At 55.7% G+C, this 244,866-nt stretch overlaps 22 protein-coding genes and 1 long non-coding RNA gene across 39 annotated transcripts; 7 read left to right on the top strand and 16 right to left on the bottom strand.

Annotated features, from left to right (window-relative positions):
- Positions 1-2,733: 2,733 nt before the first annotated feature.
- On the bottom strand, positions 2,734-5,762 carry REM1 (RRAD and GEM like GTPase 1). Its single transcript, XM_056507293.1, has 4 exons — positions 5,275-5,762; positions 5,039-5,121; positions 3,848-4,052; positions 2,734-3,663 (listed from the first exon to the last, which is right to left on the bottom strand). The coding sequence occupies exons 1-4, from the start codon at positions 5,573-5,575 to the stop codon at positions 3,386-3,388; spliced, it is 867 nt and encodes a 288-aa protein (XP_056363268.1). The 5' UTR covers positions 5,576-5,762; the 3' UTR covers positions 2,734-3,385.
- Positions 5,763-10,702: 4,940 nt separating this feature from the next.
- SOX12 (SRY-box transcription factor 12) lies at positions 10,703-15,566 on the top strand. The gene is made up of 2 exons (XM_056507292.1): positions 10,703-12,351; positions 12,462-15,566. Exon 1 carries the CDS (start codon positions 11,436-11,438, stop codon positions 12,333-12,335), a length of 900 nt encoding a protein of 299 aa, XP_056363267.1. The 5' UTR covers positions 10,703-11,435; the 3' UTR covers positions 12,336-12,351; positions 12,462-15,566.
- Positions 15,567-16,998: 1,432 nt separating this feature from the next.
- Positions 16,999-27,577, bottom strand: TBC1D20 (TBC1 domain family member 20). Of its 2 annotated transcripts, none has more exons than XM_056507600.1 (8): positions 27,431-27,577; positions 25,074-25,259; positions 23,884-23,964; positions 22,212-22,398; positions 21,320-21,421; positions 20,294-20,435; positions 19,473-19,651; positions 16,999-19,340 (listed from the first exon to the last, which is right to left on the bottom strand). In XM_056507600.1, the coding sequence occupies exons 1-8, from the start codon at positions 27,471-27,473 to the stop codon at positions 19,067-19,069; spliced, it is 1,194 nt and encodes a 397-aa protein (XP_056363575.1). In that variant the 5' UTR covers positions 27,474-27,577; the 3' UTR covers positions 16,999-19,066. The 2 variants fall into 2 exon arrangements, with proteins under 2 accessions (XP_056363575.1, XP_056363574.1); XM_056507599.1 differs by lacking the exon at positions 27,431-27,577 and adding an exon at positions 25,982-26,243.
- A 1,346-nt stretch (positions 27,578-28,923) lies between these two features.
- CSNK2A1 (casein kinase 2 alpha 1) lies at positions 28,924-51,376 on the bottom strand. 2 transcript variants are annotated; one of them, XM_056507253.1, is made up of 14 exons: positions 51,251-51,362; positions 39,394-39,584; positions 38,266-38,377; positions 37,260-37,361; positions 36,799-36,849; positions 36,062-36,121; positions 35,350-35,433; positions 34,873-34,983; positions 33,965-34,066; positions 33,082-33,182; positions 32,242-32,390; positions 30,931-31,017; positions 30,133-30,285; positions 28,924-29,263 (listed from the first exon to the last, which is right to left on the bottom strand). In XM_056507253.1, the coding sequence occupies exons 2-13, from the start codon at positions 39,492-39,494 to the stop codon at positions 30,170-30,172; spliced, it is 1,176 nt and encodes a 391-aa protein (XP_056363228.1). In that variant the 5' UTR covers positions 39,495-39,584; positions 51,251-51,362; the 3' UTR covers positions 28,924-29,263; positions 30,133-30,169. The 2 variants fall into 2 exon arrangements, with proteins under 2 accessions (XP_056363228.1, XP_056363227.1); XM_056507252.1 differs by lacking the exon at positions 28,924-29,263 and having other exon boundaries at positions 29,836-30,285; positions 51,251-51,376.
- A 5,946-nt stretch (positions 51,377-57,322) lies between these two features.
- TCF15 (transcription factor 15) lies at positions 57,323-60,180 on the bottom strand. The gene is made up of 2 exons (XM_056507707.1): positions 59,544-60,180; positions 57,323-57,759 (listed from the first exon to the last, which is right to left on the bottom strand). Exons 1-2 carry the CDS (start codon positions 60,018-60,020, stop codon positions 57,685-57,687), a joined length of 552 nt encoding a protein of 183 aa, XP_056363682.1. The 5' UTR covers positions 60,021-60,180; the 3' UTR covers positions 57,323-57,684.
- Positions 60,181-65,048: 4,868 nt separating this feature from the next.
- SRXN1 (sulfiredoxin 1) lies at positions 65,049-68,957 on the bottom strand. Its single transcript, XM_056507824.1, has 4 exons — positions 68,918-68,957; positions 68,325-68,413; positions 67,051-67,506; positions 65,049-66,893 (listed from the first exon to the last, which is right to left on the bottom strand). The coding sequence occupies exons 1-4, from the start codon at positions 68,955-68,957 to the stop codon at positions 66,690-66,692; spliced, it is 789 nt and encodes a 262-aa protein (XP_056363799.1). The 3' UTR covers positions 65,049-66,689.
- SCRT2 (scratch family transcriptional repressor 2) lies at positions 67,753-73,747 on the bottom strand. 2 transcript variants are annotated; one of them, XM_056507628.1, is made up of 3 exons: positions 73,564-73,691; positions 71,583-71,587; positions 67,753-71,432 (listed from the first exon to the last, which is right to left on the bottom strand). In XM_056507628.1, exons 1-3 carry the CDS (start codon positions 73,689-73,691, stop codon positions 70,726-70,728), a joined length of 840 nt encoding a protein of 279 aa, XP_056363603.1. In that variant the 3' UTR covers positions 67,753-70,725. The 2 variants fall into 2 exon arrangements, with proteins under 2 accessions (XP_056363603.1, XP_056363605.1); XM_056507630.1 differs by lacking the exon at positions 71,583-71,587 and having other exon boundaries at positions 73,568-73,747.
- Positions 73,748-77,248: 3,501 nt separating this feature from the next.
- SLC52A3 (solute carrier family 52 member 3) lies at positions 77,249-80,966 on the bottom strand. 3 transcript variants are annotated; one of them, XM_056507362.1, is made up of 4 exons: positions 80,093-80,966; positions 78,142-79,212; positions 77,797-77,920; positions 77,249-77,673 (listed from the first exon to the last, which is right to left on the bottom strand). In XM_056507362.1, the coding sequence occupies exons 2-4, from the start codon at positions 79,167-79,169 to the stop codon at positions 77,461-77,463; spliced, it is 1,365 nt and encodes a 454-aa protein (XP_056363337.1). In that variant the 5' UTR covers positions 79,170-79,212; positions 80,093-80,966; the 3' UTR covers positions 77,249-77,460. The 3 variants fall into 3 exon arrangements, with proteins under 3 accessions (XP_056363337.1, XP_056363336.1, XP_056363338.1); XM_056507361.1 differs by having other exon boundaries at positions 79,595-80,146; XM_056507363.1 differs by lacking the exon at positions 80,093-80,966 and adding an exon at positions 79,595-80,070 and having other exon boundaries at positions 78,142-79,207.
- A 488-nt stretch (positions 80,967-81,454) lies between these two features.
- On the top strand, positions 81,455-88,175 carry FAM110A (family with sequence similarity 110 member A). 2 transcript variants are annotated; one of them, XM_056507364.1, is made up of 2 exons: positions 81,455-84,127; positions 86,390-88,175. In XM_056507364.1, the coding sequence occupies exon 2, from the start codon at positions 86,450-86,452 to the stop codon at positions 87,449-87,451; it is 1,002 nt and encodes a 333-aa protein (XP_056363339.1). In that variant the 5' UTR covers positions 81,455-84,127; positions 86,390-86,449; the 3' UTR covers positions 87,452-88,175. The 2 variants fall into 2 exon arrangements, with proteins under 2 accessions (XP_056363339.1, XP_056363340.1); XM_056507365.1 differs by lacking the exon at positions 81,455-84,127 and adding an exon at positions 84,476-85,293.
- Positions 88,176-89,901: 1,726 nt separating this feature from the next.
- On the bottom strand, positions 89,902-99,450 carry ANGPT4 (angiopoietin 4). Of its 2 annotated transcripts, none has more exons than XM_056507360.1 (10): positions 99,360-99,450; positions 98,504-98,989; positions 94,227-94,382; positions 93,896-94,017; positions 93,365-93,597; positions 92,740-92,855; positions 92,240-92,341; positions 91,995-92,161; positions 91,137-91,267; positions 89,902-91,050 (listed from the first exon to the last, which is right to left on the bottom strand). In XM_056507360.1, the coding sequence occupies exons 2-10, from the start codon at positions 98,819-98,821 to the stop codon at positions 90,890-90,892; spliced, it is 1,506 nt and encodes a 501-aa protein (XP_056363335.1). In that variant the 5' UTR covers positions 98,822-98,989; positions 99,360-99,450; the 3' UTR covers positions 89,902-90,889. The 2 variants fall into 2 exon arrangements, with proteins under 2 accessions (XP_056363335.1, XP_056363334.1); XM_056507359.1 differs by lacking the exon at positions 99,360-99,450 and adding an exon at positions 99,129-99,273.
- Positions 99,451-100,057: 607 nt separating this feature from the next.
- RSPO4 (R-spondin 4) lies at positions 100,058-109,334 on the bottom strand. Of its 2 annotated transcripts, XM_056507358.1 has the most exons (6): positions 109,017-109,334; positions 108,180-108,572; positions 105,033-105,221; positions 104,627-104,770; positions 104,351-104,536; positions 100,066-101,454 (listed from the first exon to the last, which is right to left on the bottom strand). In XM_056507358.1, exons 2-6 carry the CDS (start codon positions 108,256-108,258, stop codon positions 101,381-101,383), a joined length of 672 nt encoding a protein of 223 aa, XP_056363333.1. In that variant the 5' UTR covers positions 108,259-108,572; positions 109,017-109,334; the 3' UTR covers positions 100,066-101,380. The 2 variants fall into 2 exon arrangements, with proteins under 2 accessions (XP_056363331.1, XP_056363333.1); XM_056507356.1 differs by having other exon boundaries at positions 100,058-101,454; positions 108,180-109,334.
- A 574-nt stretch (positions 109,335-109,908) lies between these two features.
- LOC130261291 (uncharacterized) lies at positions 109,909-120,698 on the bottom strand. Its single transcript, XR_008841965.1, has 2 exons — positions 120,505-120,698; positions 109,909-112,939 (listed from the first exon to the last, which is right to left on the bottom strand). It is a non-coding gene; the product is annotated as an uncharacterized LOC130261291 (long non-coding RNA).
- Positions 120,699-124,690: 3,992 nt separating this feature from the next.
- PSMF1 (proteasome inhibitor subunit 1) lies at positions 124,691-131,966 on the top strand. Its single transcript, XM_056507500.1, has 7 exons — positions 124,691-124,938; positions 126,018-126,170; positions 126,702-126,784; positions 127,370-127,546; positions 128,712-128,765; positions 130,610-130,768; positions 130,893-131,966. Exons 1-7 carry the CDS (start codon positions 124,810-124,812, stop codon positions 130,942-130,944), a joined length of 807 nt encoding a protein of 268 aa, XP_056363475.1. The 5' UTR covers positions 124,691-124,809; the 3' UTR covers positions 130,945-131,966.
- A 9,872-nt stretch (positions 131,967-141,838) lies between these two features.
- RAD21L1 (RAD21 cohesin complex component like 1) lies at positions 141,839-154,208 on the top strand. Its single transcript, XM_056507503.1, has 13 exons — positions 141,839-142,743; positions 142,901-143,030; positions 144,491-144,590; positions 145,547-145,653; positions 146,029-146,214; positions 146,774-146,875; positions 147,850-147,960; positions 148,963-149,192; positions 150,014-150,116; positions 150,824-150,963; positions 151,642-151,731; positions 152,262-152,333; positions 153,112-154,208. Exons 1-13 carry the CDS (start codon positions 142,600-142,602, stop codon positions 153,301-153,303), a joined length of 1,707 nt encoding a protein of 568 aa, XP_056363478.1. The 5' UTR covers positions 141,839-142,599; the 3' UTR covers positions 153,304-154,208.
- Positions 154,209-155,626: 1,418 nt separating this feature from the next.
- SNPH (syntaphilin) lies at positions 155,627-168,690 on the top strand. 5 transcript variants are annotated; one of them, XM_056507543.1, is made up of 6 exons: positions 155,627-155,827; positions 156,474-156,531; positions 162,715-163,102; positions 163,549-163,749; positions 165,250-165,399; positions 166,193-168,690. In XM_056507543.1, exons 1-6 carry the CDS (start codon positions 155,822-155,824, stop codon positions 167,328-167,330), a joined length of 1,941 nt encoding a protein of 646 aa, XP_056363518.1. In that variant the 5' UTR covers positions 155,627-155,821; the 3' UTR covers positions 167,331-168,690. The 5 variants fall into 5 exon arrangements, with proteins under 5 accessions (XP_056363518.1, XP_056363521.1, XP_056363519.1 ...); XM_056507546.1 differs by lacking the exon at positions 155,627-155,827 and adding an exon at positions 155,988-156,078 and having other exon boundaries at positions 162,715-162,791; XM_056507544.1 differs by lacking the exon at positions 155,627-155,827 and adding an exon at positions 156,082-156,356.
- SDCBP2 (syndecan binding protein 2) lies at positions 168,679-171,640 on the bottom strand. Of its 2 annotated transcripts, none has more exons than XM_056507549.1 (9): positions 171,607-171,640; positions 170,928-170,993; positions 170,731-170,806; positions 170,387-170,490; positions 170,059-170,220; positions 169,659-169,834; positions 169,420-169,591; positions 169,202-169,293; positions 168,679-169,117 (listed from the first exon to the last, which is right to left on the bottom strand). In XM_056507549.1, exons 2-9 carry the CDS (start codon positions 170,979-170,981, stop codon positions 169,063-169,065), a joined length of 891 nt encoding a protein of 296 aa, XP_056363524.1. In that variant the 5' UTR covers positions 170,982-170,993; positions 171,607-171,640; the 3' UTR covers positions 168,679-169,062. The 2 variants fall into 2 exon arrangements, with proteins under 2 accessions (XP_056363524.1, XP_056363525.1); XM_056507550.1 differs by having other exon boundaries at positions 170,928-171,144; positions 171,607-171,624.
- A 2,005-nt stretch (positions 171,641-173,645) lies between these two features.
- FKBP1A (FKBP prolyl isomerase 1A) lies at positions 173,646-189,793 on the bottom strand. The gene is made up of 6 exons (XM_056507551.1): positions 189,557-189,793; positions 182,467-185,264; positions 182,313-182,360; positions 176,503-176,615; positions 175,663-175,814; positions 173,646-174,677 (listed from the first exon to the last, which is right to left on the bottom strand). Exons 2-5 carry the CDS (start codon positions 182,588-182,590, stop codon positions 175,686-175,688), a joined length of 414 nt encoding a protein of 137 aa, XP_056363526.1. The 5' UTR covers positions 182,591-185,264; positions 189,557-189,793; the 3' UTR covers positions 173,646-174,677; positions 175,663-175,685.
- Positions 189,794-198,670: 8,877 nt separating this feature from the next.
- NSFL1C (NSFL1 cofactor) lies at positions 198,671-205,213 on the bottom strand. The gene is made up of 9 exons (XM_056507542.1): positions 205,035-205,213; positions 204,230-204,327; positions 203,598-203,672; positions 202,377-202,542; positions 201,947-202,039; positions 201,184-201,293; positions 200,632-200,769; positions 199,979-200,143; positions 198,671-199,052 (listed from the first exon to the last, which is right to left on the bottom strand). The coding sequence occupies exons 1-9, from the start codon at positions 205,134-205,136 to the stop codon at positions 198,890-198,892; spliced, it is 1,110 nt and encodes a 369-aa protein (XP_056363517.1). The 5' UTR covers positions 205,137-205,213; the 3' UTR covers positions 198,671-198,889.
- A 522-nt stretch (positions 205,214-205,735) lies between these two features.
- LOC130261357 (tyrosine-protein phosphatase non-receptor type substrate 1-like) lies at positions 205,736-207,841 on the bottom strand. Its single transcript, XM_056507480.1, has 3 exons — positions 207,084-207,841; positions 206,416-206,760; positions 205,736-205,964 (listed from the first exon to the last, which is right to left on the bottom strand). Exons 1-3 carry the CDS (start codon positions 207,136-207,138, stop codon positions 205,822-205,824), a joined length of 543 nt encoding a protein of 180 aa, XP_056363455.1. The 5' UTR covers positions 207,139-207,841; the 3' UTR covers positions 205,736-205,821.
- A 344-nt stretch (positions 207,842-208,185) lies between these two features.
- Positions 208,186-210,704, bottom strand: LOC130261356 (signal-regulatory protein beta-1-like). The gene is made up of 5 exons (XM_056507479.1): positions 210,385-210,704; positions 209,717-210,061; positions 209,196-209,507; positions 208,717-209,046; positions 208,186-208,558 (listed from the first exon to the last, which is right to left on the bottom strand). The coding sequence occupies exons 1-5, from the start codon at positions 210,437-210,439 to the stop codon at positions 208,359-208,361; spliced, it is 1,242 nt and encodes a 413-aa protein (XP_056363454.1). The 5' UTR covers positions 210,440-210,704; the 3' UTR covers positions 208,186-208,358.
- Positions 210,705-211,120: 416 nt separating this feature from the next.
- On the top strand, positions 211,121-214,134 carry LOC130261355 (tyrosine-protein phosphatase non-receptor type substrate 1-like). Its single transcript, XM_056507478.1, has 4 exons — positions 211,121-211,303; positions 212,219-212,565; positions 213,246-213,285; positions 213,625-214,134. Exons 1-4 carry the CDS (start codon positions 211,239-211,241, stop codon positions 213,821-213,823), a joined length of 651 nt encoding a protein of 216 aa, XP_056363453.1. The 5' UTR covers positions 211,121-211,238; the 3' UTR covers positions 213,824-214,134.
- A 12,872-nt stretch (positions 214,135-227,006) lies between these two features.
- LOC130261354 (tyrosine-protein phosphatase non-receptor type substrate 1-like) lies at positions 227,007-238,174 on the top strand. Of its 3 annotated transcripts, none has more exons than XM_056507476.1 (9): positions 227,007-227,117; positions 227,449-227,578; positions 233,791-234,135; positions 234,345-234,656; positions 234,807-235,154; positions 235,406-235,504; positions 235,905-235,926; positions 236,313-236,352; positions 237,036-238,174. In XM_056507476.1, exons 2-9 carry the CDS (start codon positions 227,506-227,508, stop codon positions 237,288-237,290), a joined length of 1,494 nt encoding a protein of 497 aa, XP_056363451.1. In that variant the 5' UTR covers positions 227,007-227,117; positions 227,449-227,505; the 3' UTR covers positions 237,291-238,174. The 3 variants fall into 3 exon arrangements, with proteins under 3 accessions (XP_056363451.1, XP_056363449.1, XP_056363450.1); XM_056507474.1 differs by having other exon boundaries at positions 235,902-235,926; XM_056507475.1 differs by lacking the exon at positions 227,007-227,117 and adding an exon at positions 227,198-227,279 and having other exon boundaries at positions 235,902-235,926.
- A 1,138-nt stretch (positions 238,175-239,312) lies between these two features.
- Positions 239,313-244,610, bottom strand: PDYN (prodynorphin). Of its 2 annotated transcripts, XM_056507433.1 has the most exons (3): positions 243,709-244,610; positions 240,773-240,920; positions 239,313-240,543 (listed from the first exon to the last, which is right to left on the bottom strand). In XM_056507433.1, the coding sequence occupies exons 2-3, from the start codon at positions 240,899-240,901 to the stop codon at positions 239,986-239,988; spliced, it is 687 nt and encodes a 228-aa protein (XP_056363408.1). In that variant the 5' UTR covers positions 240,902-240,920; positions 243,709-244,610; the 3' UTR covers positions 239,313-239,985. The 2 variants fall into 2 exon arrangements, with proteins under 2 accessions (XP_056363408.1, XP_056363409.1); XM_056507434.1 differs by lacking the exon at positions 243,709-244,610 and having other exon boundaries at positions 240,773-242,276.
- Between the last annotated feature and the right edge of the window lie 256 nt (positions 244,611-244,866).

Here is a 244,866-nt window from a genome sequence, read left to right as displayed (position 1 = left end):
ACCCCGCTACTCCAGGAGGGGAGGCCCCAGGACCACCCCGCGGGCTGGGCGATGCCTTGAGTTCTGAGTTTTCTCTTCTGTTTGGGTATGCTTTTCCGTTGTGCTTAGGGTAATGAAGACAAAATAGTCTGATTCCAGCTATTGATTCAGGGACAGTTTCTTCAAATTTCAGTCCCTAAGCATAAACAACGTGAAAAGAGGAGGGCGGGCCAGCCAGGAGGCGAGGAGGATGAAACTTTACAATTTGAGACTATTAATTGGATGGTTGATTCCTGTATGCAAATAGACTGAAGTCTATAAAGATGTGCGATTTTGTGACCAAACCCTCTTTTACTTCCATCCCGGAGCCATCCGGGCAGGGGCCACACTGTGGCACTGGTACTGCCAGGGTGTGGCCTTTGAAGGCCTTTCAATAAATACCCGTTTTATTCCCCTTAACTCTGTGTGATCTCTGTTCCAGCTCCTCAAGCCATCTTGGGGGCCCGGTTTCCCGGTTTCTCTGGAGCAGGAGCTTGGGGAGGTGGCAGCTCCTCCCAAGTGAGTTGGTTTTTCCTGCCCTTCACCGACTTCCAACGGTGCACCGCTGTTCTTGGGAATGCCCCTGACTGCTCCCAGCCCACCCGTGGTCACAGCAAACAGCTCCTCTGTAAAATGCCTCATAAATCGCAGCAAATTCTGGACTGGGACCAGGGCCCTGCTGGATAATTGGCCGACATTTGTGTTTTCCTCGCAAATACTCCAAGCCACTGGCAGCTCGGCTGTGCCACCAATTCTTGTCCTCCTCGCTGGGATAAGAGTCTTCTGAGGAGCAAAAATTTGTAAAGATTTGAGCTCAGCGAAACAATGCTGCCCCCAGTTTAGATCTGAGCCATGGGCAGGAGATGGGAGCACAGAAGGGATTAAAACACAAGTCTTTACATTTTTTTAAAATTTTATGCTTTAAATAAAGGGAATCTATTTCAGGAGCGGGGTGATTCATAGCTCCGTGTTTCAGGCGGAGGGCAGATGGGAAGCCTCCTGGGAGCCCCTCTCTGCGGGGTTGGCCTTCTGCCCGGGATGCTGCCCTCTCCCTGCTGCTGCTGTTCCCAGAGCGGAGAAGGATGGGCAGCAGAAGGCAGTGTGCCCACATATCGCCCTGCATCCCACCCTGCTGCCTGCTATGGCCCAGCCTGGCACAGCACAGCTCCTGACCCTGTCACTGCCCCCTTCTAAATCCCACCCTGGCTTGGGAATCCTCCCAAAGGGCAGAGTGAGATCGGGAGTCCGGGGCTGCTGTCCCAGGGTCCTGTGGAGGTGGTAGCACGGTGGTGGGCACCGTGGCTGATGGCACCAGGGAGCCCATGGGATGAGGGGGAGACTGTACTAGGCTGGTGGCCACCCAGGGATGGATGGCATTGGGACCAATGGCCACCCAGGGACAGACAGCACTGGTGCCAGTGGCCACCCAGAAGCAGATGGCACTGGGATAGCCCCGAGAGCACTCGCTGGAGCAGCTGGTACCCCCGAGATCTGGCACCACCTTCTCCAGCAGTGGGCCCAGATGGGGGCCACAGGCAGTCCCTGGCCCCCTGCCAGCACCTCCTCCTTCCACTCTCCCTCCTCCTTCCACCCTCGCTCCGTTTCCCAGCGCCTCACCGTGGCCCCCCTTGGCCTCTCCTCCCACTCCTCCCATCCTCCCGCACGGCCGCATTTTTCTGGGTTTGAGCTCATTCTTTCCACTCCCCTCTCTGCTGACTGCCAACTTTCCATCCCGTGGCCCCCCTCCCCCGTCTCCTGCCACAGGGAAACACCAGCTGCAGCTGCGGGAGGGACCGGCAGCAGCAGGGAGCCCCTCGGGTGCAGCCCCCAACCCCGGTGTGGCTGACGCTGTGTGAACCACAGCATCGCCTCCAGCAGCACCAGGAATCAGTGAACCGGGAGCTCCAGGGCAGAGCAGGAGGAAGAGAGCAGCAGCAAGGATGGAACAGCAGTGCCATGGGCACTAAGCAGCATGGAAAAAAATCTGAGCATCCACCTCCCCGTTTCTGAGGGCAAAGCTTGGGATTTGCACCTCTGGAGAGACTAGTTTCCCATAGGAACAGGGTGCTGTCCTATCCCAGTGTCCCATTTGTGCCAGCCACAGCCAGTGGTTCCCCACGGTCTGACCACAGAGCAAGTGGAAACTCCCGACCCGGCCAGGAGGGCACCACTGATCCTCCCTGGCATCAGGCCCGGGATGCCAAGCAGGTTCCCCACGGTGTCCCAGCTGCTGGATGGCATCACAGCCTAAAAACAACAGGCAAAGCCCACACAGCTTCAGCACTGCCTCTGTGGGTGCCCAGGGTCACTCCCTACTTGCTGCAGCCAAGCACGTCCCTTCCTGGCTGTGCCATTCTGCTTGGCTCCAGCTCCCTGTCCCTTCCTGGGGCACCAGAAGCCACCAAGTGCCCTGTTCCCTGCCCAGGCTGCGGCTCTAAAAGTGCTCAGGGGCTTTAAACCTGCAGCTCAGCAGAGCTCAGCCCTTCCCAGAGGCTCTCCCAGATCTGGGAAATGCAGGGGGCTTCACAGGGGACAATGCTGGACCACTGGGTGAGGAATTAGGGTCAGAGGGGATCCAAGGGTGGCCAGAGGAAGCCCTGGACAGAGGCTCTCCCTGCCCCAAGATACTCCAGCCAATGGAGGAGCCAACCAAAGCCTGGCGAGAGCAGGAAGCAGATCGTCAGCCCTGGGCACAGGCAATGAACAGAGTTTCAATCTGACCATGTGGCTCTGGGATGTGACTCTCCAGGGCAAGGACCCAGAAGAGAACAGCACCTCCCTGATGCGGTTTATTCTGCAGATCAAGGGTTTCCCCATCACATCAGTACAGAGAGAGCACAGAAACACTGGTGCCAGTGAGACATGGCACAAAACCCTGGCACATCAGGGTCAGGGTGCCAGGTGATGCTGCTGCTGCTCCCCTGCCCCCTCTTCCCAGCCAGGCTCCAGGCTGTCCAAGATGGACAATGCCACTGTGCCCTTGCCAGTCCCTGCAGCCCTGCAAAGGAAGGCACTGCGAGCGGGACCTGCCACACTCCTGGTAGACTCCAGCCCTGCTCTGGGGCACCACCACCCCTCACTCACCCCTCCGGCTCTGCAGGAGCAGCTGTGATCCAAAATCTCACCACCCCAAGTGCAGGTACCCATCTCATTCTCCACTCCATGGACTTGGTCCCACTTATCCCCTCTCCTGGAGGGGAATGGCTGGATCCAGAGCACCTTCATATCCCTCAGCACCCGTGAAAACAGTTCCAAATCCTCAGCATCACTCCAGCCCTGTCTGAGGTCTCCACAGAGCCACTTGGCCACACTGCTGGCAGAGAGCAGAGTCGCAGCCGGTGTGTGTGGAGGGACAGGACCGTGGCTCTCAGAGCACAGACAGGTCATGGCAGGACTTGGAACGGACTTTGAGGGCCACTCTGCTGCTGTTCCTGGTCACCAGCCTGTCAAGGAAGTGCCGGGCTCTGCTGGCAAGGCTCTCCTTGTGCTTCTGGCCAGGCGTGGCGTGCAGGTGGGACTTCTTGCCCCCTTGGCGCAGGCGGATCTGCCGCACCACCCCCTCGAAGAGCTCGGCCACGTTGTGCTGCAGAGCTGCCGATGTCTCAATGAACTTGCAATCAAAGACAGCGGCGCAGGCCTGGCCCTCTGCAAGGGAAGGGCAGAGAGAGATGCATGACCCCGCTGACACCCCAATGCCATGGGACAGGCACTGCCACATGCACAACAGCAGCTGCACGTCCAGGGACAAGGGGACAGATGTGGGGGAAGCAACTGGGCATGCAGCCCCCTCAAGGGTCTCCACCAGCCAGAACCTTTGCCCCCTACTCACCTTCCTCGGACACCTCACGGCACCGCACCAGGTCGGTTTTGTTGCCCACCAGGATGATGGGGATGTCCTCGGCCTGGCGCGCGCGGCGCAGTTGGATGCGCAGCTCTGAGGCGCTCTCGAAGCTGTCCCGGTCAGTGACAGAGTAAACGATGATGTAGGCGTTTCCTATCTGCAGGCAGTGGCTATGGCGCTGGCTCTCCTCACCCTGAAACCACATGGGGAACAAGATGTCACCAATCCATGGCCATGACCACTGCCAGGAGACAACAGAGCACCTTGGCACTGATGGGACCTGTCAGCGCATCTCACCAGCCCCGACACTGTGGAGAACAGATGTGATACCCTATTAATTAAATACAGATTAAAAGCTCTTGATTTAGAGGGGAGTGTTTGGGAGTTTTCCTCTCTATCCACAACAAACTGAGGCTGTGGGCTCAGCTTGGTTTGGGGAGGTGAGGGTGAATACCCTGGGAATTCACTGGGACAGTGTGGTGGGTGCTGCTGGGCAGTGTGGGAATAAGCCATAGTGGAAGAAAAGGGGCCATTGTTGGGGTATTACAGTGCTGGGGCATCTCTGGGCAGTGCAGGTTAGTGCCAAACACAGCCTCAGTGCATGTGGGTGCTGCACCCCTGTCCACAGCTTGGGCACCAACTCCATCCCCACTCCCAGGGACTCACTGCCTGGTGGCACCTACAGGAATGCAGGGCCCTGGCATGAAGAGAAGGAGGGAGGCAGCAACAGCAGCACTGGTATTTCTATCCAGGAGATGCCTCATGTTCTGGGCATGAGGAATGCCCTATGCCAGGCTCTTGGGAACACGGTTCTGTCTGTTGAAGTGTTCTGGCTGGCAATACCAACTCGTGGATTTACCCAGTTGGATCATTCAGCCCCATTCCCAAACCATTCCCATGCATTTTGAAGTGGGTTATCATATAAGAACCCACACCAGTGAACAGCCTCCCATGCCCAGGGGAGGGTGGGTACAGAGCTGGGCAGAGATGTAACCCCAGCCTGTCTTGCTCAGTGTGTATCCCATGCTCCACAGTGGTGAACCCCAGAGATTGACAGGGGGGCCCCAGATTGTCCTTGAAACCACTCAGAGGCCTCAAGACAGCAGTTGTGCCCATACAAATGTCCCTTAGGCATATCCTGGCTCACCCAGCTCACTCCAACCCCCAGCCCCGCAGTACCCGCTGCTCTGGCTCCCAGATGTCCAGCACCAGCAGCGTGGTCTCCTCGCCATCCACGGTCAGCCTGCGCTCGTACGCGGCCCCTGCGGGACACCAGCAGAACGCGGTCAGTGCCGCCCTTCCCACACAGCCGGGTCCCGGGCTCCTCTCCGCCTCGCACATGGGTTTGTCCCATCATGGGGCCACGGGATGCCCCGCAGGTGACCCTGCCGCAGATCCCCCCACCAGACACCCACCTCCATGCTGCTCCAGCAGGTCCCTCTCCTGGACGCCGGCGAAGAGGTTGACCAGGCTGGTCTTCCCCACGCCGGGGTCACCCAGCAGCACCACTCGGTACCGGGGGTTCCTGAGGCTTGGGGAGCCCGAGGAGCAGCTGCCGCGGGGAGCCCTGCCGCCCGGCTCGGAGGCTGTGTGGCCGAGCTGGGGGTGACAGGGCTCACCCCCCGAAGTGGCCCCTGAGCCCCCCGGCCGCGGGAGTGGGGTGCTGGCCCTCCGCCGAAGCGGGCTCCTGCTGCCGGGCTGCGTGTTCAGAGTCATAGCCAGCACCAAGGGCAGGGGACCGTAGGGCGGGCGAGGGAGTGGGTGTCGCCCGCGAGGGCACCTACACCCGGCAGCCCCCGACCGCTCCTGGAACCGCTCCCGCTCTGAGCCGATGGCAGCTCGGGCACAACTTTCCCGGGAGACTCGCACTGCCGTCCGCCCCGGGCTTTAAGCCTCCGGAGGTGGAGCCCCTTGCCGCTCCGATCCCTCCCCTGCCCGGCACACCCCCGCCCGCACAGGCCCTGCCGCCCTGTCCCGGTCCCCGAGATCTCCTCGAGATTTGCAGTGCCGGGGAACAGCGAATTCCCCCGGGACTGTACCTCGGTCATGGGGGCAGAGGTTACATCGGGATGCTGCAGATGCGCTGCCGCGGGCGGGGACTCCACCGAGCTCTGGCCCTGTGTGGAGCAGCGTCACCCCTGTTCCCAGCTGTGGTCTCTCCACCCGACGCTCGGTTCCGCCAAGGAAGGAGCGAGCCGAGCCCGGTCCGGTCCGGTCCTACCCTGCCCAGTGTGCTTTTTCAGGACCTAGAAGCCCGATGCCTGCCTGTGCAGCTCCGTATCCAAAATGCAGTGATGGAATGCAAGGCTGCGGGTCTCCTGGCATGGGCAACTACAGGAGCTGTTTTTATTTGAACCTGTCTGATGATTCTGGGCAGTGGCAGCACTGTCCCAAAGTGTCCCAGTGAGGGCCTACACCTGACCCCTACACTGGGTCACCAGTCCACCCACACTGGGATATACTGGCAGAACCCCATGGCACCAGGGCTGGTCCCAGGACATCCCTCATGATCAGAGCACAGTGATGGGGAGGGCAGGAATGACAGTAACACCTTTATTGTGCCATAAAACCACATCAGCAAATGCCCAAGGTGCTGAGCAGGACTGGGGGGAAGAAGGGCTGAAGGCAATGGAGACAGCTTGGCATCTCATCCAAACCTGGCCTCTCCAGGTACTGGGCAAGGGGCTGGCATTAGACGAGTGACATCAGACAAGTGTCCCTCCCTGGTGAGAATGCTGAGGAACACCTCGGTACCCGGCGTGCACCTGAGAGAGAGCAGATTTAGGAGGGGCAAAGCACAGAGTGGGAATAAGCCACTGTGCTTTGGCTGTTTCAGTACGAGGAGGAGCAGAAGCAGGAGCAGAGTGACTGCTCAGATGGTCTGTGCTCAGAGATGTCCTGTTCCCTTCATGGCAGTCCTGTCATCAGGGTGCACACTGTGGGTGGAGGGAAGCCTGCCTTGTGTCAGCTGTGCCACCCTCTCTGTGCCCCCAGGGTCCTCCATTGGCTTTCAGTGGAGTCAACCCAGATGCTTGTTCTGGGACCCAGGACCATGTAAGCAGCTAGGGGAAGAGGGAGACACTTTTAAACCAGGGTATTGCCCAGCTCCTGTTTAGTGTAAACCAGAGCCAAACCTGATCCCCAGTCAATCTAGCATTATTTTCTCACACCTCATGGTCTGCCACAGTCACTGACCACTCAGTTCCAGCCCAAGCCCTGCTCCACCATCCTCAGATCACCCTCTGTATGGCAGGCTGAGCTCTTGCCAGCCTTCCCAGAGCAGCAAAGCCAGACACAGCTCTTGGGGCTCTGAGAGGGAGAAGGAATGAATTCAGCTGCTCTCACTGTCAATCCTGAAAGACAAACAGAAGCAGAGAAAGCCCGTTGGAGCAGCCAGGTACATCTGCTTTCTTGCAGTGGGGACAAGTGCGGCAAGCTGGGCTTGCTCAGAGCTGCCTCATCCATCTCCGTCTCAGCTGAGGACAAACTGTGCCTCCAGAGTGTCCCAGCATAGGGTCAGACCTACCAGTGAATTCCACCCAGGGCCTCTGGAAACAGGACGATTTTTAAGGAGGGGAAGCTAAAATGCAGATAGGAATGGATCCAGAGGGGGTTACAGCTCCTCTGGGCTCCACACACTGCCAGTGACATGCAGGGACCCAGGGAGGGCCAGCATGAGCACTGTGCTCCTCTGCACCTTCACATTCCCAGGCTGAGCAATTTGTGGCTGATTTTGCTCTTTCAAGATGTAAGTCCAATGTCTGGAAGCAAAGGGTTAATTAGCAAAACGAAGGGCTGGTGATGTCGTGTGAAAAGTTGCAGGGAGGTCAGTGGGAAAGGGCTGAGGATGGTGGAGAGGGCTCTGGCACAGGCTCCCGCCTGTCAGAGCGGGTAAGCACCAAATGCCTGACTTGTGATGTTACAGAAACTTTCCACTTGGGCCTTCCTGCTATTTTTAACTCTCCCATCCACCCTCAGTAACCCCAGCCCCACCAGCTACTGAGGCTAATTAATCCCCCTTTTTATCATTTTTTTTAAAACAGAAAAAAATTAAGTTCCACTAATCTATCACACAGCCACTTGCCTCCTCCCTCCTGACATGATCTAGGCTTTCCTCCTCCTCCAGCCTGTGCCTCCATAGCTACAGCCATACCCAAACCCTGGTGCAGGAGTTCCAGCCCCCCTTGACACCCACACCACTGCTGCTTTGCTGGCTGAATGTCTGCCCAACAGAGTGGTATTTTCATTTAAAATAAGTGCTTTGTGTACCCGGGGGACAGGAGCTGGGAGGAATGATCCCATGAGCAGACCCCCACCCCAAGCACAGGTTGCCATGTGTCACAGGGCTCTCTCCCTCCCGGCAGGCTGATGGGAAGATCATCTCCACAGGGCAAATGGGATTCATTCTCAGATATGGAATTGTTTGACATTTATAAGATCAACACAGTGTCTTTAACCGAGGATGGAAAGCAAAGGTAACATGACTGTATAGACTCATTTCACAGTGATGTGAGCAAGTAGCTTCCCAGATTATCTTCCATTGTTTTTTCTATTTGCTGGAGTTCTGACCTTACTGAGTCCAGCCGGTTCTGACAGCAGGTCTGCACCACTGCCTTCATCCTCTGCACAGGGAGAAATCCAGTTACTGCTGATTCCTGAGAGCTGGGAAATTCCCCTTGCACCAACCCTGACCTTACCCTCAGGCACTGCTGCTTGCACTGGCAGCACGGAGGAATCTGTCACCGTGCCTGGTGCCACTCTGCACAGGAATGGCTCTGGGAAGCAGAGTGGTGCTCCAGCAGCCAGCTGAAGCCAGGGACAGTATGGAGGAAGGAATTTAATAGGCTGTTGCAGAGGTGATACTGCTGCTGGTCTATGGGGAACTCATCCCGGCTCTGTCTTTTGTCCATTTGGCAGCCTCTGTGCCTCCTGGACACCCCTATATCCCATTGATACTCACCATCCTCTGCCCTCCGGGGATCCCCGGACCCCATCGCCCCCCGAGAACCCCTCTTCGCTAAGGCCTCTGGGGTTGCCTGGTGTCCCCCGTGACCCGAGCCGGTCCCCACGGTCACGGAGGGTGGGCTCGGGAACCGGGCGGGGCCCCCGCTCACGGGAACGGGCGGAAGGGACGCCCCCTGCCGGCTCCGCCCCGACACCGCACCGGGACACGATCACCGGGACGGGATCCACCGGGCATGGTCTGGGTGTCCGGGGCTGGAAGCAGCTGTGTCAGCCTGAGCAGCCCGGGGGGACTGGCCCCGGGCTGCTTGTGGGGTGGCAGGGGCCGGGAGGAAGCAGGCTGTCCCGGGGAGCCCCGGGAGAGGCGAGCCCGGTGCACGGGACCAGCAGCCGCCTCCCGCCCCGCAGAGCTGCTCGTCGCCACGGGCGTTCTGTGCTAATGGGCACCCAGCCGGTCCTGCCGGCGGGGTGACAGCGAACACCGGTGCTATGTGGGAGCGACCGAGCAGGTGCTCCTTGCCAGGGCCATACGGGTGACCGGTGCCGGCCATGACCTCCGGCTATACCGAGCGGGAACGGCTCGGGCAGGCGCCGCCCGCAGGCTCGGCACAAAGCCGAGGTGAAGGACCGTGTGGTGTTCCCCGCGCATCGGGGACGGCGTGGACAGCGCCGGGCCTACGGGAGGGCAGCCGGTGTCCCGGCCGCAGTGTGGGGCCAGCCGCTAGGGTCGGGACAAGGCACAGCTCGTGCTCAGACCGTCGGACGGCCCAGCCCGTGGTGCCCCGCCGGTCGCGGTGCCCGGTCGGTTCGGTCCCCTGTCACCACAGCAACTGGCGGCGGCGGCGCAGCCAATGGGCGCGGCCCCCCGCGGGCCCGCGCGCCGCGGCGACAACCAATGGGCGCGGCCCCCGGCGGGCAGCCCGCGGTCTCCGGGGCAACAGCGCCGCCGCCGCCGCCCCATTGGTGCCGCCCAGCGGAGGGAGCGGGGCCTGATCGGGAGGGGCGTGGCCCCACTCGTGGCACCGGGGAGCCGCGTGTCCGCCTCGTGGGCTGCTCGTTCCCCGCCCCGCACTCCCGTCCCCGCCGGGCGCCGACCCACTGGGAGACAACTGGAATGGGTGGCGGAGACGTGTCCACGAAGGCGTCGGTGTTCCCACAACGCGTGGCGCCGAGTGCTGCAAGCCCTAGTGAGCGGCCCGGGGACTGTTCCGGGCCGGGGCTTTGCCCGGACCACCGGGCGCAGTGGGTGTCCCGAGAGCCCGGTGGGCCAGAAGGACAGGGTTCAAGCGCAGCATTCCGGGGTGATACTCGGTGTTCCGACCCGTCAGACCCCTGCACAGGCCCCCCGCGATCCGCGAGGGTTGTGGGTGCTCTCGAGGGTGTGGATGTCAGGGTCACCGGGGACATCAGGGTGCCTAGACCTGGGGAGCAGCGGGTTACTGGTAGGAGCTGGACTATCCGCGGGTGGGTGCCTGGGAGCACAGAGAGTACCGGCATACCGGGATGTTTGTCTGAAGGTACCGAGTATAACCGGGGATTCTGTGCTGCTCGGGTAGCGGTACCAGAGGCTGCCGTGGGGGTAGTATCGCGGGCATCGGCGAGCCGGGTTACCGGGGGGTAGCGGTGCGTGCCGTGCCTAGCGGGGGGGTACCGGGAGCGCAGGGGAGAACCGGGGTACCGGGGCGTGCCGGGTAGCCGGGCGGTACCGGGGGTACCGGGGCGTGCCGCGCTGCCATTCTCTCCAGCAACCCCTCTCGGCGGTCTCCCATTGGCTGAGCGGGATCAGCCCCCCCGCTCCGCGGCCAATGGGCGGCGGGGGGCGGGGTCCCCCATTGACAGACCCGGCGCGGCGGTGTTTACCGGGGGCGGCGGGGGCGGGGCGGCCGTGGCTATAAGAGCGGCACCGGGGGGCGTGCGGCTCCTGGGCTGCCCGCACCGCCCCCGCGCAACCCCGACCCGCACTCGGACTCGCCGTAACCGCCCTACACTCTTTCCGACAGCAGCATCTGCCACTTAACCGGAGAGGCATCACCGGGGCGGCGGGGAGCAGAGCAACCCCGGGGCGGAGCCCTCACGGCGTGCAGTATCCCTAGGCAGTGCGGAGCATCTCCGAGCCGGTACGAGCATCCCGCAACATCCTCGAGACGCCGCCGAACATCCCCGGATTGGTGCGGAGCATCCCTGAGACGGTACAGAGCATCCCGGAGCATTCTCAGACTGGTACCAAGCATCCTCGAGGTGCTACAGAGCATCCTCACACCGGTACCGAGCATCCTCGAGGTGCTACAGAGCATTCCGGAGCATCCGCGGACCGCTGCGGAGCATTCAGGGACAGCACCGCTGCAGAGCATCTCCGAGCCGGAGACTACCGGGACATCCCGGAGCCCTTCCGGAGCATTTCCGCGGCCGCCGCCCCGGCGGAGCCGGCCCCGCCGTGCGCCCCCGGGCCCCGTCGAGGCCGCCTGCGCCCCGCCCCGCCGCCGCCCGCTCCGCACAATGGGGGCGGCGCGGCGCGGCGCGTAGCGGCGGGCGGGGAGGCGGCGGCGGGCAGGGAGGCGGCGGCGGGAGGGGAGGAGGAAGAGGCGGAGGCGGCGGCGGGGTACGCGGCTCCGGGATGGTGCAGCGCGGCCCGCGGGGCCGGGGCGCGGAGGCTCGGCGGGAGCCCTGCGCCCCGCTGCCCGCTCGTGACACCGAGCCCGCCTGGTGCAAGACGCCGAGCGGGCACATCAAGCGGCCCATGAACGCCTTCATGGTGTGGTCCCAGCATGAGCGCCGCAAGATCATGGACCAGTGGCCCGACATGCACAACGCCGAGATCTCCAAGCGCCTGGGCCGGCGCTGGCAGCTCCTCCACGACTCCGAGAAGATCCCCTTTGTCAGAGAGGCCGAGCGTCTGCGTCTCAAGCACATGGCTGACTACCCCGACTACAAGTACCGGCCTCGGAAAAAGGGCAAGGTGGGCACCGGAGCAGCCCGCCCGCGGCTCCCAGTGAAGATCAAGCCCTCCGTGTTGGGCCGTGTCTCTACCAGCCGCAGGCAGCCCGCCAAGCTGCCCACCAGCCCCAACAGCCCGCAGGAGCCCGCAGCAGAGGTGCCCGCTGAGGACAGCCCTGTGGTGCCTGGCACGGCCGCCTGGCACCCGCCACCCGACGGGGAGAACAGCCCCCAGGAGCCCCCTGCACCCCTGAGCCCTACCACACCCTGCCCGGAGCCAGGGAGCTCTCCGGAGAGCGGGTCCCCCTCTCCCATGTCGGCTGGGTCCCCTCCCTCTTCCTTCAGCTCCTCCGACGAAGAGCTGGAGGAAGACCTGCTGGGGATCATGCCCGGGCGGGCGCCTGCCAGTTCCACCTGTGGTGCCCTGGACTGGTCCGTCTTCGACAAGGACCATGACCTCTACCCGCGGGGAGGCTCCTCGCACTTCGAGTTCCCGGACTATTGCACGCCCGAGGTGACGGAGATGATAGCAGGGGACTGGCTCATGTCCAGCATCTCGGACTTGGTCTTTACCTACTGAGTCCCACGCTCTGCAGGTAACGCTCATTTTTATTTTCATCCGCAATCAGGTCATATCAAAAAACAACCCAGGAAAAAAAAAAAAACAAAACGAACAAACAAACCGAAACCAGCTGTTTACATGCAGGAATCAGGTATTTTGCCTTGAAGCTGCTGGAAGGCAGAGCCCCTGTTGCCCCCATCCCCTGGCATACACCCATTCTCCATCCGTCTGTCTGTCCGACTCTCGCCTCGTGCCCGCAGGACGCATGATCGCCCGCCGCGGTTATTTGTCCGTGAAATGCATCTCATCGGGTTTTCATTGTCACACCCGGCCGCTTTCCCCCACGGCCCCGGCGCTGACAGCCATGGCTGCTCCCGGCCGCTCCCATCTCTGCCAGCACCGTGTGCCCTCCCGCTCTCCAGGAAGTAGGAGCATCCACGCCACCCCAGCTCTTGGTGCTCACCCCACCTTCCCCATCCCTTGGAGAATGGCTGATTCCGTTTGGTTTTTGACTGCATTGAACGCATGGCTTCAATTTTCTCCTCTTCCTCTTTGCAGCCCTTGGGGAGGGATGCCGAGCCATGCCAAACTGTCCCTTCCCAGCTCCCTATTCTGAGAGGGGGTCCCTGGCTTGGGGGTTCAGTGTCCCACAGCAGTGTCTCCTATCCTGTGGTGTGTGCTCCCCGCCACTCGCTTTGGGAAGAGTGAAGTTGCACACACGTCACGAGCACGTGGGCGCGGGAGGCTGTGTTGTTTCTCTCGCCAGGCAGTTGTGAGCGGAAAGCTGTGCCACGGAGGGAGCCCGTGTCCGGAGTCACCCCAAAATTGTATGGGGACCAGCCCTTTGCTAAGCAGCCAGCCCTCATTTTAACCTTGGAGCCTGTGCCCGTGCGGGACCTGCTGTGGGCTGGCTGACCTTGGCCAGTGGAGCCGGGTGTCACCGTGCCCAGCCGTGGCGTGTGGTGCTGCCAGGACGGTGGGGAGCAGCACGGAAGGGCAGGGTGGCAGAGAAGGGCAGCTGTGGGAAATCTGCCTTAAGCAACCGCCCAAACAGGTCCAAGAGCAGCTGCAGCCAGTGCTGGTGGCCGTGTGGGGTGTGTGTGATGTTCTGGCACAGGGCTTCTCCACACAGCACCACGCTGGGCTCCGCTGCCGGCCAAGAGCAGGGAGATGCTGGCAAGGAAGGTGCTGCTGCAGCGGCTCCTCCAGCTGGGATTTTCTTTGCTTTTCCTAATGGCTCCTTCCTGCGACAGCCGCCTCCTCCCACTGCCGGGAGCACGTGGCTGCAGTGCTGGCTCGGCAGCTGCCGCAGGCTGTGGTTGGGGGGCAGGGGCTGCGCTCTGGTACAGCTGCGCTGGGTGGGGACCCCATACATCCCTGGGTCATGGCTGGGGCTGGCAGCGACTGCAAGAGCTGTACTGGGCTCGGCAGCAACCGCTGCTTGAAGCAGCCCCTGCAGCCCCTCATGACCTCGATTCTTCAGGGGTTCTGGGTTTGTGGGGGCCCCCGGACCCTTTCCTGCCAGTGGGGTGCTGGCGGCAGCGGAGCACCCGTTGCTTGGGGCTCTGCCTCCCTGTTTTTGGGCTGCCGGTTCCCCCAGTCACAGGCTGCCCTGTGCTTGTCCCTTGCTGTCAGGCTGGACTGAGCTGTGACCAGGGGAAGGACATTCCCCTCCTGTGTCATAAGGGTGCCTAGGAGTAGGTGCCTGGCCCTGCTGCTGGAGCTGCTGGTGGCCCTGGCTCAGCCGTGGGGATAGGCACTGCAGCGCAAGGAGGGGCGTGTCCCCGGGCCCTTTGCAGGGATGCTTGATGTCCCCCAGCCCAGTCCCTGGGGGCCCCTGGAGGCCCCCCGCGATGGTCAACCATCAGCAGTGTAGATGTGTCGGTGTGTAGCGGTAGCTGTGCGTGTGTGTTGGCATTAGCCACGGTGTTTCAGTACCCCCGTGCGGGTGCCAGCCTGCGGAGCCAGGCGGGCATCACGCATCAGACACGTGTTCCCTGGATAGAGCGCGTCCTCTTCTCTGCGTCCCCTCCCTCCCCGGCCGTCCCCCACCGAATCCAGTCCCGCCCCCAAAGGTGGAAAAGCCAAATAAGCGCCGGGACAGCCGTGATTCTGGCAGCCTGCTCCCGCCTCACCGCCGCCTCGGGGGTCTTTGCCTTCCCACCCCCTGGGCAGCCCCGCGCCAGGAGCATCTGAAGCCCCCTCCCATGTGTGAGCCGGGTTTGGGGTTCCCGTGGGGTCCGGCGGCCCCAGAGCTCTCTGACACACACGGATCTCACCCAGCACCTCGGTGCCTTCCTGGGGTGCACAGCCACCCCATTCTGTGGCCAGGGGTTCTCAGGGAGGGCGCTGAGGCTGACAGTCACCTGCCCTCCATCCCTGTCCATGGGGAAGCCAAAGCCCCCAGGTACCAGCAAGGCCTGAGGCCACATTGAGGGTCTCGTATCACATGTGTGCTTTGCTGACCCTGCAGCTCAGGGCTCAGCTTCCGTTCCTAGGGGGTCCCGGTGGTCCCCTACGTGCTGTGCATCACCCTTGAGCCAGGGTGATCCCTCCACAGACCGTCAGGCGAAATATTTCCTCAGGAGCAGGTTCTGGGTCAGTGCCAGAACCAGAGCCAGCGCTGGGGTCTCCTGCCCTGGCTGCAAGCACAACATCATCCGCTTTGTCCCTGTCCTCACCCCTGTCCCCCTCCTCAAGTCTCGCCGGGTGTGTTTGTCAGGGAGAACCGTCGTGGACAATGGTGGATTTTCTGTGCCGTGTGGTTGTAGTGCTTAGAGACCCCTCCCAGCGTGCGGCCCCCTCCCGCTGCGCCCCCGCTGCCCGGTGCTGGCTGGCATGCGTGTGCGAGCGTGTGTGCGTGCGCGTGCGACATCCCGTCATCACTCCAGACAAAGCGAATAATAATAATAATAGTAATAATAAATAATAAAAATAAACCAAACCTCTCTCAGGAAGCAGCTGCCCTGGCGGCGGCCGAGTGGGCCGGGGGTCCCCGGAGCTGGCGGGGCCCCAGCGCAGCCTGCGGACGGGCGCCAGCGCTCGGGGTCACCTTTGTAGTGTCGTGTTAGTGAAGGGTCCCTGTGTCTGTTATCTTGGAGAAACAGGATTTTTAGCCGAGGGGCAGTGATGACCCCATCTGGGCCTGTCTTGGGGTGTGACACAGCTGGCCCTTGCTCTGCAGAACCTCGGCTAACAATGATCCTGACTGTTGTGATTATGGAATAAAGTGTGTTGGTCTGCTCCCCATGGCTCTGCCTCCTTCTGTGCTGCCTCACTCCTCCCAGGGGAATTTGGGGTTCCCAGGGCTATGTGAGGTCCCCATGGAGATGTGGGAATCCCAATGGCCAGCATCCAGCTCCCATCCAGCACATCAGTTCCCACCTTGAGCCCCAGTTCCTATGGGCTCTCCCACAGCGGGGAGGTTCATCTTCATCAGTCAGCAAGGGCTGGACGTCCCTGGGAGCAGTGTGAGCATGTGCATGTGTGTGCACGTATGTGCTGTGCATATGCAGCCCCTTGCCCCACCCGTGTGTGTGTGGGCAATCTTGGCACCGCCCCCGACTCCGTTCAGCCAGGGGGAGGGGACCGAGGGCAATCAGGGGGGAACCGGAGAGGGAGGGAACTGGGGGTGCTAATCCAGACCCACAGGAGGGCCCGGGGGGGAGGGCACGAGGTCACGCGCCACTTGCATCACAGCCAGACCCCCGCCCCCAGTCTCGCCGAGCTGTTGCCACGGCAACGAGAGGAGCCCAGAGCATCCCCGGGTACTGCCAGCCCCTCCTGCTGCCCCGGTGCTGCTGGGGACTGGGCTGGTCCCGAGGGAGGGAGAAGTGCAGGGGTTTCCCATGCCATGGTGACACCCCAAGTCTGCAGGCTGCACCCATGGGAGAGCCCCCAGCACTGCCCAGGGCAGCAGTGTTCCAGTGTGGTGTCACTGCAGCCCCCAGCAATGGGATTGTCTCTGCTCAGGGGCACTGCTGGGAGCAGGAGGGACCATGGTGCAGCCACAGTCAGAGCTCACTGGACAAAGGTCAGGGCCACACGGGGCTCTTGTCCAGCATCACTGTGGCCCACACAGGCCCATACACACATTGCCACTGGCCTGGTTCTGAGTCACATGTGGCAGTAGACTCTTGGCTACCCCAAAGGTGCCACATTCCTCCCTCCACCACTCCTCCTTCCCCCCTGCTGCCCAAAGGGTGTCCCTCTCAAAGGGCTCCAAGCACTATTAAAATGGCTCCTGGAGAAGCCACAGGCAATTAAAAGCAGCCAACAGGACTGCCAGCCTTGAGCCATCCAGCCCAACCCACTTCCAGCCTGGCAAAGGCAGCAGCATTTTCCCAGCTCAGCAGAGCGTGCCCTGGGAATTGGGCATCATGCCTGGGATCTCCTGCAGCCAGGCACCCGGCCTGGGGTACAGGGCAAGCTGGAAGGTCAGGCTATTTCCAGCCCCATGCTACTGCTGGGGGGGACAGCCCAGAGAGCCAGCAGCACACACAAGGCCTGGCATTGGCCCAGAGGGAGGCAGAGGGATGGAGAACAGTGACCAGGGCACGCATGCACCCTTTGGCCCTGCTCCTGCTCCTCTTCCCACAGGGCTGCTGGCCTGGCCACAGTTCTGGGCCACAGAGTGCTACAACAGCAGATGTGGCAGCCCCGGCTTGAGGAGGGCAGGAAGTGTGTTTAGTAACTGTTTATTTTACAGTTTTAGTGTTTGTAGAAATCTGCATTTACAGGGCTAAGTCTTTGTACAGAGTAACTGAAGCACCCGCAGCCATGGTCCCCTCCCAGGCCCTTCTCCCCTCCCAGAGACAACGCAAGAAGTAAAGTGCATCATGGCCAGGGAATGGAGGGGCTGCAGGGACTCCTCCTGGGGGGGCTCCAGCCATCCCCTCCTTCAGGGTGGTGTACAGAGTGGTCCTGGGCCCTCCAGCAGCATTCCCAGGTCACCACACTCTCCTGCACCAATGGTTTCTAAAGTGCTAAGTGATCCTGCCTCCAGTCCTGCTCTGCTGCTCTAGGGGTCCCAAGGAATGGGCTTTGCCTTCAGCCACACTGGGAGATGCCCCCTGAGCAGGTCCCTCCAAGGGCACTGGCACCACTGAGGAGAGGAGGGAACAGGTCTTGCTGCCTGCCTGGATAAGGGCAGTTTCACGCACTCCACATTTCACCTGCAGAGGCAAAGGGACCTACACAGAGCTTCATGGGAACACAAGCCAGGAATGATAACTGCCCATCTGCCCTCTGGCCAGAAAGGCACAGCCCTTCCATGAGCAAGGGCCCACAGGGCAAACCAGAACATACCCAGGGCGGTTATGGACCAAGAAGGGTTGGAGTGGGGGATGCTGAGCTTTGCAGGGCATGAGTTTTCTTCTCATTTCTCTCTTTCTTCTTCTATCCCAAAATCCCTTCAACAAACACTTCCTTTTCAGGTATGCAGCCCCTGGGCATGGCACAGATGGCTATGGGCACAACAGAGCAATGATGGGGCAGCGGGAGGGAGCCATGAGGGACAGGTAAGGGCACTTGAGGGAGATTTAGCAGCTTGGGGGAGAGGTAGAGGCATAGTGTCTATTGGCTTTGTCTCAGTGGGACACTGAGCTGTCTAGAAGGATTTGCTGCTTAACTTGGAGGGCAGGGAGCGCTGGGACTGCCAGTAAGACTGGTGGGGAGATGGGAGCTATGCAGGGGTCAGGGTGGCCGTTCTGGGAAACCAAACCCCTCGTGTTATTTCCAGAGGCGATGCTGAAGCCTGATCAGCTTGTGGGGGAGGTTTCTGACACATTTCTTAGTGCAACAACTTCCATCCTGTGCAAAGTGTTTCACAAGGTAGGAAAAAAACCTTTCTCCATGTGGGCATGTTAGTGTCCACTTCCAAAGCCATTAAAGAAGTCTGCAATGGGTGTTTACAGTGCCACTAAGGCTTGTGGTAGCATAACCTGGCACATGACAGTACACACCTTCAGCAGGGTGACTGCATTCGTGTGTCACTTCACTGACCTCAGATAAGGTCATTGTACTGCCAGTGCAGCAGTGGCAGTGGCTGAGAGCTGAGGGGAGCTGCAAACAAAGCAAGCTGCAAAGATGTGGAAGCAAAAAGAGCCAGGGAGTGTTACACACTGATGAGAAGCTCACAGCATTATGCTGGCCAGGGTATGGGAAAGGTTTGGCTCTGCTCAGAGGGTGCCCAAAGGACAGGAAGAGCTGGAGCACCTGCAAAGCTGAAGGCAGATCGTGGGGCACACTGGAGCAATTAAGAGCTAAAGGGCTGCCCTGTTCCCCAGGAATGCAACAGTCCTCCACTCTCACACACTCAGGCACCCAGAACAAACTCTGTTGGACACTCTCCTCCAGGTGAGGATCTGCTCTCACTCCCACTAGTTTTCCCCAATGGAGAATGCAGGATCATTTGGGCACAGCCCACGCACAGCTCTCCCTTTGTACAGTCACCTGAGCACAGCCTGAACAGCCAAACTTGTCCATACCTCTGGTTCCTCAGGGGACAGCAGGAGTGCCTGTCTGCTCATCCTTGCACAGGGAGAGGGTAACAAGGTGAGCATGGTGTGGGGAACAGTCCTGCTGGGCTGGTTCCCTCAGTCTCTGTCACAAAGGCCAAAAGCGTTACTGGACGCCGTAAGAATAAAAAATAATCTTCAGACAGGTCGTTTCTGGACACGTCCTTCATCAAACATCAGCCCTTCCTGCTGCGGATGGATGCAGTAACAGTAAAGGCCTTTCCTCCGGTCTCAGGGGAATATCTCCAGTTCAAACTTGGGTGCCCACTCCAGTGCGCTTTTCACCACAGCCAGGGCAGCTGCTCCTAGTGCCACCGTCAGCCCCATCACTGCCAGCTTGACAAAGCGGTTGGTCCGGGGCTTTGTCAAGATGGATTTTGTCCTCTCCTCCCCTCGGAGCCGTTCCTCCCCTCGGAGCCGCTCTCTGAAACGTTGTCTCAACACAGTGTCTGGTTTCTGCTGCACTGATGCCAACTCAAAGTCCTTAAAAGTGGAAGCCGCAGTTCTGCAAGAGAAGGAACAGGTCAAGGAGTGTCCCCTGCTCACCTCTGGGACCAGCCTCTGGGCAGGAAGATCTCCACAGGAGGCAAGACCTGACAAGGGGATGTAGGTAACACAGCAGCTGCCCAGCACTCACCGTTCTGCCTGAGCTGCCTCCTTGGCGAGTTTGGAAGGTGGGAACTGGACAAAAAGGACCCCAGCTTTGCTGATCAGAGACTCATAAGGAAGGTCCTGTGGGATCTGGGACAGGAGGTGGTGGACAGAGGCCATGTCACACTCGCACTCCAGAACTTCCTGCTTCCGATGCAGCACGATCTGCAGAGGAGTGAGACGAGGACAGACAAGGAAGTGGGGACAACTCCTTGGAACATGCTGACACTTGTTTCAGAGCCAGAAAATAAACCACTTTTCTTCCAGCTGAAAGACCTTCTTCAAGAGGACACACTGCAGTGAAGCAATCACTGGGAAGAGAAATGCCAAACCCCTTCTGAGACTCTGAGGCCATGGGAAGCATCTTTCAGAGTACTTAAGTCTGTCTGCTGAGCAGAGCCTGCTACTGGCAGGTCAGAGACTGGGCAGAACCTCAGCAGGGTTTGACTTCATGACTTGCCCTCTGCCATAGGAGGATGGGCAGGTGGATGCACAGCACAGGGCTGTCCCCAGCCAGCCAGGCAACCCAGTATGTGACCAGAAGCAGGACCAGCACATGAAAGGAAATAAAACCAACGTGTCATGCTGCCTCCACAGCACTGAACTGGCACAGCCTGCACATTTGGACACCTTCAGGCTGCCCTGATTCCCCAGGTTCCCACCTGCCCTTTACCAGGGACATTACTGACTGCATCTGCAGAGCAGGGTACAGCTGGCACTGGGTTTTGCCTGCCTCCCTCTGTAGACCCAAACTCCTGCCACCTCAGAACAGTACAGTAAATCTCTGACCATTCCATCAATACCTACCACAGCCGCAAAATAAATGGGCATCAGTGGGTGGCAAGCCAGGAAGAAATCATATAATCGTACAACGTGCCGGAAGTCAGACAAAACGTGGCCAAACCAGGTGATCAGCCAGCTGAGAGCAAAAATGGTTCCCACCTCCGCACTACAGAGAGAAAGAGCCATTAGGTCAGCCTGGAAACAGGGATGAAATGCTCCCAAGCCACCCCTGTGCTGCAGAGCTGTGCCTGGGGAAATAGAGCTGGCAGTCAGTGGAGCACTAAACTCCCCCGGAGCAGGAACTGCACTTCTGACACAAAAGAAGTGTTCATCCCCTGTGCCACCTCCCGTGACAAAGTGCTGCCATTACTTGTGTCACATCCAGTGGGTGCCACAGCAGAGGCCAAATGCTGCTTTCAGGGGACCCTGAATGTGTGATGTATCACGGTATTGTCTGGCTTGCTGGCCTGAGTGCAACTGAAATCCTGCAGCGCAGACAGATGTTTGGGTTCCTTCCTACCCTGAGGGCTTACTACTTCTGGGAGTTTGCAATCAGGGTTGCTACGCCAAAAAAAGGGACACACCTGCCCAAAAAAGGGCTCTGAACTGACTCTTTCCATTTACCTTCCTGCTTCTGATTTGATCTGCCCAGGCACACCTGTGTGTCCCTAATGCAAAACCTGGGAATTATACCCGGAACTAACAACAAACTACAGCAAGATCCCACCAGCCACACAAGTGGTCACGTGAAGCAGTTGTAGCATTTCTACAACACTGCCTCCAAATTCCCAGCCTTTCCAATACAGACTGCAGACAAATGGGCTGAACATGGCCCCATGTAAAACCCCTCCAGTCAGGCAGCACAGATTTGAGCCTGCTCAGAGATGAGTGCCACATGGCTTTGGGGTGTCACCATCAGCTGTGGGACAGCTGTTGACTCCCTGAGGAAGCCACTGTGGTGCTGGGGATGTGCTGGTGGAAACAGCCTGTGAACAGTAACCTGAGACAGGCAGGGGAGAGCTAGCAGGCTCTAAGGGAACATTTGCATACCTCTGCATGAAGTCATGCACCTCAGGGTTCACCTGGTCTATGATGGGCATCAGGTAATTTAAAATGTGCTTGGTATTATCCATTGTTGGGTCCATGAAGTCCCTGAGGAAAGATTTAAAGGAAGCTTTGTCAAGCAACAATGTCAGTGAGCTCTCCCTCCAGGGAGGCAGCAGAAGGTGAAGTACATGCAACAAACAGCCTTGCTGACACGGTGGCCCCCACCCCCAAGGAATTCTGTCTTTTTGGAGTAGCCTCCTTCCAATTTGTCTGGGACACACAGGGCTGACCTCCACATAGAACCTAGGCCCAGACCATCATGCTGCTGTCAGCTGACACTTCTTATTTTGCTGCAGTGCACACAAGAACCATAATGCCTTTCCAGTACCCAAAATCTGACTCTGCCTGAGAGAGGAGAGATAATCCCTCCAAACCACACTCTCCAGCTGGAAGCTTGCTCTTATTTCAGTGCACAAACAGGAAAGACTCTTCTTGTGGGGTACAGGACACTGGTAGTACAGACCACACTGGCCAGGGCAAGGATATGCAAGGACAAGTTGGAGGCAGGTGCTGAGCCAGCCCACAGGACCTGGAGAGGCCCTGACAGCCAGACAACCATGGATAATGCATGTGTTGGCTTTTCCATCTCCAAGAGATGCTACAAATTAACCGACAGCCTTCAATTATCCCTTCCCCAGGGCACAGCTCCTTGCAAAGCCACATGCAGTTGTGTGGTCAGACTGCTCTCAATCACCCCTCTGGGTACAGGCATGACAGGCAGCTGCTTTAACCCAAGGCTCTGCCTTCCCAGCTCCCCTTCCAGGCCAGCTCCACCTGCACAGGTGTCCCCACAGCCTGAGGACACACAGTTGGATCCTTTCCTCCCACTGAGTACCTGAGATGATGTGTTGAGAGCTTCTCCACCAGTGCTGTGGCCAGCCTGTTCCCCACCACCAGGAGGAAGGTGACCACGATGTCATGGTATCCCTGGTAGTAGTGGAGCTGGGGGTTGCGCTTGAGGACGTGGAGGATGATATCAATGAGCTCCTCCTGCAATCCTTCCCTCTGGTCATCTGGCATTCCTGTGGGAACAGCAGAGGTGGCACAGCTGTGTCACCTACCAGTTCCTGCTGTGGGAGCAAGGGCAACTGTGGTGTGCAAGGAGAGCACCTGTGCATTTACTAACCTGCCTGATCCCAAGGAATGTGGTGCACGTGGGAAGATGGTAAAACTGGCAGAAAAAACTATCCAAAGCCCTAATGCTGTCTCCCAAAACTCTGCAGGACCAGGAGAATCTAGCCAATTGCTGAGAGGTTTAATCTTTAGATCTGCAGAACCCTTATCTGCAAGGAAGTCACTGTGGAGGATAGGAGCAGGGTTTACAGATGTTTGCACAGTGCTGCTGTGAAGAGAGAATTGTTCTACACATCCAACACTGATGAGGACGTTTTAGTAATTTTTAATTTCCCAGGAGTTCTAGAAAAAAATTAAATGGGACCCATTTTCACAGAAACGATGCCAACTGCATCAGACTGCAAGGCCTCCACCAGCACAACTTTCTGTCAGTTCACTGCTAACAACGTGTGTTAAGGGACAGGATGTCACAGGAAAAACATTGTTCCTGCCCTGCACAGCTGCAGCCAGTTTCTGGCAGTCCTTGTCAACAGATAAAATGCCCAAAGGCCAAGCAGAGAGTCCCAGCAGAGATCTTGCAATGACAAAGTTCTCCTTTTCCTCTGCTTCACTAATGTAGCTAAAAATAGGCAGGAGGCTGCCATTCAAGGGCAAAAAAATCTGTAGGAGCAGAGCCTCCAGGAATCAGGCCTGCACACAGCATCACGCCTGCAAGAATCAGAGTGAATCAAGTGTTTATACAAAATAAAAGTGGCAGAAGAGGGAAGCAGATTCTGGCCAGAAATAACGACTGCTCTGCACAGAGAGCTGCTGGATTTAGTGTTTTATAAATAACACAAGGTACCAGCCTCTCACCAGAACTAAACAACTGCAAAACCATTTTGCTTCTAAATGTTCTAAGTTCTGTTAAATTTGTTGCAAGGACCTGATTCTGAGACTATTTTATACCAGGAGTTGCTCTAAGCACAGACAAACCTGCCTTCCCTGCCCCTGAGCTAGACCATGGACTAAAATAAACCAAAGCAAATGGCATATTTCTCAAGCTTTCCATCTGTCCTAATCTCAACAGGTCATGGTGCTCAAGATCTGTGTAGGATCCATGAAGGATCTGTCCTCTCTCTGCTGCAACTGCCTGCCAGTAACAGCCTCCTGGCAGAGGGGCTCAGTGGGGCAGGTGAAGTGGAAAGTTGGAAGAGCCACACCAAAAACCATCTGTGCAGCAACAGCTGAAGGAAACTGATGGCTGCAGAAGGGCTTCACTGCAAGAAGCAGCTGCTGTGAGCTCACAAGGAAAAGAAAGGCTTTCTAGAAGTCAGGCCTTTGAAGTAATGGAGTGTCGCCTTCTGCAGCCTCCCAGGGAGGTGTAAGCCAGGAGGAGCCCCACAGCATTGCTCCTGCCCTTGCAGAGTGGGAAGAGTAGAATCCCCCCTCACCTGGTGGGAAGCGGCGCAGGGATCGCCGCACATCCAGTAACACTTGCTGGTAATCCTTACTGTCCTCTCGCAGCTCCTTCCCTGCAGAGAAAAAGAGCAACAGGATTAACATGAAGCGGTGCAATGGTATTGGGAGGAGAGTGAGGTGAGGGTGCTGCTGAATGTGGACATGAAGCTGCACACACCCACTACTCCACTGTATATCCCCTTTTTCATGTCACACCTCAGCCCTGTCCCTGCACTTTCAATGTCACACACTCTAACACTAACAACAAATGAGACAATTATTTCTTTAGACAGCACATGTTATAATGCTTAAACTGACAGCAGCATTCCCAGCATTCTTAGAAACATCTCTGCTACACAGTTTTTGAATTGCTGTCCAATTCAAAGTGTACTCAGTAGCAACACTGTAGGAGTGCTGTGAGATCACAAAGCGTTTACAAAATAGAAGCAATTCATTAAAATCTCACCCAGGGTTAGCTAAGACAGTTAAAACAGAGAAGTTCAGTGAGCCAGCAAATTCCTTCAATGCGATCAAGTGAAGTTAAACATTGTCTTCCAGTAGCTCTGGTCACCTTACATCACCCTAATGTCACCTGGCTCTTGACTGAGGTGGGAGGATGCATGTTTCCAAACAACCATAGAATTAGGAACAACAAAATCTGTCCTGGATGACTATAAAAGCTACAGGACCTAGAGCACATACATTGCTAAGGTTTAAAAACCATGTGAGTACTTCACCAGGAAGCTTGCTGTCCCTGTGCCTATTCTGACCAAAAAAATATGCATGCTTCACACAAGAACTGCTTCCTGGCAGAGACACCTTGGGAGAATTTTGGCCACAACAGGGCTCAGCACAGCCACTCTTCACAGGAGCAAAACAAATCAAGTCTGATTCTTTCTGCTGCAGGTGAACTTACATATGTCATCTAATGCTCAGGGCCACACTGACTGCATCCACAGTGAACTGATTCCATGACTACCACTAAAGAAAACAACAAATGTTGTTTTTAGAAGTCATGTATTGTTTACATACAACACAGTACTGGTGCTGCAGTGAGTCCCCTTTGTACATGAGCTTAGTGGGAAATGCAACACACACAGGGTAAAGGCAGGCCAGAAAGTACAAAGTGACAAAGGTCACTGAGCAGTTCCTCCCAAGCAACTGAGTCCAAGCTGTTCCATACCTGGAAGAGGGGGCAGCTCATCTGTGTTAACACTGAGCAGCTTTGGCCACACTTTGCACCGGATCTCGTCCGTGAGCAGCCCGCCCTCACTGATTGCCATCCGCCTCAGCGCTGCCACGTCGATGGGGTCACTGTTCAGAGCCTGGTAAATCTCTGCCACTTTTCTTTTCTTCTTAGCATCAAAGTCTGCAAAAGGTCACAGAGATGTGAGCTGACAGGCAGTGCCAGTACAGAGCAGGGGTTAGCAACAGTCACTCACAGTGATGTCACACACACACAAGGGAGATGACACAGGGCAGTTGTCACACTCTCAGGACAGGGATGACCCTCCAGCTGAGTGTCCCCATTTCTGCAGGCTCAGCATTGAGAGCACCTCAAAAGGCACTCTCACTACTTCCCTATCAACCCTGGGGGTCCCACTGTGGGAGGCAAACGCTGCTCCTCCTGACACCTGAGCTGCCACCAGAGCCCAGACGGAGCCTCTGGCTCCTGTCCTTTCCAACGGCTCATGTCTTCCTGCAAAGCCATCCTCAAACTCTTTGCTCTCTGATGCAGCTGCCAGCTCAGATGTCAAGTGTTTCCTAAGACCAGGACTTGGGAAAGTGTTCTAAAAAGGTTAGGAAAGTGTTCCCAAAACTGTGTTCCTACCGGCTCCCAGGTGCAGCCGTCTTAGGAAGAAGCCTGAGTATTTCCACTGACAGCAACAGACACAAGAAAGGACACAATTATACCACAGTTAAAGAATCATAAGCACATTGACTTGTCCTACAACAAACACAGACTTGCCAGCCATCAGTACACACACAGCTCAGCCAGTAGGAAACAATTCCCACTGTTTTGAGGAGCACAGCCGCTCGGGGCAGGGAGGGAAGAGGGTAACACACAAAGCTCAGGTTAGACACACTTACAGGACACCAGAGCACTTCCCAGGGAGCGGAGAAGGGACACTACTTCACACCACATGGTGGAATTTGTCACCACTGCCTCATGCGAGGAAAGAGAGAAGTAGCCGAGAGCCACCTGATATTCCACACTGGAGGAGTTCCTAGTAAGAAGGCTTTGCTGAGCAACTGCGGGGCTGGAGTGCAGGATGAGGCCACAAACACTGCCCTTCCCTAAAGGCTTTTCCCATAGATGCAACAACCCTTGGGATCCAAACAGGATTCGTGCTATAAGGGACGTGTCCAAATAGGATTTGGGGAGGGAGGGATTAAAAGGATTTCGATGGAGAAACAGGTGTTTCCTAAGGCCTCGCCCTCCCGGCAGCGATAGGGAAGCTCGTTCCTCTGCCCACGTGGCACCTCAGCCACTGCCCCGGCCCTGTTCCTGCGAGCTCCTGGCTGGAAGTGCAGCTCTCAGCGAGGTCTGAAGGGAGCCGGCAGGTCGGCAGGCTGTTCACATACACAGACGCTAAGTAGTCGAACAATGGATGCTGTTCCTTCTCAAGGACTCTTTTAAAAAACTTCTTGGGTCAAAACAAGCTGTAACAGCCTACGACTGAGCTCCACCTCCCTCCGAATTCCAAGCTCCCGGTAACATTAAATCTCCAATTGCTCACACAGTGAATACAGCTTCTTTTATTTCCTTTCCCCCCCCCGCTTGTGCAAGCAGCGTTATTTGCACAACAGAAGCCAGCTCTGCTCAGCCGGTTCCCTATTCCCAGCCAGTTCCCTACCCCCAGCTGTTCCTGATCCCCTGCCACACGCGCACACTGGGCTGTCACATACCGATATATCAGGAAGGAGGAGACAAAGCCTACGGGAGAAAGAACTGTTCACACACAAAGAACTTGAGTAGTGGGAAGGAAGGAGCACATCTTGCGGGCTTCTCCGCTCAAACTTACTAATAAAGACCCCAATATTTACACTTTTCAAACACACAGGGGACAACAGCTGCGAGTATTACCAAAACCAGTGCATTTCAAAACATGTTCTGAGACCTTAACTCCAAGGTTCACCCTTGGAAGAAAAGACACAAACCCAATATGAGGGCGGTCTAAAACCCAGATGGGTCCGTCGGTGCTTCTGCACCGTTGCATCGACACACGGCCTCGCCAGATCTGGCCAGCTCAGCGCTGCCGCAGAGCCCTCAGTCACTGCCGGGGACCGCCCCTGGGCCCAGCAGCATCAAACGCATTCGGCTGCTTCCTGTCCGGAGACCCGCGGGCTGGGCCGGACCCTCCGCTCGGTCCCGGGATCCCCGGGACCCCCGCCCGCTTCCGCCGGGGCGGCTCCGAGCGCAGCGCCGGCCCCGCCCCACCGCCAGGGGGCGCCGCCGCGCCCGCAGGGGGCGCTCCAGCCCCCACCCCCTCGGCGGAACCACCGCCCCCCGCCCGCCGGGCCTGGCCCAGCCCGTACCGTGGCCGCCGACGCCGTTGCGCGGCGGGCTCTGCCGGCCCATGTTCCCGGGCGCTGCGGCGCATTCCGGGCCGGACACCGGACCGGACCGGGCCGGGGCTCCGCGCTCCCCGCGCCGTCCGGTCCCGTCCCGCCCCCGCCCTCTCCCCCCGCCCCCCGCCCGCCGGCGCGCGGGCGGGACGTCACGGCGCGGCAGTGCGCAGGCGCGGCGCCGCCAGGCGGCTCGCACGGGCGGAGGCAGCCGCGCATGCGCAAACGGAGTGCGCGGCCGGGACGCGTCCGCCCCGAGCGCGCGTCAGGGGCTGTTTAGAAGAGACAAAAACCCAAACCCCAACCCTCCCCGGTGTCCGCGGTACAGGTTGTGTGTTAACCCACCCACAATGGTGCTGCACAAAATGGTTGCTGCTGCCACCACGCAAAAAACCCCCACAAACCCTCCAAACTCCCCGGTCAATGCTTTGACACCGCAGTGGGAGAATAAGTGTCCGACACCTCTGTAAGGGCTTGTCAAGTCCACAAAGCTCCTTCCACGCACAGGGTTGTATTTCCTTGTGCAAGGGCTGACAGGCACTGGGGCCATCCATCACTCCCAGTTTCCTCTTCCACACGTCTTATCCTTATGCAAATCTCCCTTGCTTGGAATAACGAAAGAACTGGGTAAAATGTCCTGCATAGCTCAAAACCAGTGCAAACAAGCTGTATTTTGTCATACTGGGTGCTTTTGCGTTACAGCACATTGAGGTAACAGTCAACACAGTCCAACTTTCACATCACTTTAGGATATAAAAGAATAAGTACAATGGATTTCCACTGGATGAAGGCATGGAGGAGAAAGCTATCCTGGTGTATGTGAAAAACCTCAGCTCCCTGATGGCCTCACAGAATCCTCACAGAATCCTCACAGAAAGAGGCAGTGTTTCATGTCCCACACATCAGTTTAATCCAGCCCACAAACTCCATCCTAAAATTAACTAAGCAATGTGGAAGCACATGTCCATCCTCTCCAAAGAACAGATGAGGGATGGGCACCTGGGACAAGCAGGAGCTGCAGGCCAAGGCACCAGCACCCAGTGAGGAACGGGAAGACCACTCAGTGTCCAGAGGAACAACTGGTGCAATGGCTTTGGGATGAGAGGTTACTGAGAGGGACAGGTGCCATTGTGCCTGCAGCCACACCAGCTGAGCCACCCTAGCATTGGGTGACTGAAAACAAGTCACAGAAATCCAGTGAATGGCAACAGGCACAAACACCTAATACTTGGTTCATCATCTCATCATGGCTGAGACAGAAGAGGAGGGTTTTTTATTACGGCAAAAGGTCCTTCTCCCAGGAGATACTTTGGCTTGTGACATCTGTGTAAGGCTTCTCTGCACTGCTCCCCATGGGTGTGACAGGGACATGGCCTGCCCAGCGCACATGTGGCTGTCACCACTCCTGTGTCAGTGTATGACCACCCCAGGGAGGCCTCTACACAGGGAACTTAAATCTAACCTCGATAAATAAAACCAAATGTTTATTTACACCAAAGAATTCCAACACTGGATCTTTCACATATGAAGGACAAAGTATATATACACAGCAAGGGGTAGCAGGGCTGTAACAAGGGTGCTTTTCCGTTGTCAATGATAATATTTGTCCACAATTACTGATCTACCATTTCAGTTTAAGTTAACGTCTCCTCGCTCCTTCCTCTCAGTGCATATTTACAAGACTGTGAGGTAACTGGTATTCTCACCACATGGCACGTGAGGGAGGGGATGGTGGGTGAAGATGTGGGATCGGACTTGGCGCAGTCTGATTTTTCCAGCTTTAAGTAGCCACCAGCTCGAAACCTATAGAAACAATTTAAAAACAATATACCCAATAACAAACTAATTCCAGAGATCCAAGCCAAGCAATGGCTGGAAGAACCCTCCATGAGAAAGGGGCTGACCAGAGCAGGGCTTACTCTACAGAAGCACCTGTCTCAGGAGGTGCCAACGACTCCAACTGGATCAGTAACTTCATTTTTAAGACTAAAATTACATGCAAGGGGTGAGTTAGCATTCTGGTTGACTCCTAAGGAGACATTATCCAATCCAATTAGGGTTTTGGACACTATCTGCACTTACTCCTTTTAAGCTTATCCCACCTCTCCCTACTGGAATTGTCTCCTCAGTGTATCCTGGCTGGGACATATGCAGGACATGGGGTTCAAGTGAGTGGTACTTTAAGAAACCCCTCCCCTGCCTCATGAAGACTTGGTTTGGTAGTCTCTGGAGAGCAGCACAATCCCCCAAGGTGTAGGCTTGTGGAGGAATAATGATGGGAACATGAAGAGAAGAGATTTCCAGCAGGATGCAAGAGCTTGGAAATGCTGTTGATTCATCTTTGTTATTACATGAAGAGTTGTTTTGTTGGTGTGTTTTTGTTTTTTTTTTTTTTTTTTTTTTTTTTGGGAGGGGTGGGGGGGCGGGAAGAGAAAAACTGTCCAAGAAGTATTCCATCTGTAGGTATTTTCAGGGAATCCCCTGAGTTACGAAAAGTTCAAGTAAAAAAAGAAAAATCAGCCTATAATAATTTTGTATATAATGACTGAACTACTATAAATCCACAAGCAACAGTTCAGACACGGTGTCTCCAAAGCGTTCATCCCCTCCCTTCCCCTGCCAGGCACGAGCTGCATCCTGAGGAGAGGTGGAGGGGGAAACCTCTTCCCCACCTGACTCAGCTCAGGCAGCAGGAGACAGAGCCCATCACTACTGCTGGGCGCCTGCAGCAGCTGGAACTGGCATCCCCAGGGTGGTGGTGGCAGAGATGACAGGTGAGCCTGCTAGAGGTCCAAGGGGTGAAGGTGTTGGCACTGAAGAAATCCCTGGAAGAGAGACAGGTAAGCAGGAATTAGAGTTAAAACAGCACACTGCTATCCAGGACAGCTTCTGAAGTCAAGTTGGAAGCTTTGCAGGTCAGTTATGTTTTCAGAGCTGCCAAAAAAAGATGAGATTAAAGATCTGTCACTATTCTCTGCAGCTCTGGGAAGGGCAGAGATTTTCACAGGCCTGAGTGCCACCGATGGGCAAAGATGTGGCAGGATCACAGAATGATTTGGGTTGAAAAGGTAACCCTTAAAAGCTCCTCTTGTTCCAACCCCCCTGCCACAGGCAGCGACACCTCCCACTAGACCAGGTTGCCCCAAGCCCTGTTCAACCTGGCCTTTCAACAATTCCAGGGATCTGACAGCCACAACTTCTCTGGGCAGCCTGAGCCAGTGGACTGTCCTTCAAGCTACTGCCACAAAATCAACTGCGAAGAATTTCTTAAAATGAGACCAGAAAAACAGGTCAGGCTGCCCAAGGCCTTACTTATCAGACTCTCCCACCCACTTTGCAGCTCTCCTCGCCCTGGGAGATGATTCAACACCACACTGCCGGCTGAGCTCTCCCTCTTGGGTCCTTCCACCAACCCCACATATACAATTGCTTTAGCACAGCAAGCACCAATGAGAGTTGACAGAACTGACCTGACATCATGCTCGCACTGCTGACAGGAGTGCTGCCACCCGGCATGTTGGACGGGCCCATCCGAGCCTGGTCTTTCACAATGGGATCTAGGAAGAGCACACTACCAGTAAGTGCTGTGTTGCTAGAGAGCTGCTGAGGCACACAGACTGCCTGTGGCCTCTGTACTCACCCAGTCCTGGTACTCTGCTGGTGTCAAGTAACATCAACCATCATCTATCAAAATATAGACATTTCCACCAACTCCAGTGGGAAACACTCAAATAAGTACCAAGGTCATGTGATATTTGGAATAGTTAGCTAAATGATTTGATTTGGGGTTCAGCAGGAGCGTCTGGCAAGAAAAGCGGAAGGGTATTAGGGCAAAGTTGGTCCTTCTGTGCTAAGCAACTGTGTAACTGCAGAAAGCCAAACCCAGCAAGCAGAAAGATCATCAGTAATTACAATCATGTGTCACATCTCTATACACCTCTTACATATCTACCTGTGAGCTGTCAGGTGTGTCTCTAGGACTTGTCTTCCATGAGATGATCACAACTCACTATTTTCAGCTGCATGTAAATAAGGCTCTCACCTGAATACAGACAAAATCTTCCTGCCTCCCAGGCCTTCTGCATCAGACAAGGGAATTCCAAACTTTGCTGAGCTCAGCACTATGTGTATCTTTTTGTGGACACAAGTCAATAAACTGTTTGTCCAGCTCCCACATTCCAAGCTATTGGCTTCACTACTGCTCGTATGTGCAAAACATTTCCCTGGGATTTTTGCAACAGGTGTAACACAGATCAACAGTCTGGTAATTACAGGGGTCCTTTCAGCAGCAGCAAAAACACCCTCAAAACCAAACCACCTGCGCAAATATTGACATTATGCATTGTTGCAGCTACTTCAAAATCCTAGATACCAGTATCTGAAAAACAGCAACCATGTAAAAGTGTTTACTGCTGAAAGTTACATTTTTGCTTGCAAAATCAAGACCTGACTATAGGAGTAGCTAGCAGCTATAAAACGCCTGTTTATCAAGTGTGAGTCAGTGAGTTTACCAAACACAGGAACCTACGTGCACCTGCAGAAAGCAACTCCAAATCACATTATTTAGGTGACTTTCCTTGATATTCCTTGCTGATTCACAGGTCCAACATGGGTACTTCACACTGATTCCTTAGTTGGTGGAGGTGGCACACAGAGACCAGCAGTCTCAGCTCCAGCACAATTATTGCAGAGACCAGGCTTTGTTGCCATTCTCAGCTCCCACCTGCACAAACCATGGGAACAGAGATTTCCCAGAGGCAGAACTCTCAGGTGGTACTTACAGAAGTAGGGGTGTTCCATGGCTTCTCTTGCTGTGAGTCGTGACTGGTGATCATATCGCAGCAGCTTGTCTAAGAAATCCAGCGCTTCTGGACTCACCAGATGTTGGTTCTCACTGTGGACAAAGCGCTCCCATCGCTTACGGGAGTGTCTGCAGGAAAACAGACCGAAATCAGGCCAGGCAGGGGACAGGGATGCCAAAACTCACTTTCTTAAGGAGCAAGAACTGTGACAGATGTCCAGCCCTCAGGGAGGCCGCTGCTCTGCGCAGCAGCCAGAGCATGAAGCAGTGCCACTGTGTCTCCACGTGGTGGCACAGCAGTCACAGCCCCAGCACAGCCAGCTCAGCCACCACAGCCCCTGCATGGCTTTGCCATGACCCCAGACAGCAGCAGGACTCATGTTCAGAATGGATCACAGGCCAAAAATTGCAGGTTCTGCTCATCTCTTATGTACCCAATGAGTTCCTTTAATTGTAATCCCACTATGAGGGGGAAAAAACCATATAAATTCCTTCTTTAGCAGCACCTGACTTTCTGCACTCTAATACTGAGAAACACCATTTTGTTTTTTTCCCTCCAGACTGAAGAGAGCATTTGCCCTTCATGCTTTCTGCTCCACTAGTCCCTTTATTGCCTGAATGACATTTAAAAATCTTTCCTCAGGTCCATTTCCATATAAAGAACCATGGGAAGCATTGTCAAAAGGGACCAAAGGCACAAAGTGTCAGCTCTCCAGAATCCTGGCTCTGATTTCTCCCACAAATTTTTGTTAATTTCAAGGTCTCTTGACAAAACTGTAACTGTTTGCGTCTACCAAAGAGACCCCAGACCTTGGCTCACCTGCCCAAGATGTCATTGAAACGTGGATCCAGCTCAATGTTGTATTTGTCAATGTAGTCATAAAGATCTTCTGTCCCCAGCACCTTGGCTATCCTCACCAGCTGGGAACAAACACAAGAAGTCACTGCTGTGAAGGTATGATGTTACCAGAGCCTGCCTGAAGATAGAGCAGCACATTCCCATGGGAGCTGGAACCTGGTCCCAGCAGTGTGAATCAGGGAGCCACAGACCCTAAAATCTCTAAAACCTGAGGCATTGCAACACTACCTCCTTTAGCAGAACGAAAATATTCAAAACTGACAGAGGGGCAAGAATAACTGGTCAGAGAGCAGAAACTCTGGATCTTGCATATGAAAGGTGAAGCACCACCCCAGAGAGTTCCAGCATAAAGGTTTGAGAATAGAAGGTCCCTATTTCAAAATATTTGCATGGCAGACTCATGCTGAGCACGTGATAAAGGTTTAAATATAAACATTTTGGCTTAAAGGCAGCATATCTAAGATTTCAGAATCTGTATAAACCTGTACCAAATTCACAGTTTCTACAGAGAGTGGGGGGAAGAGTGAGTAGTGGCAGGGGCTTTCCACAGAACATAACCTCAGGAATAGTCAAACTATGTACTAAAACACATCAGCCTTAATATAACTATTTCTACAGCTTTTCCCAGACACCTACTGAGGAGCTTCTAAGTACAAAGCTCTGTAAATCCATTTCTATTTAATTGGTTACATAATCTTGCACACTTGAGAAAAGGAATGTGGCTTCAAACTGAGGAAAGCCATTAGAGAAAGGCTTAAAAATTCTCTGGATGACTCGATAGTAGCCTAAGTAGGAAACCTTCACGGTGCTAAGAGAACAGACATTGTACATGACCAGCTCTCACCTGATCATAGTTGTCATGGCCATGGAAAAATGGCTCCTTTCGGAATATCATACTAGCCAACATGCAACCCAAGCTCCACATATCCAGACTGTAATCATACATCTGTACAAAACCAGAAGGACAATTCAATTTCTAATGAATTAAGCAGAACAGACCTCCAAAACTAAGAGGGTCCCCCCCCCGCCCCACCAAGGTAATATGAACACAGCCATGTAATGCTGGAAACAAACTGAACTATCTTCATCCCTAAACCACTGTTCAGCTCAGTGTTCCAGTTACTCAAACTGGGATATAGCAATTAGAAGGACAGCAGGTATCCTAATTCCACCCCTGACTGCCAGGATATTAAAGATTAGAGCTTTCTTCTATTTTCACTGCAGATTCTGATGTTATAAATCACTGAGAAATGTGTGTTTGAAAGGAAGCATTGCAACAAGCAACAAAAGGTGTGGACTCCCCAGGGTACATGGGCAGGTGAGGATGTGCCTTTTTCCAGAACCAGCATGGCCTGAAAGTCACCAGGAACACTGTGATTTCCATAATGCAAACTGCCATCAGATAAGTGGATGCTTTTATAGCTTAATTTAGACGTTCATGCAGTACTTGCTGTTCCCACAGGGGCTTTGTTTCATTCCTGTACCTTACTGCAAACACAGCCTTGCTAAAAAAATATTCAACATTTGTATTCCAAGATCCATAATGATAGTTCTGCAGCTCTTCCTTAGGTCCTGAGACTACTCATTAGTTTCTTTCATTCAGTGGATATATGGCCACCGCTTTCTGCCACATATTTTGGAACAGAGGGTCTTTAGCTCCAGCTCTCTAGACAGCTGAATTTCGGGTTTATTACCTTGAAATGGCACTGACTTTCCATATAAAAGTCAGTAAGAAGTCCTGGTAATTCTTACCTGATAATCTACAAGAAGTTCAGGTCCTTTGAAATATCTGGAAGCCACTCTGACATTGTACTCTTGGCCAGGGTGATAGAATTCAGCCAAACCCCAGTCTATTAGTCTAAGCTAAAAATGGTACAAAACAAAGAAAAAAGGCTCAAGGGATGTTCCAGCTTTCCATTGGTTGAATGACACTGGTGAACTTAGCTTGAAGTTAATTAATACGTTTTCCATTTTCAATTAATATTCTCCCCAAACCCATATCATCAAACAGTCTAAATAAAATGCCTCTCCTTACAACCCTGCCCATTTGACTAAGTAAAGCCTCAGAAAGCAGCATAACAGTCTCATCTTACATTTGTCCACACCACGAGAGCAGAGTCTCCCTCAAAGAGGTCTGCTAGTACCTCTACAGAGGAGTATCCAAAAGGGATCCCAGTTTGCAAAGAGAAAAGCAGAACCCCTCCCTGCCCCCCAGCCACCCCACACTACCTTTCTGTGCTCATGGTCAATCATGACGTTGTGAGGTTTGACATCTCTGTGCATGATTCCCATGCTATGGCAGTAATCTAGAGCCTGAGGTGAAAGGCAACAGATGCTGGAGTCACAAGAATATCTCAAGTTCAACCATATTTAAAAGTATTTCCACACATATCAAGTCTAACTAGATGACAAGACTGTTCAGTGTCAGATTCTGGACTAGACTCACTGATCACAGAAAATGCTTCTAGAACCCCCTCTCAAAGGGAAGCCCCAGCAACACAAGTGTCTTCACTTCATGTGCTTCCTCATAAAAATTGGAATTTCCAAATCTCTAAGAGCATAGTTACTAGGCACTAATGATCACACAAGCCCCCCTTCTCTAGATTCCTAGGGAGAAACTACTTAGTTCAGAAGAATGGATGAAGACATTTGACTCACATTATGCCAGAGCACAAACCCAGCCAGTAACTGCTCAGAGTTTTCTTTTTTCAGAGGCTACATGTACTTCTGATTTAGGATATTAAGGTATCTAAATGCACAAAAAGGCTGAAAAATAGATACTGACTAAATATTTTTCTGCCCAATTCTTCCATAGGCTCTCTCTTTCCTTCCCTTAGTGATACAATGTCTCTATCATCAGTGACATGAGAGTCATCTCTACAGGACTAGCTGAGAGCAAATACTAGGAATAAACCAACAAAACAGCAAAACACCAACTTACCTTCAAAATCTCATACATGTAGAATCGAATATCATAATCTGTTAATGTCTGGTATAATTGCTGCAGGACACAAGCACATCATGTTAGTGTTCAACATCCCAAAAAACCCTGCTCTGGGCTGCTGGCATTCTCCAAACCAATTTGAAGGTATAGTCCAAGTTTCCTAAGTTACTCTGATCAGTCTGTTCCTCCCCCTTAAGTCCATATGTAGTTTACTTCCAGCTCTGCTCACACACATCCTGCCTGGTTCCTGTCACTCTCTCCCTCTGGTTGTACCCACCCAGTACAAGCATGATGAATGGCATTGCATAGCCTTTCTTCTTCTGAGGCAGGTCAGTGTGAAGACACAAAGAAACATTTAAATCCCCATTCCCAGGAGTATGGAAGGCCACAGAAACAGCTGTCCACATTTAAATATGGTTCCAATTAGAAGTTGTACTATTTTGTTACATAAAAAGCAAAATGGCTCAAAAACACAGGCACTGATGGGCCACAAGGTAACAGATTCATTTGCTCCTAAGGTTAAATACCTCTTGGAACCTGTATTCTCATTTTGTAACTTTTGTGGCAAAATTGTACTGATGGGCTAATTACAAACTCCTGTCCCAACTGCATCTACCTTTAAAAGCATTTCCTATGCTGGAAGGAAATGTCTGTCTCATTTACTTTCCCTTCCCCAGAAAGACAGTACAAGTGGTTTTCAAACAGAACAAGAGAAGTCACATCCCACACTGTACCTTAAAGTCTGTGTTGTTTACATGTTCAAAAACCAGAGCGGGTGTTCGAGACTGAAAGAGAAAAGAAAGCATTAGCCATGCTGTTTCCACTTGGGATAATGAATTTAATATTTTTTTCTCCTAAAAGTGCAGAAAACCCCTCTGCCTTCGACGTATTTATGATTCCCCCCAGACAGAGAGAGCAGAGCCAAAGCCCACAGCCTCCAGCAGCACTGTTTGCAGAGCAAATTAACTTGTCTCAGCTCACTGGTGTCTTCTCCTCACAGAGTGAGGGGCTGGAGGGAACTGTGGGGGAAGGGCCCTTTAAAAGAAGTTTATCAGATTAAGAGTTGATCTGATTAGTCAATTCAAAAGCAGGATTTAAGAGCAGGGGAAAACAAAAAGCCAGGTCAGGGCTGAAATCAAACAGAGCAACTTCACCCATAACTCCAATGTACCCCTTGAGTTCTTCCCTTACTCACCACAGGATCTTTTACTATATCTGCAAGGGTGATTATATTGGGACCGCCTCGCAAGTTCTCTAAGATCTTGATTTCACGCTTGATTTTCTTCTTTTTAACAGGCTGAAGAATAAAAACCCAGAGTGTAAGATAAAGCCCTACAGTAAAGTGAGGCTAAGAGCTCAACACCCAGATGATAATACCTGGGTGACTGCCAATCAGCAAAATATACTGGAACCTTTGCAATTTAACCTGAGTATGCAACACACCAGTAAGGGCTCAAATATCTGCTGTCTCCTTTCTAACCATACAACCCCGACAGCTACAGACAATAACTCCAAGTGAAAGGCAGGAAGATGGCATTTTTTAAAAAAGCTCTCTGAACATGATCTGATAGGCCAAGAAGAATGGCCTCAAGTCATGCCAAGGGAGGTACAGGTATCAGGAAAAAATTTCTTCACAGAAAGGGTTGTCAAACCCTGGAACAGGCTGCTCCAGTGGTGAGGACACCATCCTTGAATAGATTTAAAAGATGCAGCACCTGGGGACATGAGTGCTGGGGTGCTGGTTGGACTTGATGATCTTTGAGTGCTTTTCCAACCCTAAGAGTTCTGTGATACTCCAAGACTTCTTAACTGGCATGGGGCAAATGTTTAACTGTGAGAAGTCCATAGGGTATTGGAGGGTCACTAAATGAAGGCCATGGCCATGAAAGCCTGCCAGGACACCAGCACTTAGAGAAGTTGAGAATTTTGTAGTCAGCTGCTGAAATGCTGCTCAACTCCAAGTAAAAAGGTGTTGCACACCAGGGTTTCTTTAAGACAGAGCCTAATTCCTTACAGGCACAGATTTGACTTAATAACCAAGTGCAAGGCTTATATCAGGAGGCATAAAATGACAGCCTGTTTGATTGAGTGACACTCCAAAGCCAGGCTTTAAGGTTTCAGTTTTAGAGCATCAAAAAGCCCTTTCTGCCCTCCTGATCACCTCAAGACAGGTTTTATCTTTTGCCCAATCCCCAGCTCACCTTGAGAATTTTAACAACTACTTTTTCGTTATTTGTAATGTTGATGGCTTCAAACACTTCACTGTATTTGCCTCGGCCTAATTTTCGAACTAGCTGGTAGTCATCTTGATTTCTGTGGAGAGAAAAGATTAGCATTCCAAAGGGCTCAGTCATTTCCACCACAATTTATAAACTGCTCCTTAACATTCAATCACTGCCTCACCTCCCAGACAAAGGGGATTAACTAGTGCCTTACCTCTTCTGAACTGGATGATTTAAGAATTAGGAGAGAAACAGGGAGCTTCTGCTTGCCTAAGACAGATTCAAGCCAAAACTGTGGACAAAGCCCAACTATGTATTTCAGCATTAGCAAACTTGAACTATCCCTTCTCTCTATCTTTGGAAGCTCCATTTTTCCCTTGTATAATGCTGGTAAAATTCAACAAAGCAAATAAGAGCAAAAATCTAAATGCAAGGCTGTTTAAAAACAGTCTGGGCACAAAGCAGCACTTATGCTCAGACAACTGTGTACATTCCAGAAACTGGGAACTGCACAGCTGAGGGCAGAACTCTGTCTGGGCCCTCCATATCCCAGCAGGAATGCAGAGCTATGAAGCTGCCATCACTGTCTGATTCTGGGACACTTTAGTCATGAGCTCAATTTAGATACCTCCTTCCTTCAAAGAGAAGCAGCCATGTCTTTTCCAGGCACTCACAGAGAGCTGAGCAACAAGTCATAAAATAGCATATACTTATTTAAGTCTGTGGAGTCTCTTCACTCATCCAAGTCAGCAGCAACTTCAGTTTGAAAGTCTTTTCATTTCTTTTCAGCTCTGCACTCAGGACTGTTTGGATTGTTTCAGAAACAGTTTTTCTTCCCTCTGAAAGAGGATGTTTCCCTGACTATCTGGCAAAAATTCTTCGAACTTTTAAGGAAGCTGCTATAAATGTTCCTCCACAATTGAGAATTTAAAAGTTTGATAAGAAACATTTTTCTGAAGAGAAGTTATGATTCTTTCCCTTGCCATCTGCCAAGAAGTGTGAAAAAGCCTCACACAGCACAGGTGCCTGAACTCCCCAAGTACCACTACTGAGGATCCACAGGGATTGATCCCAGTGCAGGGACATCCAGAAGCAGCCCAGACTTACCCCCACTCAACAACATGTGACTCATAGTCCCAGTACTCCCGGGGTCTGTGTGTGTTCACATCCGTGTAAACTCTGGCCCTGCTCGGCACGGGTCCCGACATATCAGACAGCTTGGCAGGCGGAAGTGAGATGTGAAATCAGAGGCGATCTGGTCTGCAGTGCTGACAGAGAAAGGCCTCAGATTCCTCCACCTGCAGACAGAACATAAACCAGAGGTTAAATTCTCAAGGTACTTCAAAAGTATTTAAGTTAATCATTAAAAGCTGCGGCAAAGGAGAGGGTGGAGCCTGCCCAGCCACAGGCCTGGGATTGCTTAAAAGCCATTTATCTGCTCTCCCTCACATAGGACTGACTCCTAGCAAACCAAGCCCCTAACCTGGTAACTTTCAGCACCTTGTTTCCAACTGCTGCTTGTAGAGGTAACTTTCCAAAACAAAAGAACGCCATATGCTCCCTATCTGCACAGATCCACTCCTTTCAACTCCAGACTGAAAGCAATAGCCACGGGCTGCAATCTCACCCCCATCACAAGTCTTGCACTATTCAATGCAACAAAATCAAATCTGCTGGGATGGGAACCAGCTTTAGCCACAATTTTCTACAGTCAAAATACTAAATCTGACTGTCCAAAAGACAGCAGCATCTGTGTTGGATTATGATGCTTTATCCAAACATGAAAGAAATGCACTGCTGCAAGGGACTGAAGATGCTCCTTCGCATTCTGCTTGCCCAAAGCATCTCCAATTCTTCCTCCTTACAACATGACTTTTGCAAAGCTTCTAGGAAGTTTTATCAGTATTGAGACTGATCAAAACCCCTCAAAAGAAAGTTAATGTATGCCAGAGACAAATACTATATTTTTATCCTGTATGTCTGAATACTTTATCATCCAGATCTGAATATTTAAGACAGAAGTAACTCACTAGAGTTTTGAATCAATATTGTCCTACCTAAGATAAATGTGGTGCCTTTACATCTCTCAAACCTTTCACAAGGGGGAGTTAACACCTTTTTAGAAGTTTAAATACAAGAATCCCTTTGTCAGCTTTCAAAACAACTTACAAGAAAGGGAGCCGTATTGGAGCAGAGAAGAGCATTGTTTGGTGTGTAGCAGCAGGGTCATACAGCCCTGTGCATGTGCCCAAACTGGGCAACACTGTTATCTAAACTAATATACTTACTCACCATGCCAATCTTATCCCTTCACAGAAAATGGGCAACTGCCAAACTGCAGAAGGAAGTAACAGCCCCAATAATCACATATTAATGAGAAAGACCTAGAAATCTGCTTGGAGCAGTTAGCTTAAGCCACTAGGACATGTAGCACCAGAAGAAAACTCTAGAAGCAAAATCCTGCTCTACAGGCAGAGTCCTGCTGTTTATTTGAGGCCTGCAGCACTTCAGCTCCTGTGAAGACCCAGCAAGAACCACTGGCTGTGAAGATGGTTGAGGACCTGGGGGACACAGGTCTGATGTCCTTCACAGTGTCACACAACCTGACCAGCAGCTGGTCCTGCTTCCAGAGGCAGAAGTGCATGCAAGGGCTCTCTGATATGGACAAAGCCTCCTTAGGTGGGACAGAGATCAGCACTCAGTTATTTTTTGACCTACTGGCACACAAATGGTGTTGGTGGCAGCTTCAGGTAGAGAAGGTTGCAGTAATCCAGTCCAAAGGTTAAACATACTCTATCATAGCACTATCCTAAAATCCACTATGGAAGGGTGACTGAGGCCTTAGCCCAATAAAAGAAGGATGGGGCACTTCAGCCATGAGTCCAGCTAATGGAAGAATATGAAGCATTCCTAAAAATATAATAAGTCTATTCCTGGACAAAATGCTAGTCCTCTCACAAAGTGCAGTTTCAGAAGATGAGGCAGCAATCATAAAAGACCTTAAAGCATTTATGTGGCATGACTCAGACACTTAGAAATTAGATGTCCCCAGGCATTACTAGAGCATGAAAGTTTACTAGAACAGTTTAGTACAGTGAAATTTATTAGATTTCGAAGTTTAATCACTGTGTTTTTGTTTCTCCTCACTCCCTGTGCTTTTGGCAGGAGATGCACTGGCCTGTTTCCTCTGCCCAATACTCCTTGTCAAGGAATTAATTGAACTTATACATGTCTCAGATGACTTAGCAATTTTAGTTTTTAAGCACAACCCAGTATAAATAAAGCACATGTGACTGCTCCCCTCACCCAAATTAGCAAGATCAGTTTCAGCACCAAAAAAAAAAAAAAAAAAAAAAAAGAAAGAAGAAAAAAAGGAGGAAAAAAAGAAAAATCAATCATATTATCTAAAGATAGATCAAATTTCAGAGTGGCTATTTTTTTGTCACGCAGCTCTAGCTAGCTCAAGCACCACATTTTAACAGGCTGCTCCGAGAAGGGCTTTTTCAGGAAATCATCAACTGCAGCTTCTAAGAATGGCACACAATGTCTATTTACGAGGGTAGGTATTATTGTCTCTACTGTTCCTTACACAGGAAGGGGAGAGAGTCTGCACAGATAACTTAATTTTAAAGCAAACACAGTTACAGACATACACAAACTTACCCTGCCTGAAAGCTGCTCACTCTCTGCTCAAAACTGCCAAGGAATTTATATAGATTTTTGACTTCAGTGCCCCTGGAGGGAGATTATTTTGCAGTGGAGCCAAGCTCTTTGGCAGAAGGGAATGACACAAATAAGGACAGATAATGGGGACAGGTGTTGACATGCAAGCGTCAGTTGAGCCTGCAGTTTTAAAGCAGAAAAAATCTACAGTATGAGCAGCGATTGCACCTAGAGAAGCGCCCTGAGCTTGTTATAAAAGATGAATTCTGTTTCTGCAGAATCCAAACACAGTGTTGTCATTTATGAATTCCCGCATTAATGACAGAGTTAAAAAGTAATTTATATTGGGAGAGTCTGCTCAACATCGTCTAATCAAAGGAGATGCGGTGAGCTCAGGGTCCAGTGTAACCTTGAGTGGCTCCAGAAACAACATTAAAAATTTAATTTCTCTGGTTGAGAAGTGTTTACTAGGAAACAACCATGAGCTTTTAGGCAATGTACCAGAGGTCACAGAGAGAGGAAGACAAAGCTCCCAACCACAGTCTGACATACTGTTCACTGCCAAGGCCTGACTGTGCAAGGACACAGAGCTTCTCATTCAGCCCCTGTGGTGACACCCCTTGGACAGGTATCACCCAAAAGGGCTCACATGACAGCTACAGCAAAGGATCATCACACCAAAATTTCACAGTCGGCTTTTCCCACACAGCCCTGTCCTCAAAAACGCTGTTTGAGTATTAGCAAATTAATAATTAGCTGATTTCTTACACAGCAGCCTTATCAAGAGGAACCCTGCTCATCCGACACAAGAACAGAGCCAAACACAGCTCCTGTCCTGCTGACAGATTCCACAGGAGTGCCCAGAGCCCCAGCCCAGAGACAAACAATTGTACTGCCACCATATAGGAATTTTTTAATTGGAAGGCCTACTAATTAAAAAAGATCAGTTCTTAAAAGTTTTAATTCTTATAACGGTAGCCTGTTGTCTGAACAGCTTGGTAAGCTTAGATATTTTGTTTAAATAAAATGGTAAAAAGTCTCAATGTCCTCTTTGACTCTGATTTTTAAAACACTTTAATCTAAACCAGTTACAAAGCCTCTCATTTTAAAAAGGGATGTTATCATCCTTACAATGCACTGTAAAGGCAATTGTGTCCCATACAGAATTTGATATTTTGTGAAGGACCCATACTTCCAGCACCTACTGAAATTAGTACAGGAATTTCCTACACCTTCTGTCCTTCCAGATGCATGCACTTAGAGCAAGTAACAACAAAACACAGCTAAGAAATCCATGCAGATTAGTTTCTGAGAAACACACCTAACCTCGCCTCTAGTAAAATTTGCTTTTTTTTTTTTCCTTAGTCCAGAATAACAGATACTGGAATGATTTTTTTCTCCTTTTAAATGGAAATGTTCTTGGCACAGAACCTCTCTCAAGCAGTTACTCACTCAGAACTTAAAACTTACAAAGTTGCCCCAGTATGATGCAGCACTAAGAGAGGCTCCCAGTGAGCTGAAAGCCAAGAGCTTCCTGGAAGGCTGTTGTCCCAGGGAACTTACAAGTGCTATCCAAGTGATGGCCTTTGTGGATAAGGTTTGGAGTATAAATAATGTACCCAAGAACACAAACACCGCTTGACACTGACTTCCCTGTGGATTGCTGCTAACAACAGGCCTTGCCCTCAGTGTGAACAGTATATTGCCAGGAAGATCCAAGTTCATCCAGAGAAGAGTGGGGCGAAGCCAGAACACCTTGCTCAACACCACATAAACCTGGTTATTTCCAATGGCCCACCTGAACTCAGCTTCAGTGAGCCTGCAGCAGTCCCAAAGGAGTAAAGTAGGCCCTGAACTGCAGCAAGCTGAACTCAAAGAGCCAAGGAAACATTTCTGCAGCTTTATGAATTCCAGACAAGCTCACCTCCCTCTCGAGGAGAAAGCAAGGTGGACAGATTGGCCAAACAGGTCTAGAGACTTCCCTCTCACTTCTACTTTCCCCACGTAAGCTCATTACAGTGTTGATTGTGCCAGCCTAAGACTGTAAACAGGCTGAGACAGCAGCAGGTTTGTTGAGAGAGAAGAAAAGCTCTGTCAGTGGAGAAGAGCAGAATTACAGTGCAGAGTCTGGAATTGAGAGGTTATTCACCTCTTTTTATGTACAACTGCAAGCATGATGTTACCTTTCATAGCAGAAAGCTTAAACCCAGCCTCTAAAATCGTGAGTGTAAAATGTGATTTGGTAGGGTAAGATTTACAATTATCAGATAAAATTGTAGATTATTTTCTTCACATAGCCCTGTAATCCTCCCAGGGAAGTGCACTTGCTCCTTCAGAGTTTGGAGAATATCTAATACTGGAGAAATACCACTGAAATTAAAAAATCAAGACATGCCTAAATATTACAGTACTGCCTGCTGGTAGTCAACATCAATCAACACACAGCTTACTTTTAAAAGAAATAATAGTAATCAACTTAATGAAAAAATACGCTCTATCTCACAAAAGAAACCTCATTTGTGTGTTCTCATGATGCTGAAACTTCAGCAATATAAGTATGGAACAAATGACCTCTAGAAGTCCCTTGCAACCTACATTTTTCTATGATTTTACAGCTAAAATAGAAACAAGCCTGGATTAACAAAATGGACATTTTTACATCCTTTCCTGAAGATCATTTACCTTAAGGGATCAAAATGGGATCATTTATCCATTTTACTAAAAGAACAACATCAACAGAAAAGTAGATTTTAAAATTTAAAAAAAGCTTAGGTTTGAAATCAAACTTTTCTCTGGATATTGTTTAGGAACAGCAAAGTCTGCTTTAACTGCATTTTCCACCAAAATTATTTTCCAGATTTCTTTTAAATAGCTGGTTGTGTCCAACTGGAGAGAAATAACAAATGATATGTAATGACCTCAATATTCCCTTAAAAAAGAACCATGAACTGTTGTGATTAATTCTAAACAAGACATGGCCAATCTGTAGGGAAAGCAGTTGACAGGTTTAGTTATACTGGAAGAAACATCTTGGAGTAATTCTGCACTAGAAACATCCTAAATTTAGATTGGCTCTTCCTACATCAGCTCTACTGATTCCTCTCTGAATTCCTCATGATTTCTGCCAATGAAGAAGTCATCCTCTGTAATGAGGATCACAATCTATATAGAAACCACAGCAATGGTTTTACTGTAACTCCATGTTTTATGATACTCTTCACAGTCTTGGGGAAAACTTCCCTGTCCCACTTTCCCAACAGGGAAAGCAGTGTCTAACATGTCTGTCACCCTCCAGGATGCCCTGGCAGTGGCTCTGGTGCCACAGGCACTCCTGGCAGAAGGTCTATAATGCTTTGTCTTTGTGTTCAGATCTGTAACACCTGAATTTTAGCAGATCTCACACGAACCCTCTATGGGTCTCCAGCATCTCAGCCTGGTTGGACATTTGTCCTTTGCCAAACATCAGTGCTGGCAACAGCACACAGACCTGGGGCAGAACACTGGGATCACCTCCAGCAGCAGCGACAGGAATACTGCTCACTCCATCTCATCAGAGATTCTATGCAGAACAGACAATATCCCAAGATCATGAACACTATTATTTTCAGAGCTAAGTTAGTCAACAGCACATGGAGCAAAGGGAAAGACCCCAAAACACAAAGCTGACCTTGGATGAGGCCATGTAGCTCCAGGGGGCAGCAACATCAGCAAGACACTCAAGCCCCACATAGGCTCTGCCTCTTTCCCATGCCTGCAGCTCCTCCTGCCACTGCTCCCCAGCTCCCATAAACCCAGTGGATATCCTCACTGCCAGTGCCAAGGGCTCCTGACACAATCCGATAAAAACGGCTGCAAAAGAACCAGGCACTGCCAAACAAACCTGTCCGTACACACACACTGAACAGAAACCAATGACAAAACTCTTCTGCTTGCAACTTTCCCAAACTGACAGTTCAGGATGAGCAGGGAGTGCAGGAAAGGTGGGGGGATTTTCTTTGGAGGAATATCCCTTTAGGTCTGCCCTAAAGCCAAAGCACTACTTCAACAGGAAGCAGTTCCTTTTTCTTCCTAGAGCACTAACTAAACTAAATATCTACTGCTGGAGCTTTGGACAGTATTCCAGTCACCAAAACTACTGTTTGAGACCCCAGCAACACCAGGGAACTCTTCCTGGAGGCTCACCAAGGGGAATGTTTCAGCAGCACTACAGGCTGTTCACAGCTGACATCAGGTTCCACTGGCAGCATCCTCTGGAAAGTTCTACCTCCCTAATTGCTGCTAAGTGACACAGTTGTTTTCCTCATTAATTAGTAGGCACAGAGTACTGCCAGGACAATCATTCAGTTGATTTGACTCCCATGGTTCATGTACAGAGAGGGACTTGGGCAAAACTCAGAAAACTGACCTGTACCAACCATCTGTAAAAGTTAGAGTTTTAATTGATCTGATCACGCAATTCCTAGAGGCAGGAACAGTTACCAGGGTCAAAGGATAAACCAGAGGACGCAGCCTGAAACTATTTCTTCAGGAAATCCTTGTGATCAGCTGTTCCATGGAGCAGGCAATACACCACAGACCATCTCCATCACTAAGCCAGCACTGAGCAGGCTCAGCAAGAGACACCCAGTACAAACCCCTGCCAGCAAGTGAAGTTCTGACATAATTCTCGAAAAATTTATCATTATTAACACAAGATGAAACTAGCTACCACCATTCCAAGAATCAAATGGAAAAAAAAGGGCTATTAAACTCCAGCAATCAGCACTCTCCTTCACACCTCACAAGCCCCCAGTAAAGCCACTGTGCCAAAACTTGTAACTTCATTTGAAAACTCAGTCGAAATTAATCTAGATGCCTCAGAGTGAGCAAAAAAAGCCCTCTTTTTCCTTCTGGAGTACAACCAAGCATAGAAGAAAGGCTGGAATTCAACAGCACTTTGGTAACAGATAGAGAAACCTGTGACAAAGGCTGCAAGACAAGGAACACTGCATGAGCTCTTGCTTTTCTAGGCTGGAAATTAATTTGTTGTGCGCGTCCACGCTCATCCATTTTCTGAACACTAAAAATCAAGACTTTCTGACAACTCACAGGCACATGTGCAAATATGATCTGAGGAAATGCCTTCTCCAAAGGCTTTTGTAACAACAGGGAGAGGCACCTTCTTGGCTCCCTGGACACACAAGAGGATTTGGGGCCACTTCTTCCCACCGGAAGTGGAAGACCTTTCCCACTCAGGGAAAGCAAGTCTCGGCATGTAATTCTGTATTAGCATGCTGGATTCTCCCTGCACTTGGCTTAATTAAAAGAGGACTAATTTAGCCTTTGGTTGTTACAGAAGGTGCAAGGGCAGAGCCTACTTCTCTGCAAAAACAGAGTGAGTAACTTCAATTTTCTAGATCTGCTGTTAACATTCAAGACTATCCAGTGGGAAACCTGCAGCCAAACTCTTGCCTTGACTCAAAATTGTTTTCCATTTAGCACACATTTTGTTCACCACTCACATGAAAAAAATTGCCATAATACAATGCAGCCATTACATGGGCAGAAGCTGGACAGCCTGCTTTAGAAACTACCTCCCTGTAAATGGTAACATTAATTAAAAAATAGAACTCAGTAAGGAGGGCATAACCTAAATCTGAACTGAACTCCGTGGAAAATTAAAATTATTGAAGTTGTAACCTTCCAAATGTGAGTCTGAGGTGGTACCAAGTCCACAAAAGACTCCAAGCTTCCTTTCTGCTCTTCAGCCTCCCAAAGTAGCATGAAATGGGTAATAATTTGTCCAGAACAGTGTGAATACAGGAGCAGGTGAGGCTTGTGCCAAACTCATGTTGCTGCTTCTCTACTGAACTCCTAACCAGAAAATATCCATGAACCACTGATACCATGACCACATCAACAATCCCACTTCTCATCAATCTTTCCTACCAATATGTAAGTTTGGCACCTTGATGTCAGAAGAGGCCAAAAACCAGCTTGGAAAAACACTCTACATTCAGCAACAGCACTAACACCAGCTCAAAAAGCTGCAGCCTCCTCTTCCATGCAGTTTTTTCAGGTTCAAAGGAGAACTCCCTTTCTCCAATTACATTCTGTAAATTCCAGGGAAGTCAGCTCTTGGAAGCCCCTGGAAGGATATATCCAAGCTTAGAAAAATTATCCAAGAGCTGTCTTGCAACAAATGTTTGTAGCCAGACTAAGTCAAGGCAGTCTTTCCTGATCTTAAAATCTTGTTTTTCTCTCAAAACCTTTAGGGAACAATAAGATCTAAGATGGCAACAATATCGTGCACAGTTTCTAAAACAGATATCTTAATGTAAGCAATTCCATAATGGAGGAACAGTGGAGGTGACAGGTCTGGTAACCCAGAAATAAATCCCTGCCTCTTCAGAAATGTGACACGAAATTAATCACACCACCACAATGTCACCCATTTGCTTCTCCTGTCTTCCTTTCCCTTATTCCTCAGAGGACATGAGGAAAGACAAAGAGAAAATTAGTTCTGTAAGGAGAAAATAGAGAATAACTGAAATGGAAGTAAAAGGACACCCACCATTTAACAAACTGGGAAAAGTTGGGTCCATGTCCCTTTCATCAGGGCAGAGAGTTTCTTTCTGTACAATTCCACAAATCTATAATCACCTTTCAACACCCTATACACCCCAAGATTCCTACTTCCAAAGCGTTCCATGCTGATGGACCTAAGCTGGATTACTTGAAAATGCCCCAAATATCAAACACTAATCAATCCCCAATCACAGGTTTGCATCTTTACTCACATCTCACCAGCTTTTTTCAAGCAAAAAAGTACCATTAACTGCCCCTACACAAACCTTAACAACCTTAATATCATGCAACAGTCCATAATCCAATTTCCTCCACATTTGCTAGAACCTACTGCCAATTTCACTATCACTTTTCCAAAGAGCCATTATTCCCAACATCCAACAAGCTTCACTTTCCCTCTATGAACCCATGAGCCCTGCCAAACCCAGAAAACCTGTTCTGAACCTCCCACTTGGAAGTGTCTGCTTTGTCCTCCAACACATTTGTCCATGCTCTGTGCCTCATCCCCTCATCCAGGCCTTCAGGTGAGTTTTTGCTTTTTTGCTGCAGCCAAAGCCAAGACTATGTTCCCTTCCTCAACCCTGTTTTACCTCCCCATGGGTAGCAGCTAACCAGCCAAGCCCTCTGGTCTGAGTGTAGGACACGTACACCAAACTCTACCATCACACATACTGGGAACAAGAAGACAGCAAATTTCACTAAAAACAGAAATTATGTTACCAGGTATTTATATAAACCACTAAAGAAATAATGGAAAATTTCTCCTCATTGGCAAGGTGAAAGGAAAGGATCACTGCCTACCACCAAAGATGGACATTCTTCATGCTCAGGGAAAGGTCTGGACCTTTACGATAAGCCCTTCCCTGCCTGGAGTCATCCAAAGAGAACAGGGATTCCAGCACAAGGCACAGGCAGATCTTCTGAGTGCAGAGCACTGCCTGCTCTGAACTTGGGATTGGACATCCAAATTCCAGTTTTCATCTTCCAGTTATAGACAGGGTGTGTGTCTCCACAGAGCATGTGCTGTAAGAACTGGAACATTACCCTAATCCTAGTTTTAAGGCTAAATAAAGAACTGATAAAGCTTCACACTTTCCCGAAATCTTGCCTTGAGTCTTCCCAAGCTCACTCACTCCTCTCCCAGCAGAAACTTAGTCCTTTTCTACATCACAACAAAACCAGCAACACCAGGATGAGCGATTCCTCTGCCCCAGCTAATGATGCACCCAGAATCCACACTGGATTCACATCCAACATCCAGGTCAGCTGGCAGGATAGCACAAGCCCCAACTCTGAGTCTGAATAATTTGAGCAATTCTGTTTCAGAAAAGAGAGTGTGTTCAAAGAACAAAGAAATCACTCCCAGCCCCAAGCAGAAATGCTGGGTGTCCACTTGCTTTCCTCTGAACAGCTGCCACTGTGCCCATTCCCCTCTGGCAGGGCTCTTCCCTACCCCATTGTGGAGTGCACCCAGGATTGAGCTTCCATGAGGGGCCAGGTGAGCATATGGCACAGCCCTCTCCAGGGACATGTGCCCAGCCTGGCACTGAGGGTCAGTGCAAGAGCAGCTCCTCAAGGCCCAGGGTTAGGTTTGAGCAACACAAACCCCAAATCATCAGAGACCCCTCTCAGGGGTACCAAGGCATCAAGTCCAACTCCTGACCGTGCACAGGACACCCGAGCAATCCCACCCTGTGCCCGAGAACGTTGTCCAAATGCTCCTTGAACTCTGTCCGGCTTCGGGCTGTTACCACTGCCCTGGGGAGCCTGTTACAGTCTCCATGCACCCTCTGGGTGAAAACCTTTTCCTAACAACCAACCTAAATCACCTGCACACAGCTCCATGTCATTACTCCAGGTCCTGCAACTGATCACCAGAGACCATAGATCAGAGCCTGCCCCTCCGTTTCGCTTGAATATTCACAATCCCAACTTTATTGGTTTTACCCAAAGCCCTCAGTAAGAAAGAATTAAGTGATCTGACACACACGGGGTTCCATAATCTTATCTGACCCATCTCTTACGAACCACATTTTATCAACAGCCACACTGCTCTCGGTCTCAAGGCACAATTAACTAAATTACAGTGGGGGCAAGACTGACCACCACTCCTTCCACAGACTGGTGTGGAAAGCCGTGAGAACGACCTTTCCCTCCACCCAGAAAGGCCCAGAACGAAGCCCCTGCGCAGCCAGGGGTGGGAGCGAGCACTAACAGGCCTCTCCATGTCCCTCCGCATACTCCCCGCTTCTCCGAGCAGGGCGGGGAATAGGCAAGATCGAGCAATTTAGGTAAATAACACCTACACGGCCCGAACGTGCGAGCTGGAAGAGCTGGGGGAGGGGACGGCTCCCGTTCCGCGGGGCCCGGCCCTGCCCTTCCTGCGCGGCCGAGGGCAGCCTCGCACCGGGCTGGGGGCAGCGGGGCGGCCCCTCCACAGCCCCTGCCCGCTCCCCCCGGGGACTCGGAGCCCCTCCTAGGGCAGCAGGCGGTGGGCCGTGCCTTTCCCGCCGCACCGGACCCGCCCGCTCTGCCCGTTCCCCCTGAGCGCCGCCGCGGCCCCACTCTCCTGAGGGGCAGCCGCGGCCCCCCAGCCCACACCGCGCCCGCGGTGGGGGGGCTGGGGGGGGTGGGGCGGCGAAAGAGCTCAGGAGGCGCAGCGGCGCCTCCCCCCGCCGCCCGCTCCGCCCGCCACCACCGCGGGGCCCCGCGTGGGCGCCGGAGCCGCCGGTACCTGGCGCGGCCGCTACCGCCGCCGCCGCCGCCGCACACAGACAATATGGCGGAGGCACAAGGCTCGGCCGCCGCCGCAGGGACCAGAGCGAGGCGCGCCGGAAACGGAAATCGCGCAAGCCCCGCCACGCGCCGCGGGGGCGTGCGCAGGGGAGGGTGGAGCTCGCCGCGGGGGGCTATGGGAGTTGTAGTCCGTGATGGTGGCGGCGGTGTGGGGAGGATACGAATTTATTCCCGCTGCGTGTCCAGGTGTGTGCCTGTGAGCCGCAGAAAGGTGGCGAGGTCCGTGTTGGCCTCCGCTGCGCCGGCGGGAGGCCCGATAGTGAGCGGTGGCCGCTTGGGCCCAGCCCTTCTGTGGGGCTGTGCGCGGGAGCCGCCGCCAGGGGGAGACTGCGGCCTGTGGAGGTGTCCCGGTACCGGCGCTTCCCCCGGCCCTTCCATGGGCCCCGGTACCACTCCTTCCCCCGGTCTTTCCCACGGCCCTTCCATGGTCCTGCCCTGACGCTTCCACAGCCCTGTCCCGCCGTTCTTCAGCCCTTCTCTGGCCCGTCTGTCAGCCCATCCCAGGCCCTTCACCGGCCCTGCCTCGGCCTTCCCAGACCCCGGGGCCTCTGCAGAGCGGTGGGGTCCCGCTCGGCCTATGGGGTCTCTGGCGCTGTTCATGGAAGGGGCTTATCCCTCTGCTGAGCCGGCCAGCAACCAGGCAAAGCCTTGACCTATTCCAGCGCCCCGTGACCTTCTCTCCCTGCCTTTCACCTTTTTAGTCCAATTTCTTGCCATGCAGTCCAGGACATCACATTCCTCCCAAAGGACTGGCCACTGACCCATCTGGCACGGACTGAGCTGGGGGAGACGCCGAGGTGGGAGGAAAGGCATCCAGGTTCAGCCTGAGCACAAGCGAGAGCCTGGGCTTGTGGCACACTTGGACCAGGGCTAGCTGGGGGCATGCAGCTCTGGGCTGGTCACCGTCCTCCCACCATGTCCAGGCTCTGGCTCAAGCTATGAGCCAGCCTGGAGGGGAGGAGATTGTGCTGAGCTATGTCTGCACCCCTTTGACTCACCCCCAGATCTCTCCATATCCAGAAGGGACCCAGCCTGGCCCCCCCACACCCTGACTGCATGGAAAGCTGAGCACGGCCAGGCATCACCCCACTTCCCTCCCAGTGTGGGAGTCTCCCCCAGGGGAGGCCGCTGGCCCAAAGCTCGCAGCCCCTCACCCCGGGTCACTCCCATTAGGTAAAGGAGCAGCTCGTCCTGGCGGGGGTATCTCCCTCTTGCGCTTTCCTTGTATTGTACGGGCCTGGGTCATCGAGGAAATCTTACAGGTCCTTCTGCTGCCGAGTGGTCACGGGGGAAGCCCGGCCCCCTTCCCCCCATTGTCAGCGGCCGGGCCGTATCCTCGCTCCAAGCCCCGGCCCCTAAAAATAGCTCTTTGTCAGGCGATTGTTCCGACACCTTCGCGGCGGCATTGACGTGGACCGGAGCGGGAGACCGGTGGGGTAGGTGGAGGGGAAGGGCTGGAGGTCCCCCCTGGGAGTGCTCTGAGGACTTGCCGCTGATAAGGGCCCCTGTTGTGGGGAAATGGGCTCCCGGCGCGAGGCACGGTGCCGAAGGCCTTCCCGTGCCGCTGCTGGTCACCTCTCCCCCACCTGCCCCAGCCCTCCTGCCAGCCCCACACCCCACACCACCCTGGGTCACCAAGTGGGGGAAGTGTCTCCCCAGGGCACAGGGGGCACTGAGCCCTCCCAAGACCCCAGTTCAGATCCTGCAGGGTGGGATCCAGCCCTGCCACCCTAAACCGGCTCCCTGGGGTGTCCCTGCCCTGTTCACTCCACTGGGGCCAGGGCAGGCAGGGGCAGCCCTGGGGGAATGGGGCTGCCTGTGTGTGGGAAGGCCATATTTTGGAGAGTTTACGGTCATCCCTGCAGCACTGTTCCTGCCCTGATCATCTGCAGGGATCCCTTGCAGTGAGACCTTTCCCCACCCACTCTCAGAGCCCCATCTCCAACCACGCTGCCTATTTGATTGAGTGTGGGCCCTGCTGTGGGATCCCAGGGAGCCGGCACCACTGCAGGGCTTATGCTGGGAAAGGGGCTGTGTGACAGAGACATGCTGGGACAGCCCTCTCCCTTGTCATGCCCTGCCACTCACTGCCAGCTGAAGGTGATGACCCCCTCGGGCCCTCTCCTGCCCAGCCACCCCAGCTGCAGAAATAGGATTTTATTTCCCATGAAGAGGTTTGGATTAAAATAACCTCCTGGCCCAAATCCCTTTTTTTCTGATGTGGCTGGCGATGTTTGCCCACAGCCCTGCTGGGTATCCAAGCCTTGACCCTGCAGGCTGCTGTCCCCATGGAGGGGACATGCCTGTCCTCTTCCTGGCCTTCAGGGACATATCCCTTTCCCAGCCATGCCCAGACTCCATGACTCAGAGCCGCTGGCCCTTCTCAGCTGCTGTCCACAGGCTGAGCTGAGCCTCCAGGGCCACTGGCTGTGGGGCAGGGCACGGGGCCAGCCCTGCTCTGATTACCCCCAGCGCTTTTTCCTTTTTCTTCCTTAATTTACTGAGGGCTAAATCCAAATATTACAACTTCCCCTCTGCGCTGCTGGTTACGCAGGCGGCCCCAGCCGGGCATTGTCTTATTGTTTGCAGAGGGAAGCTCCAGCGGGAGATTAACCTGCTGTTCACCCCGCGCCACGGCCTCACACCCTGTCCCTGCTTCTGGACCTGTGTCCCCAGAGACCGCAGCTGGCACGAGGTCCCAGCAGGGTGAATGGCTCTGAGGAGTCCAGTGTATGGGGAGGATGTGGCAGGGTGGTGACAGCCCTGCAGCAATGCCCACTGCACCCCTGGGATATGTGGGGTCTTGGGGCATTCTTGCTGTGCATCCCTTGTGATGATGAGGATCTGGCAGGTGTCTTGGTGGTCTCAGGCAGACCCTTTGCCTGTTTTCTTCCCCAGGGACCCTGACAGTATGCTGGAAGGTGGGTACAGTCTGGGTCTGCTGGCATGGGGAGGCAGGGACCGCTCAGCACCCTAACCTGGAGAACTATCGTGCTGCCCCTTGGTCTGCCCATCCCATCCCCAACCCCATCCCCATCCCCATCCCCATCCCCATCCCCATCCCCATCCCCATCCCCATCCCCATCCCCATCCCGATCCCTGACTGCCCATCCTTCCTTGATCCTTCTCTCCACCCTGCCCTGGGCAGCAGAGGTGTGTCACCCTGTCTGCACTCAGTGCCATCTAGACCTTGGGGGCCCCTTCCCAGTCCTTTGCCCCCAGGTCCGACAGGGCTCAGTGTGACCTGTGACACTCAGTTGATGGCTGTCACTGTCACAGGGAGGATTCTCCAGGCAACAAACAACTGAGCTTTGCACCAGGATACACTGAGGTCTTTATCATGAGCCTCCACTCTGGTTAGGCAGCATCCAAAAGTGTTGCCAAAGGACAAGGAATGAGTAGGGCTGGATCCTGGGCCTAAAATCTGTCTTTGTGTCCTCTATCCCTGTCTGGCTCCTTTTGCTCCGCTGACTCAGACTCAGACTTGATTTGACTCCACAGCCCCATCCTGGGGGCAGTGGGTCGGGAAAGCAGCGCTGCCCACAGACTGCAGGCTGTGCCTGACCCTTCTGCCTTCTGTCCTCCCACACCCCATGGCCAGACAGCCCCTTCTGTGTCCCTGCATGACCATGGATCCCTTTCCAGCAGCTCTGGTGCACACTACCAAGGGCTGGCCCCTCATCACTGGGGGTGAGCCCCAGCCTGACCCCCTGCCCACGGCTCCAGCAGCTCCTGCCTGGCCAGACCCAGCCTTATCCATCCCATCAGCAAGGCAGATCCCAGCACCCGCGGGTGCAGCTCTGCTGCATTCCAGCCTAGCTGGCCAGCCTGAGGGGAGGCTGAAATATTTGGGAGGGGAATAGAGAAGAGAAAGGGAAAAAAATAATAAAATAAAAATCTATAAAAAGAAAGTTTAAAAACATAAGTTTAAAAAAAAATACCAGGCACGGAGTGCAGCTGTGGTTCTGGTTCCAGTTCCCAGGTGATGTCAGGCCTGGAGCCTCTCCAGCCCTGGCCCCTCAGAGACGGTCTTTGTGGGTTCAGCACTGAGTGTTTTTCCTTCCTGAGACTCGGGGACACCTTCCTGTCTCAGAGAAAGCGGCCAAGAGCCTTTCCAAGGGTGTCCGCACGCAGGAAGGGGAGAGGATGGGAGGGGAGCGTGGCTGAGCTCAGTGCGGGGCTGCGGCTGCCGGGGAGCCGGCGGTGGCTGGGAGTGATCGGTGGCCACAACACTCACCCCACACGGGGCAAAGGGGCACCCGGCTCCCACCAGCCCGGCAGCTCTGAGTCACCGTTTCCCTCTCAAGGTTCTGGGAGGGGCTGGAATGTACTGGGACCCACAGGCTTGTCACTGGGACATGCTGGGATCCATAGCCTCAGCAGTGGGATGTGCTGGAATCCACAACCCCAGCACTGGATGTTACTGGGTGCCCAACTTCTCTACTAGGACATGTTGGGACACAGGGTTGTTACACTGGAGCTTGCTCTGGGGTCACTGTGCCATCCTTGGCACTGGGGTGAACTGGCATTCATGGCCCTAGCACTGGGATATGCTGGATCCCAAAGCTTCAGCACTGGGACATGCTTGGATGCATCGCCTTTATACTGGAGCTTTCTAGGGCCCTAGTCTCTGGCACTAGGACATACTAGATGCACAGCTGCTGTGCACAGATTCACTGGGGTTCATAGTCTTCATATTGGAGCTCATCGAGGCTCCAGTTGCTGGCACTGGGACATCCTGGGACACTGGTGCTCAGCCCTGGGACATACAGGGACCTATACACTCAGTGCTGGGACCTGCTGTGCCCCCCAGCACTGGGACCACCAGCCCTTGCTGACCCCCTGGGGGCCTCCAGAGCCCCTACTTCATGAGGATGGTTCCCTTTTATGTGCAAGTCAAGTTGTTTGCAGAGCACAGCATCCCCCATGGCCCCTGCCCCCCGATAAACCTGAGGGCAGGGATTCTGTGTCCTGGGCTGTTTGGAGAATCTCACGGCTGTTTATTGGGGTCTGGGACACATTAGCCACGCTGAGAACAAACCTCTCCCACCCACCCCGGTCCCTGCTTGGGAGCAGCTCTCACAGCTGCACTGTGCTGTCAGCTCCATAAATCAAACCCGGGGGAGGGAGCCTGGGGCAGGCTCACCTCCGTGAGCAGGAGGCCAAGAGGTGCCATGGGATCCCAACAGAGCCCCTGCCTGGGACAGGCTCCAGCGGGACCCCCAGCTTGCTCCCCCTGCTCCATGTTGGACCTCAGGGAAATAGGGCAGCTCCAGTTCTTCAGCCCTTGGGGGGAGCCCCCAGCCGCCCGTCCACAGATGCCTCTGATCCGTGGGATATGCTGGCCCCTGGGAGCCGCCAGCCCCAGCACAGCACCATTCCCAGGCTCAGCTGTCTGCACAGCCCAGCAGTCCAGCCCCCTCAAGCAGAATCCCATGTGGGGATCTGGCCTGGGAACCCCCCATGTCCCCATCTGACCCTGTGCAGGTGCTGCTGCCTGCAGCACCACTGTGCAAGGCTCTGCATGGTCATCATGGTGGCAGTGGCAGTCACAGCAGGGACAGTCATTGTGCTGGTGGCAGTCATAGTATTGGCGGCAGTGGTGGCGATGGTGGCAGTTGCAATGGCAGTGACACGCACCAGTCATGATGTACCAAATGGAGGGCAAGGCACAAAAGCAGTTACACCAACCCCGACCCACCACCTGGGCACCTGTGGCTGCAGCATGGGGCTGCCATCCCCATCCCATGGCATGGCACTGACCCCCTTAGGACTTCTGCAGCCTTTGTGGGGCTAAAGCTGTCATCAGGACCTAGGGACACAGGGACAGCTCACCCAGGGGTTTCACCCCATGTGAATCCCACTGTGTCACAGGAGTGGCACTGTGGGTAGGGCTGGGATGATCACACTGGTTCCAATGGCACAGAGCAGCAATGCAGAGCCGGGGGTCCAGGGCTGTCTTGGGGATCCCAACCTAACCCCACACTGGGGTAGCAGGCAGGCACTGGCCTATCAGAAAAATAAGGTTTTATTTTCCAAGCGGCTGCACGTGCACAACCAGCATCCCCAGGGCCACGACACTGTTCCCCCGGAGCGCCTCGATGCCGGCCACACACAGGCCCCTTCCAGTCCAGCCCTGGGGTGCGGGGACCCCCCTCCCCGGCCCTGCCCCGCTGGGCAGCCTCGGCCACGGGAGCGTCCTCCCGCCCCCCTGCCGCTCCAGGGCCAGTGTCGGTGTGCTGCTAGCCTGGGCTCGGCCGCTGCCACCTCGGGTGAGCAGCTCCCTCCCTCCCCGCTGCGGTCTCTGGGCTGGCGTGTGCGGGCTCCGTCTGCCTCTGCCGCTGTCTCAGGTGGGTGCTGCCGGACCCCGGCTCATCTCCGCGATACTCGCAGGGGCGTGACCCCTCGCACCTTCAGGCAGTTGCCCCCGAGGTCCCTCCGACTGCCCTGCAGAGAGAGGAGGAGAGCTGCAGGTACCATGGGATGTCTGGGTGGGGGGCACCCCGCTCCTGCCCATTGTCCGCCACACCAATTCCTCCATGGGGACCCACTGTGACATGGCCAGTGGCTCAGTCCTGGGGTGGCTCTGTGCTGCCTGGAGTGGACAGACAGACAGATGGGGCTGTGCCTGACAAGTGGTTGAGTGGATGGCTGGGAGGTGGGTGTTGTGGTGGAGTCCTCGAAGGTAGGTTCCCCTTGGCCTTGTCACCCTGCACAGCTCCCATGGCTGCTCAGCATCACTGGGCTCAGACCTGTGGCCATGGCCAGTAGCACCCCAGGACAGACACACAGCCCCAGACAGATCCACAGCCCTAGAGAGACATACACAGTCCAAACTGGGATGGGGAGGCTCAGTTCTACCTCCCAGTTTATGAGAACATCAATTCAGTACTGCCCAGTATAACCCAGCACACACCAGCATGTTCCAGATTTAGCCCAGAACATTCCAGTATAACTCAGCATGGATCAGCAGAGCCCAACAGAGCCCATTCCAACCCAGTCTATTTCCAACCTTGCACAGCCCAACATGGCCCAGTACAGCCAATTTCCAGTGCAGTACAACCCATTTCCAGCCCTGGCCATTTCCAGCCCAGCACAGCCCCTTTCCAGCCCAGCCTCAGGGCTGGGATGCAACCCAGCTCCCCCCATTGCCCTCCAGCAGGAGCTTCCCAGCCACAGCACCTCCACAGGGTCCCCTGGGGGATCCAGCACTGTGCCAGACCCCTGGCTCTGGCCCCAGGAAGCAGCCCAGAGGATCCCAGCTCTGCCAGGGACCAAGGCTGGAGGACCCTAGGAGGGTTGGAGAGGTTGCAGAGGTGGGTGGCAGGAACCCAACTGGGTTGGAGCAGCAAAAGCTCAAAAAGCTGTGAGGGCCGGAGTGTGACCCATGATCGTACTGCTTGGGGTCACACATGGGACATCTTGAAGGCCGGTGGGGACAGTGGCAAGTACAGCAGGCCCTGCGCACAGCCCTGCCAAAGCATGTCCAAGAGGTCGGGCAGCTTCCAGCCCCTCACTCTGTACCTCATATCCTGCACAGCTATGGTCAAGGGCACCCAGGACCCTGGCATGGGCAGCAGGGTGGGCTCACCACAGGAAAGGTGTTCCTTGAGCTGCTGGGGAGGACCAGCTGTGTGGGCAGGGCAGGGCTGCTCTGCCATGGCCCAGCTCAGGCGTGTGGGAGCTGTGCTGGTGCTGCCAGCAGACCCTGCCTGGGAACACTGATGGGGAACTCTGATGGCCCCCCTCAGGGGGTGTCTGCTGGGCTCTTCCTGTCCTCATCACATCAGAGAGCTGCTGGGAGTAGCCCTGCTGCAGAGCTGGTGGGCTGGCAGGGTTGGGTATGGAGATGGGAATGAGGACGGGGATGGGGTCAGCCAGCGAACTCTAAGCTTCCCCTGGGACAACCAATGCCGCCAGCTCCGGGGTGACTGTTTAACCCCTGAGACCTCCCAGCCCGGATGGACGTGGGGGAGCAGCCCAGCCCTCTGACGTGAGCAGGAGCTGTAGGCGTGTGGCTACAAGCAGGATTTGGCCAGGAGCAGCCAAAACCTCCAGTGGGAGCTGGAGCCAGAAGCTGTGGTTCTCACTGAGCCATGCCGAGTACCCTGCCCTGCTCAGCCCAGGCAGGGTCTGCTGCCCTCCATCCCTTGGGGACATGCTGAGCCTCCTGCCACACTCAGACCAGGAGGGGCAGGAGGAACCCTAACCCATCCCAGAACCCCGCTCACCCCTTTCCGCTGGTTGCTGAGGCAGAAGGTGCAGATGCTGCGGGGCTGTTTGCTGTCCAGGTCCCCCTTGGCGCCATAGATGGCACTGAAACAGGGCTGCCCGTCCTCGCAGCCCTCGCCCAGCAGCAGCACGTTGGCCAGGTGGGAGATGTAGCTGGAGGCCAGGCGGAGGGTCTCGATCTTGGACAACTTCCGATCCACCGGCTCGGTGGGGATGAGGGTCCGCAGGGCGGTGAAGGCCGTGTTGACGCTCTGGGTCCGGTCCCGCTCCCGTGCGTTCGCCGCCTGCCTCTGCTTCACCATCACCATCGGCCCCGGCTTCCGCGGCAGCTTGCGGCGAGCCTCGGCGCCCTCGCAGCAGCCGAACGACTGGTCCGACGTGTCGCTCTCGCTGCGGTTCTCCTCGTCCTCCGAGAGCATGCTGAGGTCGGGGTAGAGCACGCGGGCGGCCACGGGGCGCAGCATGGTGAAGGCCATGGTGGGGTGCCCGCCCGCACCCCCGGCCCTGCTGGGGGGACCCCCCGGGCTGCGGGGAGCCTGCCCCCACCGGCACAGCTGCGACGGCGGCTCCGGACGCCTTCCCGCTGCTGCTCCGCCGCGGCAGCTGAGCAGGGCTGGGACGGCTGTCTGCAGGGGGAATCGGGATTTATACGGCCGGGGAGGGGCTGGCTCCGGAGCCCACCCCCAGCCGGCCCCCCGAGCTCCGGCCAGCGGCCAGCGGCCAGCATCCTCACCCCAGCCCTGAGAGCCAGTGCTGGCTCTGGCTGCTGGCCTGGCCCCGCTCCGGCACGCTAGCCTGGCTGCGGGCTCTGTGACCCCGGGTCATGCCCATGGTTGTGCTGAACCGTGGCAGTGCCAGGGCCACTGTCCAAGAAGCGCTCCCTTTGCCGTGGCCTCTGGCACCTGCAGAACGATGTCACACGCTGTCAGCCCACAGGCAGCGTGTCCCCAGCCCCTGCCTGGCTGTGCCTTGCCAGCCCTGGGTCCTGCACAGGGTGGCATGACATGAACCTGGGGCACAGCAGCTGGGATGGGGAAGGCAACCGCGAGTGGGTGGCACTGGTGGGGTGGGTGTCTGGGGTGTTTATCAGAGGGATGCCAGTGGGGGACACGCCGCTGCCCACACCCTGCCATGCCCCACTGGGACAAGGTCTGTGCCCAGGAGGATGCCCGGGACTGGCAGGGAGTAGCAAGGACAGTTAGCCCTGCACCCTCAATAAAAGAGCTCCTTGCTCCTCTGTTCCCTGGCACCGTGCCTGCCCACCATGGGAGGGGATAGGTGGACATGGAGACGCATGGGCAGCACTGCCGGCAGCACTGCTAGGAGCATTTCCTCCCGCCCAGGAGGAAGGTGTGTGCCGGCAGTGGAAACACAGAGTCTCTTCCTGAGAGGGGAGCGATGAGCTGGCAGCAGCAGGATTCACCGATGTCCTGGGAAGGGTTGGGGGTGCTTCCCAGCCTGACCATGTCTCCTTGTCATACCTTGACACTCAGTACCACAGATGGCCCTGCTCCTGCTCACCAGAGAGGTCTATGAAGGTCCCACTCTGCCTTCAGCCCCCCCCTGCACTGAGCCCAACCCTCCCAGGAGCCGGCAGGGGAGTAGCCAGCTGAACCAAGCAGGCAGAAGGCTTCCTGCCTGCCTTCCTCCCCTCCCTCCTCCTCCACGATGCTTCAGGCGTGATGCAGGTCAAGTGGCAAAAACATGTGGAGGGCAGGACCTGGATCCTGGCTGATGGCCCTAGGGCTGCTGGGGATGTGGCTGGGAGACTTGGCAGTGCCAGCTGCAGTCCCCACTGTCCAGCAGCTCCACAGCCAGAGAGGGATGCTGAGGGAAATCTTGGAGGCTTGCCAGGGCTGAGACAGTGGCCATGGAATGCAGCTGGCATATCATAAACACCCCAGTGAGGTGGTCAGTGGGGTGCCTTGGGGGCGTGGAATGGGGTGGCATCATGTTCCTCAATGCCCCATGGCCAACAGTCTATGGTTGCAGGACTGCAGCTTGTGGTATGGCTGCTGGGGCCTGGGTCCCCCATGGACTCTCCTAGTGCTGCCAAGGCTTGTGCCTGCTGGACCATGACAGGGACAGCTGTGCTGCCTGGCACCAGCACCACTTCACTGCCTCCCATCCTGCAGGCTGTGAGCAAACGGCTCCTCTGCCCCCTGCGGGGCACAGGCAGCCCCTGGCTGCAGGGACTCCCTACCCTGTTTTCTTTCACCATTTGTCTGCCTGTGCAGAGCCTGTAAATCACACTATGGGGGGCAGAGAAATGGGCTGGGGGCTGGTGGTCCTGCTGGGGCTGGGGACATGCAGGGCCACACCAGGAGCTGGGGACATGCAGGGCTGAGCAAGGGGACAGGGATCCTCCTGGGGATGAGGATGGGCAGGGGTCTGCACTGTGTTTGCACTGACAGCGCTTCCCATGAGAGACTCCTACCTTCTTCTGTAGCCCCTGCCCAGGTGCAGACCCCCACAAAAGGGCACGTGCAGGCAGTGCCAGGGCCAAAGTTGGAGATAGGCAGGCCCTTGGTATAACAGGAAGGGAGCAGGCAGTGAACAGGCAGGGAGAAGGCAGGTGCCTGTACAGAGAGTGGAACCTCCACTCTGTCCCCTTCTCACCCCAGAGTCTTGCTGAGCCATGGCTGGGAGTCCACAGCAGTCCCTGGCCCTGACAGGCAGCAAGACGGATGGCAGGGGCTGTGTACTCAGCTGCACGTCCCACACATGGCCACCAGCTGACAGGGATAGGCTGGGGGGGGGGTCACCCAGTCCCCACACCCAGCCAATTTTGGGGCTTTTCTGGAGGGCATGGCCACAGGTGGGGTGCTGGTGGCCTGTGCTTTCTGGAATATGGCAGGGCACAGGCAGGCAAAGAGCAGCAGACAGGAGATGGCTCAGTGTGGGATGGGGACAGCACACGTGTGTGCACACATGAGTGTGTGCGTGTGCAGCTGCACACATCTGTACATCTAAGCATGCATGGATGTGGATATCCATGTGTGTGTGCACAGGGATGCATGTGAGAATGAGGGTGTGGGCACATGTTTGTGCAGTTGCCTGTGGATGTGGATGTGTGTCTGTGGGTACCATGTGAACCCCGAATGCCACCAGCTCCCGCTGCAGTGACATCCCCACATTGGGACAGACGTGTGGATGTGTGACCACCGCCTGGCCAAATGCTGCACACAGCAGGATGGATGGACAGGAGCTGACATCCCTGACTGGGAGAACAGAAGGAGCCATGGGAAGCAGGGAACACTGCCGGCTCCCTGTCTATCCAGCTGCCTGCGGATGCTGTGGCTGCAGGGCAGCAGCCAGGTTTTCCTGTGCTGCCTGGCAGACATCTGGTACAGGACGTGAGCCCCTGTGCCTTGGCCCCCCCAGCTCCCCCAGCACTGTGACCTGGGCTCTGACTTAGGCAGGCAGCGTGAGGTGCAGTTGAATTTGGCATCACAAACCTATTGCCAGCTTGAGTGGGTGCCAGGACATGGTGGATTTTGGCATCACAGCTCTCCCACGTGATCCAGCCAAGCTAACTGACCCCCGGGCAGAGGTCAGCACCAGGCAGTGGGTCAGGCATTCATGGGATCCTGCATGGGACATCCAGCAAGGACTAGGCATGGCCTGAGCATGGGGTTGCAGCCATGACCCCAGCCCAACCAGGCAGTGCTTGGCAGCACTGTGGGGTCAGAGTGCTGGGCATCCTGAGGGCTGGGTCCTGCCTCTGCTGCCAGTGAAACACCCCCTGCCCCCCACACCAGGGAGTGTTTATCTTCGAGGTGATACTTAAGTGTAAGAAAATAAACAGGGAGCAGATGGGGCAGGGGCCAGGGCTGCCCCTGGCCCCATGGGATCGCTCCAGCCCTTCTGGGAAAACACCACAACCAGCGAGGCAAATGGATTCCAGACCCAAGGCAGTGCTGGAACACGTGGCCACCAGGACACTGGGCCTAATCCTGCTGAGCCTTGGTGAAGCAGTGCTGGACTGATCCATTCAACCCCATTCCATCTCATCCCACTATATCCCATCCATCCCATTCCATCCCACCTTTTCATATCATATCATATCATATCATATCATATCATATCATATCATATCCCATCCCATCCCATCCCATCCCATCCCATCCCATCCCATCCCATCCCATCCCATCCCATCCCATCCTATCCCATCCCAACCCACCCACACCATCCCACCCCATCCCATCCCACTGAATGCCCCAAATCCACAGTGCCTGACCAGACCTTGGCACTGGGAGATGTCCAGGACTGGCTCCTCTGCCTGTGGATCCCCAGTTTCAGGGTGCTCAGGCCAGTGAGGCCACAGGCCTGGGAGCTGCTCCATCCCAAATGCTCAGTTCTGTCCAGCTGGGCACACACAGCCTTCGAGTCCAGCTGTGTCCTGTATGGCACTGAGTACAGTGAGTCAGGAGTCTCATCCCAGGGGAGTCTGTCCCTGCTTCCCAACACTGGGAGACCAGAGATGACAAATCTGGGAGCCCCTGGAGCCCCTTGGAGCCCCCCAGATGGCGAGGAGCCGTGAGTCCCATAGGGACTGGGCATTTGGGGGAACAGGAGAGTTTCCCCATTTTCCTGGATCAGGGCTGTATCAGGGTGACCTGCTGGGTCCCCAGGCAGTGTGGGAAGCACCAGGCCCCCTCTGCCCCCGGGGCTGTACCTGAGGGCTGGGGCTGCTGGTCTGGAAGGCATTACACGCCTGTCGTGCAGGGAAGTCTGTCCCAGTTCCGGAGCTGGGACCCCCCCCCCCACCCGGCCCGGGCTGGGGGGGCCCACAAAGCGCCTTTGTTCCTGCCCTGGAACGAATGGATTGGAGGCAGCCGGATCGGCTGTCAGCCGGTGACACCAGAGACCCGCGGGTCAGGCAGAGGGAAGGGGGACAGGTGGAGGATGGATAAATGGAGGCAATGCAGGGCTCTGGAAAGACCCATTCCTGTGTCAGGCAGGGGATTGTGGCACCAGCACCCCCAGCTCCCAGTGCCCGCACGATGCCAGACTCATGGATGCACTGGTCAGCCCTGGAGATGCTCACACAGCAGCTTGGACACAGCTCCAGGTCCTGGATCGCAGCTGCTGCCTGGGAGCCCTGGGAGTGATGTCAGGACACCCTGGTCACGGACCTTGGGCACTGTTTGCAAGGGGATGGAAAAGCAGATCCTGCAACAGGTTTCCCATGGCTTGCAGGAAAAGGAGCTGCAGGATCTGGGCAGCCTCAATTCATTCCCACTTTGTGGAATTCCCAGTTCTGCTGAGCTGCCTCTTATTCAAGGGATGAGGGGCACAAGCCCGTGAGAGAGGGCAAACAGAGTTCGGGTGAGACGCCCAGCAGTGGGGGCACACAGGATATGGGCAGACATCAGTCCCTGCCTTGGGACACCCGTTTGGGGGCACTCTGGAAATGTTCACATTGCCACAGGAGCTGCGGCAGGAGCTGCTACCTCCTCCCTCCACCCCCCGCTCTCTAACAAGAGGAAACTTTTTAGCACGCCACAATTCTTAGGAGAAATTTATGGCCCATCAGGGAGCCGCGGGCCAGGGCTGCTCTCCGTGAGTGCTTGCAGGGCTTCCTCCCGGCACACAGCTGCTTTGATGCCGCACATGCAGCTCTCGGAGTCTCCCTCCGGTCCCCTCCCCTCATCCAGCACCCCCAGCCCACCCTGCTTTTCCTCCCCAGTGGATTCTGCGGAAACGTGGAGGCAGCGGTAAATTGTGCCCTGTCTGAGGCCAGCATTGCCACCTCCGGCCGTGCCCTCCTCTCCCACCCCGTTTCTGCCCTAGGGGAACAGGATCCGTTCAGGGAGGAGCATGGCTGACAGGGCAGAAATGTCCGGCAGCAGTTCCTGTCCCAGTCCTGCTGACTCACGGCGTGGTGAGTGAGTCAGTGCCCTTTCCCCTCCCTGGATGGAGACTCTCGACTTAGAGGGATGCTGGGATGCCCAGGGGATGCTAGAGGCGTTTTCTCCAGGCTGCACGTGGGTTCACGATGTGGTGCTTGCAGAAATGACAGCATCCCATCATGGAAGGACTGCATGCATCCCACAGCTGGACCTGAGCTGACACTGAATTCAGCTCCATGGCAGGGCAGGCTGGCAAAGCATTGTCCTGTCACAGCATCCATCCCCCAGCACAGTATCCATCTCCCAACACAGTATTCATTCCTTCACAGAACATCCATACCCTTGCAAACTATCTGTCCTTGTTCTGTGTGCCCACAGCCACTGCTCTTGCTGGTGCCAAGCCACCATACTGTGCCGTGCTGTGCCGTGCTGTGCCATGCTGGACCACAGCATCCCTGCTCCCAACCTCAGCATCCTCTACGCCAAGGAGATGCAGGGGTTTTGATCATCTTTATTCCAGGTGCAGCAGTGGGTGTCCCCACCACAGGATTTTGCAGATGTCTCCCCATGGAGACTGGGACAACACGTGAGCCCAGAGTCACTGAGGGAGGGTTGGGGACTGGCCATGCCAGGTCGGCTGTGCCTCTTCCCCGTGTCCTGATTCTTTTGTGTCCCAGTTCGCCTGTACCCCTTCCCGGTTCAGCTGTGCCCCGAATGAGCTATGACTTGTCCCAGTTCCAGTGTGCTCCGGTTCAGCCATTCCCGCTTGAGCCATGCCCCGGTTAAGCCCCTTTCCATCCCGGTTCAGCTATTCCCGATTGAGCCATGCCCCGGTTTAGCTTGTTCCATCACGGTTCGGCTATTCCCGATTGCGCCGTGCCCCGGTTCATTCCGTCCCGGTTCGTCCCGGTTGATCCCGTCCCGTCCCGGTCCGCGCGGGCGGCACAGCGCGGCACAACAGCGCCACCTGCCGGCCCCGCCGGGCGCCTCCCGGTACCGGCGAGAGCCTGACCCATCCCGGCTGGAGGGACCCCGGACCCTCCAAGTTTGGGGGACCATGACCCATCCCGGCTGGAGGGACCCCGGGACCCTCCAAGTTTGGGGGACCATGACCCATCCCGGCTGGAGGGACCCCGGGACCCTCCAAGTTTGGGGGACCATGACCCATCCCGGCTGGAGGGACCCTGGGGACTCTCCAGGGCTGGGGACCCCGCCCACATCCTCATCAGGGGTTCACGGGTCGGAACCAACGGGGCAGAGCGGGCTGCTGGGCATCCTCGGGGTGCTGGGCTAGCGCAGGTGTGGCGTGGAGGAGCCGAGGTAGGTCCGGAGGTCGCTGAGGGTGGAGGGGATGATCTTGGCGGGGATGGTTTCCCGGCGGAGTGCCTGGTGGGCAGCAAAGCGGTGGCAGCCCCCGAAGGAGTAGAAGTAATCGCCGCCCTCACTGCCTTTGACCCAGAGCACGTCGATGGGGGGCACCCGCTCAGGATCCTCCTGGGAAAGGAGAGAGACATCCAAGAGCAACGCAACCCTGCACTGCCAACCTGTCCTGACATCCCCCGACCTGACTGTGCCCGGGCTTGTGCCAGTTTCCCCAGCAGTGCCCCCTGAACGGGTGCAGGAGGGGCTGCATCTCGGGGGCTGTGCTCACCTGCAGGGTCTCCATCAGGCTCTGCACCTTTCCCGAATCCAGCTCTGATGGGATGGGCCGGATGAGGACACGCATGGGCACGTTGTGCACGTCCGAGATGTGCTGTGTGTGGATGCTCCTGTCCTCGTCCTCAGCCATGGCTGTGGCTGCCGGCCGGGCTTTGCCTCCCTCTGTCCTGCTCAGCCGAGCCCTCCGCTCTGCCCGGAGCAGTGCAACGCCCAGCCAGCCCCCTCTGCTTCCTCCTTGCCCTGCCATCGTCATCGTCACGGCCGCCGCCCCACTGTTTTGCAGAGTCACAGTGAAGGGGCAGGACAGACTTCCGGGCCGGGTGCCAGAGCCGGCTGGCCCGCTGCCTGCTCCGGAGAGCCTGCGGTCAGGGCTGCCCTCGGCTCCTCCTTCCCATGGGACACCCGTGGGCACGCGGCAGCTGAGCCCCCACCGTGTGTGGGGGGGTCCCTATCCTGGCCCCTGGGGCCCTGCGGTCTCACCTGGCCGTGCCAGGCGCTAAGAATTATCTGGCAACTGAGAGTTGGGATATGCCCCCAACTGCCTGGCTGTACCAGGAACACGTCCCCAACCCAGAGCCCCCTCCCTCCTGAGCTGACCCCTGTGGGGTCCACGGCAAGGAAGATGAGGCATGAAACAACTGCAGAGCTGAGCAGTGATGCTGGGATGCTCTGCATCTGGGCAGGCATTGAAGAACTTCAGCCCTGAGTCTTTCTAGGTCATTTCTTCAGACTAGTGTTCCAAATGGGAAGAGGCTCCCAGGAAGAACTGGGTCTCCCACCCCTCTGACTGCTGCAACCAGGACACCCTGAATCCACAGCAGGGACACGTTGACAGGGGATGGCTGCTCCCAGTGAGGGCACTAGTGTCCCTAGTGTCATGGAGGGTTCCCAGCGCCAGAGCTGACTCTGAAGCATGCAGATGATGGTCAGGGATGGATTTGTGAGGCTCTGAAATTAGTTTTTTGCAAGGTGAATCTGGTAATGACTTTGTGAAAGTTTGCACTGATGTCACTGGGAGCCCAGGGCTCAGCTAGGTCTTTGCTGACAAGCTGGATGCTAAAATTAATTTGCCTTCCCTCATTGGCACCCACATCTGGGAAAGAGGAAACTACGAATGAGGAAAGAGGGGTGGGGAGCAGGAATGCCTGTCTGCCCCTGAGAGCAGGAGCTCTGCTGGATTGTCACCACCGGCGAGTTCAAATAAAATTTGCTCACAGAATTCTCCCCACTCATCGCAGCAGCGCCCCGGGGGTGTGTGAGCATTACCGGCGCCCTCCCCGGGCTGCCCGCCGGGCTCTGCGCCCGCTGCCGGCATTTCACACGCCGCTTTACTTCCAGGTCAGCGCTCTGCCGCGCTCACAGCCCCCGGCGCTCTCACGAGCAGGGTGGCATCGTCAGCTCTCCTTGTCACTGTTGGGGGTTGTCTGGCTGCTGACCACTGGCTGAAGGGCTGGCAGGGCCACGTGGGCAGCGTGGGATGCTCCGGGCACCTCAGCCACCCGTTCCCAACGGGCTGCCAGGACATCACCCCCTCTCTTCGGGACAGGTCTGTGCAGGATGCTCCAGCCCGCACAGGGCACAGGGCACCGTGGGATGTGCAGGCTGGCAGCTCGCGTGCCGCCACCCGCCACCGCCGATACAAATCCCCCAAGACACATGGTTAGTGGCAGAAATCCCTTTTATATCCCTGAATTGCGTTACAAGTAATACTGCGGGTGGCCGGATCTCAGTAGACTTGTCATACTGGGGCTGGCGAGTACAAAACCTGGCAGAAAAAATCTATCATGCACGGAAAATTATTGCTGTAGTATCTGCTATTTACAGGAGAGAGGGGCAGCGGCGCAGTGCTCCAAGCCTACCGGCCTCAGGACACCGCGCTCCGCGGAACGGCGCCGGCATCGTGGGGAAAACCCAGTGGGGTGCCCGCATGGCCAGGGCGATGCTCATCCCCTCTGTGGGGTGCAGAGGTGGGGCCACCGTGCCACGGCAGCAAGGACCACGACAGGGACATCCCCACTCAACCCGTGACCAACACAGGCACCGAGGCAGCGGGAGGAAGACGGTGCAGGGAGGAAGACGGCGCAGGAAGACGGTGTGGGGGTGCGCGAGTGCAGCCCCACCGGGCTGAGTCCCGAGGTGTTGGGGACCGGCACGGGGTGATGGGGCTGTGGCAACTCGCGGCCCGAGGTAGGAAGCGGAGGCGTGGGTCGGGCCCCGGTCCGGAATGCGGGGCCGGTGCGGGGACGCTCCGCTGGGAGGTTGCATAGAGTGGCTGGTTTGTCCCCACTGAGCTTGCGTGGGGCACGGAGCAAAGCAGGAGCCCGTGGCAGCAAGGAAGACAAAGGAAAAGGGCTTTGCCTTTGGTGGGGGGCTTGTAGGACGTGGAGCCTGGGCTGCTGGGCCAGCTCGTGCCCTCCTGCCTCCGTGCCCGCCACGCAGTCCGCTCTCGGGGTCCTGTCCCCGTCCACGTCGCCGTGGCTGTGTCCTGGGCATGGCAGCTCTGCTGCAGCTCTGCCACCTCCTGCGAGCCAGCGATGGCATGGCCCGGCCAGTCTTGACAAATAAATAGTGAAAAGCATAAGTTATAAATCATATAAATAAGAACATTTAAATAGACTCACCCAAACTTTACAGCTACTCTGACCCCCTCCTCCTGAGTGCAGGTGGGGGGCAATGGCGAGGGAGCCGGGAGCCGGCTGGAGAAGGGGCTGGGGATACATGGGGGGGTGGCTGGGGGTTTGGGTACTACCTGCCCCTGGGCTGGGTCTCCAGCCCAGCTGCCAGCCCAGCCCTTTACATGGTGAGGGGGACTGCACCTGCCTGGGGGGGCTATTCCCCATCATCGTGGCAGGGGCAGTTGTGCCTGGCCAAGCCAGGAGCTGGGAGTCAACGGAGGACGTATCCTGTGGATCTCTGCTGGATGCCCCTGACTCTTCCCTTGGCTCTTTCCCTGACTCCAGGGCTGAAAATCCGCAGTGCCAGGGTGAACACTGTGCCATGGGACAGAGGGGCAGCAAGGTGCCCTTTGTGGTGGGCTGCAGGGACCCCAGGGTCCAAGGCTGACTGGCTGCCCTGCCCTCTGTTAGCCTCAGTGGCCATCAGTCCTGCTGAGCTGGCAGTAACACCAGCCCGTGGTCACATCAAGATTCGGGTCAGGCAGAGGGTTTGCTCCTAGCGGGGAGCAGAAAAGTGTCTTTTCTCGCCCGGGATCCCCCAGGAAGAGAAGCAGCAGCTCTAAATAAATAATAGTAATAAATTAAATAAATAAAGGTGAAAATCACAAGCTAGGGGAGGAAAATCTCTCCTGGGTCTGGAAGAGGTCCCCAGGTGAGTCCCCCGCAGAGAGACCTGCCTGGCTGCGGGGGTACTCTGGGACCCAGGGGAAAGGAGCTGGATCCCACTGTCAGGGACCCCTTTCCCAGGGAGCATATGGGGAGTGAGTCTGTGGGGATGTTTCCTCCAGCCTCAGCACAGCAACAAACCAGCTGGCTGCAGCTGCAGGAGTGCTGGCACAGGGACTGGGACCAGGATGGGATAGGGATGGGGATGGGGACAGGATGGGATGTATAGGGGAATAGGGATGGGTCTGGGATGAGACGGGGGCAGGGATGGAGATTGGGTAGAAGGATGAGGTTGGGAATGGGGATGTGCCACAGGGGTTGGGGGGCTAGTTCCCTATTGCACAGCTGTGTTCAGAGCCCTTGAAGCAGGCGGACTCGTAGTGCTTGTTGAGGTACGACTTGAGGGCGAAGGTCTTCTCGCACTGCTTGCACTTGTAGTGCTTGAAGGCGGAGTGGGTCTGCATGTGGGCGCGCAGGTTGGAGCGGTCAGCGAAGGCTTTCCCGCAGTGCGAGCAGCCGAACGGCTTCTCCCCGGTGTGGGAGCGCATGTGGCCCTGCAGCAGCCAGGGCCGGCTGAAGGCTTTGCCACACACGTCGCACTTGTGCTTGAGGTTGTGGGTGAGGACGTGCATGGCCAGGGCGGGCATGGAGACGTACGCCTTCCCGCAGGTGGGGCATTTCCTCGCCATCTTGCTGTCCAGGCTGCGGTGGGTCTGCTTGTGCCGGCTGAGGTTGGAGGAGGTGGCGTAGGTCTTGCCGCACTCGGGGCAGGAGTGGCGGTGGCTGCCACGGCGCTGGCTCTCGCTGCGCCGGCGCGACCGCCCGTCCGTGATGAAGAAGGCATCCATGGAGTAGCTGTCTGTCACTGCTGCCTCCCCATTGAAGTAGCGGGCGGAAAAGCTGGACTGGGGGCTCTCGGGATCGCTGTACTCCTCGTGGCCGGGTGCGTAGGCTGGGTCTGATGGCGGTGGTGGCAGGCCTTGCTTCTTGTCAGTGTCGTAGCCGGCTGGCGCCAGGCAGTGCTGGAGGTACCCTGTGGAAAAAACACAGTGGAGTCATTGTCCCTCCAGAGCAGTCTCACCAGGGACAGGAAAAAGCCACAAGCTAAAATTTCCCATAGGAGGTGCAGAACCAGGATTGTCACCTCCAAACTGGTTCCTGTCTCTGCTGAGCCACTGAGCACCAGAGCTGCCTCGTCCTGCCCTGGCTCCTGTCTGCATCTGTCAGCAGGATGGGTCCCATCCCGCAGGGCTGCCTGGGATGGGAACTGGGGATGGAGCTGCAGAACGTCCAGCTGCGCCTGCCCTGGCTGCAGGCAGCCCCCGGGGGCCATTAGCCGTCAGACAGCTGTCGGTTCCGGGAGCTCATTGTTCACCGGGGCCATGCCAGTAATGAGCTATGCTCCATGGGCAGCCGGGATGAGGGGGATGAGGCTGCTTCAGGCTCCTCTTCCTCAGCAAAGGGGCTGGGAAAGCCCCCCACCTCCCTGCTGTCCCTGCAGGACCTATTCCCTGGAGATGAGACAGCACCAGGAGGGCAGCAGTACCATGTCCCTGCCAAATTGAGCGACCCACAGCCCCCCAGATGTGGAGCCAGGCTCGGGTACCACTCCACTGGTGTCACACACATGTGACATTGGTGCAAGTCTGCTCATGACACTACTCTGTATGTGGGACTTCCAACCAGTGTTAGAGTGGGCGGTGCATTGGCATCCCAGTCCCTCTGTGCTATCACACAAAGGTCACTGCAGGAGCAGCACTGCAGGCCCCCTCCCACCAGGCCAGCAATCTTGGGGATGTACTGACACTCCAAGACCCCCAAATGGTCCCAGCAATCTCCTGCCTTGTGCACACTGGTCCTTGCAAGCTGCTTCAGAGGCCTCATCCCCATTGATGGTGACAGAGGGACTATCAGGGGCTTGGGGTCAGTGCACAGCTGGGCTGACCCATGCACACCATGGGGCAGCAGGGACATCCCATCACAGCTGCAGCTAAGCATCCCCTAAATCCACACACCCTCTGGCATCACTCATGGGACCCCTTGGCAAGGAAATGCTGCTGTTTGTCCCGTGGCGGCCAGGGGTGCCTACTGTGGGGAGGGGGCTGTGAGGCAGGGGCAGAGCCGGGCCCCCCCGTCCCCCGCGCCGTGCTGACAGCGCGGGCTGTGCAGAAACCGCTCTGCTCAGCAATTTCTCACGCTGCCTCCGAGCATGCAGCAAGGTTATTTCCAGGAGAGCAGCGTCGGCAGCTTCTGCCCAGCTGCAGCACATCCCTCCCCCACCGGCTCCTGGTTGATGGGGGGAACAGAGGACCCCCAGGCCATACAGGCTTCGCACCCCGGCCCCTGGCAGGGAAAGCCCACCAAGGGCTAGGAAGCACTTGAAAAGGAGGGGTAAGCGCCGCAGCGGCTAGGCGATGTTAGCTTTGCGTGGATGGATCAGGCCCATTCCCGCATCCAGCTCCGTTTCCCAATCCACGAACAGCCAGGACTCCCCAGCCTATGTAACAGACCCCCCGACCCATAGCCAACCCCTCTTCCTGGGCAGGTGCTCGGGCTGCCCCGTTGGGAGGCTGTGCCAAGCCTGGGGAACTCCAAGCCCACCCCAGTGTTCTCCCGCAGGACGGGATTCCAAGGAACACGGCCACCCCCAGTCCAGCCTTTTGCACCTCTCCCGCTGCTGGGGGTACCCCCTATTCTCCCCTCCCCGCTCCCCCTGCCCCGGCGGGCGCCGGGCCCCCCCGCGCTCCCAGGGGGGCTCGGTGCACCGCTGCGAACAATGAAACCCTCCGGCACGGCGAGGCTGCCGTCCCCCGCCGCCCCCGCAGACCGGTTGCTTCTTACCCCCCCAACTTGTCGTGGGAAGGAGCCCACCCCAGTTCCCCATGGCCTGGGGGGACTCGGGGCTGCCCACGGGGCTGACGCTGTCATGCAGGGGATGTTTCCCCAAGGACCAACTTCGGCAGCGGCCGGTGGTCCCGGAGCCGGGGACAAGACAACGACGAAGGATGACACACCCCACCCCGCACCCCTCGCCCGCCGCGGGACACAACGCGGGGACCCCCTCTCCGTCCTGCCCTGCATCCCCCCGTGTCTCCCTCCCGGCACCCCGCCGGGCGCACAGACAATAGAGGCGGGGGGGCCCCTCCGGACCCCCGGCCCCGCACTCACCATCGCCGGCGGCGGGGCCGGGCAGCGTGTAGGGGGGCTCCAGGGGGGCGTAGGGGGGCGCGGGGTTCCCGGCGGCCGGGAACGCCTCCGCTTTCAGCTTCTTCACCAGGAAGGAGCGGGGCATGGCGGGGCCGGGCAGCGCTGGACACCTCCGGTACCGGCACCGCCACCGGTCCCGGCCCCCGCACCGGCCCCGGCCCCCCCCGCCCCGGCCCCGGCACTCGGCCCCGGCGGTGCGCACGGAGAGGCGCGGGGAGGCGAGTGCGAGGGGCGGGGAGGCGGCAGGGCGGCGAGGAGGAGGAGGAGGAGGAAGAGAAGGAGGTGGGGAAGAGGGGGAGGAGGAGGAGGAGGAAGGCAGGCGGTCGGGGGGGGAGGGGACCGCTTCGCCCGCCCGCGCCCGGAGCCCCCCTAGAGCCCCCCGAGCCGCCGGCAGCGCGGGGTGCCCCGGGCATCACGACGCTGTGGGGTCCCTGGTCCCTCCCCCTTGTTCCTCCCCCCACCCCAGCCACGGACAATGGGGACACAGGGGAACGGGGGGGAGACGGGGGGGGGGGGGGTGTGGGGGGGCACATGCCTCTGCCTCCCACTGCCTTTGTCTCCCTGCCTCCAGCCCCCGGGGCCAGGGAAGGACGGGTCTGCAGAACGGGAGTCCTCATCCCCATCCCTGTCCCCATCCGTGTCCCCTGTCCCCGTTCATGTCCCTTGTCTTGTCTCCATCCCTGTTCTTGCTTCTTGTCCCTTTCTCCTTTCCCTGTCCTTGCTCCCTGTTCCTATCTCTGTTCCCAGTTCCCATTCCTATCCATCTTCCCTGTCCTCATCTCTGTCCACAGTCCCTTTCCACTGACCCCCTTTCTCTTTCCCTTCTCCTGTACCTTTTTCTCTCCCCTCAACCTTTTCCCCTCTTCCCTGTTCTCATCTCTGTCCCACCTCTGTCTTGTCTCCATCCCTGCTCACTGTTCCCATTCCTCTTTTCCCACCTTCTCTCCCCTTCCCATGTCCCTGTCCCACTCTCAGTCCGCAGGAAGCACTGTGACCTTCGGAGCCGCAACAATAGCTGGGCTCGTGGCAGTTCATTGTTCCCGGACAGAGCCCCCACTCTTACTCCCCCCTTGTCTCATTGGAGCCCCCACTCCCACTCCCACTCCCCCTCCTCCTCTCTGCGCTTCGCTGCAGGCAGCTGGTGGTTCAGGGCTGCCTCTCCCTGCAGTTGTGCCATCTGAAGGCCAGAGTTGTGCCATCTGAGGGCCAGTGGGTGACACAGGGACCTGACTGGCAGCTGGCCGTGCTCTCCCTGAGCCTTGTGCAATGCCAAGAGTGTTGCAGCACTTAATAAGGACGGTGCCTCCGCTGTCACTGCAGGCAGAGCGCTGGCATGGCTGGCATGGGGCAGCGCTGGGCACACCAACCCTTTTGCCCAGGGATGTGGCACTTGATCTGGAGACCAAAAGCAGCATCCCCACAGGCAGCACCATGGGACTGCCTGCTCACAGCCATGTCTGCTCCTTCAGTTGTGCCCAGAGCCACATCTGGAGCCAGCCCTGCATCGCAGTGCCCCTGCTTCACTGCTTTGTGTGGTACTCCACAGCCCAGAGCATCTCACAGCATCCAACAGCATCCCACAGTATCCTGTAGCCCAGGGCACCTCACAGCCCACATCATTCCACAGACTAGAGCATCCCACAGACCAAAGCATCCCACAGCATCCGATATCCCACAGCATCCCAGAGCATCTGATATCTCACAGCATCCTACAGCATCTCACAGCATTCCATAGCTCACAGCATACCCCATCCCGGAGCACCCCATATCCACAGCACTCCACATCCTACACGATTCCAGGGCTGCTCCCCATGACGGCTAGGGTCTCTCCACTTGCTCCGGCAGTGCTTGGCCAGGGATTGCCGGCAGCACCACGAGCCCCATCTGTCCCTGCAGCGCTGCCCTGACGTCAAGGCTCTGCCAAGTTCAAGGTCACCTCTCCCGCAGGGCTGCGGCCCGAAGGGACACTGCCTGCCGGGCTGCTCGCGGCATCCCACACACACACCCGGCCCTCGCTCCCTGATTTATTTATCCGTGCGTGTGCTTGCTCTCTCCTGGCAGGCACGTTTGCAGAACGGGCGATTACTTACGCCCTAGTTGGGCCTGCCTGCCCGCTGCCTGCCCGCTGCCCGCCCGCTGCCGGCTGCCTGCCTGCCCGCTGCCCTGGGATTTTGTCTCTCTCCAGGCTGCGGTGTAATAAGGGAGGTAATTAAGTGTAAAAGGCAGGAGAAGGGAGGGCTGGGAGGGGGGAGCAGCCCCAGCTCCTTTCGGAGGCAGGGGACTGCGATAATGTATGGTAATAACCGCAGCCAGCCCTGCCGAGCTGATAGCGCTGACGGCAGCGCCTGGGCCCCCCCAAACCTGCCCCCGCCACTGTGGGGAGGGGGAGCAGCACCAGAAGAAAGGCTCAGCCTTCCTCCACCGGGTTTGTGCCTTCCTGAGCAGCTGTATGGAAATAATTCCCATCGGAGGCAATTGTTTCCCAGACAAGAGGGAAGGAGCTGCGGGGGTATTGTGGGTGAGGGGTTTTGGGGGCTCCCAAGGGCAGGATCATCCTCTTGGGGGCAGGAGGAGAGAGGTCAGGTCCCTACTCCAGCTCCCAGTCTACCCACAAGGGACATATCCTGCTACAGGAATGAGAAAAGCTGCCCCGTGGTGCCCCCACATCTCCCGCTGGTGCTCAGCTCCCCCCTCCTCCATGGATCCTGGACACGGGCTGTGGGGTCAGCCAGAGGATGCCCACTAGTGCCAGGAAGCAGAGCCTTCCCTCGTACCCTCTCTGCTGCCTCAGCTGCAGGACCCCCACCACTGCCAGCTTGGGGGGCTGCTGGCCATTAGGTATTCCAGTCTCGTCCTTCCCAGAGGCGCCCAGGTCGCAGCCGGAGCCCCGAAGTGGCTCCAATCCGTGCTCTGGTGCTGCCGCCGGCGCAGGGAGCAGATGCCAGACAAAGGGCTGGGGACAAAGGCCCGGCTGCCTCGTGCCCCGGGGAAGGGGCGCAGGCGCGTGCAGGGCATGGGTGCTGTCCCATCCCGCGCCTGCCATGCCCCAGTGTCCACCTGGCGCCCGCCCTGGCTGGCATGGCTGGGGCAGCTGGGTACCAGGTGGGCCAACCCTGGCACTGGTGTTGTGCCATCCGTGCCATGGGCACTGTGCCCGCACTGCTCTGATGTGAGGCTCTGCTGCAGCCTCTTTCCAGCTCTGCCCACCTCAAGGTGCAGCAGGGCTGAAGTGGGGTGCAGGAGGGTCATAGCAGAGGGTGGCAAATATCACGCATGTCGCTCAAGTCCCACTGTGCCTCAGTTTCCCCAGCTGCTGAGGGCCTGGTGAATGTTCCATGTTCCCCAAAACTCCCCTCCCCATGGCCGCCTTTGTCCCCACTTCCCCCAGCTGGTTACAAACCCCCTGTCTGGGGGCAGCTGCCACCGCACAGGGCTGGGAACACCACCAGAGCTGCTGGGTGCAGCTGGGGCTGTGCCCACCCACAGAGCCCAGGGGGGCTTCAGGGCACAGTGCCAAATGGTGTCAGACTCCCCAGGGGAAGGGACTGGACATGGCCCCAATTGAGAGGTACCCAGGTGGGGGGCACTGGCACAGATATCCCCCTCGGCATGGGGGATGCGGGCAGCAGGGAGGCAGAGAGCTGAGTAAAACACCTTCTATTGTTTTCAGATAATGGGAACATCCCGTGCCCAGGCTGGGGACAAAGCCCTGGCGGTGCTGCTCCCTGGCAGAGCCCATCAGGGAGCTGTGTCTGCAGCCGTCCTGGTCCCAGCGCTGCTTCCCAGCCAGCCAGCCCTCCTGATTTTGGGAGTTCATGCTGGCAAGAGCGGTGGTTTTGGGGTGTCCACCCCACTCATGCTGGGCACTGCAGGCTGCAGTAGTCAGCAGATTTGAAAAGGCCGTAGACGTTGACAAGGGGGAACATGAGCAGTGCCCCGAGGAGGGAGCCCAGCTGCTCCAGCGCCCCGTAGCACACCAGCGCGCTGCGGCTGCAGCTCCGCAGGATCACCCCGGCCATCACCTTCATGTAGGAGAGTGTCCCGGTGAACAGCACCCAGGAGAAGACCTGGTGGCACAGGTGGAAAAGTGGTCAGGTCCAGGGGTTCCCCACTGTGGGGACATTGTGGTGAGGTCAAGTCCAGGTGTGGCATCAAAAACCTCTCTGAGCAAGAGGGACACCATGACTTACGATGATGACATCGCCCCACTGGGACTGCTGGAGGAGTGGGCAGGGACTCATCACTGCGATGGCCATGTTGTAGGCACCAAAGCCTGTCCCTGCCATGGTGAGGATGACCATCAGGGTCAGGGACCTGAAAAGGACATGAGAGTGTCACTGGAAAACACTACCTGTCCCTGGTGAGCAGCACATTCTGGCTCCTTGCAGGCTCCGTCCTCCTTTCTTGGGGTGTCTGTCCTGCCAGAGCAGTGATGCCCCACAGGCCCTCTCCCACCCAGTGTCTACACCCTCTGCCCTTGGAGCAGGAGCCCCTGGTGTGCACCCTGCTGCAACCCCCAGGGCCCTGCAACCCACCTGCTGGGCAGGAACATGGCCACGATGCAGGCGAGGGGGTTGGCCATGGAGCTAAGCGTGGTTGCCAGGTGGTAGGTGGTGTGTCCGTAGGGCAGGCAGGAGTAGGACTGCACAGATGGCAGGATCCCATTGGTCAGGGCGCTCACCCAGGTGACAAGGAGGTAGATGAGGGTGAGCTGGGTTAGAGAGTAGGAGACCTTCTGCGGCAGGATATCCCCAGGTCCCTTGGGATCCTTTGGCCATGAACAGCCTCTGCTCAGCTGCGAGTCAGCTCCCTCATCAAGAATCTGGTCAAATGAGTTCAGCACAATGTTGCTGGGAAAGAGGTGCTGCTGAGAGAGCTCCCACACCTTGGGCTGCCGGGTGAGGAAGAAAAAGGCCAGCAAGCAGGTCAGCATCATTGCAGTCATGAGCAGGAAAAACACGAGGGTGGAGAAGCTGGGTGGGAGGTAGTGTGTCTCCAGCCGGAAGATGGTGCTCTCTACAGTCTCGTTGCCAGTGGTGATGTTGACCTCATAGCTGACATTGGTGCATCTGGAGATACCAGAGCCTTGGCCCAGGGCAATGAGAGCAGGGATCAGCCCACTTAGCCCTTCACCTATGAAGAAGGTGCTTGTGTACTGGGGCTGCAGCTGCATCATGAAGGGCAGGAAGGTGACAGAAGAGGTGCAGTCCACCAGGGCCAGGAAGAAGGTAAGGATTAGGAAAGGGATGCTGTGGGATGTCCCAGCAATGAGGGACGTATGGTTCCAGAGGAAAGCCAGGAGCAAGCAGGCCATGACACCCACAGACACGATCGCATAGATAACAGCCACCTCCTTCAGCAAGCCAGGCCGAAAGCGATTCATGAGGGTGACAAAGAGTGGTCCCACGTTGGCCATCTGGATGATGATGGTGATGTAGGAGGGGAGGTACCACTGCTCTGGCAGCACTGTCACCAGCAGCGGCACCTCCACCCACAGCCCATTGACGGCCACCCAGGAGCCCATGCCGAAGGCACAGGCCAGAAGGTGGGTGAGCAGTGCCATGGCTCAGCGCTGGGTGCCTGGGCCGGGGAGTGACACTGCTGTGCTGTGGGGAGAGACTTTGATAAGTGCTGAGGTGAGATCTTCCAGATCCTGGCCCTGTCCTCCCGTGACCACTGCCTGTGTTGGCAGAACAGCTTCCCTCCTACGTGTTGTAGGGGTGTGGGACCCACAGCCCAACCCAGCCCCAAATTGCCCTCTGCAAGCCCTGTGGACCCCCCTGCCCCCTCCAAGTGATGATACAGTGCCCTACTGCCCTGGGTGTGGATCCTGATGAGCTTCACCCAGTCTCATCCCGGAGGGCTGAGGCTTGGCAGCAGCAGGTGCGGTACCCAGGAGGGCATTGAACCTGTGCCAGATCACGTTGCAGCTCCGTGCAGCCTGGAAGGGCTCAGCACAGCCGGGTGCAGGGTGAAGAGGGCTCTCACCTGGGAGCTGAGTGGCCTGGGCAGCTGCTCCGCTGGGAATGGACGCCTCGTACCTCCCACTGCATCTGCAGGGCAGGACGATGCAGCGCCCGTCCCCTCCCAGGCAGGACCCGCGCGATCCCGTCACGCTCCGGTGGCACGGGAGACAGGCCCCGGCAGCCCAACCTGCAGCCCAGGCTCTGCTCGTACCAGCCAGCTGAGTCAGCTTGGCTCCGGACACATCCCTTGCCCACTCCTATCCCGCTGCTGGGCAGCACTCTCCCGTCCCGTGTCCCTGCGCTCCGTGCCCCCGCGGTCCCGCAGAGCCGTCTCCAGCCCTCTCCCGGGGCGTTGAGGCCGCCGGAGGAAACTCAGGGCTCACAGGGCTGAGCCCGGCAGGCACAGCGACCCAGCCGTGGCCCCGGCCCCGCGGGGAGGCACCGGGCTGGGAGCGGGAGGCAGGAAGGAAGCGGGCTCCGGTCTGACCGGTCCCTCGGCAATCTCCCAAGGGTAACTCACTGCGCACTGGGGGAACCGGCAGCACCACGCGGGCGGGAGCCAGTCCTGGCTGCCGGAGCGGTGACGTGAAGCGGGCGCGTCACCACCTCCGGATGCGGACGGTGATAGCCTGGCCCTGCCGTGTTCTTCGTCTTGGTCCCAGCTGGCAGTCTCCAGCTCAGGGGGGTTATTATTCTTGGCGGTGTCCTGGACTTTGTCCTTGTCCCCGCCTGAACCGTGTCCCACCTATCACAGACTCTTCTTGCAGGTGCAAGTGTCACCCGGTGACGGTTCCTGACCCCATCAGGATCTCTGCGGGGTCACGGGTTGTCATGGGGCGCTGGGAAACCTCCGAATGTGGCAGCTGTCCCACCTCGGAACACTGCGGGGACCAAGCCGCGAACCAGCGGATCAGCCATTTGCACCGGTCGGGAGGTGACAGGGGTGAGGAGACAGACCCCTGGTCACCCCCAGCAGGACCCCCTCCCCTCCCATCCCGGGACCCACCGCCCCAGGATGTCTCATTGCAGCTCTTCCCCCAGCACCCACCGGGTGTCGCTGGGAGAGCGGGCTGCAGCCCTGCAAAACCTGGGGCTGCTTTCTCCCGTCTGCTTCCCTGCCCTATCTGTCTGCAGTGCCTGTACCTGTCTGTCCCTGTCCCTCCGGGGGACGACAGTTCGCTCCTCCACCCTGTCCTGCGCCTGTGGGAGCACCCATAGCAGCCAGGACCGTTGGGTGCAGTGGGGACAAGGGTGTCTCTTGTCCCCGGGGCTGCAGGGACACTGGGTAACAGTGGCGAGGGGATGGTCACAGTTGGAGGTACTGCTGTGATTTAATCCCGGCAGGCAGCTCAGCCCCCCCTCAGCTGCTCACTCACACACACCCCCCCCCCCCCCCCCCAGCGGGATGGGGTACAAAATTGAAAAAGATAAAATAGTAAAAGGATTGAGATACAACCAGTTTAATAGGAAAAGCAGGGATGTCCTATAGTCCGGGGTATCCCGGGGCAGGAGGGGTGGGGAGAGGCAGAGCTGTCCCATCCACGTCCCCTCCGAATCTATGCGCTCTCACTCGCTGGTTGGGCAGCGGGAGGAGCAGAAAAGTCCTTGGGGCTCTGTGAGCGTGCCTCAGCCATGATCGGACACTCCTGGCTTATCAGCACTGCTTTCAGCACAACTCCAAAACAGTCCCGCCCTGGTTCCTATGGACAAAATGACCTCTACCACAGTCAAACCCGTACAGGACCCCAGGGGACCTGGAAAGTGGGGAACAGGTGCGAGGTGCTGGGGAAACGAGGCGCAGGGGGCTTGGGGCAGCTGAGGTCATTGTGTGTCCATGGGTATGGGGACGGGGAGGGGACGGCAATTGTCCTGTGTTTGATTTGTCGGTACAAAGGGGCGGCTCAGCCGGCAATGAGACCCTTCCCAAGGGCGAATGCCTACGGGGCACAGGCAGTTCGAGGGGGTGCTGGGTGTGGTGCCGTGTTGCCCCTTCACGCTACTCACCCAAATCCGCCCGACGCGTGCTGCTTGCCCTGCCTGTGCCTTCTCCGCCCCCTTCCAGGCTCGCAGCTGAACTCCCGGTCCCCCGGCCCCTCGCCCCTCCGCACCCCCGGCAGATGCGAGCGAAGCCTCCGGAGCAGATGGCAACATTTGGTAGCCGAGTGGTCCCTGCCTGCGGGACTTTGCTGGGCTGTGGTGACCATCCCTCTCCGAAGCCCCCTCCTCACCCAGCCAGGTGTGGCAGATGAGGAGCCCATCCCAACTGCAGCCAGCTCATGCCAGGGGGTGCAGCAGGGATCCCCAGGGTGGGCACACTGCTCATGCCGTGGGGGTGACAGGGTGGCAGGAAGGCGTGGAAAGATTGGCAGCCCAGAAAAGCAGGGGGGTCTGTCCTTGAGCTCAGCCCTAGTGATACCCATCCCCTAATACCTTCCATGTGTGAGCAGTGGGGATGTGCTTAGGCAGAGGGTGTCTGCTGCTCCATTGCTGGGGGACAAGGGGACCCCCTCACTCCAGAGACTACTCTCCACCTTATTTGAGAGGGTACGACCCCCAGACTTGGGGACCTGCTGACAGGTCTCGGTCTGGACCCTGGCAGCCCCAGCCCTATTTGCATTCCATTTCCATGTGAAAGGAACAGGTCAAGTTGAAAGTGGAAGGGCTGGTGGGGGGCAGCCGGGAAGGGGCCACTGCTGGAGGTGAGACCCCAACAAAAGGGCCGGATCCCCAGGGCCCAGTGCTCGCCTGGCCATGGGCTGCGGCCACGGCCCCACGGCAGCCGCCATCTGCGGGTCTGTGCCGCCGCCACCACCGGCCAGACAAAGGCCTCGTGCCCAGCATGTCCCCATCTGTCACCTCCCTGTCTCCCAGATCCCTGAGCAGAGACCGAGTGTGAAAATCCGGGTGCAGGCAGCATCATTCCCTCTGCCCACAGGGAATGGAGTGAAGCTGGGTGCATCCCCATTCTGTCCCCATGTTCCTTCTGGAGTGGCTCTGTACAGCTCTTCCTGGGGAAACCGAGGCAGTTTATCCTGGGTCAGGGCACGGCAACAAGCTGGAATAAAACTAAGAGTTAACACCCAAGATGAAGAGGTTGGGGACCTCGGAGCTCTGGGGGTGCCTCTGCGTGGGGGTGCCCACACTGTCGAGCCCCAGCCCTGCATCTTGGCAGGTGTTGCCATAGCTGCCTCCGCCCAACACTTCGGGGGGAGGGGGGGGTGGGGAATTAGCCACTGTTTTCTGTTTTCTGCTCGCTGGCAGCTTAATTTAGCACCCAGGAGGTCCTCGCAGTGGCACGAGGGTGTCTGTAGAAGGTGAGAACAAAGGTACTGACAGCCTCTGATTGTCCCTCTGTTCACAAACACAAACCATCCACGTGTTCCTGGAGCAGCGGTGGGGACGCTGCTCCGGGTGCTGGGGAAGCATTCCTGCAGGAGCTGCCCTCCCAGAGCATGTCCCGGGATGCTCCGAGGGAGGGCGAGGCTTGGGGCGCTGCCGGGATCCAACGCCCCGCTCCAACGGGCCAGACGTGCCCGAGCAGCTCCTGCAGCTCCTGCCTGCACCCGCACAGCCTCGGCAGCTGTGGGGGGCGCAGCCTGCGGGCTCTGCCCTTGCCTACAACTGGGATTTTCCAGAATAGCCCGTTGTGTGGATCTGGGCTCAGGGCAGCCCTCTGGCTCCCTGACTGTGTGCTTTCCTTGGCCCTTCTCCCTCCACCAGCTCCTTGTCTTGCTCCAGGAGCCGTTTGAACAAGGCAGGGCTGTTACTGAGCTCCATAGTTTGAGCCAAATGCTCGTTCCTTCTGTACAGAGCTGAACAGAGATGCCTATACCATGGGATAGGAGCCACCCTGGGGCTGGGTTCAGGCCAGCAGGTCCAGGTAGCTGCAAGCTTGGTGACCCTGTTCCAGTCTGTCACCTCCCTTCCTATTATCCAGTTTGTTTTCCTGCATTTTGGAGATTATTGCTGCTGGGTGCCTGTGGAAACAAGGTGAGATTTCCAAATCAAAGCAGGCCCTGCCAACTAGCCATACCAGTGATATGAGGGAATCTGCCCAGCCCCCAGGAAGGCTGGGAACTTCTCCTGTGTCCCTGAAGCCCTAACCCAGTACCAGGACCGTCTGCCCACAGCAAGCAGAGACATCCAGAAGCATTTTGGCTTTGTCAGTGCGAGAAACTCGGGCTGTGTGTGCATCCAGACTGCCCAGCCGGAACCGCGGGCTGAACCGGCACCCGGGACGTCACAGGGCACCGTCACACTGCGTGACGCAGCCCGGCATGGAGGAATGCCCCGTGGTTTCCATCCCATGTGAGCGCTGAGTTGCCTCGGAGGGCGTCCTCGCCCGGCGCTGACTCAGCGAGCAGCAGCCGCCGCATGCAGAACCGCTCCAGCACCCTGCAGCCACCATCGCGCCGGGAGACGGGGAGGACGTGCCTGGGGAGCAGGAGGCGTGGGAGCATCAGGACACCGTCGGGACACCCTCGGGAAGAGGGCAGAGAGAAGTGTGGCAGCTGATCCGTGCTGAGGAGGCTCCCACGCTACAGGGCCGATCCAGGTGGGTGGCAGGGGAGGTGCTGGTCCAGTGCCAGCAGAATGGGGCTGGGTGAGCCCGGTGAAGGGGTCACAACCGTGTACCTCTGGAGCAGCTCCTCTAGGCAGGAGGTGACCTGGTGTGCCATGTGAGCCTGGCTGAAGCGCCCACCCCAGGAGGGAGAGGAGCTGGGGCCACACTGGGCAATGCCCAGATCTGAGATCCCCCACACTCCAGCTGGATTTGGGGCATGGATTATGTTGCCGTGTTTTTTGGGGCTGTTCGGAGGGCGGCTCTGCTCGGCGCAGCTTGGCTCTGTGCAGCCCAGCTCCGTGTGGCCGTGCCAGCACAGTGGCTCAGCAGGAATGTGGAGCAGCAGGCTGTACCCGGCCGGGCTGTCCGTGCTGGGGAGGGGACCCCACGCCGGTCACTGGCGGCTGTGCTGGGGCTTCCGTGTCCCTGTCCCTGCACTTGGACAGCCATATCCTCTGTGGCTTGGCTGAGCGTCTGGTGCAAGGCTGAGCTTCAGTGCCTGTCAAGGGGACATTTTCCCGCTTTGCCTTGTCTGGGGGACACTTTTGCACCCCAGTGCTGAACCGGGGAGGCCTCCCTGTGCTGGGCACAGGTACAAGGGCACTGACGCTGACCATTGGCACAGGGGCTAGGCAGCACTGGACCCGAGGGGTCGGGCAGAGGGGTGCAGAAAGCTGCCCCGGGGAGGAGGCAGGAGGATCTGTACCGGTGCTGGGACCGCTCCCAGCTGTCGCCACGCCTGGCCGCCCCCCTGCAGACATTTTCCAGGTCAGGAGGCAGCATGTCCCCCCAGGCAGAGAACAAGGACGGGGAGAGGGGCAGCCAGCCTCCCCCACGGCCACTCGTCTGTCACAGCGTGTCAGGGGGATGCACCGTGTGCTGTGCAGGGATCCTGCTGAGGTCCAGATTCTGGGGAATCTGGCACCCGTGGGCTGGTAGGGAGTGCAGACATTGCTGAGCTCCAGCTCGGCGGGGCTTTGGGTGCCAGGACTGCTTCCTGCCGCCGGCGGTCAGTGCTGGGACAGGCACTGGGCTGCTCCCAGGAAGTTTGTACACGCAGGTGAGCGGCTGGCGGTGGCAGCTGCCTGCTCGGGGCTGCCACGGGAGCGAGTGAGGCCACAGCACAGCGGGCCCCGCCCTGCCCACCACTGCACCTGGTGAGTGCTGGGACTTGCTGTCACATCCCCGGGCTCATTAGTGGCTCAAATGGGGACCCTCAGGAGGAATCTCAGAGCGACTTGGGAAAGGGGTTGAGGGAGGGGGTCTGACCCACACATGCTCCTATGTGGCCTGTCACTGCTGAGCAGCCCTGGGTATTTGGCCTACTCTGGGTGTGCCCACCTCTGGTCAGGGGTCTGCAGAAGGGTGTAGGGCTGGTTTGGGTGCCCTCCCCGCCCTTTTCGCTGTGGGCGGGCTGGTGCCTCTGCGCGACCGTTGTGGCGGCTGCGCTTGTTGAGGTTGGCAGGGACCCAAGGACACGGGGTGCACTGGGCCTCATGCTGCCCGAGCGCACCGGGGCCGGGGAAGCACGAGTGGAAACCCCCGCGTACTCCACGTATTTTCCGACGAGTTCCAGGATGAGAGCAGGGACCCTGGGAGCAGTGCCGGAGCTTTGCAAGAGGACCGAGACTTGAGGGAGCAGCAGAGGGAGTGGAGCACTGAATCCACCAGCCCGGCAGGGTGGTGGGTGATGGAACCTTGGCCATGGGGGATGCACGCCTGGGAGCAGGCAATGCACTCCTAGGCATGGGTCATGCAGGGCTGTAGGTGAGGCACCCCTGGGAGCAATCAGTGCTCCCCTGGGAGTAGGTGATGCACGCCTGGGTGAAGGAAATGCCCCCCTGGACGTGGGCAGTGCACCCCTGAGCATGGACGATGGGCACATGTAATGCACCCCTTGATGCGGGCGATGCACCCCCGGCACCTGGGACTTGGGCAGAGCATCGGTGAGGGGTGCTTGGCCTCTCTCCGCCCTCACTTTCTCTCCAGGGTCCCCCTGGCCGGGACCGGGGCACCCTCCCCGCCGGTGCTATTGGCCCCGGTGCGGTTTGAAGCAGGCGTGCGGCGCGGATTGGCCGGGCCACTTGTCAGGGAGGCTCGGCGGAGGCGTGGTGACCGCCTTCAAATAGGCAGCGGAGCCGGGGGCGCAGCGAGTGTGGTGCCGCACAGCCCAGGCTGTCTTTGTCTGCCGTGGGGCCGAGGCGCGGGCAGGGGCAGCATCGCCGCCGTTCTCACTCCGGCCCCTCTTCGCAGCCCTGAGCCCCTCGCTGCCCGTGGCGGCCGCCCAGCCGTGTCCCGGTGCCGGCACGGAGGATGCCCGTCGAGGCGCTGCAAGCCGGTGACACCATGAAGGGGGTGACGGTGACGGCGCCTTTCACCTCGGCCATGCCCGTCCGTATCCTCCGCAAAGGGCCCGCGTATTTCCGCCGGCACGCCGAGCCGGGGGCCGGCAAGCCCAGCGCGGTGGAGAGGCTGGAGGCCGACAAGGCCAAGTACGTGAAGAGCCAGAAGGTCGTGAGCACCAGGCAGGAGCCGGTGAAGCCGCTGCTGCTCAAGCAGCCCCTCTTCACCCCCGGGGTTCGCCGGGTGGTGCTCACCCCCAGCCGCAGGGCTCCCCCGGGGCCACGCCGCGCCGATGCTGCCAGCCCGAAGACCTCCCTTGACCTGGAGATCCTCAACAACCTCATCAACCTGTGTGACAGCCCCTTCCCTAAGGCGGAGACCTCGCTGGGCAGGGAGTGCAGGTGGCGGGCGGAAGCGCCAGCTGTGGAGGGGGCTGTCAAGCCACCGGAGAGCCCGGCCACCACCAAGCCCCCCGGCAGTGTGGCCGTGCGGAGGGTGGACGTCCGTCCCTGTGGAGCTCCGCGGAGCCCAGTGACGCCGCTGCCAGCATCCCCCGTCGCAGGTGGGCTGCCTGTGACCCCGTCCCGGAGCTCACCCGCCCGGCCCGAGAGCGCCCGCCGGCAGCCGCTGCTGCACCGCTCCAAGTCGGACCTGAGCGACCGGCTCTCGAGGGCCACCGCCGACCTGGAGCGCTTCTTCAACTACTGCGGCCTTGACCCCGAGGAGATGCAGGACATGGGGGCTGAGCGCTTCGCCCGTGCCAGCTCCGACATCGTGTCCCTCAAGTTCCACAGCGTGAGCACGGCCAGCTCGGAGGGCGGCCACTCGCCGCCCAGCGCTGCCACGCCGGAGGGACGGCCGGCGGAGCGAGTGCCCTACGGCATCTCTATCATCGAGCGCAACGCCCGTGTCATCAAGTGGCTCTACGGGCTGCGCCAGGCCAGGGAGCCCCAGCAGGTCTCGGATGTGTAGCAGTGCCACAGCAGGCATCGGGGACAGATTGCTCACAAGTGGGCAGTGCTGGATGGGGACAAAGTGCAGGGACCTCTTGGTGGTGATAGGACCCTTGAACTCAGCCCTGCTGTGCCACAGCATCACTGGCCTGATGTGGTGGCCAGGGATCCATTGTCAGGCCCCTGTGGCAGCACTGGAGAGCCAGGTCCCTGCAAACCCCTGGGAAGGCAGAGGACACGTGTCCCTGGGTGTGTGGCTGGTCCTCAACACCCACAGGGCCTCATGTGTGGCTGTCCTGCCTGCACTGCTGGCAGCTCCTGCCTGTCCTGCTTCTTGGGGTGGGGTGCAAGGTGCTGGTTATCTCTTGCATGGAGAAGGAATGCTGCACTAGTGAAGGAGCTGCTCCCTTGCAGCCTACATGGAAGGGGTCCTAGTGCCTGGGGTGGTGGCCACATCCTGGTGGTCCCATCCTATTGCTGAAGAAAAGCCTGGTGCTTTGAGGGGTGAGGGGGAAACCTGACCCCTTGCTTCAAGCTGCCCAGAGCTGTGTGTCTGTGTGTGTAAGTGTCTGCGGGTGCCTGTGTTCCCCTCCCCAGCTGCCAGTGGGCACGAATTCCCCACCATGCTGGGCCTGGTATTTATGAAGACAACAATTCTTATTTTCTACTCTTTTTCTTATGTTTGATCTGTAAATAATAATAATTATAATGCAGCCAGTTTTATTAAATGCCTGTGTTTTGGAGGCTGTGTGTTGTCTCTTAGGGTGGTGGAGGTTGGGATGGGACAGGGACTCTTGGGGTGCCTGTAGCTCTGCAGGGCTGTGGGTGCTGAGGGGATGGGTGCTGGAAGGGAACCACGGGTTCCATGCTGCAGTGTGCCAGCGCGGGGCCCGGCGGGCACTGCAGGGCGGTGGTTGGGTCTGGCAGGTCCCGGCAGAGCCCCAACTGTTGGGATTCCCCTCTGTGCCATGCACGCTCCCATGCCTCCTTCCCTCACTCCTGCAAAGCTTGGCCAGGTCCCAGACTCCACAAACTGGGAGATGGGGGCGGCAATAGCAGAGACCTCCCAGGTGGGCTGGGATGAAAGCTGGCACAGGGAGCGCTTTGAAGATGAAAAGCGCCTGTGTGCTCTCCCAGGCCAGCCTCCCGTGGCACTGCAGCCCTCCCTGCACCTCAGGTGCCACGTCTGCCCTGTGGTCCCTGTGCTCCTGGTGTGTCCCATGCAGGCAGGAATCTGCTGGAGAAGGTGACATTAAAGCCACCAGCAAGCACATGCACCCAGGGACTCTACCTGGACCCTGAGCCTGCCACTGCCTCTCTTTGGTGCCAGCCCCCTCAGCAGCTGCTGGCCAAGGCAGCACCATGGGCCCCTTGACTGGGGCTTCCATCCAGCACTTGGGGTCTCCAGAAAAGCTGTCATAAAGAGGAGCTTACCAGCACAGCTTGATTCCTGCACTGTTGTGTGTTCACCCAGATCTCCTGCTTGGGGTGCAGGATCCATCTGACTCCTGCTGGGGTACTGTCAGGTCCAGCTGCTGGGAATGTGGAGGGCAGGATGTGGTATCAGGATGTGGTGATGGGACACAGGGATGGCATCTGGCTGTGAGTCAGGCTGATGAAGTGCTCTGGGCAGGACATGCACACACAGGGGATCCTTAATGACGGCACATGGGGCACTGGGTGCCTCCCCAAGGAAAACACCCCGGAAACCAGAGGGTGACAGGGACCCTGGGCAATTGCTTGGGGACAGGCTTTGCCCTTGGGGAAATCTCTGAGGGAACCAGATCCTCTCTGGTGGCTGGGACCGGCTGTGCTGCTGGATTCCTCAGCGTGGTGTGTCCCAGGGCTTGGTCTAAATTTATTTCTATTGCTAAGGAGAAGAGGGGGGCCCTTCAGTCTCCAGCCAGGCAAGGGCTGAGCAGCCACATGTCCCTTAGGTGCTGTCAGTCCTTGGTGTGGCTCTGGTGTCCCATGCCCTGCATAAATGGGACCTGACACGGCCATCCAAAGCTCTGTGTGCTCATGTGTGCGTGCATGATCCTGTGCATGCAGGATGTGTGTGTGGCAGTGTGTCCATGTGCACACAGATGCACACACAGCAGCCTTGTTCCCCAACCAGGAGACTCCATCTGATCCCCACCCATGGGACTGCCAGCATGAAACCCCAGCACAGATGTGTTCAGACACACGTGTCCCCCCCAGAATGTCTCCCCCATTGTATGTCCCTGCTGGGGACAGCAGGACAGCCCCATGCTCCCTATCACTTTCCCTGGCAGCTGCTTCCTGGTGGCTCTGGTTTCGTGGGGAGCGCAGCTGAGCCCATCAGTTATTTCCAGGGAGGAGGGACAGCCGGGGAAATGTCCATCACCCTCACCCTCTGTGCTGAGATTCCCCACGGGTTCCCCATGTGCAGGCAGGAGGTGCAGGCAGGCAGCCAGGACAGAAGGAAAACCGGCAGCACCGCCCCCCGTATTTTCCATTTTTTAATTATTCCCCACTGATGAGCATCTTCTGAAAGCGCCAACATCACGTGCTTTAATCAGCGTTAATTAGCGGGTGCCTCGGGACAGTGATGAGGGCAGGCAGCAGGAGCCCCCCCTGTGCTGTGTGCACAGCCGGTGTCGGTGCCAGCACCCACCACCCCCCGCCTCTCAGCCCCTTCAACCCACAGCCCCCTCCCCAGCCACGACCCCCCAGCCCCTTCCTGACAATCCTGGGGCCCTGCCAGTACTGTGTCTGCTCTGTCTCTGTCTTGCAGAACTGGGCCACTGGCCATCCCAGGACTGGTCCCCATGAAGGTCCCCAAGGACAAGCCCTGCTCTTCCTGTCTTCTCTGAGAGCTGGAGAAATTCAGCTCCATTCTGTGAGGAACAGTGCCTGTCCTGCCATAAATGGGGACAGTGGCTGCAGCCATGCTTGGAAGGGGACAGCCTGTGGCTGCCTGCATAGCTGTGTCTGGACAAAAGGGGAAGGAGGGACACCACCAGCCCCCATGCTTATCAGGATTCCTGTCCCACTCCTCTAATCCTGCAGCAAAGTGGGATGGTGGGGGATTTATAATATCCAAAATCAGTGAAAAGGCAAATCATCATGTCTGAGGTCCCTCTGAATGCACATGGTCCCAGGGGGTCTCAGAGCCCCATCACTGGGGGGAGTCTTGGAGCCCTGTCCCCAAATTTGGGGAGAGAAACTGAGGTGAGATCAGAGGGTTTCCATATGTTGTAGCCCACTTTGGCAGGTCTGGCTTTGTCCCACTCCAGCTTCTGCAGCTCCAGCTCCTGCAGTGCCCTTCACCCCTGCCCACAGTTCCTCCAGCATGGCCATGGTGACACTGCAGACTTCTGAAAAATGGGATAAACAAGAGTAAAAAAATATAACTCATGGCAAAGGTTCCCTGCAGCAGCTGGGGCATCTCAGCTGCCCCCAACCATCCCTTGTCCCTCCTCTCTCAGTGCTGTTAGAAGCTGCTGGGTCGGATCATCATGCGGGTGCCCTTCAGGGAGTAGCTGGGCCCCTGGAAGTGATGCCAGCGGATGCCGTTGAGCTTGCGGATGTTGTTCCGGGCCGGGTAGTAGATGCCATTCAGGTTGGAGAGGCCACAGGCATCAAACCACCATCCTGTGGGAAGGGAGCAGGGTGGGAAGGTGACACCACAGGCTGGCACCCACGAGTGCTGTATGGGGGTGTCCCCCTGCTCCACTCACCTCCCGAGAGCATCTGGGCACACTTGCAGAGACAGTTGTCATTGTCGGCGTCACGGGTGCTGAATTGGGTGCCCTGCAGTGCCAGGCCACTCTGGTGCCCAGCCGTGCCACTGTAGTCCTGCAGTGACAGCCTGTGCCCAGCAGGAACACAGCCACTGTCACTGCCGGTGACACTGGGGGTCACAGAGCCCCCAGCACTGCTCAGGGGCTGCCATGAGCTGAACACAGCACAGAGGAATGTGGGCAGAGATCCTGCAATTCCAGCTTGGCCTCCTGTCCTTGTTCCCCAAGAAAGGAGATTGTGGTATGCTGGGGCAGAGAGGACCCTTGCTGGGGCTCAGCTCAGTTCATGCATAGAATAGATGGTGCAGGTGATGTCTGGGTTCTACCTCCAGCCCAGCACTGAAGGCCCCCAGCTGCTTTCCACCCTCCTGCCCATGGCCAGGAGCACATGATCATGGCATGCTGAGCATTAGAAGCACAGCATCCCTCCCTGGATGGAGGATACTGGGGATGCCCAACACCCCTGGGAATGCCTGGTGGCCACAGCTGTGTCACCTCCCTTGCCCAAACAAAGAGCCTCAGTGCAAGTTGCTCCCACTGGGATGGCAAATCTCACTGCCTTAATGCAATTTTATACATTAAAATTCTACTTCTCAGGAGCCCAGGGAGAGATGAAATTGTCACAGCAATGTGCCTGGCACCTGACATAACAACACCAGGACAACCCAGTGAAGCCCCAGGTGATCCTGCACCTCCCTGGGGCACCACACCCAGGCCTTCCCCCGGGCACAGGGCTTGGGGACAGTCAGAGATGGGGAGTGCTGGGTGGCTGTTCCCACAGTGCCTCTCCCCTACCTGTAAAACTGCCGCTCACTGCCCAGCTGGAATTTCCCGTAGTGGGCATACACCTGGCTGCCCTCCCAGTCCTGCAGCTCCACCCGCAGGGCGTAGGGCACCCGGCTCGTCAGCAGGTGCACGGCCTCATTCCCCAGCCAGTACTCCCCTGACGCGTCCCCAAAGCCCTGTGGAGCAGCAGGGTGGGTGAGTTCAGAGTGCCTGGGGTGCCTCCAGGGTGTCACCCTCCCCGGTCAGGCACACACCTGCTTGTATTCCCTCCAGCTCCTCTGGAAGCTGAGGCTGCCGTTGGCACGAAGCTGGATGATGGTCCAGCCCCCTCGGTCTGTCTCCATGTCACAGTATGCCTGCAAGGGGAATGAGGGGCACGCTGGGGGATGGCTTGGAGTGGGTGGCCAGGTGTGTCCCTCCTAGGCTGGGCAGTGGGTGCTAGAGCTGCTGAGGGGCTGATGAGGGCGTGCAGTGCCCAGTGCCTGGCTGAGGGGTCTCTCCGCCCTCCATGGCCACAGGCAAGGGCTGGGGTCTGGTGTTTATAGGTCAGGGTGCCTTTAAAATCAGTTTTATACCTGCATTTGGAAGGTTGCGCTTTCATCCCGTGGGTGCTGCCTTCACCCCTGTGCAGCCCCCAAGGCTGGCTGGGGTGGGGAAACTGCCCAGGGATGTGCCAAGCTACAGGGATCTGATGTGCACTGGGTGGGCAACACTTTGGGGTGCTGTAGGGAAGTGCTCTCTGGACTGTGCTCACCTTTTTGGGCTCACTGAGGTTGGCAATGTGCAGGGTGTAGATGCCACTGGCATGGATGCCTGCCCGGCGCAGCTCAGCACAGTCCTGGAATTGCTGCTCCTGCCCAGCTGACATGGCTGTGGCAGAAGGGACAGTGAGAAGGGCAGAAACCCTGATGGCCCTGCAGCCCTGCCTGGTTTTGCTGCTCTTCCCTCTCCCTTTGGAAGCCTTTCTGCTCACAGATTTTTTCCTTCTGTGCCATCTCCTGAGGGCTGGGCAAGGCAGCTGTGCCACCACGGCTGCTGCCAGCCTAACCCCTGGGGGTTTGCCATGGCTGGGAATGGCATCAGGCTATGGACCCACCCCTTGGGGCTCCAAGCTGCTCCTTGCAGCTTGAGTGCTTTGCATTACAGCTTGCAATGAGTGGATCATTTTCTAGTGGAAGGTGTTCCTGCCCATAGCAGGGTGTTGGAATGAGATGAGCTTTAAGATCCTTTCCAACCCAAATCATTCTACCTTTGAATAATTCTATGATTTTTGAAGTGAAGTCACTCAAGCTGAGCAGACCACAGGGGCACCCTGGCAGGCTCCTGGGAGGACGAGGAGCTTTCCCACTGCCCCCACATTGCCTGCACACCCCACTCACCTCTGCCCTGGGAGACGAGGCGTACCAGGCTCTGGACAGACTGGAGGAGCTGGAGCTGCTGGCGCTGGAGCAGGCTGGTGTTGGCACTGGCAGCCAGCAGCGTCTTTTCCATCTCCTCGATGGTGCCGCTCTGCCGGCTCAGCAGCCGCTGCAGCTTCTCCTTCTCCGAGTGGGCCCCCGCCAGCTCCGCCTGCTGCTTTGTTTCCATCTCCAGCACCCGCACCTCCAGGATGCTGGGAGTGGGATGCAGCGGTGATGGAGTGGCAGAGCATGTCCCAGCGTGTGGGCAGGGACCCATTGCTCTCCCCATCCCCTGCTGCACCCCCTGAGTTGTACCCTCACTTCTGGGATGTGCCCAGCCAGGGGAACCCAAAGCCCAGTGGCCGTGCTGGGGCTGTGCAACCCCCTAGGGACCACAGCCAGCACCTGGAGGGGTTCAAGCCCCCTCAAAGTGAAGTCTGAGGTGGCAGAGACCAGCCTCCCTGTGGGGTCCAAGGGCTGTGGGGGTCCCTGAGCCACCCCAGCCCCTACTTGTTTCTGTTCTGCAGCTTGTGGATCTCATTGGTCTGCAGCAGCAGCTGCTTCTCCAGCTTGGTGGTGGACAGGGAATTCTCCTGGAGCTGCATCTCGATGCGCCATGTCTGATTCAGCACCTGCCTCAGGAGCAGAGGGGAGTCTTGGCACCAGCAGCCAGAGCCACACCACAGCCGTGTTGTCACCAGGCTGGCACACAGCCCTTCTACCTCCACCACCGGTGCACTAAACCCTGTGTCACCTCAGGGAATCACTTGTATCTGCACACAAACTGTGCCGCCCACCACGGCCTCAGGGTGGTGGGGACGTGGGGACACGTGTGCCATACCTGGGCTTCCACGTCGGTGAGCTTGCGGCTCTGCTCGGCGCTGCGGTTCAGGAGGGAGCTGCCGATCTCCAGCATGGTGGCTGTCTGGTTCTGCACTGCTGTCTGCTGCAGCTCCGCCATCTCCGGCCTCATGCTGCTCTGGATGTAGCTCTCCAGCTGTGCAGGGAAGTGAGGATCCAGAAGGTCAGTCTGGCCCCTCTTTGGGTCCTGTCTCAGCATCCCAGCTGAGCCTGGCACCACTGGGCACAGCCCCCAGGCACAGCCCTGTGTCTCCACAAGCCTTGACCCACCTCAGGGCCCTTAGAATCTTATCAGAGGACAGAGCGAGCTGAGCTGCTGCAGGGGAGGCTCCTCAGGCACAGGCTGCCAAGATTCCTGGGCTGTGATACCAGCTGGGGCCTGGCACGGGCTTCTGTGTGCCCAGGTGTGCTGGCGAGCTGGGGCTGATGCCCAGCCAGGGTGGCCTGTGCCAAGCAGCCAGGCAAGGAGTGGCTGCCACTGGCACTAGCATCAGCTGCCAGCCCCCAACCACTGGTTTCCCAGGGCTGGGAATATGGAGGGTGAGGGGACACCATCAGCCAGGGAAGGTGGGTGTCCAGCACCCGGTGCTGCTGCACCATGAGGAAGTACTCGGGGCTGGGAAGGAGCTGCCTGCGAGCACAGCTCGGACACAGCTGAGATGACGCTTCCGCTTTCCCAGCCCGCGGGGGAGCCGCCTTTCCCAAAGGCTTTGCTATTTCTGGCAGCTCCGCCATGAGGTTCCCATCCAGCCCCTCCCCAGGGCGATGGCCTCGGTGGGGGCACGGTCCCTCGGCGGGGGCCACAGGGAGCGGAAGGGGCCACAGTGCCGCCCACGCTGGGAAAGCAGCCCTGAGAGCAGGGGAGACGGGGGCTGCCCAGCTCCCTGCATCCCACAGATGCTGCTGTCCCTGCAGTGCCCAGATCCTGCTCCCTGCCTGAGCTCCCCAGTAACGCAGGCAGAGCCCCACATCCCCCTGCAGCTTGTGGGGTTGTGGGTCAGAATCAGCAGGGTTGGGATGCTGCTCTCTGGGCAGTGATGCCGGGATGTTGTGCACCATGGTGGCAATGCAGTCGTGCTGGGACACTTGGCACGGTGGTAGGCAGGCAGCAGTGCTGGGATTTTGGCATCATGAAATACCAGGATGTTCAGCACCACGGCAGGCAGCAGTGTTGGGATACTCAGCGTGGGAGTGGGGCCGGCAGAGGGCCAGGGCTCAGGGCTCTGCACTTGTTTGGCATGACGAAATCTCACTGTTCCCTCCTCCTCTGCACCAGGCATTGGCAAAACCATCACCCCACTGTGAGCATCCATGGGGGGCAGGGGGATCTCGGCGCAGGAAGGTCCCAGGACTGACCATCCCAGCCAGCGTCGCCTGCACCCGTTTCCCTGGGGATTTTCTCTCACAGGAACATGCTCACAGGGAGGAAGCAGGGAAAGGTCGGAGAGCCGCGTCTGGAAAACATTTCCACAAGCTGAGGGATTGCTGGAGAGTTTCCCTTTAACCACGTCGTTAATCTTGTTGCTTCACAGGGCTTGGGGAGGCCTTTTCTCCCTCTCAATCTTGCTTTTTTTTTTTTTTTTTAAAATAAACATATCTGTGAGCCGAGGGCAGAACATACCCATGGAAAAGGTCAAGCTGGCACAGGGAAGGCTGAGAGCCTAGGAGATGGAGTCCTGGAGTCCAGCTCCCTGGGAGCTGGAGTGGGGCACAGTGTCCCCAGGCATGTCTGGCATAGGGGACACAAGTGGGACAGGCTCTGTGCCAAGGACAGGGTATCCGGGATCCCCCCTCCTTCATCTCATGGGTGCTGATGTGAGCTGGGCTCTCCTGGTCTCAGAGACTCATTTCTTCACTGTAAGGGCAGAGCCACTGGAGGAAAAGCTGTGGTGTTGTTTTGGTCACCCCAAAACATCACTGTGAAGCAGGAGGAAACTCTGCCACTCGCTGTCCCTTGCTGGGATCCCATTGCCCACAGCTGGATCATCCTTCTTGCAGCTACATCCTTCCCCTATGTCCCAGTTCCTATCCTGCCCTGGCATTTCTAAACATTTCACAAGCACTGGCTCAGGAATCCTTGAGTCACAGGTGGGTGGAAAACCCTTCACCTGCTGCCCGCACCGCTGCACACATCCCAGGGTGAGCAGCATTGACCCCCATGCCTCAGGCACCTCAGAGCTGCCAAAATGCCACTGCCCTGCTGGAGACCCCATCCCACCCCAAGTCCCCCTAGACCCAGCGGCACCATCAAGTGTTTATGTTTGAACTAAAATTAATTCCTCCTGAGATGGAGGCAGCTGATGTGTCCTTGTGTGCTGGGTCCTCGCCATGTCCCCACCAAGGGGTGCTGAGTGGGGAGGGTGCACCAGCCCCCCAGTGCCATGGATGGGGGTCCTGGGGGAGGCGCTGGAGATGCCTGAGGGGTTCTGAGGAACCCTCTTGGGTGCCAGGAGACCTCCCGATTTCTCGGCACCCTGCAGGGCTCCCAATGCCAGGGCAGAGCAGACAGGGATGCAGCGTTGTTTACGATCTGTTCCTGAGCCCAATGCCTCTTTTGAGCCCTCGTTTGTTTGTTCAGGGTTGGAGTCTGACCAAAACAAGCGTTCTTGAGCAGCTCTGCTGAAATTTGGGAAGCTGAGGAACAACAGCAAAAAACATAGCTGCAAGCTGACTCTAAAAGGAGAGAGCCATGCTGCAGGATGGGGCGGGACGGGATGGGATGGGATTGTTGTGATGGGATAGATGGATAGAACAGAATGGGGATGGGGAAGAAATGGGGTATTGGCTGCCCAGTGCTCCACTGTCTTGTGCTCCTTGGGGCTGTGTGGGGCTGCCCACAGCTGCCCAGATGTGCAGTCCCACCCTGCCTGTGGCTGTCTGCTCCCTCTGTGGTAGGACCCTGGTCCTCACCTTGCTTGGCCATACAAAGGCTGCCCTCATCCCGAGGGAAGCTCAGTGCTGGCCTGGGCACACAGGGCACAAAGACACCAGAGCACAGGGACACCAAGGCAGAGAGCTGAGGGCAGAGGGACTCCAGGGCACAGGGACCCCAGGATTAGTGTGCATGCAGCAGACCCAGCAGGTTCCACAGTGACAGATTCGGTGCCACCAGCCAGGTTGTCATTGGCCCTGCTGACCCCTGTGTAACACTCTGGGCTGGCTTCCAGCAGAGCCACGGTTCAGTGTTTTCCTAGCTCTTGAGGAATTTGTTCTCTAGGATGGCTGAGGGGACAAGGAACAACGTCCTGCACGTCCCTGCTGCCTGCACTGTTCCCCACAGCTAGGGTGGCTACCCAAGCAGTGTGGCTGGCACAGGCCATCCCCAGGACCTCCGCTCAGTGTGTTGGCCCCATCCTGATCCCTGAGTGCTTCAGGGGCTTGGCAAAGGGACATCACCCAGGAAATGGGTGTGCAGAGGCACACAGGTCCCACTGCAGCCCGGTAGGACACCACAGGACATGCATGTGGCTCTGCTGGGTCAGGGACAAGCTGCTTCCCCTCTTATCAGTGCAGGTACCCACTGTTCCTGGCAGAGGCTGTGGGGTTCAGGGCCCCCGAGGGATGTGTCCCTTGGGATGAGCTATTCTGGGGTCTGAGGCAGGCGGCCGCACTCAGCTGCTGGGGGCTCCAGGAAGGAAATGCTGCTTCCTGCCTCAGGCATTGGGGATGGGGTGAGCCAGTGGGGGCCGAGGGTGGCAACCCTGTGGGTGCACAGCCCTTCTTATGTGGCACCCCACTGCTCCCACCCTGCACCACCCATAGGCCACCCAGGAGCCATGGGTGCCACACAAAGTCTCACCAAGTGCTGGGAGCTTTTGCAAAGCCTATAAGAAGGAAAATTAAGCTGGAGAGATTTTGCTGGCCTCTGCCCTTGGGACCCTCACCCTACCATTGTCCAAACCCCTTCCCAGTTTCCTTGCCCAGAACCTGGAATGCTGATCCCCAAGAGATGTTTGGCGTGGCTAACTCAGCCAGGACCATGAGGAGCCCTATGGCAAGGATGGACAGGGAACAGAGCCTCAATGGGAAATGATCTTGGGTGAGTGATCTGCAGCACCCGTGAGCTGCAGCCACCACAGAACCTGCAGCACACACCCCCTTCATGCACACCTGCAGAGAAATGCTGACCTGGATGCTCAGGTGGGCACAGGTCCCAGTGCCCACAGCTGTGCCACAAGGATGCTGCATGAGTGGGCGCTGGACACAGATCCATTGCTTGTCCCCCCCACATCCCGCACCCCATATCCTACACCCTACCTTCAGCAGCCACTGGGTGCTGTTCTCCAGGATCCTCTCGAGGTGCAGCAGCCGCTGGGCAGCTCCGTGCCCGGCGGTGCCAGCGGGCGAGTCCCGCTGCAGCAGCGCGTTGGCGGGGCCGGGGGCAGCAGCGGGGGCTGCGGGGCAGGGCAGAGGCTCGGCCTCGGGCAGCACGAAGGTGTAGCTGCAGCGGCCGTGCTGCACGCGGTGGTAGCGCCGGCGGCCGCCGCCCTCCAGAGCCCTGCGCTGGGCTCCGGCAGCGCACAGAGCCGTCGTGGCACAGGTCAGCGCCACGAGGCCGAGGCTGAGCGCCCGCATGGTGCGGGGGTCCCCGCGGGACCGGGGTGCCGCGGCGGGGGATGCGCCGGCAGCGCGCTCCGTGCCGGGATGGGTCAGTGGGCGCTCGCCGCCGCGTCCAGCCGCGGCGATTTCGGCATTTCCTCCCTCTGAGTCGCCGCTGGCCGCCCCGGCCTTTTATCGCCAGCCCTCGCAGGGGGAGAGAGGAGGAAAAAAATAAAAATAAAGGAAGAAAAAAAAAAAAAACAAAAACAAAAACAAAAAAAAAAAAAAAAAAAAAAAAAAAGAAAAGAAAAACAAAGGAAAAAAATCTTTTTAAAAACAATACTTCTATCTTTTTTCTTTCCTCTGAGTCCACTGCGGGGAGATCAAGTTTCACACGTGATCTATAAATGTCTCTCTCTCACACACACATACACACTCAGTCAGCACACGCAGCCCCGTCCCTCCCCCGGCCGTTCTCTGCACAACTCATTGCACGTCCCGGTGGACAGCGCCACGGCAGCACCGAGCCCTCCCACCCTCCACCCTGCACCCAGCGAGTCCCCCCGATCAGTACCGCTGGGATTCACCACACCCAGGCACCCCCATCCCGGGCAGCGCTGCTCCCTCCCCGAGTCCCGGATATTTATGATGCCAGCGGGAGCCAGGCCTGGATTTTGCTGCTCTGGCCATGGGATGAGCCCGTGGGGACCAGGAGAAGGGAGGGCTGTGTCCCAGGCAGAGCTTGGCAGGATACAGCCAGACTGTGCATGGAGCTCGGCGTGCCCAGATCCCAGGCCGGGGTCTGTTGGGGGCTGATGGATTCCAGCCAGAATTGGGGGTCACCACGTCTGCCAGCCCATGTGCTGGGATAGAATCTAGGCTGTGTCCCCCAGGAAGAGACAATCCCGGTGGTGGGGACAGACTGCCAAGGGGATGCCCAAGCATCTTAGCAGAGGGGGATTTTCTCCAACAACCAGAAAAAAAACCCTGATGGTTCCCAAGCCTGTGGAATGGCAGTCACAGTGTCACACTTGCGGCTTTCCCCAGTGCTGGATCAGGCATCGCTGGAGCGATGCTGGTGGTACTTTACAGAAAAATTTGAAATTAAATCTTTCCTCAGTACCCCAGTGCTGGAGGGGAGGGGCAGGGCAGAGTGTCCCCCCAAATTACAGAGCTGGGGAATGCGGGATTGCACCGTGGCCGTGGCCAGCATCCCAGACCCCCTCCGGCTGCAACTCGTGGGAATGGGGAAAACAGGGAGGCAGCAGCGATGCCGGGGGTTTAATCCGTTTATTTGTCATGAAGCGATCGGAGGAGCCGTTCTGGCAGCTTTGTGCCGGCTCTGGGGCTGGCTCGATGCTGACACCCAGCGCTCCCGTCCTGAAGGATCTGTGCAGCCCCCGCAGCCTCGACACCCCGCGGCCAGCCCCGGCCTCCCCCTGCTCACGATCGGGACAGGGACGGGGAGTCCGGACACCGGCAAACCCCAAATGCAGAGCTGCCTGCCTCTGGGCAGGGATTTAAGCAGACACATGGTGTATATACCGATAGAGCTCTCTGTGCCGGAGGACACACACAGAGCGTGGCAGGGAGGGACAGACTGGCAGGCCTGGGCTCAGCACCCCCCGGTGATGGCTGGGAGGGAACTCAGCAACCCCTGGTGATGGCTGGGAGGGAACTCAGCAAGCCCTGGTGATGGCTGGGAGGGGGTTGCAGCGCTGTTTCCAACACATCCCAGTTTGGACATGCAGCAGCACACCCTGCCTGGGCTTGCACTTGCACTGTGCGTGTCCCAGTCCTAGACCGAATACACTGCGGTCACCCCAAATTCCTGTGCCCACATCCAGCTGGGAGAGAAGCTCTCTGACCCTCTCTGTGAGCCTGAGAGCAGCAGGATTTGGCCCATGAGGGTGCTGGTGCTGGGCTGGCATGGTCCCAGAAGGGTTGTCAGTCTGGAGGTCCAGCTGCTCTCCAAGACTCAGGAGAGCAGGATTTGGCCCTTGGTTGTGCTGGTGGGGATGCTGAGCACCAGGCTGGACTGTTTTGAGCGATGGCACAGTCCCCACTGGGGTCCCAACCCCGGGAGTTCTGCTGCTTCCCATGCCTGTGGCTGAGGATTGGCGACACTACCCAGCACCTGGAGCAGCACTGTGCCCCCCAGCTGTCCCATAAAATCGGACCTTGTGGAGCCAGGGCATCTCCCAGCCCTGGGGAACACTATCCAGGCAGGCATCAGCTTCATTAGCAGGGTCCAACCTTGGTCTAACCCTATCCCACCCATCTGGAGGAAGGGAAGGATGGAGCAGGCTAGGAGAGAGGGAAGACCAGAAGAATAAAAGAGCCACCCCCTCCCCAAGCCCTAGGGCTTTGCTTTGGATATTGCAAATTAGATTTTCTGAAAAGGAAATGTTTTACAGACCATAAATTGTCTCGAAAGAAAAGGGGGATGGGGGGGGCAGAGAAAATTGTGCAGTTTTTTTTTCCTTTTTTTTTTTTTTTGTGGATGGAAAACCAGGGCTGATGTGACTGGAGCACCGTGGCAGGAGCTGGCTGGGAGCTCCTCCCATGACACCCCAGTTGGCATGCTGGTGCCTGCTAGGTGCTCGTGTGCCTTTCTGTCTTCGGCTTCTTCTGTCGCTTTTTGCCTTTATTTTTGGGTTCGGTTTTCTCTGCAACAGAAAAAGGAGGAGAAAAAGAGAGCTCTCTCATTGGCCAGGCAACACGATCTGACCTGAGCCCCATCCATGGGATGCCGATCCCATATCCTCCCTCGGGGTGGACCCAGTTTCTGATTTTGGGGACCCCAGAGCCCTTGTCTGGTCATGAAACAGCAATGTGGGTGTGTGGGGGGTGTGATGATGGCATGGGCAGAGGGACACTGGCGTGTTGTACCCACATGGCTGGACTCTCTGTCCTGGTACCCCAAAATCCCTTGGAATGAGGTGGGGCAGCTCAACAGAAGCAGAAGAGAAAACCCAGCTTCTCTCTAAGCAAGGACTGTGAGTGTTGGAGAGGAGCAGTGGTTGCACCAACACCCCAAAGCCATGGCACAGCCGTGCTCTGCTCTGCCATGATGTGGGAACCTGGCCACCACCATGGGACCCAGAAAGCCCTGGGACGATTTAGGCATGGTGGGAAGCAAGGAGGCTTTGGGAGCATCCTTGCATAGGTGCTAATTCTCTGTCCCTATGGATGCTCTCCACGTGTGGATGGTTCCCACAACCAACGTGCTGGTGGAGCCTGGATGCATCCCAGGTCAAACCACAGCCAGCTTTCCAGGGTGACGCTGCTGGGACCCAATTCTTTTCTCACACCCTCCAGCTGGCCGAGGTGTTGGTGCTGGGATATCAAAGAAAAAGGGATTCAGGATAAACCTTGCTGTACCATGGGCTCCAGTGGGAGGGAGAGTCCATGCTACAGATCAGAATGGCTGCCCCAAAAACTGGGCAGCTTTGTTGGTCCTTTACCCCCTGCACCCACACTCCAATTAGAGTCACACGTTCAGTGGGGGGTTCAGCGGTGCAAGGGGCACAAGGGACCATGACTGTCTCTGGTGCTGCGTGTGCCAGCACTGCTGTCCCCAGTTCCTTCTGAGGGCTCCAGTTCTTGTCCTGCCTGGCTCTGAAACCTTGTTTCTTGGCTCTGATCTCCAGACAGTTGCCACCCACAAAGGAGAGGGCACGGCACGCACGCCAAGCGTCTGGAGAGCGGGACAGACACCCAAGGCAGATTTACAGCAGAGCGAGGGGTTTGTGCCATGGCCAAGTGCTGCAGCTTTTCCCTTCCAGCCGCCTGGATGGCTCAGAAGTGGTGGCACAAATCTCTCATCACACGGTCGGGTTCAGCTGCCTGCCCTGGCTCGCCTGGGCTGGGGGTGTCTCGGATGCATCAAGTGAACTCCTCGTCCTCCTCCAGCATCTGGATCCCATAACCCAGCACTTGGCCAGGCGGGCAGGAGCCTGGGAGTGAGGGCAGATGCACGCTCTGCCGTGGCAGGGACTCTGAACTGCCTGCCCAGGAGAGGGAGATATGGAGGGGCTGCTCTCTCCTCAGAGGGCTGCTTGGGGGTACTCATGGGATTCCTTCTGCTGGACAGGGGACAGGCCTGTCTCTGAATCTGATTCCAGACAGCAGCCTCAAGAGTAGAGTCCTGCCAGTCCCTGAGCCCATCACCGTAGCCCCAGGGCTTCCAGCAGAGGCAGGAGGCCAAGCACTTTTCTGGGTTGCCAGTGCCTTCCCAGTAACCTAAAAAGATGAGGTGCCCCTGGAACACAGGCACAGCAGTCCTGCCAGTGGGACCCTGCTGTGTGCCAGGCAGGGCAGGGCATGGGCATGGTGCTCCAGGACACAGTGCTCTGGAGCAGCCTGTCCTCCCACACTAAATTTCTTGAATCAAACTGTCACCAGCTCTGCGGGTCTGGAGCTGCCACACACCAGCAGGGAGGGGAACATCCTCAAAATCGATGCCACCTGGCACCCCAAAGACATGAGCTGAGACCTGGGTGGGGAAGGGAATCAGCTCCTCTGCACTGTCAGCAGGAAAATATTACTTATGATTGATGGTGCTGGGATGTAGCCTCTCTCCTGGCTCCGTGGCCCTCGCCCAGCACGCACGTCCTCTGCTGTTGCCCCCCTTCCTCATCCTTTTTCTCTCCACCCTCGCAGTCCTGTCCTCTCTGACCCCCGCCACGCTGGCGGTGCCGGCCAGCCCATCCCACAGAGTGATCCCGCAGCTCCGAACCGCAACCCGCGGTGGCTCAGATCTGCTGCCAGGCACTACAGATCGGTATCTCATGCATCCCCCTTTCTGCCAGTTATTAAGTGGAGATTTATTAGGGTAGCTTCAGTCCAGACGCCTGCATCCAAAAATGACATCAGCCATGTCCTGGTTCCCCTCGCCAGCCCTGCACCCGTGCACGCAGCGCCTGGACAGAGCCTGCAGTGGCTCTGGTGTGTGAAAGGTGGGGAGCCTTAAGCAAGGAGACCCCAGCTTGGGAATGAGGTGGGGGGAAGTGCAGGAGCATGAGCAAACATCTGTCCAGATAAGCCATGGAGGGGGACTGTGCCCTGGGGTGTCTCCCAAAACTTTGGCCATCAGAAATCCCCTGGGTGATGCCCTCCTGCTCCATGAGCGTTCCAGCTTTTGGGAAGCTCAGAGGTTTTTGCAGGAACCTCCCATGAGTGTCTCAATCCTCCCTACCCACAGCTGCAGTACAGAAAGCCTCCCTTCACGTCGTGGCAGGATGGGAGCTGGAGCTCGTCAGCCTCATCCCACCACGGCGGTTTGTGCCAGTGCCCAGCCCAGCCCAGCCCAGTATAGAAGGGGATACTGGCTCATCCCAGCCAGTCTCAGGGGCTGCCAGGTGGGAGCAGCCAGCCCTAGGGCTGCTTAGCACATGTGCCTGAGATGACGGCTTTACCCAAAATTTCAAAATGCTTGGGAGATGACAGCATGGCTCGCGGGCCACCGCCAGACCCCTGCTGCCACCATCCTCCTGCAGCGCCCCTCGGGCTCTCTTTGGAGGGACGCGAAGCTGTCCCCAGCCCCGGCGGCGCGGTGCTCACCTCCCGGGCAGTGCTTCTTCATGCGGCACCTCCTGGTTTCCAGCAGCGCGGGGCAGGCAGTCCCCTCCTCCTGGGCAGCCTCCGGCACCTCCCGCACCCGCGTCTCCACTCCCCACTTGCAGCCGCAGGTCCGGCTCTCGTGGGTACAGGCGCTCCACTCGCTCCACGGCCCCGGCTCGCACGTCTCTGCAGGGACGGGGACAGAACGGATTTGTGACCCCTCGGCGCCAGGCGCGTCCCCAGGGACGGCGGACACGGGGTGCGGGTGCTGCTTACCTTGGCACTCGCGGGTGCCGGGCTGCGCCGCAGTGCCGGGGGGACACTGCCGAAAACACTGGCCCTTGTACAAGTAAAACTTGTCCTTGCACTTCATGCAGAAGTCTCTGCTGAAGCAGCTCTCGCAGCTGGGCGACCTGCACTCTGCCGGGAGGGACGGCGGGTCAGCCGAGCCACCCCCGGCACCTACCGGCGGCCCAAAACCTGCGGGGTCCCGGCTGCAGCTCTGGGCAAGGGAAAAGCGGACGAAGCCCCCCCAGCCCGGCCGTCCCTGGATCCAGCGCCAGCAGGGATGCTGTGGGAAATGAAGCCATCGCCCTTCCCGCAGCACTGGGACCCGCAAGACGCCGAGGGGAGCAGGGAGCACTGGAAGGAGCAGGGGGACCCCGGCTGGCGCGGGACGTACTTGTGCATCTGTTGACCTCCAGACCCCGCACACCAAAGTAGCCTGGGGGACAAGTGTGGACGCACATCCCGTACTGGCGGATGCCGTCCCTCCAGATAAGCAGGAAGAGCCGGTGGTGGCAGGTGATGCAGCCGTTGTCCTCAGAGCACAGCACGCAGCCCGTGCAGTTTTCCAGCAGGCCGGCACTCGCTGCGGGGACAAATGGAGGAGAGGAGAGGGGCTGTGGCACAGGTGCCGAGGTGGATCCCAGCCCCGTGGCAGCCTCTCTCTGACACACAAGGGTGACAACACTGTCTCCCTGAAAATGCCACCCCACCTCTCTCTGCTTCTCAGATCCCCACCTCTGTCCATGCTGGCAGCAAAGGGACACACGGAGCCACCAGTCCTTCATCACTGCAAGATCCAGGCTGAGGGTTTGCCCCATGCCCAGCACTGCCCATGGGTGACAGCCTGAGCCACATTCCAAGCCAGCCTTGCCCATCCCGTGAGAAGTGGGACAGCCACTGGGTCAGTGGGTAGAAATACGATCTGACCTGGATTAATCAGTCGATATCTGTGAAGTGTCAGAGGACAAAGGGCATTTTGGATGCACTCAAGAGGAGCTGAGAAAAGGAGCTGCCTGTTTGCTGCCTCCCTGGCTGCCTGTGCTGTACTCCCAGCCTGTTGGAGGGTGACTGACCCCGAGGTGGGTGACCTCTGTTCCCAGAGACAAGGACAAGGTGCCAACATCCACCAGGCAATTGCTCCTGCTCTCCAAGCCCACAGAAAAGCAGCCTGGAGGGATGCTCCTGGCACAGGGGCACTTTGCGAGCTGGGAAGCATTGAGTTCTGGGGGATACACATGCTCTGCGTGTTTTTGCAACCCAGGCTGTTGGGGTATCACAAAAGCTGCCATGGAACTCCTGCATGCAGGCGTCCAATGCCATCACCATGCCCCTGTGTTGGGAACTGTTTACTTGGCTCTGGCACCACAGCCTGAGTAGCAGTGACAATGCCAGAAGCCCCATTACAGCACACTTAGGATCTGGGCTCTATAGAACCATTAAATCACAGAATGGTTTGGGTTGAAAGAGACCTTCAAGATCATCTCAAACCCCTGGCCATGGGTAGGGATGCCTTCCCCTAGACAAGGTTGCTACAAGCCCGAGCCACCTGCTGGGTGCTGCCCAGCATAGACACACTCAGCTTTGGGAGCAGTGCCTGGCACTGGTCCCTCTGACCCCAAAAGCTGCATCAGAAGGGTCCCACAGCTGTGGGGCTGGGCCAGAAATGCTGGGGAAGCCAGGAGGATGCTGGCAGAGGATTCTGTAGACCATGATGGTGGGTGATGCCTCTCAGCTCTGTGCGCTGGCACAAGCCACTCCATGGTGCTGTGGTGCCTTGCAGTTGTCCCCAAGCTGGCCCATCCCAGTCCCTTCTCCTGGGCACACTGTCTGGGGATGGCAGCACTGCCAGGAGCCTTCATTAGAGCTGCGTCTGCTGGGAGCGCTAACGAAGCACCTTGGACCCATTAAGTTGTTATGGTCTCCGTTACATATTTACCAAAGGCTGACAACATTTGTGTTCCTGGCTGCAGCTGGAGTCGCTTCCCTTGAGACCCATGGATTTACAAGCCTCTTTCCCTTCCCTAATTCTTTTTGATATTTACGGGTTTTTTTGCTGCTCTCCTTCCACCTCCAGCCAGGGCAAAGAAGATGGGGAGCCCTGGATGGGCTCCAGGGCCTCCTTCCTCTCACTGGTTTTGGAAATAATCCCATGCTATGAAGCTGGAAGAAGTGGGGTCGTCCTCCTCAACTCCACAGTGCTGCTGGCACGGGACATGTATCTGTGCCACTGGGAGTGACACTGTGAGCCACCACAGAGAACAACAGAATGTGGCTCACTTTGAAACCATGGGCTTGGGGATTAGGGACAATTGGTGGGTTCATCTCTTACTCTCCAGTGGTGATGGCAGAGTGCAGGACTGAGCTGGGATGGGCACTGGGCATGGGGCATAGTGGGTAGTTGAGCTGTGCTGGACATGAGTGTGACACCCCCATCTCTGTCCACCCTATGCCCAGTCCTGGTGGGAACCATGAGTCCCTGGGGCACTGGACTGCCCAGACCAGAGCTCCTAGTGGCAGTAGGGAGGCTGTGGGGTGCTGCAGCATCTTTTGTGGCTCCTGGGCCCTGTGCTAGCTTTTCTGTGTGGGTTATCCTAGGCATATAACATGTCCAGGGTGTGAAGCCATGACCAGAACCCCAGCTGCCAAGACCTGAGGCCTTTGGAGAATTATACTACCCAGCATCAAGCACTGGTATCTGAAGCCCCTCTTGGTGCTTGGCTGTTTTCTATCAGGGGTGTTTTGGCCACCAGCCTGGCCACCCACATCATCACATACACCTACTGCCTCCGCATGCCTTTAACATGGAACAACTTCAAGGGAAGCTCTCCGAGCTCCAGCCTGGTCCTGGGAGGTCCAGTTCTTACCCTGGCACATATTGGCCCCAAGACCAAGGCATTCCTGGCACAGAGCTGAGAACCAGCCCTGGATCCACTCCACACAGCCAGCTGGCACTGCCTGGCACTGCCCCGTGAGGGACATGAGCCAGTGCCCGATGGAGGGGGCACATGCCTCAGCACACCCCAGCACACCCTGCCCTTGCCAAGGCACTGAGCATTGGCTCAGCTGGTGCCTCTTCCTGGGGAAAAGATGGGGCAGAGCACAAGCAGTGCCTGCCATGGCTCTGAGCATCCTTCCTGGAGGTTTTACTCCTAAGGCATTTAGTGTGTTATGCAGAGAAAAACAGCCCATTTTGTGCTATCCCCACTGTGTCTGGCTCTGCTGGGGTTTGCAGAGCTGATCCCAGTGCCAGACAGTGTCCCTTGTGTCCTGCTAGCCCTAAAGGCAGGGCTGGCCCTGGGCAGGCAATGCTAAGGGGCTGTGCTCTGCATCTTCCCGCACTGCCAAGCCAGCCCCACACCAGAGGGGAACACAGATGGTCCCCAAAAGGGCTCAAGGAGAGACGTTGAGGTTCTGCCAGTTCCTGGCACCTCCAGCCTGGTTCCCAGCTCCTTCCAGCTCTGTGCAGGCAGGACAGGCAGCCTGGTGTCCCAGAGCCACCCTGCAGGACCCGAGCGGGACAAGCCCACTGCGCACACTGTACCTTGCTTCTTCCACCGGTTCTGCGTGAGCATTTCCATGGAGCTGATGAATAACAGCAACATGAATATTATCCACTGCATCTGGGCAGGAGTGATGTCGGACAGGGAAGAAATCAAATCATCCAAGCGGCTGGTGGGCTCGGCTCCTGCCAGAGCCGGTGAGGGGTGGTGGGAGGGCGACGAGCGGCTCCGGGCTCACAGCATCCCAACACGAGCTTCGGACACACAGCCACACTTGAGGGCAGCTTGAGCCGGCGACAGGGGGGCAGGCTGCGGCTGTCAGGCCCGGGGAGTGCTCATGGTGGTGGGGAAGTGCCGGCTGCTCCAGGGAGCTCTGCCTTTATAGTCAGTGTCAGCCCCCTCTCCTCACCCTCCCTTTCAAAATAATAATAATCCTAAAAAAAAAAATAAAAAATAAAAAATCCCCCAGCAGCAACAAAGCGACTGGCAAACGCCCTGGCTGGATCCCCCCGGAGCACTCCAGCCACCACCTCGGCTGGGAACCGTCCCGCCGTCCCGCCGCGGTCCGACTGTCCCGCTGCCATCCCAGCGCCGGGGTCACAGCGAAGCCCCCTGCGATTTTGGGGGGGTGGAGCCAGGAGGGTGACGCTGCCTGCGCCGGCCCCCCCGGCTCAGCCCCCCCAGCTCAGCCTAATCCCTGCAGGGCTGGGGGCCAGCGGCAGCCCCCGGGCAGGGCTGAGCCCCCCGGGCAGGGCTGAGCCCCCCGGTCGCCGGGAGCCGAGGTGGGGCTCCGGCAGCTCCGGCGGCGGCTGTGGGTCTGCCCCGGCTGTCCCCAGGATTGCAGCTGACTCTGATTTTCCGAGCGCTTCTTAACTCACCTCCTTCCGAGCTGCGGGAGCGAAGCTGAGCCGAGCTGAGCTGTGCCAAGCTGTTCCAAGCCAAGACGAGCTCACGGAGCTGTTCCGGGCTGCCATGCGGCTGTCCACACCCCTTGTCCCACGCTGTGCCCCCCAAAACTCACCCTAGGGTCTGTGCTTGAAGCGGGATGCAGGACAGGATGGGGACATCACACTCACCAGGTACCCGAGGTGACCAAAAGGCGCAGGTCCCTATCCCGGGAGCCCCACGTGCTCATGCCGTAGTGCCAGCCCTGTGCCAGGAGCCGTACCCTGGAACAGCCTGGTGACCTCCCAACCAGGGCTGCAAGGCCACTGGCCACCAGTGACGGCCACCAGTGACAGCCCCAGTGACAGCGCATTCACTCCTGTCATCACCACGTGCCCCCCCAGAGGGGGCACAGAGAAACTCTGGGCACACAGGATCCTCCAGAGCACCCTGGGGCAGATCATCCCCCCCTGCTCATCCCACACACCAGCGAGCTGCAGGACTCCTTTCCACTTGGGATGCTCTGGGTCTGCATTGCCTGGGAGGGACGAATGGGCAGGGGGCTGCTGAGAACCAGCAAACTCATTGCCCCAGAGTGGATCACCCACGGGACTGCAGATGATGGGTCCATCAGTGTCCTGGGGTGTCCAACCATGCCCAGGGACAGTATATTTGGGTTAATCCCCTCTCTACCCCTCGAATTTCTCCCTCCTGTTTCCCTTCTCTCCCTCAGCCCCCCCTGAGCCTCTCTCCCCACTGCTCCCATCCGGCACTGCTGCATTTCATTCCTCAAGGGTTAATGATCAGACAACAAAGGAGCCATTTCAGACCCCTTTGGCCTCACTGTAGGAAAGCAGGAGAAATAACTGAGGAAACCAGGAGTAATAATGGTTGGGATCACTTCGGGGTTTTTTTTTTTTCTAATTATGAAATAAATTGAAAAATTACATATAAAATGCACAAATTGCAGCATCTGGCTCAGCTGAAATTTCCATAAACAACCAGACCTGCAGCATGGCATCACCGTCAGGAGTTTGCAAGGGCTGGGGGGGCCCATGTGGACATGGGGATGTTGCTGCCATCCCAGCACAGAAAAACAGGAACATGACAATGGCACTGGGGATATCTGAGTGTCTCCAAATCCTGGCTGCAGGCAGCTGCATTGGTGTGGATTGCCGTGACCGGGATGAGACGCGGGTGCCACAGGGCAAGGAGCTTCCCCAAGTCCTGCTGGGTGCCAGCCCAGCTGCCCTGGAGCCAACAGGGAATTTCCTAGTCTAGACCTGGAAGGCAAACACTGGGCAAGGGCCAGGGAAACACCTCACTCCTGGTCACGCTCACCGGCTGCTGGCATGGGTGAGCGGATATTGGCACAAGCCTTGCCAGGGTGACCTGTCACTGGAGGATGTGTTAATTAGACAGCACTTGTTAGTGCTGGATCCTGGGGGCACCACGTGGCCATTGCTCAGCCCATCTCCAGCTGTTTGGGATCTCGGGGGATTTGCCGAGGGTGGCATAGCCGCTGTCTCCGTGCCCCTGCTGCTGTGTGCCAGGTATCCTTGAGATAGAGAAATCCACGCGTTTCCTTTAATTTGTCTATTTATGCCAAATCCAGCTGTCGGTGGGAGGAGAGGTGGTGCTCGCTGCTTAACTGGGCACCTGGCAGCCCTCTGTTGTGCTGGGAGAGGTTTGGGGGGCTGCGGGGAGGGGGAAGCCCAGCTGATGATGCCAGGGAAGCACCCGCGGTGACTCAGGGATGATGTCGAGGAGGAAGAAGCGAGGTTGAGCCGCGGGTGCCGCTGGCAGCTCCCGGCTCCTCACGCAGCCCCGCTCCACGCCAGCACAGAGGGAATGAAATGTTCCTCCTCCGTCTTCCAAAGCAGAAGGGAGAAAGTGTCCAGAAAGATAATTTGGAAAGTTTGTTTGACACTTGAGCACACTTTCATCTTCGGAAAAATCTTGGTGACCTTCCAAAGCTGCACCGCCTGCTTCCCGGCACGGCAGGCGCCCCAGGGCACACGCCCGTGGCACCAGCCCAGTGGCTGTTTTCGGGATGCTCAGGGCTCTGGAGGGGACAGTGCGGTCCCGCCGGGCCCACAGGTCAGCAAGGGTGCAGCCACTGAGGATGCACAGGGATGCAGGTGCAGAGATGCTCCCAGCAAAGGTAGTAACGTGAAAATTAAGTGTCTGGAGCTGGCTAGCAGCAGAAGGAGACAGGAAGGGGCAGGGGGACGGAGGGAGCTCCTGGATGAGGGCGGGGTTTTCTCCACAGGTGCCGTGAGCTCCCAGCAGCCACAAGGGCTGGGAGGGATCTTCCCCAGTGCATCCCAGGCGATGAATGTGGGTTTGATCAGGGCAGGGTTTGAGCGGGTGGTAGTGGATAAGGAAGAAAAATACTTGGCATTCCTCTCCCATCATAACAAGCCCAGATGCTTGGACGGTGGCAGCCCACTTCCCACAGGAATGGAAAGTCACAGCTGCTCTCGCGCCAGTTCGGCAGAGGTCCTTTCCCTGCTCTTATGAAATGCCAGCTCCGACTCTCGCCGCAGCGCAGCCCTCGCTGGCCCCCCGTGACACGGCTCCCTCCACCACCCGGACCCCTGGCGGTGGCACTGCCCGTGACCCCGCTCCAGGACAGGCAGAGCTCTGAGCAGCGAAATATGCTGGGAAAGGCCAAGTAGCAGATTTACTGCTGGTGTGGCTGGTGCTTCACATGCAAACATGTTGGGAATACCTGGACTAGCACAGCCCTGCAAGGGAGGAGTGCTCTGGGGAAGCTCATACCGTGGGAAGCGTTAATGGGAAGCAGCTCCTGTCTGGTCAGAGCTGGTGTGAGCAACTCCAGCCTCCTGGCAGCCCAACTCACCACCTCCCATGCCAGCACAGAGCCATGAGGTCCCTCGGTGCTGGGGTGCCATCAGCTCTCCCAGATGAGAAGGAAGGCATGAAGGTGGCTGATTTTAGTGCTGACATTGCCAAGTGCAGCCCGCAGCATGCTCATGGCACATTTATTCTCCCCTCCTCCTCCTCTTCCTCCTTTTCTTTCTCCTTTTCCTTCTTCTCCTCCTCCTCCTCATGCCACACTCCAGCCATTCCTGGGTTTGTGCCACCCGCCATTCCTGCTGTTCTCAGGGATTATGGCATCCCAAGAGGCTTAAGATTTGCCATAAATCAAATTCTTCATTCCAGAGCGAGCTCTGGAGCTCCATATCTCTTCTTGGCTCCTCTGGCTTGCTCCAGTCCTGGACGCCAGCGTGGCTGCACAGCCTTTAAGTGCTCCAGCTGCCAAAACAGGAGCAAAGCCCAAAGAGGGAATTGGCATCAAGTGGCACTGAAGGCCAAGGGGCAGCAAGAGTAGGAGAGGGAGCTGGGAGGAAAGGGAAGATGAGCAGCGAGATGGGAGGGAAGGCTTGGTGTCGAAACTGAATTCCTGGTACATGTCAGCAAAGCAGATTTTCAGTGTTTATTTTATCTCTTTAGTTGAGCCCCTTTGAGGCAGAATATATTAAATGGCCTGACTTTATATAATGGAAATAATTGAAACAATACTCCTGCTTCCAGCTGCAACGTGCCGTGATTTCAGCCAAGAGTGGCCAGCCTCCTCGAGGTGGTGGGGACAGCCGCCGCCGCCGCTGGCGCTTGTTCGCTGGTTATTGTTGACACATGTCAGCTTCGCCTTCCAATTTCCGTCCAGCTGTCAGAGCGGGGAGAACACCCGGCGGCTGGCGCGGGGTGGGCTCAGCGCGGCCAGCGCCGACGGGCGCGGCCCCACGCCGGGCTCCTGCGCCGGTGGGTATGGCTGAGCTGGGATTTCCCAAGGGGAGGTGGTGTTGGGGCAGCCGGGAATGTGCAGGACTTTGGGAGGATGGAGGATGCGCTTGCTGCGTGGATCGTTGGACTGGGACCTCAGCATTCACTGAAAGGAGGAGATGAATATGAATATGTTGAAGGTTTTATCCAACTCTGCCCCAACTCTGCCCCCAGCCGCAGCATCCCTGTGGGAAAGCACTAGCACCAAGTGCTATCCTTGAAGCACCATCAATCTCCATCTCACATGAGCCCATGAAATTCCATCACTGAAAATCTGGCATTGCTCCTTGAGCGGAGATGAATGGGTGAAACAAGCAAACACAAGGAACCACCAACATTGTGCCAGGCCATAAACCAATCCCCATTTGCAGGCAGTGCAAGGTTCTTGGGAAGAGCTGGCAGGAGGTGATAGTAAGAGCAATAGCAGGCAAGGTCTTCGAGGAACTGAGACATGGTGTGAAAAATGCTCAGGGAAGGATTCTTCAAGGAAATAGAGAGTTGCAGTGCAAGTTGCAAGGAGATAGGACTTGTAGTGCAGGACAGTGAGCCTGAAGTTTGGAACAGCTGGACTGCAGATTCCTTTGCTGTAGAGAGCTGGAATTCCCCAGATGAGTTGGGTGCTGCTACTGGGCCCTGCAGGACTGCTCAGCCTGGGCACGGCCTGCTCTCCCAGCAAAGCCAAAGCATCAGTGACCATGGAGCACCCTCCTCTGTGCCAGATGTGACTATCGGCTGCCTCTGCCTTCCCTGCAATGAAAATCATGTGTTTGTAACTGGAAGGGAGCAAGGCAGTGGTATTTTAGTATCTGGCCCTCTTCTATTCTCCTAAGAACCATATATGCCAAATTCCAATAGATTTTTTATTTTTTTTTAATATTTGGACTATTTAAGGAAACTATTGAGAAAGACAGATGGAAGCATCAGTCAGATGGATGTTCCTGGCTCCACGTGAGACAGCACTCAGAAGTACCATTCTTTTTCAAATAATTTTAATGTGACTACATGGTTCCCTCTTGCACATCATTCCCCAGGAGGGTAAATCCTCTGACTCTGGTGGATGACTCTCACCAACTGGAATTCAGCAGAAGACAAAGGCTTTGAGCAGGCTGCTGGTTGGGGATGGGGAAATTCCCCCCCACAGCCACAGAGCCCAGGGAGGGCTGTGGAAGCAGCTTCTGCAGTCGTGGCTCCTTTGCCCATGGCCAGCCCTGCCCATGATCTGCCCTGCCCATGCCCTGGCACAGCTGCAGCTCCCAGTGCATGTGCTCCCAGTCAGGGGATATGGTGAGAGACTAAGCTGACCCTGGGTAGTGAAAAGCAAGCAGGGTGCTCATTTGTGTGCCCTCAGGGAAGGAAAACATGGGATGTGTGGCTGCACCTGAACCTCAGTTTGTGCCAGGGCTGAGAGCCTGATGTAGTGCTGGCATCACTCAGCTGGAACTTGGCCACCAAAGGCTGTAATGGTGTCTCTGTCTCAAAGTTTACTTTTAAGCCATTTTGCTGATAATTCAACTCCAGAGTCTCAGCTCTGGGAACTGCCCTGGGTCCTCTGGTTGCAGCTGAACTTGGACTTTTGCAGCACCCCAACCCTCATGGACTTCTCTTGGCAGCAGGATGTGATCATTCCGTGACAAAAGCCAGCGGCTCCTCAGCTCCTGCCTGCTCTGGCCAAAGCTGCAGGGATGTGCTCATGCTTTGGACACCAAGCCAGGAGGAAGCAGCTTGTCTAGGAGCTTGTCCTTTGATGGACCCTGCTGTGCTGGCACAGGGTTGGGAAACACCCAATCTAAGTTCATGGTCCACAGGAACTGGAATTTGGGTCTCCCATAGGGACATGGATCCCTCCTCACCCTCCCAGGATCCATCCTCAGTCTTGCTGATATCCCAACTCTTGGCTCTATCCCTGGGTCTCGAGGGCACTGCCTCCCATCCCTCCCCTCCAGAACAATCCAGGGATGTGGCACAGAAGGGCCAGCCTGGACTATAGTCACCAGCCCTGCCATGGCTGCCAGCACCCCAGGGCCGGCAGCCGTGTGCCACGGTGACTTATAAAGGCTTTTTTTTCAGAATTCATAACAGGAGGAACACAAACTTTAATATTTCTGAAGTGAAAATGGAGTGATAATTGTATTTAGCCGACATTTGGGAAAATTATTACCACCTGGCAGCCCCATTTGTGGCTGACGTCAAAGAGCACCATAAACCACCATTAGTTTGGAGAACACCAGGGGGAAAAAAAGGAAAAGAGCAGAAATTGTGACCTTTGTATTAAAAAATCCAGGATCAGGAGTATCCTGGGATGCTGGACAGAGCAGGTCCCCAGGGTCTGTTTGCCACCAGGAGTTTGACTAACACTCAGGGGTGCCAGCAGATATGGTCCTCAGAGGTTGAAGGAAAAGACGTGGAGAAAAATGTTCCCCTTTTAATTTTTTTCAGTCGTTTATATCCTGTTTATGCCACTAACAAATTCAATTTTCAAGAGCTGGAATTAAGACAAAGCCTGAGCTGTTTAAAATGGGTTGTGGGCAGCTCCTGCTTGAAGCACACAGAGGAGGTTCATCACCCCAAAAAAGCACGAAATTGCAGGAGTGGGGAGAAAAGGGGGTTGAAGCAGGACAGTGGAGCTGAAGCAGTGATGCAGAGGATGCCATTTGGGTGCCCTGAGCCTCTTTCATGCCCATTTCTGAGTGCCCTTGCTGCTGTAGTTGGAGGAGGGATACAAGGGCATGGTCTCCAACTGGTCCCTAGTGCCATGGCCGGGCACAAAGCCGTGGCAGCAGGCTCTGGCTCATGGAAAGAATTCTTCACTTGGGAATTCAAGCAAAAATGATTAAATGAAGTAAAAAATGTGTGCTGCACTATGAAAGCAGAAAAAGAACATTTCCAAATATCCCCAGCCTCCTCTGCACCCCGCACGCACTCCAGGCGCTCTCAGCCGCCACCTCTCCTTCCCACGGTGTTTCAGGGGATTCATGGCTCCCCACCACAGGGAGAGCTCTGCCTCAGCTCTGAGGCAACCACAACATGGAGAGACATCACAACCTGATGCCCTCATCTCTTTCCATCCATCCCCACTCTTCCTGGCTGTCTGGGAGGCTCCCAACAGAACCAACCCGGCCATCCATTGCAGCAGGGAAGTTCCAGCACCTTCCTGCAGGCAGAGGATCCCTCCTGCTGAGGTCCCAGCCTTGGCCTAAGGGTGCTCTGGGCTGCAAAGGGTGATTCCAGTCCCAAGGGAACTGATGCTGCTCAGAGTTCCCCTGGAGACAGGGAGTAAACCCGCATCAGTTCTTTGCAGGAGAAGAGATATTCATGTGCTGAGCCATACCCAGGAACCATACCCAGTCCTGTGAGGCTCACAGCAGTGCTTCGCATGGATGGGGATTTCCAGAGTCCTGGCATAGCAGTGTTTTCCCACTGTGGGCCTGGAGCAGGGCTACTTCCAGACATTAGCATTGAGGAAAAAATCCCATCCTACTGTGATGAAAGAGTGATGTTGTGGCATGGCCTCCCCAGGTGCAAAATGCCTCCTCCCTTAGGAAAAGGGGATAATTAATGGCTACTGATGTTTTGAGCTGTTTAACAATGCTGGTTTGTTAATTTGTGCCCTCCTGGAAGATCACACAACAATCTCTGTGCTCCCACACTCTCCCAGCCAGCCCGACAGAAGCAGGGCCAGCAATGGTCCATCAGCCAAACCAGTTCTGGCTCCAGTGCTCCCAGTTCCAGAGGACCCATGGGGATGTCCCTCTATCCTCACATGGGGATGAGCCCCAGCTATGCTGACAATGGCTGGGCTGGGAGTATCTGGGCTTGCAGCAGTTTTGGAGTGTCCCTGTCCTTGGCCATCCCAATGGCATCTCATTGAGCCTCAACCAAACAACTGGAGATCACCAAGACCACAAACAAACAGCACTTGATTAGATTTTTTTTTTTCCTTGAAAAAACAAAGAGAAGAGGAGAATTCATATTTCCTGTTCATGTGAAAGGAATTTGCCAGCATGTGGCAGGGAAAGCAACGCCGGTGGCCTGGAGAAGCCATCACCTCGTGACTCTAGGGGCAAAGAGGAGCCAGGAGGTGGCTGGAAGGGAGGCTCCACACCCAGACACCTGCACAGGGTCACAGGCTGGAGCAGGGAGCCCTTGCCAAGGCTGCAAGCTCCCTAAACCTGGGTGCTGAGAAGAGGCAGGATGGTGTGGCCAGGCCAGGCTCAAGCCCCAGTGCTGCCAGGGTCTGAATGTCTCAGCAAAGCGGCAGCGGCTCCCAGCCAAGGCTTCAGGAAGGAATTTCAGAGAGTTCTTGGTGTGGCCTCTCTTTTCCTAGAACAGATCAAAAGCTGGGATCTGCTCAGCAATCCTCCTCCATCATTTTGCCAAGTTCTCTGGAGGGGTCAGAGGAGCAGAAGTGAGGCTGATCTGAGAAGGCCTCGGCACCCTGGGGTTAGGCAGAGGGATGTGATGGGCAGAGGGGCCATCAGGTGGGGACTTGCATCCCTGCATCCCCACAACCTGAATCTGTGGATCCCTTCATCTCTGGGTCTCTGCATGTCTGCCTCCTCCAAATCCCCACATTCCTGCATCCATACATTCCCTCCCTGCATCCCTGCAGGGATTCCCCACAGCCCTGGAAGGCTGTTCTGTTCTCAGCTTATTCAAATATCCTGCTGTTCTTCCCAGATGGTCAGTGCTGCTGGTTGTCTGGCACATCCTACTGCACTGGACAACTCTGCAGCCCTGGCATCTTGCTCTCGATCGAAGTTACGCATTCACTGAATTCTTCCATTTCCATGTTAATAGTGGATAAATCCTGTTGCATAATTATTTTCCACACCATGTCCCTCCCCTGGCGCTGAGAGGCACCAACCACCCTGCAAAGCTGTGATAAGGGTCAGGCACCCTGGCACTGCAAAGGGGAGTCCTTGTCCCTGGTCCCTTGAGGCTGGGGGAGCTGCTGGGTTTGAGTTTCCAGTCCCTGGACATGTTCAAGGCCAGGTAAAATGGTCTAGTGGAAGGTGTTCCTGACCATGGCAAGAGAGTTGGAATTGGATGATTCTATCATTTCCAAAGCCTCCAGCCCCCTCTTCAATGCTGCTGAGGCTCCAGAAGCCCTCTCAAAACACTGGGGGGTCTCAGCCAGATCTTCACCAGACTCTTCACAAGCCTCTGCATTCTCCTCCAAGCACCCCTCAGGCAGGCTGCAAAGAGGAAATGATGTTGGGGAGAGGCAGGATGCAGCATGCCAGGGGTCCTGTTCCAGGCAGGGACATGGACCAAGGTGCAAAAGCCCCAGGGGGACTGGCAGCAGGATGCAGTACCATCCCCATCCCTGGAACGGGCCCTCCTGCTGGTTCTGGGGACAAAGGCGGCTGCGGGCAAAGGGAGCAGTGGTGTCAGTGCATGGCCAGTTCCCAATTTGCACCAGCCTGGAACAATGACAATGATAATGGTAGAAATAAAGAGATGAAAAATGTGTCTGTGATTTGAAGAAGCTGGAAACACCCAGCATAGGGGACAGAGGGCGGGAGGGTGGCTCCCAACTGGCCATGGTCCCGGCAGCGAAAGGGGTCCCTAATGCCTCCAAGCTGTGGAGCCCTTCATGAGGGAGTGGCGGGGGGGCAGCCTAGCTTTCCACAGTCACATCTTGGGAATAATTCAAAGATTTTCTCGTCGAGAATTTCTTGCCCAGAGTGGCTGTGGGCTTTTATGTCTGCACCGAATGACTGTGAGGGGTTGGAAAGGCAGGCAGGGGCTCAGTGGAGCTCCACAGCCTTGTGTAAAGCATCCGTGTCCTGCTCCCATATGGAGAGCAAAGGAAAGGGAAAGGCTGAGTGGTGGGAAAAACCACAATCATCCAGGCCTCAGCAAATGGCAGGTCCCACTCCAGCACCCCTTTTGAGGCAGTGGCCACATCTCTCCCAGCCTGGTTTTCCGTGCAGGATGAAGTGGGAGCAGGAGGAGGGCATCAGTGGCAGACCATCCCCGGCGCCTGCCATGACAGAGGTGGCAGTGGCTGGTTCCAGTGCCAAACCACATCTCATCCCCTTCTTGGGCTCTTCTCCCTTCCTCCCTGGAATTTTGCCCTCCACTTTTTTTTTTTTTTTTTTTTTAAAGTAATATAAAATTTTTCATAGCCTTTTAAACACTGTAAAAAATTTAATACAAAGGAAATTAAAAAACCCAGAGGAACTATTCTCAAAATAATTTCACAATCCGCACATATCCCTCAGCAAATTGAATTTGTAGGAAATAAAGAACAAAATATGACAATAAAGGGCTTCTAAACAAATCCTAATGTGTCACATATGGAAGTGCAAATGCCAGTCTGTGTGCAGGCACTTGGCAGAGGTGGGTGGCATGTGGGTCGGGGGGCACAGCTCTGTCACCCCCAACACTGCTGGGAGTCCCTGCACTCCTAGGGGCAGCTTGAAGGAGCCAGAGGGGTTTTGCTGCCCCAAACTTCACACCATGAAGCCTGGCTGAGGATGTCTTTCTTGTGTCCCAGCAGCTCCAGCTCTGGTGGCAATGCTGACAGCATGTCCTGCTTCATCAGCCTGGATCCTGACCAGTTTGTGGCAGTTAATTGGGAAAACTTCAAAGGATCTGAACCAGGCCTGTCAGGGTCCCACAGGGTGAGCTGGGAACCTCCTGCCTCACAGAAACTCCCACAGCATGGCTTCCACATGGCCACTCAGCATCCCAGGGGTTTGATGGTGGGCGGACACGGGTGCTTCCTGCACCCCCATCCTCACACCCCCATCCCACACACACACCCAACACCACAAACCCCCACAAAAGCATACCCTTCCCAGATGTTTCTTGTCCAGCTGTGGCCCTGCTTCTCCCCCTTGTTTTTTCCCTCTTCTATTAATAAACCTGGCACCTGAAGAGGAATTTTCCCTGTAAACACCCAGCCTCACACTTTAGTGACTTTTGTTCTGTATTTTAATTAATGAACTGGAAAAAATGTCAATTGTTACCCACCACGGGCACGTGTGTCCTGCAGGCTGCCAGAGACATATCCTCCCTGCTCTGTCCGATGTTGTGGTCACAGGGCAGAGCCACCCTGACCCTTTGCCAAAGGGAAAACAGGGGATATCTGGAGGGTTGTACCCAAATTGCTGTTCCACAGCTGCACCCACACACGACAGCGCTTCAGGGATATCCAGGTGCTCTCCTTTGCCTCGACACCCCATCCCAGATGGTCAATGCTGTTGGTTCGCCATGGTGCAGCCCAGCCCACCACAACTGGACCTCCTCCCCATCCCCAGCCCCACCGGGCAATATGTTGGGCCAGTTTCATCAAGGAATACTCCCCACCAGCCGGGAAGCCCCGAGAACATTGCCTCATCCCAGCCGTGCGTGCCTGGGATGGGGAGAAACGCTGGGGAGCTGCAAAAGACATCCAAAAATGAATGTACTGTCTGCAGCAGCGCTGGGGCTGCAGCCCGGGGGAAGCGCCCGCCGTGTGGCATGGAAGGAACTGCGAAGAAAAGGGTCTTGTGAGGATAGCGGGAGCTGCGCGGCGGGAGCAAGCTTTGCTCTGCAGGCTTCCCGCAGCTCCAGGACAAGCTTGGTGATGGGACTGGCTCTTCCCCCATATGCACTGCCACCTCCTGCTGGCCTCTGCAGAGGGAATGCTCCAGTGGTGTCCCCGCATCCATTCACCCCCACCTTTGGTGCTCTCTGCAGCCGCCGTGACCTCGGGCATCTCTCTCCGTGCTCGGAGCAGGGAGCAGCGCTGCATCCCGGCTTCGCTGGCGGGGCTCAGGCAGCGAGCAGAGGCCAAGCCCGTGTGGGCAGTGCAGACAGGCAGCCCGTGGGCAGGGCGCTGCCCGTCTGGGGCCGGGACAACCCGGCAGCCAGCTTGGGACACCCCGGCAGCCAGCTGCTCCTGCTTTGATGTGGAGTCCCTCAGGCTCTGCACAATGCAGACTGGGGCGGGATTAAGCAAGGGTGATTGATTGTCTTGTTTTGTTCCTCCAAGGCTGTCCTGGACCGCTCGGATTCACAGCTGAGATCCCCCAAGAGCAGGGGCTGGCAGTGTCCACCCAGGCTGCAGGGATGGGGCTGGTGGGGTGCAGGCTCTGGCTGGAGGCAGTGGGCTGGTGGTCTGAACCCTCTGTGCCTCAGTTTCCCCATCACCACTGCCCTCTTGGAAGCTCTTGGTGTCTCTGGATGAAATATATCCCCTGAAACCATCCTCTATTATTCTCAGGTGTGCTGGGCATCACTGGAATTCAGGTCAACAATGGGAGCATAGGAGCCCTACCAAGGGTAAAGCTCATTAGGACTTGAGCATGTTGACCTTCGAAAAATGGAGTTTAGCTCCATCCAGTTGATGAGTCATGACTGTTTGTGCGATGCACTCCCTGCAAGCAAGGTTTCCACCGCAGAACTAACAGGCTTTTCTGGGAAGCACTGGGGTTCTGGGTTTCCTAATTATTTTCAAACCCTACTGGCAGCCTCTCTCTGACAGGGATCATGCCTGCTCGAAGCACAGCACTCAGGCGTGTTTGGAGTCCTGAAGCACTAATTGACTTTAGCTCGGCCTCGCTGCTGAGCGCCGGCTCTCGCAGCCCCAGTCCCTCCTCCTGCCCAAGCCTGCCTGCATGTGGTTTGCATTTCTTCCCCGGAGAAAAAACTCCTTTCTCCTGCTTCAGTGTCATCTTTCCCTGGAATTGAATTTAGGGGAAATGCAGGGGAGGCCGAATTTTCATGGGGTGACTACCTCCCCTCTCAAGGCAATGATGGCAGTGAGGGGAAAAGCCCATTCCAGGAACCCCTGCCCTGGTCCAAGTCCCTGGTGATTTCAGTCACAATCAGGTGGCTCCTCCTGAGCCAGTAAGCCCTGAGGCACTGAGCAGATTGTGGAGGAGCTACTCCAGCACTGCTGGCTCTCCGTGCTATGCAGCAGGGGATCCCATCTTTCCCTCCCACTGTGTGCTAGGAAACGGCTGTGCGCATGGAGCAGGACAGGGATTCTGGTAGAAAACATGGCAGTGCCATCCATCACCCGGCCCTGCTCACACTGGATGATGCATGGGGGGCTTTCCCATCCATGGGAGAGGAGCAGCAGCCTGCAACTCCTGAACATCAGCCAGGGATTATCCACGGCCCCTCTCTGCCTACTCCTGTGAGACTCTGGGCCATACCCAGCACGCACAGCACAGCACAGCACAGTACAGCACAGGGGTGAGCCAGCTGCCCTGGCCGTGCTGGCTGCCACTCCCAGCACAGAGGGCTCATGGGCTGCCAGCGGGGCGGGCGGTTGGGAAATCTGTTTCCTCTTCTGCTCATTACGACACCACAGTGGGCGCATGCAATGGGAGCAGTGAGGCAGTGGGAAAGTATGAAGGTCAGGGGAGACTGCGGTTGGTGTGACGGAGGTGACCCCAGCTGATGCAGCCTTTTACCTGCTCCAAGCACGGCCGTCCAGCTGGGACAGCTCCAGCTACTGCCTCCCCTGGGACATCCCCTCTATCCATGCTCTGCCAGGGAGCAGATCTTTGCAGATCAGGTTCCTGGGTAAAAGAGGGAGGAAAACGGCCAAGGGCACCTTCCCTGGTGCAAGAGCTGGGCGCGAATCATCGTGAACACATGCGAGGCGTCAGGGCACTGGCTGCTCAGAGGGCTTCGCTCAGTTCTCACAGCATCACTCCTGCTCCCAGCTAGGCTCCAGCAGTCACAGAAAGGACATGGCTGCTCCAACGAGGACACCAGCGTGACGGGCAGCCGCCCTGACGCCCTCGCCTTGCAGCAAACTGTGCCAGCTCTGCAATCCTCATCACCTCATTAGTGACTTGGCTGTTGATTCTGACCCAAGCTGGGCTCTCCGTACCTCCCACGCAGTTCGCAGGCCTCTAACTCACATTAGGGGGCTGCATTCATGTGGTCAGTGGTTTTCATCATCAATGAGCCATGGAGTGAGTGAAGCACGGGAGCACAGAAAGGAGACAACAGGGAGTCAGGCAATGTAGGCCAGCACTGTGGGTGCTGGAATAATGGCTTTGATGTAGTGGCAGCCAGCCCTGGGGCCATGGACTCAGGTATGGCAGGGGCCTGCCTCCCAGGAGAGTCCCATGGTGTGAGGATGCATGGAGGCATTCTCTTTTCCTCCCTGACATGCCCATGGAGGGGCGGATCAGGCCAAGGGACACTTGGCACCAAAAGTCACTTCTCAAGAGTGGTCCAGGGCAGCTGACACAACACAGTGTGGGAAAATAGAGGATGAACCTGGAGGTGAGACCACAGGAGGACAAGTTGAGGGCTGGATGGGAGCATGTAATGAGGGGTGAGAGGGTGTGGAGTGGATGGTGGGTGAACAGGGATGGCAGCGATTTGGATGGGAAACAGAAAGCTTGGCAAGCACTCAGCAGAGCTTTGGTGTGATCCTGCTGAGACACCGACAGCTCCTGAGGCCACCAATCCCAAATACCCTGTGCTCCCACACCTGCAGGAAACTGTGCAGGAGCTCTGCAGGAACAGAGGGGGAGTCAAATAGCAGCAGTGGGATACAGGATTCCAGGGGATTCTGGAGGGACACCTATGATTTCAAACTCTGCCTCAGAAGTGCACATTCAAATGGAGCCACTGGTAGGCTCGTGGCCCACCCAGGGCTGGGCTGTGCTGGGAAAGTGAAATGTGGATGCTGTTAAAGCCTGAAACCGCGGCTGCTGCCTGGGAGTGAGCCGAGCCATGGGGTGGAAATGCTGCTGCTGCTGCTCTGAATCACATCTCAGCAACGGAGAAGCTCTGGCTGAGGCATTTCCTGCTGTTCCCAACTCATCCCCATCCGATGCCTCTCTCATGGAACTCCTGTGCTGAAATCCCAGCCCTGTGGAAAATCCACAGCAGCTTTCCTGATGAGTTCAGCTGTCTTCCCTGAAGAAAGGAGTGGCAGAGTATGGCAGGAGGTGTGGTGTCTTTTGGTGGTGATTCCCATGGGACCTGCCAGGCTGTGGTCGGTTGTTCAGCCTCAGTGACTTCTTGAGAGGGAAATGGAAAGAGCGAGCAGTGCAAGTTAATTAATTGACACATAATGAAGTCAAGATGAGCATCCCCCAAGGATCTGAAGCTCAGATTAGGAAAGCAGCAGATGATGGTGTTCCCTGGCTTTGTCCCGAGGCCCAGCCTCCTGCCAGCCACACTGAGGACACTGGCTCTGGCCCAGGGGCATGGAAAGAAAGGCCCTGAATGCTTTTCAATGGCAACTTCAATAGAATTCAGGTGTTAGAAGCACTGTGATCCAGACAAAGGAGTTAGGGAAGGGATTAAATAAACCTATTAATGGCTGTTTGGTGCTTTGGTCTCTTTGGTTTCAGCATGAAGGCTTGCTATGGCAGCACAAGCAGACTCAAATGCTTTTCTGATGACAAGAGCGAGCCAGGGAAGGAGGCTCAGAGTGACTAACCTGGAGGTTGCTGGATGGTGCTGGGCAGACACCCTTCACAGGATCATGAAATCCTTTAGGTTAGAAAAGCCCACTTAAATCACCGAGTTGCCCCAGCACAACCAAGCCCACCACTAGTCCTTCTAGTGAAGAAATTTTCCCTAATATCCAAAGTAAACCTTCCCTGGCACAACTTGAGGCGGTTTCTTCTTGTCCTGTCCCTGTTCCTGTTTCCTGGGAGCAGAGCCTGACCCTCACCTGCACCGTCCTGTCTGGGAGCTGTAGACAGAGAAAAGGGCCCCCCTGAGCCTCCTCTTCTCCACGCTGAGTCCCCCAGCTCTCCTGCTGCTCCAGCCCTTTCCCAGCTCCACTCCTTTCTCTGGACACATTTGAGCCCCCCCAATGTCCTTCTTGTCCTGGGGGCCCCGAAACCGGCCCCAGAACCCGAAGAGCCTCAGCAGCGCCGAGCACAACAGAACGCTCAGCAGCGCTGAGACCGCAGGAGGCGGCTCGGGCCCCGCACAGCGGACGGGGGCCCTCTAGCGAGGGGCGGTGCGGGCCCGGCTCCGCCCCGGCCCGGAGCAGCCATGGCCGGTTTGGAGCCGCTCTACGCCTGGGCCAGGCCCGCCATCTCCCGTCCGCAGGACGCTCTGGTCTGCGGCATCCACTGGGAGTTGATTGGGCATGGCTACCGCTGCCTGGGTACCGGCGACCAGGTACGGGCCGAGCCGCGCTGCGCCGCCGCGGAGGCCTGGTAGGCCGCGGTGAAGCCTCGGCCTTTCTTAGCGTCGCTCGCCGGCGCCCTGCGGCCGAGCCGGGTGACCGCTGCCGGAGCAGGGGGAACCGAGCGGCGCCGGCTGTGTTGGGGGCACCCGGGCTTGTGCGGGGTCCGAGCGGCCTCAGGACTGCTGTGGAGGTCGGAGCGGGCGGCTGCGGGGCTGGGGGTGTCCCGCTGTTGGGGAGTCCTGGTGCTGTAGGGGGGTCCGGCTCTTGGGATCATGGCGATGCTGAGAGGATCCCAGTACTGGGGATGCCGAGGGTCCTGATGCTGGGGTTGGTCTGTGGGATGTCGCAGGAAGGGAGATCCTGATGCCGGTGTGATCAGTATGACTCCGGGAAGAGAGTTAGTATAGTGCTAAGTGGAGCTTGGTTGTGAGGCAGGACTCTGTAATAAAACGGAGGTGTGCAGTCCAGTGCTGAGGAGGAAATATACTGGGGCAGTACCAGAGGGTGGGGCTGTCTAGTTCTGGACGCAGTGCCAAGATGGAGGTCCAGTGAATTGGGATCCTGATGGGTGTTGGGTGAGTGCCTGGTGTGGTGTTGGGGGGTAATGGGGGGTGCAGGGCACTGTCACAGCAAAGGACTCTCCCCAGTACCGTAGAAGGGGACAGTGTAGGACAGGGTTCCCTAGAAGCACTGATGTGGGGCTAGGACAGACATGATGACAACCTTCCCCATGCCCCAGACAGCTCTGTATCATGCTGGGGAGGTGAAAGGTGTCTGGCAGGGAAGAGCATTGTTTCCTAGTCTGGGTGTTTGTGACCTCCTCCTGCTCAGTAGAGTGGCTGTGTCCTCCTCTTCCAGTGCAGGGATGCTGTGGGAGGCTGGCAAGCAAGGCCAGCCTGTAGGAAATACAGTTCTGCTTGTGCTGTCAAAACCTGGAAGGCATTGAGGGATCCCTTCCCAGAGACCTCAGTTCCCTCTTGGATCTCCCTGTGCAGCCAAGACCCCCAGCCCTAGGAGGTCATGCTGGGCTCCTGGGCAGGGTCTCAGCAGCACATCTGTTCCATTGCAGCCGGGTCCTGATGAAAGGAAGTCAGAGCTGCTACCTGCAGGCTGGGAAGCCAACAAGGAGGTGTATACACTGCGCTACAAGTCCACAGATGATGCCCAGGAGCTGCTGCTGAAGGCCATCATGGTGGAGGACAGTATGATCCTCAATGTCATGGTGAGCACCCACATGGCCTCTGTGGGTTTGGAGTCTCCTTTGGCTGAAAAGAGCACCAGGGGCGATTTCTTACATGTTGGCTTTTGCTTGTTCTGCCTGCAAGTGGTGTTTGTCCCTCAGGATGGGGCAGACACAGAGGGTGTTTTTGTGCAGATGTGGCCCACATGAAGCTGGTCAAACCCTGCCTCTGTCAGGGCTGTGGGACAGTTGGCCTTGAACACTGCAGCGCAGGAGCTTCCCTGCCTCTGTCCCTTTCCCAGCTCAGAACTTCTCTGCAGCCCCAACAAGCAACTGTTCCAGGTGGCTTTGTTCAGTGTTTCACCCTTTGCAGCCTGAACTGGGGAGAGGGAGCTGGGAAAATCTTGCTGTATACTGGGGTTTGCTCCTGGGGATTCAGGCACAGCACAGGGACATGGTGAGAAGCAGATGAGCCCCATTCCTTGTATCCCAAGCCTGGGGCTGTTGGAGCTTCTCTGTCCCTCATTCCCAGCTCTGCCAGGCTGCTCACTCTGCTTTACCTTGTTTTTCCAGGATCGCAGCTCTCAGAAGGTGGCAGATGTGACCTTGGCAGTGGCCAACTACATCAACCCAGAGCACCTGGATGATTTCCACAAGTAATCTCAGTTTCCTGGTATTTTCTGCAGGAGCAAATGTCCTGCTGGCATGGAGAGGAGGGCAGAAATCAGATTGGGAGGAGCTGGAGGACTTACTCCCCAGTACAAAAGCAGGCCAGCCCTGAAATGCAGCCAGAATTCTGTTCCCTGCACTGGCACGAGAGATATAGAGGACAGTGGGATTGTGGGTTGGAGCCCAGGGGAGGGCCACCCCACCTGGGAACAGGCCAGGCCAGCACATTTATTTCCAGAGCATTGTGCTAGGTGGACACTGCCCAGGAGTGTGACAGCTTCAGCCACATCCACAGTGTCATGTGCTTTCCTCCAGTGAAAACTGGTTGGGTTGGAGCAGAAGGGAGTGGCTGGGTGGCACCTTGCCCATATGAAATGGGGTAAAGACTTTGGTGCCCCTGTGTGCCATTACCCCTTCCTGTCACCTCTGTGCTGCCAGTGGGGGACATGTTTTCTGCCAGGGACACTTAGGGCTTGTGTGTCCCCTCCCTGTGCCTGTTGCAGCCTGTCCAGCACCCCATGTCCTGGTGCCATGGCCACCCCACCCCACTGCCTTCCCTCTCCTTGCTGCAGGGTGTTCAAGAACACTGAGGAGCTGAGGACAAGAATCACTTCGGGCATCATTGCTCCCCTGGGGGCCCCTGCAGGAATGGCCAGAAAGGAGCCTGAGTTCAAGGAGAACATGCACTGGGACGAGAACCCGCTCCGGCTCCCTCCCCGGCAGCCGATGGGCACAAGGGCCCCATCCAGGTGAGTAAAGACATGGCTGCTGAGAGCCCCCTGGTAGAGAGGATGTGGTCCTGGCACAGCTCCCCAAACTACATGTCAGGTCCTCACCTCATCCATGTGTCTTGGGGAGTGAAAAGAATCCAGACTTTTCCCAGCTGGATCAGCTTGGGCATTTGGGTTTGATTTGGTTGCTGGAGAAGGATGGGGTTTTCTGGAGCTGTGTGTTGGACTGACAGACCTAGGAGGGATCTGGGGCTGAGAGGTGAAGTGTGGGGTGAAGGACAGTGGCCCTGCTCCTGCTTCTGAGGGACCATTGGGGCTGGCAGAGCAAGGACACCAGTGGGAAGGACAGTATCATTGTGTGGCTGAGCAGCTTTCAGGAGGGACACCAGAGGTGCACCCAGCCAGGGTGGGGTGCAAGACTTCCTCTTCGTGTTCTCCTGACTCTACTTTGCCCTTGAAACCATTGCTGGCAATGCTGGGTAGAGGGGACACATGGCACTTGCTTTGCCATCCCATCCAGGCAGGTTCTCTCGTCTTGCACACACACTGTGATGTGCTTTGGCTGGAAGTCAAGAGACACTGCAGTGGCTCTGCCATCTCTTGGGGACCAGCTGTAGCTTCTGGCTTGTGTGTCACCTCACTGCTCTCTGCTGCCACTTAGGGCGCACGAGACACCATAGAGAGGCCTGGGAAGACAGGCTGGAGCTGTGCACTGCTCTGAAACCGTGTTACTGGCATGGGTTATTGACAGGGAGATGTGTCAGCTGGCTGCAGGCCCACTACCCCGCTGTCCCCACTCTCCTAGAAGTGGGACTGTGCCTCTGGCTGGGACATGCTGGAGAGCCTGGCCTAGCCCAGCACTGCTTAGGGATTCCCTGACATGGAAACTCCTGGTATACATGGACAGCTCCTGCTCCAAGCAGTGGGAACAACAGGGGGAACCACAGGGGGAAAGATCAGGGCTCCCTTTATCTCAGCAAGCTGCTGCCACACATGTCAGTGTCCTCATCCGACAACACCCTGGAGCAGGGAATGCTCCCAGTGGCAGCCCCCTCATGCAGGGTCTCACAGATCTCAGTGCCCTCCATGTGCTGCACTGTTTGCCATGGGAGAGCACCCATGGGCACAGCTCCACTCAGCTTCTCTGCTCTTCCTGAACATTTTGCTGTGTCCTGTGTTTCAGGCCTCCCCCCTTGAGTCCCTTTGCTGTTGGTGGAGAAGACCTGGATCCTTTTGGGTGAGTATGGCTCTTAGAACACACCCTGCTCTGCCTTTGGGGGATGTGGGGTGGTTGGAGACCACTGGAACAGTATCCAGCTGAGTGTCTCTTGAGTGGGGGCAGTTGCTCACTGCAAATTTTGAGGGACCAATTGACAGTTGCTAAAGCTCAGTATGGTTCTAATATCGTAATAAGATCCCGTCTCATGCATAGATGATAGGTTGCAATCTGTGTCTGTTTAATAATCAGCTTGTATTCATTTAACACACAGTAATTCCTGCAGTAAATCAAAGCTGAATACGTCGTTAAGTGAATGTAAGCCTCTAATTTAAACCGTTACCAGCTGCTGTGTCTCCAGCCCAGCAGTCTGCAGAAGGGGAGGCTGAAAGCCGAGTTCACAGATTCTCAAGTCCTGTTTCAAGCCTCCCGGCTGTCTGAGGCACTTGGAGAAAGCCTGGGCAGAGGCTGGGCTGTCTGGGAGACTGAGCTTCACAGATACATCCTCGATATCTGGTTTGGTCAGGCAAGGAGAACCTGTCATCTTCCACTCCAGTTAAAAGCACACAGTCAGACAATAACCAGCTTGTGGTGTCGTTGTGGAGTGTCCTGCAGCCCAGAGGAGATTCCTCTTTGGAACCACTCTCCTGTGGGGATGGCATTTTTTCCCCTCTTGCAAGACTTGTTTCTCCATGGGCTTGGCTAGAAAAGGGACAGCTAAAAATGTCTCTGCTCAGCTGGAAAGAGAGGCCTGGAGCTGGGGGGACTGGAAGGAAACCTGATTGCACCAGAATAGGGGATTCATTTTGGGGGAGGGTGTCCCTGTTTCTCTTGCTGCCTCCAGCCCTTCATCAGAGATTTCTGTGTAAATGACAAAAAAAAGATGGTAAATGGAAGCAGATTTGTGTGCTGACACCTGCCGGTACTGGGGCTGGAGACCCAGACTCCCAGGAATATCCTCATGGGAGCTGGCTGTCCCGGGGCACTTTGGGCAGCTGTTCTGGCCTAATGGAACTCATTAGCACGGTTGTTAATGACTTGTATGATGGCAGCAGTGTCCGGAGGCTCCAGCCGCATTTGCACAAAGCCAACCATGAGGAATGGCACTCGCAGCGTGGGGCAGCTCCGAGGAGCCGCCGTGGTCAGCAAATGACTTCCAGGCAGTTCTTTGGAAAGGCTTGTGGGAGCCCAGCTGGCTCTTGCAACACTGCGCAGGGCAGGACGGGAAGCAGGGATGGAACGTTGGTCTGCAGTGAGGGCCAGCAGGTCTGGTGCTTCTTGAGGGAACAGCCAGCACGTCTGCTGTGGAGACAGGCTGACAGAGCTGGGGCTGTTCAGCCTGGAGAAGAGGAAGCTTCAGGGACACCTCAGAGCCCCTTACAGTTCCCAGAGAGGCTCCAAGAGAGCTAGAGAGGAACTTTAGACAAGGGCCTGAAGTGACAGAACAAAGGAGAATGGTTTCCACTGACAGCAGGCCAAATTAGATTGGGTATTGGGAAGAAATTATTTCCTGTGAGGATGATGAGACCGCAGACCTCTGGTTGTCCAGAGAAGTTGTGGCTACCCCATCACTGGAAGTGTTCAAGATTGGATGGGGCTTGGGACAACTTGTTCTAGTGGAAGATGTCCCTGCCTGTGGCAGGGAGTTGGAATGAAATAAAATTTGAGGTCCCTTCTTACTCAAGACAATTCTGGGATACTCTTCAGGGCTGTCTGTCTTTCTGCCATGGGCTGCCTCACTGGCTTGTCCTGTGAGCTTTCCTTCCCACATGCCATGTGTCAGGTTAACCCCATGTTCCCATGCTCAGCATTTCTTCAGTTCTCTCCAATGCCAATCTCATCTCCTCTGCCTTTTCTCTCTCCAGAGGTCGGAGTGGGGGAATGATTGTGGATCCTCTCCACTCTGGCGTCCCGCAGCCCCGCATTGACCCATCATCAGGCATCCCAGGCCGCCTTCCCCCAGGAGCTGTTCCACCAGGCGCCAGATTTGACCCCTTTGGCCCCTTAGGAATTGGGCGACCTGGGTAGGTCCTTGTCCATGCTGGTATTCCAGCCTGCTTCCAGCCTGCCACTGGATTCCAGCTCATCCCTGTTGCTGCAGGCCTGAGCTGTCACTTCTGTTTGACTCTGCTCTTAATTTCTTTCCAGGCCAGATCCTGACCACCTTCCTCCTCCAGGCTACGATGACATGTTCATGTGAGGAGTCTCCATGTGGCTGCTCATGAACAAGTCTGGGAAACAGGGGCACTTTGCCTCTTCACTCCTCGTCTGATGGATGTGATCTTTCCAGCAGCATTTTCCTTCTCTCCATTTTGGGCCACATTCCCATGTGTCCCATCAGCTATAAAGGCTTCTCTGTTTGCAAAATGGAAGAGGAGACAGTAGTAGGTCATTTCTTTCTCTGCCCCTCTGAGGGCGGTCTGGCCGTTTGTATCCAGCAAGGTGGGAGTGTGGGGTGCAGCACTCTGGGAATGGCCTGGGTGCTGTGGGATCTCTCCTCTGCTTCTCTGGGGTGGCAGAGCTTGGTGCTGGGGTCCCACAAGTGGTGGGTGTGAGGAGGGAGCTGGCTTCTTGCTGCTCCTCTGCAGGAAACCACACCAACCTCCTGAAGGGGACAGCTGGAGTGGGCTCCCCACAGAGGATTTCTCTCTTGCTCTGTATCTGAGCAAGGCACTGATTGAAGGGCTGGAAAGCCCAGCCCACAGGGTCTCCATGGGCAGACCCCCAGCAGCAGTTTGGATTACAGCTGTGCCTGCTGGCTTTGAAGAGCAGCACCAGAAAAGCCTTTGATGTGGATGAGAAGAGACATAGATTGAATTCCTGGCTCACCTTGCCCCCTCTCTTCCCTGAAGCTGTGGTGTTTTTCATTCCTGGGGTTATCTGTGAAGCCCTGCAGGCAATGTGGCAAGGGGTGCCTACCGGGCACTGCATAGATCTGAAGTAAGAGGGAGGGAACTTTGCAAAAAGAGGTTTCTCAAACATGTTTTCTTACTACTAATCTTGTTGTGTGTGGTTCTGCATGACTGGCTTGGGGAGAATAGGTGAGATCTGCATGGCTCATGATCCTGAGCTCTCTAGATACCTCCCTTCCTCACAGATTCCCCAGCTCAGCTGATTTTGGGCCTGCAGCTCATTTCTCCTGTCAGGGGCTCATACTGTTTCTTCTCATAGTTTGATCTCTTGGAAGAATGTTCATGAGACTGAAATAAAAACCTGACAACAGTGTTGTGCTGGTGCTTACTGAGGTGGTCGCTCTGTTCTCTACTGTGCAAAGGGAACCCCCAGAGTCCTTCCCGAGAGGATCCATGCTGGGAACCCGCTTTGTACCTTCCCCTGAGCAGCAGTGCTTTTCCAAGACAATGTAACTGCGTTAGGAAAATGAAGTGGAGAACAGCCCAGCCCTGCTCCTGCAGTAATTGCCTCTCCGGGGCATTGAGTGCTGTTGGAACACTGCACGCAGCTGCATTGGCAGGAATAAAAAGGGGGAAGGGATCCCCCCATCCATCTCTTTTCCCAAAAGGCTTTTTCCTTTTAAAACCTCTTTGCCTACAAATGCAGTTAATAAAGCTGTGTTATGGTGTGTGCCACCCTGGGCCCTGCACATGTGGGAGCAGGGAAGACCAGCTGGAGAAATCTGTGCTGGGAGAAGTTGAAGCATCCCCTGCATCTCCCCATGGCTCATGCAGGACCCCCATTCATGGAGGGGCTGGTTCTGAGCCCAGACCCACTGCACTCCCCAGAGGTTTTTCAGGGGAAGTCCCAGCTGCAGACCCACGGGTGGGCTGTGGGCAAAGCCCATGAGCAGAGCAGCATGGAAAGGATGGAGAGAGACCCAGGGCTCCGTGAGGCCCTTGCTTTGTTCCCCCTGTGCCTATCCACAGCTTCCTTCCAGAAGAAAGAAGCTCCCAACCTCGCTGCTGGGGTTGAGAGACTGGATGGGGGAGAGGAAACAGCTTTAGCCTCATCGAAAGGCTGTGTCTGCGGGGGGGGAAGGGGGGGCGGCTGTTTTCTGTGCCTGTATTAATCATGTTCTGCGACCTACCAGGAGGGAGAGGCGCAGCCGGCTTTGATGGGGCTAATTAAAGAGAGTCAGCGCGGGGAGAGGCTGCGGCAGGGCGAGCAATTGGCTTTTGTCTGCAGCGCCCGGCCCCGGCGGGTCCTTGGTGCTGTGCAGCTGGGAAACAGGTGGCAGAGGAGGGGACTGGGTTCCAAAGGGGACAAGTGTCTGCTGCAGGCCTGTGCCTGAGCCTCTGGGCTCCCAGGGCTGAGCCATCGTCTCTCCACAAAGGATGGGTAAAAGGAGGCAAGGATCCTCTCTCCATGTCACAGGACAATGGGAACAGGAGACTGTCCCCAGAGCTGGCTTGGGTGCCACCAAAGGAGCTGGAGCATGGCAGAGGTGGATCCTAAGGACCCGTGATCCCAAGCACATTCCTTATTCCATCTCTAGGGCTTTTGGCCAGCACAAACCCCATTCCCTGAGAATGGCTGGGGGGCAGCTGCCCCCATTGCAGGTTTGTTCCACAGTGGCTGCAAGGGCCTGGTCTCCCTTCAGCAGGAGGGACGGTTCAGGCTCCCAGCGATGTGTCCCTGTCCCCAGCACTGCTGTTTCTGCCCTAAGCGACAGGAAACATTAACATGCACGGGAGCACAGTAACAGTCCCCACGTTAATTTTTATGGGGAGGCTGTGAGGAGTGGCTGGGGCTGGGTGTGCGGTCTTGGCACAGGCTCAGCCTCCCTCCTCCAGCAGCAGCACTTCCACTACTCGTTTGAAGAGAGGCACTGGATTATTGGTAATGGCTCAGGATCCCCAGAGAGTCCTTCAGGCCATCTGCCAGCCCGCCCAGCTCACAGCACCTGCCTGCACGCTCCCGATGGGATGGCAGAACCCCCCGGCGTCACTAATTACCCTGCAGCCGGTGCTACATCCCTTGGATCCTGGGTACAGGGAAGCCGTGTGTGTGGCCCAGCAGGAAAACAAAGCAGCCCCCGTTATGTGGAACTGGGGAAGGCACACTGGGCCCTTGCTGCTTGCTTTGCTCAACCCTGGCACAAAGAAAGACACCCCCAAACCACCAGCACTGGGGGACCGGAGAGCCATTGACCCTCATTCCGCTCAGGCTGCACAGCATCAACCTTTCCCAGCCAGATTTTTCTCAGCACTCTGGAATATTTTGGATTGCTTCCTACTACTCCTCTGCACATTAAGCATCACATGCTGGTGCCTCTTTCCCAGCGCCTGCCAGAGTGATGAAGGGACAGCCAGGTCTGACAGCTCCATGTCTCTCTGCCACAGCCACCCTACACCTCAGCCCAGGGGAGGTTGTGTGTAGCATTACATCCCAGCCCTGGAGTTCTTTAATGGTGCTCCTTCCCTGACACAGTTTGTTCACTGTAAATATCTCTCTCTCCATGTAGAGGCTTCCCCCCAGTCCTGCAAGGACTCAAGGCACAGTCCAGCAACATGCTGACAAAGCAGTAATACCCCCGTCCCACAGTTTCTTGAGCAGCCTCGTGCCCTAATCCATGGGAGTATTTCTTGTGCTCACATACAACAGGTGTTTAGCAGCTGTAACCTTCACCAGGCTCAGCTTTTCATCCTGAAAACACTTCTTCCATCTTATTTAAAGCAACAAAAAAGGGATGAGGATGATTTTTCCATCTAACGGGTTTATTTTTCTAATCCAGAAATGCAGGGCAAGCTCTGAGTTGCAGGAGGAACATCTGCCTTCTCAGGGCAGAGCCTTGCTTGGGAAGACTCAGAGCTCCCCCTTTCTCCTCTTCTTCTCTTCTTTCCTTTCCTTCCCTCTCTTCCCTCCCTCCCATGGCATCACCCCGTCCTCCACCCTAGGGCCCCTCGGAGACAGCCACAATGACATTTGCTCCCTCTGTTCTCCTTGGATCCCTCATTTGGCCCCTCAGGCTCTGATTAAAGCCATTTGTCCCAGGGCTGTTGGGGACAGGTGATACTTGTCTGGGGCTCAGCCACCCATTTCACTCCAAGTGTGATTTCATCTCAAGGAAAGGTGCTTGGGTACCAGGATTGCAGGTATGAGGTGATTCAAGGTTGTTTCCTGGAATCCTACAAAAAATACAGAGCGTGGCTAGTGATGTGGTGACAGGGAGAGAAGCATGTGGCCCTTCAAAGCAGCAGGAAGAATAATCTGTAAAGCATTATATAGAAACACAGGGCAGAGGACACCATTTCCAGCATACGAGGAGACACTGGAAGCTCTGGAATAAAACCCTACCCAGGCAACCAGACGTAAAAATCACTTTTCTTTGTGTCAGGCTGTCTGGAGGGATTTGTCCCTGCCTGAGAATGTCTGAAGTGGGTAGCTTATAGGATGGATTGAAAACTGGTGGCAGTTCATGATAAACAGCACCTTTTGTGGGTCTGCATTTTCCAGTGGCACAATTATTTTCCTTTTCCAGCAAATTGTTCATACCCATTTCTCTTTCCACAGAATATTGTGCTTTAATGATGCTTCATGTTTAATTCCCGAGATGCAATCTTGCCTTCACGCCACAGATAATGGTCCTTGAATAAGCAGAAAGGCCGGTGTGGGGACACCCCAGCAGCAGCACTGCCAGGCCAGCATGGAACATAGCCACCATGTCACCTTGAGGCACTGAGAATCACCCACTCTCTTCTGTACAGAGCACCACGATTTTTGAAGAGGCCTTTCCAGGGCTGCTGGTGGTAGTGGGATTCTTCACACGGTGCAGGCATGTGTCCTGGCCTTCATCCTGCTGTGCAGAATGGAGCTGGTGGGGTGTGAGGGCTGGGGGATGGCAGGGGCTGGACCCCACCCCATGGGTGGTGGGCATGCTTGCTGCTTCCTCTTCTGCCCAAAGCAGTGCAAGCACCAGCTCTGTGCCAGAGTTTTACGGGAAACTATTGCTAAAAATGGTCACTGATGGCAGAAATGAATCTGTCAGGAAGACCAGTCAGGTCTTGGCTGTGCGAAGGAGCTCAGCCTCACATCCAGCCCAGGCTGCAACCAACTATGGCAGAGAAATCCCAAGGCTGCCTTCATTGTGCCACTGCCATGATGTTGGTGGCAGGATCCCATCCAGGAAGGTGCTGGGGAGGTGACAGGAGGTCCCAAGGCCATGCTGTCCCAGTGCTGGTGGTGCAGAACAGCTCAGGCCAGGGCCATGCAGTCTGGTGGAGTACCCCAAAGTCTCATCAGTCCGGTGCTGTTGGGCCAGAGCACCAATCAGGAAGGGTTCAAGGAGGTGAGAATTGTGGCTGAAGGCTGTCGTAGGCGAAGTTTCACCCAATGGTATCGGTGTTGGAGTGCAGCAAGGGGATCCCGTTTCTGCCAGCGGCGGGGCGTTCCTGGAGTGCACACGGCTAGGAGCCGGGCCCCTCGGGGGGCTGGGGTGGGGGGCTCAGCTGGCTCTCGAGCAGCGCCCGCGTCCCCTCCGCCGATACCCTCCGCAGCCGCAGCCGTACCGAGCCGTAGGTGCCCCCGGTGCGGCGGGCGGCACGGGCGCGCCGGCGGGCGGCGGCGGCGGCCAGAAGCAGGGCGGCGAGCAGGAGCCCGCCCAGGGCCAGCAGCGCCAGCCCAGCCACGGTGCAGCGGTCGAGTCGGGCGCGGAGCCGCGCTGCCCGAGCCTCCAGCCGCTCCATCTGCCGCGCCGGCACGGCGGGATCGGGCCGCGCCGCCCGCGGAACGGCCCCCGCCAGCACCACCAGCGCCGCGCCGCCCAGGGCGCAGCCCAGCGCCAGCGCCAGCCCCGGGCCCGCCGGCACCGGCCCCCCCGCAACCGCACCCGCACCGGCCCCCGCACCCGCGGCCGCCGCCTCGTCCGGGCTCCGCAGCTCCGCCGCCCGCGGAGACGCCATGGAACCGCCGCCGGCCTGCGCGGCCGAAGGTGAGCGGTCGAACCGGGATGGGATGCTCCTCTGGGTCGGAGACGGGTCCCCGAACCGGGATGCTTCCCCAAACCAGAGCCGAACCCCGCAGGCGAGATGCTTCCCCTCCCCGGAGTCTCTTAGCCTGACCGGGATGCCAACCCCACCCCGCAGGTCTCCGAACCGGGCTGATCCTCCAGGGATCCCGCTTAGCCGAACCGGGCTACCTTCGGAGCTGAGACCCCGCCCGGACTGTCCCCCTTCCCTGGAGCCGACCCCCAGACCGGGCTGCTCTCTTCCCTGAACCCGGCACCTGCCTCTCCGAACCGGGTCGTCCCACCTGATTCTCCCGTTTCCAAAACCAGACTCTCACTGCGCGACCCACCCTCCCGAATCCTCTGAAACCCCCTGTTGGGACCTGTGTCCCCTGTGACTCCACTGAACCGCCCCTCACCGGACCCTCTTTTCCCGCCGGCTCTGCCCTCCGGTTTCCCGCTTCCGCACCGGGCTGTGGCCCCGTGCACCGGGCTCCGCTCCCGCTTCTCCGCTCGGTCTGCCCGCCCCGCCGATGCCCGCACCGAGCTGCCCCGTTTCGTCTCCCGGTCCCCCGCGCTGGACTGTCTACCCCGGCCGCCTCCCCGGCTCCCCGGCCAGGTGCCGGTGCCGGTGCCGCCGCGGGGCGGGCAGTGGGTGCCCCGAGCTGCGGTCGCGCACGGCCGCTGCACGCACACGCACACACACACACGTACGGGGGGCACACACATGCACTCACATGCACACGCCCTGGTGCATTACCGGCACCTGCTGTGCACATACCCTGTGCAACAGGGACCCCTCTGTGCACCCCCCTCGACAGCCCCGGGACCCTCCGTGGGCACCCCGGGGGCTGCGTGGGGAGGGGCTTTGGAGAGGACAAGCAGCACGGTGGGTTTTGTGTGGGGTCTGCCTGGAGGATGTGCCTCCCTAAACCAGCAGTCCCCTGAGGGACCCGAGGCAGAGCTGGGCTGGGGACACTGGGGCTGCATCATGAGCCTCCCCAGCCCCAAAGACAGTAGAGAGAGGTCCCATATGGACGTTGCCCAGCCTATCCCCAAATTCCTGGGGAAAGTGGGGGTTGACCTGGGTTTGGGCCAGGCATGATATGCCCCAGCCTGGGACAGAGAAGCCTCTGGCCCCATCACAATCCCACTGCAGTCCCATGTCATAATGCCCCCCCTTCAGACACACACACATGTTATTTATTCCATTTTTCTCAGAGCATTCATGTCAGTGCCTGCACTCTTCTTCTCCCTGACCTGGCACCAGACCCAGGCACATGCCCTAGCAGCGACCTGCTGGCAGCCACACACTTTCCCTCGTTTGTTAATACGACGTGGTCTATTTCCACATTTGGAGCAGTGCCTGGAGATGTGGATGTAAATCCCAAGCAATAGCAGGTGGGCTGCTGACAGCTGCCGGGAAGATTTGTCCATCACATTGCTGTTCCCTTCAACACTTCCACTTGCTTCCAGCATCTCCACAAGCACACCCAGTGCTGTGGGCGCTGGGTGAGCTCAGTGCTGGGGCTTCGGGGATGCCCCTTGTGCCCTGCACCCTGTCCTCTGCAAGTCCTTTCCCTGTACACAGTGCTTTCCTCTGCAGCTACACTGGGCTCTGTATTACCCATAGTGTCTGGGCACTGCTCGGTGTGGAGATGTCAGATGGGAGTCTCTTTCCACCTGTGTCATGACAGGGCAGGGATTTTCTCTGAAGTCTCTGTCAGATACAGCTAAAACAGATAAAAAAGGCTCAGACAGTTTTAGGGTATGCCACACAAATAAAGAGTGTGGCATTTTCTGAGGGCTGCACAGGTGCAACACAATCCAGGCTCAGTGTCTATCCATGATGGTGACTGGAACCCTCTAGACCAACACATGGCACCTCCAGTCTCTGAGCTGCAGTAGGGGCATGGACCTGCCATTGGAATGAGATGATCTGTAAGGTGTCTTCCAACTCAAACCATTCCGTGACTCTATGAAACACAGAGGCTTCCCAGCACAGTGTCCCCAGAGATGCAGCCAGAAGTGGGCCGAGAAAGAAGCAGAATTAAATATAAATGTAAGTGCCTCCTGACACATTAACTACATTTAGAGAGGCTTTAGTACCAACCCACTCTGCAGGAAGGCAGGAGATGCTTGGAGACAAGTAGGTCATGGGACACAGATTGTCCCAAATCAGCAGGAAAAGATGGATTTGGAGCAGGCAGGCATATCACTGTGAACAGATGGGCAGATCTGCTGCCTCACCATCACCAAATTCCCTGGGAAGACAGAACTGCCACCAGTTTGCTCCTGAGCAGAGCTGTGGTCAAGCACTCTGTTCTGGAGCACTCAGGCCCTGTGGCTGCCTGTGCACCCAGGGATGCCAAGGCCAGGAGCCCGGCCAGGATGGGGATTTGTGGGCCAGAAGCAGAAGCACTCGTGTTGTGCCTCCCACCTACCTTCATACAGGGACAGGGCTGAGCCTGCATGGGGTCAGGGATCCATGCTGCCTGGGGGGCTGCTCCTGCACCCCAATCCCACAGCAATGCATCAGCCTATGATGGGTGAGGTGGAGGGATGCATCCTGCTTGCACTGTGCTGCTCCAGGATCCCGCTGCCATTGCTGGATGGGAGCTGGAGGGGACCCCAAGCCTTTGAAGGGACCTCGGGTCGCCCAGAAACCTTCCCCAGTCTGATCCTGAGTGGCTGAGCATGAGGACTGGGAAAGGCCACTCCATGCCCAAGGTGCTGGCACTTAGGGAGAGGAGGAGAGACTGAGACAGCCAAGATCTATGCTGCCAGTGCAGGAGCAAAGAGAGGAGGGAGACAGCCAAGGTCAGAGGGAGCACTGCCAAAATTCACAATAAAACTGCAGGAGTGCTGGAGGGGAGAGACAGACGACTTGGAAAGAAAAGGAAAGAGGAGGGAGGGAAGAAGTCTGGGAGATGGAATAGGGTGAAGGAGCCAGACGGGGAACCTGGGATGCGAACATATCACTCCTCAGACAAAATGATTGAACATGGATGAGAGGGACAGCAAATGGGAGCCTCAGGCAGGCAGAAGAGGACAGCAGGAGAAGGAATGTGATGGAGCTAGACAGGCTGTGGACCTGGCTTTGTTTCCTAACACAGCCCTGTGCAACACAGCCTAATTTTGGGGAGTGCACAGCTGTCTGGTGCCCTGGCAGTGCTGACGCCTATCCAGCCTCACCACTGAGGTGAAGTTTCATTCCTGCCTCCTTAGCATTCACAGCATCCCATGGCAGAGTGAGCGCACGCAGCCAGCACGGCTCAAGGTGACTCAGAGGTCAGGAAATAAGCAGCCAGGCAATTCAGAAGCTGGCTCTACATTACCGAGAGATCCAGCAGTTTGGGAGGACCAAAGGTTCCCAGCACATCACAGCCTCCCTACCTGTCACTGCCAGTCCCTTGTCCCCCAAACACAACATCCCAGTGCTCCCCACGGATGGGGGTATATCTGATCCAGCAAACAGCTCTGGGGAACTGTTGCCACCAGCAAGGCAGGCAGGGCAGGACATCAGCCTTGGTGCTGGGGATGGCTGGAGTAGACAGTGGGCATCAGTGAGGGTGATTCCCCTCTATGGGCATGGAGTTCCCAGATAGGTTTGGTGCCCTGGAAGAGCAGTGGATACCTGCTCTGGGGCTCGTGGGAGGTTCCTGCAAGTCCCCGTTGGGGATACACCACTCCAAGGATGGTTTATAGCAAAAATCCCTTTCCTTCCCCAAATGTCTAAGCCCCAGCCTAAAGACAGCTGGAGGGATGGAGCCCTGTTTGCCACTACAGCCAGCTGTACAGCCGCACTGGGATGAGGTTCAGCACTTTCCTGGTGATAATTAAGATCTCTTTATCTTCAGCTAACACCAGGGAGACAGGGAAAACCACAGGTGCCTTGTGATATGGCAACAGCTGATGCTCCGGGCTGTGCCTGGGAGCAACGGGAGCCTCGCTGTGTTCTGCCTGAATATAAAGCATGGAAAGCACGAACCAGAGGGTGACAAACTATTTTTTTCCTGGCTGCTGACACCAAAGTGTGCAAAAATACTGTCTTCTCTCAGGGGTGGCTAGAGCTGACACAGAGGGATGGCTGTAAACCTTTTGCCTTCCCCCTCTGCACAGAGGTCCGACCTGAGGCTTTGGTTTTTTGTTGTTTTTTTGTTTGGGTTTGTTTTGTTTTGTTTTGTGGGGGTTTTTGTGTTGTTTGATTTTTTGTGTTTTTTGGTTTTGTTTTGTTTGTTTGTTGGTTTGGTTTGGTTTGTGGTTTTTTGTGGGGTTTTTTTTGTTTTTTTTTTTTTGTTTTTTTGTTTTTTTTTTTGTTTGGTTTGGTTTTTCTTCTGCGAATTTCCTTCACCAGGGGAATTTTATCAGACGTGTCTGGAGCCACGCAGAAGCTGCTCACCTGCAGAGAAAGAGATGGGGCGGTGTCTGCAAACGGGCTTTTAGAATGTCAAGGGTGAAACGCGTTGGGAGGAGGAGGGGAAGAAGAAGCAGGGAAAGGGAAGATAAGGAGATGAGAGTGAGAGGAATGTCGGATTTGTCTTTACAAATAAGCTGCGGGTCTGCTGGTAGATAAGGTTAGCACTGAGAGATAAAAGAAACAATGGGATGGATTCCACTGATTGATGAATGGGAAAAGATATTTGCCTTTACAAACAAATTGTAGGTTCGCTGATAAATGAAATTAGATATTTGAAGATGGAAGAAGCAATGGGGAAAAGCTATGAATTGTATAAGAATTAAAAATAAAAAGGGAGGGTTATACATTAGAGGGGAATCTCAGTTGTCAGGCGTTCCGGGAAGTCTGTGCCTCTCGAGTACCCCAGCCAATGGGGAAAGAGAGAGGGAAAAGCGACCGGGAAAATAGGATAAAAGGAGGCTGCGTCCTCCAAAAATTCCAGAAATCCCAGGGGAATGCCCCATGGCCTCTCCCTTTATTCGAATAAAGCAAAAATGACTCCTCTGTCTCCTTTTTGGACATAAACCTCTGGTGTTCGTGGGTTAATTTTCCTGACGAAGGAAGAGAGGAGAGGGAGGAGGACAGATGGATGGGGGAGAGTGAGATTGCTCTCCACGCTCATGAACGTTAAATGAGGGGTGCGGCACCGCACTCCCGGGCACATGCGGGTACTGCCGGTGAACGCAGGAAGGAGCAGGGACCCATTTCAGGAGGCAGGTCCCTGCCGAGGGCTCCGTGGCTGCGGCGGAGGCTCCGAGGGCAGGCCCGGCCTGGGCCCGCGCGGCGCCTCCCGCGCTCGGCCGAGGCCTCAGGAGGGTGCGCCCGCCCCACCGAGCCCCTCAGCGCCGCCTAATCCCCCTCCATCCCCGAGAGCCCCGCGGGGCTTCTCATCCCCCCGCGGCCCCTCGGCGGCCGGCTGTGCCCGTCCGTCCCTCAGGATCCCGCTAAATCCAGCACGCCCCTCCGGGCATTGCTCAGGCCCCCGTCCCCTCAGATCTCACTAAATCCCCAGGGCCCCTCGGCGTCTTAGGCACCCCATCCCCTCAGGTCCTGCTGGATCCCCCTGTCCCCTCAGGCACCACTAAATCCAGCCTGACTCATCCCCTAAGGATCCCGCCAAATACCCCCCTGCCCTCTGAGGGTCCTGCTAAATCCTTTCATTCCCTCAGTGCTCTCGGGGTTCTCCTCATCCTGTCAGCACCCAGATGGGTGATCCCAGCCCTTCTGGATCCCACTAAATCCACACATCCCCTCCATATCTGCCTGGGTGCCCTGTCTCCTCAGATCCCATAAATCCTCTCATCCCCTTTATTGTCTGGTTGTGTCCCCCCATCCCCTCAGATCCCACTAAATTCCCCCTTCCCCATAGCACCCCATTCACTCAGATTCCACTAAATCCCGAATCCCACTTGGTGCCCCAGGACCCATCTCCTCTTGCAAGGGGAAGAGCTCAGGGAATTTTGTCGGGGCTTCCCTGAGACCTTTGGCCAGGCACCATGTTCTACGTCCATTTGCTTATCAGCAAGCGGGGGCCACTGGCCAAAATCTGGCTGGCTGCCCACTGGGAGAAGAAGCTCACCAAGGCACATATCTTTGAGTGCAATTTAGAGGCCACCGTACAAAAAATCCTCTCGCCAAAGGTAGGCTGTGGCATGAGGAGGGATCTCCTGGGGAGGAGGTGTTGGTCTCTTGTAGAGAGCTCTATTACTTCTGTGTAATATTTTAATGTTTTTGCAAAAAATACTAACTCCTGAACAACTTTTTAATTTTTTTTTTTTTAATTTTAAATTCTCACAGTTAGCTATAGCTCTGCGAACCTCTGGACACTTACTCCTGGGGGTGGTGCGGATTTACCACAGGAAAGCAAAGTACCTCTTGGCAGACTGCAGTGAAGCTCTGACCAAAATGAAGACAGCCTTTCGCCCAGGTATACACAAAATTCTGCATTTTTTCATCTGTGTTCTGTACAGCTCTCATTTTAAAAGTTAATTTTTGGATATTTCCATTATATACACATTACTGACCCCAAAGGAAACTGGACATACTGGTGCCTTCTGCTGGTGTTTAGTCTTGCTTAATTTAGTGCCATTTGAGGTCTTTGACTCCCTTAACAGAAGCAGTATCTTAAGTGGGTTTACAAGAAGATGCTTGAGTTCAGCCTCCATTGCTAGATAATTAATTTTAATTTCCGATGACCCCAACAACATGTCTAACAGTGTCAGTGCCAGACCTGACAGTGTGTTCTGAGCTCTAGCCATGTAGACAGGGAGAAGGGAGCTGAGATGACTGGAGCCTTTTCCAACAGGCTCTGTGTTTGTCATGCTTGGGCAATAAATAGGAGGCACTGTTGTCTAAAAAAAAGCCTGAGAACACCAGTGTATATTGCCAGTTTTAATGTGTTTTGTGACCTGGTCTGTTTGCAAAATAGTGAATAATTACTCTGCATTATTCTGAAGGATATGATCACAGAATTATAGAATCACAGAGTCGTTTAGGCTGGAAAAGCCCTCCAAAACCCAGTCCAACTGTTCACCCAGCACTGCCAAGGTCACCACTAAGCCATGTCCCCAAATACCACGTGTCTTTCAAATCCCTTCAAGGATAGTGACTCCAGCACTATCCTGGGCAGCCTGTGCCAGGGCTTGAAAACCCTTTTAGTGAAGAAATTTTCCTTAAATATCCAACAGAAATCTGCCGGCCACAACTTGTGGCTATTTTGGAAATTGATGCTATTGCAACTTGGAGAGCACCATACAGCTCAAAAATACATAGCAGTTACCACTGCAGCAACAGAGACTTTACCTAAATAGAAGGGGAGGAGAAGAATCTCAGCAGAAGTGGTAAAATGCTGAAAGAGGCTGTTCAGGGATGCTGTGAAATGACCATCAACAGAAATAGTCAAAAGTGATCTGACTTTGAAATTGACACTGTTCTGAGCAAAAGGTTGGGTTGGATGATCTTGAGAAATCCCTCCTCAAATTTTTCCAGGGTTCTCTGATTCCCAAGTAATTTCAGTCTGAGTACATAATTATTTAGTGCTGGAGAGCAGTGTTATAGAGACAGAGCAGAGGAAAGGAAAAGACTCTGGGCTAAACGTCAGCTGGGAGAACCTTCCAGGGACTTAAAGCAGCTGTTCACCAACACAAGTATTTACATATTTCAGGTCCTGTTACAGCAGACTCTTTTGTATCTGTCTGTAAAAAATAGATCATCTTAAGGACATGGAAACTGCAATTCCACTTTTGGGTGCCTAAGCTTTACCCATCTGTGATTTAGAATGGCAGTAGCCTCTCCTGACAGGTTTATGGGCTTATTATACCTACTTGGGAGAGAACACTTATTTTATTTTATTGATACTTATTTTGTTATGTTGTCTGTTTATTTCAGGGCTTCTTGACCTTCCAGCAGAGAACTTTGAGGCTGCTTATCAGTCCATTACGTTACCTGAAGAATTTCATGATTTTGAAGCACCACTACCAGATGTAAAGTAAATACTTCCCTAGTTTTTATTCATTCTTTTAGTATTTTCAGAAGTAAAAGTATACTTGCTGTTGTCTGGTCGAGACTCAGATGTGGTTGTTTCAATTTAATAACTGAATTCTCCTAAATTCTGAAATCTACAAGGCTACAGCCGCAGACGTTGTGCTTTGGTAGTTTTCCTTTAATCAACAGACCTTCACAATGAAATAATGTCTTGAACTTAGACTTCAGGATTTAAAATTATCTGAGTGAAGGATGCAAACAGCTTTCTGAACCTCAAGAGAAGAGACAAAAATTAGTATTAATCCTGAAAGATACGGCCAGTAACCACACAGTGTTGCACTGTTCCACTGGGCAACTTTGTTTCTGCTCCACTGCTCTCTGGGGCTGGGGTGTTTTATCAGCAAAAGTCAGCCTGGCTCCTGAGAAAAAGCCAGCATATTTCTTAGGCTTTTTTTTTTCACAAAGCATCATTAATGTAGAAAACTGATAAAAAGCAAGAGACTAAGTCATGTTTCTGATGGCTCTGATGCCCCGAAGGTCCAGGACAAGAGATTTCCACCGAGGGTTGCTCTGTACCTCCTCATAAATATGGTTTGATGGGATCAGTAGGGGTTTATTATTTTGTAAGTACAGCTGCAATATAATACACTTTATTCAAGTGCCTCAGTGTGCTTACTCTGTAAAGGAGCCTCTTCTGCCTGCCCAAAGACTTGTGTCATTTGATTTAAAAGATGTTTCACTACTTAGTTGCTTTCTGACAAGGGTCTGGTAAATACCAGGGCTTAGATGGAAGCAAAATCACAAAAGCCCAAGTTTACTGGTAAAAGAGACTGGAGAAATACGGGAGCTTGTGATAAAATTCCAGGAGTGAAAGCTGTGTAGAAACTAGTTTTCACATTCCAGCTGAATGCTCAATGAGTTTCAGTTCATCCTATATTTTTATAATATTTTTCTCATCAGGGCCATTGATGTTGCTGAACATTTTTCCTTGAATCAGAGCAAACCTGAAGAAATCACACTTACAGAGGATTATGACAGCAGTATACTTCTCTGTGATAGAAACTTCGGTGAGAGAAGTTGAGAAAGTGGAAATATTTCATAAGGGGAAGTGTGTTTTATGTGAAACCTTTATATGAGGCCTTTCCACATGTGAAAAAACTATTATTAAAGGTGCATTTGTTTCATGCTTTTGCTGATGGGCCTATCATACTGTCTCAGGTTTAAAATTCTGTGTAAGCAATATAATCTGGTGTCAGAGACTGAGAACCAAACCAAACATTTCCTCTTTTACTGAATTAGATAACACTGTTTATTGTTTATTCTATTTGAGGTATGGGATGTCTTGCTATCTTTTACAAATTACTTGAAAAATTAGGAAATTAATAAATCTGGGTTTCCAAAACTCAGGCAGATGAGTGATCAGAAATTGTGTGTTCCCTAAGATGAAGAAGCAGCTGCACTGAGGAGACAGAGCTTCTTTGAGGGCAGTGTCCTGTCGAGCAGTAACAGTCTGGTGGCTGATCCCAACTCAACCAGCACCAGTGAAGACAAATCTGTGCTGCATGAAGATGTTTATTCCTTCCAGAATGACAATTTTGGGGATGAGGAGGATGCAATAGATATGATTGGTAGGATTTGCCACGGGCAAACAGAATCAGTTCCTTTCCAAATGTTTTTATTCTTACACGAAAACAGTCAAGACAGCATCAAAGCTATTGTTGTCAAACATAAATTCTATGTTATTTTTTGTTTTTATACATATTTTTTTCACTAAATCTATGGTCACTTAGACACTGCCTAGTCAAATTGGTTTAAAGGCTATATTGCATAATTTCTGTTTTCAAAGGTGAAATGATGCTGCATTTTTATCCTTACTGTTGTAAGGCAACAAAATAGCTTCTACATCATTATGGCTTAGAGTATTTATGTAAACCTTACATATTGATACCTGTTAACACTGTCAAGGCCATAATTTGGCCATAAAAAAGGTGGAAATCTCAAACTTGGGACTAATCCACTCCTTTGTGTGCTGTTGCAGACAGCCGTACCACTGACGGCCTCTGCAGAAGCTGAGCTTGCTTTCTTTGCAGAGTATTAACCTTGACTAACTGTCAGGCTAGGCTGTATCAGGCTATTTCATGACTATTAAGGCTTAGGATGATTAAAACTATGTGTTTTGCATTTAAGAAATCCTGTTGAGGGATGAGCAAAATGTCCTAGATAAAGACATTCTTGATGTGGAGGAAGCACGTCCTTTGTCACAAGATCTGCCAGAGAACAGCACAGCCAGTGAGTTTGCAGTGTCTGCTCCATCTCACATAAACCCTCTGTTCCTGTGTTAATGCCTGATGTCAGTCACATTCAGCTTTTTGTAGTGTACTTATGCCTTCTTCCTTTCTTCATTTACTTTACTTTTTTTTTCCCCCTAAACTGCTTCATCCACCATTTTAGGATAATTTTATTTGATTCAGGGATTCCAAATTTGTAACTTGACATTGCTTGGAAAAACCTTCATGTGACATCCTGTTGAATATGCTGTTGGTCCACCCTGCTGCTCACAGCATGATATCCCTTTTGAAGGGGAAAGAAACCCAAAAAAAGGCTGCCCTGTAACAGTGAACTTTCCTAGTGAGAGCTTAAAAGGTCTTCCCAACAGAAAAAATTCTGTGCTTCTATTTCTGCCTTCATATTTCTACCACAAATGACACTTAAGTAGCTCATAAAGGTGTTAATCTTCTTTTGATATCGATGAAAGAAATTAAGCTTTGATAACTATTTCTGAGAAATTTTTGCTATCTTAAATCCTTACTCCCCCATCAGACTGTTAGTTTAAAACAGAGAATTCTAGAACAGCTTTAAAGGGATAGAGTGGCCCTTGCCTCTCCTTGCTCTATTGCTGGTGCTACTTGTTCCCTTTCTGTTGACAGAAAACTGCCATGCACTTGCCTGGAACTAGAAACAGGTAGTGATTGAAACTAAACACTTTTGCCCCTAAACACTTTCTTTTGGGTGAGTTTTTCTCCAGATCAGTTCTTCTATCTCTCCTATAGACTGGTCATTCTGGGATCAGTGAAGGGAAGTGTTCAGGGCACACACATGAGAAGGAACTGGTGGATGTAAGTGAGATAATAAACAAAACCACAGTTTCCTATTTCTCACTGGTTTTGTCTGATATCATTCTCTGTAGAGTGATTGAGAAATTAGTCCATATTGTATTTTTTTTTTTTTTTTTAATTTGGGTTATTTGCTGCATTTTTTTGCAGTTGAGTCCAACTGTGCAGACACCACCATTAAGGATGCAAACCACTCAATGAATGAGACAATCCTTTTGTTCCAGGAAGAAGGATTTGTGCTTGAGCCAGTTGATGATACAGGTTAGAAGTTGATCAGTTTCTGATGAATGTTCACATTAAACTAGGTTTGGTTTGCTTTTTAGTAGTGGAAATACCTGCAATATAGATTATTACCACCTTAGATTTCATCTGCTCCAGCTGTCAGAGTTTCATTTTCAGTAAATATTATACTAACCCAGTGTCAGGTTAATTTATCTCAGCTGCCCAAATCTTTACTTGCAGTTTCTTCCATGTACCAAGTTTTGTTGCTCTTCAGCTCTGGTAGCATTGCAAGCTTGGCCTCAGGAGTGGTGCTGAAGATTCACCTGAAAAACTTTAATTGCCAGTGACATATCTGTGACTTTTATATTTAAAATCACAATCCTAAAACTTGCAAGCCTTTGGAAAACATTTGTTTGTGAACTTTTAACAAGATCCAAGGTGAAAAGTATTACATTTCCTCTGTAGAGGAAATCTAAATGTCTACTATCACATTGGTGGCTGTTTATGAATAAACAAGCTTATGTTGACAGCAGTATTTACATTATTGGAATTTTCTGGCCTGCCCAAGTAATATCCAGGAAGTTATGGATATGTAACTAATCTGTGTCTTTCTTTTGTGTTACCATCATGATTAAATTGCTAAAGGATTAAACTGACAAATACAGATATTAATTATGAGATAATGCAATGTCTTGAGTGCATCAGCAGTTCCTGGAGCACTTAACTTCCTGATGGATTAAAGACAGCTTATTCAGTCTTGTTGCTGTATCATGTGTTCTCATTAAGTTCTCTGAGTTCCTTATTAAAAGAGTAATTTTTCTTCCACAATTAAACATAAGGGAATTTCCAGCAAAAGAGTACAAAAGCGTGAAAACTTAATAGAAACTTTTGAAGGAATGGCCTGTGCACTTGTATTTTGATTTTCAAGTCTAGGCAGTGTTCAGAAGGTTGGCAGTCAGGTTGATTCACTGGGGTTTTTTTGTGTGCTTAATGTCCTAGGTATAGACCTTAAGACTTGTTATTAATACTTGCTTTATGTAGCTGTCACCCAGAGGAAAAAAAAACAAAGGAAGAGGAAGCTGCTGGTGGATGCAGAGAAGGAGCTCAGCTGCCAGACCATTTACAAGCAGCTCACCAACTGCACGGACCTCCTGGCCACACTGGACCTCGCTCCCCCAACCAAGAAAACCATGATGTGGAAGGAGTGGGGAGGTGTGGATAAACTCTTGTTTCTTCCTACACAGCCTGTGATTCATGCTCAGCTGCTAAAGGTAAAGATCAGCTCCTTGTGGGGCCAGGATTGTTGCAGAGCTGGGATCTGACTGAGGGAGGCTTTGCAGACTCTGATTGATCAGAGCTTAGAGCTGGCTGCAGGTGTGCACTGAGCATTGCTCTGAAGTACAGGTCAACTGGACACCTCATGGTTTGCACATTCAGCACTAATATTTCATTATCTGTGGAGACACAGCCCTAACCTCCTGCACTCCAACAAGTGAAAAATTACAAAAGGAACAGAAGAGCTGCTATTTCATTTCATTTCACACACTGGCACCTGACTGATCTCACACTGAGACACAACTTTTTATTTTTCTGTCCATTTCATTTATACTCTATCCTTTGTTGTGCTGTTTTCTGGTTTATTTCCTCTTCAATTTGAAACGTTTTGTTTATATTTACTTTAAAGGTACATCAGACATTATTATTAGGATATTGCTCATGGATTTGGAAGGGTTCACTGCAGAAGCGCAGCTTCACCACTTAGAGTCCAGCTGCAGAATTACAACTTGCTCTTTAAGAGGATGAAAACTGCAGATGTTTCTTTCTTTCATCCTTACTGACTGGCTGGCTTCGAGAAAAATGGTCCAAACTCCTCCTAACATATTTTTTTCATGGAATTATGTCAGAGCTGCAGAAAGCTATTGCTTAAAAACAAAAAATAATAACCAGATTTTAAGAGTGACCTAATTCAAATACTGAAATTCTGGGTTGCAGTCATTAACATACAGCTCATATTCTTATCTTTGTGTTGATGTTTGCAAATAATCTGGCATGATACTCTGAAAGCAAACATAGAAAAAATAATTATTTTCAGTTGTTTGAAAAATGCTTCAAGACTAACAGATTTAAGACGAGAGCAAATGGAATACAGAGGAAGTCTGAAATGAAAGAAATGAGAAAAGAGCAAGATACTACAGGTAATATTTTAATTCTGTTGTGCAGAATTAGCTGTTAGGAAATATTTTCTATATAATGTTTGAGAGACACAAAAGGTGTTTGTGTGCAGTATTCCATAAATTACTACTTTACTGTTCTTTTGTTTCTTAAAAAATGAAATCAAAGTATTTTCTTCCTTGCGGCATAAGGAGATATTTTTGGTTTAATCTTTGATTTATCTAAGTATCTCTGAAACTGCAGATTTGGGTAATATTTCTTGTGGGCTTTTTTTTTTATATAATTATAAAAAAAGCTTTCCACTTATTCTAAGCTTAATCAAACTGCTCTCCAAAATTCCAAATTAATGTAAATAGTTCTACTTGTATCTGGAATGTGTGTTTGGTTAATATCAGGCAAGAAGAAGTGTTCCATTTTAGTTCTTCTGAGAAGGATGTATCCATTTGCACTCCTTTGCTCTGCTGGAAACCTAACCTTCCTCAAAAATTACTTAACAAACCCACCTCCATTGAGTCCATAAAGGTCAACTTCCAGAAAAGGCAAACCTGCCTTGGAAGGTTCTTCTTCCATGCTCCTATTGGAGAATGATGATTCTTCAGTATTTGCATATGCTGGCTCTTCCTCTCAAAGACTCTGAACTTGGGTGTGATTTTTGGTTTTCAGTGGGACTTTTTTAAGGACAGTGATTCACAGTAACTGCCTCCTCAACCCTGGTTTTCTATTAATACAGAGAGGCTGCCAGTAGAAGAGCCAAGTTACCTGCAGGAGCCAGCTCATTCTGAGACTGAGAGAAAAATTGGAAATGATTCCTTTATGTTGACATCACAGAATGACAGAAATGAAACCAATGACAACTGTGGTGAAATTATAGTGAGCAGTTTTCCTCAGTTTTAGAGACCTAAATGTGTCTATTGGTTCCACTTTTTTCTAAGGTTCCATTTAAAACATGTTAAGAAATTACTAATGTTTGGAAAAATGCAAAAGCCAGTCAAGAGAGCATTAAGCAGCTTGTGTGATGAAAGTTTAATTATAATTTGGTAAACTCCCACAATGAATGATGAATTAAAATGTTTATTAATCAGCATAGATTGCAGTTTAATCACTACATATAAATGAGAGCTTAATATTAAATATGAAATACTGTACTGAAGAGACAAATATAATCTTTATAAAGGATAAAACTTATCTTTTGTGTCCCATATTGAGGAAATACTTAAGCAATATCTCTTCCATCTTCACTTATGCTAAAGGGCATTCTTTGGAGAATATGAGGCTCATTAATGTTAAAAAGTGATGAAATTGGAGCTAATGGGAGCAGAAAATATGTGCTCCATACCTGAACTCTGGCCATAGATTTCGATTCATCTATAGGATAAATCCTACAGCAAGGTACTTCCCTGTATCAGGAAAAACATGGGAGAAATAGCAGCTATTAACTTATTTTGAAAAACTTCATTACAATAAATTCTTTGAGCAGAACTGTGTAATGAGAATTGCACTGTGTGCATAAATGGTCAGGCCTAGTGATTGTCTTTTTCATGTGCACAGGAGGATGGAACAGCTTTTTCTGAGAGCTCAAAAAATTCCCTGGGCCAGGAAGCTGAAGCACAGCTGGAAGCACAGGTGGAAGTGCCAAAGGTGTGTGTCCTAAAATGATGGCCCTGGCTTATTTCAGAAGGAGAACCATGTTTCTTAAAAAAAAAAAAAAAAAAAAAAAAAAAAAAATGCATCATGAACTCACAGGGAGTAAATTATTTCAACCTTGCTGGCTCTGAAGATGCTCAGGTATTCTGAAACCAGGGCAGTTAGCTGCAGACTTCAGAGGTTAAGCCCAAGCCAAATATTGGAACATCTCTTTAAGCCCCTGGCCAGTACAAATCCTGTCAGAATCCCAGTCCCACAGAGCATTACCTCACTGGGACCACGTCCATGGCCCATTGCACCTGAGCTGTTTCTGTAGCACAGAGCACGCAGGTCCCATTCCTTCATTTGTTTCACAAAACCTCGTGTGAGCACAGAGGTGTCAGAGGCTCCAGATTCCTTGAGTTTGGCCATCAAGATGCTGAGCTCCATCTGGATTTTCAGTCCTTTTTCCTGTTCTGTCCTTTTTCTCAAGATGTGTGACTTCTTACACACCCTGACTAACCTTCTGTTTACTTCCTCTCAAGGAGCAAACCAGGAAAGACAGTGAAGAAATAAGATGGCGCAGAAGAAGTCTCCAGTTACAAAAAACTTTACAGGTACCAGTGCTGGATTTTGTTACTAGATACCAAAAGCTGGTGTTGATTTCAGCTGGATCATGTTAGAAAAGCTCTTCCTTCTACTGTCCATTGTGTCTCTGCCTCTCACTTGCAGGATGTGCTTTTTTTTTTTTTTTAGTATTTCTGTGGAAAGTCAGGATTTGGGGTGCTTGATGTGTGTTCTTTTCCACAGCTGCTGGAATTACTAGAATTTTCTGAATGCTCTTTTTTTGGAACATATTTCAAAGGTTCTGTGCAAATAATAAATAAATATTTACACCTGAGTACAGCCTTTAAAAAACAAGAGATAACTCTGAAACCAAAGAATTGCTAAAGGGTATTTATTATCAATCACAAAGCATGATGGAAGCGCTCCTGGTGTAATGGAATTCAGTGGAATTGTAGATTTTAGTAGGACACATAAGTACCAATGCTATTATGGCACTAAATGTTAAGAGCCACTTCTATAAACACAGGTGAAAGATAGCCAGAGAGGTTGTGGACTCCCCATGCCTGGAAGTGTTCAAGGCCAGGTTGAATGGGGCTGGGAGCAACCTCATCTAGTTGAAGGTATCCAGGGTGTGGGAATGAGATGGTCTTTGGGTCCCTTTCAACCCAAACCAGTGTGTGCTTCCATGATTGTATGGAGATTGGATCCCATCTGAGGCATTCAGGCAGAGATATTCCCTCTGTGCAGTGCCCTCTGTTTGGACTCCATGGGCTCCAGTTTTACTGGTGGAGAAGCTGACCTGACTGATTTCTCATTTCCCTCATGCAGCAGCTGAAGAGATCAGGCGTGTGTTCCTTCAGTTTTCGGGAGCTCTGCCAGAGAAAGAGCCAGAAAGAAGCTGCAGCCATGTTTTACACCTTTCTGGTGCTGAAGAAGCAGCAGGTCCTCAGGCTGCAGCAGCACGAGCCCTTTGCTGACCTCACAGCCACTGCTGGGCCCATGTTTGACAGGATCAGATAAATTGATCAAAATACATCTTAGGTTACATTTTCCAGCAAATAGTTTTCCTGGAAAAAGGATGGAATGTCTTGTCAAACTGTGGGAGATGAGCAGAGCTCCCTGTCCTCTACACCACTCAGTAATGGTTTGTGCAGGGGTCCTGCCCCAGGTGATCACTACAGGGCTTATTATTAATATTTATAGTTACATGATGAGTTATATGATAGTTATATAATATGTTAATAAAATACCACTAAAATATATATTCTACATAAGAGATTTACATTGTGAAGGATTTTAGAAAAGTCCTCAAAGGAACTTTATAGAAATCCTTGAAGTGTTTTTATAAAAGTTCTTCAAACCCTTTCTCAGCAGCTACCTTTGGAGCTTAAATTATTTTTGACAAGGCTTGTTTCTGTTAAATCTCTAATATCAGTAAGAGTTATCTGTTTACTCTCTGTAGCTGAAAAAAAAAGTACTATTTTAAATTGTTTCTATCAAAGAATGTTCAGTATTTCATATTTTAATATCTAGTAGGGTCACTGTCTCCAGTGTTGCTTTGGTGTATTCAGGTAGACAGAGGTTACACTGGCCAGAGTCCAGAGATGAGTCCAGAAGCTGCAGCAAGAAATTCTATTTCCTAGAAATCCTGCATTTTCAGATTTCACAGAGCTTTTTAACTTACTTGCATCTTTATTCATAAGTAGACTTATTTAAAAATTGTTGTTAACTGAAATATTATTAGTTCCTTGCATTTTTATCTAATTCAGGATAAATCTTATCCCTTTTACTGTCATTTTCTGAAGCTCTTGGTTTCCAGCTGCCTCCCACTTGGAGGAGGGGTGGTTGTGCCCCATTCAGGTGCTTTGGTGCTCTGGGGACATCACTGTTCCTTCATGTGCAATCAATAAAAATCAGAAGATGTTTCCTTTGCTTGTTGCTGTTTCTTCTAAAGGATTAAATCCTATGGGTTCATCTTGGAGTCAAGGACCTGGTGATTTTACTTAAAATGGGAAAGGATGGGTGATACTGTCACCTGACTTTCAGGTGTTCACTCACCTCAGTGACACCCCTGTTCCTCTAGGCCCACTAATGTGTGGTTCCTGTTGTACAGGATTTGGGGGGGTTGGTTTTGAGGGTTTAAGGGAATAAAAAGGCTTTAAAAGAGATGAAGCCCCAGTGTGGGGCAGGGGGATGGCATGGGGTAGCCACTGGCTGTGGATTGTCCCAGCTGAGTGTCCTTTCTGAACAGGTATATTTGATTAAATAAGTAATGGGCCTTTGCTGCTGTTCTCTGAATCTTTTCTGGGTGTAAGGAAGGGAAAAGCATCCATGAATGGTCAAAACTTCTCCGTTTTCTGCAAAAGAAACATTGTTTTTGGGTGGGAACAGGAGCATGGCTCAGGCCAAGACTGGAACCAAGGGCAGCTCATCTTTTCCTTATAGCAGACCTGCCACTTCCAAAGGCAGGTGCTGAACTGGGAAAAGGGTTTGGTTTGGTGAAAACCTCTCCCTCTCTTCCTGCAGCAGGCCCAGTTTCCCTGGAGTGGTGTTCCCGCTCTTCAGGTCAGGGTATCCTGGGAGACCAAGCACTGCAGAGAGAAGGAGAAACCATTTTTCTTTCCCAAAAGCCATCAGGAATGACTCTGCATCTCACAGCAGAGCCGCTGCCTGTGCCACATGGTCAGAGCTGCTCCAGTGGCAGCAGATGTGATAACTCATTAATTTTCCTTTCAAGGAGAGAGGCTGTGCCTTGGATTCACCGGCAAAGAGGGAAACAAAAGGCAGCTGGAGGCGGGCAGGAATAAATGGGAGGCAGGAGATATATACACACTGAAAACAGTCTGCGTGTCGGGATAAATGAGGTACAAATCATGCAGGAAATAGTGCTGGAGGGAAGACTGACACACATTTACCAAACAGGTTTGTCAAAACTCTGGAATAACCATGCAGGCGTGACAAAGGGAGCTGGGAATGTCTGGGGAGCACAATGGGCATCGGGTCCAGACCCAAACCGGGCGCAGGTTCTACTCTGACTGTGGCTATTTCCCACATTAACATTTCCCGTATGTGGATCCACGCACGCTGGGTGTTCTGTGGATGTTTCTAACACAGGCACATGCGCATCTCCCACGCTCCTGGTCCCCGCGGGGGTGTCCGCAGCCGACCTTGGCGCTGCTGGCCGCGGGCACGGAGCGCCCCCGGAGCCGGTACCCCGCTGCTCCCCGCACAGGCTGCAGGATGTCGCGCGGGGGCTCCCGAGACGTTTCCTCAGCAAATAATTTGGGAAGGTTCATCTTGACAGTTACAGCAGGAAGCGTGTGGGAAGTGCCATGAGTAACCTGAAGAACAGGACGTGCCGTGCCGTGCCGTGCCAGCCTTCTGCCTCATCTCCCAAACCTCCCGGACGCCAGTCACAACCCGGGACAGCAGCTCGGGGTGGCTGATGCTGCTTCTCCACCCCAGCCCCAGAGATTAGGGCTGAGCCAGAGGGATTGAAATGGGGCGCAGAATTCCGGTTATTTAATGACTTTACTTTATGAAAGTGCGTCACTAATTAGAGGCAGGGATCCCTCAGAGCTGAACTGCTTATAATGACAACTACGGCGCTGGGGGGACTCCAAGGGCCGGGTGGCCGCAGCGCGGAGCCGCCCCGGCTCCCCCTCCCTTCCTCCTCCTCCTCCGGGGTTACGCGGGGCGAGGAGCCCGGGGCCACGGGGCGCAGGGCACATCCGGCCCGCGGGGCTTCGCAGACGGGGAGGGACCCCAAAACCCGGCCGGTTTGTTTTTTTTGAGGTGGTTGTGCCGCTCCGGCAGAGGGGAGTTGCCATAGGAACGGGGGGAAACCCGGCGGGAGGAGCGGGGGGAGGCACCAGCGGCGCCGTCGCTTTAAGATCGCAGAGGAGGGAGCAAATTACGCAGCTGCACCGCTCATCCCTCCCTCTCTCCCTTCTCCATCCATCCATCCTCCCTCCCTCCCTTCGCCATCCCTCCCTCCTCCATCCCTCCCTCATCCCTCCCTCATCCCTCCAGCGCTCCCGGCCGCCCCGCCGCACCCATGGAGGCCGGCGCAGGTGATGGAGGCGGGGGAGGTCGCGGGGTGCGGGGTGGGGCGAGGGGCACCGCACCGGGCACCCCTCCGGGCCCCCCGCCGCCGCCGCTCACCGTCCGCTCTCTCCCTTCCCCGGCAGGTCGCTGAGCCCCCCACCCCGGCGCTGCCGCCCCCGACATCGGCGGGGCCCCGCGCAGGTGAGCGGTGCGGGGCGCGGTGCGGGGGGCGCGGTGCGGGGCCCATCCGTGACTCATCCCTTTCTGGCTGCGGATTCGGGGTGGGGGGAGGCGGGGGGCGCAGCCGGGTCTGCCAGCGCCGCTCCGCATCGGGGTGGGGGGGGCGGAAGCGGGGGGGTTCCCGGGGCACGGGGTGCTCGGGGCGGGTCACGCACCGGGCCCGCAGCGCACCCGCATTGCGTGTGCCAGAGCCCCGCGGCACACACCAGACCCGTTCTGCTGCACCAGAGCCCACGGCATGTGCAGGACCCTCGTGGCACGCACTGGACCCGTGTCTGACTTTTCAGACCCATATCTTATGTACCCTGACCCACACTGCAAACCCGCTTGGACCCCCACCACACCCACCGGTCCTGCTTCACAGCCCTGGACCCACAGGACATGCACTAGACCCACATGGCAGCATCAGCCACGCATTGCACTCACCAGACCTGCACTGCACTCTCCAGACCCACATCTCACGCACATGACCCACATCCCATGCACCAGACCCTCCCTGCACACCCCAGACTCACATCGCATGCACCAGACCCTCCCTGCAAACCCCAGACTCACATCCCATGCACCAGACCCTCCCTACACACCCCAGACCCACATCCCATGCACCAGACCCTCCCTGCATACCCCAGACTCACATCCCATGCACCAGACCCTCCCTGCATACCCCAGACTCACATCCCATGCACCAGACCCTCCCTGCATGCCTCAGTCCTACATCACATGTACCAGACCCATATCTCATGCACCAGATCCTTGTCACATGCATCACACCCTCCCTGCAAGCACCAGACCCTCACTGCACAACCCAGACCCACATCTCATGCACCAGACCCTCCCTGCATCCACCAATCCCATGTCACATGGATCAGACCCACATTGCATGCATTATATTGTCCCTGCACACTCCAGACTCTCCCTGCATGCCCTAAACCCACATCTCATGCACCAGACTCTCCCTTCAAGCACCAGCCCCACATCTGTTTGTGCAGCATCTCAAAGTGTCTCCAGCACCATAGGGCGTTGCAGGAGCTGGGGCCGCTCTGCAATTGACATTTTATTATTTAATGGCTTCATGCTACATCTTCAAAGGGACACAGGAACACCCGAGTGTGTTGATGAGCTGGGTGCTCTGTTCTCTCCTCCCCACAAGGTCAGCGCCGTGGCTGTCACACAGAACCCATTACTGGGTGCCTGTTCTGCTTATGAAATCCCAGTGTTCCCAGCCTTTCTGGGCAACAGGCATGTTGTGCAATGACCTTGTGCCAGAAGATGCAAATCCTGGTGTGCAGGGACACACACACCAGGATGGGGTCAGAGGGGCAATGCCCGTGCTCCCAACTCAGAAGTGCTGCAGAGGGCTGAGGCAGGAGATGTGCTGTGTGGTTAAACTAGGCCATTCCAGCGGTGTGGAGAGCAGGGCTAATCCTCCGGCACCGCCGCCATTCCCAGCCCTCGCTCAAGGTGGATGCTGGTGAGGGGAAACCTGCTTCCCTTCCGCCCGCCGAGCCACCGAGGGGAGGAGGAGCTGTTGCACTGGAAGCTGGGTTTGTCTTCCAGGTTTTTGCCTTTGTATGTCAAAGGAGTGGGCTGTTCTGCCTCACACAGCTCAGCTCTGCTTCTGCCAGAGCACCTCTGCAGGGTTGTGCAGTGGGATGTCACCTCCATCCCATCCCTGATCTTCCTGGCCCGTGGTGAGACCAGGTCTGCATCCTGGGTGTCCCAGTCCTGCTCTCATGCTGCTGCAGCACTTGTCATGGAGCTCTTTTCCATTTCCCTTTGGCTCCAGAGGCCCCATAGAGAGCCCAGCCTTTGCCCTCTGGTCAAGCACCTTATTTTTAGCTAATGAGGGCTGGAAATTGCCACCTCCCCTTTTGGAGTTGCAGCCAGGTCAGCTGGAAAAGTGATGAGCTGCATAACCCGAGCTTTCCAAATGGTGTCTGTTTTCCTGTAATCTCTGGGTGTCAACTCAGCGTTTTATAACAAACAGGAGAATAAAAGGAGATGCTCCCGCCTTTTGGAATGGGATACAACCACTCTTAGCAGCATTGATTTTTCTGGTGGTGTTGCATAAACACCCCATGGGGTTTGTCTCTGCTTGTGCCCCGAGCAGTTGGCTCTGCCCTGAGCTGGATTTAGTGGTGGCTTTGGCAGTGCTGGGTTAGCAGTTGGATTTGAAGGTATTAAAGGTATTTTCCTACCTAAATGGGTCTGTGATTCCATGATCTCCCCCTGCCTGGGGCCCAGGTGAAGTTCTGGGCTGAACCTGTCTACACTGGAGCAGAGGCTCCACATCCTTGGAATCTTCTTGGAGCAAAAGCAAAGCAATCCCTATATCCCAAAAATCCCCCATGGCAGGAGAAGGAGTGGACACAGTCATGGATGTTTGCCCCCCGCTGCCCAGGTGGTGGCTCCAGTGCTGACCCCTTCCTGCACCAGGACTTCTGCCAGCCCTGGCTGCTGGATCCTGCTCCTTCCCACTGTGACCCAGCTGTATTCCAGTCCCTTTTCCAGTGCAAGCAGCCCTGTTCCTTGCCAGGAACAAGGGCTCTGCCCCACATCAGCTGCTGGTTGTTGGCCACATCCAGCACTTCGCTTATTTTTAGTGAGTAGAAAAGCAGAGCCAGTGTCAGGAAGGCAGGGTAGGTCCTTGGGAGCCCTTTTTGGCCCCTGGGAAAACAAAGCTGTGGTTTCCCTCTCCATTTTCTCTCTGTTTTTAATTTGTTCATCCTGGGAGGCTGAAGATCTCCCAGGGGACCCATGGGGACACCACAGTTCCTCTCCCAGGTCTCTGCAGTGGGTGAAGCTGCTCTCAGACGCTTGGGCTCGGTGCCACCATTGCAAAAGATTCCTCACACAGGATGTGCCAAGGGAAACACAGGAATCCAGCAGCAGGCAGGACGATGGGAGCCTTGACAAAGGAAGCAGCGAGCGAGAAATCCAGGGAAATGTGGTGGCTGCTGGCACAGCAGTGCTGTGCTGAGGGTTGACACTGGCAGTGAGCTGCGGGCTCTCACACCTCCTTTCATGTTCCCCGTGGGGATGGGGTGAGCTGGCAGCAGCTGGATACCTCTGAATCCCACAGAAGCTGAGCTTTGAAAGCTGATGGGAGCAAACTCTTGACCCTGCAGCCATGAAACCCTCAGAGGAACAAGCTGAGGAACCATCAGAGGCTTCACTGAGCCAGTGATATGGGTCTCTCCAGGGGTCCTGTGTCCCTGTTTCCCATGTGAGAAGCATCTAAGAAGGGCCTGCCCAGCCTGCTTTGTCCATCACTGGCACAGCCAGGGGATCCAGCAAGGAGTGAGGAAGGGGCAGGATTTGAGGTGAAGAAGCATCTCTGTGGGGCAGTGATCCAGCTGACCCTGGGGAAAATCTTCCTCTGGGGAGCCAGGATGAGCCTGTCACTGCTCTGCCTCTGTCACTGCTCTGCCATCCATCACTGTCATGGTGTGATCAGTAGGTCAGCAGGAACCCACCAGGAGATGAGCCCCATGCTGTCACCCCCTTGAGAGAGTGGCAGTGTGGGGGATTTGTGCTGGTTCTGCATCCCAGCCCTCTGTGGTGGATCATGCTGAAGCTCCAGCTGTTTCCTTATCAAGGCCCTTTGCTTTTATTTATCAGGAATTCCCCAGGCTAATTCCACTGCATGGAACAAGCCCTGGTTTGTGCTGTTGTTTGTAAAAGCTCTGCCTTTCTGTTCCACATGTGCTGGGAGACTCACAGGGAGTTTTCCTGCTGGCAGCACCATCAACACACTGCTCTTTGCAATGGGTAATGTCTACCCTGCTCAGCCCTCAAGCTGCATTTTAGGGGATTTGCAGGGTGCTGGATCTCATGCAGGTGGTTTGCAGGACGATCTCTGGATTTGGTACAAATTGGAGTGTTGGACTCTGGCCTATGCTGGCATTCCCAGGTAGTCAGGGCAGGCACAGAGGTGCTGTGCTGAGCAGGTCCTCCTGGTCCCCCAGTATGGAGACAAGCCAGTGCCCCCCAAATCACCTTTGTCTTGGTCTGTGAATTGCCCTGACCATCCCTGCTGTGGAGACAGGCTGAGAGAGCTGGTAGAGAAGAGAAGGCTCCAATGAGACCTTAAAAGCCTCTTCCAGTGCCTAAAGGGTTTCAAGAGAGCTAGAGAGAGTTTGGATAAGGGCATGGAGTGGCAGGATAAGGAGGAATTCCTTCCCACTGACAGAGGGCAGGGTTAGATGGGATATTTGGGAAAAATGGATCCCTGTGAGATTGGTGAGGCCCTGGCACTGGTTGCCCAGAGAAGCTGTGGCTGCACCATCCTTGGAAATGTTCAAGGCCAGGTTGGACAAGGCTTGGAGCAAACTGGGATGGTGGAAGTTGTCCCTGCCCATGGTAGAGGGCTGGAATGAGATGACCTTCAAGATTTCTTCCAACTCAAACCATTGTCATTTTAACCCCTTGCTATGGGCAGGGATGCCACCCACTAGAGCTGGGTTAATTCCAGACATGAGGCCAAATCCAGGTGTCCCACAGAGCCATTCCAGGCTGTGGGTGCTGGCAGCAGGTGCCTGGGGTGTGATGTGGGATGCTCTCAGGAGCCCCATGTGCTGGACACACACATGCCATCTGGGGCACAGAGCAGTGTGGCATGAGGGTGACCTTGCCATGTGTGGGGAAGATCCAGGTACAGCTGGGCTGATGCTGGGCACCCCTGGGACAGTCCCCTGGGACTGCAGGGGAGGAGCTGAGGGATCAGCCCTCTCAAATCTCCCTAAATCCCTGCTCAGAGCTGCTGGAGGGTGATGGAGAATCCTGGAGGATGCTCCTGCCAGCCTGAGGCCACGCACAGCTCTTGGTGGATGCTGATTCACGCTGCTGCAGTAGCAGAGCTCGCTGCCCACTTGGGAGCAGTGATCCAGCAGGACAGAACACTGCCTTCCCCTGCCCAGGTCACCTCCGGGCAAATCCATTCCAGGTGGGAGCAGCAGGATTCCCAAATCCTTCCTGCAGTGTCTCAGGTGTGATGGTACCCCTCTGCTGGGACTTGGGACTTCACAGCACCAGCACTCTGGGGTCTTTGGTGCCCTGGTTTGAGTAACAAGGAGCAGCAAATTCTGGGTAGAGGAGGTGCCCGGGCTGGCCAGGGTGGGCTTTGAGGTATCCCAGAAGAAAAATAACCTGGGGTGGCAATTGCACAAGGCTGCACTGGGCTGAGCTGTCCCCCTTCCTGTTCTGCCTCTCCTGTTGTCCCACTCCTTGCACTCCCCTGGAGCAGGGCCAGCAGCACGGAGTGTTTCCTGTCACCCATCGATTATCTGTTGGCAGATCTCATCTCCTGCACTGCTCTGCCAAAATCTGAGATAAATGCTGGCATTGTGAATAGGCCTGGGGATAGGGGGGCCCCCATGCTGCCCCTGGCCCGTTGGTCTCCGGCAGTCTGGGAGCACAGTGGGGATCCCAGCAGTGCCATGGGATGCTTGGCAGGATGTGGGTGCTGAGCAGATGCTTCCCTCACTCCTTCACATCCTGAGTGTGCCCGAGGTGCTGCAAGCCTCTGGATCTGGCCTATTTATTTACAGGAAAGCAGGCTCTGTGTTTCCCTAGGGATTAGGAGCTGCTGCCTCATCATGCAGGGATCTGTTTATCCTCACCTGATTTCACTGCTGAATGGGGGATTTGCACTTAATTAAGGAAAAGCAGGCACCCAGCCCACTGCAGGGAAAGCTGCCTGCTCAGGGAGCTCCATGGCTGGGTCAGAGCCCTTGTTCCATCTCTGCCTGCAGTAATGCCACCACTGCAGGCACTCTGTGTCCCTGTGGCATTATCCTGCTGCCTGGCACGGATGGGGATCTGGGAGAAGGGAAAGCTTGTCCCATGGTGGGAAAGGGGCTCCAGACCATGGGCAGGCTCCTGCTCTGCTTTTGGTCTGCCTTTCAGATTAAAAACACCCTTGCCCTGTGCCCACAGGATACCAGTGGGACCACGGGCATGCAGCATTCTGGCTATGGGAGACAAGTGGGTAGCACAGCCCAGACGTGCAGGGGATGCTGTCCTCATCTGTCCCTCTGCTGGTGGCCCTGGGGACTATACTGACTCCCTGGTGCCAGGCTCACCCCATCTCATCAGGGCCATTTCCCTGCCCTCACCTGCTCTTTCTGTTGCCTCTGCCCGCAGTTCCCTGTGCCCAGGACCCGTGGCACCGTGGCCATGTCCGTGCCGGGGAGCAGACGCGCGTCCACAGGATCACGAAGGTGAATATGCTTCAGCCTCTGGCCTCGGGACTGGACTCCAGCGCCTGCAGCCGGGATGAGACGATCCCCACGATCCCCACACCTCCACCACCAGCTGCCACTTCGCAGCACGGCCCCCCAGCCCAGCTTTCAGGGGTTTGCATGGCACTGCCCGCTGCACAGCACTTCCCTGTCCGTGCATGCAGCTCCCCGAGTGCTGCACGCCCCGTCCCTCTGTCCGTCTGTGCCACAGCCAGGACCGACCCCTCCGTCCGTCCAGGCGAAGGCAGGCAGTGGTGGAGAGCACTGGGTTGGGGCAATGAAACTGGGAGGTATGTTAGCCCTTGGAAAATGTCTTCTTGAGCTGAGTGACAAAGAGAAAAAAAACAGAGAGAGAAAAAGCATTTATTCCCCTCCCAATGTCTCCATGACCTGGACTGTTATGGAGCTACAGCCTCAGCGTGGGCAGGAAGAAGAGGCAGAGCTGCCCACGTTAGCTGATGTTCTGGAAGATGTGGCTCGAGCTATGCTGGGACTGTGTTCCCAGGGGACTCTTATGGGGTTCCCAAGGGGCTTATAAGGGAATCCCAGGGGCTCCCAAGGTCCTCAGGGTGCAAGGATGCTGTGCCAGCATCCATGGGCTGCCACGCCAGGGAAGGGGGAGCGGGTGGACATCCCCCCCAGCCCTGCCTTTGTGCCCGTCGCCATGTCCGTGCAATTTTGATCCCTGCTGTTTTTGTCCTTTTGTCTTGTGTGTTCTCGGTGTGGTGGTTGGCAGTCGCGGGGTTTATGGACGGAGTGGCTTTGCCTCCTTCTTTAAGTCTTCAGCGCCCTCAGCCACTCGGCCTGAGACACAGCCTCTTCTCCCTGCCTCCAGGCGCCCCTCGCCCCCCGGGAGGGACACCTACGGCACCTCCTCGCTGAGCAGCAGCAGCAATTCTGGCTCCTGCAAGGGCAGCGACAGCAGCCCCACCCCAAGGTAACCCATCACCCGTGGCCCCAGAGCGGCTGCCGGGTGCCCCCGGGCAGGGGAGCAGCCCCCGTGCTGCCGGTGCCGGTGCCCGGCGGGGACAGGAGCTGGAGCGAGGCTGTGCGCTTGTGGCTGGGGGAGCTGGAGCTGCTGGAGCTGCTGGTGTGTCTCCACAGACCCTCACTACCCCCCTCCTCCAAACCTCTCTGCCGCCGTTGTTGTGTTGTCTCCCTCCCTGTGCCCCCGCCTGCCACCCAGGGATCCCCATCCTCTTCCCTCTGTCCTGCTGTGCCTGTGGTTTGCACGCTGCACGCTCCCTCCTGCCACTCCTGCATTCCGAGGAGCACCTGGATCCTTCCTGACCAAAGGCACAAGGGCAAGAGCTTCACTTCCATCCTCTTGTGTTGCCCGGCAAAGGTTTGGCAAGAGCTGGTGGCCCCCTGGCTGTTCAGCAGGGAGCTCCAGCTGTGTTCGGGGCACAGCTGGCATCAAGCTGTGGGATGGGCACCAGCCCCAGGCACAGCAGCCTGTGCTCATCATTTGCCTGCCCCCTGTTCCTTGCCAGCTCCCAGAGGTGGAATCATTCTGGGAGGATCTGAGGGGCCTGAGGGCGACATGGTGAGCAGGTCCCATGTGTGCTGCAGCTGGGGGCAGTGGCCATCCTGCTGCCATGGGCATTCCAAAGCATGGATGCTTCTAACACAGCGCTTCTGGACATGGCTAAAGGCTGCTGGGCTGATGGACACCATGCAGGGAGCTTTGGGATGCCTCCTTTCCATACACAGAGAGTTCCCTCCACTCCCAGTTCAGTCCCCCCACTGCCATGCCAGAGCCACTCGTGCAGCTTCCAGCTCTCCATGTGCCTCCCAGCTTGGCCATGTAACCCTGTCCTTGGCCAACCCCTGCTCTCCACACTGGCTTTGGCCCAGAGATGTCACTTTATCTGCCCCAGTGCCAGTGGTGGCACAAGGAGAGTCCAGGCATGCTGCTGGGCCAGTCCGGAGCAGATGCTGGGTTCCCTGGCTTGCTCCCCATGGGCAGGACAGCCACCATCTTGAGAGCTGCTCCATCCATTCCCATTCTTGTGCCTCCATCTCTGATGGGGCTGATCCCACCCTGGGGTCTCCATCCACATCAGCTGTTTCCAGGAAAGTTCTGGGCACACAGAGACCTCAGTGCCCCCAGTTCTGATCATGGCCCAGCACCACAGAGGGCTCAGCACCTAACATCAGCACCAGGGTGTCTAGGAGCTGCACCTCCCCTCCTGCCAGGGCACAGCACCAAAGACACCCACCCTGCCTGTCCTGCCAGAGGCACAATATGCAAGATACCCACCCTTCCCCTCTTGCCAGGGCACAGCTCCCTCACGCACCCACCCTGCCCCTCCTGCTCTCAGGGCTCCTTTGGGATGTATTATGGGGCAGCAGCCCAAGAGCAGGCCTTAGTACCGCTGGGTCAAGCCTGTGCTGACCCTGGCATTGGCAGTGGGTGACATCTGTGTCCCCGCAGGCGCTCGTCCAAGTACAACCTCTGCAGTGACAACCATGGGATAAAGCCACCGACGCCGGAGCAGTACCTGACTCCCCTGCAGCAGAAGGAGGTCTGCATCCGGCACCTGAAGGCTCGCCTGAAGGACACACAGGAGCGGCTGCAGGACAGGTGAGCACGTCAGCTCATGGGAGGAGTGCCAGCACCAGCCATTACCACCCACTGTGGCAGCTCCTGTCTGGGATTGATCCTTCTGGGTGTCTCAGCTCCCAGCATGGCACCTTGTCCTCTTGCTTGTGCCCAGGGACCCAGGTCACAGCTGTACCACAGCATTGCTGGCATGTGGATCTGGCACTGCTGCCTGTCCGACCTGGGAGCCGCAGATCTGGGGACTGGAGAGCCCCACATCCCACCTGCATTGGCTGCATTGTCTCCTCACCCTGTTTAAGTCCCTGCCATGCTTTTGCTGAATTTCAGCGTCAGAGGGTGGCTAATCCCCATCTGCTCCTCTCAGGCTTAGGCACGGCCCTGCCATCGTGCCAGCTGCCACGCGCCCGCCCGGGGCACCTGCCCACGCTCACGCAGCCCCCCGGAGACCTGGGCACTGCAGCCCCTCCGGGAGAAGGCTGAGCATCACTTCCAGGGATCCCTGAGCTCCCATTGCTCCCAACAGTGATCCCAGGGGGCCCTGAGCATCAGTCCTGAGGGTCCTCATGCAGCAATTCTGAGAGTCCCCAAGTATCACTCCTGAGGGTCCCTAAGCATCACTCCTGGGGGTCCCTGAACATTGCTCCTGAGGCTCCCTGAACATCACTCGTGAGGGTCCCTCAGCCACTGGATCCATCCCTTGTTCCCAGCCCGGAGTGTTCCTGGGTGATTGATTGCAGCCCAGCGCTGAGCACACGAGCCCGGGGCTGTCCCTGCAGCCCCTGAGCGACGCGGTGCTGCCCTCCCGTCTCCACAGGGATGCTGAGATCGAGGACCTGAAGACGCAGCTGTCACGGATGCAGGAGGACTGGATCGAGGAGGAGTGCCACCGCGTGGAGGCCCAGCTGGCGCTGAAAGAGGCTCGCAAGGAGATCAAGCAGCTGAAGCAGGTCATCGACACAGTGAAGAACAACCTACTGGAGAAGGACAAAGGCCTCCAGAAGTATTTTGTGGACATCAACATCCAGAACAAGAAGCTGGAGACGCTGCTGCACAGCATGGAGGTGGCACAGAACGGGGCGCTGAAGGAGGAGGGCGCCGGCGAGTCGGCCGGGGGGTCCCCAGCCCGATCCCTCACCCGCAGCTCCACCTACACCAAGCTGAGCGACCAGGGAGCCGGGGACCGCAACGTGGGGGGCTCGCAGACCATCTCGCTGGACGAGGGGGCCGACAGCGGCTTCGTGGGGATGGAGGATGCTCCGGGCCACACGGACCCGCTGGAGGTGGGGGGTGAGCCCGGCACCCGGCTGCCCCCCAGCAACACCTACGAGAAGGTGCTGGGACTGCGGAGCAGCGCGGAGGCAGGGGTGCAGGCCAGCTGCATGCAGGAGCGGGCCATCCAGACGGACTTCGTGCCCTGCCAGCCCGACCTGGACACCATCCTAGAGAAGGTGATGAAGTCGCAGGCTTGCAGCTTGGGCAGCCCCACCTCCGCCTGGGTCTCTGAAATGGAAGACACGATGCCCGTCCCCGAGCTCGCCAACCCCACCGGGACCACGGACCTGATGGCGGCCGACCCCGACGCCGCGACGGCGGCTGCCGGTGCCGAGGGGGGCGTCCCCTGCAACCCGGCGGTGCGGCAGCCCCCCAGCGCCAGCCCCTCGGTGGCCATCGCCTGCGTGGCGGAGGAGGAGCTGACGGAGGTGACCGGCTGCGAGAACAACCCTTCCAAGAGCTACTGGAGCCGCCACTTCATCGTGGATCTGCTGGCGGTGGTGGTGCCGGCGGTGCCCACTGTGGCCTGGCTGTGCCGCTCGCAGCGGCGGCAGGGCCAGCCCATCTACAACATCAGCTCGCTGCTGCGGGGCTGCTGCACCGTCGCCCTGCACTCCATCCGCAGGATGGGCTGTCGCCCCGTCGCCAGCCCCGGCCCCGGAGGCGCTGCCCAGCCCTGACCCCTCCGACGGCCTCCACCCGCCCCCACGGACCCGACTGCTGATTGTAAAGCCCCGGCTTGGCACTGGCGGGTGGGAAGGGGCCGAGAGATCTGTGGGTGCATCGAGGTGTGCTGCCCGGCCCCCAGCTCCTTTGTCGTGCAGGAGGGAAAGAACCCTTGTTGGAAGAGGGGTGTTGGCACCCAGCGTCACTCCCCGCCGATGGACACCCCTGCTGTGCCTCTGGCTGTGGGGGGCTGTGGGTCTGCCCCCGCCGGGGGGCTCTCCCTCCATCGCACTTGCTGTTTGTTTGTCGCCGGGTTATCCCCGGGGCCAGCCTTGCCGCGGGCAGGTCGTGGATGGCGAGGAGCCGCTGGCAGCGTGAGCGCTGGGGATCCAGCGGTTCCTTGCTCCAGGTGCAGTGTCTGTCTGTGGGCAGGGGGATGGGGGGTTCCTGTCCAAACACAGGGATCAGCTCTGGAGCGGTTCGGGCCAGCCCCCCCATTCCCGAGGAGATGTCTCCCCACACTGGGATGGAACTGGGCTGCAGCTCACGCACGGAGCCCCCCGAGGAAGCCGTGAGCTCTCCCTCCCTTTGCTTTGCACTATATTCACTTTTTCTTGGGTACAGACTGAAGCCCGGCTGTTGGGACTCTGGCTGCCGGGGAGCGGGCCCGGGGGCTCCTGCAGTTTGTGAGCCGTGATGCCGGTGATCCCACCATGTGCTGGAGCTCGGATGCCTTTGCTGGGGTGCGGGCAGTGCCGTGCGGGCAGTGCCGTGCAGGCAGAGCCAAGCCCTATGCCGCCCCGGCCCACCCAAACCTCTGCTTTGCTGGTGGCCTCCGGAAAAATGCCTTTTTTTTTGTTGTTGAAACACAAAGACAGCAAGGATTGCTCAGCGGGGCTGTTGGGGCGCGGGACTTGGGGCTCCCCCGGGCGTGCCGCACTCCCACCCCACGAATGTCTGTGGTTTCTTCGTGACTTGAACTAACAGTGTTTCCCCCCAACCCAGCCCACTCCCCCACCCATGGGTGCCACTGGCCAGGTGCCCTGGCAGCCGGTGATGCTCCACACGCCGGTGTCCAGCGGTCCCCAGAGGGGCACATGCCACGTCCTGTGTGCCCCACACTTCCCTGCATCCCCCTTCCGCCGGCTCTGCCCGTGCTGGGGGGCAGTGGGGACAGCAGCTCTGCCACCAGCACAGCACCAGGTGCCGGGGGAAAGATTTGGGGAGCAGCAGTGTCCAGGCAGCTGGGGCAGATGTAAGTGGAGCTGGGATATTCGCCTCTCGTGCAATGTATTTGTGGATCTGTGTACACGTCTGTTAGACTATCCAAAGCTTTGCCAAGAAATAAATGTAACTACTATATTTGAAAGACAAATCTATATAATATATTTTTTAAATACAGAACTGAACAAGCTGTAACCCCCCTCTTCTTGTTTCCCCTGTCCTGTACTCGCTGTCTGTGGTGGATGTAATAAATGTCGCTGGGTCTGTGTCTGCTTTGGCTGGAGCCAGCCCTTGGCATCCACCCTGAGGGGAGTGGTCCAAGCAGGGACATGGGGACAAAGGGACCCTGGTACAGGACATCTGCTCCATCCCTGCTAAGGAGAGGAATAATCACCCAGCAGCCACCAGATTCTGAAGGGATAAGGGGTTTTGTGCTAAAATAGCTCCTTTGGAGGTGCTGTGGGGTCCCCTCAGAAGCCCTCTGGGCTTTCAGCATCAGCTCCTGGAACAGCAGCGATGGTGTCACAGATCAGGGATGGAGTGGTCCATGGACGACTTCACCAGCCCTGAAGAGAGCCTGAGCAGAGGGAAGGGAGGTCAGTGGGGGGAATCCGGGCATCCCTGTGGGGTGGGTGAGGTCCTTGCAGCCCCACATTCTCACCGTTTGACCATGTGCTCGTAGATCACAGTGGGGATGATGGTCAGTGTCACTACATTCCCAGCCCCTGCCAGCACCTCCATGAGCTGCTTATCCTGTGGGAGAGAGCAGGGTGGTCGAAGGGGTGCTCAGCTTGGCTCAGTAAGCCCCTCCATCCTGGATTCTCTGGCCACACCCTGGATTCCCCAGGCATGTCCTGCACCACCAGGGCACAGCCCTACCTTCATGCCAATGACGTTTTGGCCGTTCACCTCACAGATGCAGTGGTGGGTGAGGAGCCCGTTGCGGGCGGCCGAGCTGTCCTTGGCCAGTGACACAATCTTCCCTTTCTTCACCACAATGCCAATGTGGCCAGTGCTGTCCTTGTGCACGGTCACGGTGCGCTGGAAAGGCCTGTGGGGAGAGCACCATCAGTGCTGACACTGGCACTGCCAGCGCACCAGTGCCAGCACACACTCACCTGTCCCGCACCACCATGACGATTTTTTCAGGGTTTGCCTTCTTCAGTGCACGCTGTGCCTTGTCACTGCTCCAGCCTGCGCAGTTCTTGCCATCGATCTGCAGCACCTGGTCCCCAAAGCGCAGCCCCACCAGCGCTGCTGGCGAGTTGGCTTTCACCAGCTGCACGAAGATGCCCTGGAGACATAGTGGAATGGTGGCATAGGGCTGGCACAGGGAGAAGTGGCCATGCCATGCCATGCCATGCCATTTGCATCCGGCTGTGCTATGGCACTCTGTGACATTTAATGCCACACATTGCTGTGCCATGATACACTGCCACGTCAAACCGTGTTCTGCTTTCATGCTTATGCCATGTCACATCATGCACACACTGTCCCGTGCCATGCCCAGCCCCTCACCTGGTCGACGTTCTTCAGCTGCAGCCCCGTCTTGCCCCGCTCGTCCTTGCACAGGTGGATCTCCCGCACACCCGGCTTGATCTCTGCCCGCCGCAGCCCCGCGCTGTTCCCGCTCAGGGGGGCGACCAGCTGGCCTGGGGAGGGCCCGGCAGGGGTCAGTGCCTGTGAGGGAGCTGGGGTCAATGGGGACAGAGGGGACACAGGGCCCTGTGCACCTCAGCCCTTGGGAGTGCTGCATCCCTTTCCCAGGGAGGATGAGGAAGCAGAGGGACCCCCATTATGGCGTGGGGAGCCTCATGGGGAGGGAGCTGCCAGCCCAGACACCTACGGTGCTGTCCTCCGTGTGCAGGTTCTTCTGGATCTCCTCACTGGAGAGCGCCAGCCCCATGTAGTTCTCCAGCTCGGCTAGGTTGGGGTACAGCACAGGTGGCTCTGAGGGACACACCGAGAGTGGTCTCAGCTCCTGGGGTCTCCAATGCACAGCCACTGCCCCCTCCATCCCAGGAGCCCCCTGGGGCCATAGACCAGCAAAAAAGATCCAAGAAGCCTAACCCCAACCCATACTCAGCTGAGTCATACTCAACCCAGTCTCAGCTGAGCCCCCCCCACACTGAGCATCACTGCCCACCCAGACAGTTCCTGCACAGGTGAGCTGATCATGTCCCCCCTTACCAGTGCCTGAGGTGAGCTTCGGTTTCTCTGTGACCACTGTGGTGGCAGGGGTCCTCACCCCAGCTGCTGCCTGTGCCTGCCAAGAGACAGGGTGCTCAATGCTGTGCCCCCCACCCTGGGGATCCTCTGAGGTGAGACCCCAAAGGGACCCATTGGGGTCTGCTCACCCCCCGTAACACTGCTGAGCTGGCACTGACCTGCAGGACCTGGTGGCCCTTCATGTCCTCCAGGGAGGGGTAGAGTGTTGCCATTGCTGCTGCTGTCTGGGACAGGGATGGGGCAGTTCAAGGACTGGTTTGCCTCTTTCCAAGCATCCCTCCCAGCCCGTGTACCGGAGATGGGCTGTCACCTGGAGTCTCCAGTGTGACTCAAGGCTATGTCAGCAGGGTCACCACCACCTCCATTTCCTGGTGGCTGGGACATGGATGGCTGTGTGCTGGGCAGGTCCTGCTCCCCATGTTCACCTGCCCGACAGAGCCATCCCAACACCACCCAGATAGAGGAGTGGGACATCCCACAGGAATGGCTCCTTTGCCCCTCATCAGACCCCTCTGCTCCCCATGTCCAGCTGGCCAGTGGGGCCATTCCAACATTACCCAGACACAGCAATGAGATGTCCCATGGAACTGCCCTTGTACACACCATCAGATCCCTCTACATCTCACGTTGTGCCCAAGGCTGTGCCCCCCAAACCTACTCTATGGCATTTTGTGCCCTAAATAGCACCATCCAAAACTCATGGTGTAGGGGCCAAATCCAGACCCAGCTCTGAGCCCTGTGGGAACCAGGCAGAATCCCACCTGCAGCCCAAGGATAGCAGCAGTATCTAACAGACAAGACCCCCCCCAAGTCCAACCCTGGCACCCCTGGACTCACCTGCCAACAGCTCCCAGATCCTTGTGACACCCTCTGCCTGGCCCCTGGATTTTATAGACGGGCCCAGCCCAGGGAGGGGCCAGACTGTCTCAGCTGATTGCACCCCTGCCAGGTAGGGCACAGGTGAGGAAGAGGAAGATGAAGGCAACAATGCACAAAGCCCTGTCACTGCAGGAACGGGAGGGGATTGGGATGGGGACAGGGATGGCTTTCTGTAGGTTCAGGGAACAGGGCTGGGGCTGTACCCTCCCATGGTGGACCCCCGCCAAAACACTTCTCCTGCCACCTCCAGCACGTGGCTTGGCCCCCCAACTGCCCCTCCCCCTCCCCCCCTAATCCTTGCTGGGCTCCACAGGCCCTGCTGGGGGGTGAGGGGGGTTCCCCACCGTGATCCCCTGTGTGGGTGATGGCTCCTGCTGACACCTCAGTGGCCTGGCGCGTGGGGCTGATGCGGCCGTGACCGGGATCCTGCGTCCCACACCCTCCCAGCCATCATCTGGGACACGTGCCAGGTGTGGGAGCCCCATGCTGCAGGTGGAGAAACTGAGCCAGCACAGAGCTCAGCATGGGGTGGCTGGGGCACCCTGCTGCCATGGGCCATGTCACCTGGGGATCCAGCCCTCCAGCAGCCAGTGGTGACATTCTGCTATTGGCATTGAGGATGCCATGGGCCACTGTGTCCCCAGGGGCTGGGCAGGGGGTGCTGAGGGTGCTTGGGCAGGCCTGGACCTGGTGGCACCAGCCCAGAGTTCCCTGGCACAGGGCCAGTCCCACCGTGGAGCCACAGCCAGGCACGTCCCAGCTCCCTGCGCCTCCGCTCTGGCATGCCAGGCCAGGAGGAAGTGTTTTATTTACTGCTGTTATTTTTAGCTGGATGGTGCCCAGCTGCCTTGACCAGCCCAGGACAGGAACAGCCCAAGCACCAGCAGCAGAGAGAGTCCTACACAGACAGAGAGGATTGTTCCCTGGAGCCTGTTCATTCCCTGAAAACTGCATCCCCACAAAACCACAGCTGGAAGGACTCACACCCCCCATGCACTCATAGGTGCTGCAGGAACTGTGCAGGGGCTGAGGGCCAAGGGCAGGGGTCTTCTCTCACTCTCCCCCCTGCCCTGACTTAGCCCCAGCCAGAAGCCATGGCACTGCCTGGCACTGGTTAATAATTAAAGCAAAAAGCTTTGCAGGAAGAGAAACCCAAACTGGCCTCAAGCTTCCACCTAGAAATGGCCACAGCAAAGGACAGAGTAGGGTGCTGGTGCCCCACAAGCTCCTGTTCTGCCTAACTGAGCAGCAATTAAGGGCAGTGTTAATTCCTGCACAGCCCTGTGCAAGTGCTCCTGGATGCATCCCAATGGCAGGAGCTGCTCCTGCCCCAGGACCCATTACACATAAACTTCGCTTGGCAGCAGAGACAGGCTGTGTTATTGATCATGGCTGTGTTATCAGTTGTGGCACACTGATCAAAGGTTGTCAGCACTGGCCCACAGTGGTGCCTGAGCAGGTCCTACATGCAAACAAGCTCAAAGCAGGTGATCTGCTGTGCCCCCTGTGCCATGTCCAGCCTTCAAAAAGGACTGAAATAAATCTAGAAGGATGCAAGGAAAAGCATCCCTGGAGCTGCAAGGACCATGGGAACATACATACATCCATCCCTCATGCTTCTAGTCCAGGCTGAGTCACAGCCACAAGGGCATGAGGCTGTGAGAGTAATGCTTAATAGGTTATGGTGAGGCAATTAATTATGCAAATTCCAGCAGGACACCATCACCTCCCTACAAAGCACAGGAGCCCCAGGCATCATCCTGTGCTCCCAGGGCTGAGCACCTGAGCCTCACACTAAGGCACAGCAGCACAACCCTGGCACAACACCCTGTGATTCTTGCAGAGCACCCGCAGCACCCACTGCACCCCATGAGCCTGGCACAGCACCCTACAAGCCCAGAGCAGCACCCACAGCACCCCACACAGCACCCCCTGAGCCCAGCCCCGCCCCTGCTGAGCAACAGACGGGCGAGGGAAAAACCTCCAGGACACAGGGCTGAGAAAAGCCAGCATAAAGCGTTTTTATTGCAATAATAAACTGGATACCTTTGTGCGGAGGAGAAGGAAGTGACCGGCGGGAATTTCTGTTACCAATGGACTGGGCAGGGCAGAGGGAGGGGGCACAGGGCACAGCTATGCATCCTGTGAGACCAGGCAAGCAGCGATGACCAGCATCAGGTGGCAGGAGAGAATGGGCAGGTGTGCTCAGAGCACGGACAACAGGGGGCTGACAGTTACTTTCCACGGGGGAGGAGGACAGAGGCATTTTTTTGTTGAGTTGAGCCCCCACCACCTCCCCTGCAGACAGCACCTTCCCTTTGTCCAGTTTTCCTTTTTCTTTAAAGAAAGCTCCATGCTACGGGATTTTCAGGGTGTGGTGGAGCTCTGGTAGAGACCCAACTCCCTAAATCCAAAAGCGGTCTGGAGGGGAAGGCAGGCCCACTGTGAGATGGCAGGGTGAAGCAGGGGCAGAGTAGCACTCCTTTCCCAGAGCAAACCCCACAATGCCCGCAGTGATGTTCCCCAGGGAGCAGGGAAAGGCCAGGCTCCCTCGCTGTCCCATTCAGGCAGAATTCCTATAAACAAGCCTACTGCTACCTTGCTCTCTGCATCCCTTCAGCCTCGACAGCCTCACTCTGCTATGGCTTTTGCAGCAGCAGCAATTTCTGGTTTGAAAACACCATAAATCTGCACCAAAACAAGTAACTAACAGGATTCCTTTTGTTCAAATGACTCCTATCTAAGGTCAGCCCATCTGCGTGCTACTGGGAAAACATAGTCTACACCTGGAACAAAAATAAGATTAAGAACTTGACCCAAAAAGAGTTGAGGTTTACGGCGTATAGTTTAAAAAGACATAAAAACACGATACAAGGAGGAAGAGTCAGACGCAAAGCTTAGTGACCAAAGGCATTCAATCAAGGTGTAAGGTTATACAATGAGTGTAGTGGACTATCAGGAAAAGCTCCATACAAAGTCATGTGCACTTTTCTTGAAGCTGAGATTCTGGATTCCTCCATGTGCCAAACCTGTGGGGAGAGAGGAGAGGCAGCGTGACAGAGCTGCCTGCCCAACAAGGAGGGAGTGTGCCCAGGGCAGCCTCCACACAAACCACACCGGGCCCTCAGGGCAGCAGTCAAGCCTCCATTACAGGGGGCAGTACAGCCCCACCCTGCCCCACATGTGGGGACCCCACATCCCAGAGCAGAATCCCACAGAAAGACAGAAGGGACCCTAAAGACCCACCTCGTTTCAGCCTCCTGGCACAGGGAGGCACACTGTCCACTAGACCAGCCACTCCAAGCCCCATCCAACCTGGCCTTGGATGCTTCCAGGGATGGGGCAGCCACAATTTCTCTGGATATCCTGTGCCAGGGTGTTTCCACCCTCGCAGGGAAGAATTTCTCCCTAATGTCTAATCTAACCTTGCCCTCTGTCAGTGTGAAGCTGTTCTGCCTTGCCCTGTCACTTCAGGCCCTTGTGTGAAGTCCCACTCCAGCCCTCCTGGAGCCCCTTTAGGCCCTGGAAGGTGCTCCAAGATTTCCCCAGAGCCTTCTCTTCTTCAGGATGAGCAACTCCAGCTCTGAGCCTGTCTCCACAGCAGAAGTGCTCCAATACAGTCACAGCCTTGTGCCCACATCATCAGCCCTATGCCCTGGCAGCATGGGAGACAGGAGGGGGTGTGGCAGCTGAGACCCTTTGGTGCAGCAACAACACTCAGAACCCAAAGCACAAAGAACTGCCACTGCAACACCTCCATTACATGAACCCGCTCTGCCAGGCTGGGAACTTTGCATGTAGCACTGTAGTGACCTGAACCCCAGCTCAGCAGATTCCCAAGAGCAGCTTCTACCCACAGCCAGAAACCTGCCCTGTCCATCTCCTATTCCCCACTACTGCCCTCTCCCTCCTCTCACCCCCGTCCCACCTCCCCACACTGTCCCAAGATCAAACACAGGGGCCTAGAGCTGTCCTCAACCCACACAGTCCCTGACAGAAGCTGCCCCTCCTTACCCGAGGAAGGGTGCTGGGATGGGTCATTCCAATTTCATGAGCTCCACATCAAAAATTAGAGTGGCGTTTGGTGGGATGATCCCTGGGTGGCCAGTGGAGCCGTAGGCATAATCTGGGGAGATGGTCATCTTTGCCCGCTGACCAACACTCATCTGGGACAGGGACAGAAACACAGGGATGTCAGGAGATGAGCACAACTATCAGGTGAGTGACAGAGGAGAGACACACACCTGCTGGGCAAGAGCAAGGACCCAGGCTGCACAAACCAGAGGAACGGGAAGAATGTCAGGGGGAAAAGGTAAGCAGCACGGGCTGGAAAAGGAGCAGGGCTCGAGAACACAGGGAATGCCAGGCCATTCCCTCCAGCCATCAGCATCCTTGTGCTTGTGCTGCCAGCATGGCACAGAGTGAGCACTGTCACACAGGCAGGAGCTGAAGCTGTGCTGTGCCCACAGCGTGGGATCACAGCCTGGAGCTGTGCTGTGCCCACCAGCCCTCCCTCTGCGTGGGCTCTGGAGCCCAGGAGGCCTGAGCGCTCCCGCCGTGCTCATTCAGAGCTAACTCAGAGCAGAAATGTCACTGCTGAGTCACTGACGTGCCGTAGGTGTTGCTGGGGCCTGGCCCGGCTCCGTTCCTGCCAGCTGGCAGGTGGCAATGCAGAAGGTGATATTCACACCCACACCTCCCAGCGCCGAGGGGGTGGGACAGGGGAATAAAATAAAATAAAAAAAATAATAAAAGAGGGAAGGAGCTGCATGCACACTGATTGCTGCCCACGCCGCAGCTCCTGGCGCAGCACAGCCTGGCACGGGGAGCGCGAGGCGGAGGAGCTGCAGGCACCTGAGCGACTCCTTCCTCCCAGCCACGGATCACCTCCTGCTTGCCCATCACAAACTTGAACGGCTTGTTCCTGTCGCGGGAGGAATCAAACTTCTTCCCATCCTCCAGCATACCTGGGGAGAGAGAGGGAGGTGATGGTGATACAGGGACAGAGCCACGCGTGCCAACGTGAGATGCTGTGACCTGGCAGCCCGAGCAGGTGACAGTCACATGGCTCTGAGTCAAAGATGTGTCTCAGCTTGTCTTCCTTTTCCCTGGGAAACACCTGTACAGGAGGGGAAACCCCTGTGGCATCACCATCCTGGGGCAGGGAAGGATGGCATTTAACTGTTCTGGCCCTAAGAGAAGTGCTCCTCTCAAGGACAGACAGGGAAGCAGATGGATGGGGGAAGAAAATCTTGCCCACCTTGCAGCACCACCAACAGCCATTTATCAGGCAGCAAGATCCGACCTTGTGCTTCCCACCCCACCAGGAAACACACCTCTCACTCCTCACCAAGCTTCCACCTTCAGGCACCCAAACCACTGATAATACTGCCCCATCTGGAGGCTGTGACTGGTCTCCAGCCCTGCCTCTGCCCAGCTGATCTAAGCCAAAACCCTCCTGGACCCAGGAATGACAACAGGCAGCACCAAGTGCTGGATGCATGTGCCTGGGGCAGCCCTTGTTCCCCAACACAGGCTGAGCCAGGCTGATATCCCCAGAGCTAAATATAACTCCCCAACATGAGCTAAGGAGGAATTTCCTCCCCTCCCTTGCTCCCTGCCTGACCTTCTTGGGGAATCTTGGAGCGGGCGCTGCCTTATAGGAGCAGTAACTCCAACAATCAGCTCCCATAAGACAGCTCCAGCTCTGCATTAACACAGCCAGTGCCCTGTACAATAAACCCTGTGTGATAAGAGCAAAATTAAACTCTCTTCCAAAACACTTCTTCACTTCCCAAAAAAAACCCCAAAATCCTGCTATCCTGGCTGGAAACTGCTCTACAGTCTTGAAAAATCAAACCTCCTCAGGACGGCATGGGACAGACTGACTTCCTTTTGCCAGGGCACGTGTGCAAGGGAAAATGTGTCTGCTGAAAAAGATGGGATGGGGAAGCTCAGCCCCTACTTGCACAGTGACCAGAGGGAATGGCACAAAGGGACCAGCAGCCACGGTGATGGGAAATGCTCAATGGAAAGAAGAGAATGGGAGAAAATACATCACCTTTGCAGAGGCAACAAGTACCCAGACCTGTGGGCTCCTCTCAGGGACTAGAATTAAGATTTTGATTTAACAGACAGCAAAAATCCCTTCTGCAGGGTGTTGAGCATCAGCTCAGCCGGTCACGCTGTAGCCCTGGACTTTGGAATAGTAAATCTGGAGCTCTCTCATTTCCTCCTTCCAGGATAAACCTCTTGTCGCTGAACCTGCTTCCAGCCCTGTCTGGCACTGCTGCTGCTCGCTGCTGTCCCCTGGCCCTGCTCCCACCTGGCAGCAGGGACACGGACACAGGGACATGGGCAGGCCATGCCGGCTGGCACCAGCAGCGCTGCCTGCCTGCGGCCCCAGCTGACCCTGACTCGGCTCCGAGCCCTCCGAGCTGGCTGAGGAGGGACAGAGAGGACAGCTCTGCCACCCTTCTCCCTGGACACCCAGCAAGGAAAAACCCCAAAGGCCATGCAGCACAACCCCTGCTTGTCACAGCAGGCAGCAACTATTAGGATGCTCCCAGGGCATCTGCAGCAGTGCAGGAGGTGCTGCCAACCATGCACAGGAGTGGACAGCACTGCCCGACCCCACTGCCAAGCTCACCTGTCCCAGTCCAGCCTCAGGAACTGTTTCAGAGCTAGCAGATGAGAGGGATTGTTGGACTATGCTGGTTGCAGCAGCCTTAGGGATTGATCACCTTTCCCAAACCAGGATGAAGAAGGTCATATGTGGGAGCCTGCCATGCTCCCCCATCATGCCAGCAGAAAAAATAGAGTCTCCAATCCCTCAGAGACTGCATCTTCATCTCAAGCACTTCCTCTGCCCACAAGCCCCCTGGGAGATTTCTCCAGCTCTGGACAAGCATGAGTAACCATTTTCTCATCCCTGCCATCCCTCAGCAATGAGATAACAAGATCTTAAAGCTATTATGGAGGCAAAGCATCCTCTTGCAAAAGCAGCTACCCCAGCAGAGCCTCAGGAGCAGGAGACAGTCCCTGGTACATCCCAGCTTATCCAAGCCCCTGGGCTCCATACTTGTCACCCCTAGTCCTGCAAGGGCAGCAGATCTCACAAAGGTGGATTATGGACACTCACTTATTTGCCCTGGCTCCAACCTAGAAGGATTTGAACTCCCTGAGGTCTCAGGAAATCACAGTGAGGAAGAACAGAGAGCCCACAGCTGAGGCTGCAGCAGCCATGGGATGGAGTAGGGGCTCTGGAGCACAGTCCCAGTCCCAGCCAGGCAGCGTGGCCCTGCCAGGTCTCTGCCACACTTGGCAGGCAGGAGCTGGGAGACGCCGGCTGCAACGTGCGACTTGGCTCCGGGCCCCCTGGGCGGGCAGAGGCAGCAGAGAGCGGTGCTGGAGCAGGCAGATGAGCCCTGGGACAAACCTGCCGGGTCGGGTTCTGCCAGGGGTGTAGGGCCCCACCTGCACCCCCTCCATCCCCTCCGGGGTGCTGATCCTTGGCACGGCCATTGCCCAGAGGCTCCGGCACAGAGCCAGCCTCCCGAGGAGAGGCAGGAAGAGACCAGAGCAGTGGGGCAGGCACCTCTGCTCCAGCTGGGACAGGATGGAAAACCCTTGCCAGAAACTCTGGAATACCCAGCATGCTCCAAACCCCTGCTCAGGGAAGGGATGCCTGGATGAGGTTCAAGCCTGCCTCCACGAGCACTCCCCATCACTCAAGCCCACCCCATTATCAGCCACAGCTGGGACAGAGGACCCCAGAGCAGGCAGGGAAGGGGGTGCAGGAGACAGCACTGAGCTTCCACAGTTGCCACAAGCCATGGACTGCGAGTCATACGCCTTGGGAGGAAACACCTCACAACCACAGGACATTTGCTGAGCATCGGGAGAGCATCGAGGGCAGCACCCAGAGCAGCCAGGAGAACACCACTGCCCCAGGGAATGTGCACAGGTGCTAGGGAGGACAGCAGTCCCCCCAGTACTATCCTGCTGCAGAAATGCAGTTACCTCCAGTATCCCTTTCTGCTCCAAGCCCCGCATGCGAAGTGTGCTTTGCCACTCAGGCAAAGCAGCTTGGCCAATCCATGTCAGACTTACTCCTGTCCAGGCACTCCCTAGAATGACTACAGCCCCCCCTGCATTTCCCCTCCTGAAGGGCAGTGGGGTGCCCCACTGCAGTCTCCCCACACAGCTGGTCTCCCTGGCACCAGCACTGAAGGAGCCCTAACTGCACAGCACCCCCACTCTGCTCCCTGCTCTGACTCAGGGGGGCTTAGCTCTCTTGGCCCCCAATCCACTCTTCTCCCCACTGATTCACTCTCACACTCTGTTCCACCCCACGCCAGTTGCTGCAAGCAAAGCAAAGTGTGCTGAACACACTGGGCGCATTGGGGAACTTTATCCTCGATTTAGCTCCTTTAAGAGCCCTACAGAGCAGATTTCATATCAAAGGCTCTTTTGGACACCCCATGGCACAAGCCCTCCACAAAAAGACCCAGGACCTGGAAAGAAGGAGGGGGAACAGGTTCAATTCCACCAGGTCCCCCCACATTTCCATCTCTGTGACCCCTGCATAACCAACTGGCATCTCCAAGGAGGAGGCCCAGAGGTTGCTTTTCTCTCCACCTCTTTCCTCTGAACTGTCCTCCTGCACCAGAGCTGTCTGTCCATCCTGAGATCCTCCTGGCAGGGCCATGTCCCATGGAGCAGAAACCTGGGCACAGGCAGAAGCAGCCATTGGCTGATCAAGCTGGCTCCCCACAGTCCCTCACCCTTGGATCACTGTTTTTTTCCCCAAGTGGTTTTTACCCAAACCACTGTGCATCCATAACCCAGTACAGGGAGAGCTGCCTCCTGCATACCACAGGCTGGATCTCCCCAGCAATGGAGCAAAGGGCAGCTGGGGACAGAGCCAATGCAGGGCTCTGGAAGGAGTCCTGGAGCTCAGCACCTCCAGCACTGCACTCTGCCACCATCCTGGATGCTGCTCTGGGATCGGTGAGCATTGCAGCTGGGCCGGGAATCAAAGGTTTGTAAGGTTTCCCATGAGCCAAGCCCCGCTGCCATCTCTAGCAGGGCTGGCTGCAGGAACTGCACTGCCGATGCAGGGAAATGGCATCAGGGCCTGGAGGTGTTTGATTCCTGCTGCCTGCCGAGGCGGGGGGGCAGGAGCTGCCTGCAGACGGAACGGGGGTGGGGATAAAGGACAAATGCAGACAATAATAACAAAAAAATAAAATAAAGGAAATTAGAGAACCGCTCCCAGGCGCAGCAGATGACTGCTGATGGGGATGGTCCGTTGTGAGCAAGTCACCACGTAGCACTTTGACTGAAGCACCGTGACGTGGGGACAGGATGCTGGTGACCCCCAAACAGCTCTGCTGGGGTGGGGACGGAGCTGGGGAGAGCAGCCAAGCTCCAGCAGCGCCGCAGGAGGGGAGAGCCGGCGCAGGGAGCCAGAGGGTTGGGTGCCGGGAGGGCTGGCAGGCGGCAGGACTGGCCCACCGGGAGCCACTTGACTGCCTGCCAGCCTCTCTTTGTTCTTCCACCGGCAGAGGAAACGGGGCGGCCGGGCAGACCAAGCTGTTTCCTCTCCCTGCTGACGAGGGAACGGGAAGGACGGGGGAGATGGAGGAGCAGCAGATGGGCTGGATGCCTGCCGAGCCCTCCCGGCAGGCCAGGCCCCGTTCTGCAGAGAGGGGCACCCCCAGCCCCCCAAGGGGAGCAAGGGGAGGCAGAAAGCGCTGGGGCGGGAAGGGGAATTGGTTATTAGCAAAACCAGCCACAAATGAGTCATTAACTCATTTTTACCATGCCGATGAGCCAACGCTGCACAAAAGGCAGCCCAGGGGGACAAGAGCCCCCAGGGTGATCCCCAAAGCATTTTTTGGGGTCCCAAGGTTGGTTTCTTTTCCCCAGCATTCTTCGCAGAAGGCTACTGGAGAACATGACCCTCCCGGGTTTTGGGGCAGCCCCTCATTAAAGCACTACCCCGACCACTTAAGCCCTGGTTACTCGCACTGGGTCCCCTAAAAAAACCCCAGGATGCGGGTCTGGGGCGGCCCCACAGGTACCCCTGATGCCACCCCACAAGGGAGAAGGGACTGGGGCAGGAGTGGGGAGGGGATTGCACTCCTGCAGGGAGCTGCGGCGGGAGGGACCCTGCTCTGAAGAAGCAGACCCCAAAGGTCCCGGGGGGTGACTCGTGGAGCCCGTGAGGGCTCCGGGCCAGGCCACCCCACAGCCCACGGGTCTCGGCTACCCTGGGACCCCCAGGGCTCTACCCAAGGTGCCCCTGCCTGCGCCCCGGCGTCTCCTCCGGCTCGTTCCTCGGTGCACCCCCAAAAAGAAGGCTGGATACGCGTGGGAAAGGCCCCTTCATTGAAACGGCTGCAGGAAAGACAGGGACAACGGGGGCTCCCCACGGTCACGGGGCACCGACAGGATCTCCATGCTCACCCCAGCGCCCCCCGGCAGAGGCCCCCGTGGCGGCCCCTCTTCCCCACGGAGCGGCGCGGCCCATCCGAGCCGCCGCGCCCGGGGTCCCTGCAGGCAGCCGGGGGCGGGGAGGGTGGCAGGCCCCGCTCCCACGGTGTCCGGGCCGCTCCGAGCCTCCCGCCCCTCCGCTGCCGGGGCCGCCCCGCACTCACCCGTGTAGTGCACCACGCAGGTCTGGCCGCGCTTGGGGAACGTCCGCCCTGCGGGGAGACACGCGCCATCACCCCGCGGCACCGGGACCCGCACCGGGAGCCGCGGGGAGGGCAGGGACAAGAGGTGGGGGGGAGCGGGCTCGCCGCGGCTCACCGTCGCCGGGGGCGATGGTCTCCACATGCACGCCCATGCCGGTGCCGGTGCCGCTCGCACCCGCAGCGCCCGCAGCCCGACGGAGGAGGGGCCGCGTGTGCGCAGCCGCGGCAGTCACCGCCATAGAGCCCGCCCGTCACTTCCATAGATCCCGCCCGGCGGTGCCGCCCTGGCCGCCGCCATCTTCCGCCCCCCCGCCCGCCGCCATCTCGGCACCGCGCGGTTGCCGGGGGAACGCGGGCCCGGCCATGAGGGACCCTCCAGAGCGGGGCCCTGCGGCCTTTGCCCCTTTATCGCCATTTCCAGCCCGCACAGCCGTGGGCTGCGTGGCCCCGCACAGAATAAATTAGGCTGGAAAAGACCTTTGAGATCAGCGAGTCCAACCTCTGACCCAGCACCACCATGTCAACCAGACCGGGGCACTGAGCCCCACGTCCAGTTTTTCCTTAAACACCTCCAGAGACGGTGACTCCATCACCTCCCTGGGGAGCCCATTCCAAATTCTAATCACCCTTCCTGTGAAGGTATTACACCTAACGTCCAACCTAAACCTCCCCCGGTGCATCTGAAGACCATGTCCTCTCGTCCTGTCCTTTGTTCTGCTGAACTGGACGCAGTCAAGGCGGCAGTGCAGACTGGAGCCCCAAAGGCAAAGGCCAGCAGCGTCCTGGCTTGTGCCCTCCCCGGTGTGACCAGCAGGACCAGGGCAGTGACCGTCCCCTATGCTTGGCATTGCTGAGGCACCTCGAATCCTGCCATCAATTCTGGGCCCATCACTTCAAGAAGGACATTGAGGGTCTGGAGCGTGTCCAGAGAAGGGAATGGAGCTGGGAAAGGGACTGGAGCACCAGGAGAGGCTGAGGGAGCTGTGGGGGCTCAGCCTGGAGAAAAGGAGGCTCAGGGGGATCTTCTCACCATCACAACTCCCCAACAGGAGGGTGCAGCCAGGTGGGGGTCGGGCTCTGCTCCCAGGGAACAAGGGACAGGACAAGAAAAAATGCCTCAAGTTGTGCCAGAGAAGGTTTATGTTGGATGTTGAGGAAAAATTTATTCAAAAGGATGATCAGACATCAGCGCAGGCTGCACAGGGCAATGGAGTCATCATCCCCGAAGGAATTTAAAAGACATGTGGATGTGACACTTGGGGACGTGGTTTAGTGGTGGCCTTGGTCATGCTGGGATTTGATGATCTTAAATGTCTTTTCCAACCATAACAATTCTGTGATTAATGCTGCTCCCCACTGTGCAGATGGAGGTCAGTGCTGGCCCTGCATCCCTGGGACATGCTCAGCAAAAGATATGCAGGTTTGAACAATCCCACACTCAAAAGGACTTTTTCTGGCAACAGCAGCTACTATTTTCTCTTTTGGTCAAAAAAAGAATCACTCCAGGCACAGGATTTTTGCCTCAAAGCGTCCTATTTCTTTACTTCAAGGAGGTGAACTTGAGCCTCCACAAGGGAACAGAGAAGTTCCAAGGACAGCCAAGAGACTAATAGAAAGCCAGGATTCTCAGCAAGTGCATTAAAATGGGACATAAGAGGAGGAGACTCTTAAAGTAACAGATAATAGCATGAAGCAAGTTTTACTTGCTTCGGTCCCTTGCTTGTATCTTTTAAATACTGAAATAGCAAGGGTGGTTTTTTTCTTGTTTGATACCATAGCATTATGTTTTACATTAAAGCTCCAACACACCGAAGGTGCAGGTGGTCCCTGACTTTCCACATCAGGAGGGCAGATGTGTGAGACCCTGGGTCAAGGTGAAAAACAACAGGGTAGAAAAAGGGGCACATTCTCATCCCTATGTAGTAATGCTGTCTTTGCCAAGAGCTGGGCCTGCTCTCTACAAGAACTAGTGATAAACAAGGATCTGAAAGGGGAAAATGCTGCTGGATGTAAGCCCACGATGGAGACCTTGTCTCACTGGTGCAGGCACGCTTGCACATGTCAGACACAGTAGTTCTCACTCTGGGTGGGGTGTTTTGGGTTTTTTTGTTGTTTTTTTTTTTAAGTCCCTGGCATAACCTGCTCATCTTACCAGCAGCAAGGTCACTGTAACAGGGGCATGGTGCTCAGCCAGGTTTGACCAACCCCTCACTGCTCAGGGTCCAGCTGGTCAGACCCAGGATATGTTCAGGTCACATTCTGGTGCCTAAATTCTTGAGAAAGCACAAAGGCTTGAAAGCTAGTGAATTCTGCCCCGGTCGTTCCCTGCCCTCTGGCTCATCCACTGACAGAACTCACAAAGTCAGAAATGCCAAGAGAGACAAGCATGACCATTGAGATTTAATACTGTAAAAAATAAAAGGGACATTATTTGAGCTACAGAAACACCACCCCAGGCAGTGGGCTGGCAGGCACCACACACACCAGCAGCTGCGGATTTGCTGGAGGGAAGGACGGATCCACAGAGGGATCTGGATAGGCTGAATCAATGGTGCAAGGCCAAAGGTATGAGATACAAAAAGGACAACTGCCAGGTACTGCCTTCAGGTCACAACAACCACATGCAGTGCTCCAGATTTGCGACAAAGTGGCCGGAAATCTGGGAAGAGATCTGGGGGAGCTGGACAGCAGCAGCTGAACTTGAGCTTGTGTGTGCTCAGGAGGGCAAGAAGGGCATTGGAACCTGGATGAGCAATAGTGTGGCCAGCAGGACCCGGGCAGTGCTCCTGCTCCTGTGCTGTTCCTAAATCCAGAGGCAGCCAGACGGGAAGCAGTGGCAGAGTGCAGGGCATCCCAACAACTGACCAGGCTGAGCCAGGTGATCCCAAGGAAGAGCCTTCACTCTCCAGAAAACTAAAAAACAATAAATTAAAAAAAAAAAAAAAAAAAAAAAAAAAAAAAAAAAAAAAAAAAAAAAAAAAAAAAGAGAAAAACATGAGGTTCTTTGTGTGTCAGAGGAATGGTTTTGAAGCAGGGCTGCTGTGACCATCCTGACACCGCTCTCAAACAACATCGCCCCATTGATCGCAGTGTGCACCATGAGACTTAAGGCTTTGCATTAATTCATCACACAACTGGGGAGCAATTTACTCAAATCCTGCCAGTGTGCACCAGACTGGAGAGCTGCAAGGTCAGCCTACGGTCAGATCCAGCTCCAGCCCTAAAAATAACCAGCCTCCCTCTCTGCCTCTGCACAAGGCTGAGCCCAGCCCAGCACTACAGCCCCAGGATGGCTGATTTTCCCCTTCTCCCTCCACTGCCCCCTCACTGTTGCCAGGAGAGATGTGGGGGTGCCAGCAGTTTTTGAAGATGCTGCTGTGGGAGATGTAGCTATGGGCTATCATTTAAAAGTTCAGCCCTTCTTGAAATTCATTTGACACTTCTGGTAAAGCCTTCCAACCTGTCAAAACCCAGGACAAGCTGCCAACCCCTCCCAGCTGCTGGCCTGAGGCAGTATAGCCCATTCTCTCCTGTTTTCCCAGAAGTGACTCAGGTGACATGGCTCAGGCAGGTGGACAGAGCTGACCCCTACCCCCCTGCTGCCAAGTGTTGTTTCTGCTCATGCTTTAACCCACTGCTGGCTTCAACTTCACCTTTGTTCAAAGAAATTCTAAACCTTTCCCCATGAAAGGGCAGTCTGAGCACAAAGACATCCACTATCTCGGCAGTATTTTTCCTAAAAACTGGTCAAAAATAGTTTCCTCTCAAAAACAACCCCTGTGTTTTCTGTGCTTGTGTTCCCACCAGGCTAAGTGACACCTCCACATCCTGATGTCTCAGTGCTGCTCTGGGGCTTTGGGGGCCCTTCCTCCCAGCACTGCTGTCCAGATGAAAGCATGGAAATGCCTTTCCAGATCTATCAGGACGTGCCAGGTCCCTGGAAGAAGCTCTGGTGAGGTGGCAGGACAGGGGCTGCAGCAGGACCCCCTCCCTGTGCCTGCCAGCTGGGAGAGGGAGGGGTTTGGGACACAAACCAGGCCTTTGGGACAGGGAACAGGAAGCAATGACTTTCCCCCACGGCAGCACATCCTGACAGCACAGCAAATCCATGTCTGCATGAACTCAGCCTCTCCAGCCTGGGTTTATTCCCAGTTGCCACACTCTACCTGATGTGGGTTAGAAGGAACCCAAGCACTTGTGAAATCTGATGAGATGTCAGGCAGGGGGCAATGGCTTCAAACTGGATCCATCCCTCATCCTCCCCAGCTGCAGCTCCCCCAGGCTCTGGTAGCACAGGATGGTGTGTGAGAAGTCAGCCTCAGGCTCCATGTTCCTTACAGTCTGGAAGGAGCTGTACCTGAACAGGTGCTACAGGAATTTCAGGGAGGCAGGGTAGGGATCACACCACGCTGTAGCAGAGCACCCTGGACAGCACAGAGCTTGGAGCAGCCCTGAGGAGGAAGCAGAGCTGGTCAGATGCAAGCCTCAGATAAGGTGGCCACACTGCTCCTTGCACAAGCTGAGCTTCACAGCACAGCCTCTTCCCCAGCCTCCAAACCACAGCCCAGCTACTGCAAGGTCAAGATCTGTGAGAGGAAGTGCTAACATTTGAGAGAAAACGTAATGTCTGAGTTTCTGACATCTCTTATTTTCTTAACTTCTTCAATTCATTGCCCTGCAGCAGAACCCTGTGCTCTCTGCATGCAAGATCTGCCCCCAGTTGGAGCCCGGAGAAGAGCTGCTGGCACAGCTGACTCTGTATGTCCCACTGAATCCCTCAAAACCCTCACCTCTCAGTGAAGTGTCCCAGCTGCCTCCTTGTGCTAGCACTCAAGGAATTTACACAGCAAAGACCCTCCTGAGGTATCTTCATGGACGTTTACCATGAGACCAGCTTTTTGCCAGGATTTTCTCCTTGGGCTCTTGCTGACCAGAAAGCCAGTAGCAGACTGCATCCCAGTCTCTTCCAAGGAAAATGATCAAAGAGACGTGGAATGGCTCCAGCCAGGAGGGGAAAGGGAAACAACATTTTGAAAGGGAAAGAAGTCCTGGGGAAAGGCTGTGAGCAGCAGCACAATGCAGCTTGTTCCAGCCAGTGTTTCATCTGCATTCCCTGGACACCCCTCCCAGTGTTGAAATGGTGCAGAAACTTCTCCACCACCAGTATTTACAATCATGAGATTTTGATCCAGTTTGAATGCATTTCCAATGGCTTTCAGCTACCTACCAAACTCTGCCTTTGCCCCAGACTGCTGAACCCCTTAGCAGATAACCCCATCTCATTGTTCAAGGCCAGATTGGGTGGGGTTTGGCACAATCTGGTCTAGTGGAAGGTGTCCCTGCCAGTGGCAGGGATTGGAATGAGATAAGCATTAAGATCCATTTCAAACCAAACCTTTCTCTGATCCCACACCCACTCCTCCACCAGCCAGAGCTCCGAGGCAAAAGCTGATCAGTGTGCATTTGTGTCATTTGCTCCTCTTGGGCTTGTCTTGTCAACAGGGTCACATCTCTGGTGTTTTCCCTGATTCTGCTCAAGGCATATTTGCAGGAGATGAGCGGCTGCTAATGAATGAGACACAGATCTAATTGAGGCACAGTGCTCTGCTGAGCTCTGACACTGTCCTTTTCTATTCTCTTGAACCACAATCCAACTTCAAGTTCTGTAACATTAAAAAGTACAAATTGCATCAGGCTTAAAGTGACTGTAATGGAGGCATTGAGGAGAGAGACTGCAAAGACCAGAACCCAGGGGATTTCTATAGATCAGCAGGGGAAGCACAAGGAATGTTTCATCAAGCAGGAAAAGGGCTGATGACAAAACCTCTCTTATTTGGATGTGGTTAACTTCAGTAAATACCACACTGATCCTCAAGTATCTGGCAAATTCCCAGAGGCAACCTACAGCACTGACTTCTCCCCAGCCCCAAACTGAATTTGCTGTCTAGTGTGATACATCTCAGCATGGAACAAGACCAGGAGTATCCTGTGGGATACAGGGTAAGGCCACATTGAGAGAGGACAGCTCATCCGGGCTTGGCTGGAACAGCGTGTGGCCTTGGTGACACTCACTGTCCTACAAGCAGACCTGTCCCAAGGCCATTCTGTGCAGACCAGGGCTGACCTCCCCTCCCAGCACAGGCCACTGTGGATGATGCTCAGGGCTAACAGGCTTGTGAGCATCTTGGGCTCTTGGTCACACCACATTTCTTCTCCAGAAGAGCCCTGCAGAGTGAGGGGAGATTGGGCACAGGGCTGCTGTGCAAGAGCCTGGGCTGAGGGACAGGCTGCAGGATCACATGGACAGCTGGGGAACCAGGAAACTGAGTCAAGGAATGCCTCAAATTCCCACTCTCCTCATCTCTTTTAGGGTGAGCCAACTCTCTGGGCTGACTGGGCTTGGGACAACTTGCTGTGCCACTAACATCAGTCAAGGTAACAGTTACCCTTTAGGAATGGCAGACCCTCATTGTAATGGTACTGGGGAGCAGTGTACAAAATCAGGGGCACAGTCCCAAAAAAGCAGCATTCCAGAAGGCACTGAATGAGTTTCCCTCACGCAGCAATTAGCAATAACTCCTCCACAGCCCCTGCCATGGAAAAAGCACTGATGCTGCTCTGCCCACCAGGCTGGAGGGCCCAGCTTCTCCCTGCACACCCAGGGGAGCAGAGTGTTTGCCTTCCCTGTGCCAGCCTGTTCTTGCCTCTCAGCTTCTGGTCCCCGTTTACTTTCTGCCTTTTACAACCCGCAGCAAGAGTCAGGTCCCTATGTTCCAAACTGCAGGCATGCAATCTCAAAAGCCTTGTCCCATGGGCATAGATGAGGCATTAGGCTTGCACCACCAAGGAGCACTTAGTCATACAACATCTTTCCACAGCAGTTGTGTTTCTAAAATTACAAAGGCATTTCTCAGGCTGCACGGTTTTGTGGTAGCTTTTGTTCCCTTGATGCTCTCAGCAGGTAGGACAGCGCTCTGCATGGCTCTGCCCATTTCACTTGAAAGTCAGCAACAACACCACAAGGCAGAGCTTTGCTTTAACAATGTGTTCTCGAGCCTGAGTCATAAACACTTCAAACCACCCCCACAGCCTGCGGCTCGAGCTGGGCAGGCTCCGCGTGGGCAAGCACACTCGCGAGGGTGAGCTGCACGTGTGAAATGTGCCTCTGCATGTGAGAAAGCAGCACCCTGGGACACTGATCTTACCTCTCTGTGGACCACTCTCCTCTCTGGGAGAGCCCCTTGTGTTGACCTGTGCAGCTCAGCATCTTTGTGATGCCCAGAAGCAGCCGCAGACGCGCTGCATCCTGCACGTGGCAGGGATGCACAGCCTTCCTTGGCCCGCGTGAGGAAGACTCTGCCTTGAACATCAAGCTGTTGCTGCAAATGAACATCTGAGCTGGATGGGGATTTGACAAGTGAAGGTACAGCATCTGTGAGGCTCCAGGGGGAGCTGACGTGGGGGAAATGACCTGCTCTGCAGGAGGAGTGTGGCCAGACCCTGCCCACCGAGGCAGGAACTCTCTCAGGGCTCACAGTACAGCATGTACTCAGGGCAGTAGTTCCCAGGCTTTCTGCAGTCAAGTGGAGAAATCTACTGCTCTCCAAAGGTCAAGCTGTGTCCAGCATTTGTTTCCCATCCCAGACTGCTCCAACAATGAAATCTCAGGGATGCATGGAAGAAGGCCTTTGCCTGAGCTCCAGAGCACTACAAGAACACCCTGAGCCAGCCCAGCACTCCTGCCTCAGCACCAGCAACCACTAGCTGCAAAGAACCAGCGTGTGAAACCCAGAGCAGGCAGGCAGGCAGGCAGAGTGGCAGCAATAGGCAGGTCCTTGCTGCAGGTCCTTGCTGCAGGTCATTCCACAACAAAAACCCTTCTCTGCCAAAGAAGACCTGGAACCCAGCTTGGACTTATTCACAGATTACAGAATGCTTTGGGCTGGAAGAGACCTCATCTTGTTCCAACCCCCTGCTGCAGGCAGGGACACTTTCCACTGTCCCAGGTTGCTCAGAGCCCCATCCAGCCTGGCCTTGGACACTTCCAGGGATGGGGCAGCCACAGCTTCTCTGGGCAACCTGTGCCAGAGACTCATCACCCTCAAAGGAAGAATTTTTTCCTAATATTCTGCCTGACTCTGCCCTTGTCAGTGCAAAACCATTACCCCTTGTGATGTCACTCCAGGCACTTGTGCAAAGTCCCAGGACAAGGTCAGTGAGAATGGGAAGCGTGGATATATCCATGTGGATACATCATTGTCTTGGGGTGAAAAGAGGAGAGAAGAAGTGCAGAGTTTGTTATCAGAGACAGCACTTGCTCCCCCACATTGCTCACACAGACCAGTTGTCTGCAGTGGACAGCAGGAGTGAGAGAGCTCTTTTGACTTTTTGGATTTTTTTTCCTGGCTAGCTGAGGCAAAGGAGTTCCCCTAGACTGTTCTTTTCCCTTTTTCTTAGAATTGTTCAAACCTGCTCTGGATGAAAACTCAGAAGAGCACTGGGAGCTCACACCTGTGGCCCACCAGGCCTGGCCTGTGACATTTCCCAGCAGTGGAGGGACTGAGAACAGCCTGAGTGAGCTGAGCTGCAACCCATGGAGGGAACTCTTCTGAACTCATCTCTTGGGAGTGGTGAGAGGTTTTGCTGTTTGGTTTGTTCATTTTTGTGTTGGGAAGTGCTTTGTCTGTTAAAAAATAGGGTTTTTTTTCCACTTTTCTCTGAGGAAATAATTTTCCCCGAACCAGTTGTGGGAGGGACTGCTTGAATCTGTTCCCTGGAGGGCCCCCATTTGGAGGTTTCCTCCCAAAGTTGCCCTAAACCAGGACAATCATACATTTTTCTTTTATATTGGAAGATCTGCAATTTCCAGCCTCCTTCAGCCTGTGAGCTCCCAAGAGATCTCCCATAGTAGCGCAGACCTCACAGTGTTTTAACCTGGTGACAAGAAAGGTGCATTTCAGTTTCCCTTTCACAGTCCTTTTGTAGCCCAGAGCATCCACCAGTCTCAGCATCACAAAGCAGAAATGACTCCTGCGTGCCGAGCGGTGGGAGCCCAGTTCCTTGGCGCTGGCTGTGTGGGAGCAGCGGCGTTCCCAAGGCAGCCATGCTCACAGCTCCCAGCCAGCACTGCTGCAAGTGCTGGGCAGGGCAAAGCAAAGCAGAGGGAGAAATTGGCTTCAGAAGACAGCAGGCACTGGAAAAGGCTGGCAGGGAGGGATGGCACCAGCACTCTGCCCGCTAATCATCTGTTTGGCACATCTAATCCCATCGGGCAGCTCTTTAAAAGCATATGTTGCCTCACTCCCTGAGACTGGACTTATCTTCAGCAGCCAAGGCAGTAGAACAGAGGCAAAACCTTCTCCGTGCTCTCAGTGTCACTATGTTAGTGTCTCTGTACATCCTGTATCCACGGGTAATTGAGCACCCTTTCTTGCAAGGTTCATTACAATGTGTCATCTTCAGCTCAGCCTTGCCTAGTCCAGTGGGGGTTAATCTAAACCACCTGAGTTTCACAGGCTGACTCAGAACTTGGTTAATAAGGCACAGTACAAGTGAGTCAGTGGCATCTCTCCTCACTGCTGTTTTACTGACATACCAGATAACAAATATCACTCACACTGGACCACAGCCAGTGCAGTGGGATCCAAATCCCCATCTTCCACCAGCATATTTTGGCATACATCTCTGTAAGAAGGCAAAATGCATCTCTCCCCATTCAAGAGGAAAGGGGAAACTCAAAGGGAAATATCAAATCCTGATTTTTATTTTTTTTCCCTAGTCCATTTTCTACTCACTCACCACACAATTACATTTGGACAGACACAAGGTACTTTGGAAATTGTGCTCAGCAATTAATCCTCTGGCTCTTTGGCACTCATTTACTCCCCAGGTGCACAGAGCTGCATTTGCTGCTCACAGGCTACAAAGGAAAGAGCTGACCAGCAGTTACCTCTCCAAGCAGCTGAGTAGCTCTTGCATCCTGGCTAAGTCAATGCACGATTATCCCCAAACACAGGGAAGCTTTATTCCTGCCCCGCTCAGCTCCTCCCAAAGCCTCTGTCGTGCCCTCAGTGCCTCACAGGAGGCAGCGTCACCCACTGGAGCTCGACAGGATGTCACGATTGCTAGAGCAGCACGGGGAGCTCACAGCCTGCCTCTGCATGATAGCAGGGCTCAGCTTGGTGCTGGAAGGGCAGATTTTGGTGAAAAGCACCAGTCCCAGTGTTAATCACTGCTGTACTCTGGGTGACTTGCTGCAAGCAGTGAGCTCTCCAGTAACACTCTGTGCCAAGGCCTGAAACCTCATCAAGGGGCTGGAGTGAAAGGATGATGACTCTTCCATCACTAACTGATCTTTTTCTATCAGTTGCTTAAAAATATATTTGGAAAGAAATAGGAAATATTCATCAACACAGCAGCTACACCCCAAGTTCTGTTCTGCAACTCAGCAAAAGGCTCAGAGAAACCAAAGCTCTACAGCTTGAGAAACAAGGTTCTGTTGGAATTACTCACTGCAAAGGAACTACCCCAGAACCCTCTTCTCCAGTGCAGAACCATAGGATCCCTGTCCAGACAGCCCAGGACCCAGGAATGTGTGATACCAACAGCTTCCACCCAAGCCACCCTGGCTGAACAGGGCTTTCTCAGGGCACTGAGACCTAGAGACGGGCTGCTCAGGCAAGGAAGACCCCTGAAAACAAAGTACAACACAGTCTAAAGCCAGCAAATGGGGATTTTGGTTTTTTTTTGCACAGCAGCAAGTGGCAGCATTTGGATGTCTTCCACCAACAAATCCTCCAAAGATTTACCTCTTCTTCACTGCTCTAGGAATGGACAAAGGCTCTTGGGTTCCCCTTAGCACAGCTACCTTCTCTTGGTGAAGGAGCCAGGACTCAACAGCCACCAAGATTATGAGGCAGGAGAGAACCTCTTGCCACCATAGACCCCATAAGCCATTAAAGAGTTAATTTAAGGAGGAGTCATGAAATGTACCTGAATAAATAAGAACATCTGGAATCTATTCAGGAACTCCCAGGGCTGGAACTGACAGGTTCAGTACAGACAAGACAGAACACTAAATAAGATAAGCATTTAGGAATGTTGCAAGTAAGTCACAAAATGATAAATTAGTAAATCGAGAGGTGCTCGACACTAGAGCTGTTAAACTGCCAAAGATGGAGGTCTGTGGCATCATTAGTATTGTGCTACTCTCTGTAGACCTGTGTCTATATGGGACTCATTTGGAAAAACTGCTCACAGGTAACTAGAAAGGATTTCACCCCCCATTTCTGTGGAATCCTGCAGAATTCTGGCAGCCCCATCACCTGGCCTGCACTGCAGTGAGCTGCTCCCTTGGTTGGATGGTGTGTGTTTGTTTAGCTGTCCATCAGTGCTGCCCTAGGAGCCCATGGAAGTCCCCAGGTGATCCACAGTGACACATTCCACCAGCTCCCAGGGCCATTGTGCCAGCCATGTGTGGTCATACCACTTACCTGAGCGAGGAGGAGACTTGCAGTTGAACTCTCAGCAGACATCAAATAACTCCAGTCTCTTTTCCTTCCTGAGGTGAAATGAATCTGCCCAAAGCACACCATAATGCTGGCAGGGCAGTGGTCCCTCGTTCACAAGGATGTAGGTGAGGAGACCCAGCTCTGCAGGATTCAGTGACTGTGGGCCATGGCTGGCTGTCCCCACACCAGGCAGAGCAGTGATGTGAGTGTTTGTGTACCTGTGCCTGCAGGACAGGTACAGAACACACAGCTCAGAGAAGTCTGGTCTGAGTCTCCCAGCATGAGAGGAGCTGTCAGGCTTTTATTTATGGGGATGCAGCTGGGATGCCAGGAAAGCACTCCTGGCAGCAGGCACAGCTGAGAAATGTGGGCTCCAGCTCCCAGCCCTGCCTGGAGTGGCTATCAGACAGCCACCCTGCCTTGGAGGATGCCACATTTACCACACAAGCACCAATGAAACTCACAACTTGGTAAGAAAAGCAACTTCACTGCTTAATTAAATCTCTCATTTAAGATCACCAGTCTCCATCTGGTTCACCAGCAAGGCCATTCAGAAGTCTCTCTTGCTTTCCCAACCCAGCAATCCTTCAGGAAGGTACCGCGAGCAGCAAACTCCTGCACAGACAGAGCTCCTGCCCAAGGATTAACACAGGTGTCACAGCTCCTCCCCTCACCGTGCTGGGCTTTGAAGAACCCCACAGCATCTTGTTTTATGTGACTGTGACATCAATCCCCTGAGAACATTTTCCAGTCTAACTACAGAATCAGAAGAAACATCAATTCGGGGTCTTTTTTCTTGGTAACAAAGGATCTGTAAAGCACTGCTGCTTTCAAAAGAAAACCTCCTGACTGAACTTCCAGATTATGTCCCAGGAGCAAACTGACATCCTTTTAATCACTCCCCTGAGTCAAGACACAGGGAGCTGAAGACCTACCCAAGAAGCAGGAGTTCACTTTTTTCCTTCTGGAAGGAGGTAGGATTGTCCAACAATGAGAAGCAAAGCCTAAATTGAATGTAACTGATTATAATAGAAAGAAACAACACACACACACACAAAAAGAACCAAACTAAAACAAAAAAAAAAAGCCTAAATTTCCAGTCATCCTCTAGTAGTGCTGCTGTGCCCACTGGGATTCCTTTATCTTTTATGCTGCTTCCATTTATCTGCCAGTTGAGCTAGTTGACTTTCGGGCCAAAACAAGCCAATCAAATCTTGTTGCTTTGCACTGTTAATTTTGTTTTACCTGAACAGGCAGCTGGAGGTACAGCTACACCTAGAAATGGGTGTTCCTACAGCAGGATCACGGAAAAACTGCATGGCCTTGGGATAGCAGAACCTCCTGAGGTAAGCAGAGTAGTGAGAAAAACAAGAAGTGTTTTAAGACATGTAAGAAACACAGACCAGGAAACATCCCACAGCAAAAGCAGCATTACAGAGGGGGAGGCAAAGTTCCCAGGAAATGGTGTGAGATGCTATCAGAAAACACAGGAACTAAACCTTAGCAACAAGGACATGTGAAAGGAAAGAAGAGGAAACAAAGAACTGCATACAAAGGAAAAAAATCCCAGGAAGTCCTACAGTTACCCAACTGAGGAAAACTGTTAAAATGCAGCATTTGGAGAAAACAGTTGGATACAGTGAAAGACATCAGCCCCAGATAGAACAGCACAGTCCTGAAACTGAGCTGTATCTAACCCAGAAATTGAAAAGAAGTTGAGTTTTCACGTGAGATGTGGAGCACTGCCTTAACTTTCACACTGGGGTGTGAAAGGCCAGGAACACAGACACGACCTTCCTGTGGGAGAATGATCAATAAAAAAAAAAAAAAAGAAAAAAAGAAAAAAAAGAAAAAAAAAGAAAAAAATATTTTTTTTTTGCAGGGAAATACTTATCAGGCAAAGAAGGAGAAAAAAATACTTTTTTGTGACCATAAATATCAGTTTTAGAAAAGCCCAATCTTGGCCTATGACTTTGTTAAAAAAAAGAAATAGAATGACAAAGGCAAGAGATTTTACTAGAGAGGAAGTCAAATTTACTAATAATCAAAAGCTACACAAGTGGCAGAAATAAGGATTTGTCTACTGCAGTGGCACACTATCAAACAGAATCATGGAATCAAGGAATGGTTTGGGTTGGGAGGGATGTTAAAGCTCCTCTTGTTCCAACCCCCCGCCACAGGCAGGGACACTTTCCACGAGATCAGGTTGCTCCAAGCCCTATCCATCCTGCCCCCGAACTCTTTCAGGAATGCAACTGTGCAAGTGGAAAGGTGATTTTCTTTACAAAATCACAGTGTCTCTTTCCTTCTCTCCTTTTTTCCTGTTCTGGTGTATTACCCCTTCTCGTTAATTAGCTCATCATTTTTGCTTTATACCTTATTTTATTTTATAGCTAAACACTTCACCAGCTCAGAGAAGACAGTTTAATATAGGAGATTGCATGTATGTCACTTCCAGTTGGTTCCACGGGCTCTTTTGTCAGGTTTGGAAGAAGACAGGTCTACCTTGGTCACTGATCCCCCTTCAGCACTCCCTTGGGCAATGGGGCAGAGCTGACCTGCTCACCAGGAGATAAGCACTGCTCATTACTTACAAAAACCAAGGAAAGAATCAGAGGCAGGAGGAGCTGGCAGCGGTGTCCCAGAGGTGCTCACGGACGCACCAGAGCACAAGGTGCAGCTCCCAGCAGGAGTCAGCAGAGCTTCTCAAAGAAGCCTTCAAGGGACAGCGGATTTTCTGCAGCACTGCCACCCTCTGGCTCCAGGGAAAATTCCCTCTTTCTGGCAGAGGAAAGTCCTTGAGCCCATGGGTTTATCCCCTTTCCCTCCCATCGGCAAGGAGAGAACTGGCAGCAAAGCTGGATGTGAAAGCTCCCATTGGTGAGCAGAATCTGCACATCAAAACCTTGGGATCAGCAGCTTGGAAGAGTTGCTGTCTGGCTGCCAACACTCACTGAATTTGGGGCCACCAGCATGGCCAGTCCATCCAAAGATACCAGCTGGGCACCACCTCAGTGCCCCTGGCTAACAAATGCAGAAACAGGAGACAAGTAACCCGCACCCTGTTAGATAAATTTTCTTTCTGAGTCTAGGGGCACATCCTGTCTAGCACTCTGGAAGGTGCTGTCCCAAATTCCCAAAATGGCACATGTGAAGATCAGGATTCAAGAACTCCACAAGGCTGTTGTGACTCTATGTAGCTCCAAGGGAAATTCCCTTTCTCAATTCTCCCTGTACTGGTTCACACTGGTTATTCACTGGTTATAATATACACCAAGTGATACACAGGCAGGTGAACCCCAAGCTCTCCTGTCACAAAAAATAATCTTTAGAAATGCCGCTGAGAGGTTGAATCTCATTTAGTAGAATACAGCTCAGCACAGGAAGTCTGCTCGGAGAGCACCCCAAAGAGGAGACACCCTCAATGAACACGATCCAAAATCTGAGACCAGATGGCAGCTGTTATTAGAAAGGGTCGAACGCTGTTTTCCTGTTTGTGGGCTTTTAATGGCAATTTCCACAATAATTTACAAATTGGTTGTTACGCACACTCTATGTCCATTTAGTAATGAAAAATGTGAGTTAATTCAGCTCTCAGTTGAGAAACTGCTGTAAAAATGCCCTTGCTGAGGGCTGCTCTCTGGTTTGTGTTCTACAGGCAGCCAAGCGAGTTCCTCATGCTGAACCTGCCCAACCTGCTCCTGGGCTCCCTCTGCTCGCACCAACGGGAGGACCTGCAAGTTTTTGAGCACTGAGGGGGCTCAGGTGTGCCTAAGGCAGGATGGGGAGGGAGCGTTCCAGCCCTCGGCAGGGCACACAGCGCAGCCTTTCCCAAGGACCCCGTTTCCATGGAGCCGGTGGCTGCAGCCCACGACTCAGCACAGCTCTGGGCTCTGCTTGGAAACCCTGAACAAAGGCAGAAGCAGCTGAGGGGCAGTGCAAAGTGCTGTTGCACAATACTCCATGGCAGCTATGCCAGCGCCACTAGTGCCCCCTGTCTGGGTGTAAGGAATTCACCCACAGGATTCTGTTCAAAGGAAGGAAAGAGATGGAGACCTGAGCCCAAAACACAAACAGAACATATTAACACTGGAGAATTCCAGGAGTTCAGCTATGTTAGTCCTCAGGAGAGAAGAGGAAATACATAAAAGGGTATTACAGCCTTGAGTTTTTCCACCCAAGCTGGTGCAACCATCTCAGTAATTCACCTCTCAGGACAGAACTTGCTTTCCAGTAAGACAGATTCTGTTTGCCTTTTACTTCCAGTAACTTCAAGCTGATTCAGCTTTGTGCCTTATTGGAAAGAAGTCAGCAGCAGCCTTTCTCAGAGAAATGCAGTACAGCAATTTAAACCTGCAGCCAGTCTGGCCTGTCAGAAAAAGCAAAGGCAGAGCAGCTGGGGACTGCAATGAATGTCCCAAGAGCTGTGCTGAGGGAAGGAAAGTCAGGGATTTCTCTCCAGAAAAGCACAGGAAGTGTTAAACCTTGCACTTCACACGTTGGAGCTCTCCCCACACTGAGCTCTTTCACAAAGATTTCCTCCACAATGCTTTTACAGGAGCGTAAAAATTATCCTGACAATCAGATCACCCATTCTCAGATAGTTTATATTTAATGTGGGGAAAAAAAAAGGGAGTACTTTACAGCAGTCCCTAGGGGGAAAGACTGTAGTGAGCAGTCCACTGACAGAAACTGCTCCCTGGAGCTCCCATCCCCCTTGCCCTCCTCCCCTCTCCGAGTGCAGTAACTCAATCCACAAGGTAACTGAACTCTCCTGGGGGAATCTGGGGCACAAGAGGCTGCAGCTCCTTTCCAAACGAATTTGTTTCGTTTATTTATTTTGAAGTCCACTGATCATCATCATCATCATCACCATCACAAAAAACCCCATGGGAAATGCAACTAAAGAGAAAAAGTCCAACCAAGACCTAAGAACCCAGAGCTAGGAGCAGATGTGGGCCTGCGTGGCACGGCGCCGGCGCGCGGGAGGAGACGGCCCCGCGGTTGTGTGCACAGAGCTGGGGTCCTTTATGTCAACCGCTGAACGATGACAGCGTTGAGCAGGTTGGCTTCCTTCAGGGTCTGGTTCTCATCAGTCAGCTCTTTATTGGGGAAGGTGGTCATGAGGACGAAACTGGTGGCAGCCATCGCTGGCCGTGCATCTACTATGAAGAGCCGGATGTCACGGATCCTGTCCGAAGGGATCAAACACACAGGGTGATGCTGTTACTGCACAGCCTGGACTAATGACTGCTCTGCCCAGCATGTGCAGCCCTGCAGCTCTACATTAGTATTCCAGCTCTCACCACAAGCCACACCAAGCTATTCTGATTCAACCTGCTCCCATTTAGTGAAATAGCAACAGTTGCTTTCTGGGCTACAGACTCAGCTCAGTGTTCTCTGTCTCTGTTGTCAGGGGCTATCTGAAACTGAAAGCCTCCAAACCCTTTTCGATGAACAATTAACGAACTGACACTTTCTCAGCTCATCTCACAAAGCAGAACCCAGAGGATTTCAGCTCCTGTAAGCAGCCACAGAGTGACACAGGATCCATTTCCTGAACTCAGTCACAGGCAGAGATTTTTGTAATTTTTTGCCCTGAGCCTGACCTTTACAGAAACTGGAGGAATGAGTATAAATTATGAGACCAGGAAGGTGAGAAGAATTTCAAGAGATTTCGAATCAAGCAGCTGGTGTATCTAAGCTTGTCGAAAGGAACAGAATTGTGGTAAGAGCATCCCTTGGTGCTCCATTCAGCACAGGGAACAGCCTCTAAATTGTCTAAATTGAGTCAGAGTAACTGAACCAGGTTCCTAATTATCTGCCAGTTTCCAAAGCCTTTAGAAGAGATTCAATTTTTTAAAGGTCACATCAAAGAAAGTTCTGCTGATAACACTTACACTCCCAGGTGCCGGGTCACTGGCTATAATTTATGCCAATTTGGAAAGCAAATCCTACCCAACAGCTAGCAACTGTCTTAACTACAACAATTTTATTCCCTTTCACTTGTATAGAAGTACGCCCAGAGCTCCTTTTGGCAGGCTATCCAGGACTTTAACACTAGTGCCCTGTGTTGCAGGGCCATTTATGCCTTGCCTGTCCCTGTTGTGCTCGTACCTGTGACTGTGGTTGAACTTCTGGACCAGGCGCCCGCCGTCAGCGAGCCGGATCTGGATGTTGGTGATGGGCTCTGACTCATCGATCACAATGGCAGAACTGGCTTTGGCTTCGTTCTCTGCCTGCTGCGCTGGTGAGCTGGTGCCCATCACCTGGGGCGCGGTGCTGCCAACAGGGAGATGCAAGGTGAGCTGTTAGAAACCAAACTCACCTGGCTGCAGGTTACCAGATCAGGCAGCAAGCCCACTGCCTGCCAGGCCCAGCTACCAAAGCTCCTCCACAAGCAAGCTGGAAGTCAGAATTCTTGAGTCAGCCAGTCAGCAAGAACTTGTCTAGAAGTCAAACTCTACCATCCTCTTTGGTGTCACGGGTCCTCACACCCACAAGTTAACAGGGGAAAGTGTGAAACACTGGAAACACTGCTCCAATGCAACACACCATGGAGGTTCCAAACCAGGGATCTGGCTCCTGGCAGGGGGTGGCTGGGTCACTGGTATATGTCAGTGAGCCTTCTTTCCTTAGAGGAACACCTCCCACCCCACAGGCACCCAGTGCCTTTCTTTCAGAAGGATGAATCAGAAGGCTCCACCTTACAAGGCTCGAGTGACTCTCTCACATTACATGCAGTAAAACCAGTGTCACCATCTTCTCACCTGCCCAGCTTCTGTCCTTCTCCAGTAAAAGCTCTGAAGACACTTTTAGGTTTCACATACTCCTCATCACGATGATCTTCCATGTCTAGGTTCACCTGCCCGCCCCGTGCTAACCTGCGCAGCTCAGCTGGGACTTCCCTGCAAAGAGAGTGTCCTCAGGCAGCTGCCTGAAGCAGCAAGGCAGGAATGCAAGGACAAAAAGACCAAGATCTCTGGAATTTCAGAAATCACAGAGAGCCTTTGCTTAACTGACAGGGCAGATGCACTGACACACACAAATTAAAGGTTACTTCTCCCTGGCCCTCACCTGCAGTGACACAATGCATCAGAAATTCTCAACACAAATATGAACATGTTTGTTTACTTCAAACTTTCAAGAACCCACATAAACCACACCCACTCCCTGTTTACCTGAACCAAATGTTTCATATTAAGAATAACTAATTTCTTGCAAAAAAGCTGAGGTGAAATGTGCCATGGATTCAGAAGCCCGATTCCACAAACACTCATGTTTCAGAAAACAGCTGTCCCTTTTCTCCCCTCACTACGTACCCTCTGCGGATATCATCGAGGAACTGGGCATTGGACGGATCCTGGTAGCTCCTCAGCTCTCCACTATCCAGACTAAATCCACTCTTCCAGAGCTTCAGTACAACGTGTACCTGCAGCAGCCCCAAAAGAATAATCATCCTCACTGAGTATCTTAGTGGCAACAAAAACTGAAGCAAAGTGAAAAGTTCCAGATGGGCAGAGGATGGTGCAGAAACATTCCAGCAGGTTTCTCTGAGCTAAAGGAAAACCCCAAAGCACTGGCTTTTATGTAATGGTCAGGTGTCAATTCCTAGAAGGTGGCACCATGGTTCCCTTTTGGATAAATATGGCTGAAGAGCCAGGAATGTGCTGGGTGAGGAGCCTAAACCAGGCTCCCACCACAGCCACAACCTTGTTTGGTCACAAACCAAGCACAAGGGAATCTTGAACTGATGCTGTCAGCTCCCACCTATGGATATATATTGGATTTATATAATAGATAAAGAAGAGTTGATTTCCCAATGCTTTTTGCACACTATTTTTCCCGATCTGTACTTCTAAGAAAGCCTCAGATTCTTAATTAAAAGATGACCAGAAAACTGCTTACCCAAGACCTAATCATCTATTATTTTCTACTTGGAAATCCCATCAGAAGCAGGATTTACCATATTTCTGTCCTTGTGAATTCCTATCAAGCTTTGTAACTCTCGGGGCTGGCAAGCTCAGTAGCTGGAGCAGAGAGATCCCTGGAGTGACAGCTACAAACCCAAGCAGAGATACTCACATCCTGAGAAGAGTTCTGTCTCCTCTCTCCTGCCACATAAGCCGACTCCTCCTCTGGAGTAGCCCCAAGGCGATACCCTCCCCCTGCAAAAGGCTGTGAGAGAGAGGCAAGCACAGGGTTACAGAACCACACAGACCCAAAGAGCTGCTTCCCTGTCCCCACCACCCCTGTGAATGAACACAGGCTTCATGGCATCTCCATGAACATAACATCTCCTGCCCTGCAGGCAGTGCCAACTTCAGCACGTAAATAAGTGTGGCACAAGAGAATGGTCTTTCTTGCCACTGTGACACACAAAATGGAGCTGCACTAAGAGAGGAGTCCAGACTTAGCTGCTGAGATAATTCCAGGACTCCTCAGTACCAAACAGCTGGCACAGTGGAACCTTTACTGAAACGAGGAACAGAAGGAAGAACTCCTCCCTGCTCACCTTTGGCTTGCTCGTCTCTCCACCGCTCTTGGCTGTCCGATCGACCGCCACAGCGCCGTGTTCCTTGGCTCCCTTGAACAGATCCTCCACCAGCTCGTTGGGACTCTTCTTCCTCGGAGGACCCACGATCTGCTGGCCACTTCTCTCTGAGCCACCAGCATAAAACCTAACAGAAAGCACCCAGCCCCTGGTCAGTTGGATCAGGGCTCACTTCTTTGTGCTTGTGCAGCTCAGTGAAACCCCTTGGATCTACAAACACTGCCACCAGTGTCTCTCCCACTGCAGCCACATGCAAGCTCCTGTGCTGCAAAGACTTTCTTTTTATGTCCATTACTGTAAATTACCTGTGGATCAATAGCAATAAAGTGTTAACAATGCTTAGGCCTGGGAAGAGAAACAGCCCAGAGGGACAAGCCCAGTTTTAAATACCGGTACCAGCTCGATTACCCAGCTGAGCAAGGCTTCCAGTAAATCTCTGACCTGGCAGAGCAACATCCAGCTGGAATTCTGAGGGAAGGCACATGTTCATGCCACACAAAGGATGGATCTCAACTGGAAGCAATGGATGCACAGTCAGTGAAGTGCAATTAAGCACTTCTGGAAGATTTGGTTTATTAGCTTCCAGATGGTTTGTAACACAGAATGGGCTCCCAGCTGCCTGCAGACCACGGCCCATCCAGGCTGAGCCACCCCTTCAGATACATCAGTTCCATTCCATTTACCTTGCCTGTCAACCTTAAGGGTATTTAACTACTTAGAGCTGACATTTTAGGAGACTGTCCTACTAATACTCCATGCTCCCCCTGGAAAGGGGCCCTATGGTTTTATTTCTGACTCCACAATCCATTACTTTACCCTTAAGCAACACTTAAAAAAAAAAAAAAAAAAGAACCCAAAACCAAAACCCTGACCAAAATAAACCCCCAAAATCCCAAGCAGCAAGAAAACCAATCCCTGCACAATTCCCACATTTCCATTCCCTATGGACACAAATTTTAGGCTTTCTCTCAGTGCTGAGAGCTGGTCCTTACATAGCTGAGCACGTTCTTGTGCACAGGATTTGCACTGACAAACCTGCTCTGTCAAACCTCAAATGCTTCATTACAGAAACTTCATACCCATGTAAACCTGTTTTGTCAAAGAAGCTGTACACAAGCAGCAAGTCCTCCCAAAACAAAAGGGATGAACACCCAGCATTTCAGCCTTCAGCTGCAAACTTACCGCTGTCCCTCCTCCTCTTCATCATCCTCCTCCTGTGCATGCACAAGGTCTCTGAATGAGGTTACTCGATGGTCACTGCAAAAATCCAGCAAGAAGGATGTCAGCCTCCAGACACATTCCCAGCTGGACACTCCACACTTCAACAGGCTCCTTCTGCAAGGTATGCTCTGTTCACCAACACCTGACCCAAGAGCACTTCTCCTTCATGACAAAGGCAGCAACTCCTCTTTGGAACAGGACAGTATTCTCTTACTTCAAAGGGATTTGGTAAGGTAAATTCACTTTTTTGTTTTGTAAAATGCTCACCTTGATCAGCTCAGGTGTCCCACAAAATGAGAAAATATTCTGCTTAAACAAAAGGTCACCACCAGACTGTTTTTAATGTCAAAAGATAAATCAAGCTTTTCCTGAGCAATGAGGCAAGTTTTCCTAACTGATCTCTGGCTTAGTTGTGTAACAACACCCACACTTGTGATGTACAAACGCTCAGGTTTTCACAATTTCTAGAGAGCCACACAAGGTGAAGCAAACCTAAACACAGAGCTACTTCTCCTAAAAATGAACACAATCAGTGCTTTAGAGAGTGTGTGTTTTGTCAGCTTTTCAGCATGGAGCTGAAGCTCCCTCCTCACCTGGCTCCAGTGCCTCTGGAGATGGAGCTGGGTGTGGGCTGGGGAAGGGTCAGGATGTCCTCATCACCCCCGTCCTCATAGAAACTGGCGAGGGCAATCTGGAAAGGAAAACCACCAAAGCTCCTCAGGAAAAACATGCACAAGCAACCCAGTTGTCACACTGGACCTCCTAAGGCAACTCACACTAAGGACACTTCATGTCATTTCCCCTGTCACAGGTCCTGGCAAAGACGAGGCCTCAGCAGGTTGTGATATTTGGCTGTGTCATGGCAGGACACTCACTGCTACAGGGACCTCACTCTCCCCGTCAGGGAATGTCAGGGCATTCTTATGCAGCACTTATACAGGAGTTATGCCACAATTACTGCTCTGAAACAGCAGCTTTTGTGCCATCCATGAGCAGACTCGGAATTTAACACAGTGAGTTTGAGAAACAGGGACAGGAGTAGGTCAGAATGGTGGCTGACTCCCACTCAGTTTGTTTGCTGACAACGCCAACAGCACAGCACTGACAACCTCACCAGCATTCCAGGAAAAACTACAAAACGCCGGCAAACCTCGTCCCCACCGTCCCTCTCCTTGCGCTACAAAGTGAACAACAGAAGCAGGAGGGGCCTCAGTCTCAGCCAGCCCACGGCCCCGCCGCAGGGGCTGAGCCCGGCCACAGGCGGGGGCGAGGCCGGAGCCTGCGGGACACCGACCTCCGGCCGGGCGCTGCCCCCCGCCAGAGCCACGGCCTCCTGAGCCGCGGCCCCGCCGATCCCCGCACCGCGCCGGGGAGGGCGGAGGGCAGCGGCAAAGGTACCTGGAGGTCCCAGCCGGCGGACTCGAGGAAGAACCGCGCTCGCTCCTCCTCAGCGCCGGTCACGGCCACGAACTCCCTCAGCGCCTCCTCCCTGTCCGCCATCTTGCCGCGGCGCAGCGCCCAAACCCCGCCGGGCTGCCCCGCACCGCCCCCGCGTGCGCCGCCAAACCCGCCCGGCCGGAAACACCCGGCGCGAAGCGCGGCGCCCGGCCCGCGCACAGCGGCCCCTGCCGGCCAGGAGGTGGCACTGCACCGCGCCCGCCGCCGGAGTGAGCGCTGGGCACCGAGTGTCGGGCACAGGGTATCGGGCACCGAGCACCGGGTATCGGGCACCGAGCACTTGGCACGGAGCACTGAGGCACCAGGCACTGAGCAGAGGATACCGAGCAGTGGCCACTGGGTATCGCGCACCGGGAAGGGGTACCGACACCGAGTATGGGGCACGGAGCACCGGGCACCAGGTATCGGGAACCTGGCAAGGGTCACTGAGCACCGAGTATCAGACACCGGGTACAGGGAACCCGTATGGGGGATGGGCAGCACGGAGCACCGGTGAGCAGCACCGAGTCCCGGGGATGGGCAGTGCCAAGCCCCAGAGAAGGGCGAGAGTAAGGACAGAGGCAGGGCCGGGACTGGCGGCACGGAGCAGCCCACGGCACCCTCTGTATCCTGGTTCATTTATTTCCAAGTACACGGCAGCCTCTCTATCCTGGTTTGTTTATTTCCAAGTTCACACATCACTGCTGGCTGTGGCAATGTCCTGAGACCTGGCTTGAGCAACCAGGGACTAAAGTGGAGCAGAATAAGACATCATCTCCAGTGCTTTGCTCTTCATATGCTTGAAGAGGAAGAAGAGGAGCCCAGCGAGGAGCGCCTTCTCCAGCAGGATGCCAAGGCACAGCAGGAGGAAGCTGGACACAAAGTTCTGACCTGCAATGGGGACAGAGGATGCGAGTGACCAGGGCTCAGGTTGACGAATACCAACCCCCACAAGGAGCCTTTCCTGGGACTCCAAGCTTCCTCAGGGACTGACACCACAAATCTGCCCTGGCAGGCACCCCATGCCAGCAGCTCTGATGCACCCTTTTCCATATGGGGCCATTCCTTGGTTTCCCCTGTATAAGAACCCAGGCTAGAACCCAGCCCAGACAAGAGCGGGGGCTTGGGTTTGGCTGTGGGGAGAAACATGGGGCCATCAGAGCAGGCTCTGGCCCCTGCCCTGCCCTGGGCTGCCAGGAGCAGAGTCTCCTACAAGAGAACAGGGATGGCTCATGGGATCCTCTCCTGGAGCAGCCCCGAGCCCCTTCCCCATCCCTGTGCTACCTGAGCAGAGCCCGCTGGGCTGGTTCCCATCAGGAGCTGCTCTGGGAGCCCCACTCACCTTGCACAGACACCTCTGTGCCACTGCCACGCTGAAACACCACCTCCTCACCAGTGTCTCCCTTGGTATACTTCACACAGTAGTAGGTGCCCATGTCCTCAGGCTGAATGTTCCTGATGTGGATGGTGAAGTCTGTGTCAGACCCATCCACTGCTCTCCTCACACAGGGAACTTCCACTCTCTGGTCATAGATGGTCTTGTTCCCACTGCCCCAGCCCTTCAGCCACCTCACACCACCTATTACATCTGTTCCAGACGTGGTGCAGTTCAGGGTGAGCGTCTTCCCCGCTTCCACTGACACCTTGTCCTGGGGCTGGTGCAGAGTGAAGCCCTGGGCACTCATACCTAGGCACAGCAACAGGAAGGTTTGGAATTGACAATGGGCCCCAGGGCTGGGAAGCAGCGTGAGGCATCATCAGACCCCAGCCCTGGACTTGGAACAAAGGACAGAGAAATATTCCTGTCCCTTGTCCCCCAGGCTACTGGGGACTGAGGGATGGGGAGAGTCCAGACTCTTGCTGGAATAAACTGAAGGTCATCTGGAGACAAAAGCAAGCCGGAAGGGAGGCAACAAGATGAGCTCCCTGGATAGTCCTGGGCACAGGGAAGGAGTGCCAGGCCAGCAGAATGCATGGGAAATGGGATGGGGCTGTGCTGGCCCCACTTACCCATGTCTCTGCAGAGCAGGAGCAGCATCAGGCACAGCAGAGGCAGTTCCTGCATCACCAGAACCTTGTGTATGCCACGTCTTGCTCCCTGATGGCTGGGCTTTGCTCAGCTGGATCTGGCTCCAATGCACTCTGCTGGGCTGGGCTCAGCTGACTCAGCTGGACTGGGCTTAGCTTAGTGGGTGCTGGTCCCTCAGGCAGCAAAGGGGAAGTAAAGGGGCCACCACCAGTCCAGTTCCTCCATGCAGTCACGTCCCAATGGTTTCTTAGTGTGCACACCATCTCCTGTCACAACACTGGTCCATAATGGCAATGTCCACCCCAGTTTCCCCTCAGATGTGCCACAGCCATGGGCACAGGCATTGAGCAGCCAGCAAGAGGGACCCCGGATCCAGCACACTACCCCATACATGGCCAGGCTGTGGCTCAGCACCCTGGGGTGCTCCCAGCCCTTGCCAACAGGATCGGGTGTGGGATGCTGTCTGCCATGGGTGGGTGGTGCAGAGCAGTGCCCGGATACACCGAGTGTCCCACATGGCGAAGCCCCGGTGCTCCTGCCCCTCACCGACCTGGGGAGACCCAAATCCGCTCCGTGTCCCGAGCCCAGAGCAGCCCCTGCGTGCCAGGAGCGATACCCGGCGGGGTCCGGCAGGGTGATACCCACCGGGGATGATGCCCGGGTGTCCGGCAGGGTGATTCCCACCGGGGGTGATGCCCGGCGGCTCTGCCGGTCCCCGCCAGCCCCGGGCGGACACCAAAGCGTTAACCACCCGCTCGCCTCCATTTCCTCTCCCGCTTCCCCTTCCCCTTTTCCTTTCCAAAGTTTGGGGAGAACCCTGTGCTGCGGCAGCAGCTCCGCTCATGTCCGGGCAGGGAAGCCAGTCCGGTCCTGAAGGAACCGGGTGAGTCGGAATTGGGGCCCCCAGAGCCTCTCGGAGCTCCCCTGCCCCGTCTGCCACATAAACGCGGGAGGGCGTGACCGATGTCGGTGGCAGTGGGGGAAACACCCACCCTGAACTGCAGCACGTCTGGAATGGCTGGACCGGGTGAGCGCTGGGCACCGGGTAGCGGGCACTGGGCAAAGGGCATCGAACACCATGTATATAGCACTGGGCACTGGGCACTGGGCACTGGGACGGGCAGCACCGAGCCCCGGGGACGGGCAGCGCCAAGCCCCAGAGCAGGGCGGGTGTAAGGCCACAGACAGACCCGAGACTGGAGGCTCGGGGAGCAGCCCACGGCAGCCTCTGTATCCTGCTTCATTTATTTCCAGGTTCACACATCACTGGTGGCTGTGGGCAAGTCCTGAGACCCGGCTCGAGGAGCCAGGGACTGGGGTGGAGCAGGATAAGGCAACATCTCCAGTGCTTTGCTCTTCATGTGCTTGAAGAGGAAGAAGAGGAGCCCAGCGAGGAGCGCCTTCTCCAGCAGGATGCCAAGGCACAGGAGGAGGAGGCTGGACACAAAGTTCTGACCTGCAATGGGGACAGAGGATGTGAGTGACCAGGGCTCAGGGAGAGGCATCCCAACTCTCGCAGGGAGCCTATCCTGGGACTGAAAGCTTCCTCAGAGGATGACACCACACATCCGCCCTGGCAGGCACCTCATGCCAGCAGCTCTGACCGACTCTTACCCATCTGGGACCGACTGTGGGCCACGTTGGAGATCCACAGCAAGGCTGAGGAGGTGGCAGGGGCCTGGGCATCGTGCACCACCACACAGGTGATTGTTGAGCCGTTTTTCTCTTCCCTCGCTTGCACCTCCACCTGGCTTTCCAGCCTGAACAAGCCCTTGCTGAGCTCTGATGGCTGGGAGACATCCTCCACCTTTATCTGAATCCCATTCTCCAGCCAGGAAATGGACACAGCTGCTGGGTAAAACTCCTTCACGAGGCAGGTGAAGGTCACAGTCTTGTCCACCTCAGCGGGGCTCGGCTCAGCGCTCACTTCAACACTGGGGGGAACTGGGAAGAGAGGCAGAGCTTGGTGTTTGGTGTCTCTGGCTCTGCTGCCACAGGGAACCCTGTCCCTGCCCCTGGGACACCTGTCCCCCTCCCAGGGCCCCCAGCCCTGCAGGAGCAGGACACCCCAGAGTGTGTCCCCCTGCCCTCACCTCGCAGGACTCTGCTGAGCTGGAAGCTCCCACGCAGCGGGGCCGGCAGCGTGGAGTGCTGCACCTCACAGGTGAGCTCTGAGGGGACATCATCCTTCTGCAGGGTCACTCTCACGGTGCTGGACAAGTTGTAGGTTTTCAAACTCCATTCCGTGACCTGGGGCTGCTGAGCCACCATGGGATTCTTGTTCTTGAACCATTTCACCCCAATCTCTTTGGGAAAGAACCCTCCAGTTGTGCAGGTGAAAGGCACCGACTGCCCCGGCACCGCTCTCTGCTCAGGCCCAGACACCAGAACAGGGCTGGGTTTGGCTGTGGGGAGAAGCATGGGGCCATCAGAGCAGGCTCTGGCCCCTGCCCTGCCCTGGGCTGCCAGGAGCAGAGTCTCCTGCAAGGGCACAGGGATGGCTCATGGGATCCTCTCCTGGAGCAGGCCCGAGCCCCTTCCCCATCCCTGTGCTACCTGAGCAGAGCCCGCTGGGCTGGTTCCCATCAGGAGCTGCTCTGGGAGCCCCACTCACCTTGCACAGACACCTCTGTGCCACTGCCACGCTGAAACACCACCTCCTCACCAGTGTCTCCCCTGGTATACTTCACACAGTAGTAGGTGCCCATGTCCTCAGGCTGAATGTTCCTGATGTGGATGGTGAAGTCTGTGTCGGACCCATCCACTGCTCTCGTCACACGGGGAAAGGACTCTCTCTGGTCATAGATGGTCTTGTTCTCACTGCCCCAGCTCTTCAGCCACCTCACAGGACCTATTATATCCCTTCCAGACGTGGTACAGTTCAGGGTGAGCGTCTTCCCCTGTTCCACTGACACCTTGTCCTGGGGCTGGTGCAGAGTGAAGCCCTGGGCACTCATACCTAGGCACAGCAACAGGAAGGTTTGGAATTGACAATGGGCCCCAGGGCTGGGAAGCAGCGTGAGGCATCATCAGACCCCAGCCCTGGACTTGGAACAAAGGACAGAGAAATATTCCTGTCCCTTGTCCCCCAGGCTACTGGGGACTGAGGGATGGGGAGAGTCCAGACTCTTGCTGGAATAAACTGAAGGTCATCTGGAGACAAAAGCAAGCCGGAAGGGAGGCAGCAAGATGAGCTCCCTGGATAGTCCTGGGCACAGGGAAGGAGTGCCAGGCCAGCAGAATGCATGGGAAATGGGATGGGGCTGTGCTGGCCCCACTTACCCATGTCTCTGCAGAGCAGGAGCAGCATCAGGCACAGCAGAGGCAGTTCCTGCATCACCAGAACCTTGTGTATGCCACGTCTTGCTCCCTGATGGCTGGGCTTTGCTCAGCTGGATCTGGCTCCAATGCACTCTGCTGGGCTGGGCTCAGCTGACTCAGCTGGACTGGGCTTAGCTTAGTGGGTGCTGGTCCCTCAGGCAGCAAAGGGGAAGTAAAGGGGCCACCACCAGTCCAGTTCCTCCATGCAGTCACGTCCCAATGGTTTCTTAGTGTGCACACCATCTCCTGTCACAACACTGGTCCATAATGGCAATGTCCACCCCAGTTTCTCCTCAGATGTGCCACAGCCATGGGCACAGGCATTGAGCAGCCAGCAAGAGGGACCCCGGATCCAGCACACTACCCCATACATGGCCAGGCTGTGGCTCAGCACCCTGGGGTGCTCCCAGCCCTTGCCAACAGGATCGGGTGTGGGATGCTGTCTGCCATGGGTGGGTGGTGCAGAGCAGTGCCCGGATACACCGAGTGTCCCACATGGCGAAGCCCCGGTGCTCCTGCCCCTCACCGACCTGGGGAGACCCAAATCCGCTCCGTGTCCCGAGCCCAGAGCAGCCCCTGCGTGCCAGGAGCGATACCCGGCGGGGTCCGGCAGGGTGATACCCACCGGGGGTGATGCCCGGGAGGGTGATTCCCACCGGAGGTGATGCCCGGCGGAGTGAAACCCACCGGGGTTGATGCCCGGCGGCTCTGCCGGTCCCCGCCCGCCCCGGGCAGATACCAAAGCGTTAATCACCCGCTCGCCTCCATTTCCTGTCCTGCTTCCCCTTTTCCTTCCCAAAGTTTGGGTAAAACCCATGGCCGCGGCAGCAGCTCCGCTCATGTCCGGGCAGGGAAGCCAGTCCTGTCCTGAAGGAACCGGGTGAGTCGGAACTGGGGCCCCCAGAGCCTCTCGGAGCTCCCCTGCCCCGTCTGCCACATAAACGCGAGTGGGCAGCAAAGACAAACACCGGGCGGGGCGGACGCTGCTCCTTCCCCGAGCACCTTTCGGTGCCGGTCCGGCCCCGGGCGTGCGGAGCATCCGCAGCCCCGGCGATGGGCAGAGCCGGGTCAAGCCCTGCCAAGCCCTGCCACCCGTGTCAGGGACTCTGGGCAGGAGAGGTGTGGGGAGTGGAGGGGTTTGGGGAGCAGGAGGGATTTGGGGACAAGGAGGGATCGGGGGCTGTGCTGAGCTCCGGGGCTGCACATCCCTGCCTGGAACACTGGCTCCTGGCTGTGAACCCCAATTCCTCGCCGAGCCCCGGTGATCCTGGCTGGTGTGGAACAGAGCCAGAGTGTTAATGTTTAACAGCGCTCAGGAGTTTTTGCTGCCAGGATTTCCCCTTGGCTCCCTCTGCACCTCTCTGGCCTCCAGGCAGCTGCAGCACCTCCTGCAAATGGCAGAACAGGATGCAGATTTATCAAACCATAGAATCGCAGAACTCTTTGGGTTGCAAAAGCCCTCTGAGATCCTTGTGTCCAACTGTTAGCCCAGCACTGCCAAGGCCACCACTAAACCATGTCCCCAAGTGCCACATCTCCATGTCATTTAAATTCCTCCAGGGGTGGTGACTCCACCACTGCCCTGGGCATACAGGTCCTTTTTCAGATTTGGCCCTTGTTCATTTTGAGCCGATTTTTGTAGGGTTTCATCCCTGCCAGTGTCTGCATGTTGTGTCTGCCACATCCAGGATATCACTCAGCTGCAAACTGGGGGATACTGGGGCTTCTCTGCCTGTGAGGCAGCCCTTGCCTGGCCCCATTGCTCATGCCTGAACCCTCCTCTCTCTGTGCTCAGATGTCGGTGCCCAGGTGGGTCAGGTGTGCAGCAGCCCCAGGACAAGGTGGCAGTGGCAGTGGGGAAGACGCTCACCCTGAAATGCACCACGTCTGAAATGTCTGAACCAAGTCCTGTGAGGTGGCTGAAGGGCTGGGGCAGTGGGAACAAGACCATCTATGACCAGAGAGAGTCCTTTCCCCGTGTGACGAGAGCAGTGGATGGGTCCAACACAGACTTCACCATCCACATCAGGAACGTTACGCTTGAGGACATGGGCACCTACTACTGTGTGAAATTTTGCAAGGGTGACACTGGTGAGGAAGAGGTGTTTCAGCGTGGCCGTGGCACAGAGGTGTCCGTGCATGGTGAGTGCAGCCCAGCGTGTATCCCACAGCCCCCACCCTGCCCACAGCCAGGTTCTGCTCTGCCCCACACCCACCACCCTCTCCTGCTCTGCTCTGTCTCCACAGAGGCAGCCCTGGTTCCTGGAATGGTGGCTGCAGCTGTAGTGCTCTGCTTCCTCCTCCTCCTCGGCCTCTTTGTTGCCCTTTGCTTGTACAGGAGGAAGCGCCAAGGCATGGTGAGCAGCCCATGCCCAGCTGGGACAGTGGCCATGGGCAGCTTCTCCTCTGTTGTCCTTGCACAGCACTGTGCAGGGACCCCCGGCACCCCCAGGTTTGTACTCAGCACCTCTTCCTTCTGCACCCTTAATGAGCAAACTGTCCATCTACCTGCTGTATTTTGGCTTCCTTTCTTGTCTGGAGCTGTAACTTCCCCCAGAGAAGGGTTTTTTACTCACAAGTGCTCTGTTCTGTTGATTTTCTCTGCATTTCACAGAAGCTTTGTGGTAGGGAGCACCCAGTATCAGGGAGCTCCCTGCAGCCCCTCACCGTGTGTCTGAGCCCAGCCCAGCCATGCAGACAACACTTAATCCCTATTCTCTGCCTTCAATGGAGGCATCCTGCTGAAATTGGGGCTGTGCTGGGTGGGGAAAGGACCCAGCTTCCTTTAGCTCTGATGGCCATCCTTATCCTTCCCCCTGCAGTGAAGTCCTGGATGCAGAGAGCTCCCACCTGCCCAGACAGGTATGAGTGAGCTGTGAGTATGGGGAAGCACATCCCATGCAGATGCCCTGGCTTGCAGGAGCCCTGCAAGACTCTGGGGCCAGGGGGGACATTGGGTGGGCAGCAGCTGCTTGCATGTGGTCCCTGCACACTCTGCACCATAGCACAGTGCCATCTCTGCAGCTGTGGCATCACCTGCCTGGCTTTAATGTGATTTTTGGGCTTGTCCTGTGTTGGGCCATGAGGTGGTCTCAGTAATCCTTGTGGGTCACTTCCAACTCTCGACATTCCAATTTAGGGTTATTTTTGTCAGATTTTCCTTGTGGCACCATTCCCTATTTGTGTGTACTTTTGCAACAGAGCATCAAGGAGGAGAACAACATCCACTACGCTGACCTGCAGCCTCTGCCCGCAGCCCCACGGCGCAGCAGGAGCCCAGGCACAGCCCCCACCGAGTATGCCAGCCTCAGGGCAGCTGCCAGGTGATGCATGGCACCCCTGCCTGCACAGCCAGGCCCTGTCAGGGTGGAAAATGGGATGTTTCTGCAGGGCACAATAAAGAAAGATGTGGAGCTGTTTGCATGGTGCACCCTGATCTCAGCTTAGCACTCACCAATCTCAGCTCAGCACACTGTCCTCATCATGCTTGCATCTCGGGGAGCTCTCCCAGGACCTGAAGCCATCTTGACCACAGGATGAGACCAGGAGGCCAAGCACCTTTGCCTTGTGCAAGCTTTATGGTGCTCATGACACCAGGAGGACCACACACACCTGTTTCTACCAGCGTGGGCCTCCACTGCCCCTTTCCTGGCCCACAGGTCCATAATTTGTGTTATCTTTTCACTGTTCTCAATAAAGCCAGCAAACAGCCTTCTGTCCAGTCCTGCTGTGCTCAGAGCAAGAGGATTAGTGCCAGTCCCACAGGGTGCTGGGGATATGTGTGCCCCACACAGTCCTCCCCTGTGCTACTGCTGAGCTCCCTGTCTGCTCCCAACTCCCACCTGCCCCAGGCAGGGAACCTGTCCAGTCCCACGAAATCTGCATCTCCTGGCAAGGTAGCAGAAAGCTCTCAGGAACAGCCCCTGGTGCTGCTGCTGCTGCAGGCTGAGGCCCAGCCCTCGCCCACCTTTCCCTGCCCTCCTCAAGGGGCTCATGATGCTGTAAAGGCCAGGGCAGCAGGTATCAACTGGCCCTTCTGCCCCTTCCCCTGATCCATGCATATCTTCAGCTCTGCTCCCAGCCGGTCTGTGCACATCTGCTCCGTGCACATCTGCTGCTGCACATCTGCTCCATGCACAACCACTGCTCAATGCACATCTGCCCCCTGAACATTCCCTGCTTCGTGCCCACCTCCAAGGGAAGCAGGCCAGTGGCAGGAAGCCAGAGGCAGAGGTGGCAATGGCAGGAATGTGCAGATCATGCTCCACACTGGGCACTGCTGCAGCCCCCAGCAACACCCAGCCACCACAGAAAGCCCTGATCTCCCCAGCTGTGACCCCTGGCAGGGGTAACTGGGGCCAAAACAGGCTTTCCAGGCAGAGGAACCTGCTGCCAGCACTGCTGCCTGTGACCTTGAAAGCTGATACAGTCACCACATTTCAGCTTCAGCTGCTTTTTTCTGTGAAATGAGAAAAGAGAAGTGAAACAAGACAGTGTGACCCAGGGGAGTGGGGCTGGTGGGGAGATCCTTGAGGGGACAGAATTGTCACAGTGGGGAGAAAAGCCACTACTAAGGGTCCCCTGCTCTGAGGATGTGAACTGGGGACAGTTTGGGGTCAATCCTTTCTCAGGGACAGCTTGGGGACACTCACACCCTGTAGGCACAGTGGTGATGAGTTTGCCAGGCCAGGGGTCCAGTACCTGGTCTCAGCCTGGCTCCTCAGTGGGGATTTGTGGGGTTGGGGAGTTGTGGGGTTAGGGAGTTGTGATGAAGCTTCTCTCAGCATAATTTCCTGAGTGGAGCCGTGACTGTGCCACGGATCATTTCCCAGCTGAGGCAGTGGCTGCTCTCAGCAGGACTTGGGTTGCCCAGGCTCTGAGCAGGGACAACACCAAAACAGGCAGAAATCTCACATCAAGGCTGTGAACATGAGTATGTAAAATACGTGGGTGAGACTGAAACTGGGGAAAGACCTCGAGGACCAGAGGAAATGAAATTCAAGGGGATTTAGTGCTTTATAAGCATTGGGCTGAATCAGGAGGGGGGAAATCCAGTTTGATAGGAGCATATGCAAAGCGGGGAGTGAGCAGAGCCCCGGCAGAATGCTCTGCACCTAGGAAAGGGCCCAGGTCTGCAGCTTACTGCCCAGGGGAGGGATTTGGTGGTTATTAAAGGAAAATCCTTTAAGCCACCAGCCTGGGGTGTGCCGGCAGTGAAAGCACAAACAAGCTCCTGGGCACGGACACAAGGTAGGAGTGTGCTGGGGAGCAGAACCTCGCTCGGGGGGCAGAGTCCTGCTCAGGGGGCAGCACCAGGCAATGCTGGGCTCGTGGATTCACTGCTCATCCGTGCTGTTTTCCTGGTGCTGCTGGTTGTCACATCCCACTAAGCGACCTGTTGGGTGGGTGAGTGTGTGTGGGAGGTCGGGAGCTGCCTTGCTGGGTGGGAGGCACAGGGCAGTGCTGGGGTTGAGGCTGGCACACACCAGGCTCCTCCTGCCACAGCTGGGGACTTCAGTGCAGAGCAGAGGTGATGCCTGGATGGGTACTGGCAGAGTGCTGGCCCCAAGCAGTGCCCCTGTGCATGGACACTCCAGGGTGGTGCCATACAAGGTTTACCTTGGCTGTTCCTCAGCATGGTGTGTGTGCCTAGTGCCAGGACCAAGGCCAAAGGAGAGGCCTGGGGAGGCTGAGCTGGGCTGCACTGTGATGGGAGTCTGGGCAGCCAGGGGATGCTCATGGGCTGCTCTGGCATCTGATCCACTCCTGGCGCTGGGAGGTGGGAAACATGTCCTGGAGATGCCAAGGTGAGAGGGCTGGCAGAGTTTGCTGGGCAGTGGTTTGTGCCATGCTGTGTGCTGTGGTGTGTGCCATGCTGTGTGCCATGCTGTGTGCCATGCTGTGTGCTGTGGTGTGTGCCATGCTGTGTGCCATGCTGTGTGCTGTGGTGTGTGCTGTGGTGTGTGCCATGCTGTGTGCTGTGGTGTGCTGTGGTCTGTGCCGTGCTGTGTGCCATGCTGTGTCATAGTGTGCTGCTCCATCCTGTGCCAGGGAGCCAGAGTGGGAAGCGTGGGCCGAGCCAGGAGCCAAGGGGGAGCATCAGCCTCCAATACACAGAGTATCAGAGGGCAATCAGCCTGGAGAGCAGCTGATGGAAGGGGCTGGTCCTGGCAGCAGGGGAGGGGAGCAGTGATTTAACTAACGCCGAGGAAGAGCATGGTGTCAGTGCGTGGGCTGACTGAAATGGGAGGATGCAGGGGTCTCCTTTGTATCCTGGGGGACAGGAGAGGCCTGGCTGCACTCATGGGGAATGGGACAATGCTGAGCTGTGCTGGTGCCAGGGCTGGGCAAGGAGAAAAGGGCAGAGCCAGGGATGAATGCCTTGTGCCCTGCCCTGCGGTGCTCCAGGTCGGTGATGAGAAGCAGAGGCACTCCACAGTGGCAGTGTCTGTCACAGGGGTGGGTGCCCGGGGGATATTGTGTCTCCAGGAGCAGTCATCACTCCAGCTGGTCTCCTCCAGTGTCTGACAGGGCAGCAGCTCCAGCCAAGGGCCTGGTTTGTGGCTTTCTCTATCCAAGACACCCTTGTGCCCCTGCTCTGTCCCTGTTCCTGCCCCCATCCGTGTCCTAGCTACCGTGAGACCGTGGTGGCCACAAGTCCATCCCCAGGGAGAGAAAAGCCAGTCCCTTTGCACATCAACATCACCCAAATAGCCACAGGTCTAAGAGCATCCAATCCCACAGGGTCCCCAAGGGCCCCTACGATGCCCCAGGCATCCAGTGATGGTTTGGGGACCCTGTGATGCCATAGGGACCCCACGATACCAACCAGGCAATGCCATGGGGACATTGTGCCAGTATGCCAGCAGGAAACAGCAGGACAAGCTGGAGAAGCTCGGTGCTTTGAAGGGGCTGGAGGGAGTGAGAGGGTCTTGGAGACACTTAGACTGTCCCCAAAATGCCTCATGGGTCTTTTTTGTGCCTGATAGCTAGTCTGGCTTGGTTTCTGGCCAGAAAAGACAAAGGGAGAAGTCCTGGGATGTTGCACGGTTGGGATCCGCTCCCTCCAATTCCAAATCTGTTAGCTCACCCCTTTGCAACTCCCTGTTTCTCAGGCTTTTCCTTGGAAAGGAACGAAGCCAGAGTAAAATGGTGACATGCTTTACACTAGTTCTGATTTATTTCACGTCTTACTATTGAATCTTATTCCCTGGTTTCACAGTTGTTATGGATTTTCACCAAAGGGGATAAACAGGTCTGGGATTTGGGGTTGTCATAGGAACTGTTTTTTGTGCCACAGCCTCACTGCCAGCCTCGTCCCCTCCTGACAGAGTGAGGGCTCTGGCCAGCACATCAGGGGCATCTCCACACCCCAGGCACAGCCCCAGGAACAGCTGGGATACAGGGCAGTCACCCCATGGCAGCAGGACACTCAGGATGCTCAGGGAGAAGACGGACTCCCAGGCACTGCCCAGCCATGCCCACATGGGAAACTGGGGCCCCCAGGCTGCAGACCAGAGCTTTAAGGTGAGAAGAGCTGGAGGTGTTTGGAGGATGCTGCTTTTCCCTGTGGATTCTCTGGTATCTAGTAGGAGGTTGTGCTATTGCAGTTATTGGTACTGGGGAACCTCTGGCCAGCTTGGAATAATTTTCATTAGATACCTGGAGCTGAAGGGGTGTGGAGTGGATGGGGGCCTGCCCTGTGACCATTCCTCATCTCTTCAGTCATAAGGAGAGGGGCTAGGCAGTGAAAGTGAAAAGTGTCACGCACATCCTTTGTGCCCAGCACTCCTTTGGCCCGTGCAGTCCTTCACTGCGGGACACTGTGAGGCCAAGACTCTGGCAGTGATTTAAGAGGGGTTTCCAGGGCCGTGGGACAAGCAGGAACATCCAGTGCTTAAGAAAGACTCAAATTGTGCTTTCAGTGTTGAATGGGACATTGCTCAAGCACAATCCCCTCTGGAGCCGGCACGGGGAGGGCAGATCGAGCTGCAGTGGCTCCTGCCAGTGCCTGAGTGAGGGTCCCAGAGTGGGTGGGAGAGGGGTCCTGCCTGCCCTGGAGCTCCCGGGGCTCTTCATGCTGGATCAGCTGTGTGTGTCGCTCTGGAGTGCTCCTGGTCCTCCCAAAATCCTCATGTACATTGTACCCGACGTGAGCCTGGGGATGCTCCAGGTGGTTTTGTCCAGCGAGAAGAACTCAGGAGAGGGAAACCCTTTGGGGAGCGTCCTGTCCCGAGGGCAGGACGTTGTGGGGTCCCTGGCGCTCCTCCTGGCACGGGGCGACCTTAAAGTGCGGCTGTGCTTGGCCGTGGCCCCAGCGCTGGCTGCCCCGAGCCCAGCACAACTGTCCCTCTGCAGAGAAGTGCAAGGAAAGGGAAAAATATTGAGAGAGGCAGGAGAAGGGGGAAAGCAGGAGGGAGCACAGCACGGCCTGAAAGCTCCCTCTCAGCGGGCTTTTGTTCGCCCTGGACGTGCCCAGCGATGCTGCCAGCCCGGAGGGGCTGTGCTGGCGCCGGTGGCTCCCGGCGATCCCGGAGCTCCGCAGCCTGCCCGGCGCCTGGTTCCAGCGGCGTGCCCGCGGGCAGGAGGCAGCAGCCGCCAGCGGGGACCCCCATCACCGACCCCCATCACCCCCGGCCCTGGGATGGGCATTGCTCGGACCCACAGTGCGCTCCCGAAAATAATTCCTTCTGACAGATCCGTTTCTTCCACATGGTTCAGGCTTAATTTTATAATGGTATCAGTAGCTATGGCAACGTGTAAAAATAACGGATCCCCAAGCCCGGCAAATTCTCCGTAAACAGCTCCCGTCTCCCAGAGCCCGGCTGGGTGGGCATCACCCCTTGCCCACGGCTACCGCGGCCGCTGCAGTTCGTGGTTGGGCTGGGATTCACGCGATGACTAATTAGCAGCGTTAACCGCTTGCGCCTTGGGATGATGATTCCATCCGCTAATCCTTGGGGCTAGGCTGGGCTAATTGGGTGGATATCATTAACGCTGGCTGTCAGGAGCTGCCCTTACAGGACTGCAGCACAGTGCAGGCTGGAGCACCCCTCTGACACCCCAGAGCCAGCACGGGGAGCCGGACACGGCTCAGGGGGTGTCAGGGGGCCACCAGCCCCATTCACACTTCCAGCCCGCCCCAGAGCCGCCCCTGCTGCACATCCACGCGTGTGCACACAGGGGAACGTGCCCAGGAACACAAACAGGCACACGCAGCTGAGATTTCCCGCACGCAGGACCCTCTCAGCAAACATCAGCCGGTGCCGGCGCCTGCCGCGGCTCAGAGGTCTCTGGTCACCGCCGCGAGTGGATAATCCCAGGCAATATTTTCTAAACCTGTTAGACATCGCACAGACCCTCTAAATCCCTGATCCCCCTCCAAGGCTTCAGCGGGATGGCAGCACTTGGCAGCTCGGATTTGCAGCTCTTTATCAGGGCCGGCCCCTTGGAGTGGTGCAGCCACCGAGACATGGTGGATTCTGCCGACTCAGAAGTAATCCCCCAGATTTTTTTGTTGCCTTTCAATTAAAAAAACAAAACAAAACAAAACAGGGACAGACCAACACAAAACCCCTCAGAGAAGCGTTTTTCTCCATCCAGCCTCCAGCAACAGGGCCAGAATGATCCCAGTCCCACAGAGCTCAGAGTGCTGAGTCAGGCAGTTTGGATGTGTTTGGTCCTAACAGGGCCAAAATAAAGAGCCAACAGGTCTGGAATGTGGCTCTTTGAGGCTGCTGTGGGGATAACATGGGCACAGTGACCACAGGGACAGCCTGGCACGAGGGCTGGGGATGGCCCTGAGGGCTGGTCAGCATCCTGTCCCAAGAGCTTGGTCTGGCTGTTTCAGGGGTGCAGCCCCCCTGAATCCCAGCAGTTGTGGCATTCCCACCGTGAGGCATCAGATCCAGCACTTTCACAAATGACCCCTGAAGCCCCCACTGCTGGACACACCACCTCCCTTCACAGCAGAGAGTGACACAGGGTTGCACCAGCTCTCCTACACCCCGTGTGCCGTGTCTCAGCCCTCCATGGGGCATCACCCCGGCGATGCCCACACTCCAGCTTCCATAGCACAAATCCCACCTCTGAGCCTGGATTTTAGCACTTCACAGCAAGGGCTCTGCCAAGCAGGAAGCAATGGGCTGAGCTGGCTGAACATGATCAATCCCCCACGTTAGCAGTTTTATTTCCAGCCGCAGCTGCCGCAGGACTCTGAGGCAGTGCAGCCCCGATGAGCTCCAGCCGCCGGCCGGCAGCACAGCGTTATCTGCTGCTGCAGCCTCGGATGCGCTTTCATGATAACGATTTGCAATCAACAAAGAACTTGGAGAGGATGCGGGAAAAAAAAGAAAAAAACCCACAACTGGCATTAGAAACTGAGATGATATCACTCTTCCCTCGGCCGAGCTCCACCACAGTCCTGGTGGTACCACCAAGGGGAGATCAAGGTCTTCTCCAGCATCGCTCCATGGGGCTGGCTTTGTGCTGGGAGAGCTGGGTACTGGCACTGCCACCACATCCCCACAAGTCAATATAGTGCAGAACTTCCCCCTCCAGAGGGAGAGGGAGGCTTTAGTTCAAACACCTCCATCAATGATTAACACCCAGCTCTGAAATGTCCCTGCATGGCTGGAGCTCTCTGCCAGCACCCAGCCCCCTGCCCTTCCCCCTGTTCCTGCCACTTCCTCCTCCACAGCACTTCTGCTCCTGGGGTTGGGGAAGAGTCCTGGGATTTGGTGCCAGGATGGGCACCAAAGCTCCCTGTGGCTCTGGAGCCCATCAGAGCTAGGACGAGCCCAGTTGTGCCCCATACAGACAGCACAAATGTCTCCCAGTTTTGCAACCACTGGCACAAAGGGTGCAGGACCGGGGCCACCCTGTGTCCCTGCTGAGCTGCCCTGAGTGGGGCCTCTCTTGTTCCCCTGTCCCTGTCCTCAGTTAAGGCTGGAACAGCCCCTAAAATCATTGAGTCCAACCATTCCCCCAGCACTGCCAAGCCCACCACTAACCCATGTCCCCAAGTGCCACATCCACGTTTTTTGAACACTTCCAGGGATGGTCACTGCACCACTTCCTGTGCAGCTTAGTCCCGGGGCTGTGCACGTGTTGCAGACCCACAGCAGAGAGCAAACCCTTCTCTGGGCCAAGGGGCAGGATCCTGTCAGCCAGCAAAGGTCAGCACAGCCCTGCCAGCACTCGGGCACCTCAACGGGCACAGGCGCCAGCACTGCCAGCCCTGTCCTTCCAGCCAACACCAACACTGGATTTTCCCAGCCTGTCAGCACTTTTACCCTAAAACTCCTCACCTCAGGTCAGCCAGAGCCGTTTCCAGGCCAGGCACAGGATATAAACCACCTTTCCTGCTCTGACACAGCCGTGAGGAATTCCCCCACAGTGTGAGCACACTGGGCTGCATTAAGGAAGCCCAGTCATTTCCCTGGTTTGCAGCATCCCACAGGGCAGCACTGCAGGGTGGGAGCAGCCTGGGAGCACAGCCTGGCCCTGGGAAAGCTGAGCTGCCCTGGGGACACAGTCCCTGTTGTAGCCTGTTGTAGTGGGTTTTCTTTCTTGCTTGGTAGACAGTGGTGGACATTTTGATGGCAGTGGGTGGTCTGACACTGGGCTCTGCTGCCACTGCTGAAGCCCAGGGTGACAGTGTGTGAGTGCCATGAGGGCACCCAAAGCACCACTCCAACCCAGCAAAGCCCAGCGTGGGCAGGCAGAGCTGTGTCCCTCCCTCATCCTTCCTGAAAGTCATTTCAGGGGCTTGGAGAGAGCCAGCTGATCCTGGCAGTGCTGGGGATTAATTCAGTGGCAGAGGGACACTAAAATTAAGTGGGCTGTGATTTGAAGCCCTGCTCCCTAAGGAGGGGCCAGAAACAGTGCTGGTCAGCGTGCACAGAGGGACCTCCTCAGAGAAAGCCCCATGCCAGGGAGCACCTCAGCTCCACCCCATTCATCCCCCCACACCATCTGCACCACCTGGACCCCAGAGCCCTAACAAAGACCTGACAGAGCTGAAATAACTCAGCTGTAACTCCTGAATCACCCAATAAAAGCTTGGTTAAAACAACTGCAGGTAGTTCCCATGACCCCCTCAAAAGGTGAGGGGCAAAGCCCATGGACAGGCTGCTCCCAGAGCATCCTGCACTGGCTGCTCCCACCCTTCTCCTGCCAATCACAGCCTTAACAAGGCCCCTGCAGCTCATCACCCTCTCCAGGGTCTCTCCCATATAAGAGTGATGTGGTGGATGTTTATGGTGGTGGATGCTATCACAGGAGGAGACAGGTAGGATACATACCCCTGCTTCTTAAATCCACGTTTAGAGGGCTGTGGGTGCCCCTTCCCTGGGTCACAGTCCATGAAAACCATGCCCACATTACCATATTGCTTGTTATAAGTTAACATGAGATAAACTAATTTAAGCTTCCCCTGTACTGCATGTCTCAGATTAAATTGGCAAGGTACCTAATGAAGCTGCAGCTCCATTTGTTGTGCTGGAAGCCCTAAATATCAGCAGTGTAATTGGTGCTCCCTGCTTCAAGAGACATTTGTGTTTCTCTCCCAGCTGAAAGCCCTCTTTTGGTGCTAACTGGAGCCTGAGATGTGGAGGTGGGGGGGATGTAGGATGTGTCCACCTTGGTGAGGTGGTCCCGAAATTTGTTGGCCCTTGAGGGGTCCTGAAATTTGTTTTTGAAGCTGGAGGATGGATGGATGGAACATGCTGCTCTCTGACTTAATGGAGGCTGCACTGACTTCTGGATGCCAGAACAGACCTTGTGTGGGCCTGGTGCTCTGATGTGGTCCCACAGGGTGTTTTGTTGTGGTGAGCAGTGAAAGTAGCACCTCTTGGGGGGCTGGGCTGGGAGATGTTTGTGCCTGGGACTGGGCCACAATGGTTCTGAGTTTCCCCAGGGTGGTGAGTCCCTGCAGCTCCACACGCTCCATGCTGCATGTTTTGGTTTATCAAGGAATCTTTGAGGTTTGAGCCATTATTGTGGAGGCCTCCCACAAGTACTGGCTGCTTGGGCATGGCTACGTGCCCACAGCCCAAAAACCTCTGGATGCTGAATTTGGGGTGTTTTCCAGGCTGATGTCCAAAGTATTGGTGGGTTTTTTTCTGTATCCCTAAGCTGTTTTGGGTTTTGAAGTGTGGACTGAGCATTTTGGGACAACTGCTGTGTCCTGGTGTGATGTGGCCACTCAGGCTATTGCTGCTTCTCCCACTGTGCCATCCCATTGCTGGAGTGGGGATCATGAGGGACAAAGTGCTAGGCAGGGATAGACTCAGTGAAATGTGACTCAACAACAGGCCCAGGTTTGGCCCTGCAGGGCAGAGACTGGAACCTCTCCCATCTCCATCCCTGTGAATCCCCTCCAGCCAAGGGAGCCACCGCTGCTCCCAGGAGCCATGGGGCTGGGAGAGGATCAGACAGGAGCTGATTAAGGCATGAAAGAACAGTCTGGGCAAAACCAGTGCTACAAGACTTTCCACTGGAATTGCTCTGGCAAGGCTGTAATTGTTCCCATTGGATGCTGCCAGGCTCTGACAAGAGATGGGGTGCTGTTGTTCTGGCTGGGGGTCCCTGTGTGTGGACGGGTCTGCAGCTCTTCCTGGGGAGGGAGCAGATCCTGCAGAGCTGCCCAGCTGGGAACAAGGGAATGCAGAAAGTACATTGAGGCTATGGTCCTGGCTGGGAATAGGGAAGGGGAGCAGACCCCTGCCTGCCCAGCACCCAAACCTGTGGGGGTGGCTAAGGCTGGACCAGCCCTGGCACACAGAGCATGTGCCTTCCCCAGTCGAGTGCTAGCAGCATGATGGGAGTTCCTCACTGTGCCTCAAAGCTGTGAGAATCAACTTATTCTTGAAAAGCTCTCCTGAAACACTGCCCTGTCCCTATGCTGGCTGCTGCCCAGCTCCTGGGGCCAGGGAGAGCTGAGCTCTGGAATCCTCCAGGGTCTCTGGAATGCTGGAGCAGGGGATTTGAGCTGAAGCACAGAGATGCTGCAGAGCAAGCACAGCCTGGGTGCCCGCTGGCAGCACAGAGAGCCTGGCAGCACTGCCCGCCCTGCCAAGCAGCGCTGCAGCCTCCTGCTCACCGTGGGTGTTCTGTGCAGAAGGAGGATGATGATGATGATGGCAGAGTTGCACTCCCAAAATTTTGTGTTGTCCCTCTGTCACTGGCACACAAGGAGCCGAATGCTCCTCTCCCCCTGATGCCCTGCCAGGGTGTATCCTCCAAACCTCTCGTGTTGGAGCAGGGCCCCTGTGATGCCAAGTGGAAGGGCCATGGGTAGGAGGGGAGGCAGCTGAGCCTGCCCATATGCTTCCTAATGGGGAGCAATAGCAGCTCTCCCCGGGAAGCTCGCGCCGTGCCATCTGCTCTGTGCTGTACCTTCTCTTGCAGAGCTTTTTTAAGCTCTAACTTCCCTTCCTGAGCGCTCTGCAGTGGCTGCTGCTTGTGTGCGGGCTGGCTCTGCTCTGTGATCGCCTCAGAACAGGTTGTCTGCACCTTCAAACCGAGCTGAACACCCCAGACAGGCTGAAACAAACCAGATCTGTGCATGTAAAAATAACCGGGAAAGGTGGCTGTGAACGGCTGTAGGGTGTCCCTGGCATTTGCTCTCCTGCTGGGCACTCACTTGCCCTGAAAGTTCCTGTTTCTGCACTTGGGCTGGGTGGGATACACTGCCCAGAGTGATGTAGCTGCAGGGTTTCCACAAACCACTGCTAATTCCATGGAATATCCAGGGCTGAAAGTGACCCACAAGGATCATCAAGTCCAACTCCTGAATTGGCATAGGACACCTCAAGAATCTTACCCTGTGCTTGAGAGCATTATCCAAACCAAATGCCTTTTGAGCTCTGGTAGGCTTGGTGCTGTGACCAGTGCCTTGGGGAGACTGTTCCAGTACCCAAACACCCTCTGGTAGAAGAACCTTTTCCTAATATCTAATCTCAAACTTCCCTGACAGAGCTTCATGCAGTTCCCTTTGGTCTTACCACTGGTCACCAGAGAGCAGAGCTCAGCACCTGCCCTTTTGCTACCCCTTGTGAGGTGCCTGTGGACTGTAGTGATGTGCCCCTGTGTCCCATCCCTGTGCAAAAAAATTATTTCTATGTGCAAAAAGCCAAATCCAAGGGCTTCTCTGGGTCCCTGCTCCTTGTTGGCCACTCTGGCCAGCTCTGTGAAAGAAAATGATGGCTGTACTGGGCTTTCCAGGACCAGTGCTGCTAGCCACAAAAAAGTTTTTCCAGTGGGAGCAGTGCTGGCCACATCCCTTGAGAGCAGCCTGCAGCTGCCAGGGGATCGCAGAGGGAGGCGAGTGCAGAAGCCTGGGGAGCTGATCCCGGCTCCCAGCAGTGCTAAATTAAGGCTGGATGTGCCCCATGGGCGTAGCTGGGGCTGAGGGGGAGGCTGGCGGGGCCGGGGATGCGCAGGCGGGCGCCGTGCGCAGATTGGTGGTGCCAAGTCACTTCAGATATCTCGGCTGTGTTTGTGCGAGGCTCTAAATAAAACCGACAGCCCTGGCGGCTGCCTGGGGAGGAGGGGGAAGCCGGCAGCGGGTCCTCCAGTATGGCACCCAGTGCTGTCCTCGGGGACCCAGCCCAGTGTGGGAGAGCGATTGGTGTGAACTGTGCTGCCGGGGATGCTGCAGGTGATGCTGGGTGGGCTGGGGCTCCTGCTCTGCAGTGTCTACCCCATCCCTGGGAGGGCAGAGGGGACATGGGGTGGTGCTGGGAGCTGCCAGCATTGCATCTGGCATCCCAGGTACCTGCCTGGCCTGGCTGAAGTGCCCCTGGGCAGTGTGAGAAACTGACAGGTGCAGACAGTGGAGAATGTGTCCTTGTGACTCCCCTGGGAAGGACTTTGTGTCGGGGAGAAGCAGGGCAGTGCAGCATCCATGAATCCCATGGATGCTGACACCCCAACACCCTCCTCCTCTTCCTCAGCCCTGCCTACAATTACAGCTGCATGTCCTCAGGCTTTCGCTTCTTTCCGCTGCAGGCTCCCGCTGAGGGGACATCACAGGGAAGTCCCCACTCTCCCAGTGTGCTGTGCAGGGTTTTCTTCTCCCTCCCCATCCACCCTCTGCCTGTGCTGCACCAGTGTCCCCTCCTGGCCCTGACCCCCGCGGGCCAAGCTGACCTGTCACTGTAGCACCGGCAAAACACCACCCGTGCCTCTGCCACGGGTTCACAGCTCAGCCCTGCGTGGTCCCTTGGGAGATCCCCGTGCATTTGGGACCCCCAAGGCTGCGTGCTGGCTGTGCCTCTGCCACGGGCTGTCCTGCACAGCTCCAGATGGTCCCTGGGTGTTCAGGACCCCGAACACCCCCTGTGTGTTCCTGTACCCCGATCCCAGCCCAGAGATGCTGGGCTGCGTGCTGTGGCCGTGCCGAAGCGATGGCGAGTGAGAGGACCCCCAACCCCCCAGTCCTGGGGCCATAGAGCCTCCTCCCTCCGGCTCGGCCGACAGGGACCGGGCACCCCGGGGCTGCTGGCGGCCGGTCCCGGGGGTCCCCTCCCAGCCCACCTTAAGGCAGCCGCACACCGGGCTGACCGGAGGACTCTGCCCCGGGGCGGGCGGGGCTGGCTTCGCCCCCGCCACGGGGGAAGCGGCGCTAAACCGGGGCTGCTGGGAACCGGAGGGGGTCTCGAAGCTGGGGCCGGCTCCGTCCCTCCCCGGTACCACGGCAACGGAGGCGGCGCGGCGGGGCGGCGGGGGGAGGCGGCTCGGCGCGGCACCGGGGCACGCGCCCGCCCGGGGCCCCGCCGCGGCGGCCCCGTCAGCGGCCCCGAGCCCGCTCCGGTGCCCACGGGCGGCGGCGGGGCCGCGGGTCCGTGTCGGTGCGTGCGTGTGCGCTGCCCGCCCGCCGCGGGGGGAGAAAGGGGGGAGCCCGGCCTCCTTCCTCATTTTGGGGCTGAGAAAAGCGATTTCCTTCGCCAGCTGCAGTTCTGCGCTTTTTTGTTTCTTTTTTTTTTTTTTTTTTTAATTTGTCTTTTTTATTGAACCCAGCCGCCGAGCCGGGCGCGGGGCCGCGCTGTGAAGCCGCGGGCTCCGCTCCCCGCACCGATGGAGCCGCATCCCCGGGATCCCGGCCGCACCGCCTGGGCACTGCCCTGCCTGCTGCTGCTCGCCCTGCCCGGTAAGCCATGGCTTCTGCCTGCCTCCGTGCTCCTTTCCTTGCCCTATTCCCCCCTTTCCCTCCCACTCTGCTGCCCCGCTTTGCCCTGTTCTCCCCCTTCTCACGCTGCTCCTCTCTGCTTTGCCCCGTTTTCCCTCTTTTTTCCATCCTGCTCCTGCCTCCTCTGTCCTGTTTTCCACCTTTCCCTCCCACTCAGCTCCTCTCCCTGCTCTGCTGTGTTTCCTCCCCTTTATCCCGCCCTGCTCCTCTCCTCTGCCCTGTTCCCCCCTTGTCTCCCTGCCCGGTTTTTCCCCGATTCTCCCCGCTCCCGCACACCTCCGGTACCGACATGACGCCGCCTCTCCGCGCACGGTTGCTTTGACCTTTCCTGCGGTGACCTAGAGAGCGGCGGTGGCCGAGGGGCTCCCGCGGGGGCCCTTGCCCGCCGGTTCTTCTCGAACCAAACTTCAAGGCAGGCAGACATTCCCCTTCCCAGCCAGGCCGGGAATTCGGCAGGGGCATGAAGAGGCATGTTGTTCCCACCCCATTTGCGAGCACCCCCTGCCAGCTATGGGTGAGGCAAATCTCAGCAAGCAGCCCGAATTCCCACTGGGAGATGGTTGTGGAGAAGGCATGGGGAGGCTCTGGTGAGGGCTGCCTGTCTTCTCTGCCAAGAACTTGTTTTTCTTGCTACCCTCCTGCTTCAGCCCGTTGTGGGCTCTTTCTCCACTCAACTGTTGGGCGCTGAAGCGGTGGAATTGCAACACCTCCGGGCACCGGAGTAGTTCTGTGTCGCCTCAGGCTCAGAGTGTCCCAGGGCTTCATGGCTCCATCAGTTCCTTAGAGAAGCTGGGGGACACAGCAAAGGACCAGTCAAAGCGTGCCACTCTTGGCCGCTTCCCTTACCGGCAGCGGGAAGAGAAGTCTCTCATCCCACCAGGAACTGCGGTGACTGCTGCTTTCAAGGATGTTTCCTTTCTAGGGTGTTTCGTTTTGGGTGATTTCGAAGGAATCGCTCTCCCTGCCAAGGGAGGGACGGGGTTTTTGAGGCAAACCTGCAGCAATAGTGATGCATCTTCAAGAGCATCTTGCTGCTGAGCCTTTTGCTCTGTTCCAACCCCACCCCTTCCAGCCAGATCCTACTGCAAACAGCCCAACCCAGGTTCCGCGGGGGAAACCCACATTCTCCCAAGCCCATTGAAATATTTACCGTCAAAGCTTTACTTGGGCAAAGAGTTGGATGCAAACTTGGGTAGAAAGCAAATGCTTTCAGCACAACACTCCTTGCTTTGAGTCGCCTGATCACAACTGAGAAGTGCTGGCCCCAAACTGAAAACTCCGGCTGCTGAGAGCCAAGAAGGCTTTGGCGGTGAGCGCGGCTTCCCAGTGAGCCACTGCGATTTCCTGCGTGAGAGAATAGCTCCAGCAAAGCTCCTGAACGTAATTAAATGTGGTCTTGGAGTAAGAACCCCATTTCTTTGAGCCAGCCATGGGAAAAAGCCACCCCAGAGTTGTGAAGTGGTTTGCATCCTTGATTTTAGGTGCAAACGTGCACATCCTTTTTTTCCATATGGCGAATCCCTCCTGGGTCATGCCTCAAACTAAGCTGAACTCCAGCAGAGTTGGCCCAGGCTCCCACTGCCGGCTGTTCTGACAGCTTCTGCAGAAGTGAAGGGGAAAAGGAAAGGTCCTGGAGGAGACCTTCCAGCGGGGCAAAGGCAGCAAGATGTGGGAAGCCAAACAGCACAGCCCCATTGAGAAACTGCCCTGCAGAGCCTTTCTGTGCCAGTTTGTCTCCACAGAGCCTCTTCCAAAGGGGAATTCAGTTTCCTGCTGGGGCTCTGGCTCTTGGGATGAATTTCTGCTGATGCTGGAGGAGGGGAGCTTGGAAATGGTGGCTGCATGTGAGTGTAGGCTTCCTCTGATGTCACAGATGTGAAACACAGCCTTTAGTACAACCCTCCCTGAGCGCCCTGGGGTCTGCTCAGGGCTCAGCAGCTATCCCCAGGGCTCTCCTTGCCTTCCCTAAACAGCAGATTCCAGGCCTTTTATAGGCAGCACCTGTTAGTTTCCACCCCTGGCAGCCCTGCTGCAGGTGAAATTCCAGCAGGATTATTTTGGGGTTCCCTTGCCCGTTGGCCTGCTCCTTCAGTGAGTGACTGTGGGGCTTTGGATGCCGGTGACCAGCTGCACGTTGTTTCTGGAGCACACAGCCATCCCGGAGCTCCTCACCCAGCTCCTTCAGAGGAAAAAAAATCTATTTTTACCAGGAAGCATCCAAGCAGCCTCTCCTGAATTAAACCCCAGCCTCTTGCAATCTGTTCAATATCAAATACTTCAAAAGGTGGAATATAGAAAAAAAAATGTGTCACCGACATGGAAAACTTGCGCTGCAGTGAGAGCTGGAATTATTTTGCTCCCAAATTAAACTGAATAACGGGAAGGAGGCAGGCTCAGCCAGATCATGCTCCTGCCTCTGCTCCAGGCTGGAAGTGCTCCGGGTCTGCACTGCGAGGGTGCTCCCACCTACGTGGGAACTGTCAGGTGATGCTTTCAGGGCTCTAAAACCCTTGGCTAATTCTGGAGTGTAGGATAGAGCAGATTACAGGGTCAGAACATCTAAATTCCCCATGATCTTGGGGGCAAGAGGATCGTGTTCCAGTTCCAGGTGGTTTGAAATCCAAGTCTAAGGAAAAAAGTGTCATGAGGCAGCAGGAGAGAAGCAGGGAAATGCTGAGAAGTTGTGGTGTCCCATGTGGTTGTGGCCTGAAGCCCCCAATATCCCATTCCTGGTGCACAGGCATGTTGTGAGCTGCTGGAGGGAGCTGGGCTCTTGCTGCTACTGAGTGAGCACCTCAAAAGGGGAAGGAGAAGGGGAGGCATGGTCTGTGTGTGAGGAGAAGCTGTGTTCAGGGAGAAAGAGGAAAGAAGCTTTGGTGGAAACTTTGCATTTTCTAACTTGTGTGTTCTGGGGTTTTCTGCCGACTTCCCCTTTGTTTTTTCTCTTTGGGGTAGAGGTGGGGGCATTGCTGTGAGCTGCTGCAGGGGTTGGGGTCATTCTGAACAGGTTGGTCCTGGTATGGGGTGTTGGATGCAGGTAGGAAATGGAGAAGCCAGGTCTGACTGTGACTCCTGCCTCTCAGCCAGGAGGTACCAGCTGGTCTTTGCTGGGGTGTTCCTGTGGTGGATCATGGCTATTGGCTGTGTCATAGATCAGAAATCTCTGAACAGAGCTGGGTGAGGGTCTCTGAAGCAGCAGAGCAGAACATGTGGAAAAATAACCCAAAGCCCCATTTTAATCCTATCTGAGGGGCTGCCTGGTGCCTCATGGTATTTTCTGCAGTGACCAAGAGCTGCCAGTGAAGCTGCAGCTGTGTGAAGCCCTTTTTCCCCTCGATCCTCTGGGAGCAGTAGCAGTCAGGAAAGCAGGAAAGCACCTTGCATCCTTTCCCTGGACAACAGCATGCTCTGTGCCTGCTGATCCCTGGGCAGGGAGGCAGGCACGCTGCTGCCCCTGTGAGGAGGGAATGTGGGCTCAGTGCCGCGGAATGCACACAGACCATCCACGTTTGGCTGCACCCTGGGAGAGATCCCTGCTGCTTGCAGGGTTAAATCCCTGCAGTTCCAGGAAGGCAGGACCCTTGTGCCAAGGTGTGGGGAGCCCCTGCTGCACTCCAGGAATGGCAGCCAGCCACGCTCAGCTCAGTGTCCCAGTGCTTCTCAGGATGAGACCCATCACTGCAACCAAGAAATGAACTTTGGGGTTGAGCAGTGCCCACCCTGACACTCTTTGGCGTTGGGGCCAGCTCTGAGGCCCCAAAGCAGGCACTTCCCCAGCTCTTCCCCCTCAGCATACCACGTGCCTCATGGGGAGATGGGCAGATGGAGAGAGGGAGGATGAAGAGGAGGTGCTCGGCTCGCTCAGGTTGGGCTGTGGGAGATGGTGCAGGCAGCTCCACCCAGTGCAGGGGACCCTCAAGGGGACATGGGGATAACCACTCCATGGAAGTTGCTTTTACAGAGGGCTGCAGAGGGAAGCAGTGAGTAACACGCTGATCACAGGGCACAGAGTGGCAGTGGAGGGGTGGCCCTGGCCTCCTGCTCCTGTAGCCACACCAGGGATGTGTCCCTTGCTGTAACAGTGCTGTCCACTAAGGAGCTTTGTTTGCCCAATTTGGTGGAGCCAGTACTTGGTGTTGTGGCCCCCTCAGGTACATGGAAAGGCTTGGGGTGTGTGTGGCTGCTGGCTGGGGATTCCAGTGTCTCTGCCTGTGGCAGCCTGGTCCCTTCCTGTGTCACATCCACGTGCAGTGGTTTGGTGACAGACAGATGATGTTATGATGCCTCTGTGCTTGTGAACTTCCTCTGTGAGTTTCTCAACCATTTCTTGCGAAAGGTCTCTCGGCAGCAGGAGATGGAGAAGTTCAGGAGATGCCACAGAAGCAGATCCAGTAGTGCTTGCACTGTGTCAGTGCTGTGTTCAGCACATGGAGTGCATGAGGCTCCTGCTCCAGGGCTGCTCCCCAAAATTGGGATGTCACCTGAGAACCATGGGGCTGCCTCTCAGGGGCCCAGGGCACCACTGCTCAGGTGCAGGACCAAGGCTCAGAGTGAATGACTCATCTGGACATGACACAAACCAACTCCGTCCCTCTCTGCTTGGTTTGTGGGAAAAACTTGTTCTGGTGTCAAATGCTGCTGCTGTGTTAACTCTGACATGCCTTCAAAGGGAAACCCCAAGGCCTGAAGGTTTTGGCTGAGGATGCTGTGGACTGATGCCCTGGGCAAAAAGCTTTTAACTGGGGCAGTCTGGAGAAACTGCTCCTGGTAATTCTGGCCACAGAGATTGAGTAAATCCATGCACAGTGGAGCAGTGAGAACATCTGTGGGTACAGCACATACCACTGTGAGTCAGGAGGGATTAACAGCTGCCAAAAATCAGCTCTTGTCTCTGAGAGCCAGCTGTGGCCAGAGGGGTCAGAGCAGCTTGTCCTACAGCAGGTCCTCCTGGGACCATCCAGAGATTATCCTGCTGTGTCCCAAGGGAAGCCTTGGCATGAGTTTGCTGTCCTGGATTTCCCTGAAATGAGGCTGTAGCCAGGTGGTCATTCTCCTCTCCCAAATAATAAGCAACAGGACAGGAGGAAATGGCTTCAAGTTGTACAGGGGAGGCTTAGGTTGGATACTGGGGAAAAGTTCTTCACAGAATGGATAAGAGAGAGCTGTCCAGGGCAGTGGTGGAGTTGCCATCCCTGGAGGGATTTAAAAGAACTGTGCATGTGGTACTTGGGGTCATGGTATGGTTGGGGGCTTGGCAGTGCTGGCTTGATGGTTGGACTCAGCAATCTTGGGGCTTTTTCCAGCGTAAAAGATTCTGTGATTCCATGATTCTGGTGTGAGAGATGTGAGGTGTCAGTCCATGTGCTCCCCATGCTGCTCAGCATTACCTGCTCAAACACAATGATGTGTGTGGCCATGACGCTGGTTCTGGGTGCCACAGCCACCTGTTACCAGCAGGTGGATCTAAATGGTTCCCCCATTTCTCTCCCCATGTGGCTTAAAAATTGTTCCTTTAAGTAGTGACCAGGATTTAAATCTTTTGTGAATTTGGTTGCAATAACTATATTGGCATGGGAAGCACTGACAAAATTAACCCTGGGTAGCCTATGTATGTGTAATGGTTGTCTGGAGTGTCACTGTTTGTGCAGGGAGGTGTGGCGCAGGTGACTGGATTAGAGACCAGTGGTGTGGATATGCTCCAAAGGTGCTGTCTCCCTGTGGTTGCTGCTGAGCAGGAACAGTGCCTGCTTGGCTGGCATTGGTGGGGGCATTGGCTGTGCTCTACTGGGATCACTGGGACTGGGATTCCATGCAGAAAAGGGACAGATTTGGGACAGAAATCGCCGTGTCACATTGGTGGTGGGAGCTGGCTGTTCACAGCACCTCGTTTTGTGCACATTGTTCTCCTGGCTGACAAAGCCAGGTGGATGTGGGGGGGCAGCCCAGTGTGTTGGAGACATGGGCAGCTGGGATGTGCTCCATGATTTGTCCTGATGGAGAACAGCACAGTCACCAAGCAAAGCTCCATCCAGCTCTGTGCTGTGGACACAGCACTGTGCCTGTGAACACAGCCCATCACCTGGGGTGTTCAGCCTGTCCCAGGGCTGGGAGAGCAGTCAGGAGTCTGGATGTGTGGTGCCAGGCTAGATTTGGTCTCTTTGTTTTTTCTCTAGGTATGGGTGGCCAGGGCTTCATTCTGCACCAGCCCCAGGACAAGGTGTCAGTGGAAGCGGGGAAGACGCTCACCCTGAACTGCACCACGTCTGGAACAGATGTAATAGGTGGTGTGAGGTGGCTGAAGGGCTGGGGCAGTGGGAACAAGACCATCTATGACCAGAGAGTGAAAGTTCCCCGTGTGACGGGAGCAGTGAATGGGTCCGACACAGACTTCACCATCCACATCAGCAACGTTCAGCCTGAGGACATGGGCACCTACTACTGTGTGAAGTATACCAGGGGAGACACTGGTGAGGAGGTGGTGTTTCAGCGTGGCAGTGGCACAGAGGTGTCTGTGCAAGGTGAGTGGGGCTCCCAGAGCAGCTCCTGATGGGAACCAGCCCAGCGGGCTCTGCTCAGGTAGCACAGGGATGGGGAAGGGGCTCGGGCCTGCTCCAGGAGAGGATCCCATGAGCCATCCCTGTGCCCTTGCAGGAGACTCTGCTCCTGGAAGCCCAGGGCAGGGCAGGGGCCAGAGCCTGCTCTGATGGCCCCATGCTTCTCCCCACAGCCAAACCCAGCCCTGTTCTGGTGTCTGGGCCTGAGCAGAGAGCGGTGCCGGGGCAGTCGGTGCCTTTCACCTGCACAAGTGGAGGGTTCTTTCCCAAAGAGATTGGGGTGAAATGGTTCAAGAACAAGAATCCCATGGTGGCTCAGCAGCCCCAGGTCACGGAATGGAGTTTGAAAACCTACAACTTGTCCAGCACCGTGAGAGTGACCCTGCAGAAGGATGATGTCCCCTCAGAGCTCACCTGTGAGGTGCAGCACTCCACGCTGCCGGCCCCGCTGCGTGGGAGCTTCCAGCTCAGCAGAGTCCTGCGAGGTGAGGGCAGGGGGACACACACTGGGGTGTCCTGCTCCTGCAGGGCTGGGGGCCCTGGGAGGGGGACAGGGGTCCCAGGGGCAGGGACAGGGTTCCCTGTGGGCAGCAGAGCCAGAGACAGCAAACACCAAGCTCTGCCTCTCTTCCCAGTTCCCCCCAGTGTTGAAGTGAGCGCTGAGCCGAGCCCCGCTGAGGTGAACAAGACTGTGACCTTCACCTGCCTCGTGAAGGAGTTTTACCCAGCAGCTGTGTCCATTTCCTGGCTGGAGAATGGGATTCAGATAAAGGTGAAGAACGCCTCCCGGCCATCAGAGCTCCCCAAGGGCTTGTTCAGGCTGGAAAGCCAGGTGGAGGTGCAAGCGACGGAGGAGAAAAACGGGTCCACGATCACCTGTGTGGTGGTGCACGATGCCCAGGCCCCTGCCAACACCTCAGCCTTCCTCTGGATCTCCAACCCAGCCCAGGGGGAATTGAGCAAGGAGTCCCAGATGCTTAAGGGTGCGTCAGAGCTGCTGGGATGGGGTGCCTGCCAGGGTGGCTGTGTGGTGTTACTCCCTGAGGAAGCTCAAAGCCCCATCAAAATTTGGTTGAAGGATCAAATCTCCATATCAGGGGGATGTGGTGGTGGCAGGCACTGAGCTGTCCTCCTTGGTGCTTCTTGCATCACTGGCCAATCCCAGTTGTGAGGCTGCAGGGACTGGGAGGTACCATGTTCTTGGGCCATGGTGACCTTTTCATTGATGTTTCAGATGATATGCTCATCTACATCGTGGTGGGTGTGGTCTGCACCATGCTGGCCCTGCTGGTGGCTGCCATTCTGTACCTCATCCGGACAAAGCAGATCAAGGGTAAGGGAGCTGAGTGTGTGGCAGGGAGGCAGTTGCTCCCAACCCCATTTTTCCTCCCTTTGCCATGGGTTTCACCTTACCCCATTGGACAATAACTCCTGGCAGTGCAGCTGCAGGTCCTGCCCAGTGAAGTGTTGATAGAGCTGCCCAGGCTGTTTGCAGTCTGCAGGGAAATCTCTGACTGGTTTAAACCCTGCCCTGTACCTCCTGTGCTCCCCCAGGAACAGTCCTGAATGAAATTGATTGAAACTCCAGGGAATTGCAGGCACTTGCCTCTGGGAAAAGATGTGTCCTTGTCCTTGAAGCAGTCTCTGCATGTGTTCTCTGTGCCCAGGGAAATGGGGCGTTTATCTTGTTTCCTGAATTAATTTTTTTCCTAAACTTTCTTCTCTTTCAGCAGGTAAAAGCTCGCCATCTGCCAGGTGAGTGCAAATCTCTTCTAAATTCACTAGTAACCTGTGGGAACTGAGCTGGACGCCTCCAGCCCAGCGTCCCTCAGGACTGGGGCAGAGCTGTATCCCCAGAACTTGTGAAAGGGAAGGCAGGAGCACAGTGTCTGCCCATCATCCCAGCTGCTGTTCTGTGCCCATGGGGATTTTTTGTTTGTGGTGGGGCTGAGCAGGCTGGTGGGAGCTGGTCTCTGGCCAGCAGAGGCAGCTGGAACAGAACGAGCCAATGCTCAGGACCTGTCTTGCTGAGTGCGGCTGCAAGGACCTTGGCTTGTCTCTGACCTCCCCAGCTGCTCCATCACCAGGGAAAGGGCAACAGGACGTTCCATGCATCTGACTGTTTTTGTCTCTTCTTCCAGGTTACATGAGCCAGAGAAGAGCAGCGAGGCCACGACCCAGGTGGGTCATCCTGGGACTGGGGAGGGAGATTGGCTGGGAGCCACTGGAGATGGGAGTGGAGGGTGGTGGTTCTCCAGTGAAACAACTCCATGTCTCCAATGGAGGGTGGTGGTTCTCCAGTGAAGCATCTCAGTGTCTCCACTCTGTGGCTGGAGGTGGAAGAGGCTGCTCTAGAGTAGCCACTTCCTAGAATCTTTTCTGCCTTCCTCCTCCTTCTCCTCCCAGTAGAGTCTGGATTGGTGCTGCCTAGAGAACCAGCTGTGCAATAGCCACCCAGGCTATTTGTGGAGTTATTTTGCATTTGGTGACGCAGCTACAAGCAAAGTCGTGATCAGCAGCAATCTGTCCATCCCACCCAGGCTCTACCAGCTCCTGTGTGGGCGTCACTGGACAGTCTGGCCCTGCTGGGATGGAGTGATGGAGGGGCTTCAGTGGTAGCTCTGGAATTGTGGCAGAGGTTTTGAAGCCAGAGCAGGGTGGCATGGTGGCTCATGATTTGAAGCTGTAGCATGGGGTGGGGCATGGCTGCAGGGTGGTGGCTGCTGGCATTGCTGCTGGCATTGTCTCCCCATACAAGCAGGGTTGAGGTGGCCCAGGCTGAGCTGCAGTGAGATTGACTCCAGAGCCGGGCTGTGGGTACAGGGGCATCCTCCCAGAGGAGGAACTCTTGGTGCCGTCCCCAGGAATCCGACCCCAACAACCTGACCTACGCGGACCTGAACTTCGAGAAGGAGAGGAAGACCATCCGGCGGATGGTGGAGATGAGCCAGCAGTCAGAGTACGCCTGCATCCAGACCAACCGGGCGCCCAACGGCGACGACAACCTCACCTATGCCGACCTGGACATGGTGCACCTCAGCAAGGCGCCCAAGCGGCCGGCCCCGCGCCCCGAGGAGACCAGCTCCGAGTATGCCAGCGTCCAGATCACCAGGAAGTGAGGGAGCAGTGGCTGCTGGGACCCCTGTCCTGCGGGGAGCAGCTCTGCTCCTCCCTAGGACTGTTCTGGAAGCACTGGGAGCGATGCGCTGCGGTACCTGTGTTTAAGGATGGAAATGGAGCCCGCAATACTTGTTGGGATCTTCTCCCATCCAGAGAGACATGATTTTTGGGGGCAGTTTGGTCCTGGGGCTGCCAGCTCCATCCCTTCAGGACCCCCATCAGGGGTTGCTCAACCTCAGTGTGCCGGGTTTGCCTGCAAGCAGATTCAGCCAGCGGAGCAGCAGCTCCTTGGGAAGCTCCAGCTGGGCTGAGGAGACAATGACAGTGCCTCCACACCAGCTCTCATGGGGATGCCACTGCCTGGCCCACGGCTCCCCAGGACCAACAGGGCCCCCACACTGCCTTCTGGGACTCTGCCACCACGCCTGGACACCAAACTCTGGCTTTAAAGGAAGGACCGAAGCGTCCGCCTCTCTTCCCAAGTGTCCCTTCTGCGGGACCTCTGTCTCGCCCCAAGGCCAAGAGGCTGGAAGGCCACTGAGCCGAGGCCGTCCAGGGGAGCTCCAGCTCTGGCTCCCCAGCACCGAGCATCCTCCTCATCATCACCTTCCTGTGCACAGCCTTGCCCTGCACTGGGACCCACTGCGCTGCCCCAGGCTTGTACAAAGCGTGCAAGGGCCCCCCCAGCCTGGCTCCCCCTGGGAGCTCCCCGCAGGTACCGTGTAACATGTTTTGACTGTTTGACATGTAACTGTTAATTTTTAGAGCTGAAACCCCCAATGTTTTGTGTTGTACGTGGGTGTTACTGCTGTGTACTTAACACTAGAATAAGATGTGCAAAATTAAGACCAAGGCCTAAGTAAAGAATCCCCCAAACCCTCCAGAGTTTATAAGAGACTTACATGTTCCCCCCCACCCCAACTCTGTCTTGGGGGCCAGGCAGCCTCCCCTTAGCCCACCCATGGGGACAAATGTCTTCCATGTGCCCCCCTCCCTGGGCCATCATATGGAGTCTCACCCTCTGTTGGCTCCTGCAGCTGTGGAAATTGTGGGGGGCTTGGGGGGCACCTGGGGTCCTTGGGGTTGCATTGGGAGCAATGTGACTGCTTGTACAGACTTTTTTTTGGGTTTGATTTTTTTTTTTCTTTTTGCTTGCAAGATATTTTTATAATAAAAGTGAAAAGTCCTGTGCTGCTCCTGCACATCAGCATGTCCCTGTGCTCAGGGGGGTCACCTTGTCACTGGCAGTGAGGCTGCAGGGTAGGGTTGGGGTGTCTGTGTGTCCTGCAGGGAGGAGGAGGGGAGGGTTCATCCTGCACAGCCCTGAAGTGGAGGGAGGGAAGGCAGGAGGTCGAGGCTGGGCTGAGGGCTGTGGTGCTGGTTCCCCTGGGCACCAGGAGGGAGGGGAGCAATGCACCCCATGGGCAAGGACTGAGCAGGGGCTGCTGCATCTTTAGGTGCAGGGAGCTGAGCTGGAGCTGTGTAGGCAGGCTGTGTGCTGGCTCCAGCCTGGGCTATGAGTGAGCTGAGTGTGCCAGTGCTCTGCAGTGACCTTCCTCCTTTCCCCACCTGGACCTGGTGCCTGGACATGAACTGTGTCTCACCAGAGCCAGGAACTGCCCTGCGGGGATACATAGACACTCAGAAGGGAAGTTGATGTCCAGGATGGGCTTCCTCAGCACTGAGCTGCTGCTGGTAGGGGTCACACATGAGCAGAAGGACAGTTTGCCCCCTGCCCTCAGCACAACTGTCCCTTCCCAGTTGGGGCAGCAGCTGTGATTCCCAAGGGAGTCTCCCCTACCTGCTGCTGGAGGAGGTACCTCATCAGTACCCTACACACCTCTGCAGCAGGCTGAGCATCCCTGCCCTGCACTTGCTCAGCTGAGGTGGCCCTGTCACCCTCAGGATATGGCTCCAGAGATGTGTGGGGTCCCACATTCCTTTTGGCACCCATGGCACAGGAAGGATACCACCATGTGCTGCCAGGAGGTCCTCTGGCCTGTTTGGGCACCCCAATTTTGGGGAGCTTGCTCTGCCCTATAGAGGAGGCTCATCACCCAGCATGGCTTCAGCTTCGTTGGCATCTGCCTTTTATTGACTGCGGTGGGGAGTTGGGTGTTGGGGCATGGGGCTGACCTGCCTCTGGAGTTGTTCTTGGAGGGGGAGCCCAGGGGCACCAGGTGGGTGCTGGGATTAGTGGGACACTGTGAGAGGCTGGGGAGGGGAGAGGGGCTGGGCTCAGCACCGCTTGAGCACCTGGTGATGGTGCTGTGGTTCCACCAGCCACCTCTGCCCATGGCCACGGCAGCCACTTCCCTGATCCTGCCCTGGCTCATCCTTCCTGGTGCTCGAAGCCCACTGCCCTGTACCTCAGCTGTGATGGTTTCCAGGCCCTGCTGTGCTCTGGCAGCCACGGGAGGATGGAGGATATGTGTCCCCAGCAATACACCCCCGGGAACCCTGGGCTGGGCCACAGCCACACCGCCAGCAGCTGGAGGAGTGGCACTGCCCCCTCCGTGCACAGGATGGGCAGGTGAACCAGGGAGGGACAACTGGGATGGAACTCACTGTCCCCGAGGGGAATGAGGCAAGGGTGACACCAGCCACACCGGGCTGGGCAGGGACAGGGCAGGGGCGATGGCACAGTCGGGGTGGCAATGTGGGGACCGTGCTGCTACTGTCCCACACCTGGCTCTATAGGTCTGACACCTCCCCTGAGTAGGCGCTGGGGTCCTCGTCCGAGCGTGTGATCACCTTGAACTGCCTCCGCAGGAAGCCCCCGTAGCGCTTCTGATTGTCCCACTTGAGCTTGGGGCGGATGCGCCGCATGAAGCCCCCGTAGCGCTTGTGCAGCTCCTGCCCCTCGGCCCCGGCCCCCGCGGGCTCCTCGTCCCCGTCCCCTGCCGGCCCCGGGTAGTCCTCGGGGGCCGCTCGCTCCCCCGGCTTGCGGCTGAAGCCCCCGAACTTCTTGCTGAGGCCGCCTTTGCTGTGAGCGTTCTCGCGGAGCAGGGACAGCAGCTTCGCCTTGGACATCATCTTCATGAAGCCCCCGTAGCGCTTGGCCGGCGCCAGCGGCAGCTCTGCGGGGCGCAGACCCTGCTCCGGCTCATCCTCATCCTCCTCCGCCTCCCGCGGGGCCGGGTCTGTCCCTTCGGCCAGGGCCACCAGCGGGGCCAGCAGCGCCAGCGCCTTCCTGCACATCTCCCACTCGGGCCCGGGTGACAAGGAGCCCTGGCACTCCCACAGGCACATCTGCAAGACAGCAGCCCCAGGTGCTCGGGGTGAGACCCTGCCTTCCTCCAACCCCACCCCAAGCCCACCGTGCGGCTCAGCTCAGTGAGAAGCCAAAGTTTGCACAGCCCCAGCACCCTGGGGTGCTCATGACCACCACATCAGGCGCCACCCAGCTCTGCCACCCTGCACCCGTGACATTCCACTGCTGTGGCTCCCTGGCTTAGGTCCGTGTGGGGCCAGCACTCACCAGGGGCTGGATGCTGCTCTCGGCACCGCGGGTCTGGGCTGCACAGAGGGAGCACTGGGTGACACAGTCGGCAGAAGCCACCGCAGACAGGGACAGGCAGAGTGCCAGTGCCAGTGCCCACCGTGCCATCTTGCCCTGCAGATGCTGCCTGGAGAGAAGACAGCACAGAGCCTGTCACCATCCCTTATGCCAGCTCTGAGGGGCCCATCACCACTCCACAGGCACTGGGCACCTACCACCACCATCTGTGAGCTGCTCCTGGGGACACACAGAGGGACCTGTGCCCGTGCCCATTCCCATATGACTCACCTCCACATGCTGCTCCCAGCAAGGATGCAAGATGTGACCCCTTCCCCAGGCTGCAACCCGGCTCTCGGTACAAGCCCAGAGCCATAGCCAGTCCCTGATGGACACCAAGTCACTGTGGGCAAGACCACTGTTGCATCTCATATCTCACCTCAGTTCCATCCCATCTATCTTCTTCATCTCTCTTACCATACCATTAGAAACTAAAGTCCCTTTTTTCCCCAGCATTGGGTTTGTCTATGATTGCCATGTCTGCATGGCACAGACAGATGAATCACCAGCTCTTGGCCTTGGGGAAAGGAACCACAGCAAACAGAGCTGTGGTGGCAAATGGATGGGGTGATGCCATGGCCCAGTGTGGACTCACTCCAGGCTGCTGTACCCCACATCAGTGTTGCCTCATCTCTCCTCCCTCCCACCCACCGAGTCTGCTGGGCTGCTACATTAAGAGAAAGGGAACAAAGAAGGACTTTGGGCTCAAGCCTACCTGCAGACCACGATTGCCATCTTCCAGATGTTTGAGAGCCGTGATGGAGCCTTTGGCCTCTGTGGATGAGGACACTGCTCAGCTGGGAGAGAGGCTCTGCAGGTGGCAATGCTAAACCTGACCCCAGGTGAGGCTGGAGAGGCCACTGCCAACTCTGGCTGCAGTGCCACAGGATGGCAGTGCCACTGGGACCACGGTAGCCCCAGAGTAAGAGCCAGCCCCAAAGGGGTGCACTGACTGCAACCCCCTGCCTGCCTCCATTGCTGCTTTTATCTAGGGCGGGTAAGGCATGACCCAGAGGGATCTGTTACACATTAATGACGCATATTAGAGACTATTGTCTTCTCCAGCAGTAGCTGCTAATGTACTGTAATTGGTACTGATGAAGAAATGTTAATGCCACAGTATTAATTCATGCTAGATTAAAATTTAATTTGAATTATCTGCACCATCATGTGTCGAGCTGTCTGCATTCCTTGGCTGCACGGCCACCAGCTCTGTGAATCCTCCCAGTGCCCTGGCAGTGTGGCAGTGAACAGGATGGCAGCTGCCCAGGATGGCAGGGGCACGGTGGGACCTCAGCCAGCCCTGCCGCTGAGACACGGGGGCAGTCCCTTATTGCATCAGGGCCACCGAGGCAGCACCGAGGAGCGAGGACATGCCAGCCGCACAGGTAGGTGCCAGCTGCAGCACTAGGGGGAATGAAGCTCCCAAAAGGAGCTGCTGACTGCTTCCCGGGAGCCCCACCGGGAACCTTTTCCTCCCTTTCCCCACCCGCTTCCCCTCTCTTGCTCCTCTGCTGCCGGTATCCCCGTGGGTGCCGCCAGAGCAGTGCGCAGGGACGGCACCTGGAACCTTCCTATGCTGGGAACGAGCTGCTGGCTTGTCTGACACTGCACAGTTCAGACCTCTGGCGTTCTGGACACACTGTGTCCCATCCCTGTCACCCTGCTGCAGACTGAGGATTTCACGGCACTCAGGGGAGCTGCAGTTCTCCGAGCACAGCTTGGCCAGGGACACCGTGGGACACCCCACTGCAAACGTCCAGGTGGTGCCACAAACGTCCCGGCACTGCTCTGCCTGCTCCTGGAGCTGGGATAAGGAGGGCTGGCAAAACGGGAGCAGGAAGAGGGGAAAAAAAACAAAGGGCTTTGGACAAAGGAGGAAAGAAGCAGTGGGGAGGAAAAAGCAAGAACACAAAGGGAGAAGAAGAAAAGCAGAGCTCGAGTTCAATTCTGCGTTACCTGGAGGAGCCCAAAGCTCCAGGAACACTTTGGAAGGATCATGGCAGGGTCTGGCAATGCCAGCATTGAGTCCCAGCCTCTGTGGCCACTCTCAGCACATTCTACCTGTGCCAGGTCCCTGCCGGTGTCCCTTCCTCCCCTGTCCCATTTCCACTTGAGTCTTCAAAGATCCGGCTTTCCTTTGAAAAACCTCCAAGCTGCATCCATGCACCCCAGGGGCCGATTACAGACTTGGTGACCCAAGGAGGGATGAGGAATCAGGACTGTGTGTGCTGGACAGCAGAGACTGACCCCATCTTGATTAATCTGTAAATATACCTAATGAAGGATGTGAACAGCTCTCCCAGACTGAGCAGATTCCTCCTCCCACACAGGTCCAACTCCACAGGTTTGGATTCTGCACGTATTTCTGGTGGAGAAGAACAAGGGACCTTCCTCCTTTCCTCACCTCTAAAAATTTCCTGGAAACACCATCAGGACAAGGCTTCTCAAAAAAGCTGGTAACTTTTGGAATATAATCACTCAAAACTCAGCACTGCAGCCAGACTGCTGCTTGAGCCAAGAAGGGGGAGAGAGAATCCCCCATCCTCTCTGCCCATTCCCTTTGCCCCTCCAAGCCCTGGGTGATTCTGCTGCCAGGATGGCAGGCACAGCATCAGCACGGAAATGAACCCCAGCGGAACTCTGGACAGCTGCTCATGGGCTCTGAAACCACTCAACGGAAGAGAGGGACCTGCAGCCATGTGGAAGCTCCCCAAAATAACAAAAGTCCAACCACAAGCCACTCTCAGCAGTACGGCTCAGGGGGTGTTCTTAAACTGTTGCTTTTTGGGGAGCAAGAACGATTCCCCGATTGTACCCACGCAACGGAAAGGGGATGACAACCCCGGCAGCCCTACCTGCGCTGCTCCCCGTCCCGCCGAGCACCTGCTTCGCCAAGTCAGGACGGCTCGCGGCTGGTGGCTGTCCCTCCACGGGCGTCAGGCTGCGCCAGTCATCGGTGGCGAGGCCACACTGGCAGGTGGCCCCACGGTGCTGCCCGGCTTGTTCACCGGACTCGCCGGCGGCTGCCTCTCACCCCGCTTTTATGGCCACGGAGTCTCCTCCTGCGGCGGGGCCCGGCTGTGCGCGGCGGCAGAGCCAATCGGGGCGAGGGAAGCTGTGAATAATCAGCCCCGCAGAAGCCTCGCCACCTCCCGAGCAGGCTCGCCCGCACCGCCGAGGCCTCCCCGTGCCGTCCCGGGAGTGGGGTGCACATCTCACCGCTGCGGCTGCATCGCTCCGAGACTGCCGTCGTGCGCAGCCTCGATCCTCGGGGCCGAAACGCGTGCCCCAAACAAAGAAGGCGGCAGAGGACTGGGATGGGATCTGTCTGTCTTCCCACACAGCTGTGTCCCAGAGGGGTTTGGCTGCTGTAGGTGTGAATCCCCTGGACAACGAACTCAAATCCTGTCCAAGAAGGGTGGAGAGGGAAAGGTGAAGCTCTGACCTCCTCTCACCCTTCTCCCTAGACTGGGGAGAGGCACCGTCCTCGTAGAGATGCTGGGGAGAGAAGTGAGCTTATCCAAAGCTGCTGGGAAGTGAGAGAGAGTCTTCATGCCTGGGGAAAGGGATGTCCCAACCCTCCCAACCTAGCAGCTGTCAGGTGAAGAAGCCTTTGTATAGAAACCCCCCAACCTCTGCAATGCCAGAGCTACTCCCCAAACCCCCTCCTCATGCGGGCAAACACAGAGATGAGCCAAAGAGGCAGGGGGAGCTGGGTGGGGGAAAAAAGACACCCCCGCTTTCCCCATTCAGCCCTAATTCCGTTCTCACACGTTTCCAAGTCTGATTTGGGAATAAAGGAGAACAGCACTGGGCAATGACAGGCAATCCCTGAGCCCCTGCACCACGGTCCCACTGCACCATGTCACAACAGATATGTGGGATGGGGGTCCGAGGTGCAGACCCCATAGGACATCCTGCCCCGGCCCCCACACCCCGGTGGGTGCAGACACATCCCCTGCGTCGCTGGCAGTGCAGCCAGTCCTTTTGCCTTGAAGATAGAGCTATTTTTA

The sequence above is a fragment of the Oenanthe melanoleuca genome, chromosome 20, assembly GCF_029582105.1.
Source record: "Oenanthe melanoleuca isolate GR-GAL-2019-014 chromosome 20, OMel1.0, whole genome shotgun sequence".
Classification (NCBI taxonomy): domain Eukaryota; kingdom Metazoa; phylum Chordata; class Aves; order Passeriformes; family Muscicapidae; genus Oenanthe; species Oenanthe melanoleuca.
Note: the sequence above shows the minus strand (reverse complement) of the source record. Positions and strands in the feature narration are given on the sequence as shown.

Coding starts and splice junctions, on each gene's coding strand:
- SNPH (XM_056507543.1), top strand. Junction 163,103..163,548: donor TGGGGCAATGAAACTGGGAG/GTATGTTAGCCC, acceptor GGTGGTTGGCAG/TCGCGGGGTTTATGGACGGA. Junction 165,400..166,192: donor CAGGAGCGGCTGCAGGACAG/GTGAGCACGTCA, acceptor CCGTCTCCACAG/GGATGCTGAGATCGAGGACC.
- RSPO4 (XM_056507356.1), bottom strand. CDS start 108,258: ATGCAGTGGATAATATTCATGTTGCTGTTATTCATCAGCTCCATGGAA. Junction 104,537..104,626: donor CGGCACCCGCGAGTGCCAAG/GTAAGCAGCACC, acceptor CCGTCCCTGCAG/AGACGTGCGAGCCGGGGCCG. Junction 101,455..104,350: donor GAAGAAGCACTGCCCGGGAG/GTGAGCACCGCG, acceptor TTTCTGTTGCAG/AGAAAACCGAACCCAAAAAT.
- SDCBP2 (XM_056507549.1), bottom strand. CDS start 170,981: ATGGCAACACTCTACCCCTCCCTGGAGGACATGAAGGGCCACCAGGTC. Junction 170,807..170,927: donor AGGGCCACCAGGTCCTGCAG/GTCAGTGCCAGC, acceptor GTCTCTTGGCAG/GCACAGGCAGCAGCTGGGGT. Junction 170,221..170,386: donor TGCACACGGAGGACAGCACC/GTAGGTGTCTGG, acceptor GCTCCCTCACAG/GCACTGACCCCTGCCGGGCC.
- PDYN (XM_056507433.1), bottom strand. CDS start 240,901: ATGGCACGGTGGGCACTGGCACTGGCACTCTGCCTGTCCCTGTCTGCG. Junction 240,544..240,772: donor AGAGCAGCATCCAGCCCCTG/GTGAGTGCTGGC, acceptor GCTGTCTTGCAG/ATGTGCCTGTGGGAGTGCCA.
- REM1 (XM_056507293.1), bottom strand. CDS start 5,575: ATGACTCTGAACACGCAGCCCGGCAGCAGGAGCCCGCTTCGGCGGAGG. Junction 5,122..5,274: donor CCTGCTGGAGCAGCATGGAG/GTGGGTGTCTGG, acceptor GGTGTCCCGCAG/GGGCCGCGTACGAGCGCAGG. Junction 3,664..3,847: donor CCGTGAGGTGTCCGAGGAAG/GTGAGTAGGGGG, acceptor CTTCCCTTGCAG/AGGGCCAGGCCTGCGCCGCT.
- RAD21L1 (XM_056507503.1), top strand. CDS start 142,600: ATGTTCTACGTCCATTTGCTTATCAGCAAGCGGGGGCCACTGGCCAAA. Junction 151,732..152,261: donor CACAGGTGGAAGTGCCAAAG/GTGTGTGTCCTA, acceptor CTTCCTCTCAAG/GAGCAAACCAGGAAAGACAG. Junction 152,334..153,111: donor AGTTACAAAAAACTTTACAG/GTACCAGTGCTG, acceptor TCCCTCATGCAG/CAGCTGAAGAGATCAGGCGT.
- TBC1D20 (XM_056507599.1), bottom strand. CDS start 26,036: ATGTGGTGTGAAGTAGTGTCCCTTCTCCGCTCCCTGGGAAGTGCTCTG. Junction 25,260..25,981: donor GGGAAGTGCTCTGGTGTCCT/GTAAGTGTGTCT, acceptor GACCTTTTGCAG/ACTTTGATGCTAAGAAGAAA. Junction 21,422..22,211: donor CTCTCAACACATCATCTCAG/GTACTCAGTGGG, acceptor ATCTTTCCTCAG/GGACTTCATGGACCCAACAA.
- SRXN1 (XM_056507824.1), bottom strand. CDS start 68,957: ATGCCGGCGCCGTTCCGCGGAGCGCGGTGTCCTGAGGCCG. Junction 67,507..68,324: donor GCAGCCCGGGGAGGGCGCCG/GTAATGCTCACA, acceptor GGGCCAGGATAG/GGACCCCCCCACACACGGTG. Junction 66,894..67,050: donor GCCTGATGGAGACCCTGCAG/GTGAGCACAGCC, acceptor CTCCTTTCCCAG/GAGGATCCTGAGCGGGTGCC.
- LOC130261355 (XM_056507478.1), top strand. CDS start 211,239: ATGGCCGCGGCAGCAGCTCCGCTCATGTCCGGGCAGGGAAGCCAGTCC. Junction 211,304..212,218: donor TCCTGTCCTGAAGGAACCGG/GTGAGTCGGAAC, acceptor CTCTGTGCTCAG/ATGTCGGTGCCCAGGTGGGT. Junction 213,286..213,624: donor GCTCCCACCTGCCCAGACAG/GTATGAGTGAGC, acceptor CTTTTGCAACAG/AGCATCAAGGAGGAGAACAA.
- LOC130261356 (XM_056507479.1), bottom strand. CDS start 210,439: ATGCAGGAACTGCCTCTGCTGTGCCTGATGCTGCTCCTGCTCTGCAGA. Junction 209,047..209,195: donor GCTCAGCAGAGTCCTGCGAG/GTGAGGGCAGGG, acceptor CTCTCTTCCCAG/TTCCCCCCAGTGTTGAAGTG. Junction 208,559..208,716: donor CCACAGTCGGTCCCAGATGG/GTAAGAGTCGGT, acceptor TCCCCATTGCAG/GTCAGAACTTTGTGTCCAGC.
- TCF15 (XM_056507707.1), bottom strand. CDS start 60,020: ATGGCCTTCACCATGCTGCGCCCCGTGGCCGCCCGCGTGCTCTACCCC. Junction 57,760..59,543: donor TCAGCAACCAGCGGAAAGGG/GTGAGCGGGGTT, acceptor CTCTCTCTGCAG/GGCAGTCGGAGGGACCTCGG.
- LOC130261354 (XM_056507474.1), top strand. CDS start 227,506: ATGGAGCCGCATCCCCGGGATCCCGGCCGCACCGCCTGGGCACTGCCC. Junction 234,136..234,344: donor CACAGAGGTGTCTGTGCAAG/GTGAGTGGGGCT, acceptor TTCTCCCCACAG/CCAAACCCAGCCCTGTTCTG. Junction 235,927..236,312: donor AAAAGCTCGCCATCTGCCAG/GTGAGTGCAAAT, acceptor CTCTTCTTCCAG/GTTACATGAGCCAGAGAAGA.
- FKBP1A (XM_056507551.1), bottom strand. CDS start 182,590: ATGGCGGTGACTGCCGCGGCTGCGCACACGCGGCCCCTCCTCCGTCGG. Junction 176,616..182,312: donor CTGCGTGGTGCACTACACGG/GTGAGTGCGGGG, acceptor CTCTCTCCCCAG/GTATGCTGGAGGATGGGAAG. Junction 175,815..176,502: donor GGGAGGAAGGAGTCGCTCAG/GTGCCTGCAGCT, acceptor TCCCTGTCCCAG/ATGAGTGTTGGTCAGCGGGC.
- PSMF1 (XM_056507500.1), top strand. CDS start 124,810: ATGGCCGGTTTGGAGCCGCTCTACGCCTGGGCCAGGCCCGCCATCTCC. Junction 126,785..127,369: donor CACCTGGATGATTTCCACAA/GTAATCTCAGTT, acceptor TCCTTGCTGCAG/GGTGTTCAAGAACACTGAGG. Junction 128,766..130,609: donor GAAGACCTGGATCCTTTTGG/GTGAGTATGGCT, acceptor TTCTCTCTCCAG/AGGTCGGAGTGGGGGAATGA.
- SCRT2 (XM_056507628.1), bottom strand. CDS start 73,691: ATGCCCCGCTCCTTCCTGGTGAAGAAGCTGAAAGCGGAGGCGTTCCCG.
- NSFL1C (XM_056507542.1), bottom strand. CDS start 205,136: ATGGCGGACAGGGAGGAGGCGCTGAGGGAGTTCGTGGCCGTGACCGGC. Junction 200,770..201,183: donor CTCGATGATATCCGCAGAGG/GTACGTAGTGAG, acceptor CTCTCTTTGCAG/GGAAGTCCCAGCTGAGCTGC. Junction 199,053..199,978: donor AAGTTCAACCACAGTCACAG/GTACGAGCACAA, acceptor CCCTTCGGACAG/GATCCGTGACATCCGGCTCT.
- ANGPT4 (XM_056507360.1), bottom strand. CDS start 98,821: ATGCGGGCGCTCAGCCTCGGCCTCGTGGCGCTGACCTGTGCCACGACG. Junction 94,383..98,503: donor GCACCCAGTGGCTGCTGAAG/GTAGGGTGTAGG, acceptor TTCCCTGCACAG/CTGGAGAGCTACATCCAGAG. Junction 91,051..91,136: donor TGCCCAGATGCTCTCGGGAG/GTGAGTGGAGCA, acceptor CCCTTCCCACAG/GATGGTGGTTTGATGCCTGT.
- FAM110A (XM_056507364.1), top strand. CDS start 86,450: ATGCCCGTCGAGGCGCTGCAAGCCGGTGACACCATGAAGGGGGTGACG.
- SOX12 (XM_056507292.1), top strand. CDS start 11,436: ATGGTGCAGCGCGGCCCGCGGGGCCGGGGCGCGGAGGCTCGGCGGGAG.
- LOC130261357 (XM_056507480.1), bottom strand. CDS start 207,138: ATGCAGGAACTGCCTCTGCTGTGCCTGATGCTGCTCCTGCTCTGCAGA. Junction 206,761..207,083: donor CCTGCTCTGCAGAGACATGG/GTAAGTGGGGCC, acceptor TGCTGTGCCTAG/GTATGAGTGCCCAGGGCTTC. Junction 205,965..206,415: donor CACAGAGGTGTCTGTGCAAG/GTGAGTGGGGCT, acceptor TCCCCATTGCAG/GTCAGAACTTTGTGTCCAGC.
- CSNK2A1 (XM_056507252.1), bottom strand. CDS start 39,494: ATGTCGGGACCCGTGCCGAGCAGGGCCAGAGTTTACACGGATGTGAAC. Junction 36,850..37,259: donor ATATAGTAAAAGATCCTGTG/GTGAGTAAGGGA, acceptor TTTCTCTTTCAG/TCTCGAACACCCGCTCTGGT. Junction 30,286..30,930: donor CAGTGCGAGCATGATGTCAG/GTCAGTTCTGTC, acceptor TCTCTCTTCCAG/GGATTTCTTCAGTGCCAACA.
- SLC52A3 (XM_056507362.1), bottom strand. CDS start 79,169: ATGGCACTGCTCACCCACCTTCTGGCCTGTGCCTTCGGCATGGGCTCC. Junction 77,921..78,141: donor GCCATGTTCCTGCCCAGCAG/GTGGGTTGCAGG, acceptor TGTCCTTTTCAG/GTCCCTGACCCTGATGGTCA. Junction 77,674..77,796: donor AGTGGGGCGATGTCATCATC/GTAAGTCATGGT, acceptor CTGTGCCACCAG/GTCTTCTCCTGGGTGCTGTT.